The following is a 288,358-nucleotide window of genomic DNA, read 5'->3' as shown; positions in this document are numbered from 1 at the left end:
TGATGAACGACGTGGCTATTCCGCCTATGAAAGAGACTGTGTAGATCGGAAGCCTACGTTCCAGGACCCTATATATCTTCGTCACGTCGCTCGCCCTCACCTCCGTTGTCCCAAAACATGTCCCGGTCTTCTCGCTCACCCCGTCGTCGTTCCCCGTCTCCGTTCCGCCGTACTTCATCGCCCCTGCGTCCTGCCTCCACTGCTTTCGACAACCATCCGGAAAACTAGACGCTGCAGTTTTTGGAGGAGAAACTGCTTGTTTGCGAACTGTCCCAATTCCTCCTGCTCGCCCGACTAATTTATTCGCTGTTTGTGTGGAAGGTGTTTCCGTCGACGCTCTTATTAATTGACACTGGCGCCGCCATTTCTGTTATTCATCGCGCATTATGCTACCGTCTACGAAAAGTGCAAACTCCGTACGTTGGTCCGGTCTTATGTGGCGCCAATGACAGTCCGATTTATCCTACCGGACAGTGTACTGCTCGTGTCCTCATCGACGGAATTCGCCATCATATACAGTTTACTGTGCTTCCGTCGTGCGCTCATCCCATCATCTTAGGCGGGGATTTCTTGTCAGCTGCATCTGCTGTCATTTCGTGCGGACAACCACTTATACATATTACGGACACCGAGCTCCGTGACGCTGCCGATTCCTCGCCACCTCACCTTGTCACAGCGGCAGATTTTGTTCTTCCGCCCGGCAAAGGCCGCATTCTCAGCATTAGATCTAGCGACAATATCGACGGCGACGCAGTGGTTTCCCCTTCTCAGCGCTGCATTTTTCGGGGAATCGCCATCGCTTCTTGTCTAGTGCGTTTCTCACGCGGCTCCGCCAGTCTGACCGCCTACAACACGACGTCAGAGCCACTTCTGCTGCCGGAGGGGTCCACTGCTGCCATGCTTATTGACGCAGCACCAGTATCTGTCGTCACTACTTCGCCTGCTTCCTCCTTCGCCGAGTGTACGCCCACGGACGGTTCACCCAGTGCTCTCAGGGCCACTCTGAGTTTAGATCTGAGCCCACCTCAGACTGATGCCTTGCTGAACATCTTAAGGAAACACCAACCTTGCTTTGACGTGTGTTCGGATGGCTTGGGTAAAACAACCGTGGCCGCTCATCACATCGAAACCGACGGATCCCGCGTCATTCGTCGCCGGCCCTACCGTGTATCGTCTGCTGAACGGAAAGTTATAGAAGACCAAGTCAACGACATGCTCGCACGGAACGTTATAAGGCCTTCAGCAAGCCCTTGGTCACCTCCAGTTGTCCTAGTAAAAAAAAGGACGGTTCGGTACGCTTTTGCGTCGATTATAGGGCACTAAACAAAATTACCCGTAAGGACGTATATCCTACGCCACGTATTGACGATGCTTTGGATACCTTACAAGGTGCCGAATACTTTTCGAGCCTCGACTTGCGTTCTGGATACTGGCAGATCCCGATGCATGAGCCCGACAAAGAGAAGACGGCGTTTGCAACGCCTGATGGTCTTTTCGAATTCAACGTAATGCCTTTTGGTCTGTGCAATGCGCCTGCCACACTTGAACGAATGATCGACACCGTACTACGCGGCCTCAAATGGAAAACCTGCCTATGTTACCTGGACGACATTGTCATCTTTTCGTCCAGCTTCTCCCAGCACCTAGAACGTTTATACGACGTTCTCACGTCTCTAGCCAAGGCCGGTCTCCAGCTCAATACTAAGAAGTGTCGATTTGCAAGCCGCAGCATTAAAGTATTAGGTCACGTGGTCAGCAAGCACGGCATTGAGCCAGATCCCGACAAGGTCGCTGCTGTACAGCATTTCCCAACACCATCCATACCTAAAGACCTTCGCAGCTTTCTCGGATTAGCGTCGTACTTCCGCCGCTTTGTCCGTGGCTTTCGCAGCTCCTCTTCATAAACTCCTGACCACGACCACACCCTTTACCTGGACGGATGAATGTAAAGCCGCCTTTCAGACCCTCAAGCGATGCCTCACATCAGGACCAGTGCTTCGTCACTTTGATCCCACAGCCTCTACTATCCTCCACACTGACGCAAGTGAGCATGGAATAGGCACTTTCCTGCTGCAGCGGAACCACTCGTCTGAAGAGCAAGTCGTGGCCTACGCGAGTTGTACTCTTTCTTCTGCTGAGCGAAACTATATTATCACCGAACAAGAATGCCTCGCCATCGTATGGTCCATACAAAAGTTCCGCCCCTATTTATATGGCCACCAATTCACAATTTTGACTGACCACCATGCTCTGTGTTGGTTGTCCTCCCTGAAGAATTTGTCCGGACGCCTCGGCCATTAGGTTCTGCGTTTGCAGGAGTACGACTACACTGTCACATATAGGTCTGGCAGGCAACATCAAGATGCTGACGCTTTGTCTCGTTGCCCGCTGTCGCTAAATGGCCCTGTCTCACCTTCCCTCCGTTCGGCACCGCCCAGCCAACCGACCACAACCATGGCCCCGGTACGGTTCGTGACCTCGGTCGACATTCTGCCCTCAGAAGACCTCGCCTCCCTCCAACGTGCAGATACGTACTGCCGCACATTTATCCACCGGCTCAATGGCTTATCCCGTCCTCCCAACAGCCGCTTAAGACGACAACTGGCATGGTTTAAACTTCATGATGGCTCATTATTGCGGCAAGTTTACCACCCTACCGGTCACCGATGGGTCCCAGTCGTCCCTCGCTCACTTCGACTGCAAATTTTGCAAGCTTTTCACGACGACGCAACGGCTGGCCACTTAGGATTTCATAAAACCTACGACCGCATTAAGACTCGCTGTTTCTGGCCTGGCCTGTCTACTAGTGTTGCCAAGTACGTCAGTTCGTGTGCGTCATGACAACATCGAAAACGTTCGACCTCTCTTCCCGCCGGCCCTTTACAACCATTGCCATGCCCGTCCGTTCCCTTTGAATTCGTGGGCATCGACTTATACGGACCCCTTCCGCTTACACCCGCGGGTCACCGCTGGATTGTCACTGCCGTGGACCAGCTCACTCGCTACGCTGAGACGGCAGATCTTGCTTCTGGTGTGGCCTCTGAGGTCGCCGAGTTTGTCCTGCAAGCCATTATCTTGCGCCACGGTGCGCCTCGTGTTCTTCTAAGTGGCCGTGGCAAGACATTTCTTTCCCATGTTCTTGCTGAAGTCCTGCAAGCCTCAAACACCATTCATAAGAACACCTCTGCGTGCCATCCCCAGACCAATGGTCTTACCGAGCGTTTCTATCGAACTCTGTCCCACATGATCTCCATGTATGTGAAACCCGACCACACAAACTGGGACACTATACTTCCTTTCGTCACGTTTGTATATAATACCGCCGTTCCACGCACAACAAGCTACAGCCCCTTTTTCCTGGTGTACGGCCGTGCACCGTCTTTTGTTTTTGACACCACCTTTCTTTCTACGCCTTCTGTTCCATCCACATCTCTACCAGAGGAGTTCGCCGCCCGCGTCGCCCACTGCCGCGAAATTGCGCGCGCCCATACCGCGACCATTCAGGACAAGAGGAAAGTCCGTTGTGATGCGACCCGTCGTGTCATTTCGTTCCGCCCAGGCGACGAAGTGCCCCTGTGGACACCTGTTCGAGTGCCAGGGCTCTGTGAAAAATTTCTTCACAGGTATCGCGGCCCATATACCGTGCTTGAAAGAACATCTGCCGTGAACTATCGCGTAGCTCCTGTTACCTCGGTTACTGACCGCCGTTGGCGCAGCACTGAAATTGTTCACGTCTCTCGCCTGAAGCCGTATCTTCGGCGTTCCGACCGTTTCTGACTCGCTGCCTTACCGGCCGCTTTCGTGAGGGGGGGGGGGGGGGGGAGTTAGTGTGAGCGCTAAATGTGCAGTTCATCATCGTTTTCATGCGTATATACCCATCCTCATAATCATCATCATTTTGTCGGGTAGGTGTTCGTGGGTTCTCTCGCGCTGTGTGTCAATAGAAGAGCTCTGTCTTCTTCCCGGGCGTCGTCTCACAATATATATATATATATATATATATATATATATTGTGAGACGACGAGGCAGAGAATAGAAGACGACGAGGCAGAGAATAGAACAGCCGGCCCAGGAACGGGTGCTGTCTCTGTGTCTCCGTTATTGCATTACAATATATATATATATATATATATATATATATTGTAATGCAATAACGGAGACACAGAGACAGCACCCGTTCCTGGGCCGGCTGTTCTATTCTCTGCCTCGTCGTCTTCTTGTCTCCATGCGCGCGCCCGCAGTCCGAGCGCCCGAGCCTAGGTGCGTCTTTTTCTTCATTACACTCGGCCACGCTGCCGAAGATAGCTCAGGTGGTTGTGAGGACACGCTGATTATGGAAACCAGGGAAAGCCGTCCTGTGCGCAACCAGCGTCTCTGGGGGTCGGCACTGCGTGTTACGATCGGGTCGCATGTCTCGTTGACGTTTATCCCGTCGCAATTGGACACCACGTAGGGCAAGAGATCGTGCACAATGTGCAGCCGCTCTGCTCAGTCGTCGCGTACTTCTTCGCAACGTTGCCACAAAATGAACGAGGCTCGTAGTTGCGCGCGAATCAGCCGCGCTTGACAAAAACCCGCGAGCATTGCGCGACTGGTCTTTTGCGCGCCTCTTTCGGTGTCTTGCGCGTGCTACGCGTCTTTCGCGTGCGGGCAGCTCTCTGCTGATGATTACCTTCAGCGAGGCCTCTCTCAGTGCACTGTGAACGGCAGCAAAGTCGGCGAACGACTCCGTGGACATACAACGATGTGGATCCGAGGAGTCAGGAAGCATCTCTCTGCCACGATCCGTGGATAGGTCGGGTTCCTGGAGTGATAGCGTCGGCGCCTCCATGCACCCCTGCGTTGATGTGTTTCGGAACCGTTTCGCTGACGGCTGCGGACCGAACGTGGTCTTGGTCTCTCGAAGGAATGGTAAAGCGTCGGAAGTGGCAGACGCAGAGTCCGAGACCCGTGGTGGGAAAACTGGCTCGCATCCTGGGTCTACAGCAGGGCAGGTGCCGAGGCAATCTGCCAAAACCCTCCCGGGTACTGAGTCCCGGGTGCCAGAAGAATGCCAAGTCGAAGTAGCAGCGGTGCTCTGCTGCGTGCTTATGGGTAGTAGTGCAGCCGATGACGGCCGGTTTGTGATCTGCCGCTCGGTGGTGACTCGAAGCGGGAGCGGTCGTCGCCGTGCGCTTCCCACCGTCTGCGATGGGGCCAAGGACGACACTCGGGGAGCCGGCGGGCCTGTATGGCGAGGCGCTGCAGGGAACTACTGCCGCGTCAAGGTGGTGCTCCTCATGAGCTCCGGCCGTAGAGCACTGCTGGCCAGGCTCGACGCAGGCCTACGTGGGCGGGCCGAAAGCAGCGATCAGAGCTGCACTCCATTCGGGCCACGACCCAAGTTTAATGCCTGCGTAGTTGTCCCATGCCTTGGCGGCACCGCAGAGTCGTTTTGCGGCAACCAGCCATCTTGTGTGGTCTGGCCAGGCATGACGATCACCCAAGGCATTGATGGTGTGAACCCAAAGGGTGACGTCATCTTCAAAGCCGCGAAAAGGCGGTATTTTTACGTAAGCCGGCTGCTGGAAGTCGCAGCGGCTCAAATCAGCCAGGCTACTTGTCCAGCTGCCCGAGGAACCAGTGCCGGTGTCCACGGACAGTGCAGTCGTTGTGGTAGTCGCGGCAGCCGGTTCTACCACCAAGGTAGCATGGACGGCATACCTGGGTTGCTGAGGAGTCGAAGTAGTGCTCACGATGATATTCTCGCCAAGGGAAGCGTGTACGGCGTTCCCAGGCAGGTCAGGTCCAAGACGGTGGGGCCGAAGCGCTGTCTCAGTGTGACGTGCAACGGCGCAACCACCGACGGATGCGAAGGTGTTCGTCAAAAGCGTGAGCTGGTGATTCAGCTTGGCAATGGCTTGGACGAGATCACCGGTAGGGTCCTGTCCAAGAGCCAACGAGGAGGCTTGGACGCCGTCCCCGGATGGTGCGGTGGGTGCTTGCGACGGTGGTAGGGTGGCCGGCTCCATAGCTGAGGAAGCGTGTACGGCGTTCCTGCGCAGGAGGGACCGGGCACTCTGAAGAACCGTGCGAGGAAACACTTAAGGCAGGAACGCCTTAAGTCAGGTCCGTTGTAGTCGGCTGCGCCATTGTAATGCACTAACGGAGACACAGAGACAGCACCCGTTCCTGGGCCGGCTGTTCTATTCTCTGCCTCGTCGTCTTCTTGTCTCCATGCGCGCGCGCGCAGTCCGAACGCCCGAGCCTAGGTGCGTCTTTTTCTTGATTACAATATATATATATATATGTGGTAATTGTTAAGGAGGAAAGAGACGCTTACTTCTGCAGCCCTTCAGGGAGCACGGCGCAGAACGCGCGTTTACTTTCCGCCGTGCGTTCGCTCACAGTGAAAGCGCGCGCCACTCGGGCCCTTTCACTTGCACATACAGCATACGGCGCGCAGTGACGATTTCATCGCCGTTGACGTCATACGGAACCCCATGGTGACGCGACGGCAGAAATCCGCTTTGAAGTGTCCATATAATTGCTATCGCATTAAAATGTAGAAATAACAAGGTAAAAGTAAACGAAAGCGTACGAAAATAACTTGCCGCCGGTGGTAGCCGAATGCACATCTTTAATATTGCGCGTGCGGTGCTCTACCAATTGAGCTACGGCGATGGCTGTACTGCCATCCACTTTTCTGGGTGTTTGTGTAGTGGACAAAATGTGTCCCTGGGAGCGTTATCAAGCACCACTCATTGTAATATTTCCGTCGTTCATGTTGCTGCGGATACACCTCAATTTATTCATCAATAACTGCTTCATACATACATACATACATACATACATACATACATACATACATACATACATACATACATACATACATACATACATACATACATACATACATACATACATACATACATACATACATACCGCGTGTTCCAGCGAACACTTTCAAAAATTTTTTAAGGTTGCCTGTGGCAGGTTGCCTCTGGCTCCTAGGTGGGAACCCAGCCCAGTAATCTGCCGGAAAAAAATAAAGTTCTCTCTCTCTCTCTTTTGCCTGTGGCAGATACCACAATTTTTGTTCACGAGCGGGTCTACTCTAAGAAGCGGACGTTACTCGCACAACAAATAAAAATTCATCATTGTTTAAGTAACAAAAATCACTAATTAAATTTTCAACTAATTACAAGCTTATTGCCCATATTGCTATTTACGAATGCTAACCGTGGCCTTTGCAAGGCGGATTCACATGGAACGAATTAGCTGGATGACCCCAGTTTCGAGATATCAATTCCAGAACTTTGCGGAGAAATGCAGTGGGGTTCCATTTACTTTTTTGCTTCAATGGGTCAAAGGACGTTTTGTTAAGAAAGTAACTGGAACGCCAATGCATTTCCCCGGAAAGTTCTGGAATTAATATCTCAAAATTGGTGTCATCCAGGGAATTCGTTACAAGTGAATCCACCTTGCGAACTCTATTGCTAGAATTTGTAAGTTGCAATAAGATGAGCAACACGAGAACAAGGTGAGAGCAGGAGCCAACGTTTCGACAAGTGGACTTGGCTTCTTCAGGGGAACATGTGCTCTTCTCGGCCCAGTATATATGGCCCATATACTGTTCTTCTAAAAGGGAGAGAAGGTGAGGCGGGTGGGTGAGGTAACGAGCGAGAGTGTGTCAGCGGCGAGGGTGTAGAATTGAAAAGAATGATAATACGCTACGGATAGTCGGTGTAGGAATTTTAGGCAGCGCGGTGTGTTAGGCGGTTGTCGTGTTATTGTAGGTTCCTCTTTTCATGCAAGGGGCCTGAACGACGGGGGGGGGCACGAGAGATCTAATAGCGGCGGAAGGCCTGCAGGTCGCGAAAGATACCGCAAGAGCTTGCATGCCCAAATTGGGAGCTTTTCCTCCCAAGGTCACCGCGCAAGCGCTCACACTACATGCGAGCGAGTGCCAGTGGGGAAAATGTAGTAATCCCGGAGCAGACGTCGTCTGCTCCGGGATTACTACTAGTAGCTCGTTTCAAGCGCAGTACGACATGCAATTAGGACAATATCCATAAATAGATGCTGCTAAAATGTCCGCCACTTCCATTTATTGACGTTATTGAATGAAATGTGAGAAAATTTAAAATATCTGAGGCGATGTCGCGATGTTGAGCGTGGCGTCCATAGAAGAAAATGCAAACGACTGCAACTAATGGAAACAATGGAAACGCGTCCGACACGTCATCTGTCGTGCTGCGGCGAAAACTGAATTTGCTCCTCATCCGACCGTGACTTTATCAGGCCACCCGCGCGCGCTGTCGCGTCCTATCCGATTGCCATCCTCAATTACTTCTTTATCCGTGCCCTTATAACCTGACCGACAATCTACTGCAAATTATGGTTCCTTTCGTCTACGCAAATATATAGATTCCCACATAAAATCTCAACAAATAATGTCTCAAAGTGCCTCGAAAACACATCAACCTATTTAGGGAATAGTGCAATATACGAGTGTATATAACGGATTTTTTCATTCTCTTTGATTTAGCTATGTGCCCCTGGGTGTGTGCCAATTCTCGGCCAATCGTCCAGGACTGCAACGTGCCACTGTGACAACAGATGTGCCACATTTTTTAATGCTGCTTGATTCGTGTTGTGTTTTTCCGTGCGCACACCTGTGAATAAGTATTCTTCCCTCGCTGGCATTTGACATCCCCTTCGTAATCTAGACGTCACATTTGTTGCGCAAACGGTTCACAATGTGCATCCGCCTGATTGAGAGTTCGTATTTCGGCAGACCTTGGGAGCGCTGTAGTGCATAAACATAAAGATTGGATAATAAATCAAGCTGTGTCCTTTGTGGTCAATAAATGTAAAAATTCCGTGAGATTACACGTTGCATAGGATGAAAGTAAACAAAATTGTACGCATCACCGTTAGTTGTAAAGTAATTAAATAACCGCTTTACGAAAGTTTCCCTTCACATAGATTTCAACATGTGCGTTTCATCTGCACATTTTGTTTAGGTTTCTCCTGTGAGACCAAGTGCGTCTTTTGCTTCTCTCTTACGCGCATTCTCGGCAGTCACCTACTGTTGGCACCACCTGTTGGCAAGAACAATGTAGGCCACATGAGCAATAGATTCCAATCATTCAAAAATTGGGCAAATGAAGCGGAACGCCTGCGACAGCGCCATCTTGCCACAAGCTTCGATTGCCCCCATTTTCTCGATAGGTGAAGGGCTGGTGATTTTTTTTTCTTGTGTCTCTCGGAAATATGCAGTATATCATGTTTAAACAGCTGACTACGGACTTCTGCAGGAGCTCCGGAAGGCGGTATTGCGCGCTGTTCGAGAAACGCTTCGGTAATCTACACGAAGGACTTCTTGCGCAACGTCGTCCTCGCGGCCAAAGGAGAAGAACCGTCGTCGCCTGACGTACGAGATTGGGCCCAATCAATCGCCCAACATCAGCTAGACGGCGCCGTAACAGTCGACATCGGCACGAACACACTTCTGCTGCCAGCCCTGTACCTGACAGGTGACCTCCTCCATCCAGAGGCTAGTGAACCCTTCCTGGACTACTCGACTGTGGGCGTACGTGTCCTGGTCGAATGGGCACACATGCTTCTGTCCCGTAGATCCGCGTCTGCTGTAGTGGCGGCGTACAAACAATGCGTCCTGGATAGCGCGCACGAATACGTGGCTGACAACGTGTCCGACAGCAGTCTTCGAGAAATGCTGTTCATCCCATGGGCGCTCGACATGGCGCTAGTAGGGGCCCTGTACCAACCCCACCACCGCTTTCTACAGCCGCTGGACGGAAAACTAAGAGCGCAGCTATTCTTCCAAAGGTTCTGTCATACCCTCTGTGGAGATGCTGAAGGGGCCAAAGTATGCGCCTACGCGGCGCTTCAATCCCACGAGTTCTCCGTGGCCTTCGACTGCCCGCGCACTCTTAGTATTTCGTGTTAGGTCAGAGCCCGTGTTCCTTCGGTTTCGCTGGTGACAAAATCGCGTAGTGATGCCAGAGTGAATCTTTTTGAGTGCTAATAGTATTATCCCGTTGGTGTATGCGCTTCCTATCAGGCATTTCATAGTAAAGGTCACATGTCGTATGGGTAGCAAGATTGGTGCCTGCTCTTGTGTGTTATATATGCGGCAAACTTTATTGCAGTTTTTCATTGTCCTTGTATAGCAAGCATGTCATGTCTTCTTCCCCTGACCCATAATTAACGTTGCACCCTGAAGTTCATTTCCGTCAACTTTGGACTGTTTCAGTACTTGAACCAACCGGTTCTTTGAATAAAATATCGGCTGTATGGTTCAACATTGACTTACTTTACGAATACGTTATTTATTGAAATATCCATATCACTGACATTACCACCAACATCGAAGGGAGAATCGGTTGAAGCAAGCTTTGTGCATACGAGAAATGGTGTTCATGTTCAAAGGCTGTTTGCAACCGGAGAACACCACAAGTTTCAGCTTTAAACCTAGTGGTCAACGCAAACGTGCGGCGCTGTAACGCCACACACACACACGGACGACGACACCAGTCCATCCCACACTGGAAGTACACTATGAACAGTTATCGCACCGAACACTTCATTCGCGAAGTGTTTAAAAGTACTTGTTTTCACTGTGCACCAGACCGTCCAGCTCTGCTTCTGTCTCATTACTGCGCATCCACGCTGCTCCACTTCGCCTTCATGATTCAGGATGAACTCGCGTCCGAAACAGCGCTCCACTGCGTGTAGAATATGTTTGTGCTTCAATTAGGCACTCTGCGGTGGTGCACGTGCCAGGCGATACTGGACCATTGAAACCGGTGATTTTGAAACCGCCTGCAACCACCAGCTCCTTGACTTCGTTGACGAGGCCTGCCGCAAACGTGAGCTCCTTTAAAGGCTAGTGCCACGAAACAAGGCGTTTAAGCATCGCAGCCCGATTAATCCTGGCGTTATGATGACAGACACGGTTTGTTGCCATAACGAGCACCGCGCCAACCTCGTGCGATGATTTTGCACTTGACCTCGAATTCACCCTCTCCTTACCCCAATCAACGCCTCCGAGGTTGCGCGCAGCCCGACCGGCGAGGCACCTCCCCAACAGACGACAAAACAGCCACATAATGGCGCTTTCTGATTGCCGGCGGTTTTAGCCGCCTGCCAATGCGCACGGTGCCTGTACCACCCCAGCATTCCTATTCCTTCGCGCTCAGCGTACCGTCAGCGCCTGATCGGTGTTCTCTGCGGCGTCCACGGGCCTGTCTGAGATCCCGCCTGCTGCTAATGCGGGAAAGCTGGCCTTCCACAGGGCCCTCCACAATACTACCGTGTTTATTCGTACGTAAGTCGATCTTTTGTTTTAACAGCGAAGCTGTTTAAACCAGCAGTAAAACACGTGCGTTTCACGAAAAGCCAGCCGCGTCGCAGTCATGGCAACCAGTGACGCCGCTGCTGCCTGCCACTACGTTGCCTATCAACCACCTCGCGGAGCGTCGCGCGCTATGCTCTGGAGATGCTCTATGCTCTGAAGAGAAAGTGAGAGTGAGAGAGAAACAAATTGTAGCAGCACCAACGAGGCAACGCGCAGAGGTGCTGCCGACGCCAACCGCGCTTCTCCATTTCCCCAGACTAGCGCCAAACGCTCGCGGTATCCGTGATTGCAGCAGGCGCCTTTGGCGGCGGCTCGGCCGAGCTTCCTCCAGCTGCGCGCTACTGCGCATGCGCCGTGACGTCATCCCAGCGTCTCGTCCGCTGCGCGCCGCCCGTACACTGCGTATAGCTTTCGCCCCACTTCCCGTACGTGGGCTCGGACTGCAATTGCTTCGCGAGGCATTCCCCGATGCCACGGACCACGAGGAAATGCTTAGACACTTCGTATAACTTTGCATTACTTGGCATTACTTCGTATAACTTAACACCGTATAGCCATGAGCTGCTAGGAACCGATGAGCTCCGGGCTGTCTTTAGCGTTGAGCCAGTAGGGCAGGCTGCCCTGATGTTTTTTCGAGAATGTTGCCTAACATTATCTCTCGACCTGTATCCACGAACAAAGCTAACTAACGTACTGAGCCGGGCGTTTAGCCAGTTTGCTGCTTATCCAGGCTAGCTATACCACCCTAGAGTACAGTACAGTCAGTCTGTAGATAATCCAGACTGGCTTTATGCAATCTGTTGCAATACACGCGCTACCAGTGATAAATGCAAGCGTGGAATGCACGTGCGCCATTCTTTCTTTCTTTTTCTCCTTTGCCCTTCCCCCGTTTTTCAGCCTCTAAATTCCCAGTGGAAAATAAAACGCTGGTTGATTTTGCGTTATTTGGCCATCTGTGGCCCTTGAGCCAATGAAATCCAGTTATTATCATTATCATCAACGCTGGTTGTTCTGCATGGTGACATGCCCCACTTCTTGACAGAGTTGGAGTGACCGCCGCCAACGTAACAATAGTGACGAGCAACCTAGGAAAACCGCAGCTGCCCACGGAAAACAGCGACAAGGCGCTAGGGCGAAAAGAAGCAGCTGTGCGACATCTACAGCCATGGCAAATAGGCTACCGGATTTGAACCAACAAACAGATAAGCGGCAGGTTTATCCTGAGGCGTGTTTTGAGGCAAGCGAAGTCATCGATGACACCAAGAAGAGAACTTTTTGGGTTGTTTCACTGGGGTCTAAGACCGTAGAAGTATTGTGCGGAAGAATAGCACTGCGTCAGCCAAACTGGCTCAGCCACGTTGTAGGTACGCTAAATGAGGCTTATGACCCAATGCCTAATGACATCTGCGAGAGTTGCAGGTTTTTCAATCGCAACCAAGAATAAAGGAAGCACGAACGTGTTTGCTGTGTCTTTCTATACTTGATCGTCTTGATGAAGACGGCGAAACAGACATCCACACTGAGGAGGGTAACGTTGGTCTCGGTGTCATACTTAATGTAGCAGAAGGGAGAATTTTAATGGCGAACGTAAGCCATCCATCGAAAGCCGAGTCAAATGAGGGCTACGGAAAAGGAATGCCTGGTGGTTACATGGGCCATCAGTAATTTCTGGCCATATTTATATGGTACACCGTTTCGAGCCATCAGCGACCATCGTTAATTGTGCTAGCTAGCAAATCTCAAGGACCCTCAAGGACCTAGAAGACTCGTTAGATAGAGGTTGCGTCTACAGGAATATGAAATCACGCTCGTTGACAAGTTCGGTTGCAAGCATAATGATGCTTATTGCTTGTCACGTGCTCCAGTGAAATCTACGTCTGCTGAATATGAGCAAGATTTCCAATTTCTTATGAGGTATATAGTGAGATTTAAGACGTAGCTGGCTATGCGACTAGAAGCGCTCTAAAAGATTATATACCAGTTTTCACAGTTTTATGAAAAACCTAGACCAATCCCGAAGCTTACGTTTTAATCAAATGAGGCGAACGTAAGGGGCAATGTGCAGGCATGTTTTTAATTGTGTGTGTCAATAAGAAATTAAATGAAACCAGATGAATCTTAGTTCTTAGCCCGCATAAGGGTGTTGTGTCAAATGCTCAAAAATTTTCTCACTTTCCTGCAAGGAACAAAAAAGGCTTAGATTTCATATCCAAAGGAAAAGGCATCGACGCTACGGGTTACGTCTACCTGAAGTTTAAAACATGTTGGTTAATTATGTGCTTTCAAAATAATTATCCAATACCTGTTTTCTTCCCATCTTATACCGTTATACGAAGCCTGCAGTTGCTTTTACCCGTTCTCTTGGGAGAACTATGCGATGCGCAGTGTTTGTATTTCGTAGAAGTAGGAAACATTTTGCGAGTGATGAACGATAAATGTTTAATCTCTGCAGCCAAGTACAGCCTTTGTAGATAGTTACAAACGGTCCACAATGTCATACAGCCGGTATACGAAATGTTTCCGAGAGTCCTGAGACAACTCTACGAGGCAGCAACTTGACGTTGCTCAAAAATATGGGGAACGTTAAGTGTAACGTGTGGCGACACCTTCACGCTCCCAGTTTATTGGGAAGTATGGCAAATCAATTACTGAACCCTCGCTTTTCCCACATTTGACCATCCCTGGCCCTTAAACGTCATAAGGGGTTCAAAGTGGTTTCTCCGTGGTCCTCGCTAAACTATGCAAGGAACCTGGTGTTACGATTGACGTGTGACACCCCGTGCAAAAAGGATTACGATTGACCTGTGACACCCCGTTGAAAAGGATTAACGGAGGATGTATCCCTAATTTGCTATGGTTGTCTCGAGTGGTCCTCAATCTAGCGGGCGAGTCGCAGTGATATTTAATGACCCCTTTATGTGCCTGCGCCCAGGAGGCGAGGGCGTCCGCCTTCCCTGAACTCTGCACCACAGGCGCCTCGAGTCACAGTGATTACTGGTCCCTTTGTGTGCGTGCGCCCAGGAGGCGAGAAAGTCCACCTTCCACGAACTGTGCACCACAGGGGCCTCGGGTGGCCGCTAGCGGAGGCAAGCCCGTGAAACGTCGCCTAGGAGAGAGGGAGCAGCCGCCAAACCCCCGACTGGACTCAGTACATGTCACGTGACGTTGACGTGAGCGAAATCCCGCCGACGATTTCAGCGGCCCTATTTATGCGGCCCCGCCATGTATTTTCTCATCATTCTCTTCTTTTTTATCCTTCATCAACCATGAAATAAACTATGCAAGTTTCGCACTGGAAATTGTCTTGCCCCTGCCTGGTCGCCATGGTCTACAGGACGCCTGCAGCCTGCCACAACGCTACGCTACCCAGTAGTAATGCCGGTCGAGCTTGAAGTAACGGGCGTCGCAACATTGGTTGGCAGCTAATGGGATCGACCACGCTTCATCCCGGAAAGAAGGTCTCTGGATAGCAACTTCGGAACGATCGTCGCAGGATTCATGATTGCAGCTGGTGAATGCACGGCCTTTCTTCGCGGAGATATCACCAGGCTTTTCGTAATTTTGGGGGAAGTATACAAAAGCAGCGATAGTAGTAACGTTGACGAGTGTTTTTAGAGTACGTCACGGTCGTGTAGAAGTGAAGAAACAGAAGCACTATGGACAGCCATGAACCTGAAGGCGTTAAAGAAGCAGGAATTGGTAGAGCTGGCAAGTGAGCTGAACGTAGAAATTTCAGAGCGACAGAGAAAGCCAGAGATAATTGAGGAGATAGAGGCAGTCGGGGCAGACGACGAGGAACTAGAAGAATGCTTAATTGGCATTAAGAAAAAAGAAGAAGACCGTATAGCACGTGAGGCCAAAGAGGAACGCGTAGCACGTGAGGCCAGAGAGGAACGCGAACACGAAAGACGTGATGCGCTCGAGATGAAGCGCATTGAGCTTGAGATTTTAAGGGCTCAGAATACCGGAGAAGCGACTCCCATCTCGAGAGAACGCGAGAGAAAAATGAAGGACTTGATGTAGTCATACCGAGTCGGGCAGGATGTGGGCGTCTTCTTGGTGAACTTTGAGCGTACATGTGAGAAGGCTGGATTTCTGAAAGACTCGTGGCCGCAGCGTCTGCTGACGTTGCTGCCGTGTGACGTTGCAGATGTGATAGCTCGCATGGAAAAAGAAGAATCAGAAGACTATGACAAAGTAAAGTGTAGTCTTTTCAAAAAGTACAGGTTATCGGCGGAAGCACTCCGAAGAAATTTCAGGGAGGCCGAAAAGACCAGAAACGATTTCTATGTCGATTTAGCGTACTCGTTAATGGCCAACATGAAGGAGTGGCTAAAAGGATCCGGAGCTGTTGGTGACCACGACAAAGTGGTAGAGTATTTTGGACTAGAACAATTCTTCCGCCGACTGCCTGAAAACATAAGTTATTGGGTGCAGGATAGGCCAGGCGTAGAGTTAGTCGCAAGGGCGGCAGAGCTTGCTGAGGAATACGTATTGCGCCGGGGCCCCGAAAGCAAAGAGACGCTCAGGAAAGAGAATAGGTTCAAATCCGACAAGCAGGAGCGTTGGTCAAGGGCGAGACCTTATAAAGGAAAGGAGAAAGCGGAGTCAGCGACCAGCAATGACGAGAAGAACAGAGAGGGAAAGGAGGAGCCACCAGAAGTCAAGGCTGCGCAACAAAAGAAGGCTTTCGAAGCTAGAAAGCCAGTTGTGTGCTTTAACTGCCAAAAGACAGGACATATTGCCCTCGGTTGCAGAAATCCAAAAGTTGTCTTTTTGTCAGTTAGCAATACCGATGACAATATGAAATTGTTAGAACCGTACATTCGGGATCTCGTAGTGAATGACAAGCCTTGTCGCGTACTCCGGGACTCAGCCGCCACGATGGATGTCGTTCATCCCTCATACGTAGAACAAAGTCAGTTTACAGGAGAATGCGCTTGGATAAAGCAAGTAGCAGGCTACCAGTAGCCAGAATCCGCTTTGAGGGTCCTTTCGGAACACTTGACACCGAAGCCACCGTGTCAGGGCACCTTCCACCGCAATATCCATATTTGTTTTCAAACAAATCCGACGAGTTGTTGCGGAGCAGGGGAGTCGTTTTCGGCGAAGGAATAGTGCAAGCTCTAACCAGATCAAAGGCACGACAACTCGCGGCAAAAGTAGCATGCGCAAGCCCAGCACAGGTGGGCACAGCCTTGCACAAGGAACCCTCAGAGAGCGCTAATGAGGTTACAAGTGAAAGCGAGGTCGTTGAAGGTGCTTCGGCTAAAGAACAGGCTACCGCACTGAGTCAGGAAGATGCGGCAGTTTTGAGAGTGGACGGGGTACTGGTAGTATCTCGGGAAACGGATTGCAGGTGAAAGTTGCTAAGCGTAACAACGTGCACTTTTGTTACCGAGCAAGAAAGGGGCCCCACTCTTTGGAACCTGAAGCACGACGGTGAGGCTGGGACTGCTAAGAAAAATATAATGTTCCAAAAGAGAGCAGGCGTTCTCTATAGAAGGTATCGCGAAAGAAAAGGAGTCCAGTTTCATCAACTAGTATTGCCACAGCGTTACTGCCAGGATCTGCTGCACTTGGTGCACGGGGACCTTTGGTCCGGACACCTTGGCATTCGAAAAACCAAGGACCGCTTGTTGGAGGAATTCTACTGGCCCGGGTGCTTTCGGGAAATAGGAGCATTCGTAAAAAGCTGCGACACGTGCCAACGCATTAGAAAGCCCGGGGACAAGGCTAAAGCCCTCATGAAACTGGTTCCAATAATTACCGAGCCGTTTCGCAGACTTATGATACAGTAGGGCCTTTGCCCGCAACTCAGTCCGGCTACCACCACATTCTTACGGTACTGTGCCCCGCAACCAAGTACCCTGAAGCAGTGCCCTTAAAAGAGCTAAGCTCGTCGAGATCGTGAACGCGCTTTTGTCCATATTTGCGCGAGTCGGTTTCCCAGCGGAAATTCAGTCGGACCAAGCGCCCTAACCTCGACATTTCAGGGAAACTGCGGTACGAAACTTATATATAGTTCGGTATATCATCCCCACTCCAACGCCGTAGAAAAGGTTCACACGGTCATGAAGCGTCTCTAGCGAGCCATGTGCTATGAGCGCAAAACAGATTGGGAATTCTGCTTACCAGCCGCTATGTTCGCCCTTCGAACCGCCCCGCATGAGTCGACAGGGTTTTCACCGGCGGAGCTAGTCTATGGTCCTTCCCTGCGATCACCTCTCCGGATCATTTGGGAAGCCTGGTAGGGCCGGGCCAACGATCCGTCTGTCGTTGAATACATGCTAGATTTGTTAGATCGGCTGCACATGACACAAGAGTTGGCACGACGAGAAATGCGCAGAGTCCAAGGTAATGCCAAGCTTTACTACGACAGAACGGCTCGGGTGCGACGTTTCGATGTAGGAGATCAGGTAATGATAATACGTCCCTCACCAAAAGACAAGCTGCAAGTTCAGTGGGAAGGACCGGCTGACATTGTTTCGAAATTATCTGACACGAACTACATAGTAACAGTTCCGGGTAAGAGAAGAACTCATCAGGTATACCACAGCAATTTACTGAAGCCCTATCGGCAGAGGGAGGCCGTCGTAAACATGTCCCTGAACATGCCAGAGGAAATTCCGCTTGACTTTCCAGAGTTGGCGCCAGCAGCAGAAGCAAGCGTGGGCGAAACCATAGATAACCTCGTACAGCAAGCCGAGCTCGACCTCCATCGGAAGACGGAGCTGCGGGAACTCATGTATGAGTATAGAGATAGGTTTTCGGACAAGCCGGGACTGACGACCGCAGTTGTCCATGGTATTGAAATAACCTCATCAGAGCCTGTGCGTTCTAAGGCGTATCGCGTTTCACCACGCCAGCGTGAGGTCATGGCTGCGGAAATAACAAATATGTTGGAGCTGGGCGTAATAGAACCGGGAGAGAGTGATTATATTTCACCACTTATTTTAGTTGAGGTCCCCGGAAAAGAACCGCACCCTTGTATTGATTACCGGAGGCTTAACCTGATCACGAAGGATCAAACCTATCATATACCTCATATCGAAGAAAAGCTTGAGAAAGTGAGCAGCGCCAATTTTATCTCTACACTAGACTTAGTCAGGGGTTATTGGCAGGTACCGTTGACAGGCCAGGCGAGTAGGTATGCCGTATTTATTTCTTCATTGGGAACGTTTCGACCAAAGGTCCTGAGCTTTGGATTGAAAGACGCTCCCTATTGTTTCTCTATGCCTTATGGACCGGGTGTTGCGTGGTATGGAGAATTTTGCGCTACCGTATCTCGATGATATCGCGATCTTTTCGGCATCATGGACAGAATATCTGACGCACCTGCGAGCCGTACTGGCCCGGCTGCGCGAAGCTAACTTAACTGCCAAAGCGACAAAGTGCCAATAGGGGCGGGCCGAAGTAGCCTACCTGGGTCATGTGATTGGTCAAGGCCGCCGCCGGCCTTCCGAGGTCAAACTAGCAGCGCTCGAAAGTCTTCCACGACCTCGCACTAAACGGGCTATTCGGTCATTTATCGGAGTAGCAGGATATTACCAAAGATATATTCTGCGTTACTCCGTTGTTGCAAGCGCTGTGACAGATGCTCTGAGAAAAACCGAACCACAAACCATACAGTCGAACGAGGCCAAGGGAAGGGCTTTCTGTACACTGGAGAGGACTCTGGCGAGTCAACCAGTGTTAAGCGCGCCGGATTATTCTAAGCCGTTCATTGTTCAGTGCGACGCGAGTGATCGTGGAATGGGTGTTGTGCTTTGTCAAAAGGGAGATAATGACGAGGAGCCCCCTGCACTCTTTGCCAGTAGGAAGCTCACTGCGCGTGAGGAAGCATACAGTGCTTCTGAAAAAGAATGTGCCTGCGTTGTGTGGGCGAAGCAGAAGCTAGCCTGTTACATCGCGGGTTCGAGGTTCACCGTGGAGACGGACCACTGTCCTCTTACGTGGCTGCAATCAATGTCCCCCCAAAACGGCCGTCTCTTGCGCTGGAGCTTAGCACTTCAGAAGTACAATTTTGACATTCGCTACAAGAAAGGTAAGCTCAATGGAAATGCAGAAGGTCTGAATCGCCCCTAGTGTATCGCTAGCCTCATGTCCACTCTGGCTTTCGTGTCATTTTTTACTTTGGTATTTATTTTTCATACGTTTCTTTATTATAGCGTAGTTGTAGGGGATTGTTAGCGGATTTGGTAATCACGTCCTAAAGCTTTCAGGAAATGGCTGTTTTTAGTGTTTAGGGGGGAGGACGCGCGAAAGGGATGAGAAAGCAGTAGCAGTTTTTCTTTTTTAGATGCGAATCATCTTATGGTCGGGGCTATTTCACTCCCTCCGCCGTGCGGCGTCCACACCCCTACTGCGCATGCGCATCCTCCTCTCCCTCCCCTCCTCTCCTTTTCTCATCTCCTCGGTTCTCGGAATTCATGCGCATCCTCCTCCCCCTCCTCTCCTTGTCTCATCTCCTCTCCTCTTGGCATTCCTCCTCTCCTCTCCGACGCTCCACTCCTCTCCCGATTGCGCAACGAATGGCAACATCTGCGGCTCCGCGCGCGATAATGCGAAGCAGCTTAGGTTAGAGGCGCGACGGTAGGCGCTCCAGAGGCACCGGCAACAGTGACCAACGACGCGCGCATTCGATGCGAACGCGGGCAAAACGCCGACGGCGTCGACAACAGTTCTGAGCGTTGCTGGTGCTGCTGCATGTCCAAGTTTATACAGCTGATAAAACTACCTTGAGTCGACCCCATGGCTGCTTCGCATACTACTCGGCGTTCCCCTACGGGAAGATGGTGTAATTTTTTTCTAAAGCCTGGTGTGTCTTGGGGGAGAGTGGCCTTGTGCTCGCTTGTTTGTGGTTGTGGGTACGGCACTGTTCTGGAGTGATTGCGTGCCCGAACAGGAGAAGAAAAGTTGCGAGACCTGTTTGCAAGTCCTGTTTCACCGGACCGGACCAGGGAGAAAAGACATACAATAGCGCCACGAGAACTGATGAACGACTCCAGGGAATCTACAAGCTACGAACCAAGGGTTCATCACCACGGAGGGAAATTCTGCTGCGGAAACGCCGATCCCTCGCCCACTGGCTGCAGGCCCCTAGGCATCGGGATCTTCCTCCTCCGCCGGAGATGCTGTAATGATTGACGTGTGACACCCCGTGCAAAAAGGATTACTATTGACGTGTGATACCCCGTTCAAAAGGATTACCGGAGGATGTATCCCTAATTTGCTATGGTTGTCTTGAGTGGTCCTCAATCTAGCGGGCGAGTCGCATTGATTAATGGCCTCTTTGTGTGCGTGCTTCCAAGAGGCGAGGGGGTCCGCCTTCTCCGAACTGCGCACCACAGGAGCCTCGGGTCGCCGCTAGCGGAGGCAAGCCGGTGAAACGTCGCCTAGGAAAGAGGGAGCAGCCGCCAAACTCCCGACTGGACTCAGTACACGTCACGTGACGTTGACGTGAGCGAAATCGCGCCAACGACTTTAGCGGGCCTATTTATGCGGACTGCCATGTATTTTCTCATCATTCTCTTCTTTTTTATCCCTCATCACCCGTGAAATTGACTGTGCAAGTTTCGCACAAGAAGTCGTCTTGCCCCTGCCTGGTCGCCATGGTCTACCGGACGCCTGCCGACAACGCCACGCTACCCAGTAGTAACGCCGGTCGAGCTTGAAGTAACCGGCGTCGCAACACTGGTTAACATTTGAAATATGGGGCAGGTTATAGGTGATGGGTTCGCGAATGCCAAAGTGCGTGAACCAATTACAACCTTTCAAATAAATTATGAGCGCAAGCGATCCGGAGCGTTGCAAGTGTGTTTTAGGACCAACACACAATTTATCCTGGTACCCTTGGAGAACTACATGAACGCAGCCGAGATCAGATTTAGTGAAAAATTGAGGGGGGGGGGGCGATATGACTGATGTACTGGCTAAGTAAAATGTGCGTGGATGGATTCCTGCAGTTGAAACATTCCTCAAGAAGTGCTCAAAAGCGTCACATGCGGACAAGGTTTCAAACGGGTAGTTCATACGCGGGCAGCGTTTTAAAGTGTGTGATTTAATTAGAGTCAACTGAAATTATTCATGCAACTGCTCAACATAAACAGTATTGCTGGAAATTGGGTTCGGATTCTGCAAGACCGCACAATCTGCTGGCTTTCTTACTCATCGGTAACATGAACTTCTATTACTTGCGTGTGAGATAATATGTATCTGGTTAGCTGCATAATTTATGTTAACATTTACGTTTTCATCTTTTCTTGCAGGCTTAATATGTTAGCGTGTCTGTGGTACATGCGTGCGTTTTATGGGGAAAGGCGGAACCCAAATTTCTTACCGGTGTCTTGGGATCGCCAGCTACAAGGTAGCCTACCTTCCCATTTATCTACATTCAATAAATGACAAGTATTCTGAGATGAATCTGACACATTCATTTAATCTTTGGAACAAGTACATGGTTCTTATGTTCGTCGTGATGCGCAATAGCGTAAAATTATTGAAGAGGTGTATCACTGGCTTGACTGGCACGTCGTCAGAGCAGCACGAACCTGGGCCTTGACGTCGTCCTACAAGACAAAAGCAAAGCACGCATATTATATTCCAGGCACAGTGGATCTCAGCCTTTTGACATTTCTCCTTTCCCTAACTCACTTCGCCGCTTTTCCACGAGCGTGCAATTTGCCTGTGGGTACAGCGCGCAGTAAGCTGGGCGGGAAGTATACAGACACACAGCTGTCTGTCTACTGTATGTCTATGCACAGTGTCTGTTTCAGCCAGTCGTGTCTAGTTCGCTCTGTACCCACAGTTACGAATAACCAACAAGCCCAACCCTCTATACTTTTGGCAGGTAATTAGGTTCAGCGAATTAGGAAACAATGAGGGATTAGGTGACTAACGACATTAGAGGACCACATATTGCTTCATGCGCTTAGCGGAGACCCGCATAGCACAAATGAATCATTTCTTGTCCTAAATATTTCAGGGCAGAACAGTGCTATTAGGTGAGTGCTCATATTATTCAGTATTCGGTCATTCATTTCAGTTGTTCTTGCTGGCAACTAATAGCTATGACTAGCAGCGATTTGTGCCGTATTGTTAGCCATTATTTGTATAGAAACGTTCCCTAGTCAATAAGCCTAACCATTCAGGCAAATCTGTATGGATTTAACATTAAGGTTATGAAGCTTTCTTTCAATGGTTCTTTTTTTTCGCCAGCAAAGAAACAAGGAGGTCATAGGCTCCACCAGTCACAGTGTTTCCATCTTACATTTTCTGCAGCTGTCTCAATGTCACAGTGAGTGTGTGGCACACATTTCTATTTCACTTATTTGTTTCCATTACAGCAAACAATATAAAATAATAAAGAGGTGGGCACTTACCGAGAAGATGGTGTTCGACTGTGTTTGCTGGAAATAAAATATAAATAATTTATATGTATGCTGCCTCAAAGCAGCAGTACGAAAATGTCCACACGGTGGACAATTTTGGACAATGTATAGTACTTGTAGTATTGTTGTCCTATCCTTCTTGTAGAAAGCAGCGCAGACAGACACCAATTACGTGCAACCACCTGGCCTCCCACTAACCTCTATTGACATTGCACAAAACAAGCACAGTATGCCCTGTCATCCAAATTTGACTATTTCCTAATTTACTTACTTCCTCGCTTTTTTAATTCCAAGCACTCTTGACCGAGTCAAACCACTGGTTTACATGTATCTTGCCATTCTCGCGGGCCAATGCCGAAGATGTCGCAGTTTAGAAATGTACTCAGTAAAACAAAAGGAATCGTGGTTTGGATACAGTGGTCGTGCGGGACTTCTGTCTGTATTAAATCAAAAACATTGTGCTGTGAATAAAAGTGAGTAGAAGTGTATAAATAAACATGACATATTTGCGTTTCCTGGGAAGCTGCTTTGCTTCGAAGGCGGGCACCCCTTGCTTTGCATTTGAGGTAGCACTTTTAACAGTGCGAGGATCCGCTCCAGTGCAGTCCGGCTCCCTTTGAATGGCACCCAGAGCGCTCTAGAATCTCCAGACACTTCGCGCTCGCTCCACCTTAGACGTTTGCAGATTTCTGGAGACGCACATACCCAGTGGAACCGTGTGTGTTGCCCTATGTATAATATATATTGAGGGACAACAGACCCATACGACCCACACGTCTCAAGAGCTGTAACCATTCCCTGCAGAATACTTATGTGATTTATAACAACCACTCTCTACCAAACCAACCATGCTTTGCAAAAGGCCAGCACAACGAAACTTTATTTTAGGGAAAGTTTGTTACAGATCTTGCAAAAACGCAGGGCTCATAAATGTATAGTTTTCTTGTTAGCAGCTTTTAAACAGCACTTGGTATCCGTGCACCTGATGGTAGTCACTGGGGCTCTTCGATTATCAGTCCCTTACAGTCCCGGACTGCTTGGGACTGCTGTGCTGCATTCGATTTTGCTCTGTCAGCTTCAGAAGCTCCGCCTATGAGTCCAAGATCTGCCATAATTTTTTACCGTTTTACTGTTTTTTACCACAGCAGAAGTTCCGGACTATCTGAGAACTGTCGGAGCGGTCAGTAGACGTTTGCTCGGACGAGTGCAAGCAGCTAGCCGTCGACGGCTGCCTGAGAAAGATGCGCGCTGCGTCTGCCACCATGTTAAGAAAGATACCGTATGCTTCTGCGTACATTGCGCGTTACAGACGGCAAATATTGTGCACTCAGCTATCATGTCTCTTACATCGGTGCTTTGTGAGACATTATGCGAGCCATTTAATTCTGTCGCTTTAGTATTCGTGTTCTTTTAATAGACAGCCACAGCGATCAGGGGCACATGCTTGCTTTCCTTGATGCGTTTCGTGAAATCTGTCATGCGCATTACTACACGTGAAAAACAAGTGTGGATTTAGCTTTTCAGGCGAGTGAAACTGGTTTGTGAGGAAGCACATCCTACTGTATATGTGGCTGTCTCTCGCCGGTAGCTGGGATGGTATAGAATAGGAGCTTTTCCGATCGCTGCTCACATACGTTGGTTCTCTTCAGTTGCCAAGTTCGAGCGCTTGCTTTTTGACGTGCAGGATTAGTAGAGGGTGTGCATGCGCTCTGTCCGAGACACGCGTCGGTCCTTTCGTGGACGGTCTCACGAGCTTTAAGGATGTCGGCGGGCGCTTTCTGCGTACAATTTCTGCGTACGTGGTACGGTTGCGATATCGCTTATGTTCGTATGGAAATTCCGCTTAAATTTTGCAGGCAATGACCTAGCTTAATTACAGCGTTTAAGCAGCACGAAGAGTGAGAACGCAAAGTAAACTATGCTTTGCTAACACGTTATAGGCGCTCAGGCAGCGTTTGCGCTGTGCAGGCTTTGTGATTGTGTCGGTGACGTGGCATCCGAGCCTGCACAATCTCAGAGGCCAGGCTAATGAATTCGCTGGGAAGTGGGGTTAGCTATGAACACACGGTGGCAGCCAGGAGAGTGACTTGCGGTAACGGTACTTCCGAGTAAAACCTAGGACAGTCCCGACAGCTGGATCACGTGACTGTGACGTACCCTTCTGTAAGGTCTAGTCAATCGGAAGCCGCAGATGACTTGCGGACAGCCCCGGACAGGATAATCGAAGAGGTACACTATGTCCTAAGTCTCACAATGCCTCTTCCGAGATTTTTCCGCGCACCGGGGGTGTCCTCTTATCTAGGAGGTCATGTCGAGAAATCTTGTGTTCTAGGTCAAACAGGAAATGGTGGCGCTTTTTATTTTTCTATTTCGGTATAAAAAACAGCTATTCTAGAGAGCCCGTCGTGACGCTCCCTCTCGTATTTAAAACGTCAAGTTTTACCAAGAAGCTTCTCTATATCCCAACTATCTTAGTGTTTTCTATGTCGTGGAGAAGTTCCTTGCAGTAAGCCTTTCAGTAGATGCCAACTGGAATCAATGTAATGGAATCAATGTAAACCGACTTAAGTCGGCTTACATTTTTTATTCATACACCACAGGCTCTTTCCGGGCAATAGAGTGATGGCGCAACAAAATAACAATGCGCATACAAATATTGATTAATAGAACAATATTAACAAACTAAAAGCCGCAGAAAAGGGCATGATTATAATTTTAGGGCGTATGCGTCCAGGATTTCACTGAAAAGTAAACTGCTTGTCATCGAAACAGGGGTATTTTACTGATAATGTAATTTTAGAACTTCACCCATCATCTCCAAGAGGGATTGAATTCAGCCAACCTCCGGCAATGCTCCAGTTGGAAGCTGGACGCGCCAGCGATTTATCTATTGCTCAACTATCGCGCGTGGCAGGTTATACGCAATTTATTCCGAGACGAGCACTCTAAATAGGTGGCCTATTGTTGTTGAGGTACTCACAGTTGTTGAGGTACTCTTTTTGTTCACGACAGTGCTGCCTGCAGTGGATTTGGGCATAGGTGGACCGAGGCGGTCCACCTATGCCCAAATCCACTGCAGGCAGCACTGTCGTGAACAAAAAGAGTACCTGGCAAATCAGTGATCTATAATCGATGTATCAACAATAAGTCGATGTTTTAATAAGTCTTATACCTGTTGGATAAGTCGTTCTCAGTGAATGAGTTGTTTTCGGGGGCGACATGTGGCGATCAAAACATATGGATGCCGACGACGAACGACGCGTCGTTGGTTTTGCTCTGTCACCGGTTCTGTACGGAGCTACCGGGAACGGAAACTTAACAACCATAATACACGATTTTATTGAAACCACAAGGAACGGGCGTTTGAGAGTGTAAAAGAAGTGCTTCTCTATAATGAGCTTTTCCTGAATAAACAATTAAGCGCTCGTATTGTCGTTTTTCGTGTGCCTATTCTGTGTCGATTCTATATGCTGTAGTTGTGTTCTGTGAACGAACGAGGTTTCCTGGTCTTTGCTTGATTCTGTATCAATTTATTGGCTCATACCGCTCCAGCCACCTGGCACCTGCAAGACGACATTTGCGCTTGCGCAATACAGACTATCACGCACACCTAGCTGGCAGGATTTTAACCACGATGGAAAAGGGGTAATGCTAAAACTACGTTAAAGCATCTGTTGCACTGGATTCTTTATGGAATAAATGTTCTGAAGTAAATTGCCAAGGAGGACCATCAAGGTTCTAAACTGAATTGGGCGATAAACGCGACATAATGCAAGGTTGATATAACGGTCAGTGGTTCGTATGCACTCCACTTTTCCAACGCTCGTTCTCTGACTGATGTCGCAGAACAAGAATGTGCTCCTGGTAACACCTTGCAAAAGGTTGAGCGAGCAAATGCAAGGGTGGCTTAATGTCCCCGGTCTAGGAATACTTACGCGCTCGTCATGGCTCCGTTCACAAATCTTAGTGAAGACGCAGTCCAGGTCCTCGCAATGAAGGCGCTCCTTCACCTCCGTGAGCTTCTGGGAAGTCTAGGGATTAAAGACAGTACAGGCAGCAGTCATTGCAAGATGCACCAAAAGCGTTGTCTGTGCTCTTTTCTATTGTTTTATCAATAGTCATATCAATAATTCTCCTCAAAACTCTGTCCATTGCTTGCTTTACCGCTATTGTTAACACTCAGCACTCCTATACAAATAGCAATGCGGATTTCGTGCGGTGTAGGCTTTGCAGTCAATTCGGCGCCTGCAAGACAGAAGTGCCTCAGATTTTAGATAAAAAGAACATGTGTATTGAATTCTCGATTTCAGGATATGCAATGGGGAGAGATTGGGATTTATTGGTAGTCATGGCTAGACATCACAGTATCAAGCAGGCATTCTTTAAACCGTTTTGAACAGCTTCGAATAATTAGTGCAAGCCTACCTATAACACACACACACACACACATTATTTTCTCCTGTATCTGAATGTTGACATGGGCAATATCTGTTTTCCCTTCGCCCTTTCACAGATCTATCGAGATTCGCCAACGATTCTCCATCGTCCCACTATATATATAGTCTCCAGATAGCAATATGAGCATAGCTGTGCTTCATTCCCAATGCTGTGTGGAATTGAATGCTTCCATTTTCCATTTGTTTATTGAGGACAGTACACTGCAGCAAGATAATCTCAACAGTTTGCTTGGCTTCACGTGCAGGAGCTGAAAATATGTACGTGGTAGGCGTTTAGACTGTAGCTTTTCTGTCCTGATCACCCAGCCTTGGTCTGAAAATGTGAAGCGCCTCCTTTCTCACTACCTCCTTTATTCCTCATGTACAGCTCTCGAGGTGTATCATGTTGCAATTTAGTACCCCATTAGTCTTTTCTTTTTACCGCCTAATATTTCATTGTTGTTGAGGCTCTTTTTTCCCAACTCGTCATCCGTGTTCACTTGTAAACAACCGTGTTGTTCTTGCCTTCCTAGTCTACACAGTGTACCAATGCTGGTACGTCCAGGAAAGCGGTCGCCTGATTCGATGCGGGCGCACAATGACAAGAGGAAAGGCGAGAAGTGACCAAGCTACAGGCACAGCTGTGCAGGTAAGCATTTAGTAAACCGAAATGTGGTCCCTGAGCCTCACACTGATGTGGCTGCAAAGAACAAGCTTCCACCAGCAAACATAACTCCGCCACCGGAGGCGAGAATGTGAAGGAAAAAATGACCAGCCCTTCTACTGTCGTGAAAATGGGGGTGAATGAAGCTTGTCGTGTGTCTACCGGACTTACCACTTTGCCTTCCCTTTCCTTCTACTTTTTCTTCCCTTTCGTGCAACTTTTACTGCCATTGCGTTGTACGTCGCTTGCGTTTGATGTCTCAAGTTTGCTCGGCGGCGTGGGTAGCAGCATTCGCCCACCATTGCCACTTGCGATTCTTCGAAATTAAATTGCTTCAATGAATGGCTCATACCCCCTTAGGAAATGGCTCATACCCCCGCAAACCCGGCCTCCCCATTACGATAGAAGAGAAGTGAAATTCAAGGCTGGAATGATGAGCGGCAAAGCAGCCAACTGTGGATGAAGATGACAATGACGAACGTGGGAGCAGTGGCACGCGCGCGTACCCGGCACGAGCGCGAGCTCAACCCGAGAGGCGCCAACCAGCCAGCTGCGGAAGACGACGACGACGGTCGAGCCTATGCTGATGATATTTTTCTGCGTACACCGACCCCGACACACGTGAACCAATAAAGCTTCGCTTGAAACGAGGCCTTACGTGTGAAGCGACAGGAGGGGAAGCCAAGACTGGGGTACAACGAGTCATTATCAGCGTGAGAGTTTCAAGAACACCTCGAGGTGAAATAACGCTTTCGTATCGCGGCGGTGGCTTGGGTCCCGTGTACGCCACCCAAAAAACCGTTTCACCACACACACACACAGGTACACACACACGCGCGTTTACGTATATATATTATGAGGGTGTTTATTAGACGGCCCGTAAAGCAGCGCAAGAACGACAGTCCAAGAAAGCGCAGCACGGACTCTCAGCACGAGTGGCGCTCGAGAGCCGAAGAAAACGACCCACTAGAAGGCACTGGAGCGGACGACCCACGTTAAGGAGATGGAGTGGACGACCCACTTCAGAGTTCCAACACTTCGCTACAATTACCCCGGGTGTGAAAAGGGAGCCGCCCGGCGACTTAACAGGTTGTCACCATGAGTGGGTCATGGTATATCTTGAGGCGCTCCACATTGACAATGTCGCGCCCTCGACGGCGCATGTCCGAAGATGGTTCAACGGGTTCGATAAGGTAATTTACAGGGGACGCGCGTTCGACGCGGTAGGGGCCTTCGATTGTATTTGGGCAGTAGTTTCGAAGAGAGTCCAGTTGCGGTGGTAGGGACTGAGAGCCAGACGAGCGCCCAAGGGAAAAACGTGGCGGCAGAAGAGGTGGTGTCACCGCGGATGCTCTTCTGCCGCTCTTGTTCATTTGTAGTAAAGGTCCGGGCAAGGTCGCGACACTCTTCAGCATGTCTGGCTGTGACAGATATAGGCGTATACTCACACGTGTCTGGCCTGTATGGAAGGATCGTGTCGATCGTGTATGACGGGTGGCGGCCGTACAATAAGAATAACGGTGAGAAGCCAGTAGTACTCCGAGGGGCGGTATTGTACGCGTAGGTGACGAAGGGCAGAATGGCATCCCAATTTGTGTGGTCGGCGGCGATGTACAATGAGAGCATGTCGCCGTGCGTGCGGATAAATCGCTCTGTGAGACCGTTCGTCTGTGGGTGGTAAGCAGTAGTTTTGCGGTGAACGACGTGACACTCTTTGAGAATGGCTTCGACGACTTCCGACAAGAAGACACGGCCTCGATCGCTGAGTAGCTCCTGGGGTGGACCGTGACGCAGTATGAATCGGTGGAGCAGAAAGGAGGCAACATCTCGAGCTGTAGCCGCTGGAAGGGCGGCAGTTTCGGCGTATCGCGTGAGATGGTCAACAGCGACGATGGCCCAGCGGTTACCAGCCGACGTCATAGGAAGAGGTCCGTATAAGTCGATGCCAACGCGCCCAAACGGCAGGTTAGGACAAGGTAAAGGTCGTAGACCTGCTGGCGAGAGGCTCGGCAAAGATTTCCGGCGCTGACAATCGAGGCAGGAACAAACAAATTTCTGCACGTACCGGTACGTTCGCCGCCAAAAGTACCGTTGTCGAATTCGGTGGTAAATTTTGTATACCCCAGAGTGTGCACATTGCGGGTCAGAGTGGAACGATTCGCATATTTTAGAATGGAGACTGCGGGGTACTACCAGTAACCATTGGCGGCCGTCGGCGCTGTAATTGCGTCGGTGAAGTAGCTCGTCGCGAATGGTGAAATGGTGGACTTGATGACGCAATGCGCGAGTGGGTGGTGTTGCCGAAGGATCAGTGAGCAAGTCTATCAGCGAGACAATCCATTGGTCCTTGCGCTGTTCAGCAGCGATGGTGTGAAGGTCGATGGAATAAACGGCCAGTTGAGTTCCTTAGCAGCGGGCGTTGTCATCGGGTAAGGGGTGCGCGAGAGGGCGTCGGCATCGGCATGTTGGAGTCCGTTGCGGTAGCGCACGCGGATGTCGTAGTCCTGCAGACGAAGTGCCCAACGGGCGAGACGACCTGAGGGATTCTTCAATGACGACAGCCAGCATAGTGCATGGTGGTCAGTAACGACATAGAACGGGCGGCCATACAAATAAGGGCGAAACTTCGTAAGGGCCCAGATGATCGCCAGGCATTCTTTTTCGGAGACGGTGTAGTTGGCCTCGACTTTATTAAGCGTACGACGTGCATACGCCATGACATATTCAGGAAACCCTGGCTTGCGCTGCGCATGGACAGCGCCAAGGCCACCACCGCTGGCGTCCGCGTCTACCTCTGTAGGGGCTGTAGGGTCGTAGTGGCGTAGTATGGGCGGAGATGTCACGAAACGACGGAGCTTTGCCAACGCGCCCTCGCACACTGACGACCACGAGTCCAGGGGCCCCTCACTGCCAAGGAGCTTCGTCAGTGGCGATATAATGGTGGCTAAGTTTCGAATGAAACGTCAAAAGTAGGAACACAGACCTACAAAACTGCGTAGTTCTTTGACGGACGTAGGTCTGGGGAACTAAAAAAAAGTCGGCTACGGCCCGAAGCTTGGCTGGATCTGGGAGAATGTCAGCCTTGGACACGACGTAGCCCAGTATTGTCAGCTGCCGTGCTGCAAATCGGCACTTCTTTAGGTTCAACTGTAGGCCGGCGTTGCTCAAATGCGTCAAAACATGCCGGAGGCGTTGAAGATGCGTGGAGAAGTCTGGAGCGAAAACGACGACGTCGTCGAGGTAGCACAAGCACGTGTGCCATTTCAGGTTGCGCAAGACGGTATCCATCATGCGCTCGAAGGTTGCGGGCGCATTACACAGTCCGAACGGCATGACGTTGAATTCGTATAAGCCGTCGGGCGTGACGAATGCTGTCTTCGGTCGAGCGTCCTCAGCGATAGGGACTTGCCAGTACTCTGAGCGTAAATCGAGCGATGAGAAGAATTCAGCTCCTTTGAGGCTGTCAATCGCGTCGTCTATTCGTGGCAGCGGATAGACGTCCTTGCGGGTGATCTTGTTGAGCCGTCGGTAGTCCACACAGAACCGTACGGAACCGTCCTTCTTCGCAACAAGAACGACAGGAGATGCCCAGGCACTGTTTGATGGTCGAATAACATCCCGTCGAAGCATGTCGTCGACTTGCTCGTTAATTACACGACGCTCTGCAGGAGATACGCGATATGGACGTTGCCGCAGTGGCGGTAGGGAGCCCGTGGACGTGCGCCCAAGGAAGTCTGGGCGACATCGAAAGATGGGCGAAATTCTTCCAACAGGCACAGAAGCTGTGAATGCTGGACGGCGTAAGGTTTTCATCGATGGAGGAGGCAAATACATCTTCGGGCGATGAATCCGACTTCGAAACAGCACTGAGCGTAAAAGAGCTGGGCCAGTGCGTGTCATCGTGTGCGTCGACAACTTGTGCGTCTTCGAGCTGTTCCACTCTGCCGGGACATTCCACTCGCAGCAATGTGACAGTATATGGGGATGGATTGCTAACAAAAATAGCGCTGTCACCGTGAGTAATTTGCACTGTCGCAAAGGGCACCAACAATCCTTTCTTTGTGCGAAAGCGGTCAGATGGCGAAAGGAGTGCAATTGTGTCGCAGAGACCGTCGCAGTACACTGACACTGCAGCTGACGCGTTGGGAGGCATATATATATATATATATATATATATATATATATATATATATATATATATATAGTGATTATTCAATGCTTATGTATGTATATAATGTTTATGTATATATATATATATATATACATAAACACGTGTGTGTGTGCCTGTGTGTGTGGTGACAAGCGCTCTTGGGTGGCGTACACGGGTCCCAAGTATATATATATATATATTGTGAAGGCGAAGTGAACTTGGCCGCGCGCGCTTGCAAGGCGGGCGCTGGAGGAAAAAGACGACGAAGCAGGGAATAGAACAGCTGGCCCAGTGAACGGGTGCTGTGGCTCTGTCTTCGTTCTTTACAATGGCGCAGCCGGCAATGAACCGGCCTTAAGGTGTTCCAGCCTTCAGTGTTCCTCGCACGGTGCTTCGGCGTGCCGGGTCCCTCCTTCCCAGGAACGCCGTTCACGTTTCCCCCTAATGGAGCCCGCCACCCTACCGTCGCAGGTACCCACTGCACCGTCCGGGGACGGCGTCCAAGCCTCCTCGGCGGCTCTCGGACAGGGATGCACTGATGCCCTCGTCCACGCCATCACCGAGCTGACACAACAGCTCCAGGGTATGACGACCGCGTTCGCGTCCGTCGGCGGTTGCATCCTGCCTGGGAACGCCGTCCACGCTTCCTTGCCGCCGGCGTTCGTGGAAATACCAACGTTTCGCGGCTTTCCAGACAACGTCACCCTTTGGCTCCGCAACATCAATGCCTTGGGTGATCGTCATGGCTGGCCCGACCACACAAGATGGCTGGTTGCAGCACAACGACTATGCGGTGCCGCGAAGACATGGGAAAGCTATGAAGGCATAAAGCAGCTTTCCTGGTCTGCATGGAGCGCAGCTCTGATAGCTGCTTTCGGCCCGCTTCCATATGCCTGCGGTGAATCCTATCAGCACAGTTCTGCACACGGCGCTCCGGAGAGCTACCGCTTCGATCCTGCGGCAGGTGTGCCCAGCAACGCCTCAACAGGGAGAGCCGCAGGCTGCCCCGCCGTAGGTGCCGGCTCACCGGCTGTTGTCGTCGGCTCTACCGAAGACGGTGGGACAGCGCTTCGGGCCCTCCGTCTTGGACCTGCCCTGCCTGGGAACGCCGTCCACGCTTCCCTTGGCGAAAATAACATGCCCGGCACTTCTTCGACTCCTCAGCCACCAAGGTATGCCGTCGATGCTTCCTTTGTGGTAGAACCAGCTGCCACGACTACCACAGCGACCCCACTGTCCGTGGACACCGGCCCTGGTTCCTCGGGCCGATGGACAGGTAGCCTGGCGGAGATGATACGCTGCGACTTCCAGCAGCCGGATTTCATACAAATTCCGACGTTTCGCGGCTTTGAAGATGACGTCATCCCTTGGATTCGCGCTATCAATGTCATGGGTGACCGTCATGCTTGGCCAGACCAACAAAGATGGCAGGTTGCGGCAAACCGTCTTTGCGGTGCCGCCAAGGCTTGGGACAAGTACGACGGCATCAAGCAGGGGTCCTGGCTTGAATGGAGTGCAGCTCTTATAGCTGCTTTCCGCCCGCTCCCTTATGCCTGCGCTGCCCCTACATACCCGAACATCAGCTGCGGCTCGTCGTCGTCGAAGATCGCGGCCGAGAACCACCGTTTCAGCAACAGCGGCAGCGAATCGATCCCTCAGCCGCCCCCGCATCAATCACAGCCCTCCGGTTCGAATATCTCCCCGTCGGCGTCCACCGCTTTCCATAGCGTACTCGGCAGCATGGCCTCCAAGACAGCAGATGAAGCTGCATCCGCAGCGGCGGCGGAATTAGACGCATGCGGCGACGATGCGGGCAATCAGCAGTACGGCGACCCTTGGGACACGGACCCAGCCGCCGTGGCTCTACGGCTGCTGAGGGCCGAGGATAATAATCACAAAAGCCCCACTCCGGCACGCGCCACCTCTCCCGCAAAGGCGGCGCCATCCACCAACGAGGTGGCCCGCCAGCCCGTCTACGAAGCGGCGTTCGACTTAGGTCTCCAGCAGCGAGAACCCGACCAGGGCCTGGACCGAATGGCGCAGAGCCCTGTCCCACTCACCCCTGGGCTGCAGCAGCAGCCGCTTGCAGGCCCCTCCACCCGGTGCCGTCCTCGTGCTCGTCTTCGGAAGTTGCACTTGTACCGGGTCGCAGGGGAGGCATCACGGGGCAGCCTTCACTGCGGGATGCCTGTTGCCCGGGGCCACTACCGCACCAGGGGAGCAGTGGCAGCATTTCGGTGTCTTCCAGTGTTCAGCTGCAACCAGCCCCAACACCTGGTGGTTCCAGCAGCAGTGGCGGTGGGAATCCTTCAGGCCCGATTCCTGCTATCAGAGAGCCTGATTTGGCGTCCAGGCAAGCGTCAGCGTCCATTGACCAGAGCCATTCATTACCATGGTCGCCTATTTCCGAGAACGCCCCTGCTGCACCTGTCGGCGCTGTCGCTGTTAAGCGTAGCATCCATGCAGGTGTCAAGGTGCTCCCTTCAGGGTCAGTCCGGCGCCCAATGCACAGTAGCCACTACAACGAAGCACCGCCCCAGAATGACTCCGATCATGCCCTCCAGTCATTCAGAGCCTCACCATCCGTGGACAGCCTCCACAACGCTGACAACGCTGAGCGACAACGCAAAATTGACATCGTTGAGCGGCGAGGCAATCGTCAGCGAGACCTGCGACCAGCGCGCAACACTCAGTGCCACCTCCAGAGCAGCCGGTTGCGCGCTGGACGGATCATCAACGACGACCTCAAACCCTGGACAAGTTGCTTAGTTGCGAGCGCACCGGAAACTTGTAGCGTGGCCGAGTGTGAAGGCGAAGTGAACTTGGCCGCGCGCGCTCGCAAGGCGGGCGCTGGAGGAAAAAGACGACGAAGCAGGGAATAGAACAGCTGGCCCAGTGAACGGGTGCTGTGGCTCTGTCTCCGTTCTTTACAATATATATATAGGTCTTTGACGCTCTCGTCTGCAGGCCGGGTTCGAAGTAATGGCTTTGCAGCTGCAGGTCAGCAACTTCACTGCAGCAGTGGCACTGCAGTGGCAGTGTAGCACGCACGCTCTGCACCTCAATGTGTTTTCGCTTTTCAAGCACTTCGCGGGGGATTCCACTCCGTTTCATACATTACAGCAACGCTGTAAAGACTACGCTATATAGTAGTGCAGTCATATTAGACTCATTCCGCTTGTTTGGTTGCACAATTCTTTTTATTTGCGATGTTTTCTACGGAACAACAACTTCATGTATTATAGAAGCAACTGCTGAACTTAAGGTTACTTCAAATCACGCATTAATCCCACACCTTTGTACCTCCGGTATACGAAGTACTATGTTTTGGTTGTGAGCGCAAGCGGTCCGCAGTGGCCGCTGGTCGCGGAAACGTATCACTCCGTTTTTTTTATGGTTATTCGTTTCCGATGTGTGCGGCCTTTCATGCAATAACTACGCCATATATTGAGGTGTAATAGTGTGGTAAAGTGTTACATCATACTACGTGGCGCTTCCCCATATATTTCTTTCCTAAATGGCACAATATGTTTTTGTTGCGAATACGAGCTGCGAGAGAAGTCTGCCGATCCTTCGTAGCGTAGCCTGCTGTGTATGAAACTGAGCATATAGCCTCATGTCACAACCCTATATATGAATGCTATGCCCTGCAGTGAAGAGGCAGATGCGATCACTTGCGCCCCTTTGTGTACCCTTCGCGAAGGACTAATGTGATATTGCAAGCACTGGAACACTTTGCACTACAGTGAAAACGGAATCCGAGGTGAGCATATTAATCATATGTGCCAGTGAATGAGCAGTTTCTTTAACTCGTAATGTAATGTCGTTGCTTGATGTGATGTCGAAGCATGTTATGCAACATGCTACGCCATCCGCAATCCCCTCTGCAGTCCACTAGCTGTCGGATGCGATCTATTGTAAACTATTTTTCAGTTTTGTTGACAAAAGGCTCCCAAAATTAAAAAGAAACATTTGTTTTATCTACATTGCCTGGCGAAGTCTAAAAAGAGCTAGACTTGTGTACTCATAGTGATTAAGCGACTGTAGGGCATACAGACATCATGTATATCAATGATCGAAAAATGTTAAGACTTGTCGGTGGAGGTTACAACCCGTTCTCGTAACTTACTGCTTCGTTGACATTGGCACGCAAGCAGGCTACTAGGTCATGCCTTTGCTGGGTCGTTGCCCCTGAAAGAAAGGTGAGACACGTTAAAATGTAGCGCCTACTTTAGTATTATCACTGCACGAAACTTCAATTGATTAGACCGATCCCATCACTAAAGGAAGGCCATAGCGCATACACATGTGGGACGGAGAATCCATCCATCTTTTATCTTTAGCTCATACTCGGTAAACATAACTGAGCTATTATTAAGCCAAAATTCCTAAATGTAGGCGTTAACACGCAATGTATTTTGTTTTGTTGCTTGTACCAAGTGCAATTGCATAGCGAAGTTTCAAATTAGCGTTCCTCTAGTATATATTTCTTCTTTCCCTACATGGCACAATGGAATTTTGTGTTTTTCTAGTGCCGAAAGTGCACGCTGCGTTAGAGAGACGCCGTAGTACGGGACTCCACAGTAATTTTTACCACCTAGGGTTTTTTAACGGGCACATAAACCTTGGTGCCCAGTGTCATCGCATTTCGCCCCCATGGAAATGCGGCCACTGCGACCGGGATTGAACCCGCAACCTCGAGCTCAGCAGTACAAAGTCGTAGTCACCATTACACCATCAATAGAACAGTCTGTTGTAATTTGCTTACTTCAATCGTCATAATGCGGTCTTACGAATCAAGGCAGTACACCCTGTAGGTTTACGGAATCAAGGCAGTGGAAGTTTTCACTCACCGCACAGGGAGAATGGTGGGTCGGCGTTGACGATGCCGAAGAATGCGACAATAGCGAGGGCGAGAACAACCTTCATGTTGGCAGAGTTCCGATGAGAGTGCAGCAGAACCAGAGTGGGAAGACAAGGTGCGACTCGGGAACATCGCGTGCTCTTTATGAGCGAGCCCTTTATCTTTTAAATTTTGTAGACGCAGCAAGCCACGATACGATAAGCCACAGTGTGCATACTAACGCTTTTTCACAACCGGGACAGATAACCATGTTTTACCCGTGCGACCCAGAACCGTCGGATGCGAAAAAAGAAAAAAAAAAAAGAAAGCAACAACAAAAGCTAGACGGGGAATGCGTGTGCATTCATGTGAAGACACTTACTACTTGCGTAGCGGACGTTCTTCAGACACCCCTTTTCGAGTCAGCGTAAAAAAAAAAACAACTGAAGTATGGGGTTTTACGTGGCAAAACCGCGATCTGATTATGAGGCACGCCGTAGAGGGACTCCGGAATAATTTGGACCACCCGGGGTTCTTTAACATGCACCTAAAATCTAAGTACACGGGTGTTTTCGCCTTTCGCCCCCATCGAAATGCGGACGCCGTGGCCGGGATTTGATCCCGCGACCTCGTGGTTAGCAGCCTAACACCATAGCCACTAAGCAACCACGGCGGGTACGAATCGCCGTCGTTGCAGAAAATAGGACCAGCCACTGGGTCAGCTATTTGGCTTCCGTATTGAGCAAATGCATAAACAAAGAAGTACTACGGATGCCACCTTCTATTCCAGATCTGCTTGTGTATTCAGCGCAGAACGTGCATGTATTGAACGTCCGGCGACCAAGCCTCGGTAGTAGAGATGGTTGGTAGGGGCCAAAAGAGCGCATCGAATAGAGTGATACGCTCCTTGGAGCTATAAAATTGAAAGAAAAAAAAAGAAACGTGGAAGAGAAAGGTAGGAGTGTTGTGAACGGCTTTGATGTTTTAGTTCTTTTGCTGACGTTGTCGCGCCATAACTTTGCACTATGCGAATGGTAAATTTTTGCGGCTTGCAACCTTGCAACCTTGCGCATTAATGCTGTTAAGTGCACCGCTGTAAGCGCATATGTTTTAGTAGACCGGCTGCACCGCTTTTCTGCTCTTAAAGTGATAACATGGTCTCCACTACTTCAGCCACTTTGGATGATTGGACGATCTCGCATAGCACACATTAGTACATTCACAGTGACCGAAGTTTGGGTCACTAGCTTGGGCCACTAGGTATGTGCTGGATGCTGTCTTAGTCTCAATGTATGGTCTGTCATCGTGACTTTACAGTGTGTTCGAATTAAGCGATAACCGAATTAACCGAGTTCACGTTTACGGGGTTGTAGTGAGGCCTTGTGGGTAGGCCGGCTGCTTGGTGAGTGGGCTCCTCAAACTTTTAGGTTTCAGAAATATTTCCCCATTTATGTGAACTTCCATGGTGAGTTTTTGCACTCCTCCTGTATAAGAACCTAGCGATCACGGCACAACAAAATTAATCTCGGTAGCCCACCTAGATCGGAAGTTATTAGCGATTTATTTTGCACCTCATTCCCAGCTCAATATAAACAAACAAGGAGGGCATACAAAATCCGCTCACATCGGTAACAACTTCATTAAGAACGCGGTAATAACTATCAAAGTAGAATCCCAGTTAAAGAGGGGAACTGCAACAATCAAGAGGTTGCAGTAAGGAGCATCGATTAATCGGTACGATCGAAGAAAAGGAACAACCCCACGAAAGTAAACAAAGGAGATTATTTTCATAGAGTGAATAACCCCGCTCAAAATCTGTTATCTGCCATTATAAACATTCTTAGCACATAAGTATAGTATCGCCGTATTCCTCAGACAACGTGCATTTGATCGCTACCCATATTTTCCGCCCAAATGCAGTAAGTGTTAATATTTTTGATATTGAATGCGGAAATAAGGCAGAATTACATTGGGGATTTGTTTACAGTAAAAATCGAAATCTAAATGAATCTTCAGCACTAAGCCTCATTCAGCCGTCACATTTGGTCACATTATTCTCCGAACGCCAGACTATCTTGTCCGATAGTTATTTTCCTTGAATCTCGCAGATTAAGTAAGTTCTTAACGTTTCAAGTTATCCCTAGGCGTGGTCAGATGAAGCCTTATGAGTGCCGCCATTTTGTACAAAGTACCACGATGAGAGCACGGACAACTGCTTCCTGAAACCGAAACTTAGTCACTTTGCCCGCTAGATTTGGCGGAGAAGTGAAAACTCTTTGTTTTTATCAAAAATTCTGGCTCTTCAAGTGCCTACCTTGACAATAACGCCGTTTTAAAAACAAATACTTCAATTTACATCAATTGTGCGCTATATTAAAGAGCTTGCCGCCGGGGTGGCTCAGTCAGCTAAGGCGTTGCGCTGCTGAGAACGAGGTCGAAAAGATAGAATCCTGGCCGCGGCGGCCGCAATTCGATGGAGGCGAAATGCGAAAAAAACGCCCGTGTGCTTGAGTTGTAGGGCACGTCAAAAAACCCCAGGTGGTCTAAATTAATCCGGAGCCCTCCAATACGGCAGGCAATGAACTTTATTTTAGGTCCTGAGGAGTGACTCCGAGAACCCCTTACGGGGGAGGAGCCACCGCGGGCCGCTCCCACGTCTGGACGGGCAGGCCGCGCCTGACCGCCCCGTCGCGGGTCCTCTGGAAAGCCCGTAGCTGAGGGGTGAGGTCGGAGCTCTTGAGCGTCTCCACCCATTCTTCTTCCGTGGTGACATTATCGCGGTCCCGTAACGAAAGACACCGCCAGAGCATGTGTTCAAAGTGCAGAAGGGATCGCCGCAATCCGGACAATCGGGTTCGAACGAGTCCGCGTACCTGCTGACCCTGGCTAGACTGGGATAGGACCCGGTCTGGAGCATGCGAAGGGCGGAAGACTGAGGCCTGGAGACCTTGGCGTGGGGCGGGGGATAGACCCTCCTGCCGAGCTGATAGTGCTTTGAAATCTCGTTAAACGTGTGGAGCGAGTCCTTGTGGAGCCCTGCGTCCGCGCCCTCGAGCGGCGTTTCCCCGGCGCGGTGGGTGAGTTCGCGCGCGCAGGCCTGGGCCAGCTCATTGGCGTTGGGAACGACGGTGGAGACCTGAGGCCCCATGTGGGCCGGGAACCAAGTCATGACGTGGGGGGAGACGATCCTGCCGCAAAGCAGGGAGTCCGGTTGCCTCGAGACCGAACCCGTGGCGAAGGCCCTGACCGCCGCCCGGGAATCCGTGTAGATCTGCGGCCTGCTCCCGTCCCGGAGGGCGAGGGCCACCGCGACCAGCTCCGCCAGTGCCGGAGACGAGCCCCGTACCGACGCGGCGTTAAGGAAGTTGCCCCTGTGATCTACCACGGCTGCCGTGAATCGGTCAGATGAACCGTATTAGGCGACGTTGACGAACGCTACCGATCGCCAGCGACGGATCTGAGAAGTGCGGCCGCCCGTACCCTGCGTCTGCCTACATTGTGTTGCGGGTGTGCGTTGCGCGGGAATGGCGAGACCGTGATGGCCTCCCGCGTCTCCGCCTCTCCGTGACGGCAGTGGGATTGCAGTCCAGCGCCTCCAAGATCCGCCTCCCCGCAGGCGAGGAAGAGAGCCTGACGACCTGGGCCGTTTGCTGTGCCTCGACAACCTCGTCGATAGTGTTGTGGACTTCCAGCAGCATGAGCGTCTCCGTGCTGGCGGCCATGGGGATGCCGAGCACCTTTTTAATGGTCTTGCGCATCAGCGCTTCGAGCTTTGCCCTCTCATATCCGTGCCAGCGATGCGCGGCGGCCACGTACGTGATGTGGCTCTTTAGGAAGGCGTGGTACAACCTGAGGAGGTTGTCCTCCCCCAGCCCTCCACAACTGTTGGAGACCCTAGTGATGCCTGACCATGTTGTCCGTTTTGTTGGTGATACGAGCGATCGTCTGTCAGTTACAGCCATTTGCCTCGATGAGCATACCGAGTATGCGTATCACCTCCACCTTGAGAATGACATGCCCGATGACCGTGCGAATGGTGATGTCGACCTTTTCGAGAGGCACCTGACCCTTGGGGATGCGCCCCCTCCTGGTCGGTCGATACAAAAGGAGTTTGGACTTGGACGGGGAGAGCCGGAGCCCCGTGCCCGCCAAGAAATCCTCCGTGCAGCTCAGGGCCGCCTGTAGGGATTCCTCGACTCTGCCTTCACTGCTGCCATCGCACCACACCGTGATGTCGTCGGCGTAAAGAGAGTGATACACGCCGTCCACTTTGAACAGACGGGCTGAGAGACCACGCGTGGCGACCTTGAAGAGAAGTGGCGAGATGACCGAGCCCTGAGGGGTGCCCCTTTCCCTCAGCTCGAAGGAATCAGACTTTACCTCGCCCACCTTGAGAGTGGCGCGCCTGCCCCGAAGGAACGAACTGACGAACCCGTGAAACTTAGATCCAAGGTCCATCTCCGTAACGAAATCGAGGATGTGCTTATGGGAAATTTTATCGAAGGCCTTTTCAAGATCCAGCGCTAGGATACCCCTGATGTCTCTGGTTGCCCTATCGATGATCTGGTGTTTAATGAGTTTCATGACATCCTGAGATGACAGGGACGGACGAAAGCTCACCATGTTGTAGGGGAAGAGTTTGCGTTTCTCAATGTACCTAGATATCCGGTTGTGAATGACGTGTTCCGCGATCATTTCCACGCACGAAGTGAGCGAGATTGGTCGCAGGTTGTTTAGTGCCGGAGTCCGACCTGGTTTTGGAATGAGAACTACCGACGCGACCTTCCAATTGTCCGGGACGTCACCAGAATCCCACACGCGATTGATCTCGTCCGTTAACGTGGAGATGGCCTTTTCGTCCAGATTGCGAAGAAGCTTGTTAGAAATCCCGTCTGGCCCCGGGGCCGATCGGCCGTTCAGGGTAAAAAGCGCTTCTCTAACCTCGTTTTTAGAGAAATGAGCGTCCAGGTCCTCCCGCTGGAGACCCCGGTAGCGGGGATAGTCAGCGTCGCCCGAGGGGCCTGTGGGTAGGTATCTGTCGGCCAACGACTGCACGGTGGAGCCTTCCCGTTTGGCCTCGTGCAAAATCCTCGTCCATAGCTAGTCTGTGGTTGGACTTGGAGGCTTATTCGTCTAGGAGCTGCTTCAGGAGGTTCCACTTGCCTCCCGTGCGCATTTGCCCATCGACCGAATTACAAATTTCGTCCCACTGTTGAATAGCGAGCGTGCGACAGTGTTCCTCAATGGTGCGATTTAGTAGTGCTAGCCTCTTACGGAGTCTACGATTGAGCCGTTGCCCCTTCCACATGACCAGGAGAGCAGCCTTGGCCTCGAAAAGGTGAGCGAGACGGCTGTCCATCCTGTCCACCTTGAGATCCGTGCGGATCGTCTTGGTGGCGGACTCGACGTCCCTTTTCAATTCCAACAACCATTCTTTAAAGTCTGTGGGATCCTCCATCTTTGCCTCCCTGATTTTTCGAAAGAGGTTGCAATCCGTGACCCTAAATACGTGGGGGGGGGGGGGGGGGCTGCTCGACACCTCGAAGGAGGAAGCTAGGATGAAGTGATCGCTACCCAAGTTCTCGTGCAGGTTACTCCACGAGGCCGGTCCCACCCCCTTGACGAAGGTGAGGTCAGGCGTGGAGTCCCTGGTGATCGAAATGCCCGTTCTGGTGGGGAAGGCCGGGTCCGTCCAGAGTATGAGTGCGTGATCGACGGCCATTTGCCAGAGGTCGCTCCCCTTCGCGGTCGACGACGGGCAGCCCCATTCGCGGTGCGGGGCGTTGAAGTCGCCCGCGACCACCAGCGGGGAGCCCGCCGCCAGCCCCGCGGCCTTCACCACGAGGGACGCGAAACGGTGTCTTTGGTCCCTGGGGGAACTGTATATGTTAAGAATGAAGATGTTGGATTTTAGCCACGCGTTGTGAATGATTTCGATCAGCGAATGCTCGGCCTTGCTATGATACATGCGCATGGAGTGTACGACAAAAGAACATCGCTTGGACTCAGGAAGCAAATGCCCCTCCTGCCCGCGGCAAAGACGGAGTGAGACCTGTAATCCTGCAGCGAAACTGTCTCCCTAAGAGTTTCCTGTAATAAAATGACGTGCGGCTTACGCTCACGTGAATGAACGAACTGCTGCAGGACTGCCTTTTTCGGCAGGAACCCGGCGCAGTTACACTGCCAGATTAGGAATCCGTTATCCGGACCCGCCATGTTTGGAGCTTTTGCTTGGCCTTTCATAGGGGGAACCGCGTCTAAAGCCCTCTGTTTCTGAGCGTAGACCACTTTTAACCGCACCCGAGTACCCGTGGGTTGACTCTCCCAGAGCGACCCTAGTTTTGAGGGTGTTGACCCTGCTCGTCACAGTAGCCACCGCTTCTACTAAGTTCATGACTGAGTCTTGGAGGCTGTGTACCGACTCACTAACCTCCTTCATGGAGTTCCTAATCTCGCTTTTGAATTCCTCGAAGTCCCCTTCTCCCTCAACGGGGTCCGTGAGGGCCCGCTTCCAGGCGCACCGCGCCGGCATCTGCGTTTCCGCTGGGAGCTCCATGGCGGCCTGCGCGGGCGGCACAAAGGAACCCGACTTTCGAAATGACTCGAACTCGGCCCTGAGCTGCTGCAACGCGGCTCTGAGCTGCGCGTTCTCCTGCTCTAAGTGCGCGACTCTAGAATTGCTCTGCTCTGGCGGCGAACCCTTCGTTACCTTTGAAGGCTTCTGTTTTAACTTCATCGACCCAGGCGGTCTCCTGGATCCTGACTCTTGAGTGAGAAAGCCCCCTGCAGCTGGAGCGCCCTCTGGACCGGCGGCGTCGGTGGGTTGGCGTGATGGAGCGCCCCCTCAAGGACGCCCTGGGTAGAGTGACCTAGAATCACGGCCGGGCTCGACTGGCGCGCGCGCTCGCTTCTTACGGCCTTCTCACCCGTCGGGGAAACAATGGGAGAGTTTCTCAGCACGTTTCGCCACCCGTCGGCGGTAGGGGCGCTGCGACCCTGACCCTTCCTCCCCTACTCCGCGTACATGCGCTTGCCTTCGCGCTCGCACGATCGTTTTCCCGCGCATTTTATTCGGTGCTCTGTCAGTGTTGTTCAGTATGAAGTAATTTGTGAGCTCCTGAAGACGGTCGTACAGCCTTTAGTACGCGCGGCCACAGCCAAGATTTGGCGCCGTTCATTGCACATCGGTATATAACTGCAGTGTGATGGTGTATTGCTGTCCCGTTCCGGCAAAACACCCGGTGTTTTTTTTCACCAGTTCCCAAGCCTTGAGTTTCTAGCCCGAGTTTCTAGCGCTTTTGGACAAGATATTTGGACAAGATAGCACCAACTAATAAAGGGGAATTATAAGATGGACATAACAAAGATCGTAGCCTTCTCGTCCGCGGATACGCTACTCGGCTAATACATAATTTCACTATAACTCCTTTTTCCTCACGCAGCAACTCTTTTAAGTATTCTTTTTTTTCCGCGCACAATAGTGGACTGGAACCAGCTAAAAAATGACGTCGTCTCTGCGCCAACATTAACTTCTTTTTTATCATGTTTACAGTGACATTATTTTGTTTGTGCCATGTTTGCAGTGACAGTGTTTCATACCCCTGTCACACGGGCACTCGAAAGTCTTTTGAGCAAAAAGACTTCTCCCAAAAAAGAGTTCCGTCCGCAGACACATGACAGGGAGCGATCTCTTTTTCAGAAGCAGTCTTTTCTGGAAGAGGAGTTCGCCGATCTCCTTTACGGCCGAAAAGGATTAGCCTCGAAACCAGTGGGCACCAACAATTATCATATAATAAAGAAATTAATCGAACGCGTAATTTTCTGTCGCCTAGATTCATCATAAAAATAATTTTATGTCTCGCAGAAGGTATAGTAAACCCAGTAATGCTCATTTTCTTCTATACTCTCGTAAGCAGGTCAAACGGGCTGGGGATGTCACGTGATGACGCTCTTTAAACTACTAAAATAAATCTTTATATTACCGTTTCTTATGTTAAATTTATTTGAAAAACGTGTAAACGATAAGTTTTCACTTTATATTTCGAGATGCATAATTTTTTTTTGCCGATATTGTTTCGAATGCTAGGGCCACGCTTTCGGTAGCGTGTCCAGAAGGAAACACTAAAAGGAGATCGTCGGCGCCGTGTGTCTGCGGCGCAACACCTCTTCATTCAAACGTCTTTCAACTTGGTAAAAGACCGCTTGCGTAAAAGAGTTTCTGCGTGCTCGTGTGACGTAGGTATCACTTCTTTAGTGTAACGTTGCGTGTGCCCAACCTGTACGCTTTGTATTTATTCAAATAACAGTATTCTTTATTAACCTGTGCATTTTCTGTACATACCAATGTATTCGTTATGCTTGTACCACCCTGCTAAAATCACCGCATGGTGATTGCAGTATTTATAAAATAAAAATAAATAAATAATATCATTTTCTTTTCCGATAAAGCCTCCGAACACCTGCCACGCAGGAATGTACTAGAAGTACTCGAAAGAGCAGTCCAGGCCTATTTACAACGCGCTCTCATCTTGAGCTGCCCCGAAGGTGTTGACGACAGTCATGCGATACGATCCGCAAATCTAATTGCCGAGAAGTTTCTGGGAAAACTCCTTGTAAATCAGTCAAACCAACTGACTGACGAAAACGACAAGCCTTCGGCCTATGTACACAAGCCGCCAAGGAAACACTTTAGATTGTAATTGTGAATAAGACACATTTGTGAGCTACTGTGTCCGCAAGAGTTTTCGGCTGAAAATATGGCAACCATTGTATGTGCATACGAGCAATAAACATTTATTTTCATTCCTCAAAATGCATTTGATGGCGGAGAGCTGTTCTCCCGGCGCATGCATCCTCAGTGAAATTAAAGAAGCTCGATGTATTAATACAGTTACACTGCATCTATTTATAAGAAGCCTAGATGAACCATTTACGCGTCTTCTACAATTAGGCGACTTGTTCTTGAATGCACGGTGAGGTAAGAAGCGCGCCCAACCCAATCTTCCAGCGTTGCGCGCGCTGCGCAGATCGGCGGGGAGCAGCTGAGCAAGAGGGTGGGGTCGCAGCGCCCCCCTCCAAGCAGCGGCGATAGGCATGAACTAGCCTCGATGCGAAGGCCGTAAGAAGCGAGCGCGCGCGCCAGTCGAGCCCGGCCGTGCTAGAATATGGGAGAGTGTGCAAAGCGCCGGCTCCGGCGAGGGCCTTTTTCTGTGAACTGCCGCGCCACGCCGCTGCTGCTCCGGACCCGTGGGCTTTTCGCGCTCGTGAAGCGCGCGGGAAGCGAGGGTCGTCTGCTACGCTCTGTAAATTTTGCGTTCATTTTCCACGCAAAGCACTTAGACTCTATTTAACTTCAACAGTGTGGTGCTGCATGGAGCTTACCCATCTTTTAGCGTTTCTTTGTGCCTGGGCAGCAAGATAATGCAAAAACTAACGTATTAAACTCATCAGCGCGGCCTAGCTCTGGTGCTAGAGTTCGGGAACAGTATTACGGTAACTGTGCGTGCGCATAAACGCGCTAAATGAGCCCGCGGAAGGAAAGAACGTAAAAAAAGATGGGTACGCGGGCAATAGCACCATGCTTGCAAGAATAAGAGTAACGAAAAAAGTAAATTACTCGCGCAGTCAAGTGAAATACTTACGAGCGTGCAGTGACCGCTTCGCTCACCATTACGCGCTTTTCGCTCACGGTCAGTAGTGGTTTACAGCTATATGCATATGCAATTATTCGAATATTTTTTAGCCACGACAATATTTTATTATGGACAGAACGGAGTGAGAAGGTGTAAGGGAAGCAAGAGAAAGACCAAAGACGGCCCTAACGCCGCAATAATGTTGGCTTATTTCGCTTCAAAGATTGCGTACACAAACAATTCTTGCTGTACGCTATCTCGTCAGTACAAACTTTGCGCATGATGTACCTTCAGGTTCACCGTGAGCAAAGCTTTTTCAAATTCAGACATCCGAAGGAAAAGCCATTCGATCCAGCCAATATAGCTAAACAAAAACATTTTTTTTCTACATTGAAATGAATAGATAGCTACTGCTGGGCCTAGCCATTTACTAATTTGTTATGTAAAAGTTTCTACTGCAATAGCCTTGTTTTAATAATCCTTGAATCCTCTCTGAAATTACCGACATCTAACTTCTCGTAATGTCATAGTTATTGCGTGACGTGTGATTTTTTACGTGAACTAACAAGCATTCATGGCGCGTGACGATGTTTGTGCTTGCATTATATTGAGTAGGAAATCGTCTTGAAAATTATTGTCTTTGATGCACTACAAACATCGCTATTGATTCTACATATCCCTAAAATAGTTACCTTCAATAACAGCAAAAAATGAAAAGTTTATCTTCTGGTGATTTGTTGCCTCTTTCATTACATAACTATATATAAGTACGTAGTTATTGATCAGTAAGTATATTTGCTCTGTACGAACCAGCGAGCATACGCAATAAATATTCCTAAAGTTACTTTCTTGTTAAAATTCGCTTAGTGTTTGCGCTCTTGCAACACAAGAAGGTGAAAGACGAGTTGCACATAGGTAATCCATCATGTTCGTTTTCTGACGCTTGCTCGTAATTATGGAATGAGGCATACGTACACAATGTTACACTGTTAGCGTTTCATTTATTTTGATTTGTCTTGTTTTTTGCCGCGTATATTTCTCGCGTACCTTTTACCTATACACGCCGTGCTATAGCTTAGTGGCTTTGGTAGGTCGTACTGCTAAGCTCGAGGACGTGGGTTCGATTCCCGGCCACGGCGGCTGACATTTAGAAGGAGGCGAAATGCATAAAACATCCGTGTACATAGATTTAGGAGCACCTTCAAGAACCCCAGGTGGCCGAAATTAACGCAGCCCTCCACTGCGGCGTCTCTCATAGCCATATTGTAATTTTTGAGCGTAAAACCCCAGAAATTATCATTACTGTTATTACCCTTTACCTGTGCTCTCAGTTCTTCCTGATATATGGGTAAGTTCGACACGTTGCGATCGAGATTGGCATTTAACACGTTTTTATCGTCACACCCACAGCATCGTGCAGAGGGATTTCTGGCCGTCGTCATATGACCACACGTCATATTGATATCGTTAATCGTGACGTGAGTGCAAGTATGTCAAATTACTAATTCCATGACCCATCAGTCATCTTAGTAACACATTTGTGCCTTTCCACACTATACTTTGGTATATATACCAAGTGAACGACCCGCGAGAGTTACGCGGTTTGTATTTATTTTTGGTACTGCGGCATCGGCCATCAGACACATTCCGGTTCCCAAGAGCCCAGTTAAGGATTTCGCCTTATTAAAGAAACAACAGAACGCGGGATGCAGTCTTGCAAAGCAAATAGAATGCATGAAATAAATAAAAGGAAACGATAGGGTGTAAAAGCGTTAGCATGAGAAAACCATATCTGCTACGTTCTCTCGGTTATTATCGTGGTCTCCAGCCTATTTTCTTCTGCAGCACGTTCACGTTGCTCATTCTACGCATAACTAAATGAAGTAAACGCGCGGAATGCGTTGCTCAAACAGCCGCGTGAGCGCGGACGAAGCGAGCTAGAAGGAAATAGACAAAATACCCGTATTCACAGCCGGCAAACGCGTTGTCTGTGCGGTGAGTCACTGAGGTATTACCTGCGGTGACGTGGTACTTAATATATCCCAAATTATCGCGATGTTGGCTAATATCAACCAAAATATCAGGCTCGTAGCAGACGCCGCCGCCTTGGCGTGGCTTCCGCAGCGGAGAAAGCCCACGGGTCCGGTACAGCAGCGCCGCGGCGCGGGAGTTCACACAAAAAGGTCCTCGCTCCTCCCATGCATTCGCGCGGCGCTTTGGACACTCTCCGATATTATACGTCACTCTACCCTGGGCAGGCTCGAATCACATGCTTGGCAGCTGGTCGCCACCTGCGGCGCAGGTGTTTTCTCGGCGCGCTTTCGCTGCCTCCTCCTGCGACGGACGACGTAGGGCACTTGGAAGCGTTGTTTGCAGGCCTTGTCCGCCGTGAGATGAAGCCCCCCACAGAGGGTGCACTTGGGCGAGAATTCGTGGTCTTCCGCGGGGGACGCGAGTTCGTATCAACTGCAAATTGTTTTCACCAGGGCCGGGCACACGTCGGCGCGGTGACCTAGCCTTCCGCAGGCGTAGCAAACGTCTGTCTGGCGTCTGTAAAGCGAACAGCAAAGCATGCTGCGCCGCACGTGACATAATTCGGCACTTTGAGTCCGTTTAAAAGAACGACGATCGTGGTGGTGTCCTTCATGCGTTTCACTTCGAGGGCCTTTGGGTTCCTCGGCTGGACGATCATGTTGCGCAGCTGGTTGTGGTCGAAGTCGAGGTCGACGCCCCGCACGATCCCCTTGCACGTGTTATCCGGCGCTGCCAAGTACGAGTTGACTTCGTATCGGGCAGACCCCATGAGTAGAACTTGCACGCTCGCGTAAGCGCGGGCGTTCTTATCCGTCGGCGTACTCACGACATAGATGTTTTGGACCACGTTGGGCCCAACGATGTCCCCCTCCGTTTCCGCCGGGGCGAGTTGAGCCACCATGGCCAAGGCCTGTGTCACCTTGATCTGGCTGATCGTCCTGACGTTCAGGCGATGATCCTAAAGTGCTCCCTCGGAAAGCGGGGAGCCTCGAGGCCACGGTAAGGCGTTTTTTGACGCCGCCAGCGGCGGGGCTGCGGGACCCGCTATGGCCGCTGCCATGTTGTGTCGAACTCGCCCGGTCGCTGACGCCGAGCTGCCGTTGCAACTTGCGCTTGGAAATAACCGTGGTCCATCCGGGCTTCAGGCATTCCTCGGGGTGATGTCCTCCCCTTCGACCGTCACTTGCATGGACATTCTTGGGCACGGCGGCGTGTGAGAGCTACGCCTCGACGCGCCTTATCCGGGAAAGTAGGCCTAACCGTGCGGCGGGGTCGGGTAAAAAGTCCCGAAGAATGGCGAAATGACCACCCACCGGCAAGAACTTGGTGTCAGCGTGGTCCTCTAGACGAACTGCGTCGAATGTTTCAAGAATACGCTGAAGATGAGACGTTTTTCTGACCGAAAACATTTACAGAAGCGGGAACCGATGCTCGCTAGTCCGCACTGGACCGAACGTCGTCGTCGTCGTGCCTGACGGCGGCAAAAAAAAAAAAAATCCAGGCCTATACGCGGCATACGCAGCACAGTCACAGGTAAGCTAGACGAGCGTTTCGACAGTACTACCTAGTAATTTGATTGAATGCGTCAGAAACGCGCTCGGGACGCCGTCGCGCCTGCAAGCCGACGCGTTCCATCGCCGATGGCTAGCGCCGTTCGGTCCAGCCAAGCGGCCGACAATGCAACTACGGCTGTCACATTCGCTCCCATTGCAACGTGCCCAATGCGGCCTGCTTGAGACGCCGTCGCGCGTGCAAGCCGACGCGTTCCATCGCCGATTGCTAGCGCCGTTCAGCCCAGCTATAGTGAACTAGAATGTCACTGTAGCCCAGCCAAGCAGCCGACAATGCAACTACGGCTGTCACATTCGCTCCCATTGCAACGCGCCCAATCAACGTGATCCCGAGCGTCCGTCGGTATGTTAGCGCCATCTAGTTAAGGCGGCAGAAAAATTTACAGTATCTGAAAGGTCGCGTTTGCCTGCGCCTTTACTAGATGGAGCCACCATACCGGTGGAGGCTTGGGGCCGCGTTGTTTGCGTTTATAGTTACTAGAGTGTACTAGACAATGGTCGAGTGGGCCGAACGGCGCTCTGCCGCTGAGGCGCCGCGTGTGAAAAAATAGTGCGCGGGCGCTGCGAGCGAACTGGATTGGGGCTGAGACGCGCTCCGCGGCATATACAACGTACTTTCGCTGCGGGCGCCGAGACCGATTGCGCATAGTACGCTCTTAAAATACTGCTTTATTTCCACTACAAATTTATGTTTACACCATTTTGCCAAACATATATATTTGAGGCATGGATTATACAACGCGACGTCTTCAATATTGCTGTCGTTGTGAAGCGCGTCGTCTGCTAGCGAGCGCGCGTTCGTTACGCGGACGCCCAGTTTTTCTCGCAGAACCTCTGTGCGGTATATTTTTTAATCTTTTAGTTGTTTGGGTGTGCCCATGACCCTTGACGGCCGGTACCAAACGTAGTTTTAGCCAGGTGAACAGCTGCTTTTACCACTGTCCTCTAAAAATAACTGGTATCTCTGCACCAAGAAGGCTACGTAAGAAAATTTTATTATTGATATCGGGTCATTTTACGCGCGCTTCTTGTTGGTGGATATTGATCAGGAACAATGATTGAAGAAAACAATATTAGAGTGAAATAAACCAGGTTTACTAACTGCGTGGCGCGAAGAATGGCGAATGTATTCCTAGGCAATTAAATCAAAGGGTACATATAAAGACTTGTATATTCACGATATATGTGTAAGGGGAAAATAACAAATATTCTAAATGCACTAATTGCAAAAGTGAGAACTCCCGACCGGAATAAGCGCACGTGTTTGCTGCAACAAACACACTTATTAGTGAATACTGCACATAAAACTCTCATTCGCAGAAATAAAATAATATTCATAGCAGGCAAAACCATCTTATATATATATATATATATATATATATATATATATATATATATAGCCGTTTATAACATACAAGCTGCTGAGTTGAGCGGTTATACATTTCGGAACGGCATTACATTTATGTATGAAATATAGGACAAGCGTAACATGTTTTTCTAGGAAATCAGACTCGAGAATAATTTACAACTATTTTGTTTAGACCACTAGAAAAAAGCCGAAGAACGCAGCCACATGCTTTTCTCTCTTTTTTTTTTCATTTAAATAAATTCTTGGGTCTATGGGGCAAAAAAAACCACGATATGATTACGAGGTTTAGTTTTCACCACCTGGGCTTCTTTAACGCGCACCTAAGCAGAAGTACACGAGTGTTTTTTCATTTCGCTCCCGTCGAATTCCGCGACCTGGATTGAACCCGCGTGTTCCATGGAGTTTATCAGCCTAACGCCGTCTCCACTATATAGCCACTAATTAGGCTACCGCGTCAGCTTTCTTTCTTTCCTTCTTTTTTTTAAGGTATTGACAGGGAAAAAATTTCCACGTACGGCCTATACGGCCAAAAATGAGCATATAGAATGACTAACTAAAAATGTTTTCGGCGCTTGAGGTCCTACCGCAATAAATGACCCCGTACCAATTACTCCGCATCCTGTTACGCGAGGAAGGCGGAAACTTGAATGGAATGTTGCGCTGCAGTTTACCCTTTTTTATCTATAACAATGCTTTCTGTACATCTGAGTACAAAGCGCCGGATGGGGCACATATGCTGTATACTTGTTTGAAGCGGCAAGCAGGAAAGTTACCTGTGTTTCTCCGTCTGCGTTTCGCAAGACCTACTGATGGAAAACTATATGCGCAACAATACACACGAGAGATACATGCTGCTTGAAGAACGAGAAAAATATTTTTTCTCCAAAGGGAACCGTACGATAACATAGTAGAATGAAAGCCGAAAGTGTGGCCGCAAAAATAAAAATAAATAAAAAATAAAATACATAAAAAATAAAATTAAAAATAAAATAAAGAAGAGAAACCCAAGGAATTCTTAAGGCATAAATACATGCCATATGCAATGATGAACACGATTTGAGCGGTCTGAACGCAAATATCAGCGCGCGAAGTAGTACGAATGACCCTGCCGATCTGTATCGCCAGCAGTTTCCAACGGCGCGACCTTGCTGCGGCCCAATCCACTTCGATCGAAGCGCCGCCACAGTATTTTTCCACATCGGGCGCCTCACTGCAAAGCATGCACCGCCCCAGCCGCTCGTCCCACTCGACCGTATTCTAGTACACTCTAATAGTTACCCAAAATCTATGGGTCCGGACAGGCCGCCACTGGAAACTGACCTTCGTAACGTTTACCACGCGCACCCTAACGAGTGAGGCTAGCTTAGCAGGGCTATTTGAAGAATTATCAGGTATTGCGTGGGATATTATTGGCCTTAGGTTAGGAGAACTGGTGAGGCTTATACAGTGCTGATCACGTCCTCTGCTACAGAGGTCTTCCAGATCAGACAGAATTTGTAGTAGGTTTCCTAATCAACAAGGACATAGCGGGTAACATTGTTGAATTCTACAGCATTAATGAGAGGGTAGCAGTCGTCGTAATAAAGCTCAGTAGGAGGTATAGAATGAAAGTAGTACAAGCCCTACGCCCCAACCTCCAGTCACGACGATGAATAGCACAGTTTTATAAGAATTAGCAACGAGAAAGGTGGAAACGCAGTATACTGTAGTCATGGGAGACTTCAATGCAAAATAGGGAAAACGCAGGCTGGTGAGCAAGCAATTGTTAACTACGGCATCCGCTCTAGGAACACTAGAGGAGAGACAGTAGAATTTGCGCAAAGGAATAGGCTCCGAATAATGAATACCTTCCTCAGGAAGCGCAACAACAGGAAATGGACCTGGAAAAGCCCTAATGGAGTGTCATGAGCCACAAAATGAAGAAAGAAAGAAGAAAAAGCAGAAGTTATGAGGAGAACAAGAAGTCACGAGGAGTCAGTGGCAGAAATAAAGGAAAAAGAGGTTATAAAATAAGAGCGGCCGAATAAAAAGAATACATTATGAGAGCAGAAGAAGAAGCGCAAAAGTGCACGCGCAGCTACGTGGCCAACGGGAGAAGGGACACGTAGCCGAAGAGAGCAGCCCAGCTACGCTCTGGGACGACGAGAGGCAGAAGGAGCTGGAGGCTGGAAAGGACGGGTGGATCGCGGAGACGGCGGCAACCCAGTGGAAGCTGTTCTTCGGCTGCCGCGGCCACGACCCGCGAGCTGAGTGGACGTTCCACCGGAAGCCGCAGCTACAGGCTGACGGCACCGTTTCCCGGATTCCCTGCGGCTACGATCCGCAGGCTAGCGGAGTTGATCGGGCGCTCCAGGCGCTCAGGTCACCCCACCATCCTGACCTCCTGACCAGCTCAACCGAGGGCCGAACGTCGGAATCAGCGACGCCGACTCTACTACGACGCATCGGCGGGCCCAACGACGTGTCGCCGGAAGCCGCGACGACGAGGTGACGTGGCCACGTCGAGGGACTTAATGTAAATATTTGGACTTATGAATTTTGATATCTGAGGACTCTGGGGAATTTCCAGAATTTATTCGTGCTGTATATTGTTTGTTTCGTGCTGTTTTCTTTGTCGTTAGTTTTTTCAATTATAAATGTTTGTCTTAAACGAGCGACTTGTCCCTGTCTGTCTTTAGTCCACCGAAATCCGTGACAATTTGGCGAGCTTGCCAGGATATTCCACCATTTCCGGCCCTGTCACAGATTTTTGGTGGTCTGGAGATGGATTGGGACAGCATATTAGCTACGGTTCACGAGAAAAAGCTTAACAAGGAGCAGGGCCTTAAACTAATTGAGGATGTAATGAACCGTGTCCATGCCGCTCGATCTTTAGAACTTGAGACACTTCGGCAAGCATGTGAGAAGAAAAAACAGTTCGAAGAGAAAAAGACAGAGATGCGAGAAGCAGTCAACCTAATACATAGCAGTCATAGCATACCTGAAGAGAAGTCTCGCACAAGTGAACTGTTGCGACATAATAGTCACCACTATAAGGCTATCGATGACCGCATCGCCGAGTCCTATTCTACTGGAGAGCAAGGGGTACAACACCCGAATGATGAGTGTGCTTTCGGTAGTGTAGTGTACGCGCCGGAGGGTCGTGCTCATGAGGGCGAACGGTCCGCAGAAACGACGATCCAGGGGGACACTGACGAGAGAGGGAGTAGAGCATCGCTGCACACAATGTGTGTTGAGAGCAGAGCAATGGAAGATATCATGCAGGAAGGGAGAGTACTCGACCGCGGCAAGGCTTTTGAAGAGATGGAGACTTTCGACTGCAGAAACCCCTGTGAACACAAGCTAGTGACCTGCAAGCAAGATGTTGCTGACCCAGACGACCACAGGTGCGCAAGTTTTAAGAGTGGCGAGAAAGAAGAGCGCATTGAGGAAGCGATGACAGCAGACAGAGAGATAGAGATAGTAGAGAAAACAGAGAAAGAGAAAAGAAAGAAGCATAAGAGAAAGAGCAGATCGAAAAATTGCTTCGAGGAAAAGAAAAAGACTAAATCACCACCCAAGAAGAAGACACGAAGAAAGCACCAATGGGCGACTCTTTATGGCATTGCTCATTGCAACGCAACCATGAGAGGGGGATTTAAATTTGGGGTGAGAAGTAGCAGAACATCTGAAGATGATGACTACGAAGAACGTCGCAAAGTTTCAGAGCAAGAGCGACGAGTGTTTAACTGCAGATCCCAAGCATGCCCCCAAAAGAAGAAAAAGGTTTTCAAAAGTGACTTTTTCAAGTTCAAGGACCAAACCAGCAGCTCCACTAATCGCTCAAGAAGGCAGACATCCCGAAAGTACAGACGGAAGATGAGGAGACTGCTGAGAGCGAGATGGCGCATGAACAAACATGAGTTCAGGAAACATTGTCCATCAATTAAAAAGGAAGCGAAACTTGAACTACACGGGCGACTTTCAAAGCCAGGAAGGAACCGTGCAGGCACAGGAAAGAGAAGAACTAAGAAGAGAAGTAGGCACCCTAGGCGGTCTCGACAGCGACGCAAGAGAAAGGCACTACGACAACATTGAGGGTATCAAATGGAATTCCAATAGGGAGAGGATACGGATTCTTTTGCGGTTCGAATAGTTAAGCTGATTGGGAATACCACTGCCGTTTAGGACGTAAAATAGTTTATGCGGAAAGAGTCAGAGCGTACCTTGCATTTAAGGGCGGATGTTTGTTAGCAGGATATTTGTTCAGAAGAATTTAAGAAATGGTTCCACAAAAGTTATGAAAATTGTTGCCATGGCATGTATAAATATCAGTAATAGAACAGTGTTCCTAAATGTGCTCATATGTTGCCATCAGTGCGGTAGGTAATATCCTAAGAATATATTTAAGGTAATGATGTGTGAAAACGCACATGTTGTAAAGTACTTGTGGGGCGAAAACCACAGACAGTATTTTGCCATTTGTAGAGTTCAGTAGTGCAGATTATGCAGTTGGGGGAGGTGTGGTTGAGCAGAGTCGTGTGACGGCTGCTCGTAAACTTTGCTCAGTGTTGTGGAAGAGTTGTTTGTTTAAGCGCCTTAAGTGATGGTGTGAAGCAGTGGACCACTGTGTGCTACATACACAAGTGGTGTAATAGTGCTTTGATATAGTAGTGTTCGACAATGACTGTTTCGTGTTAAATAGTGAACTCTGGTGTGTGTAGTGAAATGAATACGTGAAGTGAGGTGCGGTGAGTGTACAGATTGGTGAAAACGACGAAAATGGTGAAAGACATGGCCTGTTAGTGGTGGACCGAGATATGAAGACGGCAGAAACATCAATATAAGGAGGAAGATGAAAAGCAGTTTTTCATATGGAAAAACTCTTGAAGGTGGGCATATGTCATGAGCCACAAAATGAAGAAAGAAAGAAGAAAAAGCAGAAGTTATGAGGAGAACAAGAAGTCACGAGGAGTCAGTGGCAGAAATAAAGGAAAAAGAGGTTATAAAATAAGAGCGGCCGAATAAAAAGAATACATTATGAGAGCAGAAGAAGAAGCGCAAAAGTGCACGCGCAGCTACGTGGCCAACGGGAGAAGGGACACGTAGCCGAAGAGAGCAGCCCAGCTACGCTCTGGGACGACGAGAGGCAGAAGGAGCTGGAGGCTGGAAAGGACGGGTGGATCGCGGAGACGGCGGCAACCCAGTGGAAGCTGTTCTTCGGCTGCCGCGGCCACGACCCGCGAGCTGAGTGGACGTTCCACCGGAAGCCGCAGCTACAGGCTGACGGCACCGTTTCCCGGATTCCCTGCGGCTACGATCCGCAGGCTAGCGGAGTTGATCGGGCGCTCCAGGCGCTCAGGTCACCCCACCATCCTGACCTCCTGACCAGCTCAACCGAGGGCCGAACGTCGGAATCAGCGACGCCGACTCTACTACGACGCATCGGCGGGCCCAACGACGTGTCGCCGGAAGCCGCGACGACGAGGTGACGTGGCCACGTCGAGGGACTTAATGTAAATATTTGGACTTATGAATTTTGATATCTGAGGACTCTGGGGAATTTCCAGAATTTATTCGTGCTGTATATTGTTTGTTTCGTGCTGTTTTCTTTGTCGTTAGTTTTTTCAATTATAAATGTTTGTCTTAAACGAGCGACTTGTCCCTGTCTGTCTTTAGTCCACCGAAATACGTGACATGGAGAAACAAAGAATGAAATAGATTTCCTAGCCGCGCCGCGCGGGGCCGAACGCTGTATGTGCGAGTGAAAGGGCGCGAGGGACGCGCGCTTTCACGGGGAGTGAACCCACAGCGGAGAACAAACGCGCGTTCTGCGCCGTGCTCCCTTGTGATGATTATGGACTTTCGTCACTTGTTTGTGTGTCTTAAGACGAGAAAAACGCGCAAGAAACGCTAGTAGGCAAAAAAATGTTTTCTTTCAAACACACGATGGGCAAGGAAAGGAAGTGAAAAGAAAACAAAACTATGTCACAGAGGAGTTTCACGCGCACACTGATGTAGGCGACGCTCAGTGCTACACCACCGTTCGGCGCGTCAAGAGTTCCGAAAAGCCATCTCACGGTTTCGGTCGTGACGATCGACTCGCTTGTCGTTGCCGCGGTACGGTCGCCGAGGCGAGCCGAGGTGGCACGGTTGCTGCTGCTGGAACCGTCGCCGGCACACGGCTGCGCTACCGTGTGCGGCGCCTGGCTATGTTGAGGACAACACTGCGATGTCCGGCCGCAACTCACGAGGACCGCGACCCAGGGTCGGCCCACGCGGACAGCACATCGGTAGGCCTCGACCAAGAACAGCCCTCAGCAACTGCGCCCTGGCAGCAGCCGCTCAGCAGGCCTCGTCCTTGATCCCGGAACAGGCCTCCGCATCTGGCCCGGGTAGGCACGCCTTGGTCACTCGGCCGCAGCAGGAACCACGGCCCGAGCTCTTCTTCCCGAGCGTCGCACCCGATCTGCTACCACCGTGGTTTCGCCGCTCGAGCTCCTCCGCACGTTCGCCACGTAGCGCTTCTTTTAGGAGCGAAGCTCCTTATAGCGGCACCCGTTCCGTCCCCGTCGTAGTAGTAGTAGTGTGTAACCAGTCTGAGAAAAATGAGAAAAAAATTCCGAAGTTGTGTCCGTAGCGCGGAATCGAACTAGGGACCCCTCGCTTCCGAGCGCGCGGCGTTAGCCCACTACGCCACGAAGCGCACATAGACACACGCACCACGATGGCAATAAATACCCAACATTAACGAAAGGCCGCGTTTCTAGCGCGTTTCTAACGCGTTTGTGCTAGCGCGTTACGGCCCGTGTAAGAAGCTGGTGTAAGACGCTGTGGCCTCTCCGCCTTACCTTCAACGCGTTTCGAATGCGCTGCCCAAGGCGGTGGCAAGTCAAGTTCAAGTCGAGGAGCGTTTATGAATAAGGGGGGTATACTCTCTCAGCAGTCATGTGATGGCGTCGGCAAACGCGGTGCACGTTCCGGCATGTGTAAATGGCTGCGTAAGACGCTGTGGCCGCTCCCCCTTACTAGAGAGTACTGCACGTTTCTAACGCGTTTGTGCTAGCGTCCCCTTAAGCGGGAGATCCGATGATTCCCTCCGGAGCTTCGCCCACTGATCATCATTCACCCCGTGGATATGCTGTGATTTTTTTTCTTCGTTTTTGTTCTTTTTTCTTCCAGCTCCCGTGTCACCTGCCCTCAGCCCGTCGTCTTCACTTCGGTATGCACTTCTACTGAGTCCACATGTCTCGGAGAACGCGTAAAAATATATAAAAATATTGTGTCCTTTCCCCACATCCCTTAAGGGCTGCAGAAGTAGGCGTCTCTTTCCTCCTTTACAATCACCATATATGTAGAGCAAACGCGCCTTCTTCCGACGCGTGAAAGGCCGTAGGAGGGAGGGGGAGGGAAGGGAGGCGAGTTTTAGCTGCGGCACCAAGTGCCTATTTATATCAGAGGCTCCGGCAACAGTCACCAACAACGCACGCATTTTGTGCGAATGCCGGCAAAACGCCAACGGCGTCGACAACAGTTCTGCGTGTTGCCGGTGCTGCTGCATGTCCAAGTTTATACAGCTGATAAAGCTACTATCATTACTCCGTATAGCTCTCTACAAATTTGCTATCGCAATTGATGCTTCGCCTTTCAGGTGAAACTGCGACAACTTTTTTAAAAATCTCGAACAAACCTGAGTCGCTGGCCTTACGGGTAAAACAAGCTCGATTTGGCCTGCATCTGCGTGTAAAGAGCTGCCTCCGAGGGGTTGGACGATGTTAAAGAAAGGTCACGGCACTTGATATCATGTACCAAGATAAAACAAAATGGAAGCGTTCTATGCGATGAAAGCAAATGTACGTCGTTAGCAGCAACCTGAATAAACATTTCGTATTTTTGGTGTTCTTCCTAGTTATTTATTCCGAATATTTATACACAAGCTTGTGAGTTATTATACCTATACGGCAGTTACGTCCACTGTTGAGACCCGCTGCTAGGCTGCGCCAAGCGAGTATAAGCAACACGCATCCCAAACAACAACTGAACTTTTATTCACTCCGAAGCTCATGAAGAAAAGTCATGTGGTTCCTCGTGCGTGCGCTCTTGACATTGCGCACGGAAGCACCGTTTCGCGGCGCTACAATACTCCCCCCCTAGTGGATGGGTCCAAAATGAGCTGCGGTTCATAAAATCATTCGCAATGGAGGTCTTGTGCGCCGTCCACTCCGTGTGAACCTTTCGACGACTGGTTGAGCCGATTCAGTCTGTTCTGCTGGTAGTCCTTGTGGCTGTATCACTCGAGATGATGCACGCACTTCACTATTGCGGTCCACATGGGCTGGTTTCACGCGGTCAAGCGAAACCATGTCGTGACGGCCACCTCGGTCGATCGTGATGTGCTTTTCTCCTCGTTTCACCACCTTGAACGGCCCATCATACGGGGGCTGGAGTGGACGCTGTACAGCGTCGTGCCTTACAAACACGTGAGAGCAGGAGGAGAGATCACTGTGGATGTGGACAAGCCGTGGTGCTGGCAGACGCGGAGGGACAGCACGTAGCTTGTTCATAATGTCCCGCAGTCGCAGGGCGTAATCGTTGTTGGCCTGGGCGTTTGCGTTTTATTGCGATAGCAATTATATGGACACTCAACCGGATTTCTGCCATCGGCGTCGCCGTCGCCGTGAGGTTCCGTATAGATTCCAAGGGCGATAATATCGTCGCCGCGCGCCGTATGCGCGAGCGAAAGCGCGCAGGGCACGCGCGTTGTCACGGAGGGCGAACTCCCCCGCGTGCTATCACGGAGAGCGAACGCCCGGCGGAAAGCAAACGCGACCGTCGCGCGAAAGGCCGTGGGGGTATGGGAGGGAGGGAGGCGAGATGGCGCTGTGCTCCGGCACCAAAGGCGTATCTTGGCACTCTATCTCCCACGCGAAAGCAACAAAGCGGGAAGAGGGGGGGGGGGGAGGGAAGGGGGGCAGCTTCTCCTCTGCCAACTTCTCCTTTGCAGTTTGCCCGGCGGTGCCCGTCGCCCGCACCGTCTCTTATCTCCACACGGCTCTGACCTTTGTATGCGCTGTGCATTCGCCGCTCAGTTTCCGTTGAAGCGCAGGTTCGCGCGATAGACCGCGCGAACCTGCGCTTGCTGCCAGCGTTTTGACAGTCGTTGGCTGCGGTCATTCAGTGTGATCTTTTCATCTTTGCTTGTGCACGCTGACACCACGATTGTTAATTCAGTTAGTAAGCCAATGTGTCCAAGTTTATGCAGCCAATAAAACTACTATCCCTACTCCGAATAGCTCTCTACTAATTTGCTATCGCAATCGGTGCTTCGCCTTGCGGGCGAAACTGCGACATTGTTTTTACTGTCAGCGACAAACTACCCCAGAAGGCGAAGTGTTGTGCCGTATACGAGTTCAGCCGAGCAGCAGCGAATGCCCACTTTCAGAGCCGTCCTAATTCGCAATAAAACCAGGGGTAGCACCTCTACCCAACTGTGACTTGAAGTCGCCGTGAGGCTAGTCTTTAGCTGGCGATGGCCTGCATTCCGAAAGCCGAAACGCATCCGTAGAAATTCGAACATTCCAAATGGCGTTGTTATTGCAGTCTACGGAACATCCTCTGGTGCTACAGGTACCTGAAGATATGCTCTCACCAGATCTATTTTTGAGAAGATGTTAGCGTCATGCAGGCAGGAGGTGAGGTCGTGGATGTGCGGCACTGGATAACGCTCCGGTACAGTCACATGGTTTAGTGACCTATAATCCCCACAAGGACGCCAATCACCGCCTGTTGATTTGGGGACCATGTGAAGAGGCGGCGCATATGGGCTGGACGAAGGGCGTACTATGCCGAGTTCCATCATATGCGAAAACACCTGTCGGGCAAGCTGTAGCTTCTCGGGTGAAAGACGCCGTGAGCGCGCGTAGACCGGTGGTCCTGTGATTTCTATGTGATGCTGAACATCGTGTTCAGCATGCCTGTTGCTGTCGCGTCATCTCCGGGAACTCATGTACTATGGTGGTGAAGTGTGATTCTCCGGACGGAAGGAGTAATGTCGGGCTGAGAGGAGGCCGCCAACATGGCTTGCCTTGTACCAGTGCACGACATACAGGATCCTGAAGCCGTTTGTTCCGAACATCAACCAGCAGACCGAAGTATTGCAGAAAGTCAGCACCTAATATGGCGAACTTGACTTCAGCGGCTATGAACACCCATTTGAACGTTCTGTTGAAACCGAAGTTCAGCGTGAGCGAACGATGTCCATATGTTCGTATCACCGTGTTATTGACGGCTTGGAGTGGCGATGTACTAGGGTTCTTCCTTTCGGCTTGTGACGCGGGTATCACGCTCACCTCGGCTCCTGTGTCCACTAAGAAACGCGCCCCGTTGTTGCGGCCGGTAACAAAAAATACCGAGGGACGACTTGAAGGCAACGTAGAAGCACTGGTCGCCCTCAGTGCTTGCCGCTGTCGTTTCCCGAGCGCGCGCAATGTGGAACGCAGTTACGCGCAGCATTTCCGAACCGCCGATGATACCAGCATATATGCTCCCGCTGAGGTTGTGATAGCGACGTGTTTGGCTCGCTTAACTTTGGTGCATTCCTGCTTGTGCGCAAAGCTGATAACGTCTCGGTGAGTCGAGAAAGATCTTCACGCATTTTCTGAAGTTGGTCCTGAGCATGTTGTGCTCGCACGGCAGCCAGTGATGTGGGCGTGGTGATCGCCATGAGCCGATCAGCAAGCTCGGCGACCGCAGGTAGGTCTTTCTGTTCTGACGCAGCCACAACCAAGCGAACACTCGCCGGCAGCTTTTGCAAAAAGAATTCTCGAAATAATTCTCCGTCTACAGTGTTTGTTGTTTCGCCGCGCAATAGTTGCATGTGTCGCAACAGCTGACTGGGAGTACGGTCGCCGAAGTCCGTGTCTCGAAGCAGTTGCTGTAGTCGCGGCGATTCGGGGGGCGTGACACGGCGGATGAGGGTTTCTTTTAGCGTTGCATATGCTTTTTCAGCAGGCGGGTTGAGTAAAATATCCCGTATTTCACTGACTATGGGCGGCGGGAGACTGCTTACGACGTAGTGGTATTTGGTAAGGTCTGCTCTGATGCGTCGTGCTGGGAACTGCGCTTCTACTTGAATAAACCAGAGTGCGGGGTCTGCGGTCCAAAAGGGGGGCAGCTTACCGTCGACTGAAGATACTGTCGGCGGAGCGTCCGTCGTGTACGTCGAAGTCATAGTCGTGGAGTCCGTCGTCGACGTCGAAGTCATAGCGACGTTGATGCTCAACCCCGGTGGCTGCGCCACTATTCCGGGTCACCAATGTTGAGAGGCGCTGCTAGGCTGAGCCAAGCGCGTATAAGCAACACGCATCCCAAATAACAACTGAACTTTTATTCGCTCCGAAGCTCACGAAGAAAAGTCACGTGGTTCCTCGTGCATGCGCTCTTGGCATTGCGCACGGAAGCGCCGTTTCGCGGCGCTACACAACATTAGGTGCTAGAGTGACTTCGAAAACATCAATTTGATGATGATGATGTATAGTGTTTTTTGGCGCAAGGGCCAGGGATGGCCAAAGAGCGCCAAGAAATGGTATGGGGAAGTCAATGCTGCGATGTATGAAAGGTGAAAAATGTAACGAGGCTGTATAGGGGCCTAAAATAGTCACTGTAAGGTGTATAAAATACAAGTGTTAAAAGAATGCTAATGACGAGTGATTAGACCGATGACCATAAAATATACGCTAGAGAGAAATAATACTTAAAAATGGAATCGCTTCCATTAGCACTCCCACTTCACTGAGACCCTTGGGCACAAGGGCGTGGGGGACGTGCTCTACAAAAACAGTATGCTCGCAGCAATACCCTCTAGATAGAGGGAGGGCTACGAATCTTTCTGGCTAATAACATGCAGCACAACATCATTTAAAAACTTAAGCACTGCCTTGGTTTCAAACAGAGGTTCTGGGCCAAGAAACAGTGTCGGATGTAAGGGGATATTTTGTTTATAAGCTAAAGGAAAGTGTCTTCTACGCTCTGTTTCTGCTTCCCGGCACTCCAGCAAGACGTGGAGTACGGTCAGCCTTTCCCCACATCTGCCACAGAGAGGGGGTTCAGCACCAGTTAAAAGGTATGAATGTGTACCATATGTATGTCCTATTCTAAGGCGGCAAAAGAGAACTTCAGTATGTCGTGACTTTGTTAATGATGGCCAGTTGCCTAAAAGTGGCTTAATTACATGGAGTTTATTCAGCGTTTGTTCATCCCATAAGTGTTGCCAATAGTTTCTGAGTTTTTTGCGTAGAAATGGCTTTAAGTCTGTGGCAGGAACGGGTATAGACAAATTGCTAGGTTTTGTTGCTATGGAAGTTACCATTTTGTCGGCAAGCTCGTTACCCTCTATACACCTGTGCCCAGGCACCCAACATATTACAACCAGTTGATTAGAGGCATACATATTGCAGAGCAGAGAATAGAGGTCGTTTATAACAGGATTTTTCTGTTTTTGTAGTAATTGTAACGTTTTGACGACACTTAAGGAATCTGTGAAAATAATGGCCTTTGGGAGCTTTGCTTTCCTAATGTGTTTAGCAGCTGACAGTATTGCATACGCCTCTGCCGTGAAGATACTAGTTTCGGGATGTAGAGCGTCAGATTCCAAAAATGATGGGCCAACAGCCGCGTAAGATACGCCGGCTTGTGACTTAGACGCACCTGTGTAAAACTCTGGACAGCTGTACTTTGACTGAAGCTCTCGAAAGTGCATATGTATGTGCGCATCTGGGGCGTGTTTTGTTACGTCTACAAATGATGTATCGCATTCAACAATTTGCCATTTCCACGGCTGTAACAGCTGTGCGGGCGCCATTAGAGGAGTTGTAAAGACTGAAACACCCATTTCCTCACTGAGGTTCCTTAAACGCAATGAAAAGGGCTGTCTTATTGCAGGTCGGTTACTAAAGAGGGTGGCGCTAGTCGTATCATTTATAGCTGAATAAGAGGGGTGCTCCTCGTTAGAGTGTACTTTCAGATAATACAAGAAACTGGAGTACGACCTCTGCAGATGCAGTGACCACTCATTTGATTCTGCGTAAAGACTTTCTATTGGGCTTGTCCTGAATGCACCGGTTGCCAGGCGGATACCTAGATGGTGAACAGGGTCCAGTATCTTTAGAGCGCTTGGAGTGGCAGACTGATACACTATGGCCCCATAGTCTAAGCGTGTGCGTATAAGGCTTTTGTATAGATTCATGAGGCACTTTCTGTCACTGCCCCATGTTGTGTGCGACAAAATTTTAAGGATGTTCATTGTTTTGTGGCATTTGTTCTTTAGGTGTTTTATGTGTGAAATGAAGTTTAGTTTGGAGTCTAAAATAATGCCTAGAAACTTTTGTTCGGTGTTCACAGGCAATCGCAGTCCAAGCAGCTCTATGTCAGGATCCGGGAGTAGGCCTCTCTTTCTTGAGAATAGAACGCAGGAACTTTTCAGTGGATTTAACCTAAATCCATTCTCGAACGCCCACGTTGACACTTTATTGAGGCCAAGTTGAATCTGTCGCTCACAGACTGCGAGATTACAGGACCTGAATGCTATTTGCACGTCATCAACGTAAATAGAATAAAATATATTTCGTGGCATGTATGCACGCAAAGAATTCATTTTTACTATAAACAGAGTGCAACTAAGTACACCACCTTGTGGTACACCAGTTTCCTGAATAAATGGCCTGGACAGGGCATCGCCAACTCTAACACGGAATGTACGATTGCATAGGTAACTTTCAATTATATTAAGCATATTACCACGGATGCCCATTTCTGAGAGATCCCTCAAAATACCGTAGCGCCAGGTTGTGTCATATGCTTTTTCGATGTCAAGAAACACGGCCAGAAAGAATTGTTTGTGGACGAAAGCGTCACGAATGCATGCTTCAATGCGGACGAGATGGTCGGTTGTGGAACGACCTTCTCTAAACCCACATTGATATGGGTCAAGTAATTTGTTTGCTTCAAGGAGATGTAAAAGCCGAGGATTAATCATCTTTTCAAATAACTTGCAGATACAACTTGTTAATGCTATGGGCCGGTAACTTGCGACTAAGGACGGATCTTTTCCTTGTTTCAAGATAGGTACCACAATAGCTTCTTTCCATGAATCTGGAATGTAACCTGCTGCCCAGATGGTGTTGAAAAGGGACAGTAGTGCTACTTGTGTGTCAGGATGAAGATGTTTAATCATTGTGTACATGACTCTATCAGGTCCCGGGGCAGATTTCATACATGTGTTCAAGGCAGCTTTGAAACATCAATTTCAAATTGTTTGCTACAGGCTATCTATTGCACGACTTGCTCTGCCCCCGTGTTTCAGAAGGGTCAGGAATACGAAAAATACATTTGGACTGGTTCTCTAGCACGCGGTGCGCTTTCACACGTCCTTCATTGGATACGGACGTGCGCATGTTCTTCCGGGCTCTCACACCCGAATTGTTGCAAGCGCGTGGTTCGATTCATCTGCAACCAAGCATCCAACTTCAGTCTTTGACTACAGGCCTGCGTAACATTATCAAAGAGGGGCCGTCCTCCGAACCCTGCACTCTGAGCTGCGAACCTTAGACCTCGCCGGCTACGTATGCCCAGGCTACTGCCATGGAACCCGCCTTCGCTCAGACAGCGCCTCATGCTTTCGGCCCGCAACTACCCGGCGCCTCCAGCACCCCGTGCACTTGGCCCTGCATTTTTACTCCACATTTTGCTCTCCCCGCCCAATCTGTTATTTATAATATTAGCTTTCTTAGGATACTTCCGCGCTTTACGGTATCTGTCTTTCTCTGTCAGGATCAGATCAACCCATTTTACTTTCACATCAATTTGGCTCACCGCGTATGTGCGACTTACTATGCGCCACCAGCGTAGTTGTAGACTAGGATGGGCTTCCCTACGACATCGCTGTCATCACCCGTTCATCTGTGTTGTATGGAATTGGTATCTGCGTATCCTGCACCTCAACTAAAATGGCTTTCTGAGACAACTGTTGTAATCCCACCCTTTATGTAATAAGCCCTTCTGTGGTCTTCATTGAAATAAAGCGAAAGTTAAATGCACGTGCCACTGGGTATTCACCGCTCGTCAGTGCACCTCGTTGAGGGCAACTTGGGTCACTGGATATATTCCACTGGGCTTGCGTCGCTTTTCAATAAAGGAAAGCGCGAGAGAGGAACCCGGCTGCATACACGCCTTATAGATGACGTGCTTCGGCAGTGACAATTAGGTGTGTCGTTACATTTCTTCAGTGACAATCGTATTAACGTCGACAGTTCCCCTGAGTTGGTTTCTGCCAGAATCAATTGCCTTATTCGCGGCCGTATATCACGGCTTGTTTCAGATGCACTAACATGATGGAGGATGTTCACGAAGGGAAGCCCGTTGTCTCCAACAAGTAAATAGACGCCCTCGCCTTCCCCTTCTCCACCCTCGCCACCCGGCCCCCACGCAACTCCCGCCAATAGCGCGGCCCTTTTCATTTGCTCTCCAACGCTCGACATTGCCCCGGCAACTAGCCAACCACGCCCTTGACTGCAGCTCGAAAACTAGATGGTGCAGTTTTTGGAGAGAAACTTGCAAGGTTTGCACATACTCCAATTCATCCAGAGTGGTGGCCAATACTTTACAAGCGCATGAAGCGAAGGTGTGCCAGATTTAGCGTTGATTGATTCGGGGGCTGCTATTTCTATTATTCACGGTGACTCGTGCTCTCGTCTCCTTAAGGTAACTACACCTCACACCAAAGCTCCTTTACGGGACGCGAATGAGGTAATTTGGCCATCGGCGCTGTGCAGTGTTCGAGTTTTTTTGCCGGAATCCTCCATCATATTCACTTGGTAGTACTGTCCTACTTATTATGTGGCGGGCCTTTCTCTCTTCTGCGTCCGCTTTCATCTCGTGCCGAAAACGTCTCGTTCACATGAGAGAGGCCGACGATTCAGTTGATTTATGCCAGTAGCTCTTTCGCTTACGGACCGCCGCTTACTGTGTGGTGCCACCTGGCCACGATCGAGTTCTTGTGCTTGCGCCTGACATAATCGCCGATGTCTCTAGTTGTTTCGTCAGCTCGCCGGCCTATCCAATTGCACAAGCGTACTGCCAATTTCGGCCCCAATGGTGCGAAGCTCTAGCTCGAAGGCTTCTATCTGAATTCATAGGAAAAGAGAAAGAAATCGTTTTTCTCAACAGCCACTTCACCAAATTCAATCAAGTTTCAAAAGTCAGTCTAGTGATGGTTGCAAGAGGATGTTATATTTAGGTTATGAATTTTTTATAAAAATTCTTGAAAATGGCAAATTTCAACAAAACGAAACAATCAAGTTTACATCTCTGTAACTAAGCCATAAAAATCACATTACAACTCTGACAGTTGCATCTAATAGTAAATCTAACGTGAAAAATATTGACGTATATACATTGATTTTAAGTACACCCCGAATATGTAAGACTTTTGCAAAACCCTTGTATTGGTATCAAATTCACGTAAGGTATTATTTAATGCATCAAATTGTCCGGTTTGGATGTTCTAATGGATGTAGTTTACAGAACTGCGATATCTGTTCTTCGTATAGAGTTATGGGTTTTTAAACTTGGCGTTTCTATTTTTTAAACATGCCAATTTTCTGCAATATTTGGAAAAGGATATCCTGATTCTAAATAAGCATTCTGCTTGGCCGAGTCCCTAGAATCTGCCTTTTTTCTCAAATGCAGCAAATTTCACGCAAATCTGTCCATGGGTTGTCTCATAAAACCATTTCCGTGTCTTACATCTATTTGAAAAGACAGCATCGGAGTCCCAGCGTTAGATCACTCAGGCAAATTACTCACGCTGCCAGCATTGACGTTGGATTTCTTCAGGTCTTTTCTTTTCCACTTTAAAGGGCACATTGTACCGAGACGCTTATTTTGTGTGCGTAGACTAGTCTAAACTGCACCGCGACGAGTGAAAACAGGGAAAACACATACGTACGAATGCACACGCACTTTTGGATGCTGATATAACTACCGAGTGCAAGCCGGTGCCCTTGTCGTCCGCATCATTCCACTCGCGTTTGCCGCATGCGACTGCTACATCCGGAAAAGGAAATTTTGGGAGCAGGAACATTTGTTTAGCACGGTCGCGCCATCAACGCGTTCGCATTCGCTGTTGTTACACTTCGGTATTTTCTTGTACGTCCCGCGGGGGCCACTTTCGACCGCGATCGAGCCGGATCGAGATCGACAATTTGTGTCGTGGGTATCATTCTTCCGCTGATTGCTGATAGCAGGGAATTGCGATCGATAACTTCAATCCCGTTAGGGCGTGATTAAGATCTAAAATGCCTGTGTGACATGAGAACGAGATGAAAAAATGTAAAGGGAAATATTAAGTGCTAGCAAATAACTATGTCAACCCACATACACAGTAAAGAAAAGTGCAGGAAGGCAAACGGCTCAAAATGGTAATATCCAGCCCTCCTTTTGTTTTTGCAAGCATACAAATTAGGAAAGTAAAAATAAAAAACGCTGCGAAAATAGATTTATTATGGTGATAGCAATTATATGGACACTCAAGGCGCATTTATGCCATCGGCGTCACCGTGAGGTTCCGTATGACGTCCAAGGGCGATAAAATCGTCGCCGCGCGCCGTATGCTGTGTGCAAGTGAAAGCGTTCGAGGGTGAGCCGGCGATCGCGGCTTTATCTCGCGTACGCAAGGGCGGGAATCCGGAAGGACGCGCACCTTTCAGTCGCGCGTAACGCTCCGGAGGGTAAGGAAGTTGGGGGGAGAGGGGTTACTCCCCGCCCCTCGAGCGACCGCGCGCGCCCGCCGGGCCTCAAGGCTCTGAGGGAGGGTAGGGAGGGGGCAGCCCATGTACTACGCAGCGTGCTCCCGACCGGCGACTGTATCTTAAAGGTCATCTGCGGCAGGGGCAGAGTCCACTCTGCGCTGTTTTTTCGCGGCTTAGTTCGCGTTGATTAATCTGGTGTGACGAAGGTCAATTCGCTCGCTGCTGCTGCCGCCCTTACTCACTCCCACTTCACAGCGATTTTCACAGCGAGTTTCCGTGGTCACCGAGTGAGATGTGTTCATGTTTGCTTGTGCGCGCATGGCACCATGCTTGTTACATTAGTATGCGTATGTTCACAAGTTTACAACAAACGCACAGTCTATATTGAGCAGTTATAACTCAACGCAGTAACGGGTTCTGTCGGTTTATACGGCCGATACAAGTGTATCGTTGGCGCCTGAGTAAGACGACACACACAGTGGATGGGCATCAGAAAAACGCTTGTCACTTTATTAGGTGCTCTTTTATAGCATCGTGCGAGAGGGTGCCGCATGCGCCGAAGTGGTTAGGGGAAAGAAGGTTGCGCTCGCTATCAGCTCGTCTGCTTCCGTGATAGCCAAGTATGATACAACAAGTGCTATCCTCACTTCGTACGGCTGTCGACTAGTTAGAATCGATGCTTCGCTTTTGGGCGAAAGTGCGACATTTATTTATTTATTTATTTATTTATTATTTATTTATTTATTTATTTATTTATTTATTACTGTTACCTTCAGGGCACGGGGGCAAGAAATGGGGTAATGCGTCCCGTGTCAAAAACAACCCATACCGTACACCAACACCAAAATTAGTGTCATAACTTGATTATGAGCATATTTACAAACTTTCCTGTTAATACAATGTTAGCTAGGACATGAAAGAAATAAACAAAAAATAAATTATTTTATTTTGATTAGTAGTAGATTTACAACTTTCCTCCTAATACAGGAAAGCTAATGTTAGCAAATCCATCAAACGAGAGAAAACATAATAGGTAACTTAGCTTGATTAGTACTACATCTACATGGTTCCTGTTAATACAATATTAGCTAATGCATCACGAAAATATTCATTGTTACGGTTGGTTACAATATTAGCTGTAAAATGGTTCCACTCCTGTGACGGGCGAGGCAGGAATGATTGAAAAGATGATTCTGTAATAAATGCACCAATGCCTACTTTATAAACATGAACGAATGTTGAAATGTAGTGTGGCGAGGGAATGAGACCACTGCGTGGTGCTATACGATGCAACAGCTTATTAAACATGCTTAAACAGGCCATTTTGCGACGAAGAAAAAGGTTAGTAGGTTGAGGCTTGCTTTCATTTATGTTGTACTTGCTGTAGGGGAATAGTTAGAGGTAATGAAACACGCCGAATTATTTTCAACACATTCAAGGGTTTTAATTAGGTGTACTAAGTTTTTACCAAGTCGAAGTTTGAATGAAGTAGACGCACTAAAGAAGTTACGGCGTAAGTATCCTAACAAGAGGTTAGTGTTCATTTTTATGTAGTTCATATGTAGTGACCAGGTCAGGTTGTATGCTGTGTGGACACCTGAATATTTGTCGGAATTGGCGGCTTCAAAGGAAATATTATTTAGTTAACAGTACAGGAGCTGCTATAACTACTGGAAACACGCATAATTTTACAATTTTATACATTAATTTTCATGTACCACTGTCGACACCAGTTAATTATAGTATTAAACTCGGTTTGCACGATTTTTGTATGATCATCGTTACATAGTTCTCGAAAAACGAGAATCATAAGCAAAGAGGTGAATGCTAGAGCTTGTTGAAGAGTGGAGGTCATTGATGTCGATAAGAAAAAGAAGAGGACCCAGCACAGACTCCTGCAGTATTCCTGAATAAACTTCACTGAAAGGAGAGTTATCACAGTTGGCAGTAGTGAAATCAGTGGTTGGTCTTATACCGTTAGTACCACATTCACAAATGAGAAATGACATCCAGGCTTCGTTGCAAACGCGAAATTATGTCTAACTGGTGCTCTAAACGCCATCTCACAGCATCAATATAATTTCAACATGAGTGAGTGAAATAACTTTTGTTACAGGTCCGGCGAGGACGCGAACTCGTCGCGCACCCGGCTAGTCCCACGTCGGGACCGGCAGGTCTAGCCCACCAGCCCGGTCGCGGGCACACCGGACAGCCAGGATTTGCTTGTCTAGAGCGGGGCTACGCAGAAGCGAGTCCCACTCGTCCTTGCTGAACTTGGGGTATCTCGACCCGCACTCCCAGAGCATGTGTGCTAGAGTGGAGGTCTGCCCACAGGATGGGCAGGCGTCGTCGCGATATACGTCAGGGTAAACTTCGTGCAGAACGGCCAGACACGGATATGTGCCGGTCTGCAAAAGTCTAAGCGAAACAGCTTGCGCCCTATTCAATTTGGGGTGAGGGGGTGGAAAGACCCTTCTGGACATGTAGAAAAATTTTGTCACCTCGTTGTGAGTAGCGGGAGCATCCGTGTGGCCGTAGGGGGGGGGGGGGGGGGGTGTCGGCTCTCCTTACAGAGGAAGCGCGGTAATTTCAACATGTACACACTTTTATCTCTAAGTGCTTTGTTTCATCGGCAGTGTTTTGCTTCATTTTGCAGGACAGTCCTTAGCCGGACTTTGACCAGCATTACAGAGCACGAGACGGCATCCGGAGCATACAAACATTGCGGTTCTGGTTACCGCATGTTGAAAGATGACACTGTCAGCTCCGTTCTTATGCACCACAGCAATGACGGAACATTTGTTAGGGCCCGTGTTGAGGTCTCTATTATTGTGGAAGCATTATATGCTCCATTACGCGAAAATCTGGCGTTCTCGTCGGCGGCGTGACCGAAACACGGTACCAAAAATGGCCGACGGCACGAAGAGCAAAAACACGTAACAAATGTTAGGATTGCCGTCAGATATATCAGACTCCAAACAATGTCAATTAATGGAATTGAAAAGAAAATTTGGTCACGGTGGGATTCGAACCTGAGCCTCCGGATTGCGAGATGAGCACGCTTCCCCGACGCCGCGGGGGCTCCATGGTTATGTGCCTAGAGCTTGCGTCATTGCACACGGCACATGAATGCTTCCATCACTGCCTCCCACGCGTCACTTGTTATTCGGATTTCATCGGTGCTGTGTCTGCTGCGACGCACTGTCGACTACAAATCATGAGTGTATAAAATGACGTGTGTCCAGTGCGTGCGCGATTGCACACGTCACGTCGCTGCCATCCGCCCGTCAGGTGCTCTTCAGATTTCATCGGCGCTGTGTATACTGGGATGCTCTCCGAAGCGTCCACCTCAGCCGCAGCTGTGAAACATGGTCGCCCACGGAAGCACGCCTCTGAAAACGAAGCAAGGAAACACACACAAAAATGCATTGCTCTGCGGCAAAATGATCCGAATGTTTCCGTTCTGTGGACAACGCATACGTAAACACACACACACACAGACACACACACACACACACACACACACACACACACACACACACACACACACACACACACACACACACACACCGATTCAGCAAACTTTAATGCATGTCGAAAACATAAATCCAAAACATTTCCCCTATGCGATTTTAATGCTTTAACATTCCGACACGTAAGTAGTCTTAAGTGTCCCTGCTGAGTGTTTTTCGTTAATAGATTGTATGATACATTCTGTGCATATTTTCAGACGGAAAATCAAATAGAAGGCGCACTGTCGTGCAGGATTTCCAGAAAATACTGTGAAACTTGTTGTGTTGTTTATGCATTGCTGAAAACATTGATAGTTGAGTGCAAAAACAATAATATTATTACAGTCAATGTAGCCGCTTTAGTAGAAGAGGAGGAGTGTTAGCGGAGAAGACGAAGAAGAGAACTCTTCATGCTCGTCGGAGGCTCGCCCTGAGGCCTGTTCAATAAACACCGTTTGTCGCGCGTCGTAACAGTTTTTGGTGGAAGGTGCGGGGTACTTCAAGTAACGACGGACCCGGAGCCATTTATTCTTCGCCAGAGTCGTCGCCTCGCCAGACTACCCCCTGCGCCTGTTAACATGACCAACGAAGGAGACGCTCGGGGACCGATACCTGCCGCTCCGTGATCAATGCCTGCTGGTACGTGGCGCTACTACCGAGAACCTCGGGTTTTCGCCGGGAGAGCAGGTGAAGATGTAGAAGAATGGCTCAGACATTACCAACGGGTAAGCAAGTCCAACGGCTGGAACACCACCGACCAACTAACCAACGTTATCTTCGCTCTCACTGACACTGCCCTGATGTGGTTTGAGAACCACGAAGAATTATTAACAACGTGGGAACGTTTGGTTCATGACCTAAAGGAATGCTTTGGCGACTCGGACGCAAAAAAGAAACGCGCAGAGCATACCCTGGCACAGAGAGCACAGCTACCAGGGGAGACTTGCACTGCCTACATCGAAGAGATCTTGAAATTGTGCAAACAAGCCAACGCAAGAATGTCCGAGGAAGACAAGGTCGGGCACCTGCTCAAGGGCATAGCAGAGGATGTGTACAATTTTCTGATCGGCAAGGACAGTCTCGCTTCAGTGTCTGATGTCATGAAGCACTGCCGTACGTTCGAGGCGCTGAAGATGCGCCAAATAACGCCAAAGTTTGGCCGATTGGCCAATGTTACCACTGTGGCCAGCATCGATATGAGCTCTTCATTTGACTTGGCGTCGACCATACGACAGATCGTCCGCGAAGAGCTAGACAGGCACACCGAGACGACACGTCGCCTGCCTGATGTCTCTGATGCCTCCTTTTCGCAAGCCCCGGCGACTTCACCACCTTTAAATGGATAGCAACCGTCGGTCAGCGTCACGAATGTGTCAGAGTACCGACACGCACCGGCATCGAGAGGCCACTACTCTTCGGATACCCGATTTGAACCTCACCCTCGTTACGCACGTTCCTCTGGACGCCCCACCACTGGCAATGCTCCGCGTTACGACCCAGTCATTCGTCCTAGGCGTGCAGACGTGTCTGACAGCTCTGAGGACTACCGCAGAAGCCGTCCGCTTCCGACATGCTACGTCTGCGGCGTCCATGGCCGTATATCCCGTTTTTGTCCTCAACGCCAAAGGTATCCGTACGATCAACTTGCTGCCCCAGCCCCCAACGCCCAATGGCCTTCTATGGCGCAATCGCCTTCTAGCAGCAACTTTTGGCAAGGAAGCTTACGGAACCGCTCACCTGCCTCCGATCGTAGCGTGACGCCACCTCCTGTTCCTCGATTGCACCGGTCTCCTTCACCACGGCGTCGTTCAAGATCACCACCGCCGGAAAACTAGAGAGCGCGGCCAATGGAGGTGAGGTCGCTGGAGATTCGCTGCTGAAAGATATGCCTCCGCCTGTGTTTATGTTGAAGAACAAAGTGAAAGTCCTCGTTGATGGTGTGTCTACATTGGCGTTAGTGGACACCGGTGCTGTTGTCTCTGTGATGAGTCTCGCTTTCCAAAGGTTATTAGGACGCAAAGTGGTATTTCAATGGAACCAAGTGGCAACATTTTGTGGCGTGAACGGTAATTCGTTGCGGCCTGTTGGTTTTTGCACTGCACAAGTGTCACTGGGTGGTAGAGTTTTCACGACTGAATTTACAATCCTCCCCCGTTCCTCACATGATGTTATAGTAGGTATTGATTTTCTGCAGATGTGCGGTGCCACCGTTGATTGCCGAACAGGGGAGATGTTTGTGAGTGGTGACATTTCTTACGAGCTCATGCAGGATGCTCCAAACGAGGATGGCGCATTTCATGCCTGTGAGGACACTCTCGTGCCTGCTTTGTCAGCTGTGTGTGTGCCGGTGGGCTGCGCTACTACCACTCATCGGGCCTTCGAGGCCACAGTAGAGCCGGCGTATTTACCGTGCATGAAGAAGAACATTTTTCTGCCACATTGTCTTGTGTCTGTTGCTCAGCGGCGCTCCAAATTATGGGTTGTCAACCCTTCAGGCGAAAACGCAATGCTACCTGCTGGCATGAAGCTTGCTTCCTTCAAAGAGCACAGATCGACGCCAGTCGCCATGCTCTCAGATGCTCCACATACACGAGTTGACATCTGCTCGGAAGACTCAAAGATTCTGCCGATGATCAGCAAGTCGATCAGCATGGACGAGCGCCGTACATTAGTGAACGTCCTGACTAAACACTTAAGCATCTTCGACTTCGCCCAGGGCGATAACGCGCCGTCCATTCCTGCGTCTCGAACCAAGCACAGAATTAACACGGGGTCGGCGCAGCCTGTTCGACAGAAACCCTATAGAGTGTCACCGTCAGAGCGCCAGGTTATCGACGAACAGGTTCACGAAATGCTACAGAAAGGAGTAATCCGTGGGCTGCTCCAGTTATACTGGTGAAAAAGAAAGACGATACTTGGAGATTTTGTGTGGACTACCGCCGTCTCAATTCCATTACCAAGAAAGTCGTTTACCCTCGTCCAAGGATTGATGACGCATTGGATTGCCTTCATTCAGCATCCCACTTTTCTTCTGTAGATTTGCGATCGGGTTACTGGCAAATCCCAATGCACCCGGCGGATAAAGAAAATTGGTGTTTTGTGGCTAAAGCGCCCTTAGGCGTTGATGCACCCACGCTGACGCCTGGTGGCACGTCTCCTCCATCACGACTACCAACGTCGATGACCATGAGCAACCGTCGTGCATATGGAAGCTGCACTACGCTGCACACGCTAGCACAACGCGAAAGACGAAGCACGTAACTGACACACTAATACAACGCGCAAGACAAAGCACGTAACTGAATCGTCACCGAGTCAAATCAGCGCGTACAGCGCGTCGTAATTGCAGCCTCCGCGATCAACTTCAGAAACATTTTCAGAGCTAATTGCGGAGGCCACGCTCCGCTGTGCTGAGTACGGTGAACGCCACCTAGTAGTGCTTCTGCGAGAACGCGTTGGTAGTGCTTCTTGATGCCAGCGTCCCTTCGAATGCTGGCATCGAGGCGTCGTAGTGCTGAGACCACCGAAGCGTTCACTGTCGGTGCGCGTTAGTGTCATAATGCAGTACTTCTCTTTTCTGCTCGTAGGCGGCGGAAAACGGCCTTTATAACCCCGGATGGCCTTTTTGAGTTCAACGTCATGCCGTTTGGGCTTTGCAATGCACCCGCGACTTTCGAAAGATTTATGGACACCATTCTTCGAGGCTTCAAATGGCATATTTGCATGTGATACCTAGACGACGTTGTCATCTTTGGAATCACTTTTGAAGAGCACAACAGGCGCCTCGAAGTCGTCTTAGACTGCATCGAAAACGCCGGCCTAGTACTCAATTCTAAGAAATGTCACTTCGGTGAGCGGCAGACATTGGTGCTTGGCCATCTTGTAGACAAGGATGGTATCAAGCCTGATCCACAAAAGACAGCAGCTGTTGAAGCGTTTAAGGCTTCTCGGTCTGTTAAAGAGCTTCGTAGTTTCCTAGGCCTCTGCTCTTATTTCCGCCGATTTATACCTGCTTTTGCCAATGTCGCCTATCCCCTGACTTGTCTTCTGCATAAGGACGCCGTTTTTGAGTGGACTCACGAGTGCGACGCATGTTTTCGTCAACTGAAGTTCTTACTGAGGACGGGTCCCATCCTTCGGCATTTCGACCCAGCTGCACCAACAGAGATCCACACCGATGCGAGTGGCGTGGGAGTCGGGGGAGTCCTCGTTCAGCGATGCGGCCGGAACGAGCATGTCATTGCCTATGCGAGTCGTACGTTAAGTAAGCCTGAACGCAATTACACCGTTACGGAGCAGGAATGCCTAGCGGTCATTTTTGCTGTGCAACGTTTTCGCTCGTACGTGTATGGACGCCCATTCACAATCGTCTCAGATCATCATTCGTTGTGTTGGCTTGTCAATCTTCGTGATCCCTCTGGTCGACTCGCGCGCTGGGCTCTACGTCTTCAGGAGTACAACTTCACAGTTTCATATAAAAGTGGTCGCCGACACGCTGATGCTGACTGCCTTTCGCGAATGCCGCTAAACACCACTCTTTGTGATGCCGATAACTTTTATCACTTGATTGCTTCTTTGGCACCTGCATTCCCTGATAAAGAGACCTTCGAGAAGGAGCAGCGAGAATACTTCAGCTTAGAGCCACTTTTCAACGCGCATGACTCCACAACAAGCCGAGGATATTGTCTTCGTGATGGCCTCCTCTACAAGAGGAATTTCGCAACCACTGGTGCCCGCTTCCTTCTTGTAGTTCTGGAGAAGCTACGCTCCTCTATTCTGCAGGTTATGCACGACGATCCTACCTCCGGACATCTCGGAGCAGCGCGTACATTTCATCGTGCCCAAGAGCGGTTCTACTGGCCCCGAATGCGTCGGTGGACTGAAATGTATGTGGGCAGTTGCGCTCAGTGTCAGGCCCACAAACACCTAACTACGACGCCAGCCGGCCTCCTACAACCACTGACGCCTCCGAGCTCTCCTTTCGAGCAAGTTGGAATTGATCTCATGGGTCCCTTTCCCCGCTCATCGAAAGGGAACCGTTGGATCATCGTATGTGCCGACCATCTGACCCGGTACTGCGAGACGGCTGCTTTGCCATCTGCCACCGCCAGCCAAGTTTCCTTTTTCCTCCTGCATTCGATCATTCTCCGTCACGGCCCTCCTCGAGTAATCATCATTGACCGCGGCCGCCAGTTACTGCAGATGTCGTGGAAGAGCTTCTTCGATTATGCGCTTCCAGCTTTCGCCACTCGACACCGTATCACCCGCAAACAAATGGGCTGACCGAGCGTACTAACCGCACACTGGTGAACATGTTGTCCATGTACGTCGCATCGGACCATAAAAACTGGGACGACATTTTGCCATTCATTACATACGCTTTTAACGCAGCAAAGCACGAGACTACTGGCTACAGCCCGTTTTTCCTACTCTACGCTCGTCCGCCGCGTCACACACTGGACACCATATTTTCTTTCTCCACCCACGACGATCTCACCATCGCCGAGACTCTGTGTCTCGCTGAAGAAGCTCGACGCTTGGCCCGCATACGTACTCTGGCTTCGCAAGAGCGGTCAAAAGCACGGTACGACAGGCACCATCGGGATGTCACCTATTCTCCAGGGGATCTAGTATGGCTATGGTGTCCGGTGCGCAAACGTGGCCTGTGTCAGAAACTTCTTGCCAACTATACTGGCCCGTACGTTATTGTTGACCAACTCAGTGAAGTGAATTATCGACTGGCGCGTCTCACCGTTACTGAACGGCGCTCCGCCAAGACTGAGGTTGTGCATGTCGCTCGTCTCAAGCCCTTCACACCGAGAACTTAGCTGACTTGCCCGGCGGGCTTCGTCTAGGAGGGGAGGAATATTACAGTCAATGTAGCCGCATTAGTACAAGAGGAGGAGTGTTAGCGGAGAAGACGAAGAAGAGAACTCTTCTTGCTCGTCGGAGGCTCGCCCTGAGGCCTGTTCAATAAACACCGTTTGTCGCGCGTCGTAACAATATGCTGCGTGTCAGCAAAACTGACACGTTAAGCACTAAATGTAGGAAAACCTTGTCAAAGCAATCTTCGTGTCACTTGCTTTTATGACTAATGAATTATTTCTATGATAATGTACCGTTTTTTTGTCTATTTCCTGCTGCGCTGTCGTCTATGCCCCAGTCATTCCCATGACAAATACATGTGGGAGTAAACAAAATTTTATTTATAGTGAAAAAAGAAAAAAAGTCGCCGTTTGGCCCGAAAGGCGAAGTATCAATTGCGATAGCAAGTTAGTAGAGAGCTATTCAGAGTAGGGATAGTAGTTTTATCGGCTGCATAAACTTGGACACATCCGCTTACTAACTGAATTAACAAGCGTGGTGCCAGCGCGCAGAAGCAAACATGAATAGATCAAAATGTATGGCCGCAGACAAGGACTGTCAAAACGGTGGCAGCAATCGCAGCCGCCGCAGCTGGCAAGGTTCGTGCGGTCTATCGCTTCAAGGGAAACTGAGCGGCGGATGCACAGCGCATACAAAGGTCAGAGCCGTGTGGAGATAAGAGACCGTGCGGGCGACGGCCACAGCCGGGCAAAGTACGAACGGAGTTGTTGGCAGAGTAGACGCTGCGCCCCCCCCTCCCTCTCCCTCCCGCGCTGCCTTACCGTTTTGTTGCTTTCGCGTGGGAGATAGAGTGGCATGTTCCCCTTACGCCCGATTGCAAGATACGCCTTTGGCACCGGAGCGCAGCGTCGCCCCGCTTCCCTCCCTCCCATACCCCCACGGCCTTTCGCGCGACGGTCGCGTTTGCTTTCGGCCGTGCGTTCGCTCTCCGTGATAGCGCGTGCGTCCCCCCCCCCCCCCGCGCGCTTTCGCTCGCGCATCGCGCGGCGACGATTTTATCGCCCTTGGAATCTATACGGAACCTCACGGTGACGGCGACGGCGACGCCGACGGCAGAAATTCGGTTTAAGTGTCCAAATAATTGCTATCGCAATAAAACAAGTTGACTCACCAGCCCGGCTCTGCGAAAGTGGATGTTCAGCTAAGTTGTTCAGCTAAACTGTTACTCCTACGACTGCTGAGGGGGATATGCAATTCTTTATTGCTTTCGAGTAATGGTAGTAATGGTACTAATGGGAGTAATGGTAATTATGACTGCAAACGACAGCATATTGTCGTATCCTTTCCCTTTGCCGCTCCTCCTATTCATACTGCTCCCCGGGAGTCCAAAATAGGTGTTGCCTCCACACGGAGGTGTTTTGACAACAATAAAATCAGTTGCTAGACTGGTTCTGTTATATACGAAAGGCTAGTGACGTCACTCCCCACGTCGCAAGCTGCCGTCGCCGCGGTAGCTTGCGCATGCTTGTTTTGTGCTTGTTATATATTGAAACGAATTCTGTTCTGTGTGCTGTATACATGATCGCAAAGAATGTATGCACCTTTGACTTCACTTTGCTGAGTGCTTGAAGCCTGCTTCACCTCCGTCGTTCATCGGCCCGGTATGGCACTACTTCCGGCATCGGTTCACATTTTTGCCCACGGACGACGCTGCAAAAAATGCCGACCAACGAGAGGCTAACACCTTCGCAGTAAAACATTTTCTTGTGAGTCACCTCACGCTTCATCCTGGGGCATTCAGCAGTCTACTAATGACCTATTCATAAAGTTTTACATAAATCATATGCTCTCCACACAGCATTCAGTCGTTGCGGCATTGTATTTGGGAACACCTGTTTTAAAATTCCAAATGTTTTTAGCTGGCTTATAACTTGCTCAACGCGTATTCGGACTTCAGTAATTTTTCTTGATCCTTGCTCTTCTACGAATCACAGCTGCGCTTTCCCTCTCCAAAAAATGGCGGAATGTTTAGATACACCAATTTCTGCTAGATAGTCTTCAATTAATAAACCATGATCAGCTATGCCCGAATCTCGTTCTTGAAGCAATTTGTACAGGCTACTGCATCGTGTAACTTTCTTGTCCGATAGCCCGCCCGGCGTAAGATCGGCAACAAATGTTATTTTATTTCGCGATATACCAATGAGTCTCTTCGCAGTATTGTCGCTTTTGTACGGGGATTAAGTTGCGCTTTGCACAGCATCTTTGCTTAGAATTTCTGTATGTTTTCAGTGCAATGTAGGATGACCCTAGTCCTTGGGTAAATGTTCTTGAGACCCTGAGGCACGAAATCATTTACTATTTTGCGACTTGGCCAGCCTAGGACTAGCTCCAAGTAAGGTGCTATATTGTCTATCGAAAATATGGAGATGCAACCAACACTGCTTAACCTGCTTTGAAATCTGTCAGCCAAGCCTTGTTGAAGGAGACCTACTCTTGATCTCATGAGCATCACAAGTATTTTATTCTTCATGTGCATTGCATTCGGAAAGTTATATGCAGTTCTGTTTTGATACTTTAATATATTTTCTCGTACAAAATATAAGACCATGAATCGCTGAAGATTTTGAAATCCCGTATAAAAGCGCAACATACTTGCATTTACCACAATCTGTACCGAGTTTCTGCTGTCAAGTAGCTCTGGTTTTAAAATCTGAGCTTGCATGTCACCAAGCTTGCACCCGAGGTCATCGAGTCTGTTCTGGAGGCTTTTGTCGGCTTTCTGAAGCTTTCCCATTTCTTACAGTTGGCTAGTTCCCTCCTAGAGAACCCCCATGGCCTGCTTTTGATGAAAAACAGCTTTGCGAAGACTTGTTTCTGCAATGCTGTATGAGGGTGTCCAAAGTCTGAACTTTAAGCACATAGGTATTGGTATCGATATTGCACTAGTTAGTTTTGATATATGCTGCACTACAATTTCAAGAAAACGACTTTTTTTTTCACTTGCAAATGCTAAGCTTCCTCTGAACTGCACAGGCAACATTTAGTGATAGCACCTCGTTTGAGACTAGCTCTTTGTGGTAGTGCGCAGCTACATTTACGAGATGCCTTCTTATTTCTTGCTTTGCTATTTGCCGCTTATTTGGCCGATGCTCTCACGTTCACCGTGACACAAGAATGAGTTTAGACTATTTTCTCCCATGAGTAATGTTAAAAATATATTTTTACACCCGGCATTAAGCGTCCTATAGTGGAAGTTTGCATGGTGAATGCTTATGAGGGTGTTATGTGCTGGTGCGGATGCACTAGTGGCCTGATGGTTAGAAGATTATGCTACTATGATGAGAGACCCAGACGCGTCATTCTCTTTCAATTCAAATCTCCACGCGCCATGGTAGCTCAGTGGCTGTGGCATTGTACTGCTGAGCCTAAGGTAGCACGTTCGATCGCGGTGATGACAGCTGCATTTAAATGAGTGGGGATGCAAAAACACTCGCGTTAAATACACGAGTGTTTTTAGGGACGCATTTTGATTCCAGCTGATCAAGGTTAACTGGGGTCTCTCGATAGGGCGTGCCTCGTAATCATATTGTGGTTTTGGCGCATAAAATGCCAGGAATTTAATTCTTTTTAACTTCAAACCACCTTGTTGCCCTTTTTTTGCATTATTATAGCGTGCCGTAAGTGCTTAAATTTCTTACTTCGCTGCACCTAGTCCTACCACACGCTCTTATGTGTCAATAAGAAATCTTAATTGCGTACATGTTCTAATGTGAGAGTTAGTCATGGTGCATGACTATTGATATTTTCGGCACCAAAGATTAGTGAAGGAAGGATGAAATGCACAGACACAGCGCCAGTAAAGTATGATGGGCTAGTTGGTGCGTAGCTGCCGACGCTTGTCTGCCGAAACTTTATGCTTTCCTATACTTAACTTTTGCACTACAAACCTTGACACCTATTCACGAACTAGCCCAACATTGTACCCTGACAAACTACATGGAGCATGACCAAGGTGCGCTTGACTTATACTGAGGAATGCTTCATATTTTGTAGCATTTGACCGCATACAAGGTGCTCATCTCGTCCTCTCGTCCATGATGGGGTAGGTTTTGGTGGGGAGAAACCTCGATACCTTGTCCTCGTATGCTCTTTGTCCTGCTTTTTTTTCCTTTTATTGCATTTTTAATGACTACGGCGTATTTTGTTCTTCAGCTTTAGTTCCCCAAGTGGCTATTTTACTCCGTGCACTTTTCTGTTGACCCTTTTCAGCCGCGAAAGGCAGAGCCTTGGTATCATTCGCCTCCGACAGCGAGCTCTGGGTTCTAAATGACGGCAGTCCTAATTTTTTACGCGGCTCCGCATACAGCAGCTGTCTTGACTTGGCCTTCGTATCACCAAGTCTCGTCAGGCGTACAGGATGGTTTACGGACATTAAAACGCACGGGAGTGAGCACATTCCCACATAAGTCAAGATCACAGGACTGTCGTCGTCGAAATCAAGTGATACCATCCGAAGAGTGGACTCGCCCAAGTTCCAGGCTGTTATTGAAGACCAATGTAAAGGTAATTTATTAGATAATTTGGAAGACATATTCAAAACCACAGTGCAAGACAGTACACGTACTCTAATGCGCTCATCGAAATTCACTGAATTTGACGTAGAATTAGAGCGACTTCGAACTATACGGCGATGTGCCGAACGTAGATACCGACGCACGAAGTCAATGGACAATCTACAGACCGCTAGACGCTTACAAAAGAAGATCCAGCGCCGGTTAGATAAGCTAGAGTCACAACGCTGGACTGCTTTCTGTGAATCGTTAGACCCTCGCAAGCCCCTATCGCACTTATGGAGGACGGTACGTGGGCTCAGGACGCCACCCGTACAACGGTCTCCATTCAAGGCTCTGGCCCTCTTCCAACAACGACCAGATATTGATGTCGCAGAAGACTTCTGTGCCAGATTATCCGGGCAACGCACAGCTTCCAACAACTTATCACGTTTCATCAGCTTCCCGCTACCACGTGACCCCCGCGTGGATCTTCCATTTTCAATCCATGAAGTAAAGGCGGCGCTAGCTTTGTGCAGACACACGTCGTCACCCGGACCTGACGGAATTTCTTACAGAGCTCTGCGTGATCTGGGTGAGCGGACGAGGAGTGTTGTTCTTGAAATCTATAATGAATCATGGCGAGCTGGCACACTTCCCACAAGCTGGAAGACTAGACGCATAGTTCCACTACTGAAGGCTGGAAAGTCTCTGTTGGAGCTTTCATCGTATCGCCCGATTGCATTGGCGAGCTGCGTGGGAAAAGTGATGGAGCGGATGATCCTCGGACGCCTAGAGTGGCACTTGGAATAACACAATGTCTACCCAGATGCCATGGCAGGATTCCGACGCGGCCGCTCGTCGATTGATAATGTCGTCGACCTGGTTACCTATGTTCAGCACCAAAAAATTACACCATCTTCCCGTAGGGGAACACTGAGTAGTATGCGAAGCAGCCATGGGGTCGACTCAAGTTCCCATTAGTTTTCAGATCGGCGTGTCGCCGCTGCCGTTTCGTCGCAGCGACTCAAACCCTCTTCTCCGCGGCGCTGACACTGGCGTTGACGCTTGCGCTGTCCGTGACACTGATCGCGGCGTTGCGGGAGGAGAATTAGAGGATGAAGTGAATGATGGTGAGTGGGCGAAGCACCTGGGGATTGTTCAGGCAAAACTCCGGAAGCGTTCTCCGGAAGCCGGAAGCTGGCTTCCGGAACCGGAAGTGGGAGCGGAACCGGAAGTGGAACCGGAAGCGGAACCGGAAGTGGACGCCACACGGCGGAGGGAGGGAGGGAGTGACATAGCCCCGAGCATAAGATGCTTCGCATCTAAAAGGGTGCAAACGTCTGTGCGCTTCTCTGTTCCTTGACGTCAAAGGGGCGTACGACAACGTTACACACGAATCCATCCTCACCGCTCTCGAAGAGATAGGCCTCGGTGGTCGGATGTTCCGATGGATTCATAGTTATCTCTCTATGCGATCTTTGTTTGTGAGCACCGAGGACGGCCGCACTTCTTTGCATTACACCTACTGTGGCGTCCCCCAAGGTGGCGTACTGAGCCCTACGTTGTTTAACCTTATGCTGATTGGTCTCCTTGATCACCTTCTAAACACCGTTAAATTATCAATGTACGCGGACGACATATGCGTTTGGGCGTCCGGAGTGTTACGCCTACAGCTGCGCGACAGGATTCAAAAAGCTGCCACTCAGACTGCACAGTATCTCCGAAATCAAGGCCGGGAGATTTCATCTGACAAATGTGCACTTGTGGCATTTACGCGTAAGCCTATGATGCACTACAGTGTGTTAATCAATGTGAGATGATACCATTTGTACGGTCATATAAATTCCTGGGTGTCATAATTGACATAGACGTTTCATGGAGCCCCCATGTATTGTACATGAAAAAACGGTTGACAGGCATCTGTCACCCTTTGAAATTCTTCGCTGGAAAGACCTGGGGAATGTCGACAAGCGCTATGCTTCGATTATATAGAGTACTTTTTCTCGGCTTCTTGCGGTACAGCTTGCCAGCATTGACTAACGCAAGGACAACAAGCCTACGTACTATACAAAGTGTGCAGGCCCAGGCGCTCCGGATTTGTCTAGGTCTTCCTCGAAGTGTGTCAACGGCGGCAACTATTGCAATCGCCAGAGACCACCTCATAAAGACCCACATCGCAGTTGAAGCAATAAGAATGCACGTAAGGCACCTTGCATGGACTCCTTGTCACCGTCTAGCCTCTCTACCTGCGGAGAGACCCCACGCCTCGTTCTGCCAAATGGTATCCGCACATCGTGAGGCTATACCATCTTGCTTCACACCTGCCGCGAGACCTTCCAGTCCTCCTTGGTGCCTCATTCAGCCGATGATCAACCTGACAGTACCTGGCGTCCGGAAAAAAAGTAGATATGTCATCGCCGGCTCTTAAACAGCTTACCTTACTCCTATTATATTGTAACGCCGCACCGGAAGAGAATAGAAGAAGTGGCGCGAGGTTTTTCGGGCATCGGTTGTTTCGGACCGTCCCATGTCATCTGTGACCCTTTCATTGTAAAAAAATTCATTCTACATCCGTCACAAGTGGTGGAGTTGCGGGGTACTGGACGCCCTGGACCACCCAGTCCTACGAGATCGCAGAAGCAGACGCCTGGCCGGACTACCACCAGACCGAACAAGCATGGCCGACGCCCAAGCAGGCCGGTAAATGAACACCGCCGAAGAGGGCATCGATCAAGTCAGCCTGAGATCAAGGAAACCGAGCTACTGGACGCCGGAACCACGCATATTCTCCGGTAAAACAGATGAAGACGTGGATGACTGGCTGAGGCACTATGAAAGAGTGCCTCAGCCAGGTGGAGCACGTCCGCGCAGCTTGTGAACGTTGCATTTTTTTCTCGCCGGTACCGCTCTACTTTGGTTTGACAATCGTGAACATGTGCTGACTACTTGCGCAACTTTTGTCCAGGAACTGAAAGCCTGCTTTGGCGACTCGAATTCAAAAAAAAAAAAAGAAAGCGGAACACACGCTCTCGCGCAGAGCGCAATTGCCTGGCGAAACGTGTATAACGTACATTGAAGAAATATTAAAGCGATGTGGAATTGTCAACGCTAATATGTCCGAGGAAGGTGATCTTCCTCGGTTTGCCCATTGACGCAAGGTTCCTCCCGAATGCACTCCTGTGACAATTTTGCACTCCTGTTACTTCACGCGAGGCCATGTCGCTCATGCCGCCAGCTTTCCAGCGCCGCCTTTTGGGCTGATTCAACTACGGGTTGCTTCGAGCCTTATCTGGACGAAACCGTCTTCTTGTGCTGGCAACCTGAGCGAGGATTCCCCTCGCCTGAAACGGCCACAGCAGTACAAAACGGTCACTCGTCAACGATCCACTTGGGGCTCGACACCGCAGCAAAGATGCCGCACTTACCACCGTTCTTGTTACAGGTTAGTTACCTGAAAGCAGCGTCTTGTATTAGGTCTAGTAATTATTGCCTTATCGCGTTGTCGTGCCCACCACACTTGCTTGATCCATTGAACCGATTTTTCGTATTTTTCAATCGCTTGTGCTCTTGTTTTCTTGGTCTACTACTTCTTCGTTCCGGTGATGTGGAAAGTAATCCAGGTCCCATGAACAAGGCCGCGGCAGATGCTTTCGCTAGTGCCATGGAAACAATTTCCAGGCTTGAGAAGGGGCAGGCTGATTTGCTTGCCGAATTGATATCAAATAAGGAGAGGTGCGCAGCCGCCGAGAACGAAATTAAACTTCTGAATGCCAGAATTGCAGCTTTGGAAACAAGCAGCACATCCGCACAGCAAACATCCGATGATGTCTCAACTACAACTAACTTGCGCAATGTTACTGAACAATTGTCTACCATTTCATCCAGGTGTGATAGCGCTGAAAATAGAATGCGACGCTCTAACCTTCTGTTTTTTGGAATTGAAGACGCCCCTAACGAAGACTGGGTAGCATCAGAACATAAGATAAGGTTCTGCTCAGAGAAGCTTCAAGTTACCGTGACTAACAACCAATTTGAACGAGTTCATAGGCTAGGCAGGTACAGTGCCGATAAATGCAGGCCAATAATTGCAAAATTAACCTTTTTCAAGGATAAAGCTAACATTATTACGACAGCACGCAAACTCAAAGGCACGCCATTTGCTATTAGTGAAGATTTTTCCCCAGCTACACGGCAGGCAAGAAGACAGCTCATTGCATTCGCGAAGACACAGAAAAAACAGTTCAAACTAACGGTTGACAGGCTGCGCATAGAAAACCAGACATACATATTTGATATCGCTACTAACTCGGTTATTCCTTCCAGTAGATAGCTCAAGGGCAACACGTGTCCAAAAAGCCAAAATCGGTCTAACTCCTATCGTGCCTTTCCACCAGTATCATTATCGTTCACAAATATTCGAAGCCTTATGCGCAAACGCGACCAGCTTTCTTCCTTCCTCGAGGATAGCAAATCTGACATACTAGCACTAACTGAAACTTGGTTGTATCCGGATATTTCTGATAAAGAATTATTTGATTCGGTTCACGACTACAATATCTACAGGTGTGACCGAAAAGATAAAAGAGGCGGCGGCGTCCTTCTAGGAATAAAAACAACACTTCCGTCTTATGTAATTAACTCAAGCTCAAACCTAGAAATTATCTGGGCTGTATGCATGTCCTCATCCTCCCGAATACTTATAGGTGTCTGTTACCGCTCTCCAAATTCTACAAATTCATTTATTAACGACTTGCACTGCAACATGGTTTCAGTGACGAAGTTTCACCCGTCTGACGCCATCTATCTTCTGGGAGACTTCAATTTTCCTCTGATTGACTGGGTTAACTTATCTTCAACATGTAATACTTCAACATAATTCATAAATCTAACCTTAGATTTTAACCTGTTTCTGGTTGTTACGCAGCCTACACGGGGTAACAATATCTTAGATTTAATTCTCACAACTGCCCCGGAGACAGTTGACCAAATTGCGTCTATTAATGGATTTAGTGATCATTCCTTACTGCAAGTAACTCTTAACGTACCGTCATTTTTTACAGGTTTTTCTACTAAAGAAATACGGGATTATAATAAAGCCAATTACAATGTTATGAATTCCGAATTAGATATATTCTTTTCCCACGTGCTGTTTCCTTCATTTCACAGTCGATCCGTGGAGGAGAATTGGATGCTCTTCAGAAATAAGATGTCTGCCTTAGTTAACCAGTACGTCCCACACATTAAGATAACCAACGATAAATCTAACCCATGGTTCACTAAATCCCTACGATTACTACGAAACAGGAAGAAACGCCACTACGACAGTGCTAAGCGCTCGCACACGCAAGCAGCTTGGGACAAATACAAGGAAAGCTTAAAAATTTACTGTTCTGCCCTGTCTTCTGCTAAGGATAAATACTTCACTCGTGACTTGCCTTCTCTTCTAAAAACTAACCCCAGGAAGATCTGGCAAATTATAAGCCCAGATCAGGACCACAATAACATTTCTTTACACAACAATAATAACACTCCACTCCCAGATATTCAATGCGCTTCTACTTTCAATACTTATTTTTCTTCTATATTCACTACAGAAGATCAGTCTGATTTGCCGCATGTATCTGAACTTAACTACCAATACATGTCACCAATAGAAATAACAGTAGAAGGGGTCGCATGCCTTATTAATAATCTCAAGCTAACCACATCCTGTGGGGTTGACAATATTAATTCTAAAATTCTCAAAGACACCGTCATAGTGTCTAGTAAAATTCTTTCTCACATCTTCATGCAATCATTAGAGACTGGCCTGCTGCCCTCGGACTGGAAGATAGCTAAGGTTATGCCCATATTTAAGTCAGGTAATAAATACGCACCGGAAAATTACCGTCCAATATCATTAACATCTATATGCTGCAAAATGCTAGAACATGTAATTGCATCAAATGTCTACAGCCACTTGGAAGCCAATAATTTTTTCTTTACTAATCAACACGGATTTCGCAAAAATTTCTCATGTGAAACGCAATTGTTCGAATTAACAACTGACTTGCATACTAATGTGAAAGAGGATCTACAAACTGATTGTGCATTTCTAGACTTTTCGAAAGCGTTTGACCTTGTAGCACACTGCCGTTTGATTTTGAAATTATCTGCTCTTAAACTAGATTCTCTTACAGTAACATGGATTCGCAATTTTCTTTCTAATCGTCAACAATTCACGGCAGTTAATAATTTTTCATCTCCTCTTTCACACGTTACTTCAGGTGTACCACAAGGTAGCGTTCTTGGTCCGTTACTATTTCTAATATACATTAATGACTTACCGAATAACCTCTCCTCTCAAGTGCGCATTTTCGCGGACGACTGCATTCTTTATCGTCCCATTAAGGATGCCGATGATCATACAATCCTCCAAAAAGATCTTGAACTTATATCACTTTGGTGTAACACGGCTAATGAAGCTTAACGTTTCTAAATGTAAAATTATTTCTTTTAGCCGCAAGCATGCGAACTCTACTTTTTCGTATCACATAGATAACATCACTATTTTGCATGATACTCAATATAAATATCTTGGTGTTAACCTAACTTCGACTCTTTCGTGGTCAACGCACATTGAATACATATGCGCTAATTCCTGGCGATCATTAGGGTACCTACACCGTAAGTTACATAATTCTACTAAAGATATTCGTAAACTAGCTTACCTAACATTTGTCCGCCCTCAGCTTGAATACGCTGCATCCGACTGGTCTCCCCATCAAAAATATTTGATCGAACAACTCGAATCTATTCAGAACAGGGCAGCGCGTTTTATCTCACGTTGTTACGACTATACAAAAAGCATTACACAAATTAAACTCGACCTCTCATTACAGCCCTTGCATGATCGTCGTGATATAGCCCTGCTATCCTTATTTCATAAATACATCCATAACACAGCGCCATCTGTTCTGCCTCTTGAAACTCCTCATTACAGGTCACAGCGGTTGTACAATCGGTTCAATTTCATGCGCATCTACGGAAAGACTAATTCATTTAACTACTCCGCTCTTCCAAGAGCCATTCGTCTTTGGAACGAACTTCCTAACATCATAGTTTATGAAAGTGACCAAGAAAATTTCCGGCTTCTTCTAACAACGCATCTTTCAAACAACTCTACATAACCTGACATATAATTTTTTGTCATTGCCTTTCCCGTTATTAATGTGCAACCACGCCTTCATACTGTTCTGTTATAGCCAAATTATGTCGCGCCTGCTCTGTAATTCTGTTGACTATGTTTTACTGTGTGATATTTTATTGTCAAATGAGTTATCGCGTCCAAAGCATTCGGTTTGTTTCCTAGGTCATATTGTAACACTGTATTAGTATATCAGCACATTTCTCACCCTATAAGTTTTGCATATGTATTCACATATGTATTAACTATTGTATAAGTAATAATTATTTATTGTACTCTCCCCCCTTACACAATGCCTCTAGGGGCCTGTAAGGTATCTTTAAATAAATAAATAAATACAAAGTGGGACATCTGTTAAAAGGCATCCCCGAAGACGTGTGCAATTTTCTAATCACAAAAGAAAACCTGAACACTCCTTTCGAACTCCGGCAGCAATGTCGCGCGTTCGAAGCTCTGAAGAGCCGCAGGATCTTACCGAAGTTCGGGCGCTCGGACAACGTTACCGCAGTTGCAAGTATGAACGTCGCTGCCTGCGAGGACATCGCCTCGATCGTGCGTCGAGTGGTTCAAGATGAGCTAGCACGACTTCAGGGAGTAGACGCTGGTTATCAGTGTGCGTTTCACGAGTGCTCTCCCGATACACCGCCATCCTGGTCGCGAGAACGTCGCAGTGAGCGCCGACCACCATCGGAAGAACCACACTTAAACAACACGAGCTTTCCGTCCGTCCCGGCGAATCTCAGTCGCTCACCAATACGTCGAGATACTGCGGAGTACTACATAACATCTCGACGTGTTCCTGCAGAATACTCGATGCCACGACATGCTCTTGCGGAATCATACCCGGCGCCCCACGTACCTGCTCCATTTAGTTCCAACCGCGACCTCCCTGTCTGCTACGCATGCGGTTCCCGAGGACATATTCCGCGCTATTGTCGCCGCCGCGCGCAGCGAGCGCCACGTTTTTCGGCGTACCCAGCTCGTGAGCACGAAGAGGCGTCTGCGCAATTCGGAGTCCATCCTCTTCGACAACAGTGGTCATACCAATCGCGCGATGAGCCCCCTGTCTCCGAGCAGACCCTTACACCGCCACCGACCCGACTGCGCCGTTCGCCATCCCCGCGCCGTCGTCGGTCGCCTTCCCCGCCGCAGCTGGGAAACTAGCTGGTGCGGCCGATGGAGGTGCGGTCGCGGGACAGTCAGACTCACCAATTCCTCCGTCTGTTGTGATGCTGAAGAACAAGGTGGGTGTATATGTATAGACGGTGTACAAACTACTGCTCTTGTCAATACTGGTGCCGCTATTTCTGTTATGAGCCTCCGCTTCAAAAAATCGCTTAGGACAGAAAGTTATGTTCACGTGGGATCGCAAAGAAACTTTTCGTGGAGTTGGAGATGAAATGTTGCGCCCTGTTCGTGTTTGTTCGGTTTTGCTTGTAATTGCTGGACAGAGTTTTAGAGCCGAGTTCAGTGTGTTGCTCCACGCAACTCATGATGTTATTTTAGGCATAGCTTTCCCACGTGGATGCCCACCCTTGACTGCGGGACTGGAGAGATATTATTACGGAGCACGTTACCAAGCGCCATACTTGATGATTCGCAGACTGAGCAAGCCGACGTGTTTTCGCTGTCTCAAGATATGTTCCTGCCTGGTCGCAGAGCCATGTTTGTTCCCATGTGTTCTTCACGTGTCCGGATGGGATCATGCAGCGGTCTTGTCGAGCCAGACCACAACAACGCGCTTAAGAAGAATGTGTTGGTTTCCCGATCTATTGTTCAAGCCATCGACGGGCGTGCTTTCTTGTGGACAGTCAACGCTTCTATTGAGCCTGTTGCCCTTACTGCCGGACTTAAATTGGGAACATTTGAGGAGCAAGTCACGATTGATGTACGAACAGTTGCAGCGTCTTCAGACATCCGTCGTCCATTGCCGAACTATTCGGATGACTTGCGATGTATGATCAACAAGTCGTTGCCGTCTTCCGAGCAAGATGTACTCTTACAAGTGCTTGCCTGCCACACGTCAGTCTTTGATTTTGCTCAAGGCGAGCGTTCTCGGATGTTGCCGGAATCCCGCATGCACCATCGCATAAACACTGCGCAAGCGACTCCGATACGCCAGAAACCCTATCGCGTATCTCCAACGGAAAGAAAAATGATCGCCGAACCGGTCGAAGACATGCTGCGGAAAGGCGTTATTCAGGAGTTTTGCAGTCCTTGGGCAGCTCCTGTTATACTAGTGAAAAAGAAAGACAACTCCTGGCGATTTTGTGTCGATTACCGCCGCCTGAATGCCGTCACAAAGAAAGACGTGTATCCCTTAAGCCCGGCCCACATGGAGCGAACTTTCACGGTGAACTTCGCGCGGCCCGCACCAGCGCGGCTGATCGCCAGCGTGCCGCCGCCGTGCTGCACCCACATGCGGCGAAAAACAGGTGGCCGTCGCCGCCACGATTTCAGTGTTGCTAGAACAGCGTGATTTAGTTCCCAGTAAAATGCAGTGAAAAAATAGTTTTGTATCTGCAACTGAACCATTCGTGGTACGTAATCGTGGTAAATTAAACGACTTATTATCTAGATTTAATGTCCATTTGACAATTTCTGTCATTTTTTATCAAAAGATGGACTGCAGGCCGCGGAATAGTCGCTGGGGCTGGCCACGCTGTGCAGTGGCAATCGTGTTCAGCCGCCGCGGTACCATAGCCACAGATGCGGTAGCCGCGATATCCGCGGTTTTATGAGAAGTGCTGCGGTAATTGTGCGTTCTGCAAACATCCGTTCCCAGTTTGCACTCGAAGTAATTGCTCAAGAAGGACGCGACACATCCTTTCAGTAGTCACAGAAAACGCCCAGCTGCGGTGTGAACCGGTCCGGACAACGCCATGGGACGCGTGCGGCGGCTGCTTCTCCTGAAGTTGCTGCTCTTGAGAAAACAAGAAGAAGCGAAAAAGAAAAAGAAGGTTTTGGGTGCATCCAGTATGGAGGAAAAAAAGTCGCAAGGGGAGTACCACACTGCGGTGAGTAGAACCTTGCGTAGTTATACAGTGCCTATAAAGTATATTCTGGACACTGTAGTAGTTAGGCGCGTTCATGTTTGTAAACAGACCCACCATGTTGCATGGGGCATGCTTCAAGGCAGTGCCTATTTTACCGGATGATGGGAGACTCGGGGAGCTGAATTCGCCGGCCGTTCGCCCCTGATCGGCTGCTGTGTTGTTAGTGATGTGCCTTTTTTTTTCTTTTTTAAGACCCCGATTGCTTCGGCACTGTTCAGTAATCGTGACGAACATACATGTGATGAGTAGGTACTCGCCGATTGGAGAATCGCTTTACCGTGCACACTCGGCACTTGCTGAGTAGCAGATACATGGTCCGGTGAAAGTAGTATTCAGTGCGTCAGTTTTGTGACGTTTCTCAGCTGTGGAGCACTTCGGAGCCTTAGTAACTCGACACAATCGAAAGTTCCGAAGTGGCCCACAGCCCGCGCACTGAGAACTGGGATCCGCGACTAGGGGGCTTAGCAACTCATCACTTCCAAATAACAAAGTTTATCACTACTACAACACTGCATGGACCAGCAGGGGATGTAAAAAAATTGATCAATTTGCCCAAAGCAGCCAATTGAAGATGAGTGCTGGGAGAAACTACTGTTCTGACCTTGAGTTTTTGCCCTGAGGCAGCCTGAAAGCCTCCACAAATACCAAATGAGAGCTAGCCCGCAATTAGCCCCACAGGTCACGCATGCTTCATCTCCATAATTTTGCTTAAGAGAAGAAAACGGGGGAAGTAATTTGTGGAGCTTCAGGAGGTTAGGCTACCTCTACATTGCTTGTTATGCACTGACAGAACGTGCACTGTATACGCATTCAAGCAGTTCTTCAATTTAGAATTATACGTAGTCAAGCAGTCATGCAGTTTTTTTTTTTCAGTTCCATGTGATGCGGGACGACCCTCCATTGTTCTTCAGATATTACCGCATGACACCACAGGAATTCGACGAATTGCACCGCATCCTGCAGAAACACCTAACGAAGGTTTTCCTTTGCCGAGAACCTTTGTGCTCAGAAGAGAGGCTAGCCATTACACTCAGGTGTAGTAACAAACTGCGATATTGCTCATTCTTGAGGTTCCACTGTGTGCAATGTTTTTATGTGGTCTGCAGGTACCTCTCATCTGGAAGTGCCATCCAAGATGTAGCATTGGCTTTCAGAATCGGTAGGGAGACATACAGAACAGTAGTCCACCATACCTGCCAAGTGATCTGGAATAACTTAAAGGAATGCTACATGCCAGTGAGTATGTAATTGCTGAAACACTGCAGCATATCATTGAATAAATGAAACAGCGTAAATTTCATATTGCTTTACAGTTCTTTAACAGATTTTGAATAGATGCTTTTTGCCATGGTGTTGTTTTTCAAAAACAAAAATCCCCTGAGATGCCATACAGCATACTGCCACAAGCAGGCTGTGTAGCATAGAGCGTTCAGTTATGTGACAGTCTTAATGCCTAAGCTCATACGCGTTGTCTCATACATAGTTATAATTTTTCTAGTATACTGAAACGGATACTGTTTTTTTTTCTGGTCATCACCAGCAGGAAATGTCAACTTTCCTTTGTGCGTGATATTACAGTGACAGGGCTAACATTGTAACGTTAAATCATTCTTAGTAGATGTCAGTGCTGCAGCAACGCCTATAGCTATATGTTATAGTGCTGTGCAGCAGAGCCGGCGTTGGTCCATTAGCTGTTTCGGACAGTTATTCATTAAACTAATTTATGATACTAGTGCAAATATAATTTGAAATATTCCATTTGTAGTTGATTTGGTATTAGCTAACAGTATTGTTAATTCATAGGAGAGCTACGCTGTTCATATTCGATTCAGTTTAGAAAAAGCACTATTCACACATCTATACTTATCACTATACGCATCTGTGTGTACTAGTATATTTCCTTTAAAGTAGGAAAATGGGAAGCCAACAACGTGCATGTCTTTTGGTACTTCTGGAATGCTATTGTAATCATAGCCCAGCTGCGTTGATTGCAGAAGAAAAACTTCCTCTACTAATCTTTAACCCTGCTGCGCACCAGCTATGGCGACCCTATCCCCACTAAGTTCATAACTTAGTCTGCTTACCTAACTACCTGGCGCCCCTTGCTGTATTTATAGTCTCTTAGAACTCACTACATGGCCAAAGAACTGTATATTATCTCTTCCCGTGGCCAGTATTGCATTACATGTGTGCGTGTAATTGCATGCAATACATTTTGTGGATGAATGCACTATTATTTGCTTGCATAGTACCTGACCACTTTTTAAAGTACAGTGCATGTATTGTGAGGGGGCCCTGATTCCTTCCAGATGCCACGAAATGCACAGTGGCAGGAGATTGCCCATGGATTCTCAAGACGCTGGAACTTTCCGAACTGCTTGGGTGCCGTGGACGGCAAACATGTTCAGATCATGGCGCTACCAAATTCTGACAGCAAGTACTTCAACTACAAGGTATAGGGTTTTCATATATTTCTGGCTAGTTTGTTTCAGTGTATACTAAGGCAAGATACCTCACGCACGTTCTAAAGCAGACACAAGCTAGAATCACGCTCCTTCTTTCGTATTGACACGTATACATGTTTATCTTTCACCGGTGACCGCTTTCCACCGGCTAACAAGTGTTAAACGTTATCGCTCGGCGCAGGACGCGCCTGCATCGGAAGCTTATCGAACGTTATCGATGCTTCTATCCTTCGTCTGTGGTCACCGACGCTCATGTAATCTGATTGTATGAGCGACGCGAATTGTCTAGAACTTTCTGGAAGACACGCGGGCATCAAGGATTAATCTGGAACCTTCGATGACTCAGGTATGAAAGCCGACGCGTTTCGCCGCTGATCAGATTTTCGACGATCGCCGACTAAGTTCGCCGCTATCGTTGTGCTTTGAGTGTACCTTGCTTTTGTGTGCACAGTTTCGCCCAATAAACAACCAGTTTCGTCGTACACAGTTTTACGACTGTTTTCTTCAGCGTCACTACTACGTGACATCTGGTGGAGGTGCTAGTGCGTTCATGCAGCGAACGCCCCCGCAAAGGCGCGATCCAAGCCCGAAACCGGAGGACAACGCCAACGTCACCAAGGACCAGCGAGCTAGCCGTAGGCAGCAAGGACTTCTGCCGGAGTACGGACTTCTTCCCGAGAAGACCACAGCGATCAAGGCCAAGTCAACGAGCCCAATGGCAGCCCCAGCGTCCCCCATCCTGCTGCAACAACCTCGGGAGCCACCGACCTTCCGTGGATCATCGGCTGAAGACCCTGAAACCTGGCTAGAGACATACGAGCGGACCGCGACGTTCAACAAATGGAGTGACGACGACAAGCTGCGCCATGTCTATTTTTCGTTGGATGACGCTGCTCGGACCTGGTTTGAGAACAGAGAGACCACCCTGGTTACGTGGGACCTTTCTCGTGAAAACTTCGTGAGGACCTTCACGAGTGTCGTACGAAAGGAGAGGGCAGAGGTTCTCTTAGAAACCAGAGTGCAATTGCCGAACGAGAACATCGCCATCTTCACGGAGGAGATGACTCGCCTCTTCCGCCACGCCGACCCCGATATGTCTGAAGAAAAGAAAGTTCGGTTCTTGATGCGGGGTGTCAAAGACCAACAATTCGCCGGATTGATGCGCAACCCGCCCAAGACTGTCGCCGAATTTCTTTCCGAGGCTACAACGATCGAGAAGACGCTTGAAATGCGCGTCAAGCAATACAACCGCCGTGCCCTGACCAACTACGCCGACGCTCAAGCGCTAGGCGCCGACGACCTGCGCGAGACCATCAGAGCGGTCGTTCGCGAGGAGCTGCATAAGCTCTTTCCCAGGTCGCAGCTTCACGTGGCATCTATCGCCGACGTCGTCAAAGACGAAGTTCAGCACTCACTTGGAGTTCCCGATGTGCATCCACAATCGCCGAAACCCCAGCCGGAAGCGCTGACCTACGCCGCCGTCGCTCGTCGTCAAGGCCCCCCTCCGTGCTCGCGCCAGGGCCCCGTAACGCCGCAGTTCCGTCGTCCACCGCCGCCGCCGCCAGCACGCCCGCCCGTCGCCCAGCACAGCTACCAGAGGAAGACGGACATTTGGCGCGCCCCCAACCACCGCCCGCTCTGCTATCACTGCGGGGAAGCCAGCCATGTCTACCGCCGATGCCCATACCGCGAGATGGGCCTACGAGGGTTCCCCGTCAACGCGCCGCGTCCCGATCGAGGTGAACGACCGCGCGACATCGCCGACTACCTCGCCGGAGCCCAGTGGCAACCACGACGATCCTCACGTTCGCCGTCACCAGGCCGCTACATCTCGCCGCATCGCCGTCAGTACAACGGTCCCACCCGGGGCCGATCTCCCAGCCCTTACCCGGGAAACTAAAGGCAGCAACCGATGGAGGTGCGGTTGCTGTACGACGCAATGCCGAAGATCCTCCGACGCCGCCGACGACGACGATTCGCGATTCATCACGACGAGATATCAGCACGCCGCCTAGCAACAGCCTTGACAGCACTTCGCCGCCGATAGAAGACCTTCCGACGCGACGTAGCAGCAGCAGCCGACGCAGCCGTGATCCGACCCCACAAATTAACCGCAACGCCAGACGCCGGTCTACCGATCTAGACGTGCTCATCCATGGCCATAACGTCACCGCTCTCGTCGACACTGGAGCCGACTATTCCGTCTTCAGAGGCCCATTCGCCGCCAAGTTGAAGAAGGTGAAAACAGCCTGGCAAGGACCCGATATCCGGACAGCGGGAGGCCACCTAATAACGCCGACTGGAATCTGCACAGCGCGAGTCACGGTAAACAACCACACTTACCCGGCGATCTTCGTAATCCTGCAGCACTGCTCCAGGGATGTCATCCTAGGCATGGACTTTCTAAATCAACACGGTGCAGTCATCGACTTAAGGTCCAAGTCGATAACGCTTTCAACGCACAACGCGATACCACCGGATACAAGCATAAGTTACCATGCCTTGAATGTGCTTGAAGAACAAGTCACCGTTCCACCTCGCTCCAGCGTAATGATTTCCGTCGGTACCGAAGGGCCTGCAGACATGGAGGGCGTCATCGAGGGCGATCATCACTTACTGCTCGACCGTGAAATTTGCGTCGCTAGAGGCATAGCTGAGCTACGTGCAGGGAAAGCAAGGGTGATGCTCACGAACTTCAGCCCCGAATACAAGCGCATTAACAAAGGCACCACGGTCGCCTACATCGACGAAATAGTACAAGCCAGCAGTGTTTTCGCCTTCACGGATTCCAGTGCACCTGCAACGACGACTATAGTACCTGAACCAACTTTCGACGTCAATCAGAACCTTTCCAGGCATAAGAAAGAACAACTAAAGGCTCTGCTCCTGCAATACGAGGACTGCTTCTTGTCGTCGTCAAAAGTTCGACAAACCCCTGTCGCCAAGCACCGCATCATAACCGACGAAAATGTCCGGCCACTCCGTCAGAGCCCGTACCGAGTTTCGGCGCGCGAACGCAAGGCCATAAGGCAACAAGTCGACGAAATGCTACGCGACGACATCATCCAGCCGTCCAAGGGTCCGTGGGCGTCCCCCGTGGTGTTAGTGAAGAAGAAGGATGGAACCTTACGTTTCTGCGTCGATTAACGTCACCTCAACAAAATCACGAAGTAGGACGTACACCCCCTCCCACGAATTGACGACGCCTTGGATCGACTCTACAACGCAAAGTATTTTTCGTCGATGGACCTCGAAACCGGCTACTGGCAAATCGAAGTCGACGAGAGAGACCGGGAGAAGACTGCCTTTATAACACCAGACGGACTGTTCGAGTTCAAGGTCATGCCGTTTGGTCTTTGCTCGGCGCCTGCCACTTTCCAACGTGTCATGGATACAGTACTGGCAGGCTTGAAGCGGCAGACTTGCCTCGTCTATTTGGACGACGTCGTTGTGTTTGCCTCAAGCTTCGAGGAACACCTTCGGTGCCTTGAAACAGTTCTTCAAGCAATCAAGACCTCCGGACTCACGTTGAAGCCAGAAAAGTGCTGCTTCGCATATGAGGAGCTCTTGTTTTTGGGCCACGTCATCAACAAGTCTGGAGTGCGCCCCGACCCTCAGAAAACTGCGGCCATCTCGAACTTTCCTCCGCCCGCTGACAAGAAGGCAGTGCGTAAATTTCTTGGACTGTGCGCCTATTACAGGCGCTTCGTCAAGAATTTTTCACGGATCGCTGAGCCACTGACGTATCTCACGAAGGCCGACGTCGAGTTCAAGTGGGAGACGCCGCAAGTCGAAGCATTTGAAGAACTGAAGCGACGCCTGCAATCGCCGCCAATACTTGCGCATTTCGACGAAAATGCCGATACCGATGTCCACACCGACGCAAGCAGCGTAGGACTCGGCGCCGTGCTTGTGCAGAGGACTGACGGACTAGAAAGGGTTGTAAGTTACGCTAGCCGGTCGCTATCGAAGGCGGAAGCAAATTATTCCACAACAGAAAAGGAGTGCCTCACCATCATCTGGGCTACATCAAAGTTTCGCCCCTACCTCTATGGCAGGCCCTTTAAAGTTGTGAGCGACCACCACGCCTTGTGTTGGCTAGCTAACTTGAAGGATCCTTCAGATCGCCTCGCACGATGGAGCCTGAGACTTCAAGCATTCGACATCACCGTCGTTTACAAATCCGGGCGAAAGCACGCTGACGCAGATTGTTTGTCTCACGCCCCCGTCGAACCTGCCGCCACAGGACGACCAGGATGACGACACTTTATTGGAACACATCAGTGCCGACGAATTCGCCGAGCAACAGCGAGCCGACCCGGAACTAAGGAGCCTTGTAGACTACCTGGAAGGCAAGACCGTCATTGTGCCGAAGGTGTTCAGGCGAGGATTGGCGTCGTTCTTCTTGCAAAACGACATTCTCCTAAAGAAGAACTTCTCGCCTCACCGAGCCAACTACCTCCTCGTGGTACCCTCAGCATTGCGTCCAGAGGTTCTGCAAGCTCTCCATGACGACCCAACGGCTGGACATCTCTGTTTTTCCCGCACTCTCGCGAGGATACAAGAAAAATACTACTGGCCTCGCCTCTCTGCTGACGTCGCCCATTACGTAAGGACATGCCGAGACTGTCAGCGACGCAAAACACCGCCGACAAGGCCAGCCGGACTTCTACAGCCAATCGAGCCACCTCACCGACCGTTCCAGCAGATCGGGATGGACTTACTGGGGCCTTTTCCGACGTCGACGTCCGGGAATAAATGGATCGTCGTCGCTACGGACTACCTCACCCGCTACACCGAAACAAAAGCCTTGCCCAAAGGCAGTGCCGCCGAGGTAGCCCGATTCTTCGTTGAGAACATCCTCCTGCGTCACGGTGCCCCAGAAGTCCTCATCACTGACAGAGGCACGGCCTTTACGGCAGAACTAACTCAAGCCATCCTGCGATACAGTCAGACAAGCCATCGCCGCACCACCGCCTACCACCCACAGACGAATGGCCTCACCGAGCGCCTAAATAAGACCATCGCCGACATGCTGGCAATGTACGTCGACGTCGAACACAAGACGTGGGATGCCATCCTTCCGTACGTGACCTTCGCATACAACACGGGCGTGCAAGAAACGACGCACATGGCGCCGTTCAACCTGGTCTACGGAAGGAACCCGGCAACGACGCTTGACGCCATGCTGCCGGACGTCGCTGACGAAGAAAATCTCGACGTTGCCACTTATTTGCAGCGTGCCGAAGAAGGTCGACAGCTCGCCCGCCTGCGCATCAAGAACCAGCAGAGCACCGACAGCCGACGCTACAATCTTCGACGACGCTACGTCGAGTACCAGCCCGGCGACCGTGTTTGGGTCTGGACTCCGATACGCCGACGAGGACTTAGCGAGAAACTGTTGCGTCGCTATTTCGGACCATATAAGATAATCCGACGTATTGGCGCACTGGACTATGAGGTCGTGCCAGACGGCATTTCGCAATCACAGCGGCGCTGGGCACGACCCGAAGTCATCCATGTGGTGCGTCTTAAGCCTTTCTACGCCCGCTGACGACGTTAGGTACTTAGTTACTTTGTTATTGTTTTTTTTTAATTATTACGCGTGGTTTTGTTTTCGCTTTCGTGTTTGTAGCATCAGGACTATGCTTTTTAAGGTGGTGGTCCCACTCCGGCGGCACGAGCCCCCCGTTGTTAGTACTTTTGGAGTAACCGTGGCGGCTCTTTTACTTAGGATATAAAGTTGTGGTATATACCATAAAAATCTTAATTTGAATATAATATATAATATATAATTGAATATAAGGAAATTGATTAATGTGATTTAGATATAAATTCTCAAGAACAAGCATGAGATACATGGTTTTTGCGAACTGTGTCTCAGTTGTGACCATATTTAGAAGAAACTACCGCACTTACTGCATTCTGACTTGCTCTGTAGCTTTAGGACATATTTATCTAGTTCCTAGACGTAGCAAATTAATTTTAATTTTTACTTTTTGGATAATTTGCTTTTGAAAATTGCCAAATATTGCAATATTCTGTTGTAAACAGCCCGGCAACTACATGCTCAAGGAAGCTAAATTTTGGATAAAGTAGAGTTCAAGAAATTTCATTTGGGACACAAAATTTCATTCATGTAACCTTATTAGTTTTAAAGCGCAGCTTCGCAGCTTTATTACCTTCCCGCAAAACTGGGCAAAAATAAAACCAGAATTCTAAATATTGCTTATTTTCGGTTGCATTATTAGGAAAACTAATAAAGTTACACGAATAAAATTTTGCCTCCTAAATGGAAATACCTTGATCTCTTCTTTATACAAAATTTAACTTCCTTGAGCATGTAGTTGCCGGGCTGTTTACAACAGAAGATTGCAATATTTGGCAATTTTCAAAAGCAAATTATCCAAAAAGTAAAAATTAAAAATTAATTTGCTACGTCTAGGAACTAGATAAATATGTCCTTAAGCTACAGAGCAAGCCGCAATGCAGTAAGTGCGGTAGTTTCTTCTAAATATGGTTACAACTGAGACACAGTTCGCAAAAACCATGTATCTCATGCTTGTTCTTGAACATTTATTTCTAAATCACACCAATCAATTTCTTTATATTATATATAGTTGGGATCTACAAGAATTAAGCTTTTTATGGTTTATACGACAACTTCATATCTTAAGTAGAAGAGCCGCCATGGTTGCTCCAAAAGTACTGAAAACGGCGGGCTCGTGCCACCGGAGTGGGACCGCCGCCTTAAAGGGAGGGTATTGACACGTATACATGTTTATCTTTCACCGGTGACCGCTTTCCACCGACTAACAAGTGTTAAACGTTATCGCTCGGCGCAGGACGCGCCTGCATCGGAAGCTTCTCGAACGTTATCGATGCTTCTATCCTTCGTCTGTGGTCTTCGACGCTCATGTAATCTGATTCTATGAGTGACGCGAATTGTCTAGAACTTTCTGGAAGACACGCGGGCATCAGGGATTATTCTGGAACCTTCGATGACTCAGGTATAAAAGCCGACGCGTTTCGCCGCTGATCAGATTTTCGACGATCGCCGACTGTGTTCGCCGCTATCGTTGTGCTTTGAGTGTACCTTGCTTTTGTGGGCACAGGTTCGCCCAATAAACAACCAGTTTCGTCGTACACAGTTTTACGACTGCTTTCTTCAGCGTCACTACTACGTGGCAGTATATTGAAATGTAGCCTGCGTTTCAGGCATTGGAGGCCTCAGGGCAAGTACACAGTTTGGGGTGACGTGAACCAAACTGCACCTTCTAACAATTAAACACAATCATTTAGCAGTCACTGGGCTGTTGATATTCTGAAGTTTCATGTTACACATTATACATATTCGAGAAAATTGAAGCGGTTTCTGCATAGGTTGCCCTTCAGTTTACTGATTAAGAAATACATATAGAGCCCTTGGAAAAAGCAGTCAGTGCCACGTGAGCATAATGCGTTATTCTTTTCCTCCTTTCAGAAAACAGTCTCTGTAGTGTTAATGGCAGCAGTTGATGCAAACTACAAGTTCATCATGGTGTACGTGGGAGCCCCAGGACGCCGCAGTTAAGGGGGAATTTTTAAAACATGTGCATTTGGAAAACGCCTTGGACATCAATTGCTGGATATTCCAGGCCCAACAAAACTGCCAAAGAGCTCCCGGGTGGCACCTCATGTGTTCATCGGTGATGAAGCTTTCCAGCTAAGGGAAGATTTCATGCGTCCATCACAGGAAAGCACATGAACTCAAAACACAGAGTGTTTAATTACAGATTGAGCACAGCAAGGAAATTTAGGCTCAAGTCCTGCATTGGCACCACTATAGCCTAATGGGCGAGTTGGAGATGCATCTTAAAGGAGAAACAGCGTGAAAAATATAGACGTCAAGCAGAGGAAATACAGCACGAGCACTTTCCATCTTGGTCTTTTGCGCTGTTTGCCCTTTAAAATTTGTATTGACATTTAGGTTGCTGCAACAAGACATAAATCAAATTAGAGCATAAGTCTTGCTGATATTTGAGTTTAGTGCATCTGGTTCTTCATATAAAGCATGTTTGATTATACCGGCCTCATTGTAAGTGGACTAAAAATGAACATATTGACTGCAATGTGGTTTTCGATAATCCTAGCGTGACTGTTGCAGCAGTTTACTAATTTGGCACTAAAACATTCGTGACCATTTCTGTGCCTGCGCCATGCATTTTTTGGTTTGTCGTCTTCGTGCTTTGTTGTTTCCTGTCTTTTTCCTAATTTATGTATAGCTGTGGTAATCGGCATTGTTCTGCGATAATACAAACTAACTCTTCTATTTGCAGGCGCATTGTAGAGAATGCATTTGGCATACTTTCTTCCCGATGGAGGATTCTGCTCAATCGCCTGAACCTTCTTCCCCACAAGGCGGAGTTTGTTGTCCTGGCTTGCTGCATTCTTCATAATTTCATGTGTGCAACTCCAGAAATGTATGTGCCTGCTGGCTATGCGGACTACGATGATGAATTTGGTAATGATGATGAATTTGGCAAGCCCTGGCCAGTGGAGGGCTGATGAGGAAAAGAGCGAACCTCATTGAGCTAGAACGCACAAAATGCAAGCACTTTCCTAAAAGTGCTTCAGAAGCGCGTAGCATTTTTGTCGACTACTTCATGCAAGAAGGCTCTGTGCCATGGCAGTGGGTCCATGCGGGGGTCCAGACACCAGCACACAAGCAAGTGGCAAGGCACACGGTCTGAACCGCAGGTTTCATTTTTTTAAAGGACTTGTAAATAGACCAATAAACTAACATTGTATTTTTTTCTGACTGATGTGGCAATTTGCATCAATATCATGCAATCATGCTGAAGTTTTGCTGGTTTTTTCTGCACACTACAGAGTACAGCCAGTACGCAAAGAGATGGGTGAGAGAATTACGTACACTCTAACTGGCCATTAACTTTTACAGAACATGACAGAAAGCAGGGAGGTCTCCGGCATTATCTTTATCTATTACGTGGTGTATTTCTTCAGTGATGACAGTATATCGATCTCAATGTCTGGCCACATGCTTCTTGGACATGCTCGCATTCTTTTTGCGACCAGCTGGCCGAAAATTGCAGGTTCATCCTCATCTTTCTGCAGAATATCTTCGAGCTTGTCTATTTCCATTTGATTACTGCTTTTTCTTTTCCTTTTTTGTGGCCGTGGTGTGCTACTTTCAAACAAGTTCCTATTTTCTTCTGTAGCAGCGGTCGAGTTGTGAGTAGGAACTGCCAAGCTGCTGTTGTCCTTCATGGCAGCTCTTGAGTTGGCGCTTTTAGGAGTGGCAGCTGCCAAGCTGCCATTGTCATCTGTGGCAGCAGTTAAGCTGCAGCTCTGAGATTTGGCAGCAGCTTCCTCCACGAGTGTGATGTCGGGTAAATTGGGCTCATAGTCTGCAAAGTATGAAGAAAAACAGAAAAACAATCTGTAGCTCTTATCACACACTTCTCCATGTGCTTCATGAGGCATTGTAGAAATTTCTTTTGCGGTACTTCAATTGATGCAAACTGTTCTTCCCTTGTATCTGATGACTCAGACATCTTTTAGGAACTGCTGAGTGCTAAATGCATGCTGTTATACCCTTTGCTTGAAACAAAGCTACTCACCGGCGTTCTCACTGTACAGTCCAACAGTACCCCCTTCAGCAGTTGCTCCACTTCTATCCTCACTTTCTGGGACGTTGCTTCTGGTGCTTATTTGAGGTAATGAAACATGTTGCTCTGCTAAGCCAAACATTCATTCATTGACTAAATCATTTTTCATGCTACGCTGTTTGTTTCTATTGGCAAATCTATGACTAAAAAATTCATCATGCACAATGCCGGCGTTCATTTCTGTCATCTGACAAAAGATACAGTTGTATGATGATCAAACTACTAGAGCTGGTACCGGAGCAAGCTCCAATAGTTTATTAGCGCTCGGTCATGCACATATACATAAATGTTGAAGAAAAGGCACAAACCTGGCAACATGCACCTGATCTTTCAGGAACATCAGTGAATGGAAGTATGGCCATCCTATTTCCTTGGCGTGGCTGCTCCAGATCCACTCGGCGCTCCCTCCTTCCATTTTTTGTACTTTTTTGTAAATGTGTCCCTCAGACCCTTAAATCTAGCTTGTGCATTTGAGCCTGATAGGAAAGAAAGTACGAGCAACAATAAGTGGACATCTGACCCATGTCTGTTAGCATTGGCATACCTCAAGTGCTTGTGAATCAACAATTTTGGCGACAGTAAACCCGGACCACATCGGTCTGGGTTCATAGGCCGACAAGTTGAGATAACCAGGTTAACGCGATTTACACTAAGTTATTATACTAAACGTACAAGTAAAGGAACGGAAATCCTATACAGAAGGGAAAGCGTGTTTGCAGTTCCAAAATACAAGCTCACACGCACGCGCGCACCATCAATGGCCGTTTCTTTACCTGCTCGGTTAGCACTGGCACTGTCGTCAGATTACACACTCGTTTTGGAACCGCGAACACTGTAACCGTCAACTTCCTGGTTGCTCAATAATTTTGGGGTAGTCTCACATTCGCCCGGGCCGCGACGAAGCTGCCCGCTTATCATTTCAGTCGAATGCGTGCTCCGCCGAAATCTCGTCCTCGACCTTAGAAAAAAAATTGCACCTGCTGCCATCGCTTTTGGAAGAAAACAAAAGCACAGAAAAGACGCGCGCAGAATGACACAAGACAGCGCGCGCGCCTCCTGTGTCATTCTCGGCTTCCGCGCGCGTCATTTCCACGGTTTTGTTTGCTCTCATAAGCAACGCACCATCTAGCCCAGCTTCAAGTCGATCGCCGAAACAAAAAATAAAGGGTGGGGGAGAGGCAGGTAGCCTCAAGCAAACCAAAACAAATTATAAAATCGCTTGTTTGCAAATAACCAATGAAACAACGAATCGGGAACAAAAAAAAGTTGCAGTGGCTTAGCTCGGCTATGCCAGGATATACGTAGCGTTAGCAAAGGTTCAACCGATTATTCTTAGCTTTCCTGGTTGTCTAGATTGTCAAGGATTAGCTTGATTGTCATGCTTACTGCTGCTCCAATGACACACACGCGGTATACGTATTATGTGGCACATGTATTCATTCCTCCTACGCTCAACCGCTAATTGCCAAGCAACTACTTCGGGATCCGATGAGTCAAGCTTCTCCGTTCTTCTGCGCTGTTGAGCAGCATTTGCGCTCTCCTTCTCCATGGCTATACCACACTGGCAAACGCCAGTCAGAAGCGCAGCGGCTCCAGCGCAGTGTCAGACGGCGACTCCACAGCGAGCGCGCGCCGGCGCCAGTGCGTCTACCACGGCTACGACGTCACTCCTCTGGAATGCGCAGACCGGCGGCGGCGGAGTGCGCGAGAGGTGCCGGCTCCGGTGGCTCCCGTGCGCAAGCCGTGTGACATCACTGATCCTTGCGCATGCGCAGCACGGCTCTTGATGTGCCGCGCGAAACGGGCTTGGCTAGGCCAGTGTAGCTAACGCTACAAAAAGCGCATGTCGACAAGGAGTCGTGATTATTGTTGGCTTACCTTCAGGGTCAAAACCAATCTCCGCGTCAACTTCCTGCCACACGACGATCTTTTTCCGTGAGTTCTTGTACTCTGGGTGGCAGCAATCCCATAATATGGTCGCGCCTGGACGGCTATGATCAGCCGATCGTTGTACGCGATTCGCGCAGCTTTCGTCGCCATGTTCTTTGGCTGGCTAGGCGAGTCAAATGCGGCGGCCGGAAGTCGGACGCGACCGCGCCCTGATTGGTCCGCGCCATTCGCCGCTTCCGGCGAGCGGTGGATCGCCGGCAAAAATATCTAGCCCACCTTGATCGTCGGCGAACAGCCGCCGGCCGCCGGGCGAATAGCCGCCGGCCGCCGGGTGGACGCCGCGCGCGGCCGTTCGCCAGTTTTTCGCAAGAAAATCGCTCCACGTGGGCCGGTCTTTACCGCGGTGCGACGATCCTGTAGACTGCCTTCACTCCACCTTCTAGTTTTCGTCGGTTGACCTCCTGCCGGATACTGGCAGATACCGATGCACCCGTCTGACAGAGAAAAGACCGCTTTTGTGACGCCTGACGGACTCTGAGTTCAACGTCATGCCGTTTGGCTTATGTAATGCCCCAGCAACCTTCGAGCGGTTTATGGACTCCATCCTCCCCGGTCTCAAATTGGAGATCTGCATTTGTCATTTAGACGATGTGATTATTTTCGACCGAACATTCCACGAGCACAACCAGCGGCTCGCCGTTGTTTGGGTTGCATCCAACAGGCTGGCCTTATTTTAAACTCTAAGAAGTGCCATTTTGGTGAGCGTCAAGCCCTTGTGCTGGGATATCTCGTCGACAAGGACGGTATACGGCGAGACCCGCAAAAGATTTCTGCTGTTCGCAAGTTTTTGCAGCCGAAGACATTGAAAGACCGCAGAAGTTTCGTGGGCCTTTGGTCTCATTTTTGCAGGTTTATTAAAGACTTCGCCCAGCTTGCTTGTCCCCTGACTAACCTGCTTCGCAAGGACACTCCCTACGTATGGTCCACTCAGTGCGAAGCTGCCTTCGAGCAGCTGAAGTTTTTGCTCATCTCTGGGCCACTTCTCCGCCATTTCGATCCGGAGACGGTCACCGAACTGCATGCTGATGCAAGTGGTGTGGGCGTTGGTGCTGTGCTCGTCCAGTTTCACGACGCTCGCCAACACGTCGTTGCCTACGCAAGTCGTACTCTGACGAAAGCAGAGAGAAATTATACAGTCACGGAACTGGAATGTCTTGCTGTTGTTTTCGACATCCACAAGTTCAGACCATATTTATACGGCCGCCATTTCAAGATTGTTACCGACCATCATTCTCTCTGCTGGCTGGTTGGACTGCGTGACCCAGCTGGCCGGTTGGCTCTGTGGGCCTTGCCGCTCCAAGAATACAACTTTTCCGTTGCTTACAAGAGTGGTCTGTGCCACACAGATGCCGAGTGCTTATCTCGTGTTCCCTCTCAGAGCAACGGCACTGATGATGATGATTTCGACGACTACCTAACTTCCATCTCATCCGACTTTCGTGACTTCGCCGTCTGCAGGAACGAACAGCGGCACGAAAACTTCACTAAAACCGATTATTGATGCGACTCACCGATCCGAACTGCCTACAACATTGTGGTTCAGGACGGTTTGCTCTACCACAAGAATTATTCTAACAATGGTGCTCCACTGCTCCTCGTCGTCCCAGAATGCCTGCGCCTTGCGGTACTTCGTGCCATGCACGACGACCTTACATCCGGGCACCTTGGATTCGCTAGAACGCTCCATCGCCTCCAACGTTTCTATTGGCCTCAATCGTGGAAGAAAACCAAGCAGTATGTCGCCAGCTGTGATGTATGCCAATGCCACAAACAACCGACTACAGCTCCTGCAGGAACGTTGCAACCAGTTAGACCGCCGACTTCACCTTTTGAGAAACTGGGTATAGATTCACTCGGTCCCGTCCTCAAGTCTTCCACCGGCTGCCGCTGGATTATCGTGTGCGTGGATTATTTAACACGGCATGTTGAAACAATGGCACTTGTCGCAGCTACAGCAGCCGATGTTTCGGGGTTTCTTCTGCATTCGATTATCATCCCTCCCCCCCCCCCCCCCCGTGTGGTGATAAGTGATCGCGGACGGCAGTTCACCGCTGACGTCGTGGAAGAGTTACTACGCCTTGTGGAACACAATATCGCCATTCTACGCCTTACCATCCGCAAACCAATGGTCTTACTGAGCGCACCAATCGTACACTCGTCAACATGCTGGCATTGTATGTCTCAGCGGATCATAAGAACTGGGATGCCGTATTACCGTTTATAACGTCTGCATTTAACACAGCCAAACATGAAGACACAGGATACGCACCTTTCTTTCTCCTCTACGCTTGCCATCCTCAAAGTTTTGTCGACACCATACTTCCTCTTTCACCTAACGAAGATGCTTCTGTCGCCCATATTGTGTCGTGCCGAAGAAGCACGCCGACTTGCCCGGCTCACAACTCTATCGTTGCATGCTCATGCTAAGACTCGCTACGACGCACAACACTTGCCGGTCAGATTTGCCGCCGGTGACTTCGTGTGGCTGTGGACACCGGTTCGCAAAAGGGGACTGTGTCAAAAGCTTCTTGCCAAGTATTCGGGCCCGTTCGTCATTCTGCGATGCTTGAGTGAAGTGACCTACGTCATCGCTAAACTGACGGCTGATAACCGCCGTTCACGCAAGACGCAAGTCGTGCACGTCGCACGGCTGAAGCCGTACCATCAACGCGAACTCTGACTCGCTCGGTGAGCTTCGTCTAACCCGGAGGAAAATGTAACGCCGCACCGGAAGAGAATAGAAGAAGAAGAAGTGGCGCGAGGTTTTTGGGCATCGGCTGTTTCGGGACCGTCCATGTCTTCTCTGCCCCTTTTATGTAAATAAATCCATTCTACATCCGTCACAATATGAAAAGTACCGGAATTACACCCACATATACACCCACGGTTCCGTCTTGCAGAACAGCTCTACCGCCGCTGTCGTTACTCCAGAAAAAAGCCACCACTATCAAGATGAAAACATCTCACGTGACAACGTCGACGGCAGTAGAACTGGCAGCGCTTCGAGTCGCACTATATTTTATTAATGATTAACCAGCACACAAATGGCCCGTTTTTTTGCGACTGGAAGACAGCACTGCAGAGATTACTGTCAGCCTGACGGCGCGGTCCACAGGAACAACTGGCTTACGAAATCACAGAGGACATACACCGTCTGACTGAGAAAGGACAAGAAATAATCTTTCAGTGGCTGCCAAGTTACTGTGGAATTATTGGCAATGAACGTGCCGATCAAGCTGCTCGTTCTGCTCATGAACAAGACAACCGCCTATCGATCCCGCTGTCTAGGACAGATGCTGCAAGGATGCTCCGCCTACTTGCAGGCCAATGCACTTCATCAGACTGGAATAAACCACATTTTATGCACGCACGATTATAGACCTTGGATCCAACCCTAAGCCTTCGACTTCCAATAAGACTTCCCCGAGAGATGCGACCCTTCTGTGTAGGGCTATGGTTGGGCGTCGCGTTCACCAATGCCTACGCGTACCACATAGGGATGGTCGACATGCAGCATGTGACAATTGTGGAGACGCGCAAACGATTCGTCATGTTCTTTGTCAGTGCCCACAATACAGTGTTCAGAGACAAGCACCCTCCGTCGTGCTGAACCAGTTGGACGACCAGCCGTTATCGGAAGAAAGAATTCTGCAACATCGACGCGACTCAACATCGCATCAGAAGCGGTTCCTGAAGTCCACTGGCCTGTGTGACCGTCTGTGATTGAAAACGCCTGCTTTGTCACCTATGCCTGTGTCTTTTTGTGTTTTTTTCGCTCTCTCTCTCTCTCTTTGCGCTCTCTCCAACCCCTTTATCCCCTACCCCAGTGTAGGGTAGCAAACCGGAAACTGACTTCTGGTTAACCTTCCTGCCTTTCCTCTCTCGCTTGCTCTCTCTCTCCTTTCAACCTACTTTTCTGTGGTCGGACCACCTGAACTCTGTGCCATGACAATACTCTGTTCTTCAATCTATTATTGTCGCAACCTGGGACGCAGCAAATTTGTCCACTACTTCCTCTAGCGGGCGACATTCTGCGTAAAGAGCACACATAGCATTGAGAAGGAGCACTTAATCCAGATAATAAACAAAAATAACGACGGTTGTAGAAGGATGAAGAAGTAAACAGTGAGTGAACAAGCTCAACCCCAGCCTAGAGGCAACATTTAGTTTTTTTTTTTTTTTCATAGAGCTGAGTCTTCCCTTGCTCTACGGCTGTTGTTTGCACTTTACCATGCGTAGCAAGACTGCCATTGCTACATTGTCAAGCACATCAATAAATAAGCAAAGGTGCTTCTGAGCGAAACTATACAAGGCAATATTGTGCAGACATTAGCATGATTGCCTAAAGTGCTTGATTTTTGGCCTACAAGCGACATTTACCAATAAATCCTGGTTTGATGCAGATTGCATACCCGCCGCGGTGGCTCAGTCAGCTAAGGCGTGGGCGCAGCTGAGCACGAGACCGCGGGATGGAATCCCGGCCGCGGCGGCCGCATTTCGAAGGAGGCGAAATGCAAAAACATCCGTGTTGTTTGCATTGTAGTGCACGTTAAAGAGCCCCAGGTGGTCAAAATTAATCCGGAGCCCTCCACTACGGCGTGCCTCATAACCAGAACTGGTTTTGGCACACAAAACCCAGAAAGAAGAAGATGTATATTGCATCTGAGTATGCACAGTCCCATTTTTCGTCTTGCCAAAATTAGCATGGTTCCTGCCATACAGGCTATGCTTCTTCAAAAGCAATCACCCATGAAAGCGCAGCACGGTGTGGAACAAATGCGGAAATGCCTTTCAGCACGCTGCCCTAATTTTTTTTTTTTTTACTTTGCAGGTATATTGACGTGGAGCATACACTCTCATTAACATTCCGTCAATCTATTAGTCTGCGTGCAACGCGTGCCACCGGCCATACCGGTGTCATATGGTGCAGCTACGATCGCGAACGAGTCCGATCACGAGCGAGGAATGCGATCCGTATCGCGCTCGTCAAAAGAACCACGCGCGACAAGCCCAGTAGAGAAAAACAATGTTGTCCCCTAGTGTGTAGTGAGTCGACAGGACAGAATAAGGTTAGCTGCGCGACAGAGGAAACTGAAGCGATCATGCCATGAAATTACTGTTTCGAGGCAAGCTCACAGAATGTTTAGGCACCTTCGCTAGCGGTCGGAGCTGATTGCAGAAGCTACGATAATTGGCGGCAAGACGAAAATGGCTGTCTCCCATTTGCGTCAATGCGCCTGCGAGTATTCAGACAAAGTATAACTGAAACCACGCGTTATCAGCTGTTACCATTCAACGACGCCCGTGCAGCACACAGTCCGTCAGTCGAGCGCTCTAGATAACCGTGTTGAATGTGGGGAGATCAAAACCCCGCACCCTGTGTTCTTAAAGGGCCCTTAAACCACCCAGAGGTCGAACTTAGTTGTGATGTTGCAGTTGTGCATGAGTCTACAACGAACACGTAGCCGCGAGAATTTTAAATGGTGCCTTAATAGCGGAGTTACACGCGTTTGATGAGCGAAAAACGGCCCTCGCTCGTTTCGCTCTTTCCTTCGCTACTCTCCTCGTCGGCTGGTCTCCCCCTCCTCGCCGAGGGCTGGTCGAAATGTCACGTCACATACGTCATCGCCAACGCGCTTCGCAAAACACTGCCTACTTCCGATTAAGGCGCGTCCACCCGCTAGCCATGCTAGCGGCACATATACGGACGGCGAAACAGCCTCCAGTGCTGTAGAACGTCTGCCGCGCGAGAGGTATCCAAAGTAGACGGCAGTTCGGCCGGCGCCCCGCCGGCTGCACGATCAACGGGCCAATCGACGACAGCGAAGCTGCGCGCCTCCGCCTCCGGCAACGAAAACATCGGCTGCTGCTCAGCTGCAGTGCACGGCCTACCGACGGGAGACAACCGGCTCGGCTGTGCTCGCATCGCAGCCGACGGCGCCGCTAATATCAGCGTATTTTTCTTCTTTGTGTACAATTATTGCGAAGAGCGATAACACCGATGAGAAAATATTGCGGCTTGTGAGCGTCGGTAATTCATTTCGAAGCGCCCTCCGCTTTAGCTTTGAAGGGAACCGGAAAAGGCCTAGCGATGATATCGGTGCCATAGAGAAAGAAATTCAACAAGAGGGGACACTCGGCAAAAACTGGCAACAGGAAACACGTCACCATACATCACGCTATACTTTTGACACCGAACGTTAGCTGCCGCGAGCATCGAAAAAAAAAGAAAGTGAACTTAAGTTAACAGGCATTCATTTATTTTTTAAATTCTTTGCCGCGAAAACTAAAACGTTTTGCGTATAAATGAACTTAAGCTTTGCGACTTATTTTCCTTGCTTTACCTAGCCACAGGTCAGTGACGCGCCAGTTACATGCGTCATCCGCCAGACACTCCCCCGAAGCCAGCGAGGATGGCTGCGAGCGCGTTTGAGCGCTCGCGCGCGGCGACCCGTCTGTCTCATTCTTTTTTTCTTTTTTAAATATAACCTGGTTTATTGGGCTCTCGGCGTATTCTTGCGTTCATTCTGCACTGGGACAAGACACCACTGCACTATGGACTACGGCAAGGTGAGAAATCTTGTTTCACAGTCTACGACGCAATTAGGCCTACGGCACGGGACCGAGACTTAAGACGCAGTTAGCGAAAAACAGCTCGGCCATCCTAGCGCAGTTAATTTGAGTAAATGAATCGTGCTGAGACATGTTTCCGACGCTTCCTAGGGGACTATTGCAACTTATTTCGGTTTTGAGCCACACTGGCCGCACAGGGCGCCGTGTCGCAGTTAGCGAGAACTCAGCCATGGTGTGTAGTCTAGTGCATCTTGCTAGGAGAAGTTTGTGCCGCTTTTCTCTGACGCCAGACATTACTGAAAAGTAATTTCGTTACTTTCTGGGGTACTTTTGAGGCACGCTGGCCGCACAGTGCGCTGTGACGCAGTTAGCGATAAGCAGCTCGGCCGTGGTGATAAAGTTAGTTTGGCGTGTAATGAATCTTAGAGGGACAAGTCTGTGACGTTTTTTGTGGCTCCGCAACAACATATACCTTCTTTCGGTACTCACGCCTGTTGAAAACGCGATGGGCGATTGCCAAGAGTGATAACATGGGGTGTGCTGCTGGCGCCGGCAGAACGCGCGAACGACGAACATATCAGGAACTTGTAATTCGAAAATTACGTCTTCTAAAGGATTGAAAAAAGGCATTGCACCCACGCATTTGTCTTGAGTGCCTGTTGCGTCCCGTCTCTGTGTATGTCGCGTACCGTCGCGTCGCCCGAGGCCAAGTTTTGGAAACGCGAAGTCACTCGTGTATTTGTGCTGCCTAAGTGCAGGAAATAATGCCCGGAAATTGGGGAACGCTTGGAAATCAGATGTTTTCATATATGTTTGGGATGAGTCGGGTATTTTCTACGCCATGTATGTAAAAGCGAATTGCTTTGTTTGTATGCCGCCCATTCACCGCTTTCGCACGTTTCGCCTCGCAGTATTCCTATGCCTAAATACCAAAATGACTCATGCTTGTAACATGCTGTTACGTGCTTGCAAATGTAACATGCTTGTAATTTACTTTTTTTTTCAGCTGGTACCGTCCGGTGGAGCTTCATACAGGAACTACTGCCTTACCTGCTGGTGTCACAACGTTGGATGAAAGCACAAAAAGCGCGGAACGAGCTTTTATATAGAGCAAAATAAATATTTCCTCATTGCACAAAAGGTCTTGCGTCTACTTTGTGAAATTGCACGGGGCCACAGATTCGATGGGACTTTACGAGATCGTTCGCAATCATTTTTACTAAATAATAATCGATTCAGGACGAAGAGCAAAAAAAAAAAAAAGGAAAGGAAAAAGGGGGGGGGGGGGTGCAGCCGGCGTGCTAGCTTGCGTTCAAAATACGCGCGCCCGAAACCGGAAGTGATGCAAGTGATCGAGACCAACCGCTTGGCACGCTGCAGTCAATTCGGCCGCTGGGCCCTATGGGAGTGTCCCCTCTTGTTGAATTCCTTTCTCTATGTCGGCGCCGTCGAGCGATCAGCGCGGTGAGGCTGCCGCATAAATGAGTCCCGGTCTCATCCTCTCTACGTACGGCAAGGAAATCTCGCCGTTCGCGAGCAAGAACCGATGTTGCTCCGATGGCAACACCGATGGCAAACGGCGCGCGAAGATTAACCGTGCCGGTAACCTGACTCAGCGCTTCTCGGCTACCCGCTGTTGCTGCGGTGCCAGCCCGTGTTATGCGAAGCTTGCCGCTATAGACCCTGTGTTGCGCGCACGTCTGGAAAGGCCAACACTGTCGCACTCTGTTCGCGCAGCTAATCAGACCGCTAAGCACGACTGTGTTGGAACGCGAGCGATTTGGCACTTGCGTTGCGGGCTGTATAATTACCGATTCGAAAGGGTGCATAAACGAGCAACACGATGAGGAAGAGCAGAAAGCGCGCGTACCTGCTAGCAGACTAACCAGAAGTCGTAGGTTCTTGTTCGACCAATGGACATCGTTTCCGCAGTTGACATCTCCTGATTCCCCCTGCTGACATCATGACATCATTCCGCTGGGGATACCGGAATGGCGAGGGGAGGAGAATGGCATTGTTTTTTTATTTTGTGGCGCTGCCGCGGCGCGTAGCGCTGCAGCGTTTGGCATCGTTGATCGTGACGGCTTTCTGAACTCGATGCGCGCGTTTACTTGTAATGTTCAAAAAATATCTGAGGTGGTTTAGGGGCCCTTTAACGTGACGCCCTCATCCTGAAGCATATTCTATCATGAAAGTTTACCTAAATTACGCACAGTAAAAGCAATAAGTGACTCGTTCTTACCTTTGGCAGCAAAGACACCACTGCTACAAAGCATTACCGCGGATATCGTCGCCACAGGATGCATTCTTCGCCCGAACGTACCATCGATTGTCCACAACGCACAGGCGAGCGTGAGCGCGCGTCGTAAACTCATTTCGCATGACCATTTTCGCGCCCGCTCATGGCGCTAGTGCCTGAGAAATGTGTACTTAACGCACGTTTTCCGCTTGTGTTGCCGTGTGACTGTGCCTGTTTAGTTCTACACTGTAAAAAATTCCGTAATTTTACAGCAAAAACATACGTAAATTTACGTAGACCATTCTGTTTTATGAAAAACGGCGGGATCCTACGTTAAAAAAGACGGACGTGAGCTCCGTTTATGAAAACGGTCGGATTCTACGTAAAAAAGACGGGCGTGACCTCAGTTTTTGAAATACGGAGAGCCGTCCGTAATTTCATGTGGAGGGCAACTGAACATGTCACGAGTGAAAAATGAACACGCGAAGAATATAACGAAAAGACACTGTCTACTCTAACGGCCAGTTACATATATCAGCATAGATAACGCTGTTTGAACATTATTCGCGTGCGTGTATAGTAAACACACAAAAAGAAGCAGGTAGGGTTTGAGCGGTGGCGCTGCTTACCACACCTTCATCGCGCCACACGCTGGGTTGCATTTCTCCGGCACAAACAACCGTACGAGTGGTCGCTAATGGCGGACGGTGGAGGTGGTGTTCCTGGCGCATTTGTGATTTCACTCTAAATAAGAAGGAATCGGCGCTGGATTGTTACACAAGTAAGTGATTTACGTGTCCTTTTTTCGCTTGTTGGCGCACGTTGCGCGTGCGAAATGCTCCGCGATGGCCGGTGATGGGCTCAATTGTGTTGTGTGAGCACGCTTTTAACGAGATTTCTTGGCCACGAGGATTGACAAAGCGACATTGCGAGTCTGTGATGAAGGGGTGTTGCATTTGTTGTGTTGAATGCATACTCACTACAGCTGAGACGCGTAGGCAATATTAGTGGCATTGACGCCTCTAGTAGCTCCTTTGTCGTCTGTATGTGGCCGCTGGTTTACGGACGTTAGCATTCCAGTTTGTAGTGTGTTGTGCTGTGTGCTCGGCGTTCCAAAGTTAAGTGAAGGCGTTGTACCCGTTACTATCTCTCGCGACGCGGTGCAACGCTATGTTACCAATATTCGGTGACGCACTGAATCACAGTGAAATTTTTAGCAATTATTATAAGCTTCGGACGCAGTGCCCTGGCTGGGCGTGCATAATCGCAGTGTTCACACCCGGGATTGGAAGATTGGTCATGTATGAAGACCTCATAGAGCATGTTCGATATTCATGTGCCTTCATTACAATCAAATGACGGTGGAGCGTGCTTATTGCCGTAACCTTGTGCCATCTGCAGTGTTAGGTAACACGGATGTCACACGGTGCCCTTTCGTTTGTAGTAGAGCCCGAGCACTCGTGCACGATCGCAATCGAAAGTTGTCCGCGTGATACCCGTTAAGGTTCATTGCAAAGGAAACTGATTATTTTCTACCTGGCAATCTGTATTAGGTTTTTTATGACAGCTACCAGGCTGACGATTAACGTTCTGACGCAGTACGTGAGGTTATCACGTATTCTGGGAGGGAGGATTGCCGCTTAATAATTCTGCATAACAATACTGCAATAATTCTAAAATGCGTGCATGTGTTGTAAGTTATGCAGGGCAAAATATTTTGTAGCTTATTTTCGAATAGAAGGTGCTTCATAAAGTATTTTGCAAATAAGTTAAACGAGGCCATTAACACTTCATAAAATACTGTGAGCTATCTCACAGCAATAACAGTAACTCAGTGACGAGCTTATATGCATAGTGTAATTGTATATAAAAATGTTTTTGCTTTGCTTTGGATGACCGGTCAGAAAGTAACTGATATCATTATTTCATTTGCAGCTGTTGCACCAGTGAAGGATGTCTGTGTGCAGCCTTGCATTCAGTTTCTCAGCCATGGGGGCCTGCTTGCAACACCAGTGGCAAAGCAGTCTTGCATTGTGTTATTTGTTCTGGTAAGCTGGGCCATTCTATCGTATATCAGTCATGCATATGCAGTCCTAATGGACATTGACTGCAACTGTTGGAATGACAATGCCTATACAAGTATAATAATTGTTGCAGATGCATCCAAAAGATAAATGATGTTTTGTTTTTCCTGGGGCAACCAATTGGTTCAGCATGAGGACGTCGACTTGAAAGTGGTACTGTTTAAGACTTGTCTAGGTTGCACATGAGTGGTGTTCAAAAAACACTAATAGCACCGGAATTCGGGATTTGAGGCAACAGATAAAACACGCACCAATAAGTTAACTCTTTGTCCAGTTTGCCTCTATGAGTATGCAAAAACACCTGCATGCTGACCTCTAACAATGTCATGCATGGGCCCCATGGTAACGAAGTGTAGCCACAGTTAAGCTCACTGTTAGCCATTGTTCAGCTTACTATAATAGGCGAAGATGCCTCGACGGATTTGCGTGTGACATTGGAAAGTATCATAACAAGGTAAAATATAGCCTGAGCACACAGCTGTGTCATGTGGTCAGGTGACCAAAATATATGAATATTTTGAAGGGAATGAACAGCACTACTGCCAGAACGAAGTGAAGGTAACGGGCACAGCAACATATTCCCTTTATCCTGTCTATGGCACCATTCAGTTCCTTCCTAAACACGCACCAACCAGCCCAGTTCAGAACGCTCTCGCAGTTCATCTGAATACCTCAATTTTTTCTAGAAGATTAAGTGATTACACACTAGCATATGTGGGGGCTATTCTGCGAGTGTTGTATGTTTTGAACATGTGCCATGAGGATTCTTCATTGCTCAAAACTTGATATACAACTGCACAAAGCAGCATCGATATATAGCTAAGTTGCTTCCCCATCTTGTATCGAGGGTCTGTGAGTGTTTCCCAAGATAGTCCTTGAGTTTTTCGTCCTGTTTGTCCTATATAATTGCTGCTGCAGGGCAGTAGGATGTTGTAAACAGCACCAACTGCACTTCCTATGATCTCCAGCACATACTTCTTGATGCAAACTTCACGTCTTGGCCTGGTCTGGTTGACATTTTCGTACCAGCCCAGTTTGGCCCTGAAAATAAAAGGTAGTTCCAACTGTCCCCAGCAATTTGCTTGAATTGACAGCTTCCTTTGTGTACATATTGTGTAGCAGTGGTAGGCCTTGGCTTCCTTGAAGTACTCCGACTGGAGACTTCACCTATGTTCAGCTCCGTTAAATGCTTTTTGGCAACGCATGCCGAAAGGCAGTGCGAACACACTGTTAAAAGCAACCGTACTTGGGTCTGGAAGCTCCCCTCCACTTCGTAGTGGTGCCAAGAGTGCTCCCTTGTGTTCCTGTAGCAACAACACGCTTCAGTGTTCAAGTGCGATAATAGGACAGGCCAAGACACTTTTGAGTGTGGATCATAGATCCAGCACGATGCTCACCACAGAAAACCTTCACGCTAGATATTGGAGCTTGCTTTCCAGCAGTTTTACTTCCATGAGCACACCTGGCACTGTGGAGGAGACATTAAAAAAATGGCCTGAAATCCTTGAGTAGCCTTGCTTGGCAACTTCTGAAACAAAAACACTGTCAGGTAACCGTAAAACACTAGCTTTTGTGGGCACCAGTGTAGTAAAGTTATTTTGCTTCATTGGCAACTTTCTCCTCTATATTAGGTGAAATAAGGCTACTAAATGGGTAAAGTGATTTTTTTTGTCTTCTCTGCAGTGCTAGATGAGTTCACATACGGAGAAAAACTACCATTAGACAGTGATCTTCCATTTCTGGACCGCAGGGTTTTCTTTGGTTAGTATTATGTGTGCTGGAGCTATGCCCAATGTTTGGAGGAGGCTATTCTGCCTTCCACGTCGGCACACTCTTTGGCTGTGAAGCTCATCACAGGAACACTAAAAGGCGTCCTCAAGAAATCGAAGCATCATCAAGTGGAGGAGAGCTTCTGAACCCATGTCTAACATTTGCTTGCAGTGTGGTGGCCACTGTTATATCATATTCACAAGGTCATTCATAGTCTCAAATAGACTGTTGGGAAAGCTGGAACTTTCCTTTTATTTTTCACGTCGAGCAATCGGGGTACATTGTGCGAAAAGGTGACTCGGACCGAGCCTTGACGCAAAGTGTAGCAAAAGGCAGAACAGCAGTTCAACTGTGCGGTTGTTTACATTATCCGGCTAGCCTGCAACTGCAACTACGCAGGGCACACAAGCCTAGTATATATTGTAACGCACAGTTGAGTGAAGGCACTTTAATTAGCTAACGTTGGGCGAACTTGTACCCGACAAACAGCTAAGCAAGAGTCTCGCTCCAACGTACACAGTCTTCTCCAAGAGTTCCACACGACTACTTCTTCTTCGTGCCCCGCCTGATGATCTCTTGCTCCGATTGCACGTGCCTTGTGTGCACGTGTTGGCCGCTTCGCTGCTGCTATCTTTCGTACGTAGCAACACATGGACCGGCGCAGGAGATGGCTGGCGCGCGAGATTTGAAGGCACCTTCTGTCAATATGTTTGTCTGTAAACAAAATTCTTTTCCTGCGTTCGTGTTCTCTAGCCTTCTCCCGTCTTTTCGTGCTGTCCCCAAGTAATCGCATAGGTACACTCTTGCATAACTTGCAATTATGAGATTCATGCTTGAGAATCGGAAACTGTGCCATATGGATGACATAATTCATTACACGTGTTGGTGTTAAAGAAAGTAAGTGGCTGTGCAGTCTGGGTAGGGCTTCAAATCTGCTTGTTACAACAATTCTTAAGTTGCTTCCAAAACTTGAGATACAACAATTCAAGATATGTCTGTGAAAACACTGCACCATGTTACAAGGAAATGTTAGAACACTCAGGAAATAGCTCGGTATTGCGAGAGGTTGTAGAAACTTGCTTTCTACGGCATTTTATAAAGATGTTTTTTAACTCCCACGTCTATCGTGTTGTCTCATCACAAAACTCTAAACAAATACGAGTATTATGCCTTGAGTTTCAGTAAAGATTACTCGAATATGATTAATCCTTTCAGACGCTATGCACGCAATTCAATACACCAAGATAGTGCATTAATAGCAATACCATTGATTAAAATAAGGATATTGAAAATGTGTCCCGTACATCTTGAAACTCTTCTGATTGAAATAGGGCTGCAAGATTGAATTACACAGGCAAATTGTTTTAGTAAAGGAAGTATGAAGGTAGATGGTTGGGTACTTTGCTTGGTGTATGTCACTTCTTTCATCGTTTTTCACAGTGTGTTGCACCAGTCATAACTTTTGAGTGGCTGGATAGGTGCTGTTCAAGCCTGGTAGACTTGAAATAGTTGATGTTTGCAAATCTCATGTAGTTGCACTGAGTTTTTGCATGGAGTGCACATTTTATAAACTTGACAAAGTCATTAAAGAACTAAAACTCTTAATCTATTGTGCATCTGTAAGAATTTTATGAATCTGAAGATGTAAGGAATGCGGGGAAGCTAAGCTAAGCGGGGAAGCTAAGGGTTAAGGAAAGACGCTCCTTGAAACAATTTCTCTAAACATCGCAACATACCACCTGAGGGACTCCCACCTCAACTTCTTACTACTGTTTTGCAAATCACAATATTCACTGAATGCAATATTTTTCTGACCAGTCTTTCGTGTAATGTAAAGAAAATTACCACGCCTAGTCTTATATGAAGATAAATTCAAAATAATTTATTTATTGCACTCACTTGGCAGCAGTTCTGAACTGTTCTTTATCGGTATAGTACTTGCGATTCACCTTTGTATTGCTGAGTACAGGTAGAGATGTGGTTAGTTGTTTTAGAAAGGATCCCGAATTTTCCACCTTCTGATTGTAGCTTAGACAGTCACTTGTACTTCAGAAAGAGTTGACTGTGGTAGGTAGGAAATATAGTTTTCCTGAGAATTTTCATACATGCAATTTTGATTCTGTCTGCTAGCATGTTTGTCTTACAGCATGAATGTCATAGATTAGAGGCTCCATGAAGGTACATTCTGTCGTTGAATGTACATGAGATAGTTAAGCAGGTTGACTGTATCTAGTTACAACTCCTGATGTTCTGTGGCAGTTACGTTTGTGTGGTTTGGTGCTGTCAGTGTAAGCTTAACATTTCTTTCCTTCTCCCAGGAAGGACACAAGCATTGAGGAGCCATCTGACCGACCACTACACTGATACTGTATTTGGTAGGTTCTATTATAGGTTTTCTTTCGTGTAGTAGTACATGCTATAATTGTGTATAATGTGTTCAGACCTTTAGTCAGCAGGCTGTTTGACAACAGGTGTTTACAAATTAATAACTAACAAGATTTTCAAGGTCATTAGTTATACAATTGTTGCAGACTGCTGCATTTTCTGCAAAATAATTGATGAGCCATCCACCAAGTGCTGCTCTCCTGCTTAATGCACAAACCTTCAAATACTGTTAACCCTATCTCACAAGTGTACAGCAGATAGAGATGACTGGTCACAGCGACAAGTTCATAATTTTTGTGAGTCAAGTGAGTCAAAGGTCAGGTACAAATTTGAAGTTTTCCAAAACAAGTTCATCATCATAGTGCATAAATGAACGAGTAACTTAGCGCAATAAAAATACACGGGCACCAAGCGTTTCGTAACTCAGAAGTGCGTGACATAAGTGTTCCGACCAATTATTATTCTCTAAATTTTCTTCTACTGATCCTGAACTCCTGTGACTACTTGTCTTCGGCAACATACTCTGTTGCCTTCGTGCCCTAGAAAACATAACTAGTGCCTTCTTGCAGGCCTTTAGACTGGCAACATCTTCACCACTGACAGTAGAGCATGTTCAGATAAATTCAACTAGACATGCCTGGTGACCACTTAATTTTGCCGAAAAAACTATATTTGGTGCCCGCGCCTGGCGACAATGAAATCAATGGTATCTTCTATTTTGTTGTAGCACAAGCTGTACGACAGGGACAACAGAAAGGCAAATTTGACGCACACCCAGCGTTAACGTTCAACAACAGATTCGTTTCCAGTTCTCATCACTATATATACCCTCTAAACATCATACAAAACATGTAAACAATCGGTAAACATCAACTAAAAAAACAGGAACCACACGCATGCAGTTTTTTAGCCACACAGATTGACAGACATATACACGTTTAACGCGAACAAAGATCGCATCATCTTTCGCTTGCTTCTGCTCATGATAACTGTTTTTAATCTAGGTTTGCACTTGCATCTTTGGCAATGAACGGCAAGAAAACCGTCAGCGGCCAGATATTTACTTTGTTATTGTGTTCTCGTAGCCTGTCATTTATACATCTACCAGTTTGACCAATGTAGGACCGTCTACACTCAAAGGAATGTCGTATGCAACACACATGATGCAATCAATGAATTTGTTTTTATGTTCCTTTTCGCATGCAGTATCCGCAATACTTTCTGGCCTTGTCTTCCTACACAGGCTCCCCAATTTATTAGGAGCCGAAAAAACAATGTTGATGTCACACCTTCCAGCAATCTTTATTCTGTGGGAGAAACTATGTGTGAAGGGGATGACAGCAACATTTCTTTATGTCGGTGTTTGTACCATCCACTTGCTCGGAACCTTTTTCCACTTGGCTCGGGTAACCAGCGCCGCTTAAATGTAAGACTTGCCGTCCAAAGCTATTGTGCATCGCTTCTTCAGCGCTTCACTGAAACACACTTTCGTGATTCCCCTCTTCGCAAGTTTTGTATGCGTGGAATGAAATGGTAAAAGGGGCTTACTTGCCCTAGGTTCTTAACACCAGCAGGTTTTGTTATCGGTGAGCACAAAATTAATGTCAAGGAATCTAATCTTCCCATCACATGGCTATCCTGCACCTAATGCACGATAGCTTTGAATGGTGAGTCTCACGTTTAAGCGGCTTTGGTTACCCGAGCCACGTGCTCGTGTCAGTCGCAGCACGACTGCTTAAAAAGGCACAGCAAAAATGTTCCGAGCAGGTATATGGTACAAGTACCGACATAAAGAAAAAGATTGCGCCATCCCCTACATACATAGTTTCTCCCACAGATTAAAGATTGCTGGAAGGAGTGACATCAATGTTGTTTTTTCGACGCCTAATGAATTTATGAGCCTTTGTAGGAAGTCAAGGCCAGAAAGAATTTCGGATACTGCATGCGAGAAGGAACATAAAAGCAAATTCATTTATTATGTCGCGTGTGTTGTATACCGCATTCCTCTTGGGTTTGGAGGGTCCTACATTGGTCAAACTGGTAGATGTATAAATAACAGGCTATGAGAGCACAATAACAAATTAAATACCCTTGCTGCTGACGGTTTTCTTGTTCTTCATTGCCAAAGATGCAAGTGCAAACCTAGATTCAAAAAAGCAGTTATCATGAATAGAAGCAGGTGCAAGATAATGCGCTTAACTATAGACACTAGAAACATATCAACATTTGGTGACGCATGCATCAGTAAGCCTTCAATTTCATTATCCTTGAAAGAGCTTGTACATCTTTGTTCATGTTAAACGTGTACATGTCTCAATCTGTGTAGCTAAAAAAAACTGCATGCGTGTGGTTCCAGGTTTTCTTTAGTTCATGTTTACCGAGCCTTTACACATATTACATTGTATGATGATTTGAGGGTATATACAGTGACGAGAACGGGAAATAAATCTCTTGTTGGAAGTTAACACTGTGTGCACGCCAAATGTGCCTTTCTGTTGTACCTTTGGTTCAGCCTTGCGCTACAAAAAATACAAGATGTCATACAAACAAGCCCCCATAGCTACCCTCATCGTTAGTTTCGCAAAAAAGAAAGATTTGTCTTTGAAAATAAAATATAGAAGCACCTGTTCAATTGGAAGCATTTTTTCTGAATTTTGCTGAATCCGTATTGATTATTCCCAAAGAAAAAGTGTTGTGGCTATGGCTCTAAGAATATTTTAACAGAGACTGCAGGCAAATAGCATGAATTCCAACTAATTACCACGGAGCCTCCCTGCTACGATATGAAGAAGTAAACCTTTGAAAACACAACGTTGCACATGTGTGTGTTTTTATCTGCATCTATTAGCAGCACGGAATTTGGCCATCCTGTTGCCATTGAAGTCGCAGACATTTGGGCAAATAGCTCTGCCCTCGTTGACTCTCAAAATCCACGAGAAGCGCTCATGTTTGGACATTGCTTTAGTTTGAGCTTTATTTTAAAATTTCTTTAGGAGAGGCGGAATTTCCAAATTAAGCACGTCACCCAAGTAATGCTGTCTGGAACGACATGTTGCATTATTTGTTTGGTTGTGGGGTTGCAAGTCAAGGAAATGGACAGAATAAACGGTGTACTGCCTGTAGCTGCCACATATGCTGTCCATGTGTACTTGTTGCAGGTTCCTTTATGTCGCGAAAGTGCTACAGGTTGCTTCTAAAAGCACAGACTGACAAAACGGCAAATTTTTGAGTGAACACAGCGCATAATTATAACTTTTTAAGGAGATGGAGATACTATGTTGACGCACTGACGAACATAACTTTCAATTATCATTGCTTAAGTAAAAAGTATATTGCACATTGCTATTTTCATGACAAAACAAACCAAATCTGAAAGAGGCTAAAAGGCGCGCATGTTGTGGTGCAAGGCATGTTTTCTTCATATTGTTACTAATTTATAAGCTTGTCATCTGGACAGTACCTCTGGCTTGGTTGTTTTGCGTCGTAATTGTGCAACATGAGTGGTTTGAGGTCGTTTCAAGAGTGCTCCATTGTTTTTGGCAAACAGTGGAATCTGCAAGGTTTTCTGTTAGGGCAGTGAAGGTTGAAAGCCGTGGTCCGCAGTATGTGGTCGTGGTAGCTCTACCTACATGCAGAAAATGTAATCTCTGAATGTCAGTGTGCACGTGAGAGCTTTGCCTGTTCCAAGTGAGCCATCAAATGACTTGCGTAGGTTTCATCTGAAGCTTTTCATGTTACAAGGCTAGGAACTTATACCAACAAGGCAGAGTATGACATTTTTTTATGAACCATTTGTTTTGACCAGAGCACTGGTAATTACATTTGTGACTTGGAAATCATTTATTGTTGATGTATCTGACTAAAAACGGTGATGATGGTGGTACAGTAAACCTTGTTACAAGAGACACTCAAGAGACCCGGGAAACATGTCGCTTGTAACCAAGGTCTCTTGTAACCAAAAATTCTAAAAATACTGAGGAGTCGGACTAGACCACTTTATTATACATCAGCAAGCACCAAAGTGTGTTTAAACACATCTTTGATGCGAACAGAGCTGTCTCATGGAAACATGGCAATGGCTCCGGAGTTTGACTACCGGCATACAAAGCGACCAGCACCGCAGACGCTGTGACAGAAATCCAACTCAATGGTACTCTGTCGCAGAGTCGGTGTGGTAGCGCGACAGCGATTATAGAAGCATAATCGCAGAAAATTCTGTGAAATTGGTAGTCTCAACCATGTGAGGAATGACAGCCGGCTGCAGAATGGAACAAAATCGAGCCAAGTTAATGAAAATTGCAGCACATACCGGTTAGTACGACGTTAGCCGCATTATGTGAGCGTGTCTTGGTTGTCTCTTATAAATAGTGAAGAATTTGCTCTAGGTAGATAAAAAAGTTGTCCTTAGTAACCGAGTGTCTCTTGTAACCATGTCTCTTGTATGCAATGTTGTTAACATGGCGAACATAGGAAAATTAACCAAACCATTTTCAAATGTCTCTCATAACCGAGTGTCTCTTGTAACGAGATTTTACTAATAAAGAGTCTTAATTCATTGGTGTTTTTTTTTCATTTTCAGGCAAAGCAGGTGGCATGTGCAAGCAACCAGTCATTCCGATTCTCAACCAATCCTTCTTCTAGACAGCCCATTTCTAGTGTCTTATCTTGCAAGTTCTTTTTTTCAGTAAAGCACAATAAACATGCAGTTTCGTTCAGATTCAGGTGGCTTGTTACTTTTTGGGCACGAATTTGTATGTATGCTTTGCACACGTCAAGTACAGAACTCAAATGCAACATGGCAACACTGACACGAAAATGACGCGGTGTAAAAGGCAGTTACACAAGGAGGAAACGTGCACCCGCAACATGTTCAGCGTGGTGTATGTTCGCTTATGTGCATTGATTTCTGCCCCGTTTCAAGCAATATCTGATGTGAGTTAGCCATGTTGTTATGTACAACTTGGTACAACTTATTTAAATGAAACAAACAATTTTCTCATTGTCTGGACATATACACCCGCATCATCATTTACAAAACAAGTTTTCAGCTGTTGATACGAAGCAAGATAAAGCTGAACAAGTTCGTACGGATTCATGGTGCCAGGAACGCAAGCATAGAAAACATGGACACAAGAACAAAAAAAAAGGTGGTTATGTCTTGCTTTTTGTTCTTTTTGTGTGTTATATGTGCATACCTTTCCTTGCCACGGTCTGTCCGTTTTTAATTAGGAAAGTACGAGGCTCAATTTACAGAATTGCCATTCTACGGAGCTCACCGTTTTGTATTTGGAAAATACAGAGAATTCTGTGATCACAACTACGGAAATCACCATTTTCCATTCGACGGAAATCACCGTTTTCCATTCAACAGAACTCTCCGTTTTCCATTTGACGGAACTCTCCGTTTTTCATTCGACGGAAAAATTTTTACAGACTGTCCGTTTTACGGAAACTCCGTTTTTCATTTACGGAAAGTGTCCGGCAAGTTTTTACCTTCAACTTTCACCGTAAACTGTAGCAATTTTTTTTACAGTGTACGTCTAGTGCCGGGCCCATAGTCAAGCCCCAGCATGCCTGACTCAATATTGTCGGAAACAGAACGGCACTTATGTGTTGAAAAGTAAGAGATTCAAGACAAATTTCTAGACATAACAACCAGCACCTCTACACGTCTCGATCTACTAGCGGGCTCGGAGGTGCTACATACCTTTAGCGGGCTGCGACACCGAAGAAGCACGGGGCTGCAGCGCGCTGGCTGCCAGCGGCTTGGCGAACTAAGCAAACGTCATCTCGAGTTTGCACTTGCTGCAGCCTCCCGGTTTCGCGCACTCCGATAGCCGAAATTTGTCGTGTAACAATTACGGAGTAATCTCATGGTTGGCACGGAGATCTTGCTTCAACTTTCCTATTACGATGAGCCCGATGAAAGTAAAAGTTTAAAAGGTAATTAATTGATTTTTGTTAATTAGTGACTAGTAAAGTGAAGATATGGACGGAAACCCGTCTGGTCAGGAATATGCATGACAACAATTAAAACCGACACCGACCACGAAAGCTGTATTACATTTTTGCAACTTTCGTGGTCGGTGTCCGTTTTAATTGTTGTCAGTGACTAGTTATCCACGTACAACACGGTACTACGCGGTCGGCACCGCTATGGATGAATGAAACATTTGTAAAGACTAATGTGTGCGTGTCTGGTGCGGTGGACGACCAGTGACTACAAAACAAGAAAATGAATGGTAGTATTCGGCGCGAGCTCGCCTGACGCGGCACAACGTCTCTGAGAATTTCATTCATCCATCCCCTAACATTTAGGCCTCACCCATATGGTATGGGTGCCAGGGCACGTGGGACTCACTTTAAACGAGTTAGTAGATGCACTAGCAGTGGAATCTCTTAAAGGCCTGGTACTGAGGATCTGAAGACCTTCGGAATCCGTGACTCCTGCAAGATCTAAAACATTTTCCATCCAAGAAGAACATGCCAAATCATGTGTATTAAATCACACCGGTTTTCAGCCCCTTAAATTTCCGTGGCACAGCAGACAGTGTTCAGCAAGAAAACTTGAAGTTTCATTTACGCGAATGCGTTGCCGAATACTAAGGCTTCATTTCTATTCGCATAGGTCTGGTTTGGCACCTTCACCTCAATGTTTTTATCGTAATGAACCTGAAACCATGAATTATTTCTTATAGAGTATCATAGGTTCTCCGCACATAGAAAACGACTTCTAGAAGGTCCCCTCCGCCAACTTGGATTAGCCATTACGCTACCTATCATTCTGTCTCAGGGGGCGTCGGCACTAGGACACCGCAATAGGAACGTATGTGATGTCATATTTAATTTTGTAACGGAAACAGAGATATTTCCATGCTAATTTAATTGTTTTACTTTCCACAACCAGAAAACAAAAATATTAGCTTCAAATTTTAAGATAATTTAGCATGAAAATGGATATGAACGATTTGAATTCATTTAATATCCCATTCTTAAATTAGAAAATCCTATTTAAGTATTCTTCCTTTTTCTACCAACTGCCGCCCGATTCATGTCCAATCTGCCGTATTGGGTTGTGCTATATGTATAGGCACCAAACCAAAAACCAAACGGCCAATAGCCAATCACGAAGACACACGGATGCTGCAGAAGGGAGCAGATGAAGAGGAGAAGAAAGAAGGCGACGTATTGGAAGAGTGGTGTACTAGTTTTCCCGTTAACTGCACCAGTGCATATATCCCTCCAATATCACTAGGAAACAATTTCTCAAGGTAACTCGGTGAAATACCTTGGTGTCGTATACGATGGCAAGTTCGTCTGGCGCACTCACATTGAACCTACCACAACAAAGGCAGAACGTGCCGTAGCTATGCTCCATCGGCTCAGTCACCGTGGCTCTGGACTACGCAGGGATACATTACTGATGATATACAAGATGTATATTCTGCCCATATTAGAATTCGGTTGCGTGTTATTTCCCGGTGGTTCCGCCTATAAAATTAAACCTCTGACACCATTAGAAAAATAATAACTGCAATTATGCCTTGGGAGAGCAGAATACCTAGATTCGTTGCCAACACTGTATTATATCAGGAAGGAATAGATATTTTTCGCTGAACCGTCTGAGTTTTTTACCTATGGTGGTCGCGATTATACAGTTCTCAGATAATATTTGTGCACGCACAGTTACAACAATTGAATGTGTCAATACGTCAAGTTTGCTATTCGAATAATGCCTCAGCAGACTTTAAAATTGAATTCGAGGACATATTTCTAACTCATGCCAAACTATTGCCTAGCATACATTTAAATAATATATTAAAAGACCACCTAAACCAGCTAGCTATTAACAACATAATACCTACCGACGCTTCCCTGTGCAATGAGAAGGCAGGAGTGGGGATCTTCTCTGAATCTCTTCAATAGTCTTACTCTCTTCGCCTTGCCGACTTCACACCCATTTTTAGGCAGAATTATTAGCGATTATATTAGCACTACGAAAGATTCCCCAAAACGATACGTTAGCTGTTATTGTGGCCGACTCACTGTCTGTATGCACAGCACTTACAGCCTCGTCACATTCAAGAATGTTGCGGACATATTGTTCAATTGTTCCTTCATACTTGCCGCAAGTATACTCGCACGAGCATCACTTCATGGCCCTGTCATATCTGTTTTGCCGACATCAGCTTATGTAACTGCGGCTACATTCTTAGCACGGTAGCGTTTACTAAAGGGGTATATTCTCACAAATGTGTGCACCTATAAAAAAAGTTACATAGTAACCTTTATTTAAGTACCCCTTAATGAAGGGCATACTCTCACAAATTTGTAACCTATAAAATAAAAGACTACGTGTACCTATACTAAAGGTTACTATATAGTAACGTTTAGTATAGGTACACGTAGCCTTTTTGTATGTAACGTTTCGTATAGGCATAGAGTCTTGCAAGGCTTCACACGTGCGTCCTTCTGCACATGTTCATGAATTTAGGACATTGATTCTTCGGCCAACCACCAAACTTCACCGCAATGCACTAGCGTAACTCACTGAACAGAACTTCATAAAAAATCTACTTCAAATGATCCGCCGAATTTCTACAACTTTCGGTTACCAACGTCACGAGGAAGCTCTCTTTTGAAAATATAGGCATTTAAGGCACTTAGTCATAACTTTTCTGCTGCGTTATATTTGCGCTTTGGTCAAGGTTAAATCACTGCTATAACTCAGCAGGCAAATTACGACTAAGCGCCGTAAAAGCTTATGTTATCGGAAAAGGGTATCCTTTCGACGTAGCTAACGGAAAGTTTTTGAACTTCGGCTGATCTTCCGAAATACACTTTTTCTGAAAACGCTGCTCAGTGAGTCACGCTAGTGCCCTGCAGTGAAGTTCAATGGATGGCCGAAGGAGCAATGTACAAAGTTCATGTGCATGCGAAGAAGGACGCGCGGGTGACAACGCGCAAGACTGGATGCCTATACGAAAGAATACAAGAAAAAAAAAAAAGGTTCCTAAATATGGCCGCAGGGGTTATGCCCTAATTTCTTAGACATCACTCATTGTCTAAAACTAAAAAATATTCAGGTCTTAAGACAAAATGACATTTGATTGCTGTGAAGACTTCACAGCGGCGACAGACAGTATTTGCGCGATACTCAATATATTTGGGAACAAAATTTTACTACTTAGCTTTTTCATTTCTTTGGGGACATGTAATTCCATATTGACGGCAGTCAGTACTGAAAGCATACCGATTTGCCATAATTGTGCCTGGCACCAATTTCGAGAAATTGAATCTGCAATGAAGTACGTTGCTGTTTCAGTTATTCTTTCTGCACAACCTGCAGCAAAATTCTGTAAATATCTCAGTTGGAACAGCAGTGCACTTTATGGCATGTTTGCTGCAAAATTCTGTAAAGATCTCAACTGGAACAGCAATGCATTTTATGGCACGTTCACAGTATGTGTTTTTGAGACTTTTCTGCGGCAGAATGCTTCCAGCACCTGGATATGGAGTGCTGATTGAGCAGCTCTGTAGTTAACCACGATTGTTTATTTACATGCTAATCAGTCAAACATTGGCGCCATGCGTACTAATGATGAATATTGAAATTCTATTGCGATGACTATAAACTTGTTCAGCGGAAATAAACATTTCGTCTCAAATTATTTTTTTTAATATTCATGGACAGACAGGTTAACAACGTATAAACCTTTGCCACCTTGCTATTTTACAGCGCAGGTCATTTACACAAGGCAGCTTGCAGGAATTAGTATAGAATGCACAATACATCAAAGCAGTTGTACCTTTTGAAATAAGCTGGCACATAATTGGTAATTTTGGATTAAACGTGCAAAACACAAAATAATTGATCAAATACACAGTATGTTGCCTTTGTATACTGGTGAATGCATTGTATAAAGGTTCGTCACGCAACACTTTTCTTTGCTGCGGACCATGTTAAAAGTGTTCTGCAAAAAGCATCATGTCGTCATCACATGATAATGAGATTTCTAATCATTATATTTTGCACAAGTGGAAAGCACATCTGAAAAGGCGGCACATTCCAGAATGAATACGCATTTCTGCGCGCAACATTCCTTGTATCGAAAAAATTATAGAGGTATGAGATGGCAGCACTCACATTCTGGAAATGATGTGAGTAGCAGCTGTGAGAAGGAAAGCTGACACAAAACATTTAGTGAAAATGTCATGTTTACTTTATTTGCATATACAAAACAAGGTAACTCAAAGTTTTCCCTTCACAAGCAAAATTACATTTTGCCTTGGTCTGTTTTCTTCTCCACGGCCATGAAGCAGTAATGAAAAAACCTCAGAGTACAGCGCTGCCTGGCATCACAAATTTCTACAGCATCACGAGGAATGGGCAAAAAAGAGAAATGTTGCAGGTTCGTGTACAATATGTTCAAATACAAATACATATAAGTTTTAGACTTCCACGAGGAGGACGATCTCATCCCTGTTTCGAGCACAATCATGTCTCTTTGCTGTTAGTATGTCAGTTGCTAATTTTCAGATCTCCTTGCTGTGTAGTGGAGCCTACAATGACAGAAAAGTAATCTTACAATCTCATAGTTACGTGTTAGCATCGCCATGCAAACAACAGCTATTAACATGTAATGAAAGAGACATAAATAAACCACAAACAGATAAAAAACTGCAACAGAACAAATAATTAAACACGCCTAAGGGGAATATACTGTTCTGTCTAGGAAATGTCGGTAACAATAAAAATTTAAGATGAAAAAAAAACTGAACGAAAATGAATTCTCAAGTCAGTTCGTACTCCCCTCCAGTACAAGTACAAAAAACAACACCCCAATAATGTGACAGTTTAACAGTCAAAACACAATATCAAGTGATACAAACTGAATATCATCACAAAACACCAGTTCCGTGCATGAGGTCAATGTTGTGCGTCCGCACAAAAGTGCAACATAAACTTGATATTTAAGAATAACCAACACGGTGACTGATAGTGATAAAAAATATTAAAAACAGTGTTTATGAAGCGAGCAAGTAGTTCCCTTCAATAAAACTGAATAGTGCGAGCATGAGCATGAATTTACGGTGAAAGATACGACAGACACAGACCAGCAAATAAATAGCTGAACAGGAAGCATTGCTTACCTAGGTCACATTTATTGCTGTCTTCGGCATTCATTACAGCAGTCACAACACAACCGATGCTCACCACTCTCAGGTAAGCGAAGAACTTTTACCATTGGCCATCGGCAATGCGTCTCGTCGCAGCGGCCACGCAGCACGCCAAACATGTCCGTGCTCCACGCCCGGCGTCATGGCTTCTTTTCAGCGGCGCGCGCGCCTTTAGGAGTGCATCGCGAGAGCTGCGCAATGCAGAGATATGACAGCGCTCATGTGTGGCTGAAGCTGAAGCGCGTTTGATTACGCCCCGCATCTAGCGCAACTAAAGATAATAATCAAACTAGAGTCCCATCAAAGTATCACAGGACCATATATATCAAGATGCTAATATTCTAATGTTTCAGGATGTTGCTGTTCGTTTGTATTTGTACGTTTTCTCCCTGCTCATTTGGCCGGCCGCCATTGTGGCCTCCCACCGTGAGCCCACGTTCATCTCTCTACGAGACCTTACCGGAGCAGCTGTCTCCTGCTGTCATGTGAATGCAGCCGCGTCTTTCTCGCGTGTTAGTGACCGGGCAAAATTGGTGCGTGTCTGGCGCTCTCTAATGAACCCAACATTTGCTGTAATTTAGGAACCACTCCCTCTTATACATCAAAATACAAAAAAAGAAATAAAAGAAGAAAAAGAAAGCGCGGTGGCAAAACATTCAGTTGCAGTGCACAAGTAAGTCTGATTACGAAGCATCTTTCTCGCCCTGCAGATTAGTTATTCGGCCTGCTCGACGCTTTGATTCTGTCGGTCCTCAAGCTTTTACACTCCTCTAGCGTGCGCCCACGTGCGGCCTTCAGTGTGCGCCCGCTGTTAGTGGGTGTCGCGTTTCAGGAGAATATAAAACAAACGCGAATAAAGGGAGCATTGATACACAAGGAAAAAAAAGAATATAGGGCACAAATATATATTCAATCACCATAATGCATCTGCTTTTAGGTTTTGTGCAGGTACACAAGTCTATGTTTTATACCACAGCCTAAAATGCCTGTATCGATAGCGGGGGGCTTTCCATCACATTGAACCGTGGTGATAATTCATGCCAAAACATCGTTTGCCACAATATTCTCCGATGTATGTTTACTAGTTTCTGTGGCTTCCTTTTAGATTATAGTGGCACGTATGCAGTAGAGATCAGTGACGAATGAATTGCTGCTGTCTCTCTTGAGCATACGCTCGTGCAAGATTTAAATTTCTTTTTTACAATGCGAAACCAAAGATCCCCACTGGTGTAAATAAAATATTAAGTTAGTCCAACCAGCCTCATTCCCTCGGCCGCACAACATATCGTATAGGTTAGTCCCGGCTAAAAACACCACATCAGGATCGCAATACGACACAATAATAAGTAAACTTCCAATCCATACAGTAGGTCCCCTAAGCCACGAATGGCAACTCCGTTAGCGGTTACAATCTAAAGGTTACAAGATATTTGGCGTTGCAGTAACCTTTAAAATATACGCTTCGACACATGTAACCTCTATCTGCGACAGAAATTCACGAAAACGCAAAGATCAAGTTTTTTTAGTCACCGAGTAACCTTTATGTTATAAGTTACTTGCAATGATACGTTAACATAAACATTACCGTGCTAAGAGTGTATAGGTACAGAAATTTCTCTGTATCTCAAAATTACACAAAATCTATTTTAGCATCGTCTTCTGATTTCCACCATCTTTGCTTCCCATGGAATAATAATTTGTGTGCTTCAAGTTTCGTTGCAAAATTGAGATGCTGTATACCGCCTCTAAATTTTTACTTACACAGGTCTGGTCTCGCTGTGTCCCTTCTATGTGCTTTTTGCCAAAAATCCGAATTCATTGAGAACTTCTTCCTCTCGTGCCGCCAATTTTTAGAGAAAGAAAGCTCTTTTATTGCATTTTGAAAACTTGGCCTATTACTAACCTCGCCAACCATTCTCTCCTTTGGGGCGACTTCACTGGGAAAAAGCCACAGGAATGCTTTTCTTGCAGTTTACAGTTTCCATACAGATACAAAAAGAATACCTTGGTGAATTTCTAAAATTATGAATTATTCCTATTATTTCACTTTATGAAAAAAATATTTTATCTCAAAATACTTAATAGTATTCTTAGTAGTAGGAAGACCGGTGTGCGGAGTGTGCGAAGCGAGGTGGTCAGGCTGCGGGTCGAGCCTCAAGACTTCAGGAACGCCGGGCTGCGGGCCCGAGTTTCATGACTTCAATGACGATTCGGCCTCTGTCCTACCTCCAGCCTTTGGTGTTCGTGGATCCTGGTGACATGGTGCTGAAGGCAAGAGCTTCCCACTCCCCTCCTGCGACTCCTTGGCCGAGCTGCAGATGATCCTCAAGAAGCAAGCAGCGTGTTATCCTCACGCGACCGACGCCCTGCATCTGACTGGCTGTCGCAACGCCTTCCCGTGTAGCTGCACCGACGCATGCCAAGTAGTTGTTACCGGTCACGGGCTTTACTTTTTTATATAATTGTTTATTGTGTGCGAACATCAAGAACTGCATGAAAATTTCTATTAGTCTTGGCCGGTGTATCTTGCTTAGTTGGTTTGTGTGTGTGACGGTTTGTGTTAATTATATGTTCATGTCTCTAACAATCGGCTTCGTTGTTTCTTTTGCCCAGTGCGAATTCGCCTCAGTAGAGGGCAGAATAATTCGAACCACGCAAGTGCAAATACACTACCGCGCAAACAAAATCGTGTTGACCTAGGAAAACCAAATCATAACACGCTGATGCCATGTCTCCGAAGGAACCATTCTTTTATTTCAGAATGACTAGTTTTAAATATTACTTAAAGTGTTAGTAGAAACACCCGCAGGGGTTGAGCAGTAATGATGAATATGGTGCGGTGTCACACTGACTACAAGAATGCTTGAACACATACATACAAGACTTAAATCACGACACATACAAACAATACACATACATACAATACTTAAATCAATGGATTGGTTATCCTGATATATACTGGCTGTTTCTACGAAGACTTTAAGTAAGGTTCGCAAGGCGGCACAGAGCAAAGACATTATCTGTCAATGAGGTGTGAGACTCATGCGGAGGTTGGAGGCGCATTTGCGGCTTCCATTTGACGACATCTTCACGGCCAGAGGTGAAGGTCAAGATCTACCGCAGCTTAGTGGTAAACGTTGAAGAATCGGCAATGTTGGTTTCGAGTTCGAAATACCACGCCTTCTCAACACCGGTCAGGTAAAACGCGACATATTGCGTCAATTTCTTACTCTTGGACCACCGATTGCATTAATTCCCGTGGTCGTAGTTGTCGAGCCAGTCTTCGACGTTTTCACCGCAGAGTCTCGCAAAGACATGGGGATCGCGTTACACTCCAAGATGGCACCGCAGGTGGAATCGTCGGTGTTACAGGGTTAAAGGCACCGTCAGTGTTACAATCGTTGGTGTTACAGGGAAAGAGCCGGGGTTCGAAGTGTCCATCATTGTAGGGGTAGCCGGGCACAGGCGGCGACCGGAACGTAGCTCCAGGGAGGACGAGAACGCGAGAGGACGTCGGTATCTTGACGCACCTTCACCATTTATTCTGTCGGTAGTTCTATTGACAGCATTTTAATGTGATTAGCATAGTTAAAATACTTCACACATTTTATGAGGGCTATCTATCTATCTATCTATCTATCTATCTATCTATCCAGCTATCTCTATTTGTGTCTCTGTCTAACCGTTTTTCCGTCAGCTTGGGTCATCGGGAAGTCCATGGGTAAACCATCGGGCTGCTGTGTTCAGGTGAAAGGGTTCGATACCAACCACCGTAACAACTTAGGCGACTGGGTATTTGACTCTGGATATGTGCCATTCATTAATGGCGAAAGAAAAATTATTTCATATCTGTGTTGTGCTTGGGCGCAATTGAATGCGAGTCATATATGTTCGGACAAACTTCTCTGAAGGTATATTCCCACAAGCTCCCCGCGTGGGCTTCGCTGCGCGCCGCTGGATCATCAAGCATTTCCAGAGGGAAGTGCGAGATAAGAGCTATACAGGCCTCAAATATATGACGCATCTCTATGTTACCATTACGTTGTGTCGCTATTTTGCTACATTGCTAATCGTATTAACGTCCACGTTCATCGTGATGTGGGTTCTGCCGCAATTGTTTCTACGTTATGAATATTTTCAAAAAAATTATAGATACTATGCATAGTCAATTTACTGATAGTGTTGCATCACTTCGTTGAAGTGGCAATACATCAAGCCGCTATGCTCGCTTTCATACATCTAAGGCAACATACCACTTGTGATGTATTAATGATATCGGTTTAATGCATTGAAGACAACATAACCCTTGTTCAACCTTGGCACATCCATTCTGGCCAATTCGATAAGAATGGACACATACCAATATCACATACGCATTGCCGAGGTTGAAGTTGTCCAGTCGGGCACATACGCAGTGGCCCAAGTTGTTGGTTCAGAAAGACAATATCCAGGGCCTATCTAGTTCTCCAGTCTAGTAGACAGCTTGGGCCACTGGCTATGTGCTACTGTTTATTGTGCAAAATCGCCCAACCATGCAAAAAGCTGAAGTTGCGGAACAAGGCTATCACGTTAAAACCTGAGCGTAGCTGCAGGTCTGCTATAAATATATGCGCTTACAGCGGTACGTTTAACTACATTCACATGCAAGATTGCAATGAGGAAGGAGTTATGAAAACGCACAAATTTACCGGTCGCGTAATGCTAGGATATTAGGCGAGAAAGAAAAGTGCTAGAACCAAAACACCGCCCTCAAGACTGCTATGTTCTTCTAACAATCTGTAAGACGAATTCTTGCCCCCCCCCCCTTTCCCAAGGACTGAAAAACACTATCAGTTCGCTCTTGAGGCCGATACCAGTACATGAAAGCCGAGACTCGATATTCTGACAACTCGTTCTGCGAAGAGCACACCAACAGCTGTGGTAAAAAATGGTAACATCAGCATCACTCATTTTTCCGCGAACTTGCACGGTGCAGGAGCCCAGCCGCTGACGCTGTGGCTGGTTATGATTTCGCCAAAGACGGCGGCTCGACAAGAAGTGTCTGAAGAACATCCGCTAAGAAAGTAAATATCTCTCTCCACACGAGTGCACAGGCATTCCCGCTGAGTTCTTGTTGTTCCTGCTTTCTTTCTTTTTTTCTTGTTTCGCATCCGACGGTTCTAGTGTCGCACGGAGAAATCCTGGTTATCGCCCGCTTGTTGTGAAGAAGTGTTAGTATGCACACTGTGGCTTATCGTATCGCGGCTTGCCGCGTCTACAAAATGTATAGGATCGGAGGCTTGCTTATAAAAAGCACGCGGTGTTCCCGAGTCGCACCTTGTCTTCCCACTCTGGTTCTGCTGCACTCTCACCGGAACTCTGCCAACATGAAGGTTGTTCTCGCCCTCGCTATTGTCGCACTCTTCGGCATCGTCAACGCCGACCCACCATTCTCCCTGTGCGGTGAGTGAAAACTTCCACTGCCTTGATTCCGCAAACCTACAGGGTGTACTGCCTTGATTCGTAAGACCGCATTATGACGATTGAAGTAAGCAAATAACAATAGACTGTTCTATTGATGGTGTAAGAGTGACTACAACTTTGTACTGCTGAGCTCGAGGTTGCGGGTTCAAACCCGGTGGCGGTGGCCTCACTTCGATTCGGACGAAGTGCAGAAACATTTGTGTACTGAGATTTACGTGCATTGCAGTGGACTCTTCTTGGTCAGAATTATTGCAGAGTTCCCCACTACGACTTGCTTCGTAATCAAATCAGTGTATCGGCATGTACAGTTCTAAAATGTATTTTAATGTTTAACCTTTTATTGAGTGTTGCCTACAGGGAACATACCAGAATTTTTTTTCTTGTCGAGTTTCAGTATTGAGTAAAGTATTCCGGCTAAATGTCTTTGGGCAGCACTGAATGATAGGAAGCAAGCGCCATTTGTTTGTTTAGAGCAGGAACACGCACGAGGAACAAGAAGTTAGGCATGCGACTCACTGTCTTTTGAAAGCAATGTTAGAGGAGGCAGGTCCATGCAAGATATCAAATGGTATTGGTGTTACGCATTTGATGTAAAGCAAATGAAATATATACTTGTGGTTCACGTATGATGAGAGCTGTCTATACAAATTAAAAAGGAAGCTTTAAGTGGCTCGGGGTAAAGCACACTTCCAGTTTCCTGGCTGGGGTTTTTTTCCCCTTGCCAAAAAAAATTCCGCAACATATTTTTTCTTGTTAATATGCTTATTCTTGATGTGTTTTGCAGATTTAGATGGAAAATAAATTTTTTTCTGAGTTTTATATGCCACGTTATTAAAGGGCTAAAATTGACTGTCTCTTCCAATTCGACAGAGCGAGAAAGGCAAGAAAAATGCTGTAAAACACCACACTGCGCTCTCAACAACAGCTGCTCGCAATGCCTGAGGAACGTAACTAAGCTAAGTCACATGTACAAAACATCTCCACACCTAAACTTTGTGGACAAGGGTGACGTTGCCCATAGGCAAGGAATCCGCCTGCGCGCAAGTGCGTAAAAGATCAACTGCCCAGGACGTGGTTCCGTGCCTTAGAATGGCGTATCCCCCTCGTCCAGCAACTGAACCAGTGATATCTTCCGTCCTGTGGATCCGCCTTTAAGAGGCCGCAGGAGTTTTGCTGTCTCGTTTAGCTGTTACTGCGCTATCAGAAATTAGCATTTAAATAGCAGCACAAGCAGTTTATCTTCCACCACGATAAGCGTCAACGTAACAGTAACCATAATTTGTAACTACGTCCCGGCATCCGACACCTGAGAAAGGCTACAAACTTGGCTCAATGCCACAGTTTCGATTTCCGGGCAGGGCGAAAGCGTTCTCATGGAGGCGAAACACTAAAGCACTCTTGTACCATTTTTTACGTACCCATTGAAAAGGTGACGCAAATTATTTCGGAGCCCTGTTCCACGGCGTCACTCTAAACCATTGTGCTCTTTCGGGGACATTAAACCACAGAATTGCAGTGTTCCATATATTGAAAAACGTAAAATACAATACAGAAACGCTAATTTGAAGCTTGGCTATGCACACACACTGGGTGAAAAAATACAATAGCTTGTTAAGGCATACATTTACGAATTTCCAGTGAACACAAGATCAATTATTGCTTGCACACATCCAACTACAAAAAGGGTAATTTGGTCCTCATGTACATGTGCTATGCCCTTAAGTAAGCAAGGGGAACGGAATACTCAATTGAATCTCTGTGCAGCTATAATACTAAAGTCAGCACCACATATTAACGTTTGTCAATTTTCTTTCAGGAGCGACACCCGAGCAAAGGCATAACCTAGTAACCTGCGTGCGTGCCAATGTCAACGAAGCGGTAAGTTGCGATAAAGGGTTGTTTTTTGATGATTGCTACGTGACGCCTACACCCTTCACTCCCTTAATCACTATGCGAACACAAGTGCAGCTGCTTTTAGACTGGATCATACAATGCAGGTAAAAGAAGCGTTTTAACAGCGGAGCTGTTTAAGCCGGCCGTTAGTCCGTTGGTCGTCCCCAAAAATTGTGGGCCGATCCTGGCGGTAGTTCAGAAAGTGCCCAACCGCAATGACACATACCCCTGTGAACAAGCGAAGCTGAACCTGGCTAAGTCTAGATTAGCACGGCTAGACTACTTAAGCTTAGTCAGTCATCGATAGCCAATCGATAGCCAATCAATAGGTAACAATAATCTATCAATAATCAATAAATTCCTGAAAATGCTTGGGATGATTTGGTCGTGCTTAGCCTAGCCCAAAAGCCAGGACTAGTTAGGTGCCCATCAGCTCCGCTGTCTATTTAGCTTTGCGCCTCCAGTGCATACTACACTAATTTTTACATTGGGAACCTTTCGTGTACAAAGTTCATAAACATTTTTACAAGAGATGCTTCCCAGAGTGAACTGCACAGGGAATCGAGTATAGTGACACATGTTGCATTTAGCAAACGCGTTGACACAAGCCCTTCAGTTGAGCTCGTGCCTTTTAGAAAGTGGCGACATTATATTACGTTGTGAAGAAACTGCTCATTTGCTGACAATTCGACGAATGTATCGCGTTTTATTCTTAGCTCGGATTGCGTTTTCGCTGTAGTCTATAGTGCTGCAGTGCTGGCAATGTTGGATTAGCCCTCCGCGAAGCATGCAAAGGTGGTGCAAGTAATCGTCTGTGCATTTCTACTGCACCGCATTGCACTCATATGAATGGTGGTAACATGGGTCTCTATACTCAATTTCGTACATAGCAGGCTACACTACGAAGGCTAGGTAGACTTCTTTTGCTACTCCCATCTGCAACTCAAAATAAAATAAAATAGTGCTTCATTTAGAAAAGAACAATATGGCTATGCGTCATGTACTTTGATTTAATACTGTATAACACTTATATGCCACAATATATGGCGTAATTATTGCATGGAAGGCATGGCACACCGGAATCAACTAACCGCTGGATAAGTGGTGTAACACGTTTTTGCGACTAGGGGCCACGGCGCTCCGTTTGCGCTCGCAACAAAAACATAGTACGTCAACCTGCGGAAATAATTCGTAATTTGACGTATCATTATGTCCACAAGTTGTAGCAGCAACATGAAGTTTGTGTTCCGTAGTAAGCATCACAAATACAGAACTGTGCTGTGAAGCCAGCTGAGTTATACGATCGGACTATTTGCGTAGTTTTCGCAGCGTTGCCTGCTAAGTATAAAACGCAGTATAATTTCCCTCGAAGCGCATGAAACTTGAAGATGTTCATTCTTCACAACAGACGCGTCCAGCATTCTTGCTATTCCTTCCCACCAATGGAACTTCTGCGGTGCAGTTACTGAGTCACAGCCGAAAGGTCTTTTCTTTGAACGCCGCTTGTACACAAAAGGTTGAAATGATTTTTTTTCTGTTAATTGGCATCTTGTTATGAAAGTCCAACCAACCGAAGGAACGCCCTAAAGGAAGATCCATATCTAATGTGTGAATTTTCTCCCGCCCGTGTCAGTCGTTATGAAACGCAAAAAGCCATTCACGTTACTGGGTTACTAGGAATAACCCCTAATCAAACTGCAACTTGTTCAAAATGTCAGAGCACACTATTTAGCGCTGTTGAAGCCCGTCACAAGCATTGCCAAGCGATATACGTCGGGAAAAATGGTGCTATACTGAAGTTGACTCCCGGGTGGCGTGCATAGGACTTAAGTCAGCGGGATACGAAAGCGTTATTTCGAAGCCAACATTTTTTGAAACTTTAACGCTGATGGCGGCTCGCGATTGCTCAGGCTTGACTTCGCCAACGACGTTTCAGACGTAGTGCCTCGTTTTTCGCTCGCATTCTCTCATCCGGTGAGGGAGTTATCTTAGGTTTGGTGGTGTAAGTTTACTGCCTGCTGCTACATCATTATGTGGCTCACTCAACACTTTTGGTTTCTATTTATGCTTACCTGCATAGCCATGCCGGTGGCGTTTCCCCTTAACATAGTGAACGCGCCTCGAATCGGGAGACTGATTCCATTGAGGCACCGACATTGGCACACTGTAAAAACTCGAAAGACAATAATAACACGATTACTTACTAGTATACATGGATGCAGAGGCTGAAACACTGGCACTCAGCCGGCTGTTCAGGATAGCTTAAAAAGCACCGGCTTGATACAATTATCTCTGGCCATGACTATAGCAACATCGCAGTCATTAACCATTGAATAACCCGATATGGGTATGTCAATACTTTTGCAAGACGTTATTCGAGAGTTTTGTTTTTACCTGAAATCAGATACAATAATTCTGTCTTTTAGGTGCCGTAGCGACTGCAATGCCTACCCCACGCGAAAATTGCATTCGTAGTATGCGGGATATGTTAACACTAGCTGTAAAGCAGGCAAGGGAAAAGTGCTTTTACGAAAATTACCGTTGGGAATATTCGCGAAAAACGCAAAAGAGCACGTTAAAAACGCTATGGTGCGCCTTGGAATGACTGCCATCCATACTGCATTTATTCCCTAGACTTCCCAGAAGCTCACACAGGTGAAGGAGCGCCTTCATTGCGAGGACCTGGACTGCGTCTTCACTAAGATTTGTGAACGGAGCCATGACGAGCGCGTAAGTATGCCTCGACCACGCACACCATGCTGCCGCTGCATGTACCCGCTACACCTTTTTCCCCAATTTGTTACGAGGAGCGCAAGCATTGTGGCGGAATCGGAGGTCCGTGCGGACCTGGAGACTATAGGGCTGGGGCTATGCCGGGCGCCCGGGGAAAAAAAAAGTACGGAGGGACGAGAAAATGAGCCTTACATGCAGTAATTAAACGACCGAGACTAGTAGGGAAAAGCCAGCGATAGCGTCCCGCTTCTCGCTTGAAGGGACTGTCTGCCGTTTTTCAAGGATCTTCTATTTCGCAGCGCAATAGAAACCGTATCATTCGAAGTGTCTAAACGTGCACGAGTTTCTCAGCAAAGCGAGTAGAATTCCCTAAAACAGTACTTTTCCATCGGCTCAGTTTCTTCTTAAAACTGTGTACGGACGCCGACAAGCTCGATATATACAACTCTCAAAATTTACGCTCTGAATTGACGGTCTGGTATAGTTCCCTTACAGTCATGTGCATTAGCTTCCCATTTGTTACGTTTCTGTGTAGGGTTGCTGCGTGCAAAACGGTGGGAGAGCACCACGAACGCGGCACGGTCCATTGCCAGCGCCTATTTACATTGATCGCTGCATGTCGTTGTTTAAGCCAACTGATTCGCTGAGAACGACTTGTTCCCGAGGTATAAGGCAGAATGTTTGATCATCGCCACAACGCCCGCTCTGGCTTTCAATAAACAGGAACCGGTGCCACTACATCTAGAGTTCCCGTCGCGGACTATACCCCGCACGAACTGCCAAGCGCGAATGTTCCCCGTTAGTTCAGTAGTTGGTGCGTCTGGCTCGCAGCTGCGCATTTCCGTCGTTGAAATAATTGAATTGAATTTGAATTGAGTTTATTTGCCAGAAGGATACAAAAATGATGAAAATACGTGAGAAGCATCTGGATCCTTGGCATCAGCATGATTCCATGAATAATGGCGATGGCGGGCAAAGTTTTGAAACAATGGTATCCGTAAGATAACATTGTGGAGATACCTAGCAGTTAGCTTTTATATAAATTAATTTTTGGTCCTAGAAATTATTTCTTGGACCAAAAGTTAACAAACAAATAAAAAGAGTCCAAGCGCAATGGCCCGTACCCCTGAAAGTCTGGGTAGTGGGCTCCGGGACCTGTTAGGCGCCCTTCAGCTACTCTGGTCACACCTGGGACCTACAGAGGTTCCAAAAACAAGGGTCGTTCATGTCTTCGTTCGAACCGCCCTCTCTTTGTCGGTGTTCCTACCGCTTGCTTGCCTACTTTTCTGCCGCTCTACCGGGGCGGAGGCACCGTCGCGCGTGTATGTAAGGCAAGGTACCCTTATCCATTTTGAATTTCACTTCTCTAGTCGTAATGGGAAGGCCGTGTGTAGTGCGCACTCCCGGCGACGACTGCATTCTCGTCTCTGATTGTGCCATCGCTTTTCGTAGGCGCGTTGCCATTCGGGAGTTTGGCCTCCCCATTCTGTGTCACCTCTGTGTCGTGTGCTAAACAGCTTCGCTGGTCATCCACCTTTACAGAGTGGAATGGCTCAAGATTTTAATCCTATAATTTATTGCTGCTAAAAATTGTTTCGCTTTGCTCTGTCATATCATAGTCGTAGTATTGTATGCATTTTGTTATTCTATGCCGCCATCAATCTATGCTTCGAAAATTGCCTTTGATATGTCTAAAATAAAAAATCGGCTGTACGAGAGAACATACAAAACCAGTTGTGCGCCGAGTGAGTAGAGGTTTTATGCAGGCTAGATGGTTGCACATAATTGATGTCCATCTGCGTGGCTTGGTACATACAGCATGGGACAATAGTTCAAGTATTATGTTCTGTCCGAAATGCAAATACCTTCCATTTGGACAACGTTTCGATATTGCTGTCCTGTTGCGGCATTTATATTACTTATATCTTATTTGCAGCAAACCCACTCGAACGCCTTCTTCTCGGTAAGTGGACAATACTTTAGCAGTTTGCTTTGTTTTGTGAAGTAAGTTAAATGGTAATGAGCGACAGATGCTTACGGCCACTCGGAGATGACAGCAGGAAATATAAGATGAAAACACTGGCCGGCAGAGGCTATCACCTTCTTGTTTCTTTGTCGGCATGAAAATAAATTCAATCAAACGAAACTTTATAATATCATTAGTAAAACTAATACACAGTTACTTGGACTGACAGCCTAATTGACTAGTGACCGGTCTTAAAGAAAGCATGACTAGCAATACAGTGCAAATCTCTGCTAGTAATAACTACTAGATACTAGTAAAACAAACCGACTTCAGGAGCGCCCAACGAACCGTTCTGTTTTCTTGTGAAATATTTAGGCCAACAAGGAATAAGTTATTGCCATGTGGTACTCTGTAAGCTCTTGAAGAAATATCCGGTCCTCTAACTAAGACTCATATATCACGTTACTTACCTGATTTAATCACTGTTGCTTGATTCACTGAATTTAATTACACGTGGAAAAGCAGCGAAGTCCGTAACTGAAGCAAGAATTGCCAGAAATCTCAGATCCACTGCCCGTGGCATTAATATGTGTGCTTTACGTTCTTGTTCTAGGACGAATTGAAGACCCAGGTTCGTGCTGCTCTGACGACGTGCCAGTCAAGCCAGTGATATACCTCTTCAATACCCTCTCGCTATTACACATCACGACGAACATTAGAACCATGTACTCGTAGCAGAGATTAAATAAATGAGTCAGATTCATTTGCAATCATGTTGTTTAATGAATCTATATAAATGGGAACGTAGGCTACATTGTAGCTGGCGATCCCAAGGCACCGTTAAGAAATTTGGGTTACCTGTTTATCCATAAAACTCATGCACGTACCACAGACACGCGGACATACGAAGCCTGCGAGAAAAAAAAAGAAAACGTAAATGCTAAGCAACCAAAAATATTAGAAGTCGGATTGACAATCGATTAAAGACATGCATGGTCTTCTTGACCCAGGTGAGAATGGGATGGGGCCACGGGACATGGCACTGTATCCCTTCCCCCTTCTCGTGAGGGGTTCAAGAGGGGAGCATCGGAATGCTTAAATTTTCGGACTGTACTATTTTCGCGACCGTTCTCAATATTTACAATTCACAAGCTTCGTGATCAGTCCAGATTTTTACACGCATGGAAATAACCCACATTTTCAAACGGTACAACCTTCACGATCGGTCCACATATTCAGACTGCGATTACCTGCGGGTACGGCTTTAGACTGCACTACTTTCGGGATCGAGCCATACTTTTGAATGGACGCATTCTCATCCAAGTGTGAGCGCTTTATTGCAAATGAGTGGGCGGGTGGGATATCTTGTTCTTTAAGTGGGCCGGCTTCGGTGACAATGCAGTCTAAAATGATCTGCTACAGAGGCGACTGGGTATCTGCCGCTGCAGATATGTGCACTGGGGCGACTTGGTATGTGTTATTAAATTTATATTTCCTTTCAGTCTAATTTATTGTCACTTCAAACATTGTCTTACTTATTATGAATATAAACACTGCAGAATGCAATGCTTGCACCACCGTTCCCTACACAATATCTACAACAGTCATGTAATCATGAATGCTTCGCATTAGGAGGACTTCAACTACGGAGTCTGCCACATTTTTTGACTTGACTATTTCACGGATTAGCCCAGGAAAGGCTGAAAACTACAATACCCGATACAGGACTATGCGATACTAGCCAAGGAAGGCACTGTCCTCAATATGCAGCTAACCACCAACATCTGATATGACCACACGTATGTAATAGAAGTTCATGTCAGACATGAATAAAAACACGATATACAGTACACTATAAGTGGTGGCCCACCGGCCGGCACGCGGGCAGTCACGCAAGCAACTTAGAATGAAGCTCTTTATTGGGCAAACATGCGCTTTTGAGGCGCTAACATTTGGCTTCGGTTACACGCGCAAGAAGAGGCGGAACTCATCATGCCCGCGTGCCCTAAATAACAGATTTTTAAACGTTTCAAGAGCTAAGTTCTCATCAGCTCGCTATTAACTACAAGCGCCCAATTGAAAATTGAAAAGTTAATTACAAAAACATTTCTTAATCGGCTACTAAAGGGTGCATGAGAGAGTTATTTTGTCCGTATCTCTTGTAAATTTCTCTTGTAATTCACAGTCAAACACAATCATTGCTACAACACCCCGCCCAGTTCCGCAATAGAGCTACGTAACGCTACACTAACTCCTGTAAATGGAAGCGCCTTCTTAGGGGGCGGTATATAGAGCTTTTTGGATAATGCAAAAGATTGCTACAAAGGTCTCGACGTCACGGGAGGAACAAAAGTTATAAAACATTCATAAATCTGTTGAGTCCTTTGTGAGAAAACTGTGTGCAAAGAACGCAGAATAAGTAGTTGAGATAGAGTTTTATCGTTTCCGGTGTAAGGGTAAACGGAGGCGTACTGCGCGTTTTACCGGAGTGGCGGGGACGTAAACCTGAGAGGTCTGCATGGTGTCGCCATCTGGTGGCGCAGAGATCAGTGAGACAAACACCGCTAATATTGCAGTAGCCAAACGTATTTCAGTTTGACCCAGGAGTAAATTTTCGGCAGCAACACGATTACACCACTGCAGAAAATGTACACCAGCAGCGAAGTAAAATACACTTGGTTACTGCAATATTAGCTTGTTTGTCTCACGCAGCTTTGCGCCACCAGGTGGCTGCACCACACAGACCGTTCAGTTTTGCGCCCCCGCCACTCCGGTAAAACGCGCATTACGCCTGCGTTTCACTTTCACTTTATTTTCTTTAAAGACCCCTATTGGGTCTTTAAGGAATACCGGAATACCAGAGAAGCTAAACATTTCTGAGATCAATTTTGTTGAGACTGCACATATGCTGGAAGCGAGAAGCCTACTGTAGGCTCCTAGTTTGACCTAAATATCGCTCGCTACGCAACTATAGGCCACGAGAACAACATATTCTGAGCGTAGAAGCGTGATGGACTGGGTTAGTTGGGAATTGTCTATAGTACTAGAAGCATCATACACGGGACAGGTTCACAACCGACTAGGATAAGTGTATTATTGTACTTTTCTGCTACCACGGTATTCTACACGCTCAATTATTCAGAAAACGTTTATAGCACGTTCGTTCGCCCAACGTTATGATTTGAGCATCACGTCTTTTCCGACGTGCCGGCTTCCACTTCTACGCCGAGAGCGTGCTTTTAATTTCGTATACTAGACCATTAGCAATCAGTGCCTGGTTACCTTGCATGCTACAACAGTGCTTTTGGCGCGGGGGTCACAACGCGCGCGGGCGGGAGAGAGGTCCTGCGTGCTTTTTCGGTGCGTCGGCCGCCATGAGCTGGGATCCCGACGCAGCTCCGTGCACCACTCTTTCGTGGTGTCTGGCGCCGCTTCTGTGCGCGAACTGGCGACCGCACACACAGCACGCGTGGCGCTTTTCGCCCGTATGCGTCACCAGGTGCGACGTCAGGTTGTGCTTGCGCGCGAATGTCTTTCCGCATTCGTTACACCGGTGCGGATGCTGAGTGGCGTCCAGGTGCTTGAACCTGTGGTGCGGCAGTCCGGAGGTGCTCGCGAAGCATTGGCCGCGGACGGAGCACTCGTACGGTCTCTCCGACATGTGCGTGTTGAGGTGCGCGTTCAGCTGGTGTGAACGGGCGAAGGCCCTTTGACAGACTTGGCACACGTGGGGCCTGTCCCCGGTGTGGGACCTCTCGTGCTTGGCCACCGTCGACCTGAGTGGGCGCATGCGACCGAGTGAACGACGTTGGTCTTAAGATTACTTTCGCTTCGTATACTTTATTTCTTATGGTTATGGTTATGGTTTAGGGAATTAAGCTTTTTGAGACACAAGTTTCTATATCTACTAATAGGCATCATTTTTTAAGGTGCACCATCACAAACGAGTTAAGAACTACAGATTGTTTAAATAATCATCTTTGTAATTCATATCAGCACTGCAGGTCAAAGGCCCGACCCAGCGATCTCCAATTACCCCACAGTCAAGAGTGCACGGACTTTACCCAGTATCTACTAATTTCATGAGCTCATCGCGGTACCCACATTTTGCCCTCCTTATTGTTGTTTCTCTACCCTTGGCACCCATATCGTTACTCTAAGAAACAACCGGTTGCGTGCTGCACTCCAAACAGACCTGCCCTAGTCCGCGTCTTCCTCGTAATCGCACCTAGGATATTACACTGCGTTACGTTTGGTCTCGTATTTTCACTATCGCCTTCCTGTATCTTGTCGGTACGTCCAACGTTACTTGAATACGTTCAGTTGTTCAACTCTCCGCAGGGGCCGTATATTGTGGTTGTCTCCGTGCCTTGGCTTGCCGCCAGATGGCGGGAGCGCCGCAAGTAGCTCTACGCGGGTGCAGCTATGCGCTGGCGAAGGCGCTCGGGTCCACCGGCTTCGGAACTTACAAACGCAACAAGTGGTCTCACCGATGCCTGCAAAATCCTGCGGCGCTCCCCTTGAGTTCATTGTCCAGGGCCCCAGCAGGCCTGGCAGTCCGCTGCGCTCTACTAATGAGCTGTTGCTAATTAGTAGTAAATAATTATTATTATTTTATTAGCTACTCAAATAATTAGTACTAATATTTTCTACTAATCAGCAATTGTAGAAGTCCGCAGGCCAATCAGTGCACTTTAAAACAGTAGGAATAAATCTAAGGCACGTTCTCTTGATATCTACGCACTCTCAGCACTTTATTTCGGGATGAAAGATAATGATGCTACTACTATTTTCTTTCATTAAAGCGCCACATCCACAAGTACAATTTTCACACCTACGTCAGCTTTACTCGCTTGCGAGAAGACTTGCTCATTCAAGGTACGTGTTCTCGCTGCATGAACCACGCATAAAAATGCAATTACATCACCAAATATAATTTGATGACACGGGCCGTAAACTCCTCAAAATGCCCACGGCATCCAACAGGCACAGACGTGTCGCAAAAAGCGTCCGAGACTGCAGCAAAACACGCATATTTACACACGGCCAAACCACGTGAACAGCCGCCGACAGTACTTCACCGCCCCGTCCGCACCGTGCTGGCATAGCAACGATAGACAAAAGCGCCATGAGATGCGAGAATCGGTGGTGGGTTCGCGAAGTCACAGAAGTTTGAAAACTGAACCCAGGCTACTAATGTTGGTACGTCTGCTATTCGCAAGCGGAGCTTTCTTAGCATCACTCACGCACTTTAGTGAGTGTTTCTTCTAATTACTATCGACCCCGGAGGTGCACACTGACGTGGTATAGTCTTTATCGGTTTATAAAGCACCTCACTCGCTCCATACTACCTGCACATTTTTCACATTGTTAACGCTCATAAGTATATAATCAGCCATGATCAACTGTCGAGTTTGGTTAAATGTTGCGCGCTAAATGTGTTCTTAGTTCACTCACGTGACTTAGATCTACTAGTAGCTAGCGATTTAAACGCGCCGGAATTGTCAGCACGGGGTCTTTCGGTAGTAGCAAGAGGTGTTGCGTTTCCCGAATAACTGCTAAAATTTAGCCATAGACATAAGCGGTCCTTTAAATCGTGCCCCACAGTACACAGGTTTTGCACTAGCCATAACTGACTATCAATCCAAGTGGTCTGACGTTGCTTTCCTGTTTTCAGTCACGTCCCAGGCTATCATGCATGCATTTATTAAATTCTCCATCGTGAAGGTTTTCCTGACGCATTAGTGTCCGACAATGGACCACGGTTTGTTTCCACTTTCTAAAGGAGAGAGGCATTAAGTATTTCCTGTCTTCTGTTTTCTATCCTCAGGCAAACGGCCAGGTAGAGAGATTCAAACGGGTCATCAATGAGTTCATACAGGTTGCGTTATTGGAACACTGGGACCTTAGGCTTGCAGTCTTAGAATATTTGGCAATTTACAGGTTTACGCCACACATCACTACACGCGTCCCTCCGGCTTTGCTGCTCCATAGTCGTCAACCGAGGACTCGACTGGATGTTGCTAACATGCCTCCTATTCATCCAGAATTTGCTTCTCCAAAGTTACACCAGGAAGTTCAAAAATGTGTGCTACAAATCCAGGAAAAGGTCACAACGTACGTAAACCGTAATCGTGGCACAAGAATTCGTCAGTTTCGACAAGGAGATCTTGTACGAGTACGAAACTCGCGTAAGTCTTGTCCTAAATATGTACGTCCTTTTAAGATACATAGAAAAATAGGTCGACACACATTCCAGCATGCGAATGGCAAGCGTTGAAATGCTTCCAGACTGGTGAAATGTCACGCCCATCCACGTTCTGTTGAAAACATAAGTGGCGGGAGTAATTCCAGTGACTACTCATATCTCGATGATGGTTTCCCACCTTTTCTCCCAGTTCCTAGTGGTACAGCTTTTCCTCCGGTTTCACAACCGTCACTTGGTTCATCCACCGCAGAAGAATCCGTCGGGTTTCCGTCTGACGTTTCGCCTGAGCCTCACCCTCTTGAAGAGTCTCAGGATAACAGTGCACAAACTTCCAGCTCATCATCCAATAATGATTCTTCTACTCCTCCTTCTCAACCAGAATTAGTCCTCCGTAGGTCTACTCGACCTAAACAACATCCACCATGGCTTAAGGACTATGTCCCCAAATAGTACTACTGTCTTAGTTTATACAAAAATGTTGTCGTAGTTTCACCCGAAAGGCGAAGCATCAATTGCGATGGAAAATTATTGATACGGAGTAAGGATAGTAGTTTTATCAGCTCTATAAACTTGAACATGCTGCAGCACCGGCAACACGCAGAACTGTTGTCGACGCTGTCGGCGTTTTGCCCGCGTTCGAATCAAACGCGCGCGGCGCTGGTGACGGTTGCCGTTGCCTCTGGGGGCGGCTCGGAGGTGTTCGACGAGATCAGAAAGGGACACTCGTCGAGCAGCGTTGGAAGCTTTCGGGCGAAACTGTGACGAATTGTATATACAAATATGCATTTGGTATAAATAGGCATAAATAGGCATAAATTCACTCCTCGGCACAGCATCATGGCTGATAGGGGATTCACCATTGCAGATGAATGCAAGACACGTTCGTTAGGTCTCAACATTCCTCCTTTTCTGGGTGGATGGCCGCAGCTGTCAGAAAAAGACGAAGAGGAAACAAGACGAATTGCAAGCGTGCGAATACACGTTGAGAGAGTCATCAGGAGGGTGAAAAACTTCAGAATACTATAACAGATTTTCCCGAACAGTATGGCTGAACAACTCAACAAAGTGTGGCACATCTGTGCCCTGTTGTCTAACTTCATTGATTCATCTTTGCTGAAAACCACACCCAGCGGAACACTAGAAAAACTGCTTTTGGAAATGGTCAGGAAAACTACCACATAGTCAAAAATTAATGCCAAACTCTTGTTTCGGTGACTGCATTGTGTGCATCTCTGCTCCTTGAACTTCCCGTAAAAATTTGTTCAGCAAAAGCTTGTTGATTCGTATCTCACAGGACCGAAAAAATGTCCGAATTAACTAAATTCTCAATTATCGAAAGTATCAAGAAAAAATCAAGTGTGTGTAACGTCAACACACTGCAATTTTTTTGACGAATAAGTAAATCCTGCACATACTTTGCATAAGAGCAGTTTAAGAGCAGTAATTTTCGCCACTCTTGACCTTGTCCACAATGTAACCGCGGCTCACGACCTTCCTGTCTTCACTAACCCGAAACGTGCTAACTCAAAATTAACTGGAAACGTTGTTCCCATACGGTTCACGATGATGGCAATAGTGATGCAGATTGCACCGCCTCGTTTCGGTTGGCTGGGAACACTGTTGTCGCTCCTTTGTGCCGCACGATTGTGGCGCTTCGTGTGGGGTGCGCTTTGTGAATCGTCCGAATTAACCGGGTTGCGGCCAAATATGACCGAATTAAGGAGGGTTTGATTTAATTAAACAACACTTACGCTGGCCGGGACCAGAGAGCGCGCCTGAATAATCTGATTTTACGAAATAACGGCTTTCAAATTAACAAGCTTTTACCGTATTCATAAATACGCGAGATTAGTGCTCATGTCCTAACCTCACATGTTTTTAGTTAGCTAGCTCTTTTTCATTAGGACATCTGAATACTTCTGCATGATCAAACAAGTGTATGCGCTAGAAGGGAAGTGATGTATGTGCTTGTTTTCTGAAAGTGATGGCACAGTGACCAGTACTTTCAAGAGACTGTCAGCAATGATGTTCAGTGACTGTTCGTTGCATAAGTTATGTCTTGCATTAATGTATCAATATGTCCTTGCACTGTTGATTGCAGGAAAGGTTTACGTACTGCTATAGTAACACATGTGATAAATTTTTTGATATATGTCCAACCAGTGGCTGCCATATGAAAGAATTTCAGCGTACAATTAAATTATCAGTGTTCCTACATGTGATCCAACAGTCTCCCTCTATGCTCATAAGATTCTTGAACTATGCCAGTACGAGATAACTGTGCTTACTTTGTTTCTGTCCACCTCTTGTAAATTATGCGTTAATGTCCTCTGCATAATAAAGTGAATACTCTCCTATATGTACAGTTTCATTGCTTAATCCAAACGTTGCTGCTAGTGTAAGTGTCTCAACATCTTGAAACATTAACGACAGACAAAGCCATTCTTAGGCACTCGAAGCGAAGACACGTTCGACCTCCCGCAGTTAGGAATAAAGCTTTTTCTACCTTTTTATACGGGTTTTCATTCAAACAAAATTACTGTCACGTGGTTGTGTCGGTGAAGACGCAAACAATTAAACCAGTACAGATTGACTTGTTTATTGGGGCGTACTTGTGGCGAGTAATTGGAGTATTCACAGTGCAGGCAAAAACGCTTGCAGAACAGAGATAGTGGCAAGACACATGCTTTGTGCTGAGCAGTGGTAATATGAGTAGGTCACATGAAAATAAACAATCGCACGTGGCATGGGCTGCAGCAGATGGCAAACTTCGGGTCGAACGCATTAACAGTTCTTGCGTCATGCCACCAAGCATGACATCATAGTCCAGTACACCAGTATGTCCACGTACATCGTAAGGTCCTAAGTATCATCATAGATGGTCCTCGCTATGTCGTTGCATCGGGGTCCATAATCCAAACCAGTTGGTATTCCTTGTGGCATCGTTGAAGGTTGAAGCAATGAATGTCAATCCTTTGTTGGGGCTTGATATGCAGGAGGGCAAGCAGTCTTGCTTCTTTGGCTCATTTGTAGATAAATTGCGATATCAAGATTGGCTTTGTTGGTGACAGTTGGCCGCGTTACATTGAACGTCATTGGGGTATTCCTCGCACAAACCAGCTTGAACGTGGCATGTTCATTGTTTCTTGTGTTGTTACACAAGGCATTTTCTATGGAGGCGAAAATGCCTGAGGCCTGTGTACTTAGATTTGGGTGCACGTTGAAGAATTCCAGGTGGCCGAAATGGCCAGAGCGCTCCACTACTGCGGGTCTCATAATCATATCGTGGTTTTGGGACGTTAAGCCCCAACAATTATTATTATTATTATTATTATTACAGATAGAGAGCTGCTATGTAGCAGCTTTGTGCCAATCCTCGGCCAGATACATGGTATATATTAGTACCGAGGATAATTTTCTGCACACGGCATTAATGTGAGATTACGCATAGTACATAATACACCAGCAGAATATAAATCATGCAGAAAGGTATGACAAAGAGGAACAGTAAATTAATTTACACTGATTAGGAAGCTGCCAATTTCCAGAGAAATAAGGCACCAGGTACTGGTCAGCAAAAAACTTGCAGCACTTTACCAGCTCACTGAAGAATGCCTTAACAAAAAGTACAGGAACTTGCACACACTTTTCTTCACTGTACACGAAGAGGACACAACTCTTCAGACCGGTAAACCCCATTTGTGCCTGCACCTGGGTAAAATACCCGCTGGTGGCTTTGAGGCATCCACCACGCAGTTCATTCTTGCAAAATGCATCAATTCTCATGGGGTTTTTGATCTCCAAAAGGCGTGGTGCACAACAACTAAATGTAGCGATTTCGTCTGGGCTTGCCCCAAGGAAAACATGGCTGCGGCATAAAAAAAGACCACACTGCCCCACGTCGATGTCCACGTGCAGTTTATTTTTTTTCAAGGAAGGCCTTCCTTGCCCTGTTTTCGCATAAAAGGCCCCGCTTCATGGCATAAGTAGCACGCACTTTCTTACCCATGATAGTGCTTAGCAGAGAGCGCACATCATGGGGCCCCATCTTTCTTTTGCACGTACCATTCACCCATGTGTACACTCTATGCGCGGATGATGCAGTTATAATTCCTTTCCGGTAATGATGCGACATGGGTGATCCACTCTGGAGCCTTGTGGCATTCTCCGCAGCACTCACGTCATCAACTGTGTACTGCACTGCACTTCCAGCTTTTACAGCATCAAGCCATCGTTTAGGCATTGCTTTGTCTTCTTCAGCACAATTTGCTGTTTCTGCAATTCTCACGGGCAAAAAGTCGTTTGCCTCGAGAATGTGGGCAAAGATGTCGAGGGCGCATTTCTTAAGATTGCCATGCAAGTTTGTCAGGCTGGGTGTTTTCATCACCTTTCTGTCTGCTTTCAATGAGGAATACTGCATTCGCTTTTGGTGTCGTTCGGGTGCACAGCTGATCCTGTCGCAGGTGTCCTTGGAAAAGACTACATTCTCAAAATCTCCGTGACCTTCCGGGGGTCTCTGAGGTGATACCACTGTCTTTCCGTATCTGTGCACGAGAGACAGTCTGGCACAGATGCCAAATCATGCTGTGCAATGTACATTAAACCATACAAGACACAGCAGATGTGCTTGCACACTGCACCTTTGCCTGCAACGCAGGTGCAGCCCCCCGAAACTACCTCACCATCACATTTATACAACTTTATGGATGCCTTGTACAGGGTCCTAGTAGTCATGGAAGCTAGCACTTCTGCTCGGACAACAGTCTCTGCACCACTGCTTTCCAAAAACTATAGCTTCTGTAGATGTCCTCATGTGAAGAGGCGTATCCCAGCATCTCGATGTTTTGGAGCACCTTTGCTTTCTGTGTACCTGCATGGAATATTATAATGTCAGCATATAGTGTGCAACTTATTGAGTGCAGATGTACACCTGGAAAGATAAAGTGAATAATACCATTTTTATTGAATTGCAATTTATACCTGGAGTTCAAGAATTGTTTTGAAAGATTGTAATTGTGTGGTAAATGACCCCTCAAGCTTCATAAAACGGCATCTCTATCTCTCTGCCTTTTGTCACAGTGTACTGTGCTGAACAACTGAGTCAATGAATCAATCCAGTTGGTAAAGCATAAGCGATAACAGGCTACTGACAAAGGACAAGCACCTGCCCGCAGCTCAACACTGCAAACACAGTTCTATATCTGCAATCATAGGTCGGCAAAAAAAGTGGAGCTCACTCAGACTCACTCAGACTCACTCACGATTTATATTTTGCGCTTAGGCTCAGACTTGCCACACTTGCTCAGACTTGGCTCAGACAGGCTCAGACTTGCCAAAATTTTTCCTGAACTGGACTCACTCGGACTCACACTCACGAATTTTTTCGCAACCGGACTCACTCGTACTCACACTCACGAAAATATTACTCCCCCGGACTCACTCAACCTCAGACTCACGGCTCGATCTGAGTCTGAGTGAGTTCGAGTGAGCTGACTGATGAGTGAGTTTGCCGACCTATGTCTACAATACACTAAAAGCAAACTGGGGACAGAGAACGCAAACAATTTCTGTCAGAGTGAAAGCTCAATCCTTGAGAATGTCTGAAACGTCAGCATTTGACGAAGCAGCGCTTCACTAAATGAGAAATGACCAGTTTGAGGATTTTTATTATGTCACAGACTTAACTGGCTTACTCCAAACTCGCAGTGTGCTGCCAGGTTTCCACGTGCCTTTATGAACTCTATCACATTTTTGAGGAATGTTGAAGGATTAAGTGGTATCATGCGCGTGTGTCAGACACTGTTTGCTGATAGTAGGCCTCCCATAGTTTGCGACACATTCTGGTACTACATGACAGGACATTACCTGGCATGTCCAGCAGATTTGCAGCACTCACTCGTTAAGCAGGTTTATTATTTTGCAGTGTGTAGGTGCACTTTTATGTTGCACACACTGACTGCCGGATGCTTTCATGACCTGCCTCTTTTTGTAGGTTTATTGTGTGGTTGTTTTTTCTCTTTCTGTGCTTCCAGTTTTGTGTTCAAATCCTTCCCCCCGATTCGCCATCCCTTTTTTTCATATTTGTGCTAAAATATTAGATTCTTGCACTGCACTTTTTGTATTCAGATGTTTGTTACTCTGTAACCTGCCCGAAAAAATGTCCTTGTGATGCTACAGCCAGTCCAAATAATAATTAGGTAAATATGTGGCATGCAGATGTTTATACCACTCTGTGGATGTGCTTGCTGAAAATTCAATGTCATTTAAGTCAAGCTGCTGTGTGCAAGAGCTGAAAGTTGATGTTCTTTTATGCGCATTCTATCTGTTTTAAAAGCCCCGTGGCATTCAAGAAATAGGCACATACTATTTCATATTTTCGTTATTGTTCTGAATGGCTAAGATTATTTCTAAATTCATTGCCATGTCATGATTTTGCTATTCAACCTGCTCTACGGAGAAATTTCATAGGTGTTATTTGTCAACAAACATTTTGTGGTGACATAATCACCCTAAGAAAGGTTACTTACGTGTCCTGGCAAGGGGACGCACTGCAAAGCAAACTTTAACCCATGTCTCGGCTTATTTATAAATTGGTTCCACTTTAACACATAATGTTGTACATACGTATAGATGTGTTCTTTTCCAAAGAATGGGTTCAGTGACTTTGTCTGACCGGTCCACTTTTCCTGGTTGTCGGTTATAGGTCTACATGCCATAATCATAATATTCAGGCCTGCGACAAATAATATTTAGCATGCTGCAACCTACCATAGTCGAGTGCTAACACACTTTTATGAGCTTGTCATATAATAAAATTTCATAAGCCAAAGGTTTATATGGCGTGATTATTCTTACTGTTTCAACCATACTCTTAGATGACCGCACTATGAGGACCAGCACACGTGCAGCTAACTCCCGCAGCCTTGACCATATGCTGCTTAATGAGCTAACTTTGTCGTCTTCCACAAATAAAGGTCCACTGAAAACGCAGCTGCTTTTGGAAAGTGCTAGCAACAAACTATCCATACACAATAACCATCAATGCAAAAAGAATGATGATGCAGCACGAACGCGGCACGAACTACGATTCCGTAAAATTTCAAGTGCTTGGGCGAGCACGTTTCTCCGTGAGCGACAAACTTTTCATAGCCCTTAAAGCACATGCCCGTCAGTGGCTAGCTACCCATGATAACCTATGCAGCAGAGACGGCTGCACGAAAATGATATAGACAAATCGGCATTTCGCCACCCACTACACAGGCGTTCTCGGCTGCGCGTCACAATAATATCATATGTAAAGCAGCCTTGCCATTTCCCATATTTCTCCTGGTTGCGTATCGCCTGGGTGGTGGTCAGAGCGATGGTACGTAGGCGCGCGTAATCGGTGGGATCAGCTGACCGTTAAGGGCGCATTACAAGAACGGCAGAATCGAGCGCGCAACACAGCGACAAAATATCGGGCCTGCATTTCCGTGCGTGTTTACTGCTCGGTTTATCAGTGCTCGGAAAGCTCCAACTGCACCACACTCGGAATGTGTTTAGCAAATTGCGGTTGATAATGCAGCGAAATACGATCAGCGCGATGCTTCTCACTTCCGCGAAGCGGCCCATACAGCCTTTGGCAACTACCTTTACATTGCCTTACGTTCAATACACCACCATAGCCTCCTATATACTTCATGCCTGCCCATCGGCGACGAGAATGCAGGAAACCGGTCGTCGCGCCTAGTGCCGTCACTCACCACTAGTTGGCGGTGCTACCCCAGAATAGAAATACAGGACGCTCTACGGCGGCGCGCGCTGTAGCATAACTATATATCACGTAATTTTTTATTAACCGTGCCGATTCTATTGTTTTGCGACATCTGCGGGCGTTTAACACCGACACAGAAGCGTACAGGCCGCCGCGCATTGCTTCTTCCAAAAGAAAAGAACGATAAAAGGAAAACCACAGCTCTTATCTGTACTAGTATGAAGCGATTTTCCTTCTGCTTAATATTACATATGTTTTGTATGTCAGTGTAAAAAAATGTCGGCTCTAATAACTGCACAACAAAAACGTTTATTGCCATCATTTGGATTTAAAGTTTGTGGAGCTTTCGTGACAGGGGATTCTGTGAAAAAACTTTTGCGATGTCGTTCTTGTCCGTTATCTTCCGCGCAAAATGAGTGAATAGAGGGCGGAAGAACTTTGTCACCATGATCTCAAACAGCTTTTCGTGATGCTCAGGCACTGAACAATTACATAGTTCACGCTCTCGCAGAACTTAAGCAGAATTCACGGCAGTCTCCCTCAGCGGCAGCGTAAAATTTCTTAGCTTAGCGAGCACTACTTCAACCTATTTGTGCGAAGAGTTCAGCAGAACTACGAGTTCGTCTGACCGATACAGCAGACGGCTTCTGTCTTCAAGCCTAATCAGAGAATCTGATGGCGCCGAGGGCTTGGGCTTTGTCAACAAACTGAGGCATTCTTTGCAAGACACCCGCTCATTAACAGCTTAACGGCTCTCGATAGGTATCCGCCAACCATCGCTAGTGCTGCACATTCTGGCGAACAAAACGTTTCTTTGCGCCTTGTAATGTTTGTAATGGTTGAACAGCGCTGCTGTCGCCTCTTTGGGAAATTTTTGGATGCTTCTGGCGTAGTACTTACGCTCAGTTGCCGGCGTAGCGACGAGCATGTGCTATGTATCGTGTCCATCACGTTGCTGTTTGTCGATGTTGACGCAATGCCTGTCTTCAGAGACTTTTCTGTTCCGCACAAAACTGCCCGTGAGTGTGTCTGATCATTGCTTCCAGCCAGTGGCGCACCGACGGGGGGGGGGGGGGGATTCGGGGGTTGTAACCCCCTCCCCACCTGAGGCCGACCTAACCCCCCCCTTTTGTTCAACCGGTTGTAACCCCCCCCCCCCCTGAGGCCGACCTAACCCCCCCCCCCTTTTGTTTAACCCCTTTTCTTTCCTTGCGCATTCGAGTACTGCAACTAAGATGTCAGACGCGCAATCGTCTGCACACTCGCAAAAAGCGCATTTTTTGACAATTTCCCGTGAAGAAATCGAAATTAGTGCTGTTTAGATGGTATTGGCAAACTGTCAACACCCCACCCCCTCCTGGACGAGATCCTGGGTGCGCTACTGCTTCCAGCTGACCTCCTCAACGACCCAAAAAATATTCATTGGCGTCAGACGAGAGCTTTCTAGTCAGAACAAATCAAAGTGCATCTCTCTCAGCAAGTATCTGACACATTCCACGTTTGACACATTTAAACTTGGAGCCACTTCTCTGGAAGTTCTTCATCGCTCGGAATTTCATGAAATGAGATGCCCGGGACGTTTCTCTTACTGTACGAGTTGCATCTATATAGGTCCACAACAATACGCCATACTACTGGGTATCAACTCGCAAAGCGCCCTATCAAACCACTTAAAGTAGCACAACTCACTCGTGACCACAATGCCTTCTTTTCGGCCAGGAGGCTCTCATTTGCGCTGCTGCTAGACGTCCTCAATGTGGCACCGACAGTCTCACAGCCACAGTCCTTTAATACCCTGCCGCAGCTCATCGCGTCAATCGAAGGCAGGATGCATTTTTTCCCCAGCCGTGGACTGCTGCAGGAAGGTGGTGATCGCTCAGCAAGCCAGTGAACTGTCGGCAAGCGAGGCAAATGGATATTGTCTCGATTTGACACTAATGGAGACGCGCACACGCAATTTTCCCGCCTTTAACCATGCACGGCGGCTAGCGAACTATTCTGGGGTAGCAGCGCCCCTAGCGGGCGACCTGCGAGGAGGTCAGGAGAGGAGGTTGAACGGCGCTCCCGGAGTGATTGTGCGGGCACAGAAAGTATATAGGAGGCTATGACACCACTTACATAATCTAAACGTTAACTGACGACTAGCTCAGGGTCACAAACCTCTCTGTTTCAGAATAAATGCACGGAAAGACGACGCCGGCTCGTCGGTTTATGCCGAGCCGATCCGGCCGCTACAGCTGTACAATATAGTGTGATATTTCATAAACTACGCTATAAGAAATAAGCTTCGTTGAATCACTTACCTAGATGGTCTGAGTAATAATGTCAAGGACGCGCGATGTTGATCGAAGTCGATTTTCTTCACACGGCGCAAGTTGATCGGTCTATTCAAATCTCCATGCGCCATGGTAGCCCAGTGGCATTGTACTTCTGAGCCTAAGGTAGCAGGTTCGATCGCGGTGATGGCAGCTCCATTACAATGGGTCGGGATGCAAAAAAACTTGTGGTAAATACACGAGTGTTTTTAGGGACTCAATTTGATCCCAGGTGATCCAAATTAATCCTGGGTCAACCGATAGGGCGTGCCTCATAATCATATTGTGGTTTTGGCGCATAAAATGCCAGGAATTTATTTCTTTTTAACTTCAAACCACCCTGTGCCCTTTTTATATTAATATATATTGTTTAATTTATTTTGTTTATTTAATACATTTCAAGACCACCTGAACCAGCTAGCTGTTGACAACATAATAGCTACCAACGCTTCCCTGTGCAATGAGAAGGCAGGAGCGGGGGATGTTCTCTGAATCTCTTCAGTAGTCTTACTCTCTTCACCTTCCCGACTTCACACCCATTTTTCATGCAGAAATAATAGTGATTATATTAGCACTACGAAAGATTCCCCAAAACTACACATTAGCTGTTATTGTGACCGACTCACTGTCTGTACGCACAGCACTTACAGCCTCGTCAAATTGAAGAATTTTGCGAACATTTTTCGATGCTTCCTTCATACTTGCGGCAAGTATACTTGCTTTGGGTGCCGGGACATCGTGGTTTGCACTTAAATGAATTGGTTGATTCGCTAGCATGAGCATCACTTAATGGCCCTGTCATATCTGTTTTGCCGACATCAGCTTATGTCACCGCGGCTAGGTAGACATTTCTGTATATCTCAAAATTCCACAAAATCTATTTTAACACCGCCTTCTGATTTACACCATCTTTGCTTCCCATGGAATCATAATCGGTGTACTTCAAGGCAATTGGAAGTTTCATTACAAAATTGACATGCTGTATAGCGCCTCTAAATTTTTACGTACACAGGTCTGGTCTCACTGTTTCAACTCGATGCTCTTTTTGCCATAAATTCGAATCCCTTGAGCACTTTTTCCTCTTGTGCCGCCAGTTTTAAAGAGAAACAAAACACTTTCATTTCATTTCGAAAACTTGGCGTATTTCTAACCTCGCCAGCCATTCTCTCCTTTGGGGCGACTTCTTTGGGACACAGCCACAGGGACGCTTTTCTTGCAGTTTACAGTTTCATTACAGATACAAGAAGAGTACCCTGCTGAATTTCTAAAATAATGAATTAGTCCTATAATTGCACTTTCTGACAAAATTATTTTATCTCAAAATTCCTAACAGTATTTTTCTAACGACTGCTATGCTGAATAAGTTTTTGTTAAATTTCTGATAAACATAATTAAAACCACCTGCTTCTTGGCCAATCGCCCGTTGTGGGTATGAGAGAAAGTTTGGAAGACAAGGCAAGACAAGACGAGGAAGACCGGTGTGCGGAGTGTGCGAAGCGAGGTAGTCGGGCTGCGGGTCCGAGCCTCGAGACTTCAGGAACGCCGGGCGGAGAAGCGAAGCTGTGGGCTGCGGGCCCGAGTTTCATGACTGCAGTGACGATTCGGCCTCTGTCCTGCCTCCAGCCTTTGGTGTTCGTGGATCCTGGTGACATGGTGCTGAAGGCAAGACCTCCCTACTCCCCTCCTGCGACTCCTTGGCCGAGCTGCAGATGATCCTCAAGAAGCAAGCAGCGTGTTATCCTCACGCGACCGACGCCCTGCATCTGACTGGTTGTCGCAACGCCTTCCCGTGTAGCTGCACCGACGCATGCCAAGTAGTTGTGACCGGTCACGGGCTTTACTGTTTTATATAATTGTTTGTGTGCGAACATCTAGAACTGCATGAACGTTTCTATTAGTCTTGGTATCTTGCTGAGTTGGTTTGTGTGTACGACGGTTGCTGTTAATTGTATGTTCATGTCTCTTACAATCGACTTCGTTGGTTCTTTTGCCCAGTGCGAATTCGCCTCAGTGGAGGGCAGAATAATTGGAACCATGCAACTGTACACTCCCGTGCAAACAAAGCCGCGTTGACCTTGGAAAACTAAATCATAACGCGCTGATGGCATGTCTCCGAAGGAACCATTCTTTTATTTCTGAATGGCTTCTTTTAACTATTACTTAATGTGTTAGTAGAAACACCCGCAGTGATTGAGCAGTAATGATGAATATGGCGCGGTGTAACACTGACTACAAGAATGCTTGAACACATACATACAGGACTTCAGAGAGGGATCAATGGATTGGTTATCCTGATATATACTGGCTGTTTCTACGAAGAATAAGCAAGGTTCGCACGGCGGCACAGAGCCAAGACATTATCTGTCAATGAGGTGTGAGACTAATGCGGAAGTTGGAGGCGCGTTTGCGGCTTCTGTGACAAGATCTGCCGCAGCTTGGTGGTAAGCGTTGAAGAATCGGCAATGTTGGTTTTGAGCTTGAAATACCACTCCTTCGCAACACCGGTCAGGTAAAACGCGGCGTATTGCGTCAATTTCTTGCTGTTGGGCCACCGATCGAATGAATTCACGCGGTCGTAGTTGTCGAGCCAGTCGTCGACGTTTTCACCGCAGAGTCTCGCAAAGACATGGGGATCGCGTTACACTCCAAGATGGCACCGCAGGTGGAATCGTCTGTGTTACAGGGTTAAAGGCACCATCAGTGTTACAATCGTCGATCTTACAGGGCAAGAGCCGGGGTTTGAAGTGTCCATCATTGTAGGGGTAGCCGGGCACAGGCGGCGACCGGAACGTAGCTCCAGGGAGGACGAGAACGCGAGAGGACGTCGGGATGTTGACGCACCTTCACCACTTATTCTCTCGGCAGTGCTATTGATAGCATTTTAATTTGATTAGCATCCTTAAGATACTTCACACATATTATGAGGGCTATCTATCTATCTATCTATCTATCTATCTATCTATCTATCTATCTATCAATCTAGCTATCCAGCTATCTCTATTTGTGTCGGTCTCTAACCGTTTTCCCGTCAGCTTGGGCCATCGGGAAGTCCATGGGTAAAGCACCTGGTTGCGGTGTTCAGGGAACAGGGTTCGATACCAAGCACCGTAACAACTTGGACGAGGGGGTGTATGACACTGGGTATGTGGCGCTCATTAATGGCGTAAGAAAAATTATTTAATATTTATGTTGTGCTTGGGCGCAATTGAAGGCGAGTCATATATAGTCGGACAAACTTCTCTCACGCAAACTCCCCGGGTGGGCTTCGCGGCGTGCCGCAGGAACACATAGCATTTCCAGAGGGAAGTGCGAGATAAGAGCCATACACGCATCAATTAAATGACGCATCTCTGTGTTGGCATTACGTTGTGTCGCTACTTTGCTACATTGCTAATCGTATTAACGTCCACGTTCATCGTGTTGTGGGTTCTGCCGCAACTGTTTTTACGTTATCAATATTTTCAAAAAGTTATAGATACTATCCATAGTCAATTTACCGATAGTTTTGCATCCCTTCGTAGAAGTGGCAATACACTCTAATAAAAATGCCGGGGAAAACGGGAGTAACTGAGCAGTTAGTCCTAAAAAGGGTGCTTTCGTCCCTAAAAGCCTAACTGCAGGAGTGTGCGTGCCGTGTGCAAATTGTTGAGAGTAACTGTTTAGTCCCTGGTCGTAAAGAGAGTAACGGCAGGATGAACGGCAACAGTTAGTCCCCCTGCACGCCCATGTTTCCCTCCGCGTCATCGAGTGAAGCGGCGCAAAAACAAAAACCTATATAATTTGAGTTATATGCCTTGTATATTGAACTATATACACTGGCAGCACTATAGGCCTATTCGTGACAAAATTTCGCGAAATTAAAAGGCGAAATATGACGAGCAATGCGCTGAAATAATGAGCGATATCCATTAAGCGCGCGCGTCATTGATCGACTGGTAGAATTCTTTTTTCCGTCGTGCCTAAGACACCACTGGTATACGATCATGTGCAGTCCCAAGCTTGCCAACACAAACAAACCCACTCAGGCCTGCAATTGCTTCTCAGGAAAAAAAGAAAAACTCGCATTGCATTTGTACGCACAACGCATGCTGTGCTCTAACTGATGCCCCATTCTGGGGATGTAAGTGAGGTCCGCTGACACACAGTTCGTCGGTATACAGACATGCGGTATACCGCGTGCGGTATACAGGCCGCTTCCCATTCCCCGGCCGCCGTACAGAGGATGGGATCGGGACCCATTTGTGCGGCAGCCGTAGACCAACGTGGCCAAGCAGTTTGCGAGCCACTATATGCCGGCGCTTATCGGCGGCGCCGATATCGTGGCTAAGCCTTCTCCGGTTCAAGTCAATGCCAAAGCTGACGGCGCTTCGGTACGAATCACCGTCGCTCGCAATCAAGCCGCAATATTTTGCTAAATGTAACTATACACAAAAGAAGAAAATACGCTATTAGCGGCGCCGTCGGCTGTGGTGCGAGCACAGCCGAGCCGTTCGTCTGCTGTCGGTAGACGCGTGCACTGCAGCTGAGCTTGACAAGTATCGAAGCTTTCGCGCGTGTTTTCTTTTTGTTTTTTGTTGTTATTTTTATTTTTAAGCCATATTACGACGTTCCCTTTATCGCGCCGATCTACGCCAGATGTAGGCCACACGTCTTTGCTGTGCAGGGACATACAGTAAGTACGTATGCTGATTGCAAGCATGTCAATGCCAACGCAAGGCAACATACAGAAAGCGAGAAATAAAAAACGGCACTGAAAGTAAATGGACTCCAGCTCGTCTCGTGTGGCGTAGCCTAGCTAGACGTACGGCAGGGACGTGCAGTGGGGGGAGGGTAGGCACACCCGACTCGTGTCTCTTCCCCCCTTCTGGAATTTTAGTATACCGGGACATCTGGCATAAAACAGCCTGCCGCAACATACGCCTCTGCGGTCCACTCTGCGGTCGAATGCATAACCCCCCGCCCCATGCATAACGAATGCATAACCCCCCGCAGTTCTTTTCCGGGAGTTGGTTGAACTAAAGGACTAGGTGGAACTCCATAGAGTTCCGAACAGTCAATGCTGCCCGGTAACATGAATTAGGGCAGTGCACGGGCCCGGCCCGGGCCCGTTTTTACGTTGGGCGGCCCACCCGAGCCCGACCAAAACGTTTATGGCGAGACCCGGGCCCGGCCCGGGCCCGGAAATAATCTACGTTACCTGCCCGGCCCGGCCCGTCACCCCTTTACCTTGGGCCCGAGCCCGGCCCGAGCCCGACTCGAAACCGGCCTGAACCGGTATCTTGTGCAGATGGTACACTGTGACGAGGGTTGCGCAATGTTGACTTGTGCCTCATGACGGAAAAGCAGGGTGAAAATACGGAAAAAGAAAGGACAATACACTGTTCTGGTTTGTGCAGTGTATAAATTTTCTATAGGGGTGATCAGTAAAAGGCACTATAATTTAACTGTGTTGTGTATTCATTCCTGTCCCCCTCCCCTTTTTTATTAGGCCTAATTCTTAATTGGAAGATTCTCTAACCGGCTGAATAGTTTTCATTTTATGTAGCGTATGTTCTGGCAGCTTAAGTTGTTCAGCGGCGCCTGTTAACACTATCCCACAGAAGCGCAGCTTTTTTTGTTCCTCTTGGACCCTAGGATCTAATACCGACCATGCCGAGGTGTGAACATCTCCTTTGTTGTCATGAGGCATCGGGCGTTTTGCATCCAGAAAGCGGTGGACAAGTGAATAGCCAACATTAAAATAATTGATAGTGAACGCGGAATCTTGTGCAGATGGTACACTGTGACGAGGGTTGCGCAATGTTGACTTGTGCCTCATGACGGAAAAGCAGAGTGAAAATACGGAAAAAGAAAGGACAATGCACTGTCCTGGATTTGTGCAGTGTATAAATTTTGTATAGGGGTGATCAGTAAAAGGCACTAAATATAACTGTGTTGTGTATTCATTCCTGCCCCCCCCCCCTTTTTTATTAGGCCTAATTCTGAACTGGAAGATTTGCTAACCGGCTGAATAGTTTTCATTTTATGTAGCGTATGTTCTGGCAGGTTAAGTTGTTCTGCGGTGCGTGTTAACACTATGCCACAGAAGCACAGATTTTTTTGTCCCTGTTGGACCCTAGGATCTAATACCGACCATGCCGAGGTCTGATTGCCAAGTAAGGTGAGTGTTGCATCAATGCAGATGTTTGGTATTTAAGTCTTCATTTTAGATTGTGTCAAAGAAGCTTTTATTTCTTTCGGTTGTCACATGTTGTCATGAGGCACATTGGAGGTAGTTTTTCTTGTAAAACTGTGAAATAGCTTAAACATCGGTTTTATAAAAGTCAGACACAATACCAACTGCGCATAAGTTGTGACCAACGAATACCAGTCTAATTGCTTTAGTTGAAATGTGCTCGGAAACTTAGCACAGCACTGAGGCCAAACTTCCTCATCCTCCCTGAAGCAGTCATTTTAACCTGATGGCATTTTCACAGATCTATGATGAGGACTTCGACACCTTCGTTAGACTCTGTTATTCACAACAAGGAAGGATTAAAATCAATGAGAAGAGCCAAGTTAGGTGAGTGTTGCATCAATGCAGATGTTTGGTATTTAAGTCTTCGTTTTAGATTGTGTCAATGAAGCTTTTTATTTCTTTCGGTTGTCACATCTAAAATTTCGAAAGTTATCCGAAAGCACTACACAATGTCTTTCCTTTTTTTCTCCCATCAACTGTATTGCAGGATAGCAGATGTCCTCGAAAAAGGCCCACCATATTCACCACAACAGGCACGCGCCGGTCATGTGTACATGCTGCCAGCTGTGCCACAGGACATAATAATGAGCATAGAGAGACGCAGGGCTGGGCAGCATTTCAAGAACAGGCTGCCGGTGCTACACTGGTTATACCATGATTTGTGTCTGCAAACAATGTAAGTCAACACTAACTTTTAGAAACGAGGTTCAACACATATTGGCTTGTGGCTGTCTTGCTGAGCTATGTTGAAAGGTGCCTGCCAGTAAAGCTGTGTTGACTAAGTCAACTTGTTGTAAAAGATTTCAGGTGCTAGAAGCAAAAAATAATGATTATTGTATTGCTGACGGGCAATTTTCCGCCTGGACATTATGTCCAAAGTGCTGTAGTTACATATTAACTGCAGTTACAATCACTGCAGTTACACATTAACTACAGTGATTTCAGTATGTGAAGTATCAGTTAGGTATGTAAAGAACTGTATTGCTTCAGCATAAACCAGCGTTGCAGCGTTAAATATCCAGTAGAAGTCTTATGGCATTGCCATCTTTAAACTTAATTATGTAATCTGACTTCTGTCTAATTATAGTTTCCTCTTTGTTGCTTTTATTTGGGCTGTGCAAATGGTAATTTTAATAATAAAATCAAATAGTACCAGAAGCAAATTGTATATGAAATTCTTTTTGAATAATACTGTTTTCACCATTCTAAACTATTTCCCCAATATGGTCCAAGTAGAACTTCCATATTTTGTTTATTTTGTACTTATTGCTTCATTGCTATGGTAGTTCACATTTTTAAGCAGCTGTTAGCTTGATAAAATGAACAGGTGCTTGTTTTTCACCTTGCCCTAATTATCAGGCTGTTGTTTGGATTTACCAAAAAAGTTTCAAAGTGTAGCGTTTCAGTACTGTTAGCCAGTTACTGCCTACCTGTATTCCTTAGTATTACTGATTTAAGATCAATTTTGCATCATACCACCTAGGTTCTTTGCCTCTCTGAATCTGCTAGGTACCCTGGGAAACTGTATGCAGAGGCAGACCGAGCCCTCATACCCAAGTTTCCTAACTTGGCTGACAGTGCAGGGACTGGCTATGTAAGTTGCTCATTGTTTTCTTGCAAGCTGAACCAAGATGTGGCTTAAGCTGGTTGCCAACTTTCTGATAAGGGGACTCGTCATTTTTAGGGCGAAATGGCAGAATGGCAGTCCACGTTGGTGTAGATGTAGCCTTTGCAGGCTTCACTGACTTACTAGGAAGATCAAGGAAACTATTCAAAAGGGTGGAAAAACAGCGCCAGGTTGAAATGTGTCAAGGGTACTTTTAGTTCTCTGAATTTGTGTATATAAACCTTTCCGCAGGCGTTTATGTATGAACCCTGGCATGGTTGCCATTCTGCAAAATGCATATGTATATTACATACTGCATTTTTCATGTAGCGCGAAACAAACCTTAAAAATAAGTGGTGCACCTTAAACTAGTGAGACTGAGAGGTGGTCATCTTAAAGGGAACCCTAAACTATTTTGACAAATGTGCATAGTCTGAGTCATTAAGGTGGGCCCAACTGATCATTGACACATTTGAATAATTCTTTATTGGTTTATCGCAATACATGTGATGGGAGGTGAATAAAAAAGCCATTTAAGGATGGCTTGAGAAGGTCCTTTGCCCCCGTACTTCTTGAAGTGCTCCACATAAAGCGTGTTTTTATTATAGGGCTATAAAGATGTGCATTGCTACCGATTGCAGTGTCGCTGCTCCCCCGAGTTTTCAGCCGCCCTTTCACCTGACACATAGCAAGTGCGCACGTCAGTCGGGCATGAGCCATTGCAACGAGCCACTTGTGGCTTTCTTTCTGTTTTCTTTGTCGCTTCGTTCGTTCTTCCTTTCGTTTCTTCATTCATATTCAGCCATTGCATTTTTGCTTGCTTATGGGAGTATGAGCCATTCCTGATGATAATTTTTGCATCACTGGACTAGACGCCACTTTTTTTGGGGGGGGGGGGGGGGGATATGAGCCATTGCAACAATCCACTTAAGGATTTCTTCTTAGAGTACAATCTGCCACAAGCAGATTTTGTAGAGTTTGATTGAGTTTGCTGAACTGGTATTCCGCTCTAAGAGATCTGTAGTAGTGAATATAGACCAGCGCTACTAGCGTTGTATAGATTTCTGTGACCTGTGCAACATTGTAGTTGCTGTTTATTGCTGTCAGGCATGTGACAATGTTTACTTTTGTTTGCCAGTGTATATGGGTTTGCTTGCCTAGTAATAGTTTGGAATGCTTTTTATCTAGGACTCGTGGCGAGAAGCTTTAAGGTTTAAAGCTAAATATGAGCGAAGAAAGCTCAGGCTGCAAGAACGCACTGATGATGGCCCACCACCTAAAAGACCGACAGTGGTCAACAGTGACAGTCTTGCCCCCAAAAGGATCACAAGACCATTTTCAGCATGCATAATAATTTTAGTGTGAATCTACTGGTTGCCAGCTTACTATAGTGTTAAATAATTAACATGGTTTTTTCAGGCTGCTGCCATGGAAGATGGAGAGGACAAGGAAACAATTGACGCTCATCTTGTGGCTATGGCTAAAGAAGTGTCGAAGGCCCGGCCTGATGTCAGTTACATTTCTGACTGTATGGCTAGAACATTTGCGAGCAGAATAAAATGGATTGGCGAAAACCCATCAGTGGCAGACATTGTGAAGGAGTACCCAGCTCTTTCCATGAGCACAATCGTAAGTTCTTCAAGGGAAGGTATTTGACTATCAGTAAACACAGGAAAATGCATGGGAATACAAATCCGTAACTTTGTACCATATACAGATATCATTGTTTTGTAAAATGCATCTGTTAGAGCATCTGAAGTGGACAAATATGTACATACGTGTTCAGCTTCCATGTAATTGTTAAAACACTTGTGAGGCTTTTTGCGAAATTCCTATTGACAAATTAGCTGCTTATTTACGTTTCACTTTCCCTTTTTGTCCCAAGTAATCATTTAACACTCATTTGGAACACAAACGAAAATGCGACAAAGGAAAAAGAAAGCGAGGAAAACCAGGGATTAAAGGTGCTTATCTGCACCTGACTTGTCTTCAATATACGAGCATTTCACCTTGTCTTTAATATACGAGGTGTTTCAGCAAACACTTCGAAAATTTTTAAAGGTTTCATTGGCCGATAGCACAATTCTAGTTCACGAGCTGGTCTACTCCAAGAGGCGGACATAACTTGAAAAAAATTATTGATATGAATAATCGACTAATTAACAAAATTGACTAATTAGGTTGACTAATTATGGCCTATATTGAAATTTACAAATTGTAGTTATGGATTTCGCAGGGCAGATCCACTTGAAACGAATTCTCAGGATGACACCCACCAGTTTCGAGATATTAATGGCGCAGAAATGCGTTAGTGTTCCTGTTTAAAAATTTTTGAAAGTGTTCGCTGAAACACCCTGTATTGTACACTCAAGCAACAGTGGTACCATCTCATTGGGCCACAAATTCAGAAAGAAAAAGCCTAGATAAGCAGTATGAATTTTGTGCCTCTTGCAAATGAACCTAAAGGTCTTGGCAAGAAGTCTTTACACAAATGAAAAATGCCTTTACCAAGAGGTAAAAGAAATTGTTCAAGAGACATCTCGTAACTAAACAGCATTCTACAAGCAATTAGTCAAAGAACACCCACTATCTACGTTTCGGTAAAGCAAGTAAAATTAAGCTTGACATTAAAATAAAAAAAATGAGAATGGAGAAAAGCCATTGTGCCAAGTGGTACGATGTAAAACAGACACGTGGGCATTCCGTTTATATGTTTTATGATTTCTCTAAACTTTAATTCGTCTATTGCAGAAAAAGGTCAAACAAATAAATGTTGCCTTGAATAATTCTCAATTTCACATGCCGCTGTGAGTGACGGCAGCACTGCCATGTATGTAGTGCACTTGTGCAATATATCCTACGTCGGTCCTCCGGCTGGGAGTGCGGCACCCACAAGGAGAAGGGCAAACGGTGTTTGGTTTCACATTGCACCTGTTTCTGCAGTGCATAGGGATATAATACTTGGCAGACACGATCGCTAGCACGCATTGCATGCATTGCACTTGTCAGCTCAAGATTGTCAGACCTGGTGAGGGGCCCTCTAAAAAAGCTAATTTCTACAGTTGGTACATGTAAACTTTGACTTTAAATGCAACAAACCGAATCAATATCAGTACCACGTATTCCAAGAAAAACTGTTTCTCCATCCCCATGTACTAGACACTACGTATTGCAATCCCTAAAATGCTGTGAAAAGCTTTTTAAGCTGCACTTTCTTTGTTTTGACAAGTACCAGGGAAAGCGTACATTTTTTGGACCTTGGTTCCACTTTTGCAGTGCACGAGATAGAAAGAGTGCAAGAACCTAAAGCTGATGCCACGAGCATGGTTTTGCATGCTTTTATCCTTCATTTTTTATGTGCTGCGTGAGTGTGCTAACCAACTAGCCCATGAAGATACTGGTATGTGCAGCTAATTTAATGCATCCATCAATATGACCAAGCATAACTTGGAGCTGCTATAAGCCATTGCTGTTGCATAACTTCGGTCTTGCCAAAACCTGTGATGTGATCTTTTGCCTTGTTATTCATTTTCCTAAGGCTCGGCTGGAGTTTCAGCGCATGACAGACGTTGCAGTTTTGAAGAAACTTGAAGAGGTTTTAGGACCATCTGCAAAAAAAAATCATTATGGTTTCCAGGAAGAAGCGTCACCTCCAGAGCTTCCTTCAAAGCTTTGATGAATCCATCAGCGGCGCCTCGGAGGCCTCACAATATGGTACTTATCACGATATCAGCGGGCCACAACTAATATTTTATCATGTGAAAGTTCTCCCCATAAATGTGAACATCTTGCGATTAGAGAGGGTACACTGGAAATAAGTTCTTTAGTATAAATAGTAACAATAATAATGGGTGGGTAGTCAACCAGAGCAGTGGGCGGCATTTCCCCCGCCACTCATTGTGGGGAATCATGTTTAGCAGTATGGATCTCCCGACATCCCATTAGCATGTAGTTGGACATGTAAGATAGTATTTTTCTAGGGTAATGTTTAAGGTGCTCTTTACTCTCAATATGCTCCAGTGCCGCTTAGACCCGGCCCTCAACTAGAAGACCACTGTTTGCTGCCAGCTATGAGGAATTTAGTCCATGGTCTTTACACTCTTGTGAAAACTATTTTAGTGGCTTTGCTTTTATATGGGGCTGAAATGTTGTTCCACAATCCCTTGGCTATGTTAGTACTAGCACGTTCAAGAGTATGTAATATACAATTTCTGTTATAGTGACTCAGTTAAGGGCTCCTTGATGAGCATGGAGTCGTCTGCATGCTCGAAAATTCCTTAGATGCAGTTTACTACTACCGAGTTTCCTACATAGTTTCATGTAACATCTACTGCAGCGTATGATAACTAAGTGTCACGTCTGTGAGATTATGTTGATCCAGTAAATCATTCTTCTGCAAGTATAGAGGTGGTTTTGCGGCCCCACATAAGCCCATTATCCATGATTTCCAGTCAAGGCCTTTCAAAATGACGCATGCAAACGAAAGTGAGCAGAAGTTTGAATTTGTGCAAAGTTCAACTTCACGTGTGCGGGAGGAGTGTGTCCTAATGCTCCTGCATAACTTTTTCAGAGATTACACTTACAGCAGCACTTTGTTTACTGCCTAGCATGGTGAAGGAGCGCATGGAAGCCTTCATTTGCTCTTCTGTAAGTATTCCCTTTTTGGAAGTTTTTAAAAATTCCAGACTGCTTTGCATCTGGCTGCAATGTTGAGTTTATGTATTTTAGTTATAAATGCTTAGAAAGCATTGTCATACTATTGTAAGCAAAAGAAACACAAACAGGAAAGCATTAAAACACCTGACCTGTAGACAACAACTGTCAAGATCACTGCGTATGCTGTTGCAAAAATGGTGCGGGTCCCGAGGCAAGTGTACAAGCCTAAATCATGCTGAGATGACATGGAGTGACAAATGTTGAAGCAAAAGAATGCATCCTGGTCGGCCCTAGTTTACTGTTCGTTGGTCTGCAATGGTACATTTGTGAGCTATTCTGAAAATCTATGCAGCTACTTTTGGCCATGAGAGTGGCTTAAAAGGTAGAGATAGGCAAGTTGTTCATATAAAACCTGCCGAGGACAAAGGCAAAATGTGACAGGACAAATGCTGAGCTCATAATTGTTACTTTTCTCAGAGGTAACTAACATATGAAAGCACCACATCACTGTAAATATGTCTTAATCAAAGTTTGGTCATTGCTTTTGATCACCAATAATGATAGACTGGCACCATATTTCTGCCTGTAGCTGTTATTTTTTTAAACTAAAATATGCTCCCGGGAAGTCGCATCACATGTTTTCCCACCATTCGCACATAACTGCACATTTACAACATGAGAGGGTAATTGGCCATTTACGGTTCTGGATGATGTGTCAGTGCGCCGTCCTGTTATGCTCGTTGATAAAAATTGCAAGTATCACGAGCAGTTCTGAATGCTAATAGAAAGCTTCAAGATAAGGGCTGATATATAAATTCCTGGGAAAGGCAAAATAATTTTTCTCGGCAATCACTACACCGATCTTTATATGTCTGCACTGGTCTGGTGCATGCATAAAATGTTAGCTTGTGGTATCTTTAAATAAACCAAGAAGTGAAAGTCCGGCATCTGTCCTATTACCATCTTGCGTCTGTTCTCATCTCTTTCGGCTAGTTTCATATATTCATGGCTTATCAGTTTAGAAACACTGCAGTCACCGTCGCAATTAAAATTTTTGTGCTAGTGTGTCGCTTTGTGGCCCCCCTGCTGTGGACTTAAAATTGACTGATGATGATGTAGCTTGGTATGATATATTATAGATAAAATTCTTACATATTCTTTGCCTGAGTTCTTGCCTTGTCAATTCAAACATTCTTTTATTGCAGATAGCATTCTTGGTATTGGCAAACCAGTTTTCTTTACATGTGTCTAAGCATTTTCTTGAAGCACCCAGACGGAAGTGGTGATGCTCTGGCAAAAATATCAGCGTGTAGTTAAGTGATGAAGAAATTTTAAATAAGGGATACGTACATGAAAATTACTTGTGTTGGTTGGCTTAAATAAGTGTTCGTTTAAATATAGGTAATGAATGGTTAACGTAAAAAAACATCTGCTAAACAAGTGATAGGGTGAGGGTTCCCTCGAGTGCAGTTCTACTGTGTGTGGGTTGCTTCCATAACGCTATAAAGATGCACATTGCACTCACTCTGCCCTAGGCGCTTGAGGATTTTAAAAATGCAGGATCGTTCCCATGGTTATGTGCCCTTGGAGCCCGTAGGTATGTGCTTATTTTATGTTTCAGGTACATTGCAAAGTATTAATGGAATACTGCTTGATTGAAAGCAATGTAGGTCTGTTTAAAACCATACCATAATGTCGCTTTTGTAAATTATATTTTGCGTTTAATTTCTTCCAGGACCCCACAGTGGTGCATTAACTGCCCACTATTACGTTAGAAGGTGCACTTTTGGACACGAAGTCATTTGCTGTCTGCCTCGAGGAGATGAGAATTGAAGAAGACAACTTGTTCGCTGCAATAGCCACCTTACTGGCCCTGTCTGGGCCTTCAACATTGTTTTTGGGAAGAAAGGCCAAAAGTCTCTTGATTTATTGTGCCGCCTCAATGAAGTGGATAGTGGTATCCCGGCGACACCACTCGTCCGTGTATCCCACAGCCTTCTCACAAAATAAATTGTTATAGTGCAATGCTTGCGGTTTTGTACAACCCCATAATGGCGCTAAGAGACGCACGGCCAGGCTGAGTTGTTCCAAGTCAGTTGTAAGCTTGTCAAAAGTGAGCCTAAAGGGACGAGTGGAGTAACGGTTAAACTCCTCGATGACAAGCTATTGGATGAACATTTGCGGCAAGTGTAGAACTTGTGGGGTTCAAAATTAGCCTTTGTAGCAGCATTGGAAGGAGAATCTGTTAGTCCCTTTGGGAGCTTTGGAAGGATAAATTGTTAGTCTGTTTAGGAGCATCCGTTAGTCCCTTCAGGAGTACCTGAAAAGATGAGTAGTTAGTCCTTTTGGGAGCATCCGTTGGTCCCTTTAGGGACCAACATGAAGGATAAACTGTTAGTCCCTTTAGGTGCATCCGTTAGTCCCTCCGGGAGTATATGAAAAAATTAACTGTTAGTCCATTAAGGTGCATCCGTTAGTCCCTTCGGGAGTAACTGAAAGGATAAACTGTTAGTCCCTTAAGATCATGGAGGAAGGAAACAAAACAGGAGAGGCCCTGACGTCACTTTTTTGAAGCCGGAAGTGCAGCCATCTTGGTGTGCCACCGTTTGCTTGCGTCTACAATCAGCTCGCCGGAGCAGATGGGCGCGAACTTCGAACTGACAATGCGATGAACCGTCTGCAGTACGCCGTGCTCACGCGCGTTAGAACGAAACCAACGAAACTTCTGTAACATTCAACACGACAAAGAACTGCGCCGTGATTGCATGAAAACCTGTTTTGCTTGATGACAGTGTATCACAACACCTTTCTGGTGTTGTTTTCCTTGATAACAAACCACTTTGTACGTTGAAAAACCGGGCTTGTTGGTTCTAGTTAACTGAACATCGCCGTAGCGCGAAGAAAACAAGAACGAGACATAGTTTTTTTTGTCATTTGTTTTCGCTAGAACGATGCTCACTCTATACGAAACTTCCGCGCGCGAGCTTCGCGTTTGGTTTCGTCTGTCGTCTGCAAGTGCGCGCAAACCGCGACCGGCGGCCACGGAGGTGCGATGCCCAGCTGTTACGTACCTGGGTGTAAATCGCGCAAGAAAGTCGGACAGCCGGACATCACCTTCCACGAGTAAGTACTTCAATTTTGTCACTGACGCAAGGGAAAAAATTGAATGTTGTGGATGAATAAGCTGCAACATGTACGTGGCGATTGTGGGTGTCGTCTGCATGCTTGACATACATTATCCCGGACGCATCAATGTTTTCCCCCCGTTTTTTCTTACAATGACGTATCTCTGCTTCAGGTTTCCCAGGGATCCGCAACGGTGCAAAAGGTGGACTGAGGCAATCCATCATTCAGAAATATTTTGGAAGCTATGCTCCAAGCACTTCGAGCAGCAGCACTTTGACAGAACTTCGCCTTGCGTAGTTCGACTACAAAAGGACGCAGTCCCTACTCTTTGGGTGAGTAATATATGTCAGGTCACTGACGTAACACATGCAGTGATTGAATTATACTTGTCTTAATTGTGCCATTTAAATAAAGGACTACGTGCATAGATAATTCAAACGCTCTATAAGCGATCGGGTAAGTGTATGATGCCGTTACCAATGTGTAGCAATATGAAAATAAGAACGACAGAAATTAAATGACTAACGAACGAATAAATTTTATTATTCCTTATTATTGTTAAATGTGTGCTCAGGAAAGGTTGGCATTACAGGTGATGTAACAGAGCCTTTGATGTGACCTACTTATTACATGGAAAACATTGTCCGTCGATTTCAATTTTTTTACTAGTGAACGACAATTACACGTGAGAGCCACTATGCTTACTTAGTATGTTGTGTTCTGCTCAGTTAACTATAGTCATTTGCCAGGTACCACCTTAATGATCAGGTGTCTGTAAAGGCATCTTAAGGAATGCCCATTGAATCGCTTCTGTAACTTTTCAACAATGCACAAATTATGGCAAGGAGAAAATGGGGCTTAATGCTGCAGCACAGCGACAGTACTTTGTTACTTGATGAAAAGAGGGGATAAAAAGCTGCGCATTTTCTCAGAACTCGAGAAAGGCATAGCTAGGTCTATGCTCATCACCAAAAACAATGCATGGCAAGCCAGCAGTTAACATAATAAATTCCTTAGACGTTCATGCAAAGGCGAGGTCTTGAAAACATGCAAAATAGAACCATATGAAAGTTCCCATCAATTAAGCAACACTGTGGGCAAGTTGCAGCGTGCAATGAAATGTGTCGTTTTTGTGGTTGTTGCAAAGCTGCATCCAATTTGAATCCAGATATACCTTATGAGAAATGGCAGTGTGCTTTCTTCACATACATGTGCACCAGTGTAGTTGTAGTCTGAACATCACATGTAGTGAATTTTCCATGCAATTTGTTATAAAATTTGGAGTTTTTATTTTTCGCCTGCAGTTTTTCATGTGGTAAGAATCTGTAATAAAGAGAGGAGTTCTGAAGGCAACATGTGAAATGTTGACCAAAGAATGGAGGGATACATACATATGAAATACAAAGGTGTTGCTATATTGAACGCAACTTCTAGCAACATTTGTTTGATGCTTTAATTTTCTAGATTCTAACGTTCAATTTTAGTGAACATTAGCTGAGCATCAAGCACATGCTACACAGTATGTGTCTTCCACAGGTAGGCAAACATTATACTGCACTGTGCAGAAAAACACAAACATGTTCCAATCCTGAGGGGCTTTACACAATCGGCAGACGATAATGTGGTACAGTGCCAAATTACGTCCTGCTTGCGCATGTTTTACACTACTATTTCACCATACATGTGCCTCAAATTATTTTATTATGCAGCTGCCCAACTTGCAGCAGCAAGGCGATGCTGCGAGTACCAACACAGCAGAACCATGTGCAGCTTCTACCTCCATTCTGGTAAATGCAATAGAGCACTTACATGTTTGTCATCTTTCCTCTTAAAATGCTGGAGTGCCATGTTCTCTGTGAAGTCATTTATAGGCCGGAATGACACTTTATTGCCATAGTTACCAACCCTTTCCGGTGAGGAGACTGGCCTACTGGAGACGCAGCTGGAGCTCTGCACGCAAGATGGTTTTTCAGAGGCCTCACTTCTGCAACTGGTACATGCTCTTTTCTGACCACTGCATTTACCTGAAGGCAGAATAACAGCTGTTTTGCAAGCAGCAGAGCTGTAAAGTTTGTATTTTTTACACCAAAAATGCTGTACAGACAAGCTATTGTAATAACAGGTGCAATAGAATTTGCATCAAAGAAATCCCACAGTAAGAATAGCAGATAATGAGCATAGGTTTGACAAAAGTGAGAAAAAGAATACTAGGTAGGTCTTTGTGCAGAAAGGCTTTATTAGCTTCAACTGAAGTAGCACAACACCCTTCTGGCTGTTGCTGCTTTTCTGTTCATACCAGTGCGTACCCCATTATTAGGTCATTCTTATCAACCACTTTTGCCTGGTGGCTTGCTAACAGAGCAGAGGCTGCATCTTGTGATGTAAAGCTCAACATTCGGTTCACATTTATGTCAGGCACCAGTGGTTGATGATGGAACTGGCCTAAAGGAGATCCTACCAGAACCCTCTACATGCGGCGGCGCAGTTCCTGAAGCACTGCCACTTACACCGGCAAGTGTTCCAGTATTTTTTCACAGCTAGTTCATTGCTTTTTGCTCACTACCCAAAGCAACAGGGGCGTAGCCAGAAATTTTTTTCGGGGGGGGGGGTTCACCGGCCCGACCGGGGGGGGGGGGGGGCAAGCTTCCGCTGTCCTCTACGTCACGTGATCGATAATAAATATCGGTAGTTTAAGCAGACTCTATACATGTATACCAAAGACATGGGACCGCCCCCCCCCTCCCTCGCGTGTGCTTGTGAAGAAATTAAGTAAAAAGTAAAGTAAGCTAGTAAATACAGTAAGTACGACAGGTACAGTGGGCGTTTGGAGCAACGGTCTCTCATCGCGCCACTGAATGGACCAGTCTTCGAAAACGCGTCATTGAGATTACCCGTCCGATTGGAGAAGACATCATTAATTGTTAATTTCCGTTAAGCGTAGATAGCGTCGTCCTCGTCGGGGCGAAGTGCGTTTCACATGTCAAGGACGGCTATACGCGTGAAAATGCACGTGTGACCAGGCTATACCTACTCCCATAGCAAATGCTTGTTCGCTGCGTCTTTGCGCTAGAAAACTTAAATACGCGCAAAAAACGCGTAAGGCTTTTTTTTTCGAAGCTTTCGTCGCCCTGCTCCCTCATACGAGAGGGTTGCATTTCCTGCGGCAAGTGCATGGGCCGCTGTGTCTTCCGCTCTGTGCGAGCGTGCAGCCGTCATTTGCCTTTACGTCAAAAGATTCAGAATTGTACAGAATATTTCACCGCACAGCATAGATATGGCATGTGTACGCATTTTAAGTAGTGCGTGCAACTCATTTCTGCTTCACTTATGCCGGTGCAAACAGGAAGCGGCCTTGCACCTCACAGAATCTCGACTGATTGGTGTACTAGTGATGCAGGAATGAACTCCGGTCTTGTTCAGTACATAGTACACATAATCAATAACTCAGGACGCGTGAACTCCGACGAGAACTGTCAGCGCCTGCAACAAGAGTTTACTTACGCTCTACTGCGCACAGCAGTAATTCATGCTTGTCGGCTGTCTGTTTCGTGCATTCTGTTGCGAGTCGGTGGAATTTCACTGCTGTCATCAAACCCTTCGTGTGTACATTGCTGGTTTGGGATTCCACAACAAAACAGGAACTACCAGCCTTCCGTAATTGCTGGTTTGGGATTCAACAACACAAAAGTAATTACCAGCCTTCCGTAGGGGGGCAATCGCAAACAAGAGACGTTTCTCGCGCAGACTAAGCCTGTGTTCCCACTTTAGAAGCGGCAAGCGGGCGGAAAGGCCAAAGCGGCCGGAAAGGCCAAAGCGACCGGAAACTTTTTTCCGCGCCTGTCCAAGTTGTTCACATTTGTTTTGCTACCGCCGCGGCCGCCGCTGCCGTTTTCGTCCAGATCCATCTAGTCTGCGTACGTTGGTCGGTGTGGTGGCGCTCATTATCGCATTATTTCGAGCGTATATGTTCATTCTTTTACCCACGTACCGTCATCGAAAGTGATCATTTTACGCAACTTCGCGTGTCATTTGCGACCTTCGGTAAATTCCTCGTTGGCGTTCCGTAATTCTCCTCACACGGGCGCGGTAGCATTGAGTCACAGGTTGGTGCCTAGGGGTGATAATATTTCTTTAATAGCTTTTATTTACAAGTTGTAATAACATTTCATCATTTCGTATTGTCGGCGCCTCCAGGACACCACAGCTAAAACCCGGGCTGGCCCTTCTGTTGGGACTCGCCAAAGCCTGCGCGTCCTACGCGTGAGACCTACGCTCCCAATCTATCGTCGCGACGAGAAAAGCACCCCGCGACTTCTGCAACATACCGTACACGGGCGAGGAGAATTATGGAGCGCCAACGAGGAATCTGCCTAACTATTGTCTGCCATGGAAGTGAAAGAAGAAATGGCTTTTATACTTCTACCTACTTGTTTTCTAGAAATGAACAATTAATAAACGGAAGACGCGGACACCTCGGAAACGGCGGTGGTCGGTTCGCCTGGCTTTGCAAAAGCTGCGAGAAGTTAGGTCACGCTAAGGCTTCGTTGCCGCACCTCCGATCGCGCGACGTTGAATACTATCGCGAGTATTGCTGACAGTACGTTTTAGTGCCACTCTTGTCGTAGAGCAAGGGCTGGTTCTTGATCGCGTCGATCAGCATTGCAGCCTACACTTTTCGTGCCATGTTCAATTTTACGACCGGTTGTTTACATGCTAGTGTAGCTTCCAGTGAAGCAGAACGACTTTCCGCCGCGTTTCCGCTTCGCCATGGCAAAAAAATCAGCCCGAGACCGATTTGGCTCGCAGCCTGTTTTTCTGCCTGTTTTGCCGCCTAGGCGGGCGGATTTTTGCAAGAGTTTGCCGCTTCCGACAGCTTCGAGACCAAGTGTGAACGTAGCCTAAGATCCTGCGCGAGCCCGGCCTAACCGGCACCTGAAGGGAAGCGGCGGAAATGTATACCGGAGATTTCGACCACCTGGGGTCTTTAACGTGCACCTAAATCTAAGTAAACGGGTCTCGAGCGTTTTCGCCATCATCTAAAATGCGGCTGCCGCATTTGTTGCTTTATTTGTTGCGCATTTGTTGCTTCAGAATGCGGCCGCCACATTCTCGCCCAAAACTTCACAGAGTGTCAAAGCCTTGACAAACACCGTGACAGTTTTTTCCATATGCTGACATGATTCGCTGTAAATTGCCAACCCAAACGGAAGCGCCCAGGAATGAAATTGTGATAGTAGCACCGGTTTCATGAATTATGCAAGCGCGAAGTGACGAGAACAAAAGGTGGGTATAGGGGGGGGGGGCGGAGAAAATTTCGGGAGGAGGGGCTGAACCCCCCCAACCCCCCCCCCCTGGCTACGCCCCTGCAAAGCAACGTACTTAGTTTGGAGTCATACGGCAAATGGTTGCGACTGTTAGGAAGATTGAAGAAGAAAGACTTTTTTAGACGTTATCTTCTGTCTTAAGAACATAAGCCTTTAGCGCTTTATGTATGAAGCATTGTTCTCGATCTACAGTGATTCGAAAGCGACACGCAAATTTGAGTGCAGTGCTCTTATTCAATTAACCACCACATATCAATGCAAGTTGTCCTTTTCATATATATATATATATACATATATATATATATATATATATATATATATATATATATATATATATATATATTGTGAGATGACGCCCGGGACGAAGGCAGAGCTCTTCTATTGTGACACAGCGCTAGACAGCCTACGAACACCAACCCGACCAAATGATGATGATTATGAGGATGGGTATATACACATGAAGACGATGATGAACTGCACAGTTAGCGCTTACACTAACTCCCCCCCCCCCCCCCCCCCTATCACGATAGCGGCCGGTAAGGCAGCGAGTCAGAAACGGTCGGAACGCCGAAGATACGGCTTCAGGCGAGAGATGTGAACAATTTCAGTGCTGCGGCAACGGCGGTCAGTAACCGAGGTAACAGGAGCTACGCGATAGTTCACGGCAGATGTTCTTTCAAGCATGGTATATGGGCCGCGATACCTGTGAAGAAATTTTTCACAGAGCCCTGGCACTCGAACAGGTGTCCACAGGAGCACTTCGTCGCCTGGTCGGAACGAAATGACACGACGGGTCGCATCACAACGGACTTTCCTCTTGTCCTGAATGGTCGCGGTGTGGGCGCGCGCAATTTCGCGGCAGTGGGCGACGCGGGCGGCGAACTCCTCTGGTAGAGATGTGGATGGAACAGAAGGCGTAGAGAGAAAGCTGGTGTCCAAAACAAAAGACGGTGCACGGCCGTACACGAGGAAAAAGGGGCTGTAGTTTGTTGTGCGTTGAACGGCAGTATTATATGCAAACGTGACGAAAGGAAGTATAGTGTCCCAGTTTGTGTGGTCGGGTTTCACGTACATGGAGATCATGTCGGACAGAGTTCGATGAAAACGCTCGGTAAGACCGTTGGTCTGGGAATGGTATGCAGAGGTGGTCTTATGAATGGTGTTTGAGGCTTGCAGGACTTCAGCAAGAACATGGGAAAGAAATGCCTTGCCACGGTCACTTAGAAGAACACGAGACGCACCGTGGCGCAAGATAATGGCTTGCAGGGCAAACTCGGCGACCTCAGAGGCCGCACCAGAAGGAATAGCTGCCGTCTCAGCGTAGCGAGTGAGATGGTCCACGGCGGTGACAATCCAGCGGTGACCCGCGGGTGTAAGCGGAAGTGGTCCGTATAAGTCGATGCCCACGAATTCAAAGGGAACAATGTTTACTTTTGTTTGCCAGTGTATATGGGTTTGCTTGCCTAGTAGTAGTTTGGAATGCTTTTTATCTAGGACTCGTGGCGAGAAGCTTTAAGGTTTAAAGCTAAATATGAGCGAAGAAAGCTCAGGCTGCAAGAACGCACTGATGATGGCCCACCACCTAAAAGACCGACAGTGGTCAACAGTGACAGTCTTGCCCCCAAAAGGATCACAAGACCATTTTCAGTATGCATAATAATTTTAGTGTGAATCTACTGGTTGCCAGCTTACTATAGTGTTAAATAATTAACATGGTTTTTTCAGGCTGCTGCCATGGAAGATGGAGAGGACAAGGAAACAATTGACGCTCATCTTGTGGCTATGGCTAAAGAAGTGTCGAAGGCCCGGCCTGATGTCAGTTACATTTCTGACTGTATGGCTAGAACATTTGCGAGCAGAATAAAATAGATTGGCGAAAACCCATCAGTGGCAGACATTGTGAAGGAGTACCCAGCTCTTTCCATGAGCACAATCGTAAGTTCTTCAAGGGAAGGTATTTGACTATCAGTAAACACAGGAAAATGCATGGGAATACAAATCCGTAACTTTGTACCATATACAGATATCATTGTTTTGTAAAATGCATCTGTTAGAGCATCTGAAGTGGACAAATATGTACATACGTGTTCAGCTTCCATGTAATTGTTAAAACACTTGTGAGGCTTTTTGCGAAATTCCTATTGACAAATTAGCTGCTTATTTACGTTTCACTTTCCCTTTTTGTCCCAAGTAATCATTTAACACTCATTTGGAACACAAACGAAAATGCGACAAAGGAAAAAGAAAGCGAGGAAAACCAGGGATTAAAGGTGCTTATCTGCACCTGACTTGTCTTCAATATACGAGCATTTCACCTTGTCTTTAATATACGAGGTGTTTCAGCAAACACTTCGAAAATTTTTAAAGGTTTCATTGGCCGATAGCACAATTCTAGTTCACGAGCTGGTCTACTCCAAGAGGCGGACATAACTTGAAAAAAATTATTGATATGCATAATCGACTAATTAACAAAATTGACTAATTAAGTTGACTAATTATGGCCTATATTGAAATTTACAAATTGTAGTTATGGATTTCGCAGGGCAGATCCACTTGAAACGAATTCTCAGGATGACACCCACCAGTTTCGAGATATTAATGGCGCAGAAATGCGTTAGTGTTCCTGTTTAAAAATTTTTGAAAGTGTTCGCTGAAACACCCTGTATTGTACACTCAAGCAACAGTGGTACCATCTCATTGGGCCACAAATTGAGAAAGAAAAAGCCTAGATAAGCAGTATGAATTTTGTGCCTCTTGCAAAATGAACCTAAAGGTCTTGGCAAGAAGTCTTTACACAAATGAAAAATGCCTTTACCAAGAGGTAAAAGAAATTGTTCAAGAGACATCTCGTAACTAAACAGCATTCTACAAGCAATTAGTCAAAGAACACCCACTATCTACGTTTCGGGTAAAGCAAGTAAAATTAAGCTTTACATTAAAATAAAAAAATGAGAATGGAGAAAAGCCATTGTGCCAAGTGGTACGATGTAAAACAGACACGTGGGCATTCCGTTTATATGTTTTATGATTTCTCTAAACTTTAATTCGTCTATTGCAGAAAAAGGTCAAACAAATAAATGTTGCCTTGAATAATTCTCAATTTCACATGCCGCTGTGAGTGACGGCAGCACTGCCATGTATGTAGTGCACTTGTGCAATATATCCTACGTCGGTCCTCCGGCTGGGAGTGCGGCACCCACAAGGAGAAGGGCAAACGGTGTTTGGTTTCACATTGCACCTGTTTCTGCAGTGCATAGGGATATAATACTTGGCAGACACGATCGCTAGCACGCATTGCATGCATTGCACTTGTCAGCTCAAGATTGTCAGACCTGGTGAGGAGCCCTCTAAAACAGCTAATTTCTACAGTTGGTACATGTAAACTTTGACTTTAAATGCAACAAACCGAATCAATATCAGTACCACGTATTCCAAGAAAAACTGTTTCTCCATCCCCATGTACTAGACACTACGTATTGCAATCCCTAAAATGCTGTGAAAAGCTTTTTAAGCTGCACTTTCTTTGTTTTGACAAGTACCAGGGAAAGCGTACATTTTTTTGGACCTTGGTTCCACTTTTGCAGTGCACGAGATAGAAAGAGTGCAAGAACCTAAAGCTGATGCCACGAGCATGGTTTTGCATGCTTTTATCCTTCATTTTTTATGTGCTGCGTGAGTGTGCTAACCAACTAGCCCATGAAGATACTGGTATGTGCAGCTAATTTAATGCATCCATCAATATGACCAAGCATAACTTGGAGCTGCTATAAGCCATTGCTGTTGCATAACTTCGGTCTTGCCAAAACCTGTGATGTGATCTTTTGCCTTGTTATTCATTTTCCTAAGGCTCGGCTGGAGTTTCAGCGCATGACAGACGTTGCAGTTTTGAAGAAACTTGAAGAGGTTTTAGGACCATCTGCAAAAAAAAAATCATTATGGTTTCCAGGAAGAAGCGTCACCTCCAGAGCTTCCTTCAAAGCTTTGATGAATCCATCAGCGGCGCCTCGGAGGCCTCACAATATGGTACTTATCACGATATCAGCGGGCCACAACTAATATTTTATCATGTGAAAGTTCTCCCCATAAATGTGAACATCTTGCGATTAGAGAGGGTACACTGGAAATAAGTTCTTTAGTATAAATAGTAACAATAATAATGGGTGGGTAGTCAACCAGAGCAGTGGGCGGCATTTCCCCCGCCACTCATTGTGGGGAATCATGTTTAGCAGTATGGATCTCCCGACATCCCATTAGCATGTAGTTGGACATGTAAGATAGTATTTTTCTAGGGTAATCTTTAAGGTGCTCTTTACTCTCAATATGCTCCAGTGCCGCTTAGACCCGGCCCTCAACTAGAAGACCACTGTTTGCTGGCAGCTATGAGGAATTTAGTCCATGGTCTTTACACTCTTGTGAAAACTATTTTAGTGGCTTTGCTTTTATATGGGGCTGAAATGTTGTTCCACAATCCCTTGGCTATGTTAGTACTAGCACGTTCAAGAGTATGTAATATACAATTTCTGTTATAGTGACTCAGTTAAGGGCTCCTTGATGAGCATGGAGTCGTCTGCATGCTCGAAAATTTCTTAGATGCAGTTTACTACTACCGAGTTTCCTACATAGTTTCATGTAGCATCTACTGCAGCGTATGATAACTAAGTGTCACGTCTGTGAGATTATGTTGATCCAGTAAATCATTCTTCTGCAAGTATAGAGGTGGTTTTGCGGCCCCACATAAGCCCATTATCCATGATTTCCAGTTCAAGGCCTTTCAAAATGACGCATGCAAACGAAAGTGAGCAGAAGTTTGAATTTGTGCAAAGTTCAACTTCACGTGTGCGGGAGGAGTGTGTCTAATGCTCCTGCATAACTTTTTCAGAGATTACACTTACAGCAGCACTTTGTTTACTGCCTAGCATGGTGAAGGAGCGCATGGAAGCCTTCATTTGCTCTTCTGTAAGTATTCCCTTTTTGGAAGTTTTTAAAAATTCCAGACTGCTTTGCATCTGGCTGCAATGTTGAGTTTATGTATTTTAGTTATAAATGCTTAGAAAGCATTGTCATACTATTGTAAGCAAAAGAAACACAAACAGGAAAGCATTAAAACACCTGACCTGTAGACAACAACTGTCAAGATCACTGCGTATGCTGTTGCAAAAATGGTGCGGGTCCCGAGGCAAGTGTACAAGCCTAAATCATGCTGAGATGACATGGAGTGACAAATGTTGAAGCAAAAGAATGCATCCTGGTCGGCCCTAGTTTACTGTTCGTTGGTCTGTAATGGTACATTTGTGAGCTATTCTGAAAATCTATGCAGCTACTTTTGGCCATGAGAGTGGCTTAAAAGGTAGAGATAGGCAAGTTGTTCATATAAAACCTGCCGAGGACAAAGGCAAAATGTGACAGGACAAATGCTGAGCTCATAATTGTTACTTTTCTCAGAGGTAACTAACATATGAAAGCACCACATCACTGTAAATATGTCTTAATCAAAGTTTGGTCATTGCTTTTGATCACCAATAATGATAGACTGGCACCATATTTCTGCCTGTAGCTGTTATTTTTTTAAACTAAAATATGCTCCCGGGAAGTCGCATCACATGTTTTCCCACCATTCGCACATAACTGCACATTTACAACATGAGAGGGTAATTGGCCATTTACGGTTCTGGATGATGTGTCAGTGCGCCGTCCTGTTATGCTCGTTGATGAAAATTGCAAGTATCACGAGCAGTTCTGAATGCTAATAGAAAGCTTCAAGATAAGGGCTGATATATAAATTCCTGGGAATGGCAAAATAATTTTTCTCGGCAATCACTACACCGATCTTTATATGTCTGCACTGGTCTGGTGCATGCATAAAATGTTAGCTTGTGGTATCTTTAAATAAACCAAAAAGTGAAAGTCCGGCATCTGTCCTATTACCATCTTGCCTCTGTTCTCATCTCTTTCGGCTAGTTTCATATATTCATGGCTTATCAGTTTAGAAACACTGCAGTCACCGTCGCAATTAAAATTTTTGTGCTAGTGTGTCGCTTTGTGACCCCCCTGCTGTGGACTTAAAATTGACTGATGATGATGTAGCTTGGTATGATATATTATAGATAAAATTCTTACATATTCTTTGCCTGAGTTCTTGCCTTGTCAATTCAAACATTCTTTTATTGCAGATAGCATTCTTGGTATTGGCAAACCAGTTTTCTTTACATGTGTCTAAGCATTTTCTTGAAGCACCCAGACGGAAGTGGTGATGCTCTGGCAAAAATATCAGCGTGTAGTTAAGTGATGAAGAAATTTTAAATAAGGGATACGTACATGAAAATTACTTGTGTTGGTTGGCTTAAATAAGTGTTCGTTTAAATATAGGTAATGAATGGTTAACGTAAAAAAACATCTGCTAAACAAGTGATAGGGTGAGGGTTCCCTCGAGTGCAGTTCTACTGTGTGTGGGTTGCTTCCATAACGCTATAAAGATGCACATTGCACTCACTCTGCCCTAGGCGCTTGAGGATTTTAAAAATGCAGGATCGTTCCCATGGTTATGTGCCCTTGGAGCCCGTAGGTATGTGCTTATTTTATGTTTCAGGTACATTGCAAAGTATTAATGGAATACTGCTTGATTGAAAGCAATGTAGGTCTGTTTAAAACCATACCATAATGTCGCTTTTGTAAATTATATTTTGCGTTTAATTTCTTCCAGGACCCCACAGTGGTGCATTAACTGCCCACTATTACGTTAGAAGGTGCACTTTTGGACACGAAGTCATTTGCTGTCTGCCTCGAGGAGATGAGAATTGAAGAAGACACTTGTTCGCTGCAATAGCCACCTTACTGGCCCTGTCTGGGCCTTCAACATTGTTTTTGGGAAGAAAGGCCAAAAGTCTCTTGATTTATTGTGCCGCCTCAATTGAAGTGGATAGTGGTATCCCGGCGACACCACTCGTCCGTGTATCCCACAGCCTTCTCACAAAATAAATTGTTATAGTGCAATGCTTGCGGTTTTGTACAACCCCATAATGGCGCTAAGAGACGCACGGCCAGGCTGAGTTGTTCCAAGTCAGTTGTAAGCTTGTCAAAAGTGAGCCTAAAGGGACGAGTGGAGTAACGGTTAAACTCCTCGATGACAAGCTATTGGATGAACATTTGCGGCAAGTGTAGAACTTGTGGGGTTCAAAATTAGCCTTTGTAGCAGCATTGGAAGGAGAATCTGTTAGTCCCTTTGGGAGCTTTGGAAGGATAAATTGTTAGTCTGTTTAGGAGCATCCGTTAGTCCCTTCAGGAGTACCTGAAAAGATGAATAGTTAGTCCTTTTGGGAGCATCCGTTGGTCCCTTTAGGGACCAACATGAAGGATAAACTGTTAGTCCCTTTAGGTGCATCCGTTAGTCCCTCCGGGAGTATATGAAAAAATTAACTGTTAGTCCATTAAGGTGCATCCGTTAGTCCCTTCGGGAGTAACTGAAAGGATAAACTGTTAGTCCCTTAAGATCATGGAGGAAGGAAACAAAACAGGAGAGGCCCTGACGTCACTTTTTTGAAGCCGGAAGTGCAGCCATCTTGGCGTGCCACCGTTTGCTTGCGTCTCCAATCAGCTCGCCGGAGCAGATGGGCGCGAACTTCGAACTGACAATGCGATGAACCGTCTGCAGTACGCCGTGCTCACGCGCGTTAGAACGAAACCAACGAAACTTCTGTAACATTCAACACGACAAAGAACTGCGCCGTGATTGCATGAAAACCTGTTTTGCTTGATGACAGTGTATCACAACACCTTTCTGGTGTTGTTTTCCTTGATAACAAACCACTTTGTACGTTGAAAAACCGGGCTTGTTGGTTCTAGTTAACTGAACATCGCCGTAGCGCGAAGAAAACAAGAACGAGAGATAGTTTTTTTGTCATTTGTTTTCGCTAGAACGATGCTCACTCTATACGAAACTTCCGCGCGCGAGCTTCGCGTTTGGTTTCGTCTGTCGTCTGCAAGTGCGCGCAAACCGCGACCGGCGGCCACGGAGGTGCGATGCCCAGCTGTTACGTACCTGGGTGTAAATCGCGCAAGAAAGTCGGACAGCCGGACATCACCTTCCACGAGTAAGTACTTCAATTTTGTCACTGACGCAAGGGAAAAAATTGAATGTTGTGGATGAATAAGCTGCAACATGTACGTGGCGATTGTGGGTGTCGTCTGCATGCTTGACATACATTATCCCGGACGCATCAATGTTTTCCCCCCGTTTTTTCTTACAATGACGTATCTCTGCTTCAGGTTTCCCAGGGATCCGCAACGGTGCAAAAGGTGGACTGAGGCAATCCATCATTCAGAAATATTTTGGAAGCTATGCTCCAAGCACTTCGAGCAGCAGCACTTTGACAGAACTTCGCCTTGCGTAGTTCGACTACGAAAGGACGCAGTCCCTACTCTTTGGGTGAGTAATATATGTCAGGTCACTGACGTAACACATGCAGTGATTGAATTATACTTGTCTTAATTGTGCCATTTAAATAAAAGACTACGTGCATAGATAATTCAAACGCTCTATAAGCGATCGGGTAAGTGTATGATGCCGTTACCAATGTGTAGCAATATGAAAATAAGAACGACAGAAATTAAATGACTAACGAACGAATAAATTTTATTATTCCTTATTATTGTTAAATGTGTGCTCAGGAAAGGTTGGCATTACAGGTGATGTAACAGAGCCTTTGATGTGACCTACTTATTACATGGAAAACATTGTCCGTCGATTTCAATTTTTTTACTAGTGAACGACAATTACACGTGAGAGCCACTATGCTTACTTAGTATGTTGTGTTCTGCTCAGTTAACTATAGTCATTTGCCAGGTACCACCTTAATGATCAGGTGTCTGTAAAGGCATCTTAAGGAATGCCCATTGAATCGCTTCTGTAACTTTTCAACAATGCACAAATTATGGCAAGGAGAAAATGGGGCTTAATGCTGCAGCACAGCGACAGTACTTTGTTACTTGATGAAAAGAGGGGATAAAAAGCTGCGCATTTTCTCAGAACTCGAGAAAGGCATAGCTAGGTCTATGCTCATCACCAAAAACAATGCATGGCAAGCCAGCAGTTAACATAATAAATTCCTTAGACGTTCATGCAAAGGCGAGGTCTTGAAAACATGCAAAATAGAACCATATGAAAGTTCCCATCAATTAAGCAACACTGTGGGCAAGTTGCAGCGTGCAATGAAATGTGTCGTTTTTGTGGTTGTTGCAAAGCTGCATCCAATTTGAATCCAGATATACCTTATGAGAAATGGCAGTGTGCTTTCTTCACATACATGTGCACCAGTGTAGTTGTAGTCTGAACATCACATGTAGTGAATTTTCCATGCAATTTGTTATAAAATTTGGAGTTTTTATTTTTCGCCTGCAGTTTTTCATGTGGTAAGAATCTGTAATAAAGAGAGGAGTTCTGAAGGCAACATGTGAAATGTTGACCAAAGAATGGAGGGATACATACATATGAAATACAAAGGTGTTGCTATATTGAACGCAACTTCTAGCAACATTTGTTTGATGCTTTAATTTTCTAGATTCTAACGTTCAATTTTAGTGAACATTAGCTGAGCATCAAGCACATGCTACACAGTATGTGTCTTCCACAGGTAGGCAAACATTATACTGCACTGTGCAGAAAAACACAAACATGTTCCAATCCTGAGGGGCTTTACACAATCGGCAGACGATAATGTGGTACAGTGCCAAATTACGTCCTGCTTGCGCATGTTTTACACTACTATTTCACCATACATGTGCCTCAAATTATTTTATTATGCAGCTGCCCAACTTGCAGCAGCAAGGCGATGCTGCGAGTACCAACACAGCAGAACCATGTGCAGCTTCTACCTCCATTCTGGTAAATGCAATAGAGCACTTACATGTTTGTCATCTTTCCTCTTAAAATGCTGGAGTGCCATGTTCTCTGTGAAGTCATTTATAGGCCGGAATGACACTTTATTGCCATAGTTACCAACCCTTTCCGGTGAGGAGACTGGCCTACTGGAGACGCAGCTGGAGCTCTGCACGCAAGATGGTTTTTCAGAGGCCTCACTTCTGCAACTGGTACATGCTCTTTTCTGACCACTGCATTTACCTGAAGGCAGAATAACAGCTGTTTTGCAAGCAGCAGAGCTGTAAAGTTTGTATTTTTTACACCAAAAATGCTGTACAGACAAGCTATTGTAATAACAGGTGCAATAGAATTTGCATCAAAGAAATCCCACAGTAAGAATAGCAGATAATGAGCATAGGTTTGACAAAAGTGAGAAAAAGAATACTAGGTAGGTCTTTGTGCAGAAAGGCTTTATTAGCTTCAACTGAAGTAGCACAACACCCTTCTGGCTGTTGCTGCTTTTCTGTTCATACCAGTGCGTACCCCATTATTAGGTCATTCTTATCAACCACTTTTGCCTGGTGGCTTGCTAACAGAGCAGAGGCTGCATCTTGTGATGTAAAGCTCAACATTCGGTTCACATTTATGTCAGGCACCAGTGGTTGATGATGGAACTGGCCTAAAGGAGATCCTACCAGAACCCTCTACATGCGGCGGCGCAGTTCCTGAAGCACTGCCACTTACACCGGCAAGTGTTCCAGTATTTTTTCACAGCTAGTTCATTGCTTTTTGCTCACTACCCAAAGCAACAGGGGCGTAGCCAGAAATTTTTTTCGGGGGGGGGGGGGTTCACCGGCCCGACCGGGGGGGGGGGGGGGCAAGCTTCCGCTGTCCTCTACGTCACGTGATCGATAATAAATATCGGTAGTTTAAGCAGACTCTATACATGTATACCAAAGACATGGGACCGCCCCCCCCTCCCTCGCGTGTGCTTGTGAAGAAATTAAGTAAAAAGTAAAGTAAGCTAGTAAATACAGTAAGTACGACAGGTACAGTGGGCGTTTGGAGCAACGGTCTCTCATCGCGCCACTGAATGGACCAGTCTTCGAAAACGCGTCATTGAGATTACCCGTCCGATTGGAGAAGACATCATTAATTGTTAATTTCCGTTAAGCGTAGATAGCGTCGTCCTCGTCGGGGCGAAGTGCGTTTCACATGTCAAGGACGGCTATACGCGTGAAAATGCACGTGTGACCAGGCTATACCTACTCCCATAGCAATTGCTTGTTCGCTGCGTCTTTGCGCTAGAAAACTTAAATACGCGCAAAAAACGCGTAAGGCTTTTTTTTTTCGAAGCTTTCGTCGCCCTGCTCCCTCATACGAGAGGGTTGCATTTCCTGCGGCAAGTGCATGGGCCGCTGTGTCTTCCGCTGTGTGCGAGCGTGCAGCCGTCATTTGCCTTTACGTCAAAAGATTCAGAATTGTACAGAATATTTCACCGCACAGCATAGATATGGCATGTGTACGCATTTTAAGTAGTGCGTGCAACTCATTTCTGCTTCACTTATGCCGGTGCAAACAGGAAGCGGCCTTGCACCTCACAGAATCTCGACTGATTGGTGTACTAGTGATGCAGGAATGAACTCCGGTCTTGTTCAGTACATAGTACACATAATCAATAACTCAGGACGCGTGAACTCCGACGAGAACTGTCAGCGCCTGCAACAAGAGTTTACTTACGCTCTACTGCGCACAGCAGTAATTCATGCTTGTCGGCTGTCTGTTTCGTGCATTCTGTTGCGAGTCGGTGGAATTTCACTGCTGTCATCAACCCTTCGTGTGTACATTGCTGGTTTGGGATTCCACAACAAAACAGGAACTACCAGCCTTCCGTAATTGCTGGTTTGGGATTCAACAACACAAAAGTAATTACCAGCCTTCCGTAGGGGGGCAATCGCAAACAAGAGACGTTTCTCGCGCAGACTAAGCCTGTGTTCACACTTGAGAAGCGGCAAGCGGGCGGAAAGGCCAAAGCGGCCGGAAAGGCCAAAGCGGCCGGAAACTTTTTTCCGCGCCTGTCCAAGTTGTTCACATTTGTTTTGCTACCGCCGCGGCCGCCGCTGCCGTTTTCGTCCAGATCCATCTAGTCTGCGTACGTTGGTCGGTGTGGTGGCGCTCATTATCGCATTATTTCGAGCGTATATGTTCATTCTTTTACCCACGTACCGTCATCGAAAGTGATCATTTTACGCAACTTCGCGTGTCATTTGCGACCTTCGGTAAATTCCTCGTTGGCGTTCCGTAATTCTCCTCACACGGGCGCGGTAGCATTGAGTCACAGGTTGGTGCCTAGGCGTGATAATATTTCTTTAATAGCTTTTATTTACAAGTTGTAATAACATTTCATCATTTCGTATTGTCGGCGCCTCCAGGACACCACAGCTAAAACCCGGGCTGGCCCTTCTGTTGGGACTCGCCAAAGCCTGCGCGTCCTACGCGTGAGACCTACGCTCCCAATCTATCGTCGCGACGAGAAAAGCACCCCGCGACTTCTGCAACATACCGTACACGTGCGAGGAGAATTATGGAGCGCCAACGAGGAATCTGCCTAACTATTGTCTGCCATGGAAGTGAAAGAAGAAATGGCTTTTATACTTCTACCTACTTGTTTTCTAGAAATGGACAATGAATAAACGGAAGACGCGGACACCTCGGAAACGGCGGTGGTCGGTTTGCCTGGCTTTGCAAAAGCGCGAGAAGTTAGGTCACGCTAAGGCTTCGTTGCCGCACCTCCGATCGCGCGACGTTGAATACTATCGCGAGTATTGCTGACAGTACGTTTTAGTGCCACTCTTGTCGTAGAGCAAGGGCTGGTTCTTGATCGCGTCGATCAGCATTGCAGCCTACACTTTTCGTGCCATGTTCAATTTTACGACCGGTTGTTTACATGCTAGTGTAGCTTCCAGTGAAGCAGAACGACTTTCCGCCGCGTTTCCGCTTCGCCATGGCGAAAAAATCAGCCCGAGACCGATTTGGCTCGCAGCCTGTTTTTCTGCCTGTTTTGCCGCCTAGGCGGGCGGATTTTTGCAAGATTTTGCCGCTTCCGACAGCTTCGAGACCAAGTGTGAACGTAGCCTAAGATCCTGCGCGAGCCCGGCCTAACCGGCACCTGAAGGGAAGCGGCGGAAATGTATACCGGAGATTTCGACCACCTGGGGTCTTTAACGTGCACCTAAATCTAAGTAAACGGGTCTCGAGCGTTTTCGCCATCATCTAAAATGCGGCTGCCGCATTTGTTGCTTTATTTGTTGCGCATTTGTTGCTTCAGAATGCGGCCGCCACATTCTCGCCCAAAACTTCACAGAGTGTCAAAGCCTTGACAAACACCGTGACAGTTTTTTCCATATGCTGACATGATTCGCTGTAAATTGCCAACCCAAACAGAAGCGCCCAGGAATGAAATTGTGATAGTAGCACCGGTTTCATGAATTATGCAAGCGCGAAGTGACGAGAACAAAAGGTGGGTATAGGGGGGGGGGCGGAGAAAATTTCGGGGGGGGGGGGGGGGGGGGCTTAACCCCCCCAAACCCCCCCCCCCCCTGGCTACGCCCCTGCAAAGCAACGTACTTAGTTTGGAGTCATACGGCAAATGGTTGCGACTGTTAGGAAGATTGGAGAAGAAAGACTTTTTTAGACGTTATCTTCTGTCTTAAGAACATAAGCCTTTAGCGCTGTGATTATGTATGAAGCATTGTTCTCGATCTACAGTGATTCGAAAGCGACAAGCAAATTTGAGTGCAGTGCTCTTATTCAATTAACCACCACATATCAATGCAAGTTGTCCTTTTCATATATGTTAATATATATATATATATATATATATATATATATATATATATATATATATATATTGTGAGATGACGCCCGGGACGAAGGCAGAGCTCTTCTATTGTCACACAGCGCGAGACAGCCTACGAACACCAACCCGACAAAATGATGATGATTATGAGGATGGGTATATACACATGAAGACGATGATGAACTGCACAGTTAGCGCTTACACTAACTCCCCCCCCCCCCCCCTATCACGATAGCGGCCGGTAAGGCAGCGAGTCAGAAACGGTCGGAACGCCGAAGATACGGCTTTAGGCGAGAGATGTGAACAATTTCAGTGCTGCGGCAACGGCGGTCAGTAACCGAGGTAACAGGAGCTACGCGATAGTTCACGGCAGATGTTCTTTCAAGCACGGTATATGGGCCGCGATACCTGTGAAGAAATTTTTCACAGAGCCCTGGCACTCGAACAGGTGTCCACAGGAGCACTTCGTCGCCTGGTCGGAACGAAATGACACGACGGGTCGCATCACAACGGACTTTCCTCTTGTCCTGAATGGTCGCGGTAGTGGGCGCGCGCAATTTCGCGGCAGTGGGCGACGCGGGCGGCGAACTCCTCTGGTAGAGATGTGGATGGAACAGAAGGCGTAGAGAGAAAGCTGGTGTCCAAAACAAAAGACGGTGCACGGCCGTACACCGAGGAAAAAGGGGCTGTAGTTTGTTGTGCGTTGAACGGCAGTATTATATGCAAACGTGACGAAAGGAAGTATAGTGTCCCAGTTTGTGTGGTCGGGTTTCACATACATGGAGATCATGTCGGGAAAGAGTTCGATAGAAAACGCTCGGTAAGACCATTGGTCTGGGAATGGTACGCAGAGGTGTTCTTATGAATGGTGTTTGAGGCTTGCAGGACTTCAGCAAGAACATGGGAAAGAAATGTCTTGCCACGGTCACTTAGAAGAACACGAGGCGCACCGTGGCGCAAGATAATGGCTTGCAGGGACAAACTCGGCGACCTCAGAGGCCGCACCAGAAGGCAAGATCTGCCGTCTCAGCGTAGCGAGTGAGATGGTCCACGGCAGTGACAATCCAGCGGTGACCCGCGGGTGTAAGCGGAAGGGGTCCGTATAAGTCGATGCCCACGAATTCAAAGGGAACGGACGGGCATGGCAATGGTTGTAAAGGGCCGGCGGGAAGAGAGGTCGAACGTTTTCGATGTTGGCAGGACGCACACGAACTGACGTACTTGGCAACACTAGTAGACAGGCCAGGCCAGAAACAGCGAGTCTTAATGTGGTCGTAGGTTTTATGAAATCCTAAATGGCCAGCCGTTGCGTCGTCGTGAAAAGCTTGAAAAATTTGCAGTCGAAGTGACCGAGGGACGACTGGGACCCATCAGTGACCGGTAGGGTGGTAAACTTGCCGCAATAATGAGCCATCATGAAGTTTAAACCATGCCAGTTGTCGTCTTAAGCGGCTGTTGGGAGGACGGGATAAGCCATTGAGCCGGTGGATAAATGTGCGGCAGTACGTATCTGCACGTTGGAGGAAGGCGAGGTCTTCTGAGGGCAGAATGTCGACCGAGGTCACGAACCGTACCGGGGCCATGGTTGTGGTCGGTTGGCTGGGCGGTGCCGAACGGAGGGAAGGTGAGACAGGGCCATTTGGCGACAGCGGGCAACGAGACAAAGCGTCAGCATCTTGATGTTGCCTGCCAGACCTATATGTGACAGTGTAGTCGTACTCCTGCAAACGCAGAACCCAATGGCCGAGGCGTCCGGACAAATTCTTCAGGGAGGACAACCAACACAGAGCATGGTGGTCAGTCACAATTGTGAATTGGCGGCAATATAAATAGGGGCGAAACTTTTGTATTTACCATACGATGGCGAGGCATTCTTGTTCGGTGATAGTTTAGTTTCGCTCAGCAGGAGAAAGAGTACGACTCGCGTAGGCCACGACTTGCTCGTCAGACGCGTGGTTCCGCTGCAGCAGGACGGCGTCTATTCCATGCCCACTTGCGTCAGTGTGGAGGATAGTAGAGGCTGTGGGATCAAAGTGACGAAGCACTGGTCCTGATGTGAGGCATCGCTGGAGGCTCTGAAAGGCGGCTTCATATTCATCCGTCCAGGTAAAGGGTGTGGCCGTGGTCAGGAGTTTATGAAGAGGAGCTGCGATAGTCGCGAAGCCACGGACAAAGCGGCGGAAGTACGACGCTAATCCGAGAAAGCTGCGAAGATCTTTAGGTGTGGTTGGTGTTGGGAAATGCTGTACAGCAGCGACCTTGTCGGGATATGGCTCAATGCCGTGCTTGCTGACCACGTGACCTAATACTTTGATACTGCGGCTCGCAAATCGACACTTCTTAGTATTGAGCTGGAGACCGGCCTTCGCTAGACACGTGAGAACGTCGCCTAAACGTTCTAGGTGCTGGGAGAAGCTGGACGAAAAGATGACAATGTCGTCCAGGTAACATAGGCAGGTTTTCTATTTGAGGCCGCGTAGTACGGTGTCGATAATTCGTTCAAATGTGGCTGGCGCATTGCACAGACCAAAAGGTATTACGTTAAATTCGAAAAGGCCATCAGGTGTTGCAAACGCTGCCTTCTCTTTGTCGGGTTCATGCATCGGGATCTGCCAATATCCAGAATGCAAGTCGAGGCTCGAAAAGTATTCGGCACCTTGTAAGGTATCCAAATCATCGTCAATACGGGGCATGGGATATACGTCCTTACGGGTAATTTTGTTTAGTGCCCTATAATCAACGCAAAAGCGTACCGAACCGTCCTTTTTTTTAACTAGGACAACAGGAGACGACCATGGGCTTGCTGAAGGCCTTATAACGTTCCGTGCGAGCATGTCGTTGACTTGGTCTTCTATAACTTTCCGTTCAGCAGACGAGACACGGTAAGGGCGGCGACGAATGACACGGGATCCGTCGGTTTAGATGTGATGAGCGGCCACGGTTGTTTTACCCAAGCCATCCGAACACACGTCAAAGCAAGGTTGGTGTTTCCTTAAGATGGTCAGCAAGGCATCAGTCTGAGTTGGGCTCAGATCTGAACTCACAGTGGCCCGGATAGCACTGGGTGAACCGTCCGTGGGCGTACACTCGGCGAAGGAGGAAACAGGCGAAGCAGTGACGACACATACTGGGGCTGCGTCGATGAACATGGCAACAGTGGAGCCCTCTGGCAGCAGAAGTGGCTCTGACGTCGTGTTGTAGGCGGTCAGACTGGCGCAGCCGCGTGAGAAACGCACTAGACAAGAAGCGATGGCGATTCCCCGAAAAATGCAGCGCTGAGAAGGGGAAACCACTGCGTCGCCGTCGATATTGTCGCTAGATCTAATGGTGAGAAAGCGGGCTTGGCCGGGCGGAAGAACAAAATCTGCCGCTGTGACAAGGTGGGGTGGCGAGGAATCGGCAGCGTCACGGAGCTCGGTGTCCGTAATATTTTAGGTGTTTGTCCGCACGAAATGACAGCAGATGCGGCTGACAAGAAATCCCAGCCTAAGATGATCGGATGAGCGCACGACGGAAGCACAGTAAACTAAATATGATGGCGAATTCCGTCGATGAGGACTCGAGCAGTACACAGTCCGGTAGGGTAAATCGGACTGTCATTGGCGCCACGTAAGACCGGACCAACATACGGAGTTTGCACTCTTCGCAGACGGAAGCATAGTGCGCGATGAATAACAGAAATGGCGGCACCAGTGTCAATAAGAGCGTCGACAGAAACACCTTCCACACAAACAGCGAGTAAATTAGTCGGGCGAGCAGGAGGAATTGGGACAGTTCGCAAACAAGCAGTTTCTCATTCAAAAACTGCAGCGTCTAGTTTTCCGGATGGTTGTCGAAAGAAGTGGAGGCAGGACGCAGGGTCGATGAAGTACGGCGGAACGGAGACGGGGAACGACGACGGGGTGAGCGAGAAGACCTGGACATGTTTTGGGACAACGGAGGTGAGGGCGAGCGACGTGACGAGGATATATAGGGTCCTGGAACGTAGGCATCTGATCTGGGCACATAGTCTCTCTCATAGGCGGAATAGCCACGTCGTTCATCATGCTGGCGCCGGCGGCAGAAACGACAGATGTGACCACGTATGCCACAGTAGAAACATACTGGGCGGGAAGGGCGCCAGGTAGAGTCGTATGGTTGCACGGGGGCCTTCGCTGCCATCGAGGCCAGGTGGTCGCAGACAACGGTGGCAGGTGCAGATGGAACTGGGACCGCAGGCCGCGAAGCAATCTCGGCGTAAGAAGGTGCACAAACAGGCGCAGGGGACCGGGCATGTGTGACAGTTGGCATGGATGCCAGTTCTTATTTGATGATCTCGTGCAAATTGGGCGGAGGAGCGCGCATAGACGCAATGGCGGTGTTGGCTGGACGGACTTCATGGCAGTGAAGCTCCTCTCGCACAATGATGCGGATGAGCGCTCGCAATTCGTCGTTGTCGGTAAGGTGAGCGTCGCAGGAGGCGCGTGGAAGACGAAAGGCGCAGATCGTGGCAAGGCGTTGGCATGTCGTGACGATGTCGGTAACTGAACTGGGTCTCTGGACTACAAGAGCGTTAAAGGCAATGGAGTTGATGCCCTTCAGGTTATGGCGGATGCGCTCCCCTTCAAGCATGTCACTCTGAGCGCGACGGCAGAGAGCCAGAACGTCTTCAATGTAAGACGCATAGGATTCGTCGGCTCCCTGGATGCGGGTAGCGAGCTTCTGTTTCGCTACTTTGGAGCGCCCAGCAGATGTGCCAAATATCTGTCGCAGCTGCGCAGTAAATGCTGGCCAATCAAGGAAGTCGCACTCATGGTTGAAAAACCAAGTTTGGGCGACCTGCCCCAGGTAGAAGGCAACATAGCGGAGCTTGTGTGACTCGTCCCAATGGTTGCAAGCGCTCACCCTGTCGTACTGGTCAAGCCAGTCTTCCACGTCTTCGCCGCGAAGGCCAGAAAAAACCTGAGGGTCGCGTTGCAGTGCGGTGACGGACCAAATAGGCCCAGCTGGCGGAGCTCAGGTGGTAGCAGCAGTGGCCGCGGTGGTTTGTGCCATGACTGGTGTTGGCGAGCACAACCGTCGGCCAGAGCGGAGTTCGAGGGTTTACCGGTAGAGCAAGAGGACGGGGATAACAACGCACGCTCCACCACTTGTGAGACGATGCCCGGGACGAAGGCAGAGCTCTTCTATTGTTACACAGCGCGAGACAGCCCACGAACACCAACCCGACAAAATGAGGATGATTATGAAAGTGGGTATATACACATGAAGACGATGATGAACTGCACAGTTAGCGCTCACAATATTATATATATATATATATATATATATATATATTCTAAAGGGGTGTACTGAAGAGTTCAGATGGTAGCGTCTGTTCGTAATCGAAAAGGCAGGTGACGCAGAGCAGGAACAGCTGGTTGCACGAACGGATCCCACTCGTGCTAAGCACTGGCGATCCGGCTGGCCTTGTCCGTGTGCTCTTCTTCATTACAATTACCCCCGGTGCAAAAGCGAAGCCATCCTGGCGACTTACGACGTGGAGACGAGCGGTTCATAGAATGGTTTCAGGCGGTGAACGTGGACAATATCCCGTCCACGGCGGCGCTTGTCGGATTTCGGTGTAAGCGGCTCTATGACATAGTTGACCGGAGAGGTGCGTTCGACGATGCGGTATGGTCCATCATACTTCGAGAGAAGTTTTGTCGAAAGTCCAGGCTTGGTATAAGGCACAGACAACAAGACAAGTGTGCCGGGAGCGAAGTTCGGATTCGTAGCATCGCCGTCGCGGTTGTCTTTTTGTCGGTGTTGGTCGTCGGAGGTGAAATGACGGGCTAATTGACGGCATTCCTCGGCGTATCGGGCGACGGATGATACGGGAGCACACGCGTCTGATACGTCTGATACGCGTCTGGTGTATAAGGCAAAACCGTATCGATGGTATTGGAAGGATCGCGACCGTAGAGCAGGAAGTACGGGGGAAATACCGTAATACTTTGGGTAGCCGTATTGTATGCGTACGTGACAAATGGGAGGATGATGTCCCAGTTTCTATGCTCCAATGAAACGTACATGGCGAGAATATCACCAAGGGTTCGATTGAAGTGCTCCGTAAGCCCGTTAGTTTGAGGATGGTACGCCGTAGTGGTCCGGTGAACTATGCGGCATTGAGCAAGCAGAGCTTCAACCACCTGCGACAAAAACACGCGGCCTCTATCGCTCAGCAGTTCCCGAGGCGGGCCATGACGAAGAATGAAACGATGGAGCAGAAAGGATGCAACGTCACTGGCGGTTGCTGCAGGTAGAGCAGCGGTTTCGGCATAGCGTGTAAGATGATCAACCGCTACAATAATCCATCGTTTGCCAGCAGGTGTTAGCGGTAGCGGCCCGTACAGGTCAATTCCCACACGGTCGAAGGCACGAGCAGGGCACGGAAGCGGCTGTAATAAACCGTGGGCCGGATGAGGCGGAGATTTGCAGCGTTGGCATGGCGGGGCACGAGCGGACAAACGTTTGGACAAAAGTAACATTCCTCGCCAGTAGTAACGTTGCCGCAAGCGCTCATACGTCTTCAAAACGCCGGCGTGTGCACATTGTGGGTCATTATGGAAAGACGCGCACATGTCGGAACGCAAAGACCTCGGGATAACTAGGAGCCACTTCCGACCATCGGGCTGGTAGTTGCGTCGATACAAGAGGTTATCCTGGACAGCAAAATGGGCAGCCTTGCGACGCAGGGAGCGGGAGATGGGAGATGCTGGCGAGCCAGAAACGAGATCCAAAAGAGAGGCCACCCAAGGATCCTTGCGCTGTTCTGATGCGAAGGTGTCGATGTCGACCGACGACGCCGTCTCAAAGGTGGAGTGGGAGGCAGTGTCGGCTGGCAGCGGAGAGCGGGACAGAGCGTCAGCGTCAGTGTGCTTGCGGCCTGAGCGGTAGATGACGTGTATGTCGTATTCTTGAATGCGAAGAGCCCAGCGGGCAAGGCGTCCAGACGGGTCTTTTAAAGAGGATAACCAACAAAGGGCGTGATGGTCAGTAACCACATTGAAAGGTCTGCCGTATAAATAAGGGCGAAACTTCCCGATGGCCCAAACGATGGCCAGGCATTATTTTTCTGTGACGCTGTAATTGCGTTCCGCTTTGGTCAGCGCACGACTGGCGTAAGCAACGACGTACTCGGAGTAGCCAGGCTTGCGCTGCGCAAGGACAGCACCAAAGCCAATACCACTGGCATCGGTATGCACTTCATTTGGGGCGGTGGGGTCGTAGTGTCGCAGTATAGGCGGAGACGTCAGGAGACGGCGTAAGGTCACGAACGCGGTGTCGCATGCAGGAGACCAGGAGGATAGGTCGTTGGCGCCACTTAAGAGTTGTGTCAGAGGTGATATAATCGAGGCAAAATTTCGAATAAAGCGTCGGAAGTAAGAACAGAGGCCGATGAAGGCGCGGAGTTGTTTGAATGTCTTAGGTTTAGGAAACTGCCACAGCGCGAAGTTTTGATGGGTCGGGGCAAATGCCGTCTTGGGATACGACGTGACCTAGAATCATGAGCTTCCGCGCGGCGAACTGGCACTTTTTCAAGTTCAGTTGCAGGCCTGCGTTGGTCAAGGACGTCAACACTTGCCTAAGGCGGAGAAGATGCCTGCTGAAATCAGGGGCGAACACAACGATGTCGTCGAGGTAGCATAAACACGTGCTCTATTTTAGGCCGCGCAATATATTGTCCATCATTCGCTCAAACGTAGCAGGAGCATTGCATAGGCCAAATGGCATCACATTAAATTCGTATAAACCATCTGGAGCAATGAATGCGGTTTTAGGGCGATCAACTGCTGACATCGGGACCTGCCAGTAGCCCGAGCGTAAATCCAACGAAGAGAAGAATTCAGCGCCTTGCAAGCTGTCCAGAGCGTCGTCAATGCGCGGTAGAGGGTACACGTCTTTTCGCGTTATCTTATTAAGACGGCGATAATCGACGCAGAACCGAATGGAACCATCTTTTTTGTGACGAGAACCACCGGTGATGCCCACGCGCTATAGGAAGGTCGAATGACGCCGCGCTGAAGCACGTCGTCGACGTGCTCACTGATCACCTGACGCTCCTTGGCTGAGACGCGGTACGGGCGCTGCCGCAAAGGCGCGTTGGAGCCAGTGTCGATGTGGTGGCTGACGGTTGACGTGCGGCCCAGAGTAGGCTGAGCGACATCAAAGAAGAACGGAACTGGGCAAGCAGGTGAAGAAGCTGGGAGCGCTGCTCGGAAGTAAGGTCGTCGGCAATGAAAGGTGTGAATAAGTCAGGTGATGGCGGAGCAGAAGTGGAAAGTGCACAGAAGTCAGTGAGCTCTGCATGCGAAGCATCCGGCACGTCGGTAATAAACATATCATCAAGAGGCTGAACACGGCCAAGTGCTTAGCCGCAAAGAGCCTTCAGGGCTGTAGGAAGGGGATTGCAGACAACGATGGAGCTGAAACCGGCTGAAATGTCAAGCGTGGCGAAAGGGAGGGGAACATCTTTGCGGGTTATGAAGAGTTCCGAAGGAGTGAAGAGGACAGCGCCTTCAGAGACAGCGCCACAAAAGACGGGAACAACGGCAGACGAGAACGGCGGTATGGCGATGTCTTCCCGAAGGGCTAGCTCAGTGGGAAGACAAGTGGCGTCGACGAGGGGCACGTCACACAGAGGCGATAATTCGACTTCAGCACGCGCACAATTGATGACAGCGTTATTTCGCGAAAGAAAGTCCCACCCGAGTATCACGTCGTGAGAGAATGACTGCAGAACCACAAACTCCACAATATAGAGAACGCCCTGAATAATAACTCTAGCTGTGCATGCTGCTGAAGGCCGAACTGGCTGGGCGCTTGCTGTGCGAAGAGAAACCCAGAGAGTGGCGTCGTAACTTTTCGTAAAGCGCGAGAGAGGCGTTCGTTTAGGACAGACACGGCTGCTCCAGTATCAATTAGCGCAACGGTAGAGACGCCGTCAACAGTAAGATCGACACACGTTCGCAGGCGACAATGGAGGACTCGTACAGATCAATTGCGACGCAGTTCCTGCCTCCTGAACTGCGGCGCTTAGTTTTCCTCTTGCGTGAGGGAAGGGCGCCGACGCATCGGGGACGAGCGGCGACGCGGGGAAGGTGAACGATGTGTAAGGACCGGGCGCTCGGCTGGTGGCCTGTTCGACTGCCAACTAAAAGAAGTGTCATAAAAAGGTTGCACGTCGGCGTAGGGAGGCGACTGCGCAAAGCCATCAGAGTGCAGCATGAGGCGGCGGCAGAGTCGTGCAACATGGCCGGGAATACCGCAGGCATAACATATGGGCCTGTTGTCTTGCGTACGCCAAGCATTAGCAAAGGCAGGAGGAGGTCGATGAACGGGATGATGAACGGGTGGTAGCGGCCGTGGATGTAGCGCAACGAGTGGTTGACGAGGAGGCTGCGCGGCGACGGATGCGTAAGTAAGTGGCGCTGCGACAGGGGACTGCTGATGCTGCATTGGTAGAGCCTCAGCAACTTAGTCTTCAATAACCCGCCGGAGCGTCGGAGCGAGCTGTGTAGGAGGCTGTTGCGGCAGCGGCTGCTGTTGGGGTAGCTCAGCGAAGGGTAGTACACTGTAAAAAATTGCTTCAGTTTACGGTGAAAGTTCAAGGTAAAAAGTTGCCGGACACTTTCCGTAAATGAAAAACGGAGTTTCCGTAAAACGGACAGTCTGTAAAAATTTTTTTCCGTCGAATGAAAAACAGAGAGTTCCGTCAAATGGAAAACGGAGAGTTCTTTGAATGAAAAAAGGTGATTTCCGTCGAATGGAAAATGGTGATTTCCGTAGTTGTGATCACAGAATTGTTTGTATTTTCCAAATACAAAACGGTGAGCTCCGTAGAATGGAAATTCTGTAAATTGAGCCCCGTACTTTCCTAATTAAAAACGGACAGACCATGGCGAGGAAAGGTATGCACATAAAACACACAAAAAGAACAAAAAGGAAGACAGAAGCACGTTTTTTGTTCTTCTTGTGTCGATGTTTTCTATGCTTGCGTTCCTGGCACCATGAATCCGTACGAACTTGTTCAGCTTTATCTTGCTTCGTATCAACAGCTGAATATTTGTTTTGTAAATGATGATGCGGGTGTATACGTCCAGACAATGAGAAAATTGTTTGTTTCATTGAAATAAGTTATACCAAGTTGTACATAACAACATGGCTAACTCACATCAGATATAGCTTGAAATGGGGCAGAAATCAATGCACATAAGCGGACATACACCACGCTGAACATGCTGTGTGTGCAAGTTTCCTCCTTGTGTAACTCTCTTTTACACCGCGTCATTTTCGTGACAGTGTTGCCACGTTGCATTTGAGTCCTGTGCATGACGTGTAGAAAGCATACATACAAATTCGTGCCCAAAAAGCAACAAGCCACCTGAATCTGAACGAAACTGCATGTTTATTGTGCTTTACTGAAAAAAAGAACTTGCAAGATAATACACTAGAAATGGCCTGACTAGAAGAAGGATAGGTTGAGAATCGGAATGACTGGTTGCTTGCACATGCCTCTTGCTTTGGCTGAAAAGGGAAAAAAAACACCAATCAATTAAGACTCTTTATTAGTAAAATCTCGTTACAAGAGACACTGTTACAAGAGACACTCGGTTATGAGAGATATTTGAAAATGGTTTGGTTGGTTTTCCTATGTTCGCCATGTTAACAACATTGCATACAAGAGACATGGTTACAAGAGACACTCGGTTAGTAAGGACAACTTTTTTATGTCCCTAGAGCAAATTCTTGACTATTTATAAGAGACACAACCCACACGCTCACGTAATGCGGCTAACGTCGTACTAACCGGTATGTGCTACAATTTTCATTCCCTTGGCTCGATTTTGTTCCATTCCGCAGCCGGCTGTCATTCCTCGCATGGTTGAGACTACCAATTTCACAGAATTTTCTGCGATTATGCTTCTATAATCGCTGTCGCGCTCCCCACACCGACTCTGCGACAGAGTACCATTGAGTTGGATTTCCGTCACCTGCGGTGCTGGTCGCTTTGTATGCCGGTAGTCAAACTCCGGAGCCATAGCCATGTTTCCATGAGACAGCTCTGTTCGCATCAAAGATGTGTTTAAACACACTTTGGTGCTGATGTATAATAAAGTGGTCTAGTCCGACTCCTCAGTATTTTTAGAATTTTTGGTTACAAGAGACCTTGGTTACAAGCGACATGTTTCCCGGGTCTCTTGAGTGTCTCTTGTAACAAGGTTTACTGTACCACCATCATCACCGTTTTTAGTCAGATACATCAACAATAAATTATTTCCAAGTCACAAATATAATTACGAGTGTTCTGGTTAAAACAAATGGTTCATAAAAAATGTCATACTCTGCCTTGTTGGTATATGTTCCTAGCCTTATAACATGAAAAGCTTCAGATGAAACCTACCCAAGTCATTTGATGGCTCACTTGGAACAGGCAAAGCTCTCACGTGCACATTGACATTCAGAGATTACATTTTCTGCATGTAGGTAGAGCTACCACGACCACATACTGCGGACCACGGCTTTCAGCTTTCACTGCTCTAACAGAAAACCTTGCATATTCCACTGTTTTCCAAAAACAATGAAGCACTCTTGAAACGAGCTCAAACCACTCATGTTGTACAATTCCGATGCAAACAACCAAGCCAGAGGTACTGTCCAGATGACAAGCTTATAAATTAGTAACAATATGAAGAAAGCATGCCTTGCACCACAACATGCGCGCCTTTTAGCCTCTTTCAGATTTGGTTTGTTTTGTCATGAAAATAGCAATGTGCAATATACTTTTTACTTAAGCAATGATAATTGAAAGTTATGTTCGTCAGTGCGTCAACATACTATTTCCATCTCCTTAAAAAGTTATAATTATGCGCTGTGTTCACCCAAAAATTTGCCGTTTTGTCAGTCTGTGCTTTTCAAAGTAACCTGTAGCACTTTCGCGACGTAAATGAACCTGCAACAAGTACACATGGACCCCATATGTGGCAGCTACAGGCAGTACCGTTTATTCTGTTCATTCCTTGACTGGCAACCCCAGAACCAAACAAATAATGCAACATGTCGTTCCAGACAGCATTACTTGGGTGACGTGCTTAATTTGGGAATTCCGCCTCTCCTAAAGAAATTTTAAAGTAAAGCTTAAACTAAAGCAATGTCCAAATATGAGCGCTTCTTGTGGATTTTGAGAGTCAACGAGGGCAGAGCTATTTGCTCAAATGTCTGCGACTTCAATGGCAACAGGATGGCCAAATTCCGTGCTGTTAATAGATGCAGAGAAAAACAGACTGAACTTAAAACATGTGCAACGATGTGTTTTCAAAGTTTTACTTTATATTGTAGCAGGGATACTCCGTGGTAATTAGTTGGAATTCATGCTATTTGCCTGCAGTCTGTGCCAAAATAATTTTAGAGCCATAACCACAACACTTTTTCTTTGGGATAATTCAAAATGCGGATTCGGCAAAATTCAGAAAATTGCTTCCAATTGAACAGGTGCTTCTATATTGTATTTTCAAAGACAATTCTTTTTCTTGCGAAACTAACGATGAGGGTAGCTATGGGGGCTTGTTTGTATAGCATCTTTGATTTTGTTGTAGCGCAAGGCTGAACAACAGGTACAACAGAAAGGCACATTTGGCATGCACACAGTGTTAACTTCCAACAACAGATTTATTTCCCGTTCTCGTCACTATATATACCCTCAAAACGTCATACAACATAATATGTGTAAATGCTCGGTAAACATGAACTAAGGAAAACCTGGAACCACACGCATGCAGTTTTTTTAGCCACAGAGATTGAGACATGTACACGTTTAACACGAACAAAGATGTACAAGCTCTTTCGAGGATAATGAAATTGAAGGCTTAATGATGCATGCGTCACCAAATGTTGATATGTTTCTAGTGTCTATAGTTAAGCGCATTATCTTGCACCTGCTTCTGTTGATAATAACTGCTTTTTTGAATCTAGGTTGGCACTTGCATCTTTGGCAATGAAGAACAAGAAAACCGTCAGCAGCCAGGGTACTTAATTTGTTATTGTGTTCTCGTAGCCTGTTATTTATACATCTACCAGTTTGACCAATGTAGGACCCTCCACACCCAAGAGGAAAGCGGTATACAACACACACGATATAATCAATGAATTTGCTTTTATGTTCCTTCTCGCATGCAGTATCCGAAATTCTTTCTGGCCTTGACTTCCTAGAAAGGCTCATAAATTTATTAGGCGTCGAAAAACAACATTGATATCACTCCTTCCAGCAATCTTTAATCTGTGGGAGAAACTATGTATGTAGGGGATGGCAGCAATCTTTTTCTTTATGTCGGTACTTGTACGATATACCTGCTCGGAACCTTTTTGCTGTGCCTTTTTAAGCAGTCCTGCTGCGACTGAGACGAGCACGTGGCTCGGGTAACCAAAGCCGCTTAAACGTGAGACTCGCCATTCAAAGCTATCGTGCATTAGGTGCAGGATAGCCATGTGACGGGAAGATTAGATTCCTTGACATTAATTTTGTGCTCACCGATAACAAAACCTGCTGGTTTCAAGAACCTAGGCCAAGTAAGCCCCTTTTACCATTTCATTCCACGCATACAAAACTTGCGAAGAGAGGAATCACCAAAGTGTGTTTCAGTGAAGCGCTGTAGAAGCCATGCCAGCACCTAATGCACAAGAGCTTCGGATGGCAAGTCTCACATTTAAGCGGCGCTGGTTACCCGAGCCAAGTGGAAAAAGGTTCCGAGCAAGTGGACGGTACAAACACCGACATAAAGAAAAGAAAGGTTGCTGTCATCCCCTTCATCCATAGTTTCTCCCACAGAATAAAGACTACTGGAAGGTGTGACATCAACATTGTTTTTCCAGCTCCTAATAAATTGGGGAGCCAGTGTAAGAAGACAAGGCCAGAAAGAATTGCGGATACTGCATGCGAAAAGGAACATAAAAACAAATTCATTGATTGCATCACGTGTGTTGTATACGACATTCCTTTGAGTGTAGACGGTCCTACATTGGTCAAACTGGTAGATGTATAAATGACAGGCTACGAGAACACAATAACAAAGTAAATACCTGGCTGCTGACGGTTTTCTTGCCCTCCATTGCCAAAGATGCAAGTGCAAACCTAGATTAAAAAAACAGCTATCATTAGTCGAAGCAGGTGAAAGGTGATGCGATCTTTGTTCGCGTTAAACGTGTATATGTCTGTCAATCTGTGTGCCTAAAAAACTGCATGTGTGTGGTTCCTGTTTTTTTAGTTCATGTTTACCGATTTTTTACACGTTTTGTAAGATGTTTTGAGGGTATATATAGTGACGAGAACTGGAAACGAATCTGTTGTTGAACGTTAACGCTGGGTGTGCATCGAATTTGCCTTTCTGTTGTCCCTGTCATTCAGCTTACACTACAACAAAATAGAAGATACCATTGATTTCATTGTCATCAGGCGCGGGCACCAAATAAAGTTTGTTCACCAAAATTAAGTGGTCACCAGGCATGTCTAGTTGAATTTATCTGAACATGCTCTACTGTCAGTGGTGAAGATGTTGCCAGTATAAAGGTCTGCAAGAAGGCACTACTTATGTTTTCTAGGGCACGAAGGCAACAGAGTATGTTGCCTAAGGCAAGTGGTCACAGGAGTCCTGGATCAGTAGAAGAAAATTTAGAGAATAATACTTGGTCGGAACACTTATGTCACGCACTTTTGAGTCACGAAGCGCTTTTCTTTTTCTACCTTTCTTGTGCCCGTGTATTTTTATTGCGCTAAGTTACTCGTTCATTTATGCACTATGATGATGAACTTGTTTTGGAAAACTTCAAATGTGTACCTGACCTTTGACTCACTTTTCCACGTAAGTAAGAATTATGAACTTGTCGCTGTGGCCAGTCATCTCTATCTGCTGTACACTTGTGAGATGGGGTTAACAGTATTTGAAGGTTTGTGCATTAAGGCAGGAGAGCAGCACTTGCTGGATGGCTCATCATTTAATTTGCAGAAAAATGCAGCAGTGTGCAACAATTGTATCACTAATGACCTTGAAAATCTTGTTAGTTATTAATTTGTAAACACCTGTTGTCAAACAGCCTGCTGACTAAAGGTCTGAACACTTTATACACAATTATAGCACGTACTACTACACGTAAGAAACCTATAATAGAACCTACGAAATACGGTATCAGTGTAGTGGCAGGTCAAATGGTTCCTCAATGCTTGTGTCCTTCCTGAGAGAAGGAAAGAAATGTTAAGCTTACACTGACAGCACCAAAACACACAAACGTAACTGCCACAGAATATCAGGAGTTGTAACTAGATACCGTCAACCTGCTTAACTATCTCATGTACATTCAATGACAGAATGTACCTTCATGGAGCCTTTAATCTATGACATTCATCTGTAATACAAACATGCTAGCAGACAGAATCAAAATTGCATGTATGAAAATTCTCAGGAAAACTATATTTCCTACCTACCACAGTCCACTCTTTGTGAAGTACAAGTGACAGTCTAAGCTACAATCAGAAGGTGGAAAATTCGGGATCCTTTCTAGTAAACAACTAACCATATCTCTACCTGTACTCAGCAATACAAAGGTGAATCGCAATTACTATACCGATAAAGAACAGTTCAGAACTGCTGCCAAGTGAGTGCAATAAATAAACGATTTCGAATTTATCTTCATGTAAGACTAGGCGTGCTAATTTTCTTTACATTACACGAAAGACTGGTCAGAAAATATTGCATTCAGTCAATATTGTGATTTGCAAAACAGTAGTAAGAAGTTGAGGTGGGAGTCCTTCAGGTGGTATGTTGCGATGTTTCGAGAAATTGTTTCAAGGAGCGTCTTTCCTTAACCCTTTCACGTGCCAATTAGTTGTGTTGATTGTAAACTTAGTTTCCCCGAATTTCTTACATCTTCAGATTCATAAAATTCTTACAGATGCACAAGAGATTAAGAGTTTTCAGTTCTTTAGTGAGTTTGTCAAGTTTATAAAATGTGCACTCCATGCAAAAACTCAGTGCAAGTACATGAGATTTGCAAACATCAACTATTTCATGTCTACCAGGCTTGAACAGCACCTATCCAGCCACTCAAAAATTATGACTGGTGCAACACACTGTGAAAAACGATGAAAGAAGTGACATACACCAAGCAAAGTACCCAACCATCTACCTTCATACTTCCTTTACTAAAACAATTTGGCTGTGTAATTCAATCTTGCAGCACTATTTCAATCACAAGAGTTTCAAGATGTACGGGACACATTTTAAATATCGTTGCTTTAATCAATGCTATCGCTATTAATGCACTATCTTGGTGTATTGAATTGCATCCATAGCGTCTGAAAGGATTAATCATATTCGAGTAATCTTTACTGAAACTCAAGGCATAATACTCATATTTGTTTACAGTTTTGTGATGAGACAACACGATAGAAGCGGCAGTTAAAAAATATCTTTATAAAATGCTGTAGAAAGCAAATTTCTACAACCTCTCGCAATACCGAGCTATTTCCTATGAGTGTTCTAACATTTCCTTGTAACATGATGCCGTGTTCTCACAGACAGATTGAATCGTTGTATCTCAAGTTTTGGAAGCAACTTAAGAATAGCTATAACAAGCAGATTTGAAGCCCTACCCAGACTGCACAGCCACTTACTTTCTTTAACACCAACACGTGTAATGAGTAATGTCATCCATAAGGCACAGTTTCCAATTATATTCTCAAGCATGAATCTCATAATTGCAAGTTATGCAAGAGTGTACCTATGGGATAACTTTGGGAAAGCACGAAAAGACAGGAGAAGGCTAGACAACACGAACGCAGGCAAATAATTTTGTTTACAGACAAACATCTATATATACTAAGCCTGTGTGTCCTGCGTAGTTGCAGCTGCAGGATAGCGGGATAATGTAAACAACCGCACAGTTGATGAACTGCTGTTCTGCCTTTTGCTACACTTTGCGTCAAGGCTCGGTCCGAGTCACCTTTTCGCACAATGTACCCCGATTGCTCGACGTGAGAAATAAAAGGAAAGTTCCAGCTTTCCCAGCAGTCTATTTGAGACTATGACTGACCTTGTGAATATGATATAACAGTGGCCACCACACTGCAAGCAAATGTTAGACATGGGTTCAGAAGCTCTCCTCCACTTGGTGATGCCTTTATTTTTTGAGGACTCCTTTTGGTATTCCTGTGATGAGCTTCACAGCCAAAGAGTGTGCCGATGCGGAAGGCAGAATAGCCTCCTCCAAACATTGGGCATAGCTCCAGCACGCATAACACTAACAAAAAAAAAACCCTGCGGTCCAGAAATGGAAGATCACTGTCTAATGGTAGTTTTTCTCCGTACGTGAACTCATCTAGCACTGCAGAGAAGACAGAAAAAAAATCGCTCTACCCATTTAGTAGCCTTACTTCACCTAATATAGAGGATAAAATTGGCAATGAAGCAAAATAACTTTACTACACTGGTGCCCACAATAGCTAGTGTTTTACGGTTACCTGACAGTGTTTTTGTCTGTGAGAAGTTGCCAAGCAAGGCTACTCAAGGAGTTCAGCCATTTTTTTAATGTCTCCTCCACAGTGCCAGGGGTGCTCATGGAAGTAAAACTGCTGGAAAGCAAGCTCCAATATCTAGCGTGAAGGTTTTCTGTGGTGAGCATCGTGCTGGATCTATGATCCACACTCAAAAGTGTCTTGGCCTTTCCTATTATCGCACTTGAACACTGAAGCGTGTTGTTGCTACAGGAACACAAGGGAGCACTCTTGGCACCACCACGAAGTGGAGGGGAGCTTCCAGACCCAAGTACGGTTGCTTTTAACAGTGTGTTCGCACTGCCTTTCGGCATGCGTTGCCAAGAAGCATTTAACGGAGCTGAACATAGGTGAAGACTCCAGTCGGAGTACTTCAAGGAAGCCAAGGCCTACCACTGCTATACAATATGTACACAAAGGAAGCTGTCAATTCAAGGAAATTGCTGGGGACAGTTGGAACTACATTTTTATTTTCTGGGCCAAACAAACTGGGCAGGTACAAAAATGTCAACCGGACCAGGCCAAGACGTGAAGTTTGCATCAAGAAGTATGTGCTGGAGGTCATAGGAAGTGCAGTTGGTGCTGTTTACAACATCCTACTGCCCTGCAGCAGCAATTATGTAGGACAAACAGGACGAAAACTCAAGGACTATCTTAGGAAACACTCACAGACCCTCGATACAAGATGGGGAAGCAACGTAGCTATCGATGCTGCTTTGTGCAGTTGTATATCAAGTTTTGAGCAAAGAAGAATCCTCATGGCACATGTTCAAAACATACAAAACTCGCAGAATAGCCCCCCACATATGCTAGTGTGGAATAACTTAATCTTCTAGACAAATTGAGGTATTCAGATGAACTGCGAGAGCGTTCTGAACTGGGCTGGTTGGTGCATGTTTAGGAAGGAACTGAATAGTGCCATAGACAGGATAAAGGAAATATGCTGCTGTGCCACTCTACTTTGTTCTGGCAGTAGTGCTGTTCATTCCCTTCAAAATATTCATATATTTTGGTCACCTGACCACGTGACACAGCTGTGTGCTCAGGCTATATTTTACCTTCTTATGATACTTTCCAATGTCACACGCAAATCCGTCGAGACATCTTCACCTATTATAGTAAGCTGAGCAATGGCTAACAGTGAGCTTAACTGTGGCTACACTTCGTTACCATGGGGCCCATGCATGACAGTGTTAGAGGTCAGTATGCAGGTGTTTTCGCATACTCATAGAGGCAAACTGCACAAAGAATTAACTTATTGGTGCGTGTTTTACCTGTTGCCTCAAATCCCGAATTCTGGTGCTATTAGTGTTTTTTGAACACCACTCATGTGCAACCTAGGCAAGTCTGAAACAATACCACTTTCAAGTCGACGTCCTCATGCTGAACCAATTGGTTGGCCCAGGAAAAACAAAACATCATTTATTTTTTGGATGCATCTGCAACAATTATTATACTTGTATAGGCACTGTCATTCCAACAACATTTGCAGTCAATGTCCATTAGGACTGCATAGGCATGACTGATATACGATAGAATGGCCCAGCTTACCAGAACAAATAGCACAATGCAAGACTGCTTTGCCACTGGTGTTGCAAGCAGGCCCCCATGACTGAGAAACTGGATGCAAGGCGGCACACAGACATCCTTCACTGGTGCAACAGCTGCAAATGAAATACTGATATCAGTTACTTTCTGACCGGTCATCCAAAGCAAAGCACAATGTCACAAAAGAGCGCGTAATCAAAGCGCGCGCCGAGTGTCGCGCAAGCCAGCGAAAGAACACGCCGGTCCCGCGGCAACTTCAACAGAGGGGGAGAGCGCATACGCCTCAAGCAACCACGCTAACAACGGCGCCGAAACGTCTGGAACGAGGTTCGACGAAGCGACGTTAACCGGAGAGAGAGAGAAAGCACACGCGCGCGCCGAGACTCCTTCTCACCCGGCGAGCCGAGAGAGATAACAACAGCGTGAGCGTGCGTGAACAGCATGAGTCATCATCACCCCCCCTCGAGAATGTTCCGAAAGCAGCGGTCGAAGGTACGAGAAAAGAGTGGAAGCTTCCCAAGCTTTGGCCGTGCTACGGAATCACAACTCCGATCGAATGTTCGAGAAGGACCGTCGACGGCTATATAAACGCCGTGCGAGCATTGTCAGTTAGGAATCCAGGAGTCCAGTGAGGAATTCAAGAGTTGAGTCCGCACCGTGAAGTGATGTAACGTGAAGACCAAGCGTCTGCGGAAGAAGGGGATTCCCCGGCAAGCTAGTCAACGAGTTCATCGAGCGTCTGCACTTCCGGAAGAAGTTCCTTCTTCGAGATTTGCCCCCAAGTTACGCCGAGATCGTCTGACTCCAAGACCAACCAGCACGGTGAATACGATTGGACACTTAGTGTTCCTATTTATTTTGTACTTTACGTGTTGGACTCTTGGGCTTGTCGTTATTTTCTGTGATTGTTAATACCCATCTGATTTGTATTGTGTTGTGTCTAGCCTAAGTGTGCAAGTTTGTGTGTAACTGCCTTGTGTGAAGAATATATTTTGTTGAGTTTTGACAACTCTGGGCTCTGACTCGGTCTTTGGACAGCAACCGGCGTTCGCTGGCGCACCAGAGGGCCCACTCTTAATTGTCCTTGCTTTCGTGGGATTATTTTCGGAAGCTGATAATTCGGCTTTGGAATTTAGTCCGGCGTCTGCGCCTCGTTCACCGGGGTCTGTGACAATATTTCTGGCGTCCGCGACAGGACCTTTCTGGTGCAAATTGTGTGTCCATAGTAGGGAGAAAGAGCCTAGGGTCGTTTACATTGCTATTGTAAACGATTTTGAGTGTTGCACCACGTTTTGCTAACTTGTGTGCAGAGAGCAGTTCGATTGTTGAAATCTAGGCAGATATTTTTTGCACGCGGCTAGATTTTTGAAGGGCATTATGGATCTCGAGAAATTAGTTGCCCTTGGTGAGAAGATGGGTCTTTCCGGAGCGGAATTACGGAAGTGGGTTATTCAGAAGGAAAAAGAATCTGTAGAAAGAGAGAAGCTAGCGGCCGAACGGGCCAAAGAGGAAAGAGAAGCTGAAATAGCTGAGAGAGAAAGACAGAGACAGCATGAGTTAGAACTCGAACGACTTCGATTGCAGCAGCGTACAGACGCTCCCGCCCAGGCAAGAGTCGATAGCACTGAAAGGGAAGAAACTAGTTTCCGTCTGAACCCAAGCAAACTGCTTGTGGCATTCGATGAAAGAAAAGATGATCTGGATGCCTATTTGCATAGATTTGAGACAGTTGCTAAAAGCCAGAATTGGCCAGAGGATCAATGGGCCACTGCATTGAGTACGTGTTTGAGTGGCGAAGCACTTAGTGTGTACGGTAGGCTGACGCCAACCGATGCCTCTAATTATGGAAGGGTGAAAGCTGCTTTACTGAAAAGATTTAGGTTCACCGTAGAAGGCTTCCGAGATAAGTTTAGGACTGGAAAGCCAGCCGATGGCGAGACTGCCACGCAATTTGCCGCGCGGCTCAGTCACTATTTTGATAGGTGGACCGAACTTTCAGAGACTGCACAGGAGTACGGTGCGCTTAGAGAGCTTCTAATCAAGGAGCAGTTCCTCATCAGTTGCCACCCGAGCCTGTCACTCTATCTGAAAGAAAGGAAGGCTAAAACGCTTCAAGATATGTTGGAATTGGCAGACCAATTTTTGGAAGCACAGGGAGGCACCAATCTCTCCAAGATCAGAAAAGAGGAGCCAGAGGATGCAAAGAAACCGGCATCCGATGAAAGAAGAAACCCTCCGAAGCCTGTTCCGAGGTGTTATCTCTGCAACCGACTAGGCCACCATGCTAGCAGTTGTCGGACCAACTTTACGCGCACCAATGAGGTTAAATGTTTTAAATGTGGGCGAACGGGGCACAAAGCCGATTCATGTCGCAACGGAGTGAAGGAAACTCCCCAAGCATCCTGTGTGTATGCCCCACCAAAACATCAAGAAGAAGACATAAACGACGGCTTTGTAGAACTTCGAGACGGAAAAAGAATTCCGGTCGTTAATGCGGTGATGACACAACGCCCAGAATTTCCCGATAAGGTAATGCCCGTACTTGCCGGAAAATTGGGAGACAAACAAATCACGGTGTTACGAGATTCCGGCACCAGCACAGTGATCGTGCGAAGGGACTTAGTACAAGACGAGGAGCTCACGGGCGAAACCACTTTAGTTTGCCTAGTCGATGGTACGGCTAGGAAGCTTCCTGAAGCCAAGATTGAGGTCGATACCCCCTATTACAGTGGGAATGTCACTGCGCTCTGCATGGACAGCCCACTGTACGACCTAATTCTAGGAAACGTTGAGGGAGTTCGCGCCCCAGACGATCCGAAACCTTTGGAAGAAGAATTGAAGATCGAAACATCGACGATTGAAGAGCCACACGGAAAACCATCAACATCTGACGAAAACACCGCGGCAGCTGTCACCCGAGCTCAAGCAAAGGCTCAGGCAAAACCGTCCCAGCTCCCTTCCAGACCCAATTCCGAAAATAAACCGACCGGGACCCATAACCACGCGAAACACTACTATAGAAAGACCAAGGACAGGAAGTTCAAATTTAAGAACCATTGACCATTAGTGTGTGGTGCAAAGTGTTGTGATGAGTGTGCTGTTTGTTTATGTATCATGTGTTTGTTTGTGTTCTGAAACTACCCTGTCGTAGCTTTGTATACTTTTTTTGCTCATGTTATATTTCATATGATTGCCTTGTTACGCGAGATATGTATTTTTGTATAGTACAAGTGTAACTGTTACGTGAGAGATGTATTATTGTATAATATAAGTGTACTAGTTACACTAGCGATGTGTTATTGTGTAGTCCAAGCGTACTTGTGTGACTTGTGTTTGTACTCGATGTATCGCGAGTGATGTGTGAATTGTGGTGGACTGATTTATGGACTTACGGACTCGTGTGTAGTGGACTTTTGTGCGCGCTTCTTTTGTGTTTCTTTGAATATTATTGCATAATATTCTTAAAGTGGGGGGCAGTGTCACAAAAGAGCGCGTAATCAAAGCGCGCGCCGAGTGTCGCGCAAGCCAGCGAAAGAACACGCCGGTCCCGCGGCAACTTCAACAGAGGGGGAGAGCGCATACGCCTCAAGCAACCACGCTAACAACGGCGCCGAAACGTCTGGAACGAGGTTCGACGAAGCGACGTTAACCGGAGAGAGAGAGAAAGCACACGCGCGCGCCGAGACTCCTTCTCACCCGGCGAGCCGAGAGAGATAACAACAGCGTGAGCGTGCGTGAACAGCATGAGTCATCATCACCCCCCCTCGAGAATGTTCCGAAAGCAGCGGTCGAAGGTACGAGAAAAGAGTGGAAGCTTCCCAAGCTTTGGCCGTGCTACAGAATCACAACTCCGATCGAATGTTCGAGAAGGACCGTCGACGGCTATATAAACGCCGTGCGAGCATTGTCAGTTAGGAATCCAGGAGTCCAGTGAGGAATTCAAGAGTTGAGTCCGCACCGTGAAGTGATGTAACGTGAAGACCAAGCGTCTGCGGAAGAAGGGGATTCCCCGGCAAGCTAGTCAACGAGTTCATCGAGCGTCTGCACTTCCGGAAGAAGTTCCTTCTTCGAGATTTGCCCCCAAGTTACGCCGAGATCGTCTGACTCCAAGACCAACCAGCACGGTGAATACGATTGGACACTTAGTGTTCCTATTTATTTTGTACTTTACGTGTTGGACTCTTGGGCTTGTCGTTATTTTCTGTGATTGTTAATACCCATCTGATTGAGTAACAATACTGATTGAGTATCGTATTGACGGTGAATACGATTGGACACTTAGTGTTCCTATTTATTTTGTACTTTACGTGTTGGACTCTTGGGCTTGTCGTTATTTTCTGTGATTGTTAATACCCATCTGATTTGTATTGTGTTGTGTCTAGCCTAAGTGTGCAAGTTTGTGTGTAACTGCCTTGTGTGAAGAATATATTTTGTTGAGTTTTGACAACTCTGGGCTCTGACTCGGTCTTTGGACAGCAACCGGCGTTCGCTGGCGCACCAGAGGGCCCACTCTTAATTGTCCTTGCTTTCGTGGGATTATTTTCGGAAGCTGATAATTCGGCTTTGGAATTTAGTCCGGCGTCTGCGCCTCGTTCACCGGGGTCTGTGACACACAAACATTTTTATATACACTTACACTATGCATATAAGCTCGTCACTGAGTTACTGTTATTGCTGTGAGATAGCTCACAGTATTTTATAAAGTGCTAATGGCCTCGTTTAACTTATTTGCAAAAAAACTTTATGAAGCATCTTCTATTCGAAAAATTAGCTGACAAAATATTTTGCCCTGCATAACTTACAGCACATGCACGCATTTTAGAATTATTGCGGTATTGTTATGCAGAATTATTAAGCGGCAATCCTCCCTCCCAGAATACGTATTTCGTCAGAACGTTAATCGTCAGCCTAGTAGCTGTCAAAAAAAACTAATACAGATTGCCAGGTAGAAAATAATCCGTTTCCTTTCCAATGAACCTTAACGGGTATCACGCGGGCAACATTCAATTGCGATCGTGCACGAGTGCTCGGGCTTTACTACAAACGAAAGGACACCGTGTGACACCCATGTTACCTAACACTGCAGATGGCACAAGGTTACGGCAATAAGCACGCTCCACCGTCATTTCATTGTAATGAAGGGGCATGCACATCAAACATGCTCTATGAGGTCTTCATACATGACCAATCTTCCAATCCCGGGTGTGAACACTGCGATTAGGCACGCCCAGCCAGGGCACTGCGTCCGAAGCTTATAATTGCTACAAATTTCACTGCGCTTCAATGCGTCACGGAATATTGGTAACATAGCGTTGCACCGCGTCGGAAGCGATAGTAATGGGTACAACGCCTTCACTTAATTTTGGAACGCCGAGCACACAGCACAACACACTACAAACTGGAATGCTAACGTCAATAAACCAGCGTACCACTCGTACGGTTGTTTGTGCCGGAGAAATGCAACCCAGCGTGTAGGCGCGATGAAGGTGTGGTAAGCAGCGCCACCACTCAAACCCTACCTGCTTCTTTTTGTGTGTTTACTATACTCGCACGCGAATAATGTTCAAACAGCGTTATCTATGGTGATATATGTAACTGGCAGTTGGAGTAGACAGTGTCTTTTCGTTATATTCTTTGCGTGTTCATTTTTCACTCGTGACATGTTCAGTTGCCCTCCACCTGAAATTACGGACGGCTCTCCGTATTTCAAAAACGGAGCTCACGTCCGTCTTTTTTACGTAGAATCCCCCGCAGGGGCGTCTGCGTCAGCAGGCGTTTGGTGAGTTGCGCCACCACGTACCCGAGCACACGAGGGTTGGACCGTCCTGCGTGTGGCCGTGCGCGGCTTAGCCGTGTCCGGGGAAAAGAGGATCCTGGGGGTTGAGCATCGCGATGCCGGGTGCTCGGACCTTTATGGCCCCTCGGCTGCGGCAACACACCTCTTTGGCCTCCGCTTCACGTAGACGGCACCCCTGGGCTGACCCACCCAGGGGAAATCGGCTGGTCGCCTTTTCCTATCCCCCTCTCTGACCTTTTTCTTTCCTATCTCCTCTCTTTACTGTCCTGTCTACTTTTCTCTTCTGTTACTTCTACATTTCCGTAGGTGGCTTGGGTTAACCTTGTGTATGTGCCCTCTCTTGGGTATCTTATATTGGGTTATAGCAGCAATGCACGGCTGGCGTCTGCAGCCTTACACCTTAAGTGCTGCAGCGTCCCCTAGTTGGGCTCCGTGGTGGGTGGCCGCCATTGCCGCCGAAATAAACCGAACTAATATGGGAACACCTGCATTTCCCCGTCTACTTGATCGTCACCCTCACAAGAGGGGGCGCACCGATGAAATATTAAACCTATTCAGACCGAAAGAAAATTTTCCCCGATTCCAAGTTGTGCACAGTGAGAAAACTGAAAAACCAGCTCGAACCGTATCCCCTTTTCTTGTTGCGAAAGGCTTGACTGACGCCCTTGGCCCAGGTTACAAGGTCACCAAAATGGCGAGCGGGGACCTCCTGCTTGAGATCCGTGACAAAGCGCAGCACAATAAATTGAACAAGCTTGTGGCATTTGGAGACATACCTGTTACAGTCTCACCTCATCGGTCTATGAACACAGCACGTGGAGTAGTGTCTGATGCAGATCTAATCGACTTGTCCGAAACCGAACTATTGGAAGGCTGGAAAGAACAAAACGTAACAAACGTACAGCGCATCATTACCAGAAGAGAAAATAAGGAAATTCCCACTAAACACCTGATCCTGACTTTTGCCACTTGCGATCTGCCACAAACCATAGAAACCGGATACACAAAGTTAGCTGTCAGGCCATACATCCCCAATCCCAGAAGATGCTTCCAATGTCAAAGATTTGGCCACGGCTCGCAGAGCTGCCGTGGTAGACTCACGTGTGCGAAATGTGGAACCCAAGGTCATTCCTCAGACAACTGTGAAGCGACACCTCACTGTGTAAACTGTGATGGTGAGCATCCAGCTTACTCCCGGTCTTGTCCGAACTGGAAAAAAGAAAAAGATATTATCACTCTCAAAGTTCGTGAGAACATCTCCTTCAAGGAAGCACGTAAAAGGTGCTTGCCATTCCACAACACAACATATGCCGAGGCGACGCGTCAAGGGGCAACGTCGCACCGGCTTCCGCCACCTGCCCGGCCCGCGCGCAGCGAGCCGCCGGCTGTGGCAGCCGCCCCTATGGTGGGAGCAGCCAAGGCTGCCTTGCCATCACCGAACTTGGCCACACCAGTGGCCCCTGCTAGCTCTGGCAGCAGGCAGGATAGCACGGAGGCTAAGGAGGTACCGTCAACCTCCGCACTGGTGAGGACAAAGGCTTCGCCTTCCAAGGCGAAGCCAAACCGACGTACACATCGCTCGCTAGAGCGAGTGTCCAACACCTCCCAAGAGGCAATGGACACAACTCCTTCTCAGACGGCACACGGAGCGCCTAGGGAGAGACGACACTGCCAGGAACGCTCCAAAAAAGATAAAACACCAGTTACAGCGCCTGGAAAAGGCTCTGTAAAATAGGCTGTACACATCCCTTGAGACACACAGCACCTTTTATTTTCCTCCAACATGAACACACTATTGCAGTAGAATGTTAGGGGACTAATACACAACCTAGACGACATCCAAGAACTTATCAATAAATTTAATCCAAAGGTGCTGTGTGTTCAAGAAACACACCTAAACTCCAAGGACACCAACTTCCTACGTCAGAATATTGTTTTCCGAAAAGATCGCGAGGATTCTGCCGCATCATCTGGTGGTGTGGCCATCATACTCGACAGAAGTGTAGCCTGTCAGCAACTTCCACTCAATACGGCACTTGAGGCGGTAGCCGTTCGTGCTGTACTTCTGGGTAAACTCGTAACCATTTGCTCGCTCTATATACCCCCACATTATCCTTTACACAAGCATGAATTTCAATCATTTATAGATGAATTACCGGAACCTTACCTCGTTCTTGGCGATTTCAATGCACACAGCAGCTTGTGGGGCGACACGCGTATCAATGCGCGAGGACGCCTAATCGAACAATTTCTTTTCTCCTCTGGTGCGTGTCTCCTGAATAAGAAGGAACCCACCTACTACAATCTTGCAAACAAAACATTTTCTTCCATTGATCTCAGTGTGGCTTCCCCGTCTATATTTCCTGAACTTAAATGGGAAGTTATAAAAAATCCTTACGGGAGTGACCACTTTCCCATACTGCTGAGATCACCACTACAAAACGAACCTGCACCACAGGCTTCCCGGTGGAAGTTCGATAAGGCAGATTGGGAGAAATTCGAAAGTCTTACGAGTAGTATCTCGTGGTCTGACTTATCTTCGATGGGAATTGATGCTGCTGTCGAGTATCTTACATCCTTCATAGTCGATGCCGCTTCTGAATGTATACCAGAAATGAGTGGTGCGACCTGCAAACGCCGTGTCCCATGGTGGAACGAGGAATGTCGGAACGCTCGTAGGAAACAGAACAAAGCGTGGGTGTTGCTACGCGACTCCCCAACTGCGGAGAATCTTGTAAATTTTAAGAAAATTAAATCGGAGGGCAGAAGAACGCGCCGACAGGCCAGGAGAGAAAGTTGGAAGAAGTTTTTATCAGGCATAAACTCGTATACAGACGAGGGCAGAGTCTGGAAGAAAGTTAATAAGATAAAAGGGCTACAAACTTATTCACTCCCGTTGGTAAACACACAAGGCGACACTCTGGAAGACCAAGCTAACTGCCTAGGAGCACATTTTCAACAAGTGGCCAGCTCATCTCATTATTCCCAAACATTTAAAAGGCACAAGGCTACAATAGAAAAACAGAAACTAGAAAGAAAATGTACTGGAAACGAAGCATACAACCAGCCATTCTGTATTGCTGAACTGTATGCATCACTTAGTTGTTGCAACAAGTCTGCGCCAGGCTCTGACCGCATAGCTTATCAAATGCTGAAACACCTTCCCCATGAAACAAAGAAAACTCTCCTCACCCTATACAATGTTATATGGACCTCCGGCAAGATCCCCTCTGCCTGGAAAGAGGCCATTGTCGTTCCTATACTGAAGCAGGGCAAGGACCCATCGTCTGCTTCGAGTTACCGCCCTATAGCACTAACAAGCTGCCTCTGCAAACTGTTTGAAAAAATGATAAACCGCCGACTAATACATTTCCTCGAATCAAACAAACTGCTTGACCCGTACCAATGCGGGTTTCGAGAAGGACGATCCACCACCGACCATTTGATACGTATTGAGACGCAAATTCGAGAAGCTTTTGTCCGTAAACAGTTCTTTCTCTCTGTATACCTTGATATAGAAAAAGCCTACGATACCACCTGGCGGTTTGGAATACTTAGAGACCTCTCACACGTTGGTATACGTGGTTGCATGTTAAATGTCATCGAAAGTTATTTATCTAATCGCACATTCCGTGTTCGTGTGGGAAATGCTGTATCAAGACCATTTGTGCAGGAAACCGGAGTGCCACAGGGCGGGGTGCTCAGTTGCACTCTCTTCATCGTAAAAATGAGCTCCTTGCGTCTGTATATCCCAAGAAACATGTTTTATTCTGCATACGTCCATGATGTACAGATAGGTTTCGCCTCGTGCAACCTCGCAGTCTGTGAGCGGCAGATTCAGCTTGGTCTGAACAAGGTGTCTAATTGGGCAGATGAGAATGGATTTAGCCTTAACCCACAAAAGACCACCTGCGTCCTGTTCTCCAGAAAGAGGGGTCTGCACCCCGATCCTGACATTGAGTTGCAGGGAAAACGTGTGGCCGTAAAAACAGAGCATAAGTTTTTAGGTGTGATTTTAGATGCGAAGCTAACATTTGTGGCACACATACAGTATGTAAGAAACAAGTGCATGAAAACAATGAATATTCTAAAAGTATTGTCATGCACCGCTTGGGGTAGTGACACAAAGTGTCTTTTGAATTTGTATAAGAGCCTCATACTCACAAGACTAGATTACGGCGCCATAGTGTACCATTCTGCTACACCAAGCGTCCTAAGGATGCTGGATCCTGTACACCACCTAGGCATCCGCATAGCCACTGGTGCCTTCAGGACAAGTCCTGTGGCAAGCCTGTATGTAGAGGAAGACATGTGGTCGCTTGACATGCAACGTTCGTACCTAAGCCTCACCTATTTCATGAAAGTTAATTCGAACTCGGAACACCCGTCCTTCTCAACCGTAAATGACATGACCAGTGCCACACTCTTTAATAACCGGCCGACAGCAAGAGATCCCTTCTCAGTACGTCTAAGGAAAATTAGTGAACAAATCGATATCCCACTACCTGGAAATACTCTGATGGCCCCAGCAAAGCCAGTGCCACCGTGGCAGTGGCAGCTCATAGAGTGTGATACCTCATTTGTAGAGGTCACGAAAGACGCTCCAGAGGCACATATCCGAATGCATTTTCTGGAAATTCAGTCCAAGTACTCGTCCTGCACCCAGTTCTACACTGACGCTTCCAAGTCAGATGCAGGGGTATCTTATGCGGTAGTCGGACCATCGTTCTCAGAGTCCGATGTACTGCACCCGGAAACAAGCATTTTTACGGCTGAGGCCTATGCACTTTTATCGGCTGTGAAGAGTATAGGCAAATCAAAACTGAAAAGATCAATAATATTTACAGACTCCCTAAGCGTCGTAAAAGCCCTCATGACTCTACATAAACACAAAAACCCTGTACTCATTGAACTGTATTCTGCTCTGTGCAAAGCATACATGTCTAACCAGCATATTATTTGTGCTGGGTGCCTGGCCATAGAGGCATCGATGGCAATGTTCTGGCTGATCAAATGGCCACATCAACTACATCGCGAGCCCTTAACCCTACCGCTTCTATCCCTGCCACAGATCTCAAGCCCTACTTGAGAAAGAAACTTCGAAGCCACTGGCAGCGCTTGTGGGATACCGAAACGAACAATAAACTCCACTTAGTTAAGCCACAGATTGGCCCGTGGCATCCTGTTACGAAAATACGAAGAACTAATGTCCTATTCTCTCGTTTGAGAGTAGGACATACATACGGCACCCACAATTTTCTATTAACTGGAAATGACCCGCCAACCTGTGGTAGATGTGGAGAGAGGCCTACCGTGCTACACGTGCTCGTGGAGTGCAGGGAAGCAGAAAGAGAGAGAAAAAGACACTTCCCTTTAGCGTACCAGTGCCGTCTCCCTCTCCACCCTGCTATGTTCCTTGGCGACGAACCTCTGTTTAGCACTAAAGCTGTTCTGGATTTTCTGAGCGATGTTGTACTGCATGTTATTTGTCCAATAGTTTCGTAGCGCGTCCTCTCTTCAGAGAGATGTCGCCGTGACAGTAGTTTTGCATAGCACGCGCCTCCAGGCCCTTACGTTTTCAAAGGGTCTGTCAAGGCAGTAGTGCTTTTTAAAAAGATTTGTCTGTGATATATTTTCGCCTATCGTCATTATCTTGCAATTTGTTCTTTCGTGATCATAGTGCGCCTCATTAGCCATTGCCATAATTTTATTACATATACATTTTACGCATTTTACAGCGATTGTTTTTAGGCCCTTTTACAGCCACGACACATCTACCTTTCGCAATTCATTGCTCCATTGTCAACTCATGAACACTGGCCTGGCGCTCTTTGGCCATATCTGGCCCTTGCGCCATTAAACACCATACATCATCATCATTTTTACGTAGAATCCTGCCGTTTTTCATAAACGGAGCTCACGTCCGTCATTTTTACGTAGGATTCCGCCGTTTTTCATAACACAGAATGGTCTGCGTAAATTTTACTTAGGTTTTTGCTGTAAAATTACGGAAATTTTTTAAAGTGTAGAGAAAGCTGTCGTGCAACTTCCTCCCGCACAAAAGCTTTAATTTGTGTGAGCAGGGGGGAGCGATCACAGAATACTGTCCTAGAAGAGAGGGTCTCGTCAGCCACTGAGGGGCGCCTTGTCAAATCGCGCTGCCTCCTCAGCTCGTCGTAGCTTTGGCACAAGTTTATAACCTCTGCTACGGTACGCGGACTCTTGGCGATCAACATTTGGAAGATGTCATCGGCGATGCCCTTCAAAATGTGTTTCAATTTGTCATTTTCGGGTATAGAAGCATCCACACGTTTGCATAGGTCGAGAACCTCTTCGATATAACAGGTGAATGTTTCACCGGGTTGTTGAGCTCGCTCTCGTAACCGCTGCTCGGCGCGCAACTTGTGGACGGCGGGGCGACCGAATACTTCAGCGACACTGGTCTTGAACGAGGACCAGGACTGAAAGTCGGCTTCGTGATTTTTAAACCACAGGTGAGCCACTCCCGCAAGGTAGAAGATGACGGCATTTAACTTGGCGGTATCGTCCCAACGATTGTGCAAGCTCACCCGTTCATAGGTAGACAACCAGTCATTGACTTCTTCCTCATCCGTACCGCTGAAAACCGCGGGATGGCGGAGCGGGAGAGCGCCAGAGCAGGCAACGGAGGGTGGCGGCGACGTCGGCTGGGGGGAGTCAGGCATGACGGAAGGCAGAGTCCGAGACCGGAGTTCTAGGGTGTAAACGTTCTTGAATACCCAGCACCTTCCACCAATTGTAAAGGGGTGTACTGAACAGTTCAGATGGTAGCGTCTGTTCGTAATGGAAAAGGCAGGTGACGCAGAGCAGGAACAGCTGGTTGCACGAACGGCGCCCACTCGTGCTAAGCACTGGCAATCCGGCTGGCCTTGTCCGCGTGCTCTTCTTCTTCCTTACAATATATATATATAATATATATATATATATATATATATATATATATATATATATATGTTTAAGCAAGTTTAATATTAGCGTAATCAGAAAAATGCTCTGTTGTCACATGCTGCACTATATGAATTTCTTTTTTCTATATTAAAAAAACATGAAAGAATGTAGCAATCTACATGAATTGCAATGAACACAAGTCTCCTTGTTAAAACATTGAGTCCAGTGACATCCCTTGTTCAACAGCTGATGATCGCTTATAAACAAGGTCTTCATACAATAGAGCACCATTTACTGAATGCAGTAAAGGCTAAAAAAAGCAACACTGAAGAATCAAGAGCTTTCACATCATTTTAAATACGAAAAGGCAGTGATCACTGATTTGTGCCACCTGATGGCTTTCAGCTCTGAGAACACTACAAAGTGCATTCAGATAATATTTAACCTAGCAGTTATAAATCGTTAATGATGCTCGACACTAATGGGAAGACTTTGTTCTTAATTCCAGGCCCGACATGACACAATGTCCTCAGGAGACAACATCAACAATGTTTGAAACTTGATTAACTAAATAGATCATAATTTTACGCAGGACCTCCCTAACCTGGCCGTTACTCCACCCTCTGCCAAGAATCCACGACAAGGGGAACAAGCAAAGGTAAATAGCCATATAAACTAGCCTATTAGCTGGTAAAATGTGTCAAGGCTTTCTTGCATTCATGCAGAACTTAATGAGGATGAAAGAATAATAAATGGCATGCATTTTTAACAGAAGTTTTAGCTGTGCATGTTCAGGCACAGTGCAACACTGTACTACATTGACTCTATTGATGCAAATTTTTACTGACAGCAGTTAAACAGCATGATGTAAAATGTTTGCATTGGAAAGTCAGCAAACCCATCAATTTTTAAGCATGTGAGTGGGTAGAAGTTCCAATTGAGAAGGCTGTTAAGGTATCTTTTCCAAGGGAACTATGGGAGATGCAGCAGGAGTGGCGAGCCAAGTTTTAAAATTTTTCTCTAGGTATTGCAAACACTTTTGCTTTCATTATGTCCAATTCTCATAATAAAGCTTGGATGTGAATCACGGGAATTGCAATAAATACTTTGCTTACTCTTCCAGGTGGACACACCAGAAAAGGCGTACTAGAGGTCCAGAGCAGCATGGCTTGCATCTCTGAACGTACGCTCAAGGAGGAGAATCAAACGTCTCCAGCAGACTAGGCGGCGACTAGAGAAGAAAAATGCACAGTTGAAAAATGTCCTGACGACACTAACAGAAAAGAATATTCTACTGAAAGAGCAAGCAGCAGTTTTGGATAGCTTAGGAACAGCGAATCAGCATTTGCTCCAACGACAAGTTGGAAAGCAAAGTGTTGCAAGCATGCCCGTAGCATACTCACCTGAGCTGAGAACTTTTGCCTTGACACTGAACTTTTACTCACCCCGAGCCTACCGATATGTAAGAAAGGTCTTTGATACATGCCTTCCATACCCCAGAACCCTAAGAAAATGGTATGAAACTGTTAATGGACAGCCAGGGCTTTCATCAGAAGCGCTTCACGCACTAAAACTGAAATGTATTGAAACGAGGAGCAAAGGACGGCGAGATGTCGATTCGTCAGCAAATTCAATGAAACAGGCGCTGTTTTGAGGGATTTGTTGACATTGGAACAGGTTTCGATAGTGACTCCCTGCCACAGGCAAAACCTGCGTTCGTTATAATGGCTGTGGCCATTAATGGACACTGGAAATTGCCCCTTGGCTATTTTCTGGTTGATGGGATAAATGGGCAACAGCGGGCTAATCTTGTAAACCAGTGCCTCCAAAGCATGCACGATGCTGGGGCCATGGTTGTTTCAGTGACGTGTGACGGTGCCCCAGCCAATTTGTTCATGCTGCAAGAGCTCGGATGCAATTTTCAAAATCTAAGAAACTTAAAGACGACATTTGCACACCCTACGACCCGACAGCCTGTAGCAGCATTTCTTGATCCCTGCCACATGTTAAAGCTCATCAGAAATGCACTAGCACATAAGGGGTGCTTTATTGATCAGAACGGTAAATCAGTTTGCTGGGAACACATTGAGCAGCTGCAAAGTGTGCAGCAGACAGAAGGCCTGCACTTGGCCAACAAGTTGCGCAGAGCTCACATGCAAGTGGGAACGGCAACCCATGAAGGTCAGCCTTGCTGCTCAAGTGATGAGTACTTCTGTCGCAACAGCGCTGGCCGAGTGCAGGGAACTGCAACTAGAAGGCTTCTCCAACACACAGCCAACTGAGAATTTTATATTATACATTAACAACATTTTTGATGCCCTTAATTCAAGAAGCATGCACCAAAAACGTTTTAAGAAGCCCTTACATGAAAAGAATGCAAAGGTTATTGAGACCATGTTTGAGAGCGCAACCCAGTACCTGTACTCCTTAAGGGAAAATGCCAGTAGAAAAAGGATAATTGAAACAGGCCGAAAGACAGGCTTTCTGGGTTTTGTCATTTGCATGAAACGTTTAATTGACCTTTTCAACTTTCTTGTTGTTAAAAAACAACTGTTAATATACATTCCAGCCCACAAAATTTGCCAGGATCACCTCGAACTCTTCTTTGGACTGATACGAGCACACGGCGGGCACAATGACAACCCAACTGCACAACAGTTTCGTGCTGCATTTAGAAAGGTTATTGTGCAAAATGAACTTGCAGATGTTTCAACAGGAAACTGTCTGAGCCTGGACAGCATTGCAATATTATCATGCAGCAGTTCTACAAAAGCTTCATCAATGAAAGTATTAAATGAATCAGTGCAAAGAAAGCAGCTTCTAGACGCTGAGACTATTGAGCAGTGCCATATCAGTAGTGAGCATGATTACATCATTGCTCCTGAATACATCATCGAATGTGGGGGGGGGGGGGATTGTCGCGTACATGGCAGGTTATGTAGTACATAAGTTGTCTTCAAAACTGACATGCGAGTACTGCACGACCGCACTACTTACTACCCAGCCAGGAGAATCATATTCATTAATTGTAAGGAAGAACAGGGGAGGGCTACGATTTCCATCATAAAGTGTGTTGAAAATATCTCGGAAATCAGAATCACTTGTCCGAATGGCACTACACATGAAGAAACTAGCATCCAGAACCTTGCTGCATGATCTTTTACATCAGGTTGTTGAGGCACCCTATATGAAAGACCTGTTTGCAGAACTTCATGAACACATGTTTGAGAACACTCGCTTGACAACCATTACATCCACCTTGTACGGTGCATAGCAGAAACCTACCTTAACATGCGCCTGTTCCATTTAGGCAGGCAGACAACTGAGAATCTGCACTTTACCACAATACGTCAAGTGTTCAGAAAACTCACTCAGTTTAAGGGACAATGAGATATAGCCTTACTAGCCCTTCGTCACTGCCCAATTGTTACCACTTTTGATAACAGTATTGTAACGTTCAATCTCAACATGTAACTTTTGTGTGGTGTTTTGAGGAATGACAGAGCATTCAGAATGAAAAATACAACATGTTACAAATGATAAGGGATGTGGCAGTATTTCAACCTGTAATGATACCCAATGTATCATATATTCTGCGCTGTGTTGCATTTTTTATACGTTGAATTGAAGTTCCAGCTGTGCGCAGTTTAACAAACTAATAGCTAAGTATTTTGTGCTTTACTAATGTGTAACTGAAACAACTTTTTTTTCTACTAATGTACTCTCTTGACAAGAAATAAATGTCAACAATTTGTTCCGACTTTCCTTGATGTGGAATTGTGTTTGGCCATTCATTACAACGTTAAATACTAATGTAATCTTTTATTCTTCATTCGTTAATTCACTATTCAAATTATTGAGCTTTCATTTCTATTCGAATGAACAGATAATGGCACATTACATTTATAACAGTCTCGTGGAGGAAAGTTTGATGCAAGGGGCGACTGTTCCAAATGATTGTGCTACAGCAGAGCCAGAGTTCTTACGTAAACACCTGTTCTTAAGCAGGGACAGGTAACTCCTAGAATAATTTGCAGTTACTCAGTAAGAATACCACAGTTTTACATAGCCTATGATTTGTCTCGATTTAGGCAAATATTTAAGTACAATTCCACCACTTTGCCCATGCCTGCACGGCTTTAAAGCAATATATGTCACGGCACTGTATCATACTTGTCTACATCAACGAGCACAACACTATGAATTCATCTTGTGACAAGCTGTTTCCGCATTTCAATATGTCATTGTCGTGGTGCACCAGATAACTAAAAGCTCCTCAGCTGATCAGATGTCCAGTTGAGACATGAACGTATCGAATCATGTAAACAATGTAAACATGCTCTTACCAAACAGACAACACATACTATTTCATTTTGCTCCAGGTTCTATTTTCGAATTAATATATCTGCAACTTTTCATAAGTTGCAATATTGTGCAATATATTTCTTTGAAAGGGAGGAACATGGAGCTTATACTCCATTACAATTTACAAAAGAACTTTCTCATGGAGCACTGTTCTTAGTCTGTTGTGCTGTTCCCTTGCAAGGCTTATGGCAACCTATGTATAGCGGGCCGTATTTAAATTTCACCTAAACAAGAAATTTAACTGCTGTTGGTTGTACTGCAGCTTTGGCTCATTATGTCTCTGCATTGTGCTTGTATGCAATGGTCACTGGTGCTTGGGATCTGTTCCCGAAGAAGTGCCTTGTATGCCGTGTAATGTGAATATTTATTTTTATGAATTGCTGCTGCTTGTACAGCAGCTTTGGCTGATTAGTGTCTCTGTTTCGTGCTTGTATAAAGTGTGTTGACAAAACCTGCAACATTTTTACTGGGGGCTCTAGAGCATCGTGGCAGCGTTTCATGCGCACGGACAATAGAGCCAGACTAGTGCAGGAAACGTTATTCTTGTAATATTGCTCTTAAACTGACTTGCCTGACCATGGTACCACTGATAAAGCACTATTACTTAGAGCGTGACCATTAATTAGCTTGAATGCAGTTACTGTTCCCACTTACACTGTGTGGAGTACGTGTAGTAAATTCTGCAAGATATATCGGTTAAAAATGAACTATTTTCACCAACTTAGCAAACCAGTTTCAGGGTAACACAAGAGTGGTAGAAAAATGTTCTTGTAATGGGCCAAGTGCTAGAGATGAGCATGGAATGACACACCTTACAAGGGTCATGAAGTGCAAAGTACTGCTTTGGAGGTAGGTAGTTCATTGGTTGGCATTGGTAGTTTGCACACCAGCGTGCGTGTCTGGTTGCCAGAAAGAAGGAATAAATGAACACTTTTGTCCTCCATCCGCTCTTGCACTGCGCTTATAATATTACAATATAAGAGTTGCATTTAAAATTTCATGATCAGGAACTGAGCAAGAAAATACATTTTGATATGGAAATACGGCTAGTGGTGTTAATTCTCGTTGTAATGCGTCAAGTGCTACTGACAACCACAATACACAATGGCTTCCAGACACGCACGCTGGTGTGCAAACTACTAATGCCAACCAATGAACTACCTACCTCCAAAGCAGTACTTTGCATTTCATGACCCTTGTAAGGTGTGTCATTCCATGCTCATCTCTAGCACTTGGCGCATTACAAGAACATTTTTCTACCATTCTTGTGTTACCCTAAAACTGGTTTGCTAAGTTGGTGAAAATAGTTCATTTTGAACCGATATTTCTTGCATAATTTACTACACCTACTCCACACAGTGTAAGTGGAACAGTAACTGCATTCAAGCTAATGGTCACGCTCTAAATAATAGTGCTTTATCAGTGCTACCATGGTCAGGCAAGTCAGTTTAAGAGCAGTATTACAAGAATAACGTTTCCTGCACTAGTCTGGCTTTATTGTCCGTGCGCATGAAACGCTGCCACGATGCTCTAGAACCCGCAGTAAAATATGTAGCAGGTTTTGTCAACACACTTAATACAAGCACGAAACAGACACACTAATCAGCCAAAGCTGCAGTACAAGCAGCAACAATGTACAACATTGCACTGGCCACGCCGGTAGGGCTCACAGCCTGCCTTATTTGGCTTAAGAACCGGTATGTCCAGAGAACAACGTTGTGACGAACGGGGCTGCACAAGTCTACTGTATTACAGGCCAGGTAAAGGAACAGAAAAAAAAACACGTACATACATACATACATACATACATACATACATACATACATACATACATACATACATACATACATACATACATAAATACATATATGTTCCCGTACATTGCTTTGCTGTTTGCCGGTGATCATTTTTCACGGGAATATTACTTTTACTTATATTATAATCTTTGGCAGCTGGAAAGGTAGGTGGCACGCTGCTTTGATAATTTTATTACTATTCAAGCTCGTTCAAACTTAAGGCAATCTTTGATAATAGAAACCTGAAGCACATCTGGCAGTTAGTAACGCCCCACTATCTTAAATGACAAGCCTGAAAGCGTTCTGAATTTATGCATTCACTGTCTCTAAAGGATAACGCAGTGCTATGCACACATTCAATACATTAAATTGTGCCCGACTCGAGTTACGAAGTTTTCGGAGCAGCGCGGTGAAGCGTCAAACACAAGACAAAGGCTCGGCACCATTTTGACGTTTCCTACCTTTCTGTCAAAACGCACCAAGACCACGCGTGCAAGCGAGACTCTGAATTGATCTCCGTGCGATCACCACTGATTGGAACGATAAGGAACGGCACAGCCGTGAACACCGTCATTTTCATTTTAACACAGTACTTGAAAGTATGGTCAAAACGGCACGCAGCAACAACTCCTCTACCCGGTGAGTGAAGCGCGTTTACAGAGACACTCACCAGCTCACAGACACAAACAACAATTTTCAAACAAACACGACACACTGCAAACACAGCTTGTCGTGCGAACAGGTAGTTGTTGTTCCTTTGCACAAGTGTACGTGCTTCGCAAAAGGAGACAGCCCGCGAGTAACCGCGGCGGAAATCTCGTCTCCCAGGCGCCGAGAGCGAGCTTTTCAGGAGCGCGGTTGTCATGGTAACGTTGACATTTGGGGTACCCTTCCCAGTGCTCCTTTGCGAAAAACAGCACGTGACTTCCGCCACACATTCTCCAATACGCTCGTACTGGCCAGGGCCTCTCCTGGGGTTTCCTTCCTCCATGCTTCAGATGCATCCATTAGTCCCTTCGGGAGTAACTTAAAGGATAAACCGTTAGTCCCTTCAGTTGCATCCGTTGGTCCCTTTGAGAGTAACTGAAAGGATGAATTGCTGGTCTCTTCGGGAGTAACTGGAAGGATAAACTGTTAGTCCCATGAGGACTAAACGAAAGGGGACTAACAGTTCATCCCATATCAGTTAGTCCCCAAAAGGACTAATGGGTGTGGCAAATCAGTTAGTCCCCAAAAGGACTAACCTCCCTACCCCTTTTAGTCCTTTCTTTATTAGAGTGTACATCAAGCCGCTGTGCTCGCTTTCATACATCTAAGGCAACATACCCCTTGTGACGTAATAATGATATCGGTTTAATGCATTGAAGGCAACATAATCCTGTTCGACCTTGGCACATTCATTCATTCATTGCCGAGGTTGAAGTTATCCAGTCGGGCACATACTCAGTGGCCCAAAATGTTGGTTCGGAAAGACATTATCCAGCGCCTATATAGTTGTCCAATCTAGTAGACAGCTTCGGCCACTGGCTGCGTGCTACTGTTTATTGTTCAAGATCGCCCAACCATCCAAAAAGGTGAAGTTGCTGAACAAGGCTATCACTCTATAACCTGAAAAGCGTTGCTGCAGGTCTGCTATAAACATATGGGCTTACAGCGGTAAATTTAAATTCGCGTGCAAGATTGCAATGAGGAAGGTGATATGAAAACGCATAAATTTACCATTCGCATAATGCTAGATTAGGCGAGAAACAAAAGTTCTAGAACCAAAACACCGCCCTCAAGACTGCTATATTTTTCTAACAATCTTTAAAACGATTTCTTGCTCCCCAAGGACCGAAAAACACTATCAGTTCGCTCTTGAGGCCGATACAAGTACATGAAAGCCGAACCTCGATATTCTGACAACTCGTTTTGCGAAGAGCACACCAAAAAAGCTCTGGCAAACAATGGTAACATCAGCATCACTTATTTTTCTGCGAACTTGCACGGTGCCCAGCCGCTGACGCTGTGGCTGGTTATGCTTTCTCCAAAGACGTCGGCTCGACAAGAAATGTCTGAAGAGCGTCCGCTAAGCAACTAAATATCTCTCTCCACACGAGTGAACACGCGTTCCCCGTCTAGCTTTTGTTGTTGCTGTCATTTATTTTTTTTTTCTTGTTTCGCATCCGACGGTTCTAGGGTCGCACAGGGATAACGTGGTTATCGGCCGCTTGTTGTGAAAAGCGTTAGTATGCACACTGTGGCTCATCGTATGGCGGCTTGCCACGTCTACAAAATTTAAAAGATAAAGGGCTCGCTTATAAAGAGCACGCGGTGTTCCCGAGTCGCACCTTGTCTTACCACTCTGGTTCTGCTGCACTCTCACCAGAACTCTGCCAACATGAAGGTTGTTCTCGCCCTCGCTATTGTCGCACTCTTCGGCATCGTCAGCGCCGACCCACCTTTCTCCCTGTGCGGTGAGTGAAAACTTCCACAGCTTTGATTCGTAACACCGCATTATGACAGATGAAGTAAGCAAATAACAATAGACTGTTCTATTGATGGTGTATTAGTGACCACGACTTTGTGCTGCTGAGCTCGAGGTTGCGGGTTCAATCCCGGTTGCGGTGGCCTCACTTCGATTCGGACGAAGTGCAGAAACATTCGTGTACTGAGATTTAGGTGCATTTCGGTGGACTTTTCTTGGTCAAAATTATTCCAGCGTTCCCCACTACGACTTGCTTCGTAATCAAATCAGTGTATCGGTACCTAGAGTTCCAAAATGTATTTTAATGTTTAAACTTTTATTGAGTGTTGCCTACAGCGAACATACCAGAATTTTTTCTTGTCGAGTTTCAGTATTGAGTACAAAGTATTCCGGCGAAATGTCTTTGGGCAGCACTGAATGATAAGCAGCAAGCGCCATTTGTTGGTTTAGAGCAGGAACACGCACATGGAAGAAGAAGTTAGGCACGCGGCTCACTGTCTTTTGAAAGCAAGGTTAGAGGAGGCAGGCCCATGCAAGATATCAAATGGTGGTGGTGTTACGCATTTGATGTAAAGCAAATGAAATATATACCTGTGGTTCACGTATGATGAGAGCTGTCTATACAAATTAAAAACGAAGCTTTAAGTGGCTTGGGGTAAAGCACACTTCCAGTTTCCTGCCTGGGTGTTCTTTCCCGTTGCTAAAAACATTTCCGCAAGATAATTTTTTTTCTTGGTGATATGCTTATTCTTGATGAGTTTTGCAGATTTAGATGGAAAATAAACATTTTTTCTCGGTTTTATATGCCACGTCATTAAAGGGTTAAAATTGCTGTCTCTTCCAATTCGACACAGCGAGAAAGGCAAGAAAAATGCTGTAAAATACCACACTGCACTCTCAACAACAAATGTATTTTACATTGAGCGTTGCCTACAAGGAACATACCAGATTTTTTTTCTTGTCTCGCAATGCCTGAGGAACGTAACTAAGTTAAGTCACATGTACAAAACGTCTCCACGGCTAAACTTTGTGAAAAAGGGTGACGTTGCCCATAGGCAAGGAATCCGGCTGCGCGCAAGTGCGTAAAAGATCAACTGCCCAGGACGTGGTTCCGTGCCTTAGAATGGCGTATCCTCCTCGTCCACCAATTGAACCAGTGATATTTTCCGTCCTGTGGATCCGCCTTTAAGAGGCTGTAGGAGTTTTGCTGTCTACTGTGACTCGTTTAGCTGTTTCTGCGCTATCAGAAATTAGCATTTAAATAGCAGCACAAGCAGTTTATCTTCAACCACGATAAGCGTCAACGTAACAGTAAGCATAATTTGTAACTACGTCCTGGCATCCGACACCTGAGAAAGGCTACAAACTTGGCTCAATGCCACAGTTTCGATGTCCGGGCAGGGCGGAAGCATTCTCATGGAGGCGAAACACCAAAGCACTCTTGTATGATTTTTTACGTACCCATTGAAGAGGTGACGCAAACTATTTCGGAGCCCTGTTCCACCACGTTACTCTAAACCATTGTGGTCTTTCGGGGACATTAAACCACAGAATTGCAGTGTTCCATATATTGAAAAACGTAAAATAAAATACAGAAACGCTAATTTGAAGCTTGGCTATGCACACACACTGGGTGCAAAAATAAAATAGCTTGTTAAGGCATACATTTACGAATTTCCAGTGAACACAAGATCAATTATTGCTTGCACACATCCAACTAAAGAAAGGGTAATTTGGTCCTCATGTACATGTGCTATGCCCATAAGCAAGCAAGGGGAACGGAATACTCAATTGAATCTCTGTGCAGCTATAATACTAAAGTAGGCACCACATATTAACGTTTGTCAATTTTATTTCAGGAGCGACACCCGAGCAAAGGCATAACCTAGTAACCTGCGTGCGTGCCAATGTCAACGAAGCGGTAAGTTGCGATAAAGGGTTGTTTTTTGATGATTGCTACGTGACGCCTACACCCTTCACTCCCTTAATCACTATGCGCACACAAGTGCAGCTGCTTTTAGACTGGACCATACAATGCAGGTAAAAGAAGCGTTTTAACAGCGGAGGTGTTTAAGCCGGCCGTTAGTCCGTTGGTCGGCCCTAAAAAATGTGGGCCGATCCTGGCTGTAGTTCAGAAAGTGTCCAAGCCCAACGACACATACCCCTGTGAACTAGCGAAGCTGAACCTGGCTAAGTCTAGATTAGAATGGTTGGGACTACTTAAGCTTAATCAGTCATCGATAGCCAATCAATAGGTCACAATAATCTATCAATAATCAATAAATACCGGAAAATGCTTCTGATGATTTGGTCGTGCTTAGCCTAGCCCAAAAGCCAGGACTAGTTAGGTGCCCATCAGCTCCGCTGTCTATTTAGCTTTGTGCCTCGAGTGCAAGCTACACTAACATTTTTTACATTGGGAACCTTTCGCGAACAAAGTTGATAAACATTTTTACAAGAGATCGCTTCCCAGAGTGAACTGCACAAGGAATCGAGGATAGTGACACATGTTGCATTTAGCAAACGCGTTGACACAAGCCCTTCAGATTGAGCTGGTGTTTTTTAGAAAGTTCCGACATTAAATGACGTTGTGAAGAAACTGCTCATTTGCTGACAATTCGATGAACGTATCGCGTTTTATTCTGACCTCGGACTGCGTTTTCGCTGTAGTCCATAGTGTTCCAGTGCTGGCAATGTTGGAATAACCCTCCGCGAAGCATGCAAAGGTGGTGCAAGTAATCGTCTCTGCATTTCTACTGCACCGCATAGCACTCGTATGAATGGTGGTAACATGAGTCTCTATACTGAATTTCATACATAGCAGGCTACGCAACGAAGGCTAGGCAGACTTCTTTCGCTGCTGCCATTTGTAACTAAAAATAAAATAAATAGTGCTTCATTTAGCAAAGAAAGATATGGGTATGCGTCATGTACTTTTATTTAATACTGTATCACACTAAATGCCACAATACATGGCGTAATTATTGCATGGAAGGCATGGCAAACCGGAATCAACTAACCGTTGGACAAGTTGTGTAACACGTTTTTGCGACTAGCTGCCACGGCGCTCCGTTTGCGCTCACAACCAAAACATACTACGTCGACCTGCGGAAATAATTCGTAATTCGACGTGTCCTTACGTCCACAAGTTGTAGCTGCAAACATGATGTTTGTGTTCCGTAGTAAGCATCACAAATACGGAACTGTGCTGCGAAGCGAGCTGACTTATACGATCGGACTATTTGCGTAGTTTTCGCAGCGTTGCCTGCTAAGTATAAAGGCACTATAATTTCCCTCGAAGCGCATGAAAATTGAAGATGTTAATTCTTCACAGCACACGCGTCCAGCATTCTTGCTATTCCTTCCCATCAATGGAACTTCGGCGGTGCAGTTACTGAGTCACAGCCGAAAGGTCTTTTCTTTGAACGCCGCATGCACAGAAAAGGTTCAAATGATTTTTTTCTGTTAATTGGCATCTTGTTACGAAAGTCCAACCAACCGAAGTAACGCCCTAAAGGAAGATCCATGTCTAATTTGTGAATTTTCTCCCACCCGTGCCAGTCGTTATAAAACGCAAAAAGCCATTCACGTTACTGGGCTATTAGGAATAACCCCTAATCAAACTGGAATTTGTTCAAAATGTCAGAGCACACTATTTAGCGCTGTTGAAGCCCGTCACAAGCATTGCCAAGGGATACTATACGTCGGGAAAAATTGTGCTATGCTGAAGTTAGCTCGTAGGTGGCGTGCATAGGAGTTAAGTCAGCGCGATACGAAAGCGTTATTTCGAAGCCAAGGTTTTTTGAAACTTTAACACTGATGGCGGCTCGCGATTCCTCAGGCTTGACTTCGCCTCCGGACGTTTCACACGTAGCGCCTCGTTTTTCGCTGGCATTCTCTCATCCGGTGAGGGAGTTATCTTAGGCTTCGTGGTGCAAGTTTACTGTCTGCTGCTATACATCATTATGTGGCTCACTCAACACTTTTGGTTTCTATTTATGCTTACCTGCATAGCCATACCGGTGGCGTTTCCCCTTAACATAGTGAACGCGCCTCGAATCGGGAGACTGATTCCATTGAGGTACCGGCATTGGCACACTGTAAAAACCCGAAGGACAAGAATAACACGATTATTTACTAGTATACATGGATGCAGAGGCTGAAACACTGGCACTCAGGCGGCTGTTCAAGATAGCTTAAAAAGCACCGGCTTGATACAATTATGTCTGGCCTTGACTACAGCAACATCGCAGTCATTAACCATTGAATTTCCCGATATGGGTATGTCAATACTTTTGCAAGACGTTATTCGAGAGTTTTTTTTTTTTAATTTTACCTGAAATCAGATACAATAATTCTGTCTTGTAGGTGCCGTGGCGACTGCAATGCCTACCCCACGCGAAAATTGCATTCGTAGTATGCGGGATATGTTAACACTAGCTGTAAAGCAGGCAAGGGAAAAGCACTTTTACGAAAATTACCGGTGGGATTATTCGTGAAAAACGCAAAAGAGCACGCTCAAAACGCTATGGTGCGCCTTGCAATAACTGGTGTCCATACTGCATTTATTCCCTAGACTTCCCAGAAGCTCACACAGGTGAAGGAGCGCCTTCATTGCGAGGACCTGGACTGCGTGTTCACTAAGATTTGTGAACGGAGCCATGACGAGCGCGTAAGTATGCCTCGACCACGTACACCATGCCGCCGCTGCGTGTACCCGCTACACCTTTTTTTTCCAATTTGTTACGAGGAGCGCAAGCATTGTAGCGAAATCGGAGGTCTGTGCGGACCTGGAGACTCCAGGGCTGGTGCTATGCCGGGTGCCCGGGGAAAAAAAGTATGGAGGGACGAGAAAATGAGCCTTACATGCAGTAATTAAACGACCGAAACTAGTAGAGAAAAGCCAGCGATAGCGTCCTGCTTCTCGCTTGAAGGGACTGTCTACCGTTTTTCAAGGATCTTCTATTTCGCAGCGCAATAGAAACCGTATCATTCGAAGTGTCTAAACGTGCACGAGTTTCTCAGAAAAGCGAGTAGAATTCTCTAAAACAGTACTTTTCCATCGGCACAGTCTCTTAAAACTGTGTACGGACGCCGACAAGCTCATTATATGTAACTCTCAAGATTTACGCTCTGAAACGACGGTCTGGTATGGCTCCCTTACAGTCATGTGCATTGGCTTCCCGCTTGTTACGTTTCTGTGTCGGGTTCCTGCGTTCAAAACGGTGGGAGAGCACCACGAACACGGCATGGTCCATTGCCGGTGCCTACCTGCATTGATCGCCGCATGTCGTTGTTTAAGCCAACTCATTCGCTGAGAACGACTTGTTCCCGAGGTATAAGGCAGAATGTTTGATCATCGCCACAACGCCCGCTCTGGCTTTCAATAAACAGGAACCGGTGCCACTACATCTAGAGTTCCCGTCGCGGACTATACCCCGCACGAACTGCCAAGCGCGAAGGTTCCCCGTTAGTTCAGTAGTTGGTGCGTCTGGCTCGCAGCTGCGCATTTCCGTGGTTGAAATAATTGAACTGAATTTGAATTTGAATTCAGTTTATTTGCCAGAAGGATACAAAAATGATGAAAATACATGAGAAGCATCTGGATCCTTAGCATCAGCATGATTCCATGACTAATGGCGATGGCGAGCAAAGTTTTGAAACAATGCTATCTGTAAGATAACATTGTGTAGATACCTGGCAGTTAGCTTTTATATAAATTAATTTTTGGTCGGAGAAATTATTTCTTGGACCAAAAATTAACAAACAAACAAAAAGAGTCCAAGCGCAATGGCCCATACCCCTGAAACTCTGGGTAGTGGGCTCCGGGACCTGTTAGGCAGCCTTCAGCTACTCTTGTCACACCTAGGACCTACAGAGGTTCCAGGAGCAAGGGTCGTTCATGTCTACGTTCGAAGCGCCCTCTCTTTGTCTGTGTGCCAACCGCTTGCGTGCATAGTTTCCTGCCGCTCTTCCGGGGCGGAGGCACTGTCGTGCGTGTATGTAAGACAAGGTGCCCTTCTCCATTTTGAATTTTACTTCTCTAGTCGTTTGGTAAGGCCGTGTGTAGTGCGCACTCCCGGCGACGATTGCATTCTCGTCTCTGTTCATGCCATCGCTCTTCGTAGGTGCGTTGCTATTCGGGAGTATGCACTATGCGCGGCCTCCCCATTCTGTGTCACCTCTGTGTCGTGTGCTTAACAGCTTCGCTGGTCATCCTCCTTTACAGAGTGGAATGGCTCATGATTTTATACCTATAATTTATTGCTGCTAATAATTGTTTCGTTTTGCTGTATCATATCATAGTCGTACTATTATATGCATTTTGTTATTTTATGCCACCATCACTCCGAAAATTGCCTTTCATGTGTAAATTAAAAAAAAATAGGCTGTAAGAGAGAACATGCAAAACCAGTTGTGCGCCGAGTGAGTAGAGGTTTTATGCAGGCTAGACGGTTGCACATAATTGGTGTCCATCTGCGTGGCTTGGTACATACAGCATGGGACAATACTTCAAGTATTATGTTCTGTCCGAAATGCAAATACCTTCCATTTGGACAACGTTTTGATATTGCTGTTCTGTTGCGGCATTTATATTACTTATATCTTATTTGCAGCAAACCCACTCGAACGCCTTCTTCTCGGTAAGTGGACAATACTTTAGCAGTTTGCTTTGTTTTGTGAAGTAAGTTAAATGGTAATGAGCCACAGATGCTTACGACTACTCGGAGATGGCAGCAGGAAATGTAAGAAAGAAACACTGGCTTGCAGAGGCTATCACCTTCTTCTTTCTTTGTCGGCATGAAAATAAATTCAATCAAACGAAATTTTATAATATCATTAGTAAAACTAATACACAGTTACTTGGACTGACAGCCTAATTGACTAGTGACCGGTCTTACAGAAAGCATGACTAGCAATACAGTGCAAATCTCTGCTACTAATAACTACTAGATACTAGTAAAAAAACGACTTCAGGAGCGCCCAACAAACTGTTTTGTTTTGTTCTAAAATATTTAGGCCAATAAGGAATAAGTTAATGCCATGTGCTACTCTGTAAGCTCTTGAAGACATATCCGGTCCTCTACCTAAGGCTCACATATCACGTTACTTACTTGATTTAATCACTGTTGCTTGATTCACTGAATTTAATTACACGTGGAAAAGCAGCGAAGTCCGTAACTGAAGCAAAAATTGCCACAAGGCTCAGATCCACTGCCCGTGGCATTAATATGTGTGCTTTATGTTCTTGTTCTAGGACGAATTGAAGACCCAGGTTCGTGCTGCTCTGACGACGTGCCAGTCAAGCCAGTGATATACCTCTTCAATACCCTGTCGCTATTACACATCACGACGAACATTAGAACCATGTACTCGTAGTAGACATTAAATAAATGAGTCAGATTGATTTGTAATCATGTTGTTTAATGAATCTATATGAATGAGAACGTAGGATACATTGTAGCTGGCGATCCCAAGGCACCGGTAAGAAATTTGGGTTACCTGTTTCTCCATAAAACTCATGCGCGTACCACAGACACGCCGACATACGAAGCCTTCGAGAAAAAAAAGAAAACGTAAATGCTAAGCAACCAAAAATATTAGAAGTCGGATTGACAGTCGATTACACACATGCACTGTCTTCTTGGCCTAGGTGAGAATGGGATGGGGCAACGGGGCATGGCATTGTATCGCTTCCCCCTTCGCGTGAGGGGTTCAAGAGGGGCGCATCGGACTGCTTAAATTTTCGGACTGTACTATTTTCGCGATCGTTCTCAATTTTTACAATGCAGAAGCTTCGTGATCAGTCCAGATTTTTACACGCATGGAAATAACCCACATTTTCAAACGGTACAGCCTTCAGGATCGGTCCACATTTTCAGACTGCGCTTACCTGTGGGTACGGCTTTAGACTGCACTACTTTCGGGATCGAGCCACAGCTTTGAATGGACGCATTCTCCTCCAAGTGTGAGCGCTTTATTGCAAACGGGTGGGCGGGTGGGATATCTTGTTGTTTAAGTGGGCCGGCTTCGGTGACAATGCAGTCTAAAATGATCTGCTACAGAGGCGACTGGGTATCTGCCGCTGCAGATATGTGCACTGGGGCGACTTGGTATGTGTTATTAGGTTTCAATTTCCTTTCAGTCTAATTTAATGTAATTTCAAACATTGTCTTACTTATTATGAAGATAAACACTGCAGAATGCAATGCATGCACCACCGTTCCCTACGCAACATTTACAACAGTCATGTAATCATGAATAGAGATGGGTCGTTCAGGAGCGAGCCGGATCTTGTGAGCGGCTCTTTTTAAAGAGCGAGTGAGCGGTCGTTCAGTAAAAATGAGCGGCGGTTCTTTTGGAGAAAGGGAGCCGTTTTCTCGCGTTGAGAGAGCCGTGCCGATGCGTTCCGTCAGAGCCGGGTCTTCTGCTGGGTGCGACTTCCGCGCCATCTATTAGCGGTACGAGAAAGCAACTGCCCTCCCGCCCTTCCTCGCAAGAGTCGCCTTCACCCCCTCGCCTTCGGCTGAAGAGCGAAAAAACCGCCGCTCCCTTACTGAACCGCGGCTTCCTCGCTCTTCAAAAGAGCGGCTCAAAAGATCCAGCTCGCTCCTGAGCTAACAGGAGCGAGCCGCTCTTTTCGCCTCGGCTCCCTCGCTGTTCAAAAGACCCATCTCGCTCTTGAGCGCTCAGGAGCGGGCCGCTCTTTTGAAGACCGAGGGAGCCGCGGTTCAGTAAGTGAGTGGCGGTTCTTTCGGAGTGAGGGAGCCGGTTCGCTCTCCTTGAATGAGCCGTGCCTAACCGTTCCGTCAGAGCTGGGTCATAGAGAAAGAAATTCAACAAGAGGGGACACTCGGCAAAAACTGGCAACAGGAAACACGTCACCATACGTCACGCTATACTTTTGACACCGAACGTTAGCTGCCGCGAGCATCGATGTTGTCGATTTCTGACCGACGAATGGTGGCCGGTGTGGGCCGACTCGCGCTACTGATACTCGCTCGCAGTGTGTGGTGTGCGCAGGAGTCCCCTTGGTTTTTTTGTGCGTCTTATGGTGTGGCACCCGATGCCACCGAGGGGAAAAGTAAAGAAGTCTTAATTGGCAAAGGATGGTACCGTTCGTTCCCTGCTGCTGTTCTAACGATGTCGCACGACTCTCACCGATCGCACATCGTGCGCTGGTTCAATAACACTTCGAAGATGGTCTTCCGTGTCTTTAAAGGGCCCTTAAACCACCTCAGATATTTGTTGAACATTTCAAGTAAACGCGCATCGAGTTCAGAATGCCGTCACGATCAACGATGCCAAACGCTGCAGCGCTACTAGAGTGTACTAGAATATGGTTGAGTGGGACGAGCGCCTGGGGCGGCGCATGGTTTGCAGTGAGGCGCCCGACGTGGAAAAATACTGGGGCGGCGCTGCGGTCGAAGTGAATTAGGCCGCATCAAGGTCGCGCCGTTGGAAACTGCTGGCGATACTGCTCGACAGGGTCATTCGTACTACTTCGCGCGCTGGTATTTGCGGTCAGACCGATCAAATGGGGTTCATAATTGCATATGCCATGTATTTATGCCTTAAGAATAAATGGCTTTTCTTTCCCTTATTTTTTTTATATTTTCTAATGCCGCTCGGTGATTGCGCGTGCATTGCGGCCGCAGTGTCGGCTTTCATTCTACTCTGTTATTGTACGGTTCCCTTTAGAAAAAAAAATGTTTTTCTCATTCTTCAAGCAGCATGTATCTCTTGTGTGTATTGCTGCGCATATAGGTTTCCATCAGTATGTCTCGTGAAACGCAGACGGAGAAATACATGTAACCTTCCTGCTTGCCGCTTCAAACAAGTAAAGCATATCTGCCCCATCCGGCGCCTTGCACTCAGATTTACGGGAAGCATTGTTAGAGATAAAAAAAAGAGTAAACTGCAGCGCAACATTCCATTCAAGTTTCCGCCTTCCTCGCGCAATAGAGTGCGGAGTAATAGGTACGGGGTCATTTATTGCGGTAGGACCTCGAGCGCCGAAAACAGTTTTTGTTAGTCATTCTGTATGCTCATCTTTGACCATATAAGCCGTACGCGGAAATTGTTTCCCCTGTCAATACTTCAAAAAAAAAAAAGAAAGAAAAGAAAGAGAAGGAAAGAAAGAAAGCGGAGTAAACAGAATGCGGAGTGATTGGTACGGGGTTATTTATTGCAGTCGGACCTCGAGCGCCGAAAACGGTTTTAGTTAGCCATTCCATATACCAACCTTTGGCCGTAAGCCTTACATGGAATTTTTTTTCCAGTCGATACTTCAAAAAAGAAAAAAAAAATCACAGCATATCCACGGGGTGAATGATGATGAGTGCGGCGAATCTCCTGAGGGGAAATCATCGGTAAAACCGCGACTCTTCAGTGAAAGTTCGCCCACTACATCATCAACAGCGCTGGAGAACGGCAATGGTATTGGCGCGAGCCTGGTCGTTCTTGATGGAAGATATTGTGACTAGACTGTTTGAGAACCACAATCTGTCGCACACACCACAACTATGGCCGAACGAAACGTCTAGAAAGTCTCGCTTAAACCGCGCGTCGGCACCTTCGGGCTGAGCTCGCCTGATGCATTTTGCAGACGCCTCATGAGCTCTCACTGCATCGGGGTCTGCCTGCCGATGCGCGCGCTTTCTCGCCGCTTCCCGTTCTCTGACGTTCCGCAGATCCTGTTCACGCCGCAGCCGTGCCGCTGCGGCCTCTCTTTCACGTACGGCAGGATCTTGGCGGCGGCGTCACGCAGCTTCACGGAGCGCTTCTGCCTCGCGGGCTCGCACATCGGGATTCTGTCTGCGAGCGCGAGCTGCCGCCGCCTTGCGCGCTCGCCGCTCTGCAGCCTTGTCCATCCGGCGACTCCAAGCGCGCGCCAACAGCGCTATCTAGTGAACACTCCAAGAACTAAACGAGAGGTGGCTACATACAGAGGATGTACAGACCCACGCCTTAAGGAGCTTCGCCCCTAAAAGAAAGAAAGCCTGCGCGGTAGCCTCATTCGTGCCTATATCGTGGATACGGCGTTGCGCTGCTAAGCTGGAGCTCGCGGTTTCAATCCAGGTCGCGGAATTTGATGGGGACGTAATGGAAAGAGACTCGTGCACTTTTATTTAGGTGCACGTTAAAGAACCCCAGGTGGCAAAAACTAAACCGGGTGCCTCATAATCACATCGTGGTTTTGCCACGAAAAACCGAAGAATTTGCTTATATTAAAAAAAAGAAAAAAGCAGGTGACTGCGTTCTTCGGCTTATTTCTGGGGGTGTAAATAACATAAGTTATTCTGGAGTCTTATTGTCGAGAAAACGTGTTGCGCTTATCTTATATTTCATGCATAAATGTAATGCCGTTCCCAAATGTATATGACCGCTCAACTCTGCAGGTTGTATATTATAAACGGCTGCGTTCAGCTATATATATATATATATATATATATATATATATATATATATATATGTGTGTGTGTGTGTGTGTGTGTGTGTGTGTGTGTGTGTGTGTGTGTGTGTGTGTGTGTGTGCGCAAGTGTCATTGATATACTGTACGACGCCGAATAGTAATTTCCGTTCGAATGTAACGCATAACAGCACTATTGCAATCTCAAAGGTGAGTGACTGCATGCAAGTGAGGACCGTTATTCCGAATGATTCTGCTGCCGGAGAGTCGTGGCTGTTGCGTAGAGGCGCAGTTCCTGAGAGAATTAACGGACGGGTGTTAATAAGTCCTGCTTAACAAGTTCCTAGCTCTCATTCAATATAAACACCCTGTTTTGGGGCAGCCTGTAAATCTGCTAACTTGATTCCGACAAGGAAAACTTTTTTTGACAGTCTCACCTTGTTTGAAACCAATTAAAACTGGGTGCCCCATGTGGTACGTACTTCAACGAACGCAACAGATCTGCACATGTCTCTGCGTGTATGTGAGACATGCCGTTCCTTTGTTTCATTATGGTCGTTATGATAGTGCACCGGATAACTGAACGCAGCCGTTCAGTTATATATATATATATATATATATATATATATATATATATAAAAGATGGTTTGCCTGCTATGAATTTTATTGCTGCGAATGACAGTTTTATTTCCCGTATTCACTAATAAGTGTGTTTGTTACTGGAAACACGTGCGCTTATTCCGTTCGGGAGTTCTCACTTTTAAATTATTGCATTTATAATATTTCGTATTTTTTCCTTTACATATATATATATATATATATATATATATGTATAAATATATGCATAAATATATATATGTATATATATATGTATATATATATATACATGTCTATGTACCATTTGATTTAATTACCTAGAAATATATTGGTCATTCTTGGCGCCACACAGTTAATAAACCTGATTTATTTCACTCTAACATTGTTTTCTTCGATCAATATCCACCAAGAAGAAGCGCGTGTGAAATGACACGATATCAATAATAAAGTTTTCTTACGTAGCCTTCATGGTGCGGAGATACCATTTACTTTTAGAAGACAGTGGTAAAAACTGCAGTTCACCTGGCTAAAACTACATTTGGCACCGGCCGTCAAGCGTCATGGGCGCACCGAAGCAACTAAACCATTTAAAAAAATGTACTGCACAGAGGTTCTGCGAGAAAAACTTGGCGTCCGCCAGCGTCCGCGTAGCGAACGCGCGCTCGCTAGCAGACGACGCGCTTGACAACGACAGCAAAATTGCAGACGCCGCGTTGTATAATCTATATGCCTCAAATATATATGGTCGCTTTGCGCCGGGAACGCTGCGAGCGCTCGGAGTGGATGGTCGCACTCCACGTCGGCTCCTGCGATTTTCGGTGTTTTCGCCGCCCCAACTTCCCTACTTGTATGATTCTTGCACGAGTGGGTGCGGGAAGGTATCAGGACCACGTAGACATCATCCTCTACGCTGGACCTTCGGAGATTCTCCCAGGAGAGTTTTAGTTTCCCCGAACCACGCAGCTCGCCGCCCTAAGCCTAACGGGCTTAGCGCGAGCAAGGCCCCAGGTAGGCCTCGCACCACAGCAACTGCTCCCTCGACGTGCCCCGGTCGCCCACCGACATGGAGTCCACGGTCGAAGGAGAACTGATCTCAGAGGAAGAATGGTCGGACGACTCCTGGAAGTCACCCGGCTACATCGCTCAAGAACGACGCCGCCGCGAGCTCAAGGCTCAAGGCAAGGAAGTTCCCAGCCCCAGTGCGACGGGAGCGAGCTCCTATACGGCAACGGACGGAGCACATCGAACCCCAAGCCGCGCCCGCCCCCCCAACGCAGACGCGCACCGCTACCTAGAATGCCAGCAGACGCTATCCACATCGTGGGACGCCCGCAGTCACCCATCGACCTCACCAAGGTGCCACCGTGGCAGCTACACGAAGCCCTGCTCAATGCAGCCTCGTTGCCCGATCAACCACCAGCGACTCGGGATCGCCTACGGACGCATCCCACCAACAACACTTTCACGCTGAGCGTTGTGGACTCTCGGCGTGCCCAAGCCTACCTCTGCATCAAATCCATCAACGTGGGCACCCGCACCGTCGACCTCCACGTGTATGCTCCCCCTCCGGACGACGCAGTGCGAGGCATCATGTTTCACGCGTTCGACGATTTCTCGGACGAAGAGATACTGGCAGACCTCCAAGCCAGCAACCCTGACATGCCTATTGTGAGCGGCAGACGCATGGGCCAGACTAGGCACCTGGTGGTCACACTCACAAGTAAGGACCTCCCGAAATGGATATTCTATCATGGCACCGACATCAGACTCTATCCGTTCTACAACCGGGTGGAGTCATGCTACAACTGCCGCAAGGTTGGCGATCGCGCGGACGTCTGTCCCTTGCCACGCAAGCAGCGATGCCGCCGTTGCGGCGGGGAGCACCCCCAACCCAATGAGGGTGAAGCTCCAACGTGCGCGCCACGCTGCATTGTCTGCGGCGGGGCACACAATACCAGCAGTTCAAACTGCAAATACCGCTTCGTCAAGAAGACGCCGCACACCCCACAAACGAAGCAAGCACAAGGACCTGCCCGGGTCACCCGGCACAGTGCGTCTCACAGCGGCAGCTCCAGCAGCCGGTCCCCGTCCCTCCGAGCACGGTCGTCGTCGTTCCCGCCGCTCGACTCCAATGGCCAACCTCAACGTCGAGCCAGCAGGTCCCGCACCCGCGGCTCAAGATCTGGGTCAACCCAACGAGCCCCCTCGGCAAGCCGGCGCCAGTCGTCTAGCCAAGGCCACGGAGAGCCACCCAAGATGGTGGCCTGGCAACATGGACCCCCGGCGTCGCTGGCATCCAACTCACAGGTGAGGGAGATGGCCAAGGAGAATTCCGCCTTGAGAACCCAGATTTCGACCCAGCAAGCCCAAATCTCCGCTCAGCAGTCCCAGATAGCTAAATTAACAACCTATATCCAATACCTTGAAGCTAAGATGGACAGGGTCCTCGCCTCTCACACATCCACACCGACGTCAACACCTGCATCGCATACACGGGTATCCTCATCCGCCTCCACTAGCACGGCACCGAAGCCCCAAAGCTCAAACAAGCGCAAGGCAGCCACATCCACTGCCTCGCTCCATACCGAAGCGGACAATGCCACTGCCGTAACGGCGGCCATCTCCGCCCTAGAAACTAAGCTCGAGGCACGCTTTAACGTGATCAGTGATTTTATAGCCACACACCTTCAGGAATTTCACGCGTTCCGCATGGACACGATAAACACATACACTACACTCAAGAGCTCTGTGGAGGCTACACAAGCCAAACACAGCACACAGCTCGCCGCACTACAAGAAACGACAGACACCAGCCAAAACTATATATTAGAGGAAATCCGTAAGAAGCCAGCCACACACCAACGCCAGCCCGCCAGGCAGGGCCTCACACCGCCACAAACGTAACATGGCCCCACGAACAACCCTGACAGTATGGCAGTGGAACTGCAGGAGCTACTGCACTAAGCGGGGCCACTTGCAGCTTCACATCCAACACAACACGCAAGACACACCAGACATCATAGCACTACAAGAGACGAACACTCCCGTAAAACGAACTACCGTAAAACTCCATACAATCAGCTAGGACCGGCCAACGGGCCTCACCCCAACACGGCCATTCTTGTACACCTCAACCTTACAGCCACACAACACGGAATTGAAGGCACACACATTCAACACACACTCCTTGAAATACTGCCGAGGAGAAGGGAAGAGAGCCCGCTCTTCGTCCTCAGCATTTACAACTCACCACGAGACAACGGCACTGACATCCCACTAGTCCTCCGCAAAGCGTCTCTGCTGGCCAAAGGAGCGCAATTACTGATTTTGGGCGACTTCAACGCCAAACATCTCGAGTGGGGTTACCCAAAACCCGACCGCAAGGGCACCCGATTATGGGAGACCGCTCAAGATCTAGGGCTTACTATACTCAACGACCCACAACAACCAACACGGGTTGGTAACAGTCTTTGCAGAGACACCACGCCAGACCTATCTCTTTGCAAGAATATACCGGGCGCCCGGTGGCAGAATACAGGCCGCACGGTCGGCAGCGATCATTACATTTTGTCACTGTCTTTTGAAACGGCCGCCAGCAGCGCGAAGACGGCCACGGCCCGCATTACGAAGTGGGATAAATTCCGTCAGCTACGCGAAGAAACAGCACCCGACTCCATATCGGATCTCAACGAATGGATCAGGTCACTGAGCCGCGACGTGACTTCGACGACGTACGAGTGAGTGAGTGAGTGAAATAACTTTATTGAGGTCCAGAGAAGACGCAGGGGACACCCCGCGCCACCCGGCTAGTCCCACGTAGGGACCGGCAAGCCGAGCTTGACGGCCCGATCGCGGGCACTCTGGACGGCCAGGGTTTGGTCGTTGAGTTCGGAGCTGCCCAAAAGCGCAGCCCACCTATCCTCGCTGAAGGCGGAACCGATGGCTTCACACTCCCACAACACATGGTTAAATGTTGCCGTTAGTCCACAGGCAGGGCAGTCCGCACTGGGATACCTTTCAGGGTATATAGCGTGAAGAACCGCAAGGTTAGGATACGCACGAGCTTGTAAAAGTCGAAGGGTCACCGCCCGCGCCCTGCATAAGGCAGGGTGCGGGAGAGGGAATACCCGTCTTGACAGATAATAATGCTTAGTGATTTCATTATACGTCATCAATGGTTCCCCGCGTGGTTGGGGGACTGCGGAGGCGGCGCGGTCAGTGAGTCCTCGCGCGGCCTCGTGCGCGCTCTCGTTAGGGTTAGAGGGAGAGCCTTCAATCGACCCCAAGTGAGCGGGAAACCAAATGAGAGAATGCGGAGAGATACTTTTCAAGCTTTGGAGAATGCGAAGGGCCTGAGGGGATACCATCCAAGTTTGGTAGGCCTTAATGGCCGCCTTAGAATCGCTATATATTACCTCTCTGCGACCATCGAGCACAGCCAGCGCGATTGCAACCTGTTCGGCTACAAATGACTTCGAAGTGCATACTGTAGCGCAGCAAGTGATCTTGGAATTAGAGTCGACGATGGAGACGGCGAACGCCTCTTGTTGGACATAGGCCGCGGCATCCACGAAGCTTGCCTCAATGTGGTTGTTACGTACATGTTCGAGTAGAGCTCTACCCCTGGCCCGACGTCTGCCGACGTTGTGTGCGGGGTGCATATTGCGGGGAATGGGCGCGATGTGTAGTTGAGATCTGATGTCGCTGGGAATGCGTACGGCGTCGGGGCAATGGTCGACAGGGTAGAGGTCCATCTCATCGAGTATCTTGCGGCCCGCCGGGGTGCCTGATAGCCTGAGCAGCTGTGAACGCTCTTGCGCCTCTATTATTTCTTCGAGCGTGTTGTGCACTCCGAGCTTTAACAGGTATTCGGTGTGAGTGCTCACAGGTAAGCCGAGGGCAAGCTTGAAGACCTTTCTGATGAGGGAATTTAACTTGTTCCTCTCTGCAACATGCCAATTATGCATGGCTGCCCGAGTATGAAAGGTGGCAGAGCACAAAAGCATGTATAATGCGGATGAGATTGTCCTCTTTGATTCCCCGGTGCCTGTTGGCGATCCTCCGGATGAGGCCGAGAGCACTCTCCGTCTTGGCGATGATCCTTCTGAGTGCGGCACCATTGGCACCGTTAGACTCGATATACATCCCCAATATTCGGAGCGAGTCCACTCTGGGCACCGGGGACCCGTCACCAGTGAAAAGCCGCATTTCGCTTTCGGACGCTGGTTTCCAATCACGATGGCCACCACCTCTGGGTCTTTTCTTGTAGAGAAGTAGCTCAGACTTGGATGGAGAACATCTGAGCCCAGTGGGGCGTAGGAAGCGCTCGGTTGCATCGACGGCGCTCTGCATGGCGTCCTCAACTTGGCCGTCACTCCCGCCAGCGCACCAGATGGTGATGTCATCTGCGTAGATGGTATGGTTGATTCCTTGAATCTTGGCGAGCTCCTTGGAAAGCCCGATCATTGCGATGTTAAATAATGTTGGCGAGATGACTGAGCCCTGAGGCGTGCCGCGTGAACCGAGGGTGATTTCTTGCGAGAGGTATCTTTCGATCTTGAGCTTGGCAGTTCTCTGGCTAAGGAATGATCGGACGAAATCGTAAACCCTCTTTCCAAGCCCGAGGCCGGTAATAGTCTGGAGAATGAATTCGTGTGAGATATTGTCGAAAGCCTTCTCCAGGTCTATTCCAAGGATTGCTCTGGTATCTCTCGTGCTCCGGTCGATGATCTGATGCTTTATCAGCTTCATGGCGTCCTGTGTGGAGAGGCCGGCTCTGAAACCAATCATATTGTGGGTGTATATGTCATTAGTCTCGAGGTGCACCATGAGCCCGCTGAGCAGGGCATGCTCTGCGACTTTACCTACACAGGACGTCAAGGAAATTGGTCTCAGATTGTCGATTCCTGGTGCTTTACCGGGTTTGGGGATGAGGACCGTGCAAGCCGTCTTCCACTGTGTGGGGACATGTCCACTGCGCCAGACTTCATTAATCCTTTCGGTGAGGAAGTCGATCGACTCATCATCGAGATTCTTGAGCATCTTATTAGTGACGCCATCTGGGCCAGGGGCGGATTTGCTGTTCAGGGAGAAGAGGACCTGTCGGATCTCAACCGCAGTGAAATCTTGGTCCAACTCCGGCACATCACACCCCGTGTAGTCTGGGAACTGGGTGGGGGCAGAGCTATCGGCGACTGGTAGATACTTCTTTATGAGCCTGTCGACAATCAACTCGTCCGGGGTAGAGTCTGAAACGAGGTGGATGGCTTGCGCAAGGGTTCGTCTCTGGCTGGACCTGGTGCTGCCCTCATCGAGAAGGTGTTTGAGCAGACCCCAGCTCTTGCCAGATCTGAGCTGGCCCTCGACGGATTCGCAGAGCTCCTCCCATTGTTGTTTACACAGGTTCTTGCAGTGCTCTTCGATCTCCCTGTTGACCTCGGAAACCTTCTTGCGGAGCCTCCTGTTATGCTTCTGTCCCTTTCATCTCGTAAGGAGGGCTTGCTTGGCTTCCAGCAGGTGGGCCAACCTGTTATCCATCTTGTCAACGTACGACGTACGATGTGGTAGCGCCTCAAGAGCATCCATCGACAGATTCCCGCCTCTTGCACATGTGGGAAGCACGTGAAAGCCTCACGCATAGGTGGCAGCGCCAACGTCACAACAACAAGCTGTGACGGCGCATAGCGAAGCTCGAACGGGAGATCGAAGCTCACACCTCTACACTGGAGCGTCAGCAGTGGGGCCAGATCTGCAACAGCCTCAACGGCCAGCTGGGCTGCAAGAAAACATGGCACCTGCTGCGACACCTGCTGGATCCCGGCAACACCAAGTCGGCGGCACGTAATCAACTGACGAAAATTATACACCAATACCCAGGCACTGACGCGGAGCTGCTTGCGGATCTCGCCAGCCGGTACATTAACACCTCGAGCCAGAGCGATACGCACTTGCCACACTACGTCGGAGCTCCCAACAAACAGCCGGACGCTGACATTTCGGAGGCAGAGGTCTGCGCTGCGCTACACAAGCTGCGCACGACGTCAGCGCCGGGCCCCGACGGGGTTACGAACAAGGCGCTGCGTAATCTCGACCCGAAGTCCGTGAGAGCAATAACCGAATACATGAACGAGTGCTGGCATACCGGCCGTTTACCTCCTGAGTGGAAACACGCACGGGTGGCGTTCATACCAAAACCCGGCAAGAAACTGAACCTAGAGAATCTTCGCCCCATTTCACTTACCTCCTGCCTAGGCAAGCTCATGGAGCATGTAATATTCTGCCGCTTACAGAACTTTAAGAGGAACAGGATCTTCTACCACCCACGATGCTCGGTTTTCGGGCACACTTGTATACCCAGGACGTCTTCCTTCAATTACACCACGACCCCTTGCATCCAGACAGTGGTTCGAGCACGAAAGCTTTACTGAGTCTGTACGTCCGTAAGGCTTTTGACAACGTGCTCCACGCGGCAGTGCTCGAGAGCTTAGCCGACTTGCAACCCGGCGAACGAACCTACAACTATATCAGGTCGTTCCTCACAGGCAGGACGGACGAGCTCGCGTTGGGGGACCTGCGCTCCGCTCCCATCCGGCTCGGGAACAGAGGCACGCCGCAAGGCGCAGTCCTGTCGCCATTCCTATTCAACCTCGAAATGCGCACCCTCCCTCCGAAACTGAGTGACGTCCCGGGACTCAGACACACACTATACGCCGACGACATCACGCTCTGGACGTGTGAAGGGTCGGACGGCACAGTTGAAGAAACGCTCCAACACGCCACCGACATCGTCGTGCAACACCTGAAGGCAGCGGGATTAGAGTGCTCCCAGCACAAGTCGGAGCTCCGCCTTATCCGACCACCCGACCGAAGCAAGCACAAGTCACCCCCAACTCACATCACGATACGCGTAAACCAGCAGCCAGTCACCCACGTCGAGAACATACGAGTACTGGGCATGATACTGCAGCAGAACCGGCGGAACGGCATCACCATTGACCGGCTCCAGATGACGGTGAACCAGACCATGAGACTGCTGCACAGAGTGAGCGCGCGTAAGCAGGGCATGAAAGAGAAGGACCTGCTCCAACTCGTCCAAGCCTTTGTTGTCAGCCGTCTCACCTATGCACTACCATACCTACACTTACAGAAGACAGAACGAGCTCGCCTCGACTGCATTATACGACACGCATACAAGGTAGCCCTCGGCTCACCAAGACACACCTCCACCGAGAAACTTCTTCAACTGGGAGTTCACAACACCATCGAAGAACTCATTGAAGCACATCGCACATCACAGGTTCACCGTCTTCAAGGTAGCAAGACTGGCCGCTGGATCCTCGCTCGAATGGGCCTCAGAGCGTCCGCGATGGGCAGCGACCCCGCCACCATCCCACCACACATCAGGCGCATGTTCATCGTCAAACCCCTGCCCAAAAACACACTCGCCGGGCACCACGACGGCAGAAGAAGAGCGAGGGCCCAGGCACTACACAAGACGTACGGAACCAACTCCGCTGTGGCGTACGTCGACGCAGCCCAGTACTCTGATCGACCCCACGCCTACGCCGTTTGCGCCGTTCCAGGCCCAGGACTCAAGGCACAGACAACTTCAAGCTCGCTAAGCGCTGCCACACCCACCGAAGCAGAAGAAGCCGCCATTGCGTTGGCCGTGGCCTCAACTGACGCCTGTATAGTTATGAGCGACTCCAAAACCGCCATAACAAACTTTGCGCGAGGAATAGTGGCACACACTACACTAAAGCTCCTACAGTCACTACAAAACAGTGGAGAACCACGCTCAGTAGAGTTTATATGGGTCCCGGCTCACGCTGGGAATCCAGGGAACGAAGCGGCCCACCAACATGCTCGAGGATTCGTCAGCCGAGCGGTGGGCCTCCCGTACCCGGAGACCTCAAACGAAGTCCTGCACTCATATCACGACATAACCCAATACTACCGTCTTATGCGGCACACTAGGCCCGCACCACACAGTAAACTAAACAAGCGTCAGGAGGTCACCTGGCGCAGGTTACAGACATACTCATATCCGAACCCCTACGTATACTCTTACATTTACCCAGATAGATTAAGTTTGTACTGTCACCTGTGCGGTGAGCTAGCTACGCTCAGTCACATCCTCTGGGACTGCGAAGAGGATCCCCCTCCACCCGCTCTCCTGGCCTCTCCGACGGATACCCATGGGTATCTCCGACGGATACCCATCACTGTATTTGTACATTTTCTGAGAACCACCCGTGTCCACTAGGTCAAATTTGTAGTGTCCTTTTGAGCATGCCGGTCAGTTCATTTAACTTTTCAGGACAAAATTTACACAGGCAGGCTGCAGAGGCCAGTGGGGCCATGGACTGAGGGCTTTGAACACCGCTCCTTAACACATTTTCCAGTCAAATGATGTTTCTATATATGTATACACAGGGAGGGGAAGGGAAATATACAACTTGACCTCGGCTAACAACTGGCATTTTGATGGAAGGATTAAATAAAGTAAGACTGGATGTGTGCTTGCATTAAAACAGTATTTGCATAGAAAAAAGTAAGCAGACATAGACTAATTTCTATCCATTTTTATCTACGAAGGATGGCCTTTTTCACGCATTAATAATGGGTCTGGCTTACACATGCGTTATTTATGCGGTATGCCTCACTGATTTCTCGTGTCAATTTTCCACTGGGGGTGACAATAGGTGAACGATCTTATCTGGCCTGAAGTCCTATGGCGGCAATGCACGACCGCATTGGGGAGGCTGAGGTTCAGGGCAAGAGCCTTTAAGGAAAGGGCAGTAGCAGGCACAAGAAGGACCCAGTGAAGGAGGGATTGGATCCAGTTCATCTGAATGCTGTAATTGGTATGTATTACTTTCATTGTGAAGACTGAATAATATTGCATGGGAAAGTTGCACTTTCGGGCAGTGTAGCGTACTTTCATAATTTCTGTAGATGAGGCTCACAAGCAGAAATCACCTTTGCACTCTCATGAAGGAAAGCCACCATTTGTGTGAGTCATTCCACGCCAACTGTCCCAAAATCATCAGCCCTTGCTAAATTGTCGAGTTGCCATGGTCCATTGATCCTTGGCGAAGTCCTGAACGAGCACCCCTTCCCTAACTGGTTGTGTTTGTGAGAACTGTCGAAGCAGACATGGCTCACTGATAGCTATTTGTAATGATACATTTTTCTTTCTATCATGTGTGGGCAGCTGATGGTGAATGAAAATGTTTATGGCGGAAATTTTGTCATCGCAGCATTTGTTGTAGTGTGGTGCGGCTGTAACTAGCTTTAATATCCGTGATGTATACGCACAATTTTACCTGAGCTGCCTCAGTGCACACAATGTGCAGGAATGAGGATTTTAATGTAATCCTTATGAACCATCCCACCTCTATTTGGAATGATATGCCTCTCTACACTCAGCAGTAATTTTAATTATTCGAAATAAACAGCCCTGGTGTTTCTTGCAGAAATCTGGAATAGTTGGATGCAATGACTTAAACAGTTTTGTGGGAAAATGTGTGTTGATGTTTGTTATATACATCTCTTTGAGTGTTCATACAAAAAAGCGTGCTGGCAAGACCAAGTGTAGCCAAACCGCAATATTGCATTCTATAACTGCATAGTTGTGCCCTCAATTTTGGTGGAGTGACTCTCCTGCATTTTAGCGCAGTGCACATCAATCCAGTTTCTTAACTTAAAGATTTCTTTTGCTTAAAACAAAAAGTACCTTTCTTAAATTTCTTATTCAAATAGTCTTGTTGTCATTCTCTGTGATGATTGCCATAAGCTCGAGGACAAAAATTACGGCGCGAAGCAGACGAGGACGAGGTTAGACAAAGAATGACATATAGGGGCACCAACATCCAGCTGTTTATTCGGCAGAAAACACGCTGTGTTATACATCACACTGTGCAAAGTAGTCATAGTAAAGATAAACGAACAGGAGTGAAGGGATCCAACAAGGGCTCGTGAGGCAGTGATCATCACAGTAGAGAGGAATGCAAAGGTAACAGCAGGAACCTAAACTGAACTATCAGGCAAGCGCATAGGAACACGAGTCCATTACAGGCTCAAATCACACAACCAGAGCACCTGCAGTGCCCGCCCGTGTTGCTGTTGACCACCAACCAGTGCTCTTGCACGATCGTTGAAGCATCGTCCTATTTGTCCAATACACATGCTGGTGGTCAACAGCAACACGGGCGGGCACTGCAGGTGCTGTGGTTGTGTGCCACAACTGGAGCAAATGCCCTTTCCAAGGAAAGCAAGAAACCGCACTGAAATGGAAATAATCGAGGCGTTCTTAATAAATAGAGCAGGCAGTCAGTGTGTTAGCACGCAGTCAATAATATTAAGTGACAAGAGAATTGTCGTTCTTAATGATAGCCTGTAATCACCGCCAAGATTAGAACATGCAGCTGTCGTGTTTGTATGCCACTTGATTTGAGCCTGTAATGGACGCGTGTTCCTATGTGCTTGCCTGACGGTTCAGTTTAGGTCCCTGCTGTAACCTTTGCATTCCTCTCTACTGTGATGATCACTGCCTCACGAGCACTTGTTGGATCCCTTCACTCCTGTTCGTTTATTTTTACTATGATTACTTTGGACGGTGTCATGTATAAAACGGCGTGTTTTCTGCCGAATAAACAGTTGGAAGTTGGCGCCTGTAATGTCATTCCTTGTCTAACTTCGTCCTCGTCTGCTTAGCACAGTACTTTTTGTCCTGAAGTCATGAACCAAGTAGCTGCTACAGTGCTCTATTAGCACCTAAACTTTGGTAAGAATACTACTATATTTATATACAGGGTGTTTTATTTTAGCTGCATCAAATTAAAAACAATGCCTGTGGCAGATAACACAGTTCTAATCCTTGATCTAAACTACTCGATGAGGTGGCCATTACTTACATAAGAAATCAAAATGCTTAATTGAATATTTAACCAAATTACAATAAATAAGTTTAATTAATTATTTACGGCACATATCTTAATCTACAAACTGTAGCTAATGAGTTTCCAAGGTGTATCCACTTCGAACAAATTTTCTGGGCTGCGCTAGTTTCAAGATATTAACTTTCAAAGTGTCTGACGAAATGCATTTGTGTTCCAGTTACTTTTGTGCTTCGATGCAGAAAACAGCGTTTTCTTTAAAAAGTTAACTGGAACGCCCATTCATTTCGTCGGACACTTTGAAAATTATCTCGAAACTGGTTCAGTCCCAAAAATTCGTTCCAGGTGGATCGACTTGCGAACCTGCGGGCTGTAATTCGTATATAGAAATATGTGCTCTATTGGAATTAATTAAAATGTTAATTAGCATAATTATTAAAATTTTTCAATTAGGCATTTTGATTTCTCATGGAAGTAATGGCTGTCTAATTGAGTAGTTTAGGTCAAAGATTGGAATTGTGCTATCTGCCAATTTTGGTGCAGCTAAATTAAACACTGTATAGCGCATTGTTTACTGGGGCCTATGCAAAATATTGTTCGTAAAGAAATGAAATTTTAGCTATACATTTTTCTGTAAATAGTGTCTAGAAAGGTGCTGCAATTTTATAATTATTTGCTAGTTAATGTTAGCAATGACCAAAATAAGTGCACAGTAAGTAGAAAAGTGTAAATGTAATTAGAACAGCATTACAATACATTTTTTTAAAAAAGGTGTAATTTACAACACACTTCATGTGTGCACATCCACTCAATTAGCTCGTATTGCACGCTACTATCCATTGCTGTGCCTCTTGGTCCATTATCGCACACCCCTTGCTTTTTCAGGGCTGCGCAAGTGGACCCACACACACAGTGGCTATACACGCACCTGGTCATTCACAAACATATGCACACACTAGCAGGTCGTTCGGGAATTTTGCCATGCAGCATTCCTCTTCCCGTTAAGGCACTCCGCACGTCTGACCACCAGGGGACACACTCTCGCTACCTTCGTGTGCACAGCCATAAATAATGGCGGCACCATGCATCTGACATTGGTTGAAGTTCAGCATCTGTTCGTTCACATGTTCCACCGAATGATATAGAAAGTTAGTATTGTTCTGCTAGTGTGCTACAATGCTATGCTAAATTTTCATCTTGTTTCTTGCAGGTTACATCCTCCAGCAAGTTCAGGACGACAAATGTGCAGCTCAAAAGCAGCCTGTCCTCCATGCTAAGCAGGGAGATTAAGTAGCCTGGAAAGCAGGTGGTCCTGTAAATACAGGGTGTTTTTTTTAGCTGCACCAAATTTTTAAAATTAGAAAAATATATACCTTGGTCACGTTAGCTTTACCATTCGAGTGTACGGATTGGCGGCCTCTAGATACAGAGCAATTTAGTCACTTGAGTGTGTAATTAGTGAAGTTAAGCTAATTAACTTTCTAATTATCAACTATAGGTGGCTACAGCAAATGAGTACTTTGGGGCCCGTCATCGACACTACCTATCCCAACGATGAAATTTTGAATAGCGGAGTTCATGTGGGAGCTACACGAGCAATTAGTTCCCTTTGGCAAGCTTCTTGAAACCGAATTAGGCCGCAAAAAGAGCGTCTGTGTCGTCGATGTCACCGCCCCCCTGCCTTTCGTAACATCTCCGAGGTAAGCGCCAGTCCGGCCCCGCGAGCAGCTTGCATTATTTCCTTGCTATCTGCGGCGTTCGCAGTCGACGCTACAGACTGATATGATGCCGTGCCTGCAGTATCTAAAAGCCCAATTTAAGGAGCATTGTTGGCGCTACAGCGCAACATGATGCCCAACAGAATGACGAAGTAAATTTGGTGGCCCACCGTCATTGAAGCGCTGGGCCACCGCTGCAGACAGACAGGAAATAATGCAAGCTGCTCGTTGAGCTGGACCGGCGGAGACGTGACGAAAGGGGAGGGGGAGCTCCCACATGAACTCCGCTATTCAAAATTTGACTGTTGGGTTAGGTAGTACTCATTTGTACTCAGTACTCATTTGCTGTAGCTACCTATTGTTGATAATTAGAAAATTAATTAGTGTAACTTCGGTAATTATGCAGGTAAGTGCTGAAATTGCTATGTATCTAGAGGCTGCCAATCCGTACACTTGAATGGTAAAGATAACGTGACCAAGATTCACATCTTTCTAATTTCAAAAATTTGGTCCAACTAAAAAAAAAACACCCCGTATGTGCTATCTAGTCATGTTTGCGATTTCTATGTCAGCACATTCTTAAATAAATATGAACCAACTCAACTATATATACATCTGCTCATTTATTACCCTGTTTAATTTATAGCTGGCTCAACAATGCAGCATTTGTATCCAAATGCCTGCATTGCTAGGCATCCAAGATTGATGGGCATGGGTAGACTTGCATATATAGAACGATGGATAGCCACTCATTGCCAGAAATGGTCTGCTGGAGTTTACATTACAACTCTTTGTAGTGACCATACTTTCATGTTGATAATTTGTGCCATGCAAATTGAGGAATGTTAATGTAGTACATAGAAAGCCAAGTGTGCAGGCATTCAGAAGGGTTACTAATGCACTGTGTTAGAATAGCAATGAACCAAAAAAATATCTATTGACCTGTGTACTGCAAACATTCGCTTGCATGACCAGCAATAGAGATATCTGCATTGCGGCCTTTAATGTCAACCTAATGTTAACGTTCAATTGCATGTCATTAGGAAACGCATCAGAAGCTCATGCGTCAGGTGCACATCAGAAACTCGTACGTCAGATGCACATCAGAAACTCATGCGTCAGGTGCACATCAGAAACTCATGCGTCAGGTGCACATCTGAAACTCATGCATCAGGTACTCTATAGAAATACGGTGGCCAATTTGTAATAGACTCACATTAGGAATACATCAGAAAGCGCATTAGACAGTCATTAGCCACTCAAATGATTCTGTTGCATAAAGACATCAGCCTCTCTATAGAAAGACATTAAATTTTTTCATAAGGGTCATTAAAGTGAGATTACGCATAGTACATACTACATCATACACCAGCAGAATATAAATCATGCAGAAAGGGATGACAAAGAGGAACAGTAAATTAATTTACACTGATTAGGAAGCTGCCAATTTCCAGAGAAATAAGGCACCAGGTACTGGTCAGCAAAAAACTTGCAGCACTTTACCAGCTCAGTGAAGAATGTTTCATCAAAAAGTACAGGAACTTGCACACACTTTTCTTCACAGTACACGAAGAGGACACAACTCTTCAGACCGGTAACCCCCATTTGTGCCTGCACCTGGGTAAAATACCCGCTGCTGGCTTTGAGGCAACCACCACACAGTTCATTCTTGCAAAATGCATCACTTCTCATGGGGCTTTTGATCTCCAAAAGGCGTGGTGCACAACAACTGCATGTAGCGATTCCGTCGGGGCTTGCCCCAAGGAAAAGATTGCTGCGGCATAAAAAAAGACCACACTGCCGCCACATTCGGCACGTCACCAGACTATGACGAAATTGAAGACTTCCTACCGCTGGCGAGGACTGGCGAAGCGTCGCTGTAGCGCCAGAAGAGTCGCTCCCGCTCGAGGGGCGCTCCAGGATCCAAAGACGCTCGAGATCCAGCGGAAGATCCCACTCCAGGGCCCCCGTCGTCCGCATCGCCGAGCGAAACGAAAGCCGAGGGACGTGGGCTTCCAAAGTCGCTACAAAAGTCAAGACACAACAGCAGCAGCCACAGGTAAAGGGGGGCACAAACCCAGAACAAATCAGGGACGCGCTAGTCGTGCAAGTTCAAAAAGAAAATGCTAGTCTGCGCAGCATGGTGGAACAACTCAGGGCAGAAATTGCGGAACTGAGGAAAGAGAGGGAGATATGTTCCCTCCCTCCGCCCGCGCCCTCTCCACTTCCACCCCCCGCAGTCATTGCTGACGAGTTTACTAACGCAGAGGTTCCTATGGATGCCCAGTCAGACACTAGAGCCACTAAAAAGAGGGCACTTGACACGCAGGCAAGGAGCGAGGAAGCTGATTTCTGCACTCAGTTCAAGGACAGTCTAGCCGAAGTCAAAGACGTGCTCAAGCAATTAACTAAAGCGGTAGCGTCAGTTAACACTAGGATGGCCAAATTGAAGAAGGACGTGGTAAAGATCCAGACGGATAATGCAAAACCACACATTAGGAGGTTAGTTAAGAGCAAGGCGGCCTCCATGGCGACGCCTGGTAATAAATCGCAGCTTAAGGTAGCTGCCATTTCCGGCGATGGCTGCGAAACGTAACGTTGAAAATTTCTCGATCAGGCAGTGGAACTGCTGGGGTTTCCTTCAGAAAAGGGCGGTCCTTCAGCAGTTTCTCAGATCACAGGTCGATAAGCCACAGGTCATTCTATTGCAAGAGACACTCACGGATAGAGTCACCCTTCCAGGGTACACATCTCACGTTGTCAAGAGTGCGGAAGGCAGGGGCATCTGTACACTGGTAGCCAAAAAATACACATTCATAGAACACGATCTACACATGGGGCGCAGCACAATAGAACACTCCTTTGTCGAAATTATTCCAAGTGGTGGCCTTAGAAACAGTTTCTTTCTACTCCACATCTATAGTTCGCCGAGGGGTAGGCATCACCGATTCCATACAATTATTTCTAAAGCGGTCTCCGTGGCACGGAAAGAGAGGGCACCCATCGTGGTGGCCGGGGACTTTAATGCACCACATCACGCGTGGGGTTACCCTCGTACCGAGCCCAAGGGGGCCGACCTCTGGCAAACGGTTTCAGATCTCTATCTTACGTTGGTCACGGATCCCGCTTTTTCTACCAGAACAGGCAATTTATGCTCGCGGGATTCCACTCCGGATCTCACTTTTGTGGGCTCCGAGGGGGAAGTTTCGTGGGTTAATCTCGGCATTGATTTGGGCAGTGATCACTGCACTCTCAGCACGACTATCCAATTACAAGGCAAACCCCCCAAAACGTTCACTTTCACGGATTGGGATCTCTTTCGTAAAATCAGATCGGAGAGAGTTGGCGACGAAGGCCTGTCCGACTTTGACGGATGGCTATCCCAGGCCATCTGCTACGTCGAAACGGCCACCAAGTCCATCCAAACGAACCTTGTGATAGACAAAATAGATAGCAAGTTAGCTCATCTCATAGAGGCCAAAGAGTCTCTACTTTCCAGGTGGAAAACCCAAAAACTTAATCGGAGGCTGCGCAAACGCATCACGGAATTGAACTGAGAGATTGCCGAATACTGCCAAACGCTATAGAAACAGCATTGGGACGAGGTTTGCAACATGGTGGACGGACAGATGAGAATTGGAGGGAAATGGAACCTCCTCAGGCATTTACTTCATGGGGACAAGTCCAAGTCAAATCAGAGTCGTGCGGTGGACAAGATTCTCCACGCAGAAAGAAATAAAGGTTCCAAAACGGAGATTGCGGACTCGTTGGCCAGGAGGTATTTGCCCTTGGTTGGAGAGCCCGCTACTCCTGCCAGAGATTATCCAAACTGTGAGGGAATACAGGCAGCCGAGCTGGACAAAACCTTTCAAGAAGCAGAGGTACGAAATGCGTTGTTCAACCTGAACGGAAGGTCAACTCCAGGACCCAACGGAATAACGAGCAAAATGCTTCGCAATCTCGATGATAATTCGATAAAGATTATCACTGAGGAGGTGAACCGCATTTGGGAGTCTGGGGTCTTCCCTGATAAGTGGAGGATAACCTCAGTAATTCTCATCCCGAAACCAGGCCGCAGCCAAGGGATAGAAAACTTACGGCCCATATCCCTCACATCCTGTCTAGGGAAGGTAGTTGAGCATGTGATCAATGACAGAATCTCTAAACACATCGAGGACGAGGGGTTGTTCCCCAATAACATGTTCGGCTTTAGACCACACCTGTCTACGCAGGACGTCATGCTGCTCATTAGGCGCACCGTACTAGAACGGGATACTAGAGACATCAGGGCCATTCTGGGGCTTGACCTCGAAAAAGCCTTTGACAACGTAACCCACCATCACATTCTGGACTCCATCTCACGCCTCAACCTCGGAGAGAAGTTTCACAGCTTTGTTAGCTGCCACCATCAAACTCGGCGATCTCAAATCAGAGCTTTACGAGCTTGGTTCCGTTGGCACGCCACAGGGGTCAGTTGTTTCACCGCTTCTTTTCAATATTGCCATGTGCGAGCTCGCGACCGAGCTAGAACATCTAGGTGGTATCCGAAGCGCCATTTACGCTGACGACATCACTGTCTGGTGCACTGGAGGTTCGGACGGACAAGTCGAACGATCTCTACAGGAGTCAGTCGACTGCGTTGTTAGTCACATACAGAAAATGGGACTCAAACTCTCGAGGTCAAAATCTGAACTTCTCCTGTACCGCCAAACTAAAAGGGGTCCAAAACCGAAAAATTGGAAGCCCTTAGACGAGATCAATATCAGAATACACACGGCAACTGGGCAAACGATCCCAACAGTTGACTCTATCCGGGTTTTAGGCATGATTATCGAGGCCAACGGGCACAACGGTCGCACAATCAACAGACTAACCTCGCACGCGGAGGGAGTAATTAGACTAACTTCCAGGGTGTACAACAATAGAGGAGGGCTCAAAGAAGACAACCTTCTGAGGATTTACCACGCGTTCCTAATGAGTCATGTAAACTACGTTGCACCTATGCACAAATGGCAAGTTCACGAGAGAACCAAACTAAACACGCTCATTCGCAAGAGTATAAAGAGGGTCCTTGGCCTCCCGATGCGTACGAACACCGAGAGCCTCATGAGTCTAGGTGTTCACAACACCCTAGAAGAAGTCATTGAAGCGCAGCAGACGGCGCAGCTTGCTAGACTTTCGTCCACCATCGCGGGGCGAAAAATAATTGAAGGCGTCAACATCAATCCCATTTTTGCGATGGAACGCAACACGCAGCTGCCAAATCACACGAGATCTTACATTAAGGTTTCTCCACTGCCTAGGAACGTACACCCACAACACAATACAGACAGAAGGTTGGATAGGGCCTCTGCACTCCTGGCACACGCACACGCACACGCGTCGGACGCATGTTTCGTCGATGCCGCTCAATACAAGCGTTCCGCTAGCAGCACATCCCGTTTTGCGGCCGTCTCCGTTGACACCAAGGGCCGGGTACTTTCGGCCGCATCAATCATTACCTCGTCGCCCGGTAAGGCAGAACAGCTAGCCCTAGCATTAGCGCTGTTAGATCCAAGCAAAACGGAAGTCTAAACAGACTCGAGATCGGCAGAAAGAGCATTCGCATCTGGGGCCGTCTGTGAGGAAGTCGCCAAGATACTCGAAGGAAAAGTACTTGTTCATCACACCATCACCTGATTCCCAGCCCATGTAGGGTCGAAAGTAGGGGGGCTTGTCAACGCCAACGAAATGCTCAGGCGCGAGGTCTTGCTTGCCGCGCCGGGCTATCTGGAGCCGGTGCACCGGGCGGGGCCCGCGACGGGTCTGGTCCGATCGTGGCGGAGACGGAACCCCCCCGCTTTAGGGACATACTCTCCACCTTTAACGAAGTCAGAAAGCATTATCAACCTGCTCGCAGGGCATTTCCGTTGCCCCACCGAAATCTATCACGGCCTCAATCGGTTACGCTTAGGTTATTACAAACGCACTCGCATCCCAGCCTCTCGATCTATAGTCGTTTCACGGAGGTCTCCCTTTCGTGTCCCGACTGCGGCGGATACAGCGATTTTAACCATATGCTCTGGGAGTGCCCCTCTTTACAGGACCACACGGATCAAGGAATCCCGCAAGACACATGCTATTTACTGATAAAGAGTCATGACTGGTTCGATCAACTCAAGGCAGTCCAGAAGGCCCACGATGCGGCGGTGAGGCTTGGCCTTCCCGTCCAGACGTGGGAGCGGCCCACGGTCCTCCCTCCATGAAAACGAGGGGTGACTACTTCAGGACGTCAATAAAGTTTCCTACCTACCTACCTACACTGCCCCACGTCAATGTCCACGTGCTGTTTATTTTTTTCAAGGAAGACCTTCCTTGCGCTGTCTTCGCATAAAAGGCCCCGCTTCATGGCATAAGTAGCACGCACTTTCTTACCCATGATAGTGCTTAGCAGAGAGCGCACATCATGAGGCACCATCTTTCTCTTGCACGTACCATTCACCCATGTGTACACTCTATGCGCGGATGATGCAGTTATAATTCCTTTCCGTTAATGATGCGACATGGGTGATCCACTCTGGAGCCTTGTGGCATTCTCCCCAGCACTCACGTCATCAACTGTGTACTGCACTGCACTTCCAGCTTTTACAGCATCAAGCCATCCTCAAGGCATTGCTTTGTCTTCTTCAGCACAATTTGCTGTTTCTGCAATTCTCACGGGCAAAAAGTCGTTTGCCTCGAGAATGTGGGCAAAGATGTCGAGGGCGCATTTCTTAAGATTGCCATGCAAGTTTGTCAGGCTGGGTGTTTTCATCACCTTTCTGTCTGCTTTCAATGAGGAATACTGCATTCGCTTTTGGTGTCGTTCGGGTGCACAGCTGATCCAGTCGCAGGTGTCCTTGGAAAAGACTACATTCTCAAAATCTCCGTGACCTTCCGGGGGTCTCTGAGGTGATACCACTGTCTTTCCGTATCTGTGCACGAGAGACAGTCTGGCACAGATGCCAAATCATGCTGTGCAATGTACATTAAACCATACAAGACACAGCAGATGTGCTTGCACACTGCACCTTTGCCTGCAACGCAGGTGCAGCCCCCCGAAACTACCTCACCATCACATTTATACAACTTTATGGATGCCTTGTACAGGGTCCTAGTAGTCATGGAAGCTAGCACTTCTGCTCGTACAACAGTCTCTGCACCACTGCTTTCCAAAAACTATAGCTTCTGTAGATGTCCTCATGTGAAGAGGCGTATCCCAGCATCTCGATGTTTTGGAGCACCTTTGCTTTCTGTGTACCTGCATGGAATACTATAATGTCAGCATATAGTGTGCAACTTATTGAGTGCAGATGTACACCTGGAAAGATAAAGTGAATAATACCATTTTTATTGAATTGCAATTTATACCTGGAGTTCAAGAATTGTTTTGAAAGATTGTAATTGTGTGGTAAATGACCCCTCAAGCTTCATAAAACGGCATCTCTATCTCTCTGCCTTTTGTCACAGTGTACTGTGCTGAACAACTGAGTCAATGAATCAATCCAGTTGGTAAAGCATAAGCGATAACAGGCTACTGACAAAGGACAAGCACCTGCCCGCAGCTCAACACTGCAAACACAGTTCTATATCTGCAATCATAGGTCGGCAAAAAAAGTGGAGCTCACTCAGACTCACTCACAATTTATATTCTGCGCTTAGGCTCAGACTTGCCAAACTTGCTCAGACTTGGCTCAGACAGGCTCAGACTTGCCAAAATTTTCCCTCACACTCACGAAAATATCACTCTCCCGGACTCACTCAACTCAGAATCACGGCTCGATCTGAGTCTGAGTGACTTCGAGTGAGCTGACTCATGAGTGAGTTTGCCGACCTATGTCTACAATACACTAAAAGCAAACTGGGGACAGAGATGGCAAACAATTTCTGTCAGAGCGAAAGCTCAATCTGTGAGAACGCCTGAAACGTCAGCATTTGACGAAGCAGCGCTTCAGTAAATGAGAAATGACCAGTTTGAGGATTTTTATTATGTCACAGACTTAACTAGCCTACTCCAAACTATCAGTGTGCTGCCAGGTTTACACGTGCCTTTATGAACTCGATCACATTTTTAGGAATGTTGAAGGATTAAGTGGTATCATGCGTGTGTGTCAGACACTGTTTGCTGATAGTAGGCCTCCCATAGTTTGCGATACATTCTGGTACTACAGGACAGGACACTACCTGGCATGTCCAGCAGATTTGGAGCACTCACTCGTTAAGCAGGCTTATTATTTTGCAGTGTGTAGGTGCACTTTTATGTTGCACACACTGACTGTTTTCCGGATGCTTTCATGACCTGCCACTTTTTGTAGGTTTAATATATGGTTGTTTTTTCTCTCTCTGTGCTTCCATTTTTGTGTTCAAATACTTCCGATTCGTCGTCCCTTTTTTCATCTTTGTAGTAAAATATTAGATTCTTGCACTGTACTTTTTGTATTCAGATGTTTGTTACTCTGTAACCTGCCTGAAAAAAATGTCCTTGTGATGCTACAGCAGGTCCAAATAAATGATTAGGTAAATATGTGGCATGCAGATGTTTATACCACTCTGTGGATGTGCTTGCTGAAAACTAAATGTCATTTAAGTCAAGCTGCTGTGTGCAAGAGCTGAAAGTTGATGTTCCTTTATGTGCATTCTATCTGTTTTAAAAGCCCCGCGGCATTCAAGAAATAGGCACATACTAATTCATATTTTCGTTATTGTTCTGAAAGGCTCAGATTATTTCTACATTCATTGCCGTGTCATAATTTTGCTATTCAACCTGCTCTAAGGAGAAATTTCATAGGTGTTATTTGTCAAGAAACATTTTGTGGTGACATAATCACCCTAAGAAAGGTTACTTACGTGTCCTGGCAAGGGGACGCACTGAAAAACAAACTTTAACCCATGTCTCGGTTTATTAATAAATTGGTTCCACTTTAACACAATGTTGTACATACGTATAGATGTGTTCTTTTCCAAAGAATGGGTTCAGTGACTTTGTCTGAGTGGTCCACTTTTCCTGTTTGTCGGTTATAGGTCTACATGCCATAATCATGATATTCAGGCCTTTGACAAAACAATATTTAGCATGCTGCAACATACCATAGTGAAGTGCTAACACACTTTTATGAGCTTGTCATATAATAAAATTTCATAAGCCAAAGGTTTATATAGCGTGATTATTCTTACTGTTTCAACCATACTCTTAGATGACCGCACTATGAGGACCAGCACACATGCAGCTAACTCCCGCAGCCTTGACCATATGCTGCTTAATGTGCTAACTTGGTCGTCTTCCACAAATAAAGGTCCACTGAAAACGCAGCTGCTTTTTGAAAGTGCTAGCAACAAACTATCCATACACAATAACCATCAATGCAAAAGAATGATGATGCAGCACGAACGCGGCACGAACTACGGTTCCGTAAAATTTCAAGTGCTTGGGCGAGCACGTTTCTCCGTGAGCGACAAACTTTTCTTAGCCCTTAAAGCACATGCCCGTCAGTGGCTAGCTACCCATGATAACCTATGCAGCAGAGACGGCTGCACGAAAATGATATAGACAAATCGGCATTTCGCCACCCACTACACAGGCGTTCTCGGCTGCGCGTCACAATAATATAATATGTAAAGCAGCCTTGCCATTTCCCATATTTCTCCTGGTTGCGTATCGCCTGGGTGGTGGTCAGAGCGATGGTACGTAGGCGCGCGTAATCGGTGGGATCAGCTGACCGCTAAGGGCGCATTACAAGAACGGCAGAATCGAGCGCGCAACACAGCGACAAAATATCGGGCCTGCATTTCCGTGCGTCTTTACTGCTCGGTTTATTAGTGCTCGGAAAGCTCCAACTGCACCAGTCTCGGAATGTGTTTAGCAAATTGCCGTTGCTAATGCAGCGAAATACGATCAGCGCGATGCTTCTCATTTCCGCGAAGCGGCCCATACAGCCTTTGGCAACTACCTTTACATTGCCTTACGTTGACTACACCACTTACATAATCTAAACGTTAACTGACGACTAGCTCAGGGTCACAAAGCTCTTTGTTTCAGAATAAATGCACGGAAAGACGACGCCGCCTTGTCGGTTTATGCCGAGCCGATCCGGCCGCTACAGCTGTACAATATAGCGTGATATTTCATAAACTACGCCATAAGAAATAAGCTTCGTTGAATCACTTACCTAGAAGGTCTGAGTAATAATGTCAAGCACACGCGATGTTGATCGAAGTCGATTTTCTTCACACGGCGCAAGTAGATCGGAGAGTCCTGCAAACCGCAGCGGCACAAGCGCTCCGAGAACAACAACTAATATGGCGGCCGGTCAGTCGCCTTCGAGCTTGCGCATGCGCAGTATGCTCGGTGACATCGGTCTATTCAAATCTCCATGCGCCATGGTAGCTCAGTGGCATTGTACTGCTGAGCCTAAGGTAGCAGGTTCGATCGCGGTGATGGCAGCTGCATTACAATGGGTCGGGATGCAAAAAAAAAAACTCGTGGTAAATACACGAGTGTTTTTAGGGACTCATTTTGATCCCAGCTGATCAAAGTTAATCCTGGGTCTCTCGATAGGGCGTGCCTCATAATTATATTGTGGTTTTGGCGCACTAAATGCCAAGAATTTAATTCTTTTTAACTTCAAACCACCCTGTGCCTTTTTTGTATTAATATATATTATTTATTTAATAAACAATATGTAATTTATTTATTTACTTTATTTATCTAATACATTTCAAGACAACCTAAACCAGCTAGCTGTTGACAACATAATAGGTACCAACGCTTCCCTGTGCAAACAGAAGGCAGGAGTGGGGATGTTCTCTGAATGTCTTCAATAGTCTTACTCTCCTCGCCTTCCCGACTTCACACCCATTTTTCAGGAAGAATAGCGATTATATTAGCACTACGAAAGATTCCCCAAAACGACACATTAGCTGTTACTGTGACCGACTCACTGTCTGTATGCACAGCCCTTACAGCCTCGTCAAATTGAAGAATTTTGCGAACATTTTTTCAATGCTTCCTTCATACTTGCGGCAAGTATACTTGCTTTGGTTGCCGGGACATCGTGGTTTGCACTTAAATGAAATGGTTGATTCACAAGCATGAGCATCACTTAATGGCCCTGTCATATCTGTTTTGCCGACATCAGCTTATGTCACCGCGGCTAGGTAGACATTTCCGTATATCTCAAAATTCCACAAAATCTATTTTCACATCGTCTTCTGATTTACACCATCGTTGCTTCCCGTGGAATCATAATCGGTGTACGTAAAGCAATCGGAAGTTTCATTACAAAATTGACATGCTGTATAGCGCCTCTAAATTTTTACTTACACAGGTCTGGTCTCACTGTTTCAACTCTATGCTCTTTTTGCCATAAATTCGAATCCCTTGAGCACTTTTTTCTCTCGTGCCGCCAATTTTACAGAGAAAGAAAACTCTTTCATTTCATTTCGAAAACTTGGCCTGTTTCCAACCTCGCCAACCATTCTCTCCTTTGGGGCTACTTCACTAGGACACAGCCACAGGGACGCTTTTCTTGCAGTTTGCAGTTTCATTACAGATACAAGAAGAGTACCCTGCTGAATTTCTAAAATAATGAATTAGCCCTATAATTGCACTTTCTGACAAAATTATTTTATCTCAAAATTCTTAATAGTATTTTTCTAACGACTGCTATGCTGAATTAGTTTTTGTTAAATTTCTGATAAACATAGTTAAAACCGCCTGCTTCTTGGCCAATCGCCCGTTGTGGGTATGAGCGAAAGTTTGGAAGACAAGGCAAGACAAGACAAGGAAGACCGGTGTGCGGAGTGTGCGAAGCGAGGTAGTCGGGCTGCGGGTCCGAGCCTCGAGACTTCAGGAACGCCGGGCGGAGAAGCGAAGCTGTGGGCTGCGGGCCCGAGTTTCATGACTGCAGTGACGATTCGGCCTCTGTCCTACCTCCAGCCTTTGGTGTTCGTGGATCCTGGTGACATGGTGCTGAAGGCAAGACCTCCCTACTCCCCTCCTGCGACTCCTTGGCCGAGCTGCAGATGATCCTCAAGAAGCAAGCAGCGTGTTATCCTCACGCGACCGACGCCCTGCATATGACTGGCTGTCGAAACGCCTTCCCGTGTAGCTGCACCGACGCATGCCAAGTAGTTGTGACCGGTCACGGGCTTTACTGTTTTATATACTTGTTTATTGTGTGCGAACATCTAGAACTGCATGAACGTTTCTATTAGTCTTGGTATCTTGACTGAGTTGGTTTGTGTGCACGACGGTTGCTGTTAATTATATGTTCATGTCTCTTACAATCGACTTCGTTGTTTCTTTTGCCCAGTGCGAATTTGCCTGAGTGGAGGGCAGAATAATTCGAACCATGCAACTGTACACTCCCGTGCAAACAAAGCCGCGTTGACCTAGGAAAACCAAAACATAACGCGCTGAAGGCATGTCTCCGAAGGAACCATTCTTTTATTTCTGAATGGCTTCTTTTAAATATTACTTAAAGTGTTAGTAGAAACACCCGCAGGGGTTGAGCAGTAATGATGAATATGGTGCGGTGTCACACTGACTACAAGAATGCTTGAACACATACATACAAGACTTCAGAGAGGGATCAATGGATTGGTTATCCTGATATATACTGGCTGTTTCTACGAAGAATAAGCAAGGTTCGCACGGCGGCACAGAGCCAGGACATTATCTGTCAATGAGGTGTGAGACTAGTGCGTAAGTTGGAGGCGCGTTTGCGGCTTCTATGACAAGATCTGCCGCAGCTTGGTGGTAAACGTTGAAGAATCGGCAATGTTGGTTTTGAGGTTGAAATACCACTCCTTCGCAACACCGGTCAGGTAAAACGCGGCGTATTGCGTCAATTTCTTGCTGTTGGGCCACCGATCGAATGCATTCACGCGGTCGTAGTTGTCGAGCCAGTCGTCGACGTTTTCACCGCAGAGTCTCGCAAGGACATGAAGATCGCGTTACAGTCCAAGATGGCACCGCAGGGAGAATCGTCGGTGTTACAGGGTGAAAGCCCCGTCAGTGTTACAATCGTCGGTGTTACAGGGCAAGAGCCGGGGTTTGAAGTGTCCATCATTGTAGGGGTAGCCGGGCACAGGTGGCGACCGGAACGTAGCTCCAGGGAGGACGAGAACGCGAGAGGACGTCGGGATCTTGACGCACCTTCACCACTTATTCTCTCGGTAGTGCTATTGATAGCATTTTAATTTGATTAGCATCCTTGAGATACTTCACACATTTTATGAGGGCTATCTATCTATCTACCTACCTATCTATCTATCTATCAATCTAGCCATCCAGCTATCTCTATTTGTCTCTGTCTCTAACCGTTTTCCCGTCAGCTTGGGTCATCGGGAAGTCCATGGGTAAAGCACCTGGCTGCGGTGTTCAGGGAACAGGGTTCGATACCAAGCACCGTAGCAACTTAGACGAAGGGGTATTTGACACTGGGTATGTGGCGCTCATTAATGGCGTAAGAAAAATTATTTAATATTTATGTTGTGCTTGGGCGCAATTGAAGGCGAGTCATATATAGTCGGACAAACTTCTCTCACACAAACTCCCCGCGTGGGCTTCGCGGCATGCCGCTGGATCACATAGCAATTCCAGAGGGAAGTGCGAGATAAGAGCCATACACGCATCAATTAAATGACGCATCTCTGTGTTGGGATTACGTTGTGTCGTTACTTTGCTACATTGCTAATCGTATTAACGTCCACGTTCATCGTGTTGTGGGTTCTGCCGCAACTGTTTTTACGTTATCAATATTTTCAAAAAAATATAGATACTATGCATAGTCAATTTACCGATAGTTTTGCATCACTTCGTTGAAGTGGCAATACATCAAGCCGCTGTGCTCGCTTTCATACATCTAAGGCAACATACCCCTTCTGACGTAATAATGATATCGGTTTAATGCATTGAAGGCAACATAATCCTGTTCGACCTTGGCACATTCATTCTGGCCAATTCGATAAGCATGGACAGATACCAATATCTCATACGGATTGCCGAGGTTGAAGTTATCCAGTCGGGCACATACTCAGTGGCCCAAGTTGTTGGTTCGGAAAGACATTATCCAGCGCCTATATAGTTGTCCAATCTAGTAGACAGCTTGGGCCACTGGCTGCGTGCTACTGTTTATTGTTCAAGATCGCCCAACCATCCAAAAAGGTGAAGTTGCTGATCAAGGCTATCACTCTATAACCTGAAAAGCGTTGCTGCAGGTCTGCTATAAACATATGGGCTTACAGCGGTAAATTTAAATTCGCGTGCAAGATTGCAATGAGGAAGGTGATATGAAAACGCATAAATTTACCATTCGCATAATGCTAGAATATTAGGTGAGAAAGAAAAGTGCTAGAACTAAAACACCGCCCTCAAGACAGCTATGTTCTTCTAACAATCTTTAAAACAAATTCTTGCCCCAAGGATCGAAAAACACTATCAGTTCGCTCTTGAGGCCGATACAAGTACATGAAAGCCGAGAGCCGATATTCTGACAACTTGTTCTGCGAAGAGCACACCAACAGCTCTGGTGAAAAATGGTAACATCAGCATCACTCATTTTTCCGCCAACTTGCACGGTGCAGGAGCCCAGCCGCTGACGCTGTGGCTAGTTATGATTTCGCCAAAGATGGCGGCTCGACAAGAAGTGTCTGAAGAGCATCCGCTAAGAAAGTAAATATCTCTCTCCACACGAGTGCACAGGCATTCCCGCTGAGTTCTTGTTGTTCCTGCTTTTTTCTTTTTTTCTTGTTTCGCATCCGACGGTTCTAGGGTCGCACAGGGATAACGTGGTTATCGGCCGCTTGTTGTGAAAAGCGTTAGTATGCACACTGTGGCTCATCGTATGGCGGCTTGCCGCGTCTACAAAATTTAAAAGATAAAGGGCTCGCTTATAAAGAGCACGCGGTGTTCCCGAGTCGCACCTTGTCTTACCACTCTGGTTCTGCTGCACTCTCACCAGAACTCTGCCAACATGAAGGTTGTTCTCGCCCTCGCTATTGTCGCACTCTTCGGCATCGTCAGCGCCGACCCACCTTTCTCCCTGTGCGGTGAGTGAAAACTTCCACAGCTTTGATTCGTAACACCGCATTATGACAGATGAAGTAAGCAAATAACAATAGACTGTTCTATTGATGGTGTATTAGTGACCACGACTTTGTGCTGCTGAGCTCGAGGTTGCGGGTTCAATCCCGGTGGCGGTGGCCTCACTTCGATTCGGACGAAGTGCAGAAACGTTCGGTGCATTTAGGTGCATTTCGGTGGACTTTTCTTGGTCAAAATTATTCCAGCGTTCCCCACTACGACTTGCTTCGTAATCAAATCAGTGTATCGGTACCTAGAGTTCCAAAATGTATTTTAATGTTTAAACTTTTATTGAGTGTTGCCTACAGCGAACATACCAGAATTTTTTTCTTGTCGAGTTTCAGTATTGAGTACAAAGTATTCCGGCGAAATGTCTTTGGGCAGCACTGAATGATAAGCAGCAAGCGCCATTTGTTGGTTTAGAGCAGGAACACGCACAATGGAAGAAGAAGTTAGGCACGCGGCTCACTGTCTTTTGAAAGCAAGGTTAGAGGAGGCAGGCCCATGCAAGATATCAAATGGTGGTGGTGTTACGCATTTGATGTAAAGCAAATGAAATATATACCTGTGGTTCACGTATGATGAGAGCTGTCTATACAAATTAAAAACGAAGCTTTAAGTGGCTTGGGGTAAAGCACACTTCCAGTTTCCTGCCTGGGTGTTCTTTCCCGTTGCTAAAAACATTTCCGCAAGATAATTTTTCTTCTTGGTGATATGCTTATTCTTCATGAGTTTTGCAGATTTAGATGGAAAATAAACATTTTTTTCTCGGTTTTATATGCCACGTCATTAAAGGGTTAAAATTGCTGTCTCTTCCAATTCGACACAGCGAGAAAGGCAAGAAAAATGCTGTAAAATACCACACTGCACTCTCAACAACAAATGTATTTTACATTGAGCGTTGCCTACAAGGAACATACCAGATTTTTTTTTCTTGTCTCGCAATGCCTGAGGAACGTAACTAAGTTAAGTCACATGTACAAAACGTCTCCACGGCTAAACTTTGTGAAAAAGGGTGACGTTGCCCATAGGCAAGGAATCCGGCTGCGCGCAAGTGCGTAAAAGATCAACTGCCCAGGACGTGGTTCCGTGCCTTAGAATGGCGTATCCTCCTCGTCCACCAATTGAACCAGTGATATCTTCCGTCCTGTGGATCCGCCTTTAAGAGGCTGTAGGAGTTTTGCTGTCTACTGTGACTCGTTTAGCTGTTTCTGCGCTATCAGAAATTAGCATTTAAATAGCAGCACAAGCAGTTTATCTTCAACCACGATAAGCGTCAACGTAACAGTAAGCATAATTTGTAACTACGTCCTGGCATCCGACACCTGAGAAAGGCTACAAACTTGGCTCAATGCCACAGTTTCGATGTCCGGGCAGGGCGGAAGCATTCTCATGGAGGCGAAACGCCAAAGCACTCTAGTATGATTTTTTACGTACCCATTGAAGAGGTGACGCAAACTATTTCGGAGCCCTGTTCCACTACGTTACTCTAAACCATTGTGGTCTTTCGGGGACATTAAACCACAGAATTGCAGTGTTCCATATATTGAAAAGCGTAAAATAAAATACAGAAACGCTAATGTGAAGCTTCGCTATGCAAACACACTGGGTGCTAAAATAAAATAACTTGTTAAGGCATACATTTACGAATTCCAGTGAACACAAGATTAATTATTGCTTGCACACATCCAACTAAAGAAAGGGTAATTTGGTCCTCATGTACATGTGCTATGCCCATAAGCAAGCAAGGGGAACGGAATACTCAATTGAATCTCTGTGCAGCTATAATACTAAAGTAGGCACCCCATATTAACGTTTGTCAATTTTCTTTCAGGAGCGACACCCGAGCAAAGGCATAACCTAGTAACCTGCGTGCGTGCCAATGTCAACGAAGCGGTAAGTTGCGATAACGGGTTGTTTTTTGATGATTGCTACGTGACGCCTACACCCTTCACTCCCTTAATCACTATGCGTACACAAGTGCAGCTGCTTTTAGACTGGACCATACAATGCAGGTAAAAGAAGCGTTTTAACAGCGGAGGTGTTTAAGCCGGCCGTTAGTCCGTTGGTCGTCCCCAAAAAATGTGGGCCGAGCCTGGCGGTAGTTCAGAAAGTGTCCAAGCCCAACGACACATACCCCTGTGAACTAGCGAAGCTGAACCTGGCTAAGTCTAGATTAGAATGGTTGGGACTACTTAAGCTTAGTCAGTCATCGATAGCCAATCAATAGGTCACAATAATCTATCAATAATCAATAAATCCCGGAAAATGCTTGGGATGATTTGGTAGTGCTTAGCGTAGCCCAAAAGCCAGGACTAGTTAGGTGCCCATCAGCTGCGCTGTCTCTTTAGCTTTGCGCCTCCAGTGCAAGCTACACTAACTTTTCTTTCATTGGGAACCTTTCGCGAACAAACTTGATAAACATTTTTACAAGAGATCGCTTCCCAGAGTGAACTGCACAAGGAATCGAGGATAGTGACACATGTTGCATTTAGCAAACGCGCTGGCACAAGCCCTTCAGATTGACCTCGTGTCTTTTAGAAAGTGCCGACATTAAATTACGTTGTGAAGAAACTGCTCATTTGCTGACAATTCGACGAACGTATCGCGTTTCATTCTTACCTCGGACTGCGTTTTCGCTGTAGTCCATAGTGTTCCAGTGCTGGCAATGTTGGACCAGCCCTCCGAGAAGCATGCAAAGGTGGGGCAAGTAATCGTCTCTGCATTTCCACTGCACCGCATAGCACTCGTATGAATGGCGGTAACATGAGTGTCTATACAGAGTTTCATACATAGCAGGCTACGCAACGAAGGCTAAGCAGACTTCTTTCGCTGCTGCCATTTGTAACTAAATAAAATAATATAGTGCTTCACTTAGCAAAGAAAGATATGGTTATGCGTCATGCACTTTGATTTAATACTGTATCACACCTAAATGCCGCAATACATGGTGTAATTATTGCACGGAAGGCCTGGCACACCGGAATCAACTAACCGCTGGACAAGTGGTGTAACACGTTTTTGCGACTAGCGGCCGCGGCACTCCGTTTACGCTCGCAACCAAAACATACTACGTCGACCTGCGGAAATAATTCGTAATTCGACGTATCCTTACGTCCACAAGTTGTAGCTGCAACATGAAGTTTGTGTTCCGTAGTAAGCATCACAAATACGGAACTGTGCTGCGAAGCGAGCTGACTTATACGATCGGACTATTTGCGTAGTTTTCGCAGCGTTGCCTGCTAAGTATAAAACGCAGTATAATTTCCCTCGAAACGCATGAAAATTGAAGATGTTAATTCTTCACAGCACACGCGTCCAGCATTCTTGCTATTCCTTCCCATCAATGGAACTTCTGCGGTGCAGTTACTGAGTCACAGCCGAAAGGTCTTTTCTTTGAACGCCGCTTGCACACAAAATGTTCAAATGATTTTTTTCTGTTAATTGGCGTCTTGTTATGAAAATCTAACCAACCGAAGTAACGCCCTAAAGGAAGATCCATATCTAATTTGTGAATTTTCTCCCGCCCGTGTCAGTCGTTATGAAACGCAAAAAGCCATTCACGTTACTGGATTATTAGGAATAACCCCTAATCAAACTGCAAGTTGTTCAAAATGTTAGAGCACACTATTTAGCGCTGTTGAAGGCTGTCACAAGCATTTCCAAGCGATATTATGCGTCGGGAAAAATGGTGCTATGCAGAAGTTGGCTCCCGGGTGGCGTGCATAGAACTTAATTCAGCGCGATACGAAAGCGTTATTTTGAAGCCAAGATTTTTTTGAAACTTTAACGCTGATGGCGGCTCGCGATTGCTCAGGCTTGACTTCGCCTCCGGACGTTTCATACGTAGCGCGTCGTTTTTCGCTCGCATTCTGTCATCCGGTGAGGGAGTTATCTTAGGCTTGGTGGTGTAAGTTTACTGTCTGCTGCTACATCACTATGTGGCTCACTGAACACTTTGGGTTTCTATTTATGCTTACCTGCATAGCCATGCCGGTGGCGTTTCCCCTTAACATAGTGAACACGCCTCGAATCGGGAGACTGATTCCATTGAGGTACCGGCATTGGCACAATGTAAAAACTTGAAGGACAAGAATAACGCGATTATTTACTAGTATACATGGATGCAGACGCTGAAACACTGGCACTCAGCCGGCTGTTCAAGATAGCTTAAAAAGCACCGGCTTGATACAATTATATCTCGCCATGACTACAGCAACATCGCAGTCATTAACCATTGAATGTCCCGATATGGGTATGTCAATACTTTTGCAAGACGTTATTCGAGAGTTTTGTTTTTACCTGAAATCAGATACAATAATTCTGTCTTGTAGGTGCCGTGGCGACTGCAATGCCTACCACGCACGAAAATTGCATTCGTAGTATGCGGGATATGTTAACACTAGCTGTAAAGCAGGCAAGGGAAAAGTGCTTTTACGAAAATTACCGTTGGGATTATTCGTGAAAAACGCAAAAGAGCACGCTCAAAACGCTATGGTGCGCCTTGCAATAACTGGCTGTCCATACTGCATTTATTCCCTAGACTTCCCAGAAGCTCACACAGGTGAAGGAGCGCCTTCAATGCGAGGACCTGGACTGCGTGTTCACTAAGATTTGTGAACGGAGCCATGACGAGCGCGTAAGTATGCCTCGACCACGTACACCATGCCGCCGCTGCATGTACCCGCTACACCTTTTTTTCCAATTTGTTACGAGGAGCGCAAGCATTGTAGCGAAATCGGAGGTCTGTGCGGACCTGGAGACTCCAGGGCTGGTGCTATGCCGGGTGCCCGGGGAAAAAAGTATGGAGGGACGAGAAAATGAGCCTTACATGCAGTAATTAAACGACCGAAACTAGTAGAGAAAAGCCAGCGATAGCGTCCTGCTTCTCGCTTGAAGGGACTGTTTACCGTTTTTCAAGGATCTTCTATTTCGCAGCGCAATAGAAACCGTATCATTCGAAGTGTCTAAACGTGCACGAGTTTCTCAGAAAAGCGAGTAGAATTCCCTAAAACAGTACTTTTCCATCGGCTCAGTTTCTTCTTAAAACTGTGTACGGACGCCGACAAGCTCGATATATACAACTCTCAAAATTTACGCTCTGAAATGACGGTCTGGTATAGTTCCCTTACAGTCATGTGCATTAGCTTCCCATTTGTTACGTTTCTGTGTAGGGTTGCTGCGTGCAAAACGGTGGGAGAGCACCACGAACGCGGCACGGTCCATTGCCAGCGCCTATTTACATTGATCGCTGCATGTCGTTGTTTAAGCCAACTGATTCGCTGAGAACGACTTGTTCCCGAGGTATAAGGCAGAATGTTTGATCATCGCCACAACGCCCGCTCTGGCTTTCAATAAACAGGAACCGGTGCCACTACATCTAGAGTTCCCGTCGCGGACTATACCCCGCACGAACTGCCAAGCGCGAAGGTTCCCCGTTAGTTCAGTAGTTGGTGCGTCTGGCTCGCAGCTGCGCATTTCCGTGGTTGAAATAATTGAACTGAATTTGAATTTGAATTCAGTTTATTTGCCAGAAGGATACAAAAATGATGAAAATACATGAGAAGCATCTGGATCCTTAGCATCAGCATGATTCCATGACTAATGGCGATGGCGAGCAAAGTTTTGAAACAATGCTATCTGTAAGATAACATTGTGTAGATACCTAGAAGTTAGCTTTTATATAAATTAATTTTTGGTCGGAGAAATTATTTCTTGGACCAAAAATTAACAAACAAACAAAAAGAGTCCAAGCGCAATGGCCCATACCCCTGAAACTCTGGGTAGTGGGCTCCGGGACCTGTTAGGCAGCCTTCAGCTACTCTTGTCACACCTAGGACCTACAGAGGTTCCAGGAGCAAGGGTCGTTCATGTCTACGTTCGAAGCGCCCTCTCTTTGTCTGTGTGCCAACCGCTTGCGTGCATAGTTTCCTGCCGCTCTCCCGGGGCGGAGGCACTGTCGTGCGTGTATGTAAGACAAGGTGCCCTTCTCCATTTTGAATTTTACTTCTCTAGTCGTTTGGTAAGGCCGTGTGTAGTGCGCACTCCCGGCGACGATTGCATTCTCGTCTCTGTTCATGCCATCGCTCTTCGTAGGTGCGTTGCTATTCGGGAGTATGCACTATGCGCGGCCTCCCCATTCTGTGTCACCTCTGTGTCGTGTGGTTAACAGCTTCGCTGGTCATCCTCCTTTACAGAGTGGAATGGCTCATGATTTTATACCTATAATTTATTGCTGCTAATAATTGTTTCGTTTTGCTGTATCATATCATAGTCGTACTATTATATGCATTTTGTTATTTTATGCCACCATCACTCCGAAAATTGCCTTTCATGTGTAAAATAAAAAAATAGGCTGTAAGAGAGAACATGCAAAACCAGTTGTGCGCCGAGTGAGTAGAGGTTTTATGCAGGCTAGACGGTTGCACATAATTGGTGTCCATCTGCGTGGCTTGGTACATACAGCATGGGACAATACTTCAAGTATTATGTTCTGTCCGAAATGCAAATACCTTCCATTTGGACAACGTTTTGATATTGCTGTTCTGTTGCGGCATTTATATTACTTATATCTTATTTGCAGCAAACCCACTCGAACGCCTTCTTCTCGGTAAGTGGACAATACTTTAGCAGTTTGCTTTGTTTTGTGAAGTAAGTTAAATGGTAATGAGCGACAGATGCTTACGGCCACTCGGAGATGACAGCAGGAAATATAAGATGAAAACACTGGCCGGCAGAGGCTATCACCTTCTTGTTTCTTTGTCGGCATGAAAATAAATTCAATCAAACGAAACTTTATAATATCATTAGTAAAACTAATAGACAGGTACTTGGACTGACAGCCCAATTGACTAGTGACCGGTCTTATAGAAAGCATGACTAGCAATACAGTGCAAATCTCTGCTAGTAATAGCTACTAGATACTAGTAAAAGAAACCGACTTCAGGAGCGCCCAACGAACCGTTCTGTTTTCTTCTGAAATATTTAGGCCAACAAGGAATAAGTTAATGCCATGTGGTACTCTGTATGCTCTTAAAGAAATACCCGCTCCTCTACCTAAGGCTGATATATCGCGTGACTTACCTGGTTTAATCACTGTTGCTTGATTCACTGAATTTAATTACACGTGGAAAAGCAGCGAAGTCCGTAACTGAAGCAAGAATTGCCACAAGACTCAGATACAGTGCCCGTGGCATTAATATGTGTGCTTTATGTTTTTGTTCTAGGACGAATTGAAGACCCAGGTTCGTGCTGCTCTAACGACGTGCCAGTCAAGCCAGTGATATACGTCTTCAATACCCTCTCGCTATTACGCATCATGACGAACATTAGAGCCATGTACTCGTAGTAGACATTAAATAAATGAGTCAGATTCATTTGTAATCATGTTGTTTAATGAATGTATATAAATGTGAACGTAGGCTACATTGTAGCTGGCAATCCCAAGGCACCGGTAAGCAATTTGGGTTACCTGTTTCTCCAACTCATGCACGTACCACAGACACGCGGACATACGAAGCCTGCGAGAAAAAAAAGAAAACGTGAATGCTAAGGAACCAAATATATTAGAAGTCGGATTGACAATCGATTAAACACATGCACGGTCTTCTTGGCCTAGGTGAGAATGGGATGGGGCCACGGGACATGGCACTGTATCCCTTCCCCCTTCTCGTGAGGGGTTCAAGAATGCTTAAATCGGAATGCTTAAATTTTCGGACTGTACTATTTTCGCGACCGTTCTCAATATTTACAATGCACAAGCTTCGTGATCAGTCCAGATTTTTACACGCATGGAAATAACCCACTTTTTCAAACGGTACAACCTTCACAATCGGTCCACATATTCAGACTGCGCTTACCTGCGGGTACGGCTTTAGACTGCACTACTTTCGGGATCGAGCCATACCTTTGAATGGACGCAATCTCCTCCAAGTGTGAGCGCTTTATTGCAAACGGGTGGGCGGGTGGGATATCTTGTTGTTTAAGTCGGCCGGCTTCGGTGACAATGCAGTCTAAAATGATCTGATACAGAGGCGACTGGGTATCTGCCGCTGCAGATATGTGCACTGGGGCGACTTGGTATGTGGTAATAGGTTAAAATTTCCTTCCAGTCTAGTTTATTGTAATTTCAAACATTGTCTTACTTATTATGAAGATAAACACTGCAGAATGCAATGCATGCACCACCGTTCCCTACGCAACATTTACAACAGTCATGTAATCATGAATGCTTCGCATAAGGAGGACTTCAACTACAGAGTCTGCCACATTTTTAGACTTGACTATTTCACGGATTAGCCCAGGAAAGGCTGAAAACTACAATACCCGATACAGGACTATGCGATACTAGCCAAGGAAGGCACTGTCGTCAATATGCAGCTAACCAGCAACATATGAGATGACCACGCGTATGTAATAGAAGTTCATGTCAGAAATGAATAAAAACACGATTTACAGTACACTATAAGTGGTGGCCCACCGGCCGGCACGCGGGCAGTTACGCAAGCAACTTAGAATGAAGCTCTTTATTGGGCAAACATGCGCTTTTGAGGCGCTAACATTTGGTTTCGGTTACACGCGCAAGAAGAGGCGGAACTCATCATGCCAGCGTGCCCTATATAACAGATTTTTAAACGTTTCAAGAGCTAAGTTCTCATCAGCTCGCAATTAACTACAAGCGCCAATTGAAAATGAAAAGTTAATTACAAAAACATTTCTTAATCGGCTACTAAAGGGTGCATGAGAGAGTTAATTTGTCCGTATCTCTTGTAAATTTCTCTTGTCAATGTACACTTACTCCTGTAAATTGGAAGCGCCTTCTTCGGGGGCGGTATATAGAGCTTTTTGGATAATGCAAAAGATTGTTAGAAAAGTCTCGACGTCAGGGGAGGAACAAACGTTATAAAACATTCATAAATCTGTTGAGTCCTTTGTGAGAAAACTGCGTACAAAGAACGCACAATAAGTAGTTAAGATAGAGTTTCATCATTTCAGGTGTAGGGGTAAACGGAGGCGTACTGCGAGTTTTACCGGAGTGGCGGGGGCGTAAACCTGAGAGGTCTGCATGGTTTCGCCATCTGGTGACGCAGAGATCAGTGAGACAAACACCGCTAATATTGCAGTAGCCAAACGTATTTAAGTTTGACCTTGGAGTAAATTTTCGGCAGCAACACGATTACACCACTGCAGAAAATGTACACCAGCAGCGAAGTGAAATACACTTGGTTACTGCAATATTAGCTTGTTTGTCTCACTCAGCTTTGCGCCACGAGGTGGCTGCACCACGTAGACCGCTAAGTTTTGCGCCCCCGCCACTTCGGTAAAACGCGCAGTACGCCTGCGTTTACCGGAATACCGGACAAGCTTAAAAATTGTGATATCGATTTTGTTGAGACTGCACACATGCTGGAAGCGAGAAGCCTACTAGGCTAACAGTTTGACCTAAATATCACTCGCTACGCAACTAGGCCGCGAGAACAACCTATTCTGAACGTAGAAGCGTGATGGATTGGGTTAGTTGGGAATTGTCTATTGTACTAGAAGCATCATACACGGGACAGGATCACAACCGACAAGGATAAGTGTAATATTGTATTTTTCTACTACCAAGGTATTCTGAACGCTCAATTATTGAGAAAACGTTTGTAGCACGTTCGTTCGCCCAACGTTATGATTTGAGCATCACGTCTTTTCCGACGTGCCGGCTTCCACTTCTACGCCGAGAGCGTGCTTTTAATTTCGTATACTAGACCATTAACAATCAGTGCCTGGTTACCTTGCATGCTACAACAGTGCTTTTGGCGCGGGGGTCACAACGCGCGCGGGCGGGAGAGAGGTCCTGCGTGCTTTTTCGGTGCGTCGGCCGCCATGAGCTGGGATCCCGACGCAGCTCCGTGCACCACTCTTTCGTGGTGTCTGGCGCCGCTTCTGTGCGCGAACTGGCGACCGCACACACAGCACGCGTGGCGCTTTTCGCCCGTATGCGTCACCAGGTGCGACGTCAGGTTGTGCTTGCGCGCGAATGTCTTTCCGCATTCGTTACACCGGTGCGGATGCTGAGTGGCGTCCAGGTGCTTGAACCTGTGGTGCGACAGTCCGGAGGTGCTCGCGAAGCCTTGGCCGCAGACGGCGCACTTGTACGGTCTCTCCGACGTGTGCGTGTTGAGGTGCGCGTTCAGCTGGTCTGAACGGGCGAAGGCCCTTTGACAGATTTGGCACACGTGGGGCCTGTCCCCGGTGTGGGACCTCTCGTGCCTGGCCACCGTCGACCTGAGTGGGCGCATGCGACCGAGTGAACGACGTTGGTCTTAATATTACTTTCGCTTCGTATAACTTTTTTTCTTATGGTTCATTGTACGTGGTTTAGGGAATTAAGCTTTTTGAGACACAAGTTTCTATATCTACTAATAGGCATCATTTTTAAGGTGCACCATCACAAACGAGTTAAGCAACTACAGAATGTTTAAATAATCATCTT

At 47.1% G+C, this 288,358-nt stretch overlaps 3 protein-coding genes and 3 long non-coding RNA genes across 6 annotated transcripts; 4 read left to right on the top strand and 2 right to left on the bottom strand.

Annotated features, from left to right (window-relative positions):
- Window positions 1-21,786: 21,786 nt before the first annotated feature.
- Window positions 21,787-36,973, bottom strand: LOC125944881 (uncharacterized). Its single transcript, XM_049666305.1, has 5 exons — window positions 36,862-36,973; window positions 36,138-36,199; window positions 26,694-26,789; window positions 22,750-22,776; window positions 21,787-21,936 (listed from the first exon to the last, which is right to left on the bottom strand). Exons 1-5 carry the CDS (start codon window positions 36,935-36,937, stop codon window positions 21,880-21,882), a joined length of 318 nt encoding a protein of 105 aa, XP_049522262.1. The 5' UTR covers window positions 36,938-36,973; the 3' UTR covers window positions 21,787-21,879.
- An 80,014-nt stretch (window positions 36,974-116,987) lies between these two features.
- Window positions 116,988-122,504, top strand: LOC125944884 (uncharacterized). Its single transcript, XR_007466578.1, has 3 exons — window positions 116,988-117,055; window positions 118,210-118,322; window positions 122,447-122,504. It is a non-coding gene; the product is annotated as an uncharacterized LOC125944884 (long non-coding RNA).
- A 16,472-nt stretch (window positions 122,505-138,976) lies between these two features.
- On the top strand, window positions 138,977-285,224 carry LOC119449144 (uncharacterized). Its single transcript, XM_049666303.1, has 6 exons — window positions 138,977-139,066; window positions 277,778-277,847; window positions 279,716-279,777; window positions 282,425-282,520; window positions 284,465-284,491; window positions 285,108-285,224. The coding sequence occupies exons 1-6, from the start codon at window positions 139,061-139,063 to the stop codon at window positions 285,162-285,164; spliced, it is 318 nt and encodes a 105-aa protein (XP_049522260.1). The 5' UTR covers window positions 138,977-139,060; the 3' UTR covers window positions 285,165-285,224.
- On the top strand, window positions 169,750-184,831 carry LOC119448464 (uncharacterized). The gene is made up of 3 exons (XR_007466576.1): window positions 169,750-169,857; window positions 184,470-184,622; window positions 184,701-184,831. It is a non-coding gene; the product is annotated as an uncharacterized LOC119448464 (long non-coding RNA).
- On the top strand, window positions 258,931-263,384 carry LOC125944883 (uncharacterized). Its single transcript, XR_007466577.1, has 2 exons — window positions 258,931-259,026; window positions 262,271-263,384. It is a non-coding gene; the product is annotated as an uncharacterized LOC125944883 (long non-coding RNA).
- A 2,466-nt stretch (window positions 285,225-287,690) lies between the features above and the next one.
- Window positions 287,691-288,164, bottom strand: LOC119449143 (zinc finger protein 771). The gene has a single exon (XM_037712327.1). It carries the CDS (start codon window positions 288,162-288,164, stop codon window positions 287,691-287,693), a length of 474 nt encoding a protein of 157 aa, XP_037568255.1.
- Between the last annotated feature and the right edge of the window lie 194 nt (window positions 288,165-288,358).

This window comes from Dermacentor silvarum, chromosome 4 (assembly GCF_013339745.2).
Source record: "Dermacentor silvarum isolate Dsil-2018 chromosome 4, BIME_Dsil_1.4, whole genome shotgun sequence".
Lineage (NCBI taxonomy): Eukaryota > Metazoa > Arthropoda > Arachnida > Ixodida > Ixodidae > Dermacentor > Dermacentor silvarum.
Note: the sequence above shows the minus strand (reverse complement) of the source record. Positions and strands in the feature narration are given on the sequence as shown.

What these genes read in the sequence shown, in the direction of transcription:
- LOC125944881 (XM_049666305.1), bottom strand. Translation starts at nt 36,937, where the DNA reads ATGAAGGTTGTTCTCGCCCTCGCTATTGTCGCATTCTTCGGCATCGTC. An exon ending in CCCACCATTCTCCCTGTGCG is followed by an intron (nt 36,200 to 36,861) that starts GTGAGTGAAAAC and finishes CCTTTCTTTCAG; the next exon opens with GGGCAACGACCCAGCAAAGG. An exon ending in AACGGAGCCATGACGAGCGC is followed by an intron (nt 22,777 to 26,693) that starts GTAAGTATTCCT and finishes TTTTATTTCCAG; the next exon opens with CAAACACAGTCGAACACCAT.
- LOC119449144 (XM_049666303.1), top strand. An exon ending in AACGGAGCCATGACGAGCGC is followed by an intron (nt 282,521 to 284,464) that starts GTAAGTATGCCT and finishes TCTTATTTGCAG; the next exon opens with CAAACCCACTCGAACGCCTT. An exon ending in ACTCGAACGCCTTCTTCTCG is followed by an intron (nt 284,492 to 285,107) that starts GTAAGTGGACAA and finishes TTTTTGTTCTAG; the next exon opens with GACGAATTGAAGACCCAGGT.
- LOC119449143 (XM_037712327.1), bottom strand. Translation starts at nt 288,164, where the DNA reads ATGCGCCCACTCAGGTCGACGGTGGCCAGGCACGAGAGGTCCCACACC.